The following is a 288358-nucleotide window of genomic DNA, read 5'->3' on the forward strand; positions in this document are numbered from 1 at the left end:
TTACAACTTAAATGTTTGAAAACTCGTTTCTTCTTACATATATGCATATGCTTAAAAATTTCATGCCTGTGGGTATTTAGGAACATGGAATATTTTTTTACTTCCTATTTTAATCCCTAAAGCAAAAAGAAGCATAAGTTCACACTACAATGACACTTCTAAAGGCGATGGCCTTCCTTGTTATGTTACATGGTGTTGGGGGTTGAATGCTTCGCTTTTCTTTCTGTGGAATTTCTCCCATTGTTATGCTAAGTAATTGTGGCTACACCTTAAAACGACAGATAATGTTCTCTCGTAGGGGGGTGGCTGGAGGGGGAGGGGGGGGGAACCGGAAAAGGAAAGGTGGGATAGGGGGGTCTGGAGCGGGGGACGCTCTCTCGCTTGGCTCCTGGAGTGGGAAGACAACCTGGGCTCTGCTCTGGCATCTTCCCCTGTCATCCCAGCGCTGAGATCCACGCTCCCTGCCTTTGGACATCGCTCCGCGGCTCTCCCAGCTCACCCTACTACCTCCGGACACTCTGCTGAGCACCACGACCGACACCGTGAGGGGGGAGTAACTTTCCCCATCCCCTCTCTCCCCTGGGCCGCGGCCGCCATCACCCAGCCCTCTTCAACTGCGCGGGACCTGCCCTGCCCCCACAGCACCGGTAACAGCACAGGGAGACGGCTGCGGCCAGAAGGGACTGGAGCGGAGCTAGACTGTTTCTGTTGCCAATTTTTATAGCTGTTGTTGTTTTTTCTGCTTTGTTAAATACCAGTAAAGAACTGTTATTCTCATCCCCATATCTCCTGCCTGAAGGTGTCTGAATTGGACCTAAAATAATTAAAAGGGAAGGGGGTTGCACTCTGCATCGCAGAAAAGGGGCTCCTGCCTTTCCTTAGACCATACCTGTCTTTCAAACCAAGACAGATTTTGGCGCCCGGAACTTGGGGCATTGCCTGAGGGCATTGAGAGAGGGGTAGAAAAGGGGATAACAGTTCTTAAATTACCCAAGCTTGTGGTAGGTGACACCATGCTGTCCAGCTTACCCTGGATTGGCCTCCATGTGGTCACTGCTATATCTCTCCCATTTGCAAGCCCTTTTTTAAACATGAGTTTCATAACCAAGGTTACTGTGGCTATTATCCGGTTTATTATGTGGGCTGATCAGTTGAGGAATTCATGGATTTTTAATTTTCTCTGGAAGATGGCCACATGGATTCAGAGCTATCACACTCTAAGTGTGTGTTTCTGGGGCTACTTCAATAATGGTACTTACTGTGAGGAAGTGGCAGCAGGTGAAATTTTTTCTCAACCCATCACAGGGTTTTTGAAGTTCACCCCACCAGTCTTCAAGGGGTTCCAATCCACTTTAAATGCTAATGACATTATATTGTGGCTAGTGTTGCTTATATCCCTGTTAAACCTGTTCTATCTAACATTCAGAGATAAGGGGAGATTGACTTGGATAACAACCCTGATACCTACCCCAGGGATTAGTGATGTTACCCCAGAGCCTGATCCTGTCCCAGAGACTAGGGAGGTTACCCCAGAGCCTGATCTTGTCCCAGAGACTAGGAAGGTTACCCCAGAGCCTGATCCTGTCCCAGAGACTAGGGATATTACCCCAGAGTTTGACCCTGCTCCACAGCCCACCTCGGAAAGGAACCACCCAGAATGGGTGGGGGTGCTAGCAAAGGAGATACGTGAGATGGGCCAGATGCTGAAGGAGTACCTCTCCCCAGCTGGTGAGAAACCCTCCCCCTGCCTTAAAGAGGGAGACTCTGGTGGTGCAGCAGTGGGACCCACAGATGTTACATCTGTCCAGGTTCCAGCTGAACTGCAAGGGCACTCACAGCCAGCAGCAGTTGCCCCTGTGGAAACTAGGAAGTCTAAGATGAAAACAAGGCACCTAGATAATAAGGGTCAGGAAGGGGGCCCCTCACAACCAGCAGGGGAGCCAGAAGTTGAGATCATCACCGAGTCCCTGTCATATGAGAGTCTCCGTAACCTGCGCAAAGACATTGTACGACGGGGCCGTGAGCCTTTTACAAACTGGTTACTGCGGGTCTGGGACCTTATGGGTACAGGTGTGCAACTGGATGGTACTGAGGCAAGGAATTTGGGAGCCTTGACCCAGGACTCAGGTGTGGACCAAGTATTTGTAAGGGAGACAGGTCTCCTTTCCCTCTGGGAGCGACTTTTAATGAGTGTGAGAGAGAGATTTGTCCACAGGGAAAGAATGCAGGAGTACCACCAGAGAACACGTTGGAATACCCTTGAGGAAGGGATCCAAAAGCTGAGAGAAGTGGCAGTACTGGAGGTGCTCTTTGGGAGGGATGGACAGCATGACAATGACCCTGACAAGGTCAGGTGCACAGGGCAGATGTTGTGGAATCTGGCAAACCTGGGCCCATCTCAATATACCCCCTTTATTGCATTGATTGATGCTGATACCAACCAAGTGACAGTGGGTTCTGTTGCCAACAGGCTCAGGAATTATCAGAGTATGATGGCTGGCCCAGTGCAGGCTCATGTCTCTGCTGTGGCTAAGGACCTCAGAGAGGAGTTTAAGGAGGAGATGAAGGAGATAAGGGAAGAAGTGAGGAAGATCAGTGCAGCACCAGTGAGAGTCATGGACCCCAAAAGTAGAGCCCAACGCCCCCCAGCTAGGGAGAGAGGGTACACCCAACGAGCTGACCTGTGGTTTTTTCTACGTGACCACGGGGAAGACATGAGAAGGTGGGATGGGAAACCCACTTCTGTCCTGGCAGCACGGGTGCGCCAAATCAGGGAGGGGAACACCAACAGAGGGAACTCCACTAAAGTGAGGGTAGCCTCAGCCTCCCATGGAGGTGCAGGGTATTACAGAAGGGAAGATGATCTGTCAGATCCCCTTGAAGGAACCTCCACTATGTATGCCCAGGAGAGAAATAATAACCAGGGCTAGAGGGGCCCTGCCTCTAGCCAGGGAGAGGCACGGGAAAACCGGATCTTTTGGACGGTGTGGATCCGATGGCCTGGCACATCAGAGCCACAGGAACACAGAGCATTGGTTGACACTGGTTCACAATGTACATTAATACCATCGGGACATGTCGGGGAGGAACCTGTTTCAATTGCTGGGGTTACAGGGGGATCTCAGGAATTGACTCTGCTGGAGGCTGAGGTGAGCCTGACTGGGAAAGAGTGGCAGAAACATCCAATTGTGACTGGCCCAGAGGCACCATGTATCCTAGGCATAGACTTCCTCAGGAACGGCTATTACAAAGACCCAAAGGGACTCAGGTGGGCTTTTGGAATAGCTGCTGTGGCAGCAGAGGGCATTAAGCAGTTGAACACCCTGCCTGGGCTATCAGAAAACCCATCTGCAGTGGGACTCCTCAGGGTGAAAGAGCAACAGGTGCCAATTGCTACCTCAACAGTGCACCGCCGGCAGTACCGGACGAATCGAGATGCCGTGATCCCCATCCACAAGATGATCCTTGAGCTGGAGAGCCAAGGGGTGGTCAGCAAAACCCACTCACCCTTCAACAGCCCCATCTGGCCTGTGCGTAAATCAGAAGGAGAATGGAGATTGACAGTGGACTATCGTGCATTGAATGAGGTGACTCCACCGCTGAGTGCTGCTGTGCCGGACATGCTGGAACTGCAGTACGAGCTGGAGTCCAAGGCAGCAAAGTGGTACGCCACCATTGACATCGCCAATGCATTCTTCTCCATTCCTCTGGCAGCAGAGTGCAGGCCTCAGTTCGCTTTCACCTGGAGGGGTGTGCAATACATGTGGAACCGACTGCCCCAGGGGTGGAAACACAGCCCCACCATCTGTCATGGGCTGATCCAGGCTACACTGGAGAAGGGTGGAGCTCCAGAACATCTGCAGTACATTGATGACATCATTGTGTGGGGGGATACGGCAATGGAAGTATTTCAGAAAGGAGAGAAGATCATTGAGATTCTGCTGGGAGCCGGCTTCGCCATTAAAAAGAGCAAAGTCAAAGGGCCTGCCCAAGAGATCCAGTTCCTGGGAGTAAAGTGGCAAGATGGACGGCGCCAGATCCCCAGTGAGGTCATCAATAAGATCACTGCAATGTCTCCACCAACCAGCAAGAAGGAAACACAAGCCTTCCTAGGTGCCATAGGCTTTTGGAGAATGCACATTCCTGAGTACAGCCAGATTGTGAGCCCTCTTTACCTGGTTACCCGCAAGAAGAACGATTTCCACTGGGGCCCTGAGCAGCAGCAAGCCTTTGCCCAGATCAAGCAGGAGATTGCTCATGCAGTAGCCCTTGGCCCAGTCAGGACGGGACCAGATGTGAAGAACGTGCTCTACTCTGCAGCCGGGAACCATGGTCTGTCCTGGAGCCTTTGGCAGAAGGTGCCTGGTGAGACACGAGGCCGACCACTGGGATTCTGGAGCCGAAGCTACAGAGGGTCCGAGGCCAACTACACTCCGACGGAGAGGGAGATCTTGGCCGCCTATGAAGGGGTCCAAGCTGCCTCAGAGGTGATTGGCACAGAAACACAACTCCTCCTGGCACCCCGACTGCCAGTGCTGGGCTGGATGTTTAAAGGAAAGGTTCCCTCAACCCACCATGCCACTGACGCCACATGGAGTAAATGGATTGCCCTCATCACACAACGTGCCCGTATTGGAAACCCAAATCGCCCTGGGATTTTGGAGATAATTACCAACTGGCCAGAAGGGGAAGACTTTGGCCTTGCCGACGAAGAGGAACAGGAACAGGTGACCCGGGCCGAAGAAGCCCCACCATATAACCAACTGCCAGCAGATGAAACATGCTATGCTCTTTTCACTGATTGTTCCTGCCGCATCGTGGGGATGAACCGGAAGTGGAAAGCAGCCGTATGGAGCCCCACACGACAGGTTGCACAAGCTACCGAAGGAGAAGGTGGATCGAGTCAACTTGCTGAACTCAAAGCTGTTCAGCTGGCCCTGGACATTGCTGAAAGAGAGAAGTGGCCAAAACTCTACCTTTACACTGATTCATGGATGGTAGCCAATGCTCTGTGGGGATGGCTGGAAAGGTGGAAAAAGGCTAACTGGCAACGTAGGGGAAAACCAATCTGGGCTGCCAATGAATGGAAAGACATTGCCACCCGGGTAGAGAAGCTGCCTGTGAAAGTCCGTCACGTAGATGCCCATGTCCCCAAGAGTCGGGCTAATGAGGAACACCGACACAATGAGCAGGTAGATCAGGCTGCACAGATAGAGGTGTCGCAGATAGATTTAGACTGGCAGCACAAGGGAGAGTTGTTCCTGGCTCGATGGGCCCATGATGCCTCAGGTCATCAGGGCAGAGATGCCACATATAAGTGGGCACGAGACCGAGGGGTGGATCTAACCATGGACAGTATTTCTCAAGTTATCCATGACTGTGAGACGTGCACTGCCATCAAGCAGGCCAAGCGGGTGAAGCCCCTCTGGTATGGGGGGCGATGGTCCAAATATAAGTATGGAGAGGCCTGGCAGATTGACTACATCACACTGCCTCAAACCCGCCAGGGCAAGCGCTATGTACTGACCATGGTGGAAGCCACCACTGGATGGTTGGAGACCTACCCTGTGCCTCATGCCACTGCTCGGAACACCATCCTGGGCCTGGAAAAACAAGTTCTTTGGAGGCATGGCACCCCTGAGAGAATTGAGTCAGACAATGGGACTCATTTCAAGAACAGCCTTATAAACACCTGGGCTAGAGAACACGGCATTGAGTGGGTGTACCATATCCCCTACCATGCACCAGCTGCAGGGAAAGTTGAACGGTGCAATGGCCTGCTTAAAACCACCTTGAAGGCACTGGGTGGGGGAACTTTCAAGAACTGGGAGATTAATCTACCAAAGGCCACCTGGTTAGTGAACACCCGAGGTTCCACTAACCGAGCAGGCCCTGCCCAATCTGAGCCCTTGGGAATATCAGATGGAGATAAGGTTCCAGTGGTACACATGAGAGGTATTCTAGGAAAAACTGTTTGGGTGAATCCTGCCTCCAGCAAAGACAATCCCATCCATGGAGTTGTATTCGCTCAAGGACCAGGTTGCACCTGGTGGGTGATGCAAAAGAATGGAGAGACCAGATGCATACCCCAAGGAGACCTTGTTTTAGGGTGAAATACCTATAGTACTGTGCCTATGTCTCTAACTGCATGTATGTATATATAATGTAACAGTTTAATTTGATATAGCATATTAGTATGGGAGAAATTCAGGGGTGGATAATGTTGGGGGTTGAATGCTTCGCTTTTCTTTCTGTGGAATTTCTCCCATTGTTATGCTAAGTAATTGTGGCTACACCCTAAAACGACAGATAATGTTCTCTCGTAGGGGGGTGGCTGGAGGGGGAGGGGGGGGGAACCGGAAAAGGAAAGGTGGGATAGGGGGGTCTGGAGCGGGGGACGCTCTCTCGCTTGGCTCCTGGAGTGGGAAGACAACCTGGGCTCTGCTCTGGCATCTTCCCCTGCCATCCCAGCACTGAGATCCACGCTCCCTGCCTTTGGACATCGCTCCGCGGCTCTCCCAGCTCACCCTACTACCTCCGGACACTCTGCTGAGCACCACGACCGACACCGTGAGGGGGGAGTAACTTTTCCCCATCCCCTCTCTCCCCTGGGCCGCGGCCGCCATCACCCAGCCCTCTTCAACTGCGCGGGACCTGCCCTGCGCCCACAGCACCGGTAACAGCACAGGGAGACGGCCTGCGGCCAGAAGGGACTGGAGCGGAGCTAGACTGTTCTGTTGCCAATTTTTATAGCTGTTGTTGTTTTTTCTGCTTTGTTAAATACCAGTAAAGAACTGTTATTCTCATCCCCATATCTCCTGCCTGAAGGTGTCTGAATTGGACCTAAAATAATTAAAAGGGAAGGGGGTTGCACTCTGCATCGCAGAAAAGGGGCTCCTGCCTTTCCTTAGACCATACCTGTCTTTCAAACCGAGACACATGGCTTTCCTGCTCACTCTCGAGTAATGGGAAGGTATTTACATCTGAGTGCATTTCTAGCTTGTACTAGCTAGACCACTGCAGCACAGGCAATGAAAAATATTAGTAGGTGGAGATGAACCACTAAAAGTGCTGTGTAAATGAGACGTTTAAAACATGTTTAACAATGTCTTTCCCAAGAACTAGTGTTATTAGAGACAGTAAAGTGGATTAGGCTACTTAGAAAAGATAAACTAATGTCTTCTGTTTAAGGCAGCTAGGTAGTTTATATTTGACCTGTGCCACCCTCTTCTGGCTGAATCATGGGATGACATTTTATATACATCAAAATTAAATTAGAGTTTTGTTTAGAAATTCTGGCTGCTTGACCCCTCTGTAGAGAGAGCAGTCACATGCAAAATTGCAGGGTTGAAAATAAGATAGTTTCCTAAAGCTACACTGGGAAAAGTTTCTTTTTCAACAGCATACCAATAACCCAAAACTAATAAATCTGGTAGTTGTTTCTGGTAGGTTTTCCCTAAACAAAGATGGGATATGGGGTTTTGAGCTGTCAGGAGTTCATGTCAATTTAGCTGGAAGACTGACTTGTGGAAACTATGCTCTACTGCACTGTTAATATCCAGGAATTTGCTTTGTCTTTCATTGCAGAGTTGCTGCTTGAATCAGTGTTTCTCTGTGTTAATCCTTGCATGAGGTATACCTTTTTGTCCTTTCTGAATTTCTGGCTAAAGCACCTAATTTGATTTGCCACTTAAACCTCAAAACAACAGTGGGCAGCAAACGCTGTTGCCAGAGTCCCAATGCCTTTGTCTGCTTTTTAAAAAATATATATTAATTACAAGACTCAAAATATGGAGCTGTGCCAAATTTAGCTAGACATTGAGGTAATATTTTTTCTGCCCTAGACTTTTCTTGATATCAGCTGTTGTTCCTTGTCACGTCTTCAACTGGAATGCAATGTACTCAGATGAGACTGCAGCCTCGTAGCAGTTCCTGCTTAATTTAACTTAGCAAACTTGTACTTAAGGACACATATTCTAAGTTGGACTGCTGATATACCCGATAGGTGATAGTTGAAGCACAGAGAGACTGGGTAGTTTGAAGAGGCATTGTGGACACTAAATTCAGAGATAGTTCTCTGAGTCTCAGGCTTCCTGTAGTGGTGGACCATGCTGGGAAGATTAATGCTATCATCCCTCCAACCCTTCTGCCCAGGATGCCCAAGTAGCTGGCTCCAGAAAACATCCTGTTATGCTGTTACAAAGATAAGCTATTTGTGATCTATTCAACAACACTACTGATACTCTATTCCTGGGTCAAACAGTTGCTACTCCTTTGTAGTGTGTCTGGAACATTATTAAAGTTGCATACAGTAAGCTGTGTTTGCCTGTATTGCAGACCTTACAGTCGAAGGGACATTAAGGAAGATAACATGATAGGCACTCAGGTGGTCAGGTAAGACCTTCAGTTCCTGTTATCAATGTGTGTGGCAGATCTCAACAGGGATGTGCTGACACTCAAGATATCTGCAGCCTATATGCTTTACTTGTGTCTACATACTTCTGCTACTGATATTCTTACCTGTAACTGGTTGGAATGTATTTTTCCTTTAAGAACCTCTTTTGGCTTTCTGGAGCCATTTAGACCGATGATAAAATCGGTATGTTGTTTCTGGTGATAATGTCTTCAACGGCAATTTTTACAAGTATAAAGGACCAACCATTGTACTCGCCACACATTTTGAACTTCACATTTTAAAACTTGATGTGCTAGTAGCTGCATGTCTGCAACTATGTATGCTATCTACTCCAGCTGAAAATAACTCCACATCACCAAGGATACAGCTCTAGCCAAAAGGTTATATAACCTTAAATCCATAATTTTCGCAGGCTTGTGTTAATGTAGCTACACAGATGTTTCCCTCTATTGGCTTGTTCCTGCTGTGCTGTCTGTAAGTTGCTGCCTAGGAACATCTGTGTCCTTTGACTTCTGTGTTTCTCTGCAGAAACATTGAGGGCTGGGATAAATTAACAACCAAGTCTGATGAACAGAAGGTCAACTGTTTCTAATAATTCTAAGTTGCTTATCTACCCCTTTCCAACACAGTTTTCTTGTTGAGCTAAGAAAGTGGAATTTTCATTTGGCATAGAGACTGCTGATATGGATATCTCCCTGATTTTAGATACTGGTTTTTATCTAGTTTCATTACCCCAAGAGGTTCCATCTTCAGGATCTTCAGCTTTTAAATGAGGTGCAGGTTGTCTGAGAACAGACAGCCTATAAGCAACTCCTTGCTGTTCCGTGCTTTAATCCCAGTGTCCTCTTTGCTGAACTCTAACTCAGAGAAGCCTGGTCTGATCTCAAACCAAACTGGTGCTAGTCAAAGAAACAGTTGGCATTTGTGTGGGAAAATTTGGATTATTGTGGGCAGGGCTGAATCTAAAATCATCTTGCCAATATCTCCCTCATGATAAGAGCTTGTGGACATTTCAGGAAAGACACTTGACACCTACAGCATCAGCAGGTATGGGATAAAAATCATGACATGAAATATTTATTTCTGAATCACAAGAAGAATGGAAGAGCCAGTATTGATTTGTTTATAACAGGATGTGTTTTTGGTTTTGGTTTGGTTTTTTTGGTTTTTTTTTTTTGGCTTTTTTTTGGCTTTTTTTTTTCTTTCTTTTTAAACAGGATTGTAGAAAGCAAAAATCCTGCTTTCACAGTGGAGGCCTTTGTTGTAGGTGACAAGGACTGGAGAACTCATTTTATCTCTGATGGGAAAGACCTACAACTCCTTCCTTCCAATTGACTGGAATCACTCCCCAAATCTCTAGCTCTTGGAGCAGTTGGCATGCCAGGGTAAGTTTTGAGATAAAAAGGCAACTATCCCCTGGATTTTGGTGTGCAAGAGGTTTCTGGCTGTCTGTTTTGACCTTTGTCTTGTTCTTTCAGCATATTGCCTGTTCAAACTGGTAAAAAAGGTATGCTTCTGGATGCCCTTGCCCTGTATAGGGCATAAAGTTTGGCCCATCCTCTACATCAGAGGAGATTTCCCTTGGACGTTATTGTGCCTCTCCTTGAGGAGCTGTAATAAGTCAGAAAGAGGATCCAGGAAGAGATGAAAATAATCTAGTTCAGTCTGTGTTAACCTCAGTGGAAAGTCTCAAACTTCACTGGCACCTGGACGAGTCTGCTTTTACTGATTGGGCTCTGTTGCTATCACTATATTTCCAGAATCAACCCCAAAATGAAAAAGACAGATGCTTTATCATGCAGCAATATAGATGTCCTTTAAATTGCACTGCAGCAGACAGAACTGCTGTGCTTTGGAATCTGTATTTACTATTGGAATCTTTCAGTCATCTGCTTGTATTTCTTACCTCATTCTCTGTAGTTTTTATGATAAATCAGGATTTGGTCAGTCCTAGTGATCTGGAAGGCTTTCAAAATGATTGTAAAATTGTGTGTGGCGGAGAACTTCACAGATTTCATTTTAACATCAGTCAACATGCATGTTTTTTCTAGGTGTCTTATAGAGGGATTCAGTTATCTCTTTCAGTTGAGACCACGTGGGAAGCTCTAAGCTTGAATTTAGAAATTAGAAGAAGAGTTTTGTGGGATTATTTGCCAGTCGATGAGCTATTTTAGTGGTTCCTACAGATTACTAGTGCACTGGTGAGACCTGAAGTACAGTTTCTAGTTTTGAGCCCCTTACTAAAAGAAAGACTTTGAGATGCTGGGGCATATCCAGAGAAGGGCAACAGGGCTGATGAAGAACCTGGAGCACAAGTCTGATGAGAAGCAGCTGAAGGAGCTGGACTTGTTTAGCATGGATAAAAGCAGGCTCAAGGAGATCTTACTCTTCTGTACAGCTACCTGAAGGAGGTTGTAGCCAAATGGGGGTCAGGTAAAAAGTGACAGGACAACAGGAAATGGCCTCAAGCTGCATTAGGGGATGTTCAGGTTGGACATCAGGAAGAATTTTTTCACAGAAGAGGTTGTCAAGCATTGGAATAGGCTGTCCAGGGAAGTGGTGGATTCGCTATCCCTGAAAGTGCTCAAGAAACCACTAGATGTGGCACTTAGAGCTAAGGTTTAGTTGACAAGGTGGTAATTGGTCAAAGGTTGGACTCTGATCTTGGAGGTTTTTTTCCAACCTTAACAATTCTGTGTATCACCCAGATAGCCATATGAGTTAGCAGTGAGCCCATCAGTTCAGCAAGTTTTTCTTACCCTTTTTATCTCTTTCTGCCAGCTTTGATTTGTGATGAGAAATTTAATCTAGTAGATACCAACTGGCAACTGACCTCTGTCTAGCTTGGATTTACTATCTCTTCCAGTATGTAACTGAGTTGTCACAGAGTTATCTGTGTTTCTCCTTTTCACTAATAAGCACAATGAAAGCTGTTTTCACCTTAGAGAGATTTCTGCCTCAACATTCTCTTTCCCAGCAGTGTATCTGTGGGTTTTTTTTCCTGGGATGGCTGTGAAAAAGCCAAATTAAGGAGGTTGGATTAAGTTTTGTATTTCACAATATAGGAAAACTTAATCTTGTTTTGGTAGTGATGATATTTTGGTTCAGTGTGGTCAAGTCATGTGTCTGTGTCTGTCATCTTTTATTCCTCACGGAACATTCTTTCCTTTTCTTTGCAGCCTCACTGCATATTTTGGTCTGCTGGAGATCTGCAAGATGAAGCCAGGAGAGACAGTGCTGGTTAATGCTGCAACTGGTGCTGTGGGCTCTGTGGTGTGGGGCAGCTTGCTAAAATTGGGGTGAGTGGCTTGAACTGCTCATACTTGCTGCTGGGAAGACATACCTGTAAAACACAGCAACAGGGCCATGAATGATCAGTAGGACAAGCATCCCTGAAGGCATGCCTACACTAGGGTCTTGAGATGGAAAAGCTCCTGAAGACATAGCAAATGTAGTTGGATGTTACAGGAGCTCATATGCTGACAACAACATTACTTTAAGGGTTAGCCCTTCACACAGCACACTGAGTGTCAGCCTGTGTTGTCAGGGGATGTTTATAAATGTTATTCTCCTTTCCTTGCAGGGTTGAAAAGTGGTTGGCTGTGCTGGCTCAGATGACAAGGTTGCCTATTTGAAAAAAATAGGTTTTGATGAAGCCTTTAATTACAAGACTGTTAAATCTCTGGATGAAGCACTGCGTAAAGCCTCTCCTGATGGCTACGACTGTCTTTGACAATGTAAGTTAAGCTCAAGGCCTTGCCTTGAGAAGCCATCATTTTCTTTAAACTGTAGCAGGAACTCAATATTGTAATCATCTAATTGAAGTCTACACCAGGATTTCAATACGGAGATCCATTTAATCAAGCAGTGGTCTCTGTAGGAGCTTACTGCTTTTCTGTTCCCTTCTGTCTTAGGTTGCAATAGAGGATGTGACCAAAAGTATGTATTTTATCACCATCTGTTGAAATCAGGTGGGGCAGTTATCCTTATCTCTGTGGGAGATATTCTCTGCTAATGGGCCATCTGTTAAAACCAGGTGGGGCAGTGTTCTTTATCTTTTCCACAACCCATCCTTCCTCCAGGAGGATATCTTCTGTTAATGGGCAATTGAGTCCCACTGCATGACTGATAAAATTCCATCATCCCATTGGGAGATGCTCCAGCCAGGGGGAGGAGCCAAGCCTTTCATACCTAGATAAAAACTGAGATTTGGAACACCAAGGCAGCCTTTTGCCACTGGATCCCAGAGGAAAACCAGACCTTTCCACATCATCACTGGACCTTCAGAGGAAAACTGCCCCCTTCTACAGGACCACTGCTTCAACTGAACCACATCTGCCATCCAGGAGGACTGCAGCCACCATTTAATTGGATTGCTGTCAACACCCTGACTGATGGGGTGTCAGGTTGTATTCTGACTTTGTCAATGTTTTTGGGTTTGTTCTTTGTAATACTGTATTTCTATTTTAATTTTCCTAGTAGATAACTGTTATTCCTATTCCCATATCTTTGCCTGAGAGCCCCTTAATTTCAAAATTATAATAATTTGGAGGGAGGGGGTTTACATTCTCCATTTTAAAAAAAGAGGCTCATGCTTTTCTTGGCAGACACCTGTCTCTCAAACCAAGACACCTTCCCACATATATTTCTGCAGCTGAGTTAAGCAGTAACAGAAAGAACAAAAACAAAAAGACAAAGCTGGATTATTGGCAGTATTTGTGAATGGAGAGAGAAGTTTTACTTCACTCTCTGAAAAGCATGGCACATTTTGGGGAGGTGACAGTCACAGTAACATGAAACTGATCCAGTCCATTCCTGGTCCTACCTTTGACCACAGGCAGTTCTCTGCTATTGCGGAAAAGGGAATGAGTGTGGATGGCTCCACATCATGTGGTCATGGAGGCTGCATTGATACCTGTAAACAAAAGAGTAGCAAGGCCCACTAGTAAAACTACTGGAGCAGCCCTCAGAAAGTTTCTGGCATCTCCCAAATATAGCTGAAATTATTGAATGTCAATTCACTTTCAAGATAAAGAACTTGCCCTATCTCTTTTGATTTCTTACTACAGCTAACATATGCATTATACCTGATAATATAATACCTGGCCGCAGAGGTATTAGCTGATATACCAGCCTTGAACTCCCTGGCTAGGTACCTGGTTTAAAAGAAGCCATCATCATCTCTTTAGCATGTCTTTCCTTCAGCAGTGCTTCTGCCAATCCAGGGATGAAGGCCATGGTGTTTTTCCTTTCTCTGGCAATTGAAAGGAATATTTGGTGTCAGGGCAAAGTGCTTGTCTCTGTGGCAGTAGCTCCTGCCGCTTTGCGTTAGCCTTCCAAATTTCATGTCCCATGCTGCTAAGGTCTTAAATAGGTTTTATGGTCATGTCCATTCCCTTCATTCTCACTTCGAACTTTTGTGCAGAGCTCCCCATAGCAGTATATTTTCTCACTGCTTTTCACTATTAAAAGCTTATTTTCACAGCACATCCCTATTTTAGAGATGAGAACCATAAAGTAAAAAGTTTACATTACCACAATGTAAAGATGCAAAATTGCAGACTGGCGTGTGTGAAAAGCAGAGTTGGAGCTTCTTAGCACCCTTAGGAAGAGGGATCTATGTGCTAGTCCTGCCTGATGCTTCCAAACCAAGCTTCACAAAGCAGATTTGGAATTAAAACTGATTCCCTACATTCATAACTAATTTTTCGAAGAGTGAGATTGAGTCCTCATAGCACTGTGTAAATGCAAGGGTTTCTGTGGCCACCAAGTCTTTGGGGTAGTGGAAGTTGCTTCCCCTGACTGAACCTGTTGTTGCAACAATCCAGTGTTGGCAGATTTTGGCAGTCAGTGCTAAACACTGAATTGTTTCTAATACTGCACATGCTCTGGTTCTTGTAGGTGGATGGAGAATTTGCCAGTGTTGCTATCAACCAGATGAAGAAATATGGAAGGATTGCAGTTTGTGGTGCCATCTCTCACTACAATGACTCTGTGCCTCAGAAAGGTGAGGGCCTTTATTGTGTCTAAATTGATTTTCTCTTTGGTGATGGCAAAAAGACATAACGGAAGTCTACTGTTGACTTCCCTGTGCCATTTAAGTGTATATATGTGTATACATTTGGGTAACTGCTGCTGTGGGACACTGGGACCATGTTCCTTGTGTTGTGTACATGCACTCATCCTCCTTTGTGCACACTATCTGGTGAACATCAGCTGATTAGAAATGAAGGACTGGCTAGAATACTTAAAACAGGACTCCACACGGCCCTATGCAGATATAGACCAGCAGAAGGTAGTTGGGGGGTCATGATACCATTTATACCGTAGTACACACTTTAAAATGAGATAATGATTTTCTGTCATGTTTTTAGATGATGCAGCTTAAGGTTTTGGGTTTTTCTTCCCAGAAGATTTCAGCTACTAATAAAACTGCTGAGAAATGTGGATGAATTCATATTCATTTTCAGTATAATTAAATTTTCCAGATTTGCCTTCTGAAAGAAATACGAGGACTATATTCTCTTTGGTAGCTGACCAGCTTTGGACTCTCAGATCACTTTAAAAAAATGGAAGAAGTTTTTGGTAATGAGGAAACTATCACACATTTTTATAATTGAGGAAACTGTTTTTCTAGAGGTTATAACTTAAATTTTGAGAGTTAGAGAGAGCATGAGTGTTGGAGTCAGTAAGTCAGGAGTTTCTCTGAATCCTTCAGAGAGAGATCAGAATGCAGGGATTGAGTTAAAGTCTTTGGATGGTTTGAAGTATGTTAAGCCTCTCACACATAAGGCAGAGGTGAAGGTTTAGGTTGTAGCATGAGGGAGCAAGTAAGTGAGTAGAAGGAATGAGTAAGTGAATAGATGGAGTGAGTAAATAAGTAAGTAAATGGAATAAGTTTTAAGTGCTTTTAGTGAGCAAAAGGTCTTAGAGGCCAGAGAAGTAGTACATGTTCTAGTGAAGGTTGAAAAACATGCTAGTGTTTCCTTCGAGGCTCCAAGAACCTCGCTTCAGACATAATAGAGTTAGAGTTAAGAAAATTGTTGACATTTTTCAGTTAGAACAAGATAGGCCATGAACGTAGTCTATACGTAGCCTGGCGTGCTAAGAAACTAGAATTCTAATAGGTTAAGGAGTAGTGGTCCGAGTTTGTGTCTTAGCTTGCTCGTAAGTTTATATAAAAGAACATGCTCGGGGAGAGCTGGTGCTTTTTGCCATTGCTTTTGCTTTGCTTTTGTTCTGGCTCTCTCGCCGCCATCATCAACATCCAAGAAGATAGGAGCTGCCCAGCTTCTCCGGCCCTGCTGAGACCATGGGGAGCTTCTGCTTCTGTTTGGGACTCTAAGCCAGAACTTAACATGGACTTTGCTGTCTGTGACTTTTGCTTTTGAGAGTGATGTGCTTCTACAATAAATAACTTTATAGCAACTATTAGCTGCTTCACTTTTTGAAGAACATAACCCAACAGTGTGGGTGCCTCAGAGCACCCGGAGGTTTTAAAACCTCACACATGAGAGCCTGTCAGGCTATCAAACAAGGTCTTAAAACAGTATTTTTGAGATTCAGCTTAAGTCCCTCAGGTGAAGCTGAGGCCATTTTATTTCTGCATGAAAGTGCTTTCAAAATTGTTTAGCTCCATAGCTTTATGGATCAGGCCTTTGTCTCCCTAGGTGACTGTCCATGAATCTTTGGTCTTTTGTGCTGGAAAGTCTTTTTGGAAGAAATATCTGTTGCTTCTGGATGAAACAAAGTGATTCAGTGGTCTTTAAAGGTTAAAAGCTCACTTTGTGCATTGGGACTTATTCTGAATGAAACTGATGTTGCAGGTGGCTTGCTGGTTCTTTTCTCTTGCAGGGCCTTATGTGCAGATTCCCATGATTTTCAAAGAACTTCAAATGGAAGGGTTTATTGTGAGCTGATGGAACAACCGCCAGAAGGAAGGTCTGCAGGCCCTGCTAAAGTGGGTCATGGAGGTAAGGAAGGAAGGAGCAGTTGTTTGTAAGGTGTACTCACGCTGCAGATTCCATCTTTGCAAGAGGTCTCTTGTCATAGCTGTTTAGGTGAGATCCCAGCATGACACTTTCCTTCTCCCTGACTTGATCCTTGAGACTCTTGGGGACACTGAAACCATAGTAAATATGCCTGATCCCTTCTGTTTTGTTGAGACCTCTGATATCAGCTTGTAGACTCCAATATAATCCAGAATACATGTAGGCTTTGAAGAAGCATGCTTCCAGATTAATTCCAAACACTTATCTGGTAATGAAAATTTTCATATTTAGAGTAATTCCTGTATCTCTCATTCAGTCATTTGTAGTATGGGCCTGTCAGTTGTTTGGGGACCAAGTAGCAATAAATCTATCCTGATATGTTTTTCAGCAGTGACTTTTGCTTCCTGTTATGACTCCAAGTAAAAGGTTTTACAACAAAAGCAGATCCTCACAAGAGCCCACCTGGTTTTGCAGTTATCCTGGTGCATGCCAGCTTGCATTTTTCAAGTGAAATATATATGCTGGAGAAAATTTTACTGGAATTTATTCAGTTTTGGTGGATGAAAATTCAGCAATTTCCTTTGTTACTTTTGACAGGGAAAGGTGAAGTACCATGAACAAGTCACTGAAGGATTTGAGAACATGCCAATGGCTTTTATAGGAGTGTTAAAGGGAGAAAATCTTGGAAAAGCTGTTGTAAAAGTGTGAAGATAGCTATTCCTGGGAGAATGGCACAGGGATATGTGATTCTGTTAAATGGTTTTAATTCACTCATCAAATCATACGATCAGTATGTTTCAATCATTTTGCTGGATGTTTGGTGATCATAACGTCTGTTAATAATTTGGCTAATAAGTCTCAGTATATTCCAATTGCTTTGCTCTTGAAGAAATTGAGAATTGCTTCCCAGAGCTACACAAAACAAAGTGCCTTAAAATTGCTGAAAATGAGAACTGTAACAGATCTAATAATAGCTTGAGCCTTTCTATGAACAGGCTTGTAGAGAGGAAAATCAATTAGAAAAGCTTTGCTAACTGATGGCACATTTAATTTTTACCCATTGATTTGGCCCAGAACTTTAGAAAGGGGATTTTTTAAACCCATATCAAGGAGCGGAGAACAAGATAAGCTAACAACACTTGGTGATTCCAGCTTCCTCTTTAGCTGGCTTTTTATTTTTCTTTTATTAAACAGTATAGATATCTCAGTTATTCTGAGAATATGGAAAGGGAAAATAAATCTCTTAAGGTATACTTCGCTTTTGTTATAGTTCTATTTGTGAAACACTCTTTCACTTCCTTGTGGTTAACACAGAGGAGCTAAAATATTATAAGGACTTGTTTATCTCAGCAGATCTCAGTACAGGTGATATAGATAGATTACTAATTTCCTTGAGAAACTTTTCATTGGTGTCCAAGCTTGGAGCTGGCCTTGCCATAGTGTTCACCCTGGCTCTCCTGGAAGGTGAGATGAATATGATGGCCCTACTGTGTTTAATTGGTGTCTAGCACACACAATGCACTGAGTAAAGGAGACACACAGGTTAGCAACACTAAATATCTTAAATGTTCTGAAAAAGAACAAGGACCTGTTACTATGGGATACAGACAGGCATTAAAGATGATGGTGATACATTTTCAGTCACTGTAGAGGACTTCTTGGTTAGTTTTAAGGTTTCATTACTGATCCTCGAAGAGACATCCCAAACAGTCTTAATATCTTTGCAGTGCCAGGATTCGATGCTCTGTATGTCAACAAAAAGAGATCACTTATTTAAGATGTAGATTGACAATACTTGCTGAGTGGACTTAACAAAACACACCCTGAAATACAGGTCAACTGGCCACTGGGGAAATAAGGAATCCTGGCACAAGTAGGGAAGAGGTTCTGGTAGCTTTATAGTGTTTTCTGAGGAGAAGGAATTGACAATTTGTGTTAGCTTCAGAGCTGTAGTTTTACATTGGCCACTGAGGAAGATCTGTGGACTAATACCACTGCGTATCATGTAAAGCAGTAAACCAAAAAACGGAACTTGTTGACAGTAGGCTTCAGATGCACTGAGTAGAGATGTGCTGTTGTGTGGTGTTTTTTTTGTTGAGGAATTTTCAGAGGGCTTGCAAGTCCTAAAATACTGAATTGTTTTAAGGCCAGTGAATTAATGATCTCTTGTTTCAAGTAGAGTGATGATTGGGAAATGAATTAAGAATAGCCACATGGAGTTCCTGTCTCTTGGTCATAAATGCAGAAAGATTTGTCAGTTAGATTAATCCTGGCACAGCTGTTTCCTCCTAAAATACTGATCTGTACATTTCCCTTGCTGTGTGAAGAGTTTATGTTTCATAAATAGCAGTTGATTTTGCAAGGCTGTTTAATCACAAAAATACAATTTTTCTGTGTAAAACAAACAACACACACCTCTGAACTTCTCTGAGGAATATAGCTATATCCTCCTGAAAATTCAAGTTTTCTGTTACACGTCAGGAACACTACTGCCACATGAATAATGACAATTATATCCCTCATTGTCTGGCACTGTCTGGAGGTCTTGCAGTAGTTTCTTACTGTGAGCTTTGTTGTCCTCAAAGTTCTAAGTTTGTGAAACAATGCCTGGATTTTTCCACATATTGAAAATAAAAAGGAAATATGGCACAAGGCAGAATAAAGGTCTCTGTTTCCCCCTGCTAATGAAGCAAGCTAATCCTATGAGTACAGCCAGGGTAATGAAGTTAACAAGGTGCCAATGCCCAGCCTAGAACAAAGATGCAGCAGTGTGTTGCTGGGATTGGCTTTTCTGCCAGTACATGGTTCTGTGCTTTTAGGGGCAGAGCATGGGTAGTACCATGCAGGCAGTCCAGCCTGTCCTCTGACAGTTGCACAGGGCCTGTGAGCAGCAAACACTCTGCTAGGCACCCCTCCTCTAACATTATCATTCTGCAGCTGAGCTTAAAGGCTTGCTGGGAAAAGGTGAACTCTGGTGTACCCACAGGCTGTCAGAAGGTGTTGCAAGGGCTTGCCTCGGGCTATGTCAGTTCAGCAGTTCTCCATTGCATGTGTTTGCAAAGGTGGAAAGGGTGTCAGCTCTGCCCAGGGTGCAGTGGTCATTCATTAATAACCTTGCAGCTGTGGCTATCTGAAACTCATCTCTGGTCTTTTTGTGCTGCTTTTTTCCAGTCCATATGGCCATGTTTGTGCCACTGCATAAGTTACACTTTACAAGTAGGGTGACAGTGGGATTCTTGAGACTTTATTATCTAAATAAATTGAGGATGTAATATATGAGAGCAAGAGGGTGTCCTGGGGTGACTTTGTCATTGTTTTTGTTTTGATTTGCCAATTTAAATAAACTCATTTTCCTGTTGTGAGACAGAACCAGGATCAAAAGAGCAAGGCAGGCTTAAAACTTGAGAGTATGAAAAAAATAAATTTATTAACTACACAAACAAAGAGAAGGGAAAAAAACCAAATTCAGAATAAAATTTTTTCAAACTTCTCCTTCCTTCCCCCCCCCAACTTTCATAACAACAAAACAAACATATAACAAATACTTCGGTCAGTCCCTAATTTAGTCTATTTCAGTTCACTTCTGGAGAGAGAAGCCTCTTCTTGTTGAAGCTGTAGGGATTTTTCCCACAAGAAGGAAGAAAACAGTCTTCTCGTGGTTTCATTTTTCACGATTTGCATCCGCCCGGGAACCTGCAATCGTGACGCTCCTCCCAACTCCACAGCCTTCCCAAAGCTGTAGATGTGGGCCATGTCTGTCTCATGGGGTATTATTTTTAAGAATGAAATGTTTTACAGCAAAGGTTCTTTTCATCTCCTTTCTCTCTGTTCAGGCTTTATCCTCAAAAAAATCTGAAATCCCCTTTTTCCTCAAGGCAAAGGTTCTTAACACAGGTGCTCTTTAGTCAAATCATCTATTAAATGGAACATTTTCATCCCCCCATGTCTCTTTCCATGGTTTATAGGAATATTCAGTACATCAGTTCATCCCTACAATTTCACAAAAAGATTTTCAGGCATTTCAGCATCTTCTCATTCTCCTTCCATCTAAAGAACTCAGCTCTTACTTCACTGACTTCAGAAATCTTCTTATTCCCTTTCATATTAAAAGGAAAGGCTGGAGGCTTTGCAAATCTTATCTGAGCACTAAAGAGTTAAAGTTTAACACAACTACAAGAGTTGGGCCAGGCTCAGGCCGTGCTGGGGGGGCAGCTGAGGTGTCAATCAGCCTTTCTGGGGCTGGGCTGCAGCCCCACACTGCTCATGGCCACCCGGGCAGGCCCGGCCCGTCCGGCAGCAGCAGGAGCTGGGCCCCCCCCACGCCAGAGCCGCAGGCCGGTGGAGGAGGAAGCCGTGAAGGTCTTGGCACACAACTTTTTTCTACCCCCGGCCATTGGGTCTCCTCGTTTGCAAATGGGGCCCCAAGCGGCCTCCCGAGCCTCCCCCCCATGAGGGGGGAGGAACTCGGGTTGGTGTTACCTGCTCAGCCGCCGGAAGACCAAGAGAGTCAGTTCCGGATTACCTTCCTCAAAATGTGTGTTCACGGAGCGAACTAACTTTCTCTAATTGGCTGTTGAAGGTGTCCCAACCCCCACAGAGGAAATTCCCTTAGAGAGAACTTCTCTCTGAGTTTCTTCTTCCCAAGTCAACCTATCACAGTCATGTTGAATTGTATCCCCATTTGTCTGCTTAGCCCAGAAATAAGTTTTGTACCTTTAAGGCTGGATTTGAGAGTGAAGGAGGGGGGAGGAGAAGCGGTGGAATGTCTGAGGCAGTTGTTTTCAAAACACAGAGATAGGAGTTTCATCGTCTTGTCCTCCTGGACTGTGTCACCGTGGTGGACGGCGGAGAGAGCTCTCCTTTGCTTTTTGTTAGTTTCTGACTAACTGAAGCAGAGAAGTTCCCCGGAAAATGTTTTTCCTTTTCTTTCCTGGAATTATTTGAACCTGCTCTGGACTGGGGACCTGGGGGAGCACCAGGAGCTTGCACCTGCAGCCACTGGGGCTGGCCTGGGCAGCGGCATTTTCCAGCGCTGGAGGGACTGAGAACAGACTGAGCCGAGCTACCACCCACAGGAGAGAGACTTTCTGAATTTGTCATCTCTTCAGAGCAGTGAGAGGTTTTGTTTTTCGGTATTGGGGTTTTTTTTTGTGCTGGGCAGTGCTGTGCCTGTTGAATAAACAGGTTTTTTCCACTTCTCTCTGAGGAAATTTCTTTCCTGAACCAGCTGGGGGAGGGGCCGCTCAGGTTTACTTTCGGGGGGGAAGCCCTCTGAAAGTTATCTCCCAAATTTACCCTAAACCAGGACAAATACACATTTTGGTGCCCAATGTGGGGCTCAAGAAAGTGGAAAAAAACGGTATTGATGGCATTTTGGTTGAATTTACTCTGTATTGGGACAAAGCAATCTGTAAACATGTTGTTTGAATTCACAATGTCTCTTGGGGTGGAGGCCTTCATGTGTCTCTGGTCCCTAGGCTTTTTTGAGGTTGTGATACCTTTATGGTCCCTAGGTTTATTTTCTTACCCAGAACTAGCTCCAGTAGTGTCCCTAACACGAAGTTTTTCAGTAGGGGGGCACGGATTAGAATAGCTATTGTGCTGGGTTTGGTGGTAATGATTTATAGGAAGTTTATAAAGGTATGGAGTCTGTTCAAGGTATATATGGTTCATGGTTATGGTTATGCACCCAGTTTGTTACAGGAGAAGGGGATGAGGCTTCTCGGCCTTTCCTTCTCCTTTGAATCTGTTACATCACTTTTGGAAAATGTTCAGTTTCCCCTGAATGTTAAAGAGACCACCTTCCTGGTATTTAATCTGGTAAGCCTCCTCTATACAGTCTTCAGCTTCTCTAGAATGAGGGCTGAGATTTCTAGAGGGGCTGATGAGACCCCTGACCCAAGAGTAGACCCAGGCATGGAAAATCCTGAGTGGTGTGGAGAATGGGAGGATATCGGCCAAATCCTGAAGGAATTTTCTGACCCTGTAGTCTGGGACTTTCCGTGTGATCAAATTCAGAACCCAGCTAAGGTGGGGAAATACCTGAAAGAGAGGTGCCATGATGACTCTAAGGAGAAAAAGATCATTGCTGTAAGCTGGGCCCTGGCATATGCTTATTGCACACTGCTAGGTACTGTAGGGCAGCAGAGAGAGGCAGGGGGGTAGGGAGATAAATCAGCAGCTACCCCAGTCACTCAGGTGGCAGCCAACACCCCAGCCACTCTGGTTGTAGTTAAACCAGACAGTGAGCCTAAGCCACTGGCAGTTGCTGCGAGAACGAAGCACACCAGCAAAACTAATCGGCCAGTGGATGATGATGATCCAGGGGAAGGACCCTCAAAGCAAGCTCCTTATAAAAAATCAGAAATCACAGCAACTGACACAAGATGAGAAGTCCTTTCCCCTGAAAGGGCTATTGAGTCTGTATCCCTGAAAGACCTTCTTGGCCTAAGAAAGGATTATACCTGACGATCTAATGAATCTATAATTAGTTGGCTAGTCCGTCTTTGGGATGCTGCAGGTGAGGCTACAATTGTGGATGGCACTGAAGCCAGGCATTTAGGATCCCTGTCACATGATCCCGTTATTGACCAAGGAATGATGAAGGGGGACTAATCCTCAGAGTCTCTGGGCACGGGTCCTGGACAGTGTAGCACAAAGATACCTGTGTGCAGACGATCTTTATATGCAGCAGACCCAGTGGAAAACTAGAACAAGGGATTCAATGTTTGAGAGAAATGGCAGTGGCAGAGATTGTCTTCTCAGATGTCCTAACAACTAGGAATCCCGATTTGATACCATGTACATCTGTGATGTGGCGAAAACTTGTACGGCTTGGGCCCCATGAATACGCTTCTGCTTTAGCAATAATGAAGCGGGATGAGAAGGATGAGACCGTGCTCGATATGGGGAAGAAGCTCCGAGCATATGCAGATGCCGTGCATGGCCCAACACATGCCAGGATAGCAGCAGTGGAAACACGTCTGCAGAAATTAGAAGATAAGATACAGGAGAATCATGAGAAACTCAGGGAGGAGATTAAAGAGGACCTTCTCCAAATCTCAGCTGTACAGATCAGAGGTTCTGGTACCCAACACAGATGTTCCCCAGATAAGGAGAGAAGGTACACCCGACGAGCTGAGCTGTGGTTCTTGCTGCGTGATTGCGGGGAAAACATGAGGAGATGGGATGGAAAATCAAAATCTACTGCTGCTCTGGCCCAATGGGTGCATTAACTGAAGGAAGGCAAGACTCCAAGAGGAAGTTCCACCAAAAGGAGAGCAGCTCCAGTTGCCCGTAGCCAAACTGCCAGGTATGATGATGATGATGACATGTCCAATCCCCTTGAAGGAACCTCCAAGACATATGCCCAGGGAAAGAAGGATAACCAGGCTTAGAGGGGCCCTGACTCTAGCCAGGTAGAGGTTGGGGGAAACCCTGTTTTTTGGATCGTGTGGATTCGTTGGCCTGGCACATCTGAACCACGAAAATATGAGGCCTTAGTTGACACTGGTTCGCAATGCACATTAATTCCATCGAGGTATATGGGGGCAGAATCTGTTTCCATCGCTGGCGTGTCAAGGGGATCTCAGGATTTTACTTTGATGAAAGCTGAGGTGAGCCTAAGTGGAAATGGATGGAAAAACCACCCTATTGTGACTGGCCCAGAGTCCCCACATATTTTGGGCATAGACTTCTTCCGAAGTGGGTATTTCAAAGACCCAAAGGGACTCAGGTGGGCTTTTGGAATAGCTGCTGTAGAGACAGAGGGCATCAAGCAATTGAACACTTTGCCTGGACTGTCAGAGAACCCATCTACAGTAGGACTTCTGAAGGGGGAAGAGCAACAAGTACCAAGTGCCACTACAACAATGCACCGCCGACAGTACAGAAGTCGAGATGCTGTGATTCCCATTCATAAAATGATCCGTGAGCTGGAGAGCCAAGGGGTGGTCAGCAAAACCCACTCACCCTTCAACAGCCCCATCTGGCCTGTGCGTAAATCTGAAGGAGAATGGAGATTGACCGTGGACTATCGTGCATTGAATGAAATGACTCCACCACTGAGCGCTGCCGTGTCGGACATGCTGGAACTGCAGTACGAGCTGGAGTCCAAGGCAGCAAAGTGGTACGCCACTATCGATATTGCCAATGCATTTCTCTCCATTCCTCTGGCAGCAGAATGCAGGCCTCAGTTTGCTTTCACCTGGAGGGGAGTGCAGTACACCTGGAATCCCTTTCCTCAGGGGTGGAAACACCCCTACCATGTGCCATGGACTGATCCAGGCTGCACTAGAAAAGGGTGAGGCTCCAGAACATCTGCAGTACATCGACGATATCATTGTGTGGGGGAACACAGCAGCAGAAGTGTTCAAGAAAGGAGAGAAAATCATCCAGATTCTCTGGAAGCTGGTTTTGCCATCAAGAAAAGCAAAGTCAAGGGACCAGCTAGTGAGATCCAGTTCCTGGGAATAAAGTGGCAAGATGGACGGCGCCAGATTCCTACCGATGTCATCAATAAGATCACTGCAATGTCTCTACCAACCAGTAAGAAGGAAACACAAGCTTTCTTAGGTTCCATAGGCTTTTGGAGAATGCATATTCCTGAGTACAGCCAGATTGTGAGCTCTCTTTACCTGGTTACCTGCAAGAAGAACAATTTCCACCGGGGCCCTGAGCAGCAGCAAGCCTTCGCCCAGATCAAGCAGGAGATTACTCATGCAGTAGCCCTTGGCCCAGTCAGGACGGGACCAGATGTGAAGAACGTGCTCTACTCTGCAGCCGGGAACCATGGTCTGTCCTGGAGCCTGTGGCAGAAGGTGCCTGGGGAGACTCGAGGCCGACCACTGGGATTCTGGAGTCGGAGCTACAGAGGGTCTGAAGCCAACTATACCCCAACAGAGAAAGAAATTTTAGCAGCCTATGAAGGAGTCCAATCCGCTTCGGAGGTGATTGGTACAGAAGCACAACTCCTCCTGGCACCCCAACTACCAGTGCTGAGCTGGATGTGCAAAGCAAAGGTTCCCTCCAGCCACCAATGCCACATGGAGCAAGTGGATTGCACTTATAACGCAGCGCGCCTGTATTGGTAAACTGAATCGCCCTCGGATTTTGGAGGTAATTACAAACTGGCCTGAAGGTGAAAATTTTGGTTTCACAGATGAAGAAGAACAAGAACAAGTGACACGTGCTGAAGAAGCCCCACCATATAACCAACTGCCAACAGATGAAACATGCTATGCTCTTTTCACCAATGGTTCTTGCCGCATTGTGGGGATGAACCGGAAGTGGAAAGCAGCCGTATGGAGCCCCACACAACAGGTTGCAGAAGCCACTGAAGGAGAAGGTGGATCGAGTCAACTTGCAGAACTCAAAGCTGTTCAGCTGGTCCTGGACATTGCTGAAAGAGAGAAGTGGCCAAAACTCTACCTTTACACTGATTCATGGATGGTAGCCAATGCTCTGTGGGGTTGGCTGGAGAGGTGGAAAGTGGCTAACTGGCAGCATCGAGGGAAACCAATCTGGGCTGCTGAAGAGTGGAAAGACATCGCTACCAGGGTAGGGAGACTACCTGTGAAAGTCTGCCATGTAGATGCCCATGTCCCCAAGAGTAGAGCTAATGAGGAACACCGACACAACGAGAAGGTAGATCAGGCTGCACAGATAGAGGTGTCAAAAATAGATTTAGATTGGCAACACAAGGGAGAGTTGTTCCTGGCTCGATGGGCCCATGATGCCTCAGGTCATCAGGGCAGAGACGCCACCTATAGGTGGGCACAAGACCGAGGGGTGGATCTAACCATGGACAGTATTTCTCAAGTTATCCATGACTGTGAGACATGCGCTGCCATCAAGCAAGCCAAGCGGGTGAAGCCCCTCTGGTATGGGGGGCGGTGGTCCAAGTACAAGTATGGGGAGGCCTGGCAGATTGATTACATCACACTGCCCCAGACACGCCAAGGCAAGCGCTACGTGCTCACCATGGTAGAAGCCACCACTGGATGGTTGGAGACCTACCCTGTGCCTCACACCACTGCCCTGAACACAATCCTGGGCCTGGAAAAGCAGGTCCTTTGGAGGCATGGCACCCCTGAGAGAATTGAGTCTGACAATGGGACTCATTTCAAGAACAGCCTTATCAACACCTGGGCTAGGGAACATGGCATTGAGTGGGTGTACCATATCCCCTACCATGCACCAGCTGCAGGGAAAGTGGAAAGGTACAATGGACTGTTAAAAACCACCTTGAAAGCATTGGGTGGGGGATCTTTCAAAAATTGGGAGCAGTATATAGCAAAGGCCACTTGGTTAGTTAACACCCGAGGCTCCATCAACTGAGCAGGCCCTGCCCTATCTGAGCCCCTGAATATAGTAGATGGAGACAAAGTCCCAGTGGCACATATCAGAGGTTTGTTAGGGAAGGCAGTTTGGATCAATTCTGCCCCGAGTACAGACAAACCCATTCATGGGATTGTCTTTGCTCAAGGACCAGGTTGTACATGGTGGATAATACAGAAAGATGGAACAACACAATGTGTGCCTCCGGAAGATCTGATTGTTTGGTGAGAGTCATATGTAAATATCACTGTTTACTGAGTGTTGCTGTTATTATCTGTACATAGTTGTATACCATATATATGTGTATGCATAAGGTATGCATGTGCAGAGTTAGAATATATATATATTCATTATGGTAATGAGTCGACAATATGGGGATAAGGGGTGGAATATCCTAGGGTGACTTTATCATGTTGAATTGTATCCCCATTTGTCTGCTTAGCCCAGAAATAAGTTTTGTACCTTTAAGGCTGGATTTGAGAGTGAAGGAGGGGGGAGGAGAAGCGGTGGAATGTCTGAGGCAGTTGTTTTCAAAACACAGAGATAGGAGTTTCATCGTCTTGTCCTCCTGGACTGTGTCACCGTGGTGGACGGCGGAGAGAGCTCTCCTTTGCTTTTTGTTAGTTTCTGACTAACTGAAGCAGAGAAGTTCCCCGGAAAATGTTTTTCCTTTTCTTTCCTGGAATTATTTGAACCTGCTCTGGACTGGGGACCTGGGGGAGCACCAGGAGCTTGCACCTGCAGCCACTGGGGCTGGCCTGGGCAGCGGCATTTTCCAGCGCTGGAGGGACTGAGAACAGACTGAGCCGAGCTACCACCCACAGGAGAGAGACTTTCTGAATTTGTCATCTCTTCAGAGCAGTGAGAGGTTTTGTTGTTCGATATTGGGGTTTTTTTTTGTGCTGGGCAGTGCTGTGCCTGTTGAATAAACAGGTTTTTTCCACTTCTCTCTGAGGAAATTTCTTTCCTGAACCAGCTGGGGGAGGGGCCGCTCAGGTTTGCTTCCTGGGGATGTGGGGGCCCTTTGGAAGTTATCTCCCAAATTTGCCCTAAACCAGGACAGAGGGATAGTTTATTTAATCTTAAATGTAAACAACTGCAAGCTTCATCATTTGTTGGCTAAATAGCTCTTCATTTATACATATCATTATTTCTAGAGTAGTGGTTTAACTGCTTAACACCTTATGTTTGACTGTGCAAAATGAAGCAGTCTCTAGAATTATTCCAGGCTAATAAATATCCAACTTTTGTGTCTTGTTCCTAAGCAATGTCAAGCTGGGGCTGTCAGCAATAACTTGTCTGAGCTCAGGACATAGTGGGTACCCTCCTTGAGTTCACCATGGCCTGCCACACCAAAGGTGGCCTCAGGAAGCACTGGAAATTGTTCCAAAGGTCTGTGGGTTGTTGAAATTAGGGAGCTATCCCTGGAATGCATTGCTGCCTGATGAACTTCTCTCATGCTCCCCCCAGGGTCAGTGCCCACACGGGGAGGGGGGTCATGAGACACCATGGCCCAGCTACAGCATCCATTCCTATGTGAAGTGAGATCTATTCCCCAGCTGGATCAAATCCAACCTTAAACCTGTCACCACCCCTGCCTGTAATGCCTTAAGTTTTTATGTTCTGCTTGGGTGTGCTTTTCTGTTGTGCTTGGGTGATGAAGACAAAACAGTCCGATTCCAGCTAAGGACTCAAGGACAATTTCTTCAAACTTCAGGACCTAAGCATAAACAATGTGAAAAGAGAAGGGCAGGCAAGCAAGCAAGCAAGGAAGATGAAACTTCATGATTTGAGACTATTAATTGAACAGTTGACTCCTGCATGCAAATGGACTAAAAACCTATAAAAATGTGAGATCTCATGACCAAGCCCTCTTTTGCTTCCATCTTGGAGCCATCCGGGCAGAGGCCACGACTGGTACTGCCAGAGTGTGGCCTTTGAAGGCCTCTCAATAAATATCCATTTTATTCCCCTTAACTCTGTGTAGCCTCTGTTCCAGCTCCTCTGGGCTTCAGCACTGGCGAGTCAGGCAGGAGAGGTGAGGCATCTGGAAAACCCCTGGACTGAAGCCCTGCCGGCAGTCCCGGAAAGGCCCAGCAGAGGCCCAGAGGTATCCGAGCCAAGAACCCTGGGAACGGAGGCACGTGAGTGATCGAATAAAAGGGTATTCTGTTTAGCTTCTGGGTTAGGTGTTAAGAGGGTTTGTAGATTGTAATTTTGTAAATTGTAAATTTGTTTTGGGAAACCTTAGGGTTCTAATTAGAATTGTTTTACTCTTTATCCACGGGTAAGAAGGAACGCCTTCTTAAAGAGCAGGTTTAAATTGTAGTGTTGTTGGTCTGAAGCCAAAAGGTGGTGCTGCTGATTAGTTTCTGTGCTGCGGCTCTGAGGGTTGTGAGTTCTAATCCCGACTCTTTGCTTGTGTTTTTTACTCTTTATTTTTGAGTATCAGAATGGGTTATGTATCCTCTTGTGAATATGATAATGGCAGTATTCCAAGAGATAGCCCTTTGGGGTTAATATTGAAAAACTGGGCAAATTTAACCGGGGAAAAGTCTATGTTTTTAAAACCTAAACTTATTAGACTCTCAGAGAAAATGTGGCCAACGTATGGACTAGATAATGGAGAAACATGGCCTAAATTTGGGAGTTCAGATCGAAAATTAATATCAAGTTTAATATCCCGAATACGCGGAGACAGATTTTTTTAAGAGTTAGAGTATGCCCAGCTTTTTATGGTATTAGCATGTGAGCAGGACCAAGATAAGAAGAAAGAACATATATTAGTCTTAAAAGGTAAAGAGACAACTTTCAGTAGCATATATAAAAATCCAGAGGAGGCAGAGATGGACCTGGTTGCGGCTGCCATGAGGACAGGATCGGTGCCGGGTGCCCTAGGAGCAGTAGGCACGGGCTCAGGCCAGGGCCTGGCCCCTCCTCTGGCACCCCACAAAGGGGAGCAAAGGGAGGCACAGCTCAGGCGGGGCCCCAGTCAGCGAAGGAGGAGAAAGGCGGGCCTTGGCAGCAATGGACATTGCTCCTGCCGCTGTCTCCGGCACCGACCCGAGGGGTGAGGAAGGGGGGAGGAGATAGCCAGTGTGTACAACCCTCTGCACTGTCCCGAGAGGAAGGGCTATGGGGTAAAGCCTTCTACTGAGAGGAGGGGCCGGGGCGCAGGGCCTTTTACAGGGAAGGCGGAGAGGGAACCTCCCATAGGGGGAGCGGCACCTCCTCTGTTCTCAGGCCTGTGAGATACCATGGCAACCCCGAAGGCCAGGGAGCTGCCTCGGAAGGTGACATCAGCAAAGATGGCAGACACACAGACCGGGAGCAATGTCGCAATAGGTCTTGCATGATGCTTTCTAGGATTGGGACTAACCGAGGTAGATTCTTGGCTACAACAGAGTCAGCTCTTGCTCAAATGGCTCTTAGGAGGAAGAAAAGGATGATGAGATGGACGAGATTATTGCTGCCTTAAACAGGCAGAAGAGGGGAAGGACAGCAAGAAACGCCCTCAGAGAACATAGCCCAATTGCCTACTGTATTAGCTCAAAAAGGGAGAAAGAAAGAGAACTAATTTTGCAACCCCCCTTATGACAAGCAGTTGGTAATCAGGGACCGATGTATGTGAAAGTACCATCCTCCCTTATAGAGTTAAAGCAGTGGAAAACTACTGTGGGGAAATATAAAGAGAACCCAGATAAAGTGGCAAAATTAGTAGAACGGGCTATTAACTCACAAAACCCTGACTGGGTGGATTTGAACTTTATGTTAGATACATTACTTGATCCCACTGAGAGACAAATGGTCAATAAAGCCATCATAACCTCAGTGGAGGGGAGCATAGCCAGTGGATTGCTTCAAGGCACCGTCACTCAGATATTTCCCCTTGAGAATCCTGGGTGGGATCCAAATATACCAGAACATATGGCGAGGCTAAAACCATATCCAAGTCTTGTGGTATATGGGTTAAAACATGGAGTACCTAAAGCTATAAATTGGTCAAAGCTTTATGAAGTGAGACAAAATTATGATGAATCACCATCTGATTTTTTAAACAGGTTAAGAGAAACTGCTATCAAATATACTGATCTAGACCTTGATGGTAAAGCACATTTGGTTTTGGTGTTTATGGGTCAGGCTTCAAATTATATAAGAAGGAAGCTGCAAAAGATAGAGGGAGTCCGAGATATGGATAAACTGCTAGAGCTTGCCTGGAAGGTGTTTCGAGATAGGGGTCCAACTGAAAGAGTTAAATCCCAATCTGGTAAGAAGTCAACTCAGGAAAAGTCATCCAACAAAGCTTCCCATACAGAGAAGGACCAGTGTGCATACTGTAGAAAGTGGGGACATTGGAAAAAGCACTGTCCAGTGTTAAAAGAAAAATCCTCAGTTCCCAGCTCCCAGTAGTACAAACCTCAAGTGGCTCTGGCTCTGAGTGATGGCTGAATCGTTAAAAACCCAATATAATCATGGACAAAGACCCTCTAACTAATTAAAGTTAGAAAGTGATATGTTTATTCACCGCAGGGCTGCACAGGAGTCACCTCCGAAAGGCGTGACCGCCCCGAACAAGGTTCTTTGCCATCTATTTATTCCCCAAGATCTTACATACAATACATATGCATAACCCCAACACCTCCCATCCCCATCCCATATTAAAATGAGCCCATTAGTCCTTCACGCGTACACAGCTCTTCTCTTGAATTGGGTCGGTGGTCTCGAAATGGGTCAGTGGTCTTGAAGGATGAAGTCAGGAGAGTCTTCATCAGGTCTCAGTGACCCTCTGGCACGATCCAAGGCTCCGTGCTTCATGATTAACGGTTTGCTTATTTTACGTTCTTCTGTACGTAAATTTATAATAGCAGATAATTATACCAATTAGCTCTAGCCTAAGCATCTAGTAATCATTAACCTACCATTTACCTACCTAACTTACATCTTGGTCATGGAAACTACTTCTACCTTTAGCAAAAATCTTAACTCTTTAAAACCATGATTCAGGAGTCTTTGCTATGCTGTGGGGTCCCTCCCACAGCCAAACAGTCTTCCCAAAACTGTTCTGACATGGGTCACTGGTCCACGGGGTGCAGTCTTTTAAGGATAGGCTGCTCTAGTTTGGAAGCCAGGACTCTCTCTGTCTCTGGAAGCAGGGGCCCTCTTTCTCTATTCGGGTCTCCCACTAGACCACACCTTTCTCTGGCATCCACCTGCTCCAGCGTGAGCACTTTTCCCACAGCCTGCGAGTGGATCTCTGCACCTCCTGTGGACTTCAGGCATTACAGGGTGACAGTTTGTTTTGTCATAGTCCTCACAACAGAGGCCTGCAGAGGAATCTCGGCTACAACTCTTGGAGCACCTCCTCCCCTCTTCCTTTTCCACTGACTTTGGTGTCACCATGTTGTTTTTCCTTACATGTCCTCCCTTCCTCCTCTTCTATGACTAGAAGAAAAACTGCTGTTTGTAGGTACCATTGCCAACAAGTTCCACTAATTCAAAGATTCTTGCAGGATCCCACGGTGCCAAGAGGTTGATCTCATCTAGGTTCTATGTTGGTGAATTGCTCACCATGCTTCTATTGCTGGCCAGGCGGCCCCATGGCATGTGGGCAGTGGTGGCTGCCATGGTACTGGCGCTATTTAATGCCTCTCTTTATGTGGAACACTGGGAAGGGGGAGCCACTGCCCCTGCCCTCTTCGCCTGCAGCATGGTTGACTAGGTGCAGCCAAGCAGGCAAGGCTCACTGCAGGCCACCCCGAAATGGTGGTGGCCGTGGTGGCACATCATCACACGCCATGCTGGCGATGGCCTCTGGCAGCGGTGCTTCACTACCTCTGGAAAAAACTGCAACTGTGCTGTTTTGATTTTCTTCTTAAATATGTCATCACAGAGGCGTTACTAACCTCTCTAATTGGGCCAGCAGCATGTCCATCTTCAGAGTCATCAGAGATTGGCTCTGTCAGACGTAATGGAAGTTTCTAGCAGCTTCTCACAGAAGTCACCTCTGTGACACCATCTGCTACCAAAAACCAGGCTGGGCCAAACTAACACACCCATATAGGTTGGAAATCAGCTGATATACATTAGCTTGGGGATCTCTAACACTTTCTCAAGGCTCTAATTTCTGCAGCCTCCATACACTACATAGCCATTCAGGACCCTGTAAAAACAACCCAGTCCTTATTAATTTTTTTCTTTTTTAGCACAGATTAAACCCCTTTTTACCATAGATGAAACCAAATACACTAGTAATGCCTTAAGACCATAGCTCAAGCCTTCAGTAGGCAAATGGTATTTGTTGGGATGCACTCTCATTGAAAGATGCCTTAAAAAATGCCTAATCCCATGCTTTTGTCTATTTGAAACACTAACCAGTCTTAGAGAAGTACATCCCAAGACTGTGCATGAAACTGGGTGCATATGGTAGTGCACATCCCCCATTTACCTCCCTGCCTTGACTGCTCTATGACCAAGGAATTCTTGTAAGCCTTGGCCTTGATTAATGGGGAGTTAATTTACCCTTGAGATTATCAAAAGAACTGGCTGTTCCCAAGAACCTTTGTTGTCTAATGAGCTCCAGTTTTCTAATGAATAGACTTAAAACCTTATTTTTGTCTAAATACCAGCCCAAGTGGAACAATATTATTGTTATTGGACTATTTTGAGGAAAATCCCAGTTAAAATTCCCCGATTGTGACCAAGATAACTAAAGCAAATCATCTAACAACCCTATGAACAGTGGTCTTGAGTGAAGCACTTTGAGATCTCCTGGACCACAGTGGGCTGTGACCAGCATCTCTGTCTGCATTGGGTTTGTGTGCCAAGGTTCTGGTGGCAGGAGGGCTATGGGCTTGACTTCTCTGACAATCTGATGGAAGCTTCCCCCATGTCCAACACAGCCAGTGTCAGCTGACTCCAAGATGGACCTGCCACTGGCCAAGGCCAAGCCCTTCAGTGACATGGGAGCACCTCTATAGTAGCATATTTAAGAAGGAAAAAAAAAAGTTCTTGCACAGGGAAAATTGTAGCCAAAGAAGAGTAGAGTGAGAATATGTAAGAGGAACAACTCTGCAGACACCAAGGCGAGTGGAGAAGGAAGGGCAGGACGTGCTCCAGGAACCAGAGCTGAAGTTCCCCTGCATCCCATGGTGCAGACCATGGTGAGGCAGGATGTTCCCCTGCAGCCCATGGAGAACCCCATGCTGGAAAAGGGGGATGCTGGAAAAACACCATCCACAGGCCCGTGGTGGGAAGCCCACATTGAGGAAGGTTCCTGGTAGGGACCTACAGACCCTTGGAGAGAGGAGCCAATGCTGGAGGAGGTTTACTGCGAATCTGTGAGGGAGCCGCTGGCGAAGCAGTCCATGAAGAACTGCAGCCTGTGGGAAGGTCTCACACTGGAGGAGCTAATGGAGGACTGTCTCCCATGGGAGGCATGCCACTGTGCAGCAGGGGAAGGGCTCCTCTCCCTGAGGAGGAAGGAGTGGAAGAAAAAATAAGTGATGAACTGGCTATTCCATGTCTCCCTGCACCAATGTGGGGAAGGAGGTAGAGATTCAGGAATAAAGTTAAGTCTTGGAAGGACGCAGGGGTGTGGGCAAGCTGTTTTTAGGATTTTTTTTTACTTCTGATTCTCCTACTCTGATTTTTATTAATGATATATTCAACTAATAACCCTAAGTCAAATCTCTTTTGCCCATGGTGGTAACTGATGAGTAATCTCTTCCTGTCCTTTTCTTGACTGATGAAGCATTTTCCCCTGTTCAGTTGAGGAGGGGAGTCATGGAGTGGCTTTGATGGGTGACGTTTCTTCTACCCACTGCCCACCTCACCTGGGCTACCAGCTAGCTCCGGGAAGCCTGCGTCGGTGAGTGGCCCCTCCCCAGCACCACTCTGGGAGCCACAGAAGAGGTGTAGCAACAGCTAAGCCTGGGCGAGTCGTCAGGGAGGGACAAAGAGGCGCAGGACAGACCTTTTACGGTTCTGGGGGAAGGGATTTATTGAAGGAAGAGGTAACAGGTCCGGAGGTTGGGAGAGGGAACCGCAAAAGGCAGTTAGAATGGGTTCTACACAGGCTTAAGTACGGAGGAGGAGCAAGGGGAGGGCACAAAACTCTGGCCAATAACGGTTAACGGGGGGAGGTACAGAAGGTGGGGAAAGGGGTACATTGAGCCAATAAGGTAAACCGAGGGTGGGGATACATACAATATAACCAATCATGAATGCAAAAGGGAATGCTTGACACAGAAACTTCGAGAACAAAGGGAGGGGCTACAAAGGATTGACATCCAGTGGGGCAGGGTTTAGGGTGAGGGACAGGGAAGGTTCCAGATAAAGGGGAGGGGTTTAGGATGACTGACTAGGGCAAAGGCGGGAAAGGGAAAAACCATTATGTACTTAACTTAGGGGAACGAAACTGGGACAAACCATCAACACAGAAGGAAAATTAACATTAAACAACGCAACACTACATATCCCCCTTTCTTTTTAAACAGAAGTGTCATTTTCAAAGTCCTCGCCAGAGGTGAGCCCATCCTCCTCTTCCTCAACTGCTTCCATGTCTTCACCAGTTGGGGGATCTTCGAGATCCCAATCCAGGATAGGCCCCACCTCTGCACGGTTCACTTGGGGTGATGGGGAGATGCTGCGGACAACTAAGGTCTTAATAATGGGGATAGCAATACAAACGAGAATAATAACAAGGACAATAGAAATAATGGTTTTGAGAACTGAAACCAGCCAACCCGAAAGTCCCCAGCCTTTAAAGATGTTTCTCAGCCAGTCTTCGGATTCCTCCTTGATGTTCGTGACAAGGCCTTGTATTTGCTGTATCTTGGAGTGGACACTGCTGCTCCGAAATGACAAGTTGAGACAGCAGAGGCCTTCGAAGTCCTTGCAGCCGTGGCCATGCGCAAGCAACAGGAAATCTATTGCTGCCCGATTTTGTAGGGTCGCCTGCCTGGTAATTTCCTTATCTGCTAGGAGGTCGCTTAAGGCCGCTGATGTAAGATTTGCCTGTTTCGCTACCCAGCACTCTAGGCGGCCCAATTCACCTAGGGCTTTAGCTGCTGCCACCCACGGTAAAAAGATGGAGACAGCAACTCTTTTGGACTTAGACCAATGAAAAACATCTGAATTGCAATTGTCCTAGGGTGATGTTATGGTGTTTCTATCTCCAATCGTGTGTCCTGATTATGTTTGGTATTATGTCCTGTGCTTCCAGGACTGACTCTGAGAGTGAAGCTTTGTTCTGTCTTGTTATCAGCCGGCTCACCTCCCCCATGGTCTATGTTTAGGAGAGGTTTTAGCTCGGTTTGCTTGCTTGCTTGCTTGCCTGCTTGCTTGCTTGCTTGCTTGCTTGCCTGCTTGCTTGCCTGCTTGCTTGCTTCTGCCTCTTTTTCTTTCCTTCGCTTTGCCCTTGCTTTTTTCTTATTAGTTAGTTCAGCTAGGCAGTCCAACTTTTTCCCTGGACTGTTTTCTCTTCCACCCCGTCCCCTCCCTCTCCTGGATACCATCTGAACCTGTTCCAGACGGGGACCTGGGAAACCCCAAGAAACACCGGGAGTCTACACTCTGTCACCTGCAGCAGTCATCCCCAGCACCGGAGACTGATAACTGAGCGACCACTCGCCGGAGAGGCTGAGTTTGTCATCCCTTCAGAACGGTGAAAGAGTTTTTTTGTCAGCTGGTGTTGTCTTTTTTCCCTGTGCTGGGGAGTGTCTTGCTTGTTAAATAAACAGGTTTTTTCTCCCACTCTTCTCCGAGGAAATTCTTCCCGAACCCGGTGGGGTGGGGGGGAGGAGTCGTGGGGTTTGCTGTCTGGGGGCTCCTTCTGGAGGTTTTCCCCCAAATTTGCCCAAAACCAGGACAAATATATTGGCGCCCATCTTGGGGCTCGAGAAAGTGGGAAAAAACCCTGTTCTAATAATAATAATTTGGTTCAAATTCTTTTGTGTTGGTATAGAGCAGTTATTGGCTATGTTGTTGGAATTCATGTCTTTTGGGGTGGAGGCCTGCATGGGTTTTTGGTCCCTAGGGTTTTTTGAAGTCTTAATACCTCTGTGGTCCCTAGGTTTATTTGCTTATCCAGAAATAGCTCCGGTATTGTCCCTAATGCGTAGTTTCTGTAGCAGAGGGGCATTGACCAAAATATCCATCGGGCTGGGCTTGGTTTTAATGGCCTGCAGGAGATTTATAAAGGTGCTGGAGTCTGTTCCAGGAATGTATGGTTCTTGGTTGTGGTTGTGCACTCAGTTTGTTAGAGGAGAAGCAGGGGATGAGGCTTTTCAGCCTTTGTTCTCCTTCTTCTCCTCTGAATTTGTTACATCCTTATTAGAGAATGTTCAGTTTCCCCTGAGTGTTAAAGAGACCATCTTTCTGGTGTTTAATATAGTAAGCTTTCTCTATACAGTTTGCAGTTTCTCTAGAATGAGAGCTGAGATTTCTAGAGGGGCTGAGACCCCTGACCCCAGAGTAGAGCCAGGAGTGAGGAATCCTGAATGGTGTGGGAAATGGGAGGATATGGGCCAAATCTTAAAGGAATTTTCTGACCCTACATCCTGGGATTTTCCATGTGAACAAATTCAGAACCCAGCTGAGGTGGCAAAGTACCTGAAAGAGAAGTGCCATGGTAATTCTAAGGAGAAGAAGATCATTGCAGTGAGCTGGGCCCTGGCATATGCTTACCGTACCCTGCTAGATACTGTAGGGCAGCAGACAGAGGAAGGGGGACAGGCAGATAAATCAGCCACTATCCCAGTCACTCAGGCTGCAGCCAACACCCCAGGCTCGAGGCCAACAACTACACCAGACAGTGAGCCTAAGCCAGCAGCTAAACCTGTCAGTAAGCCTCAACCAATGGCTGTTGCTACCAGCACGAGAAGTGGAAAGTGCACAGACAAGACTGATCTACCAGTGGATGATGATGATGATGATGATGATGCAGGAGAAGGACCCTCAACGCCTCCTGACATAAAACCAGGAGTCAAAGCAACTGGTAAAAGATCAGAGGCCAATATTGAGTCTTTTTCCCTAAAGGACCTCCGTGGCCTAAGAAAGGATTACACCCGACGACCTGATGAGTCTATAATTAGTTGGTTGGTCCGTCTTTGGGATGCTGCAGGCGAGGCTACAATTCTGGACGGCACTGAAGCCAGGCATTTGGGAACTGTGTCACATGATCCAGTTATTGACCAAGGAATGATGAGAGGGCCTAACCCTCACAGCCTCTGGGCACGGGTCCTGGACAGTGTAGCACAAAGATACCTGTGTGCAGATGATCTTTATATGCAGCAGACCCAGTGGAAGACGATAGAACAAGGGATCCAACGCCTGAGAGAAATGGCAGTGGCAGAGATTATCTTCTCAGATGACATAACAACTAGGAATCCGGACTTGGTACCGTGTACATCTGTGATGTGGCGAAAACTTGTACGACTTGGGCCCCATGAATACGCTTCTGCTTTAGCAATAATGAAGCGGGACGAGAGGGATGAGACTGTGCTTGATATGGCAAAGAAGCTCCGAGCATATGCAGATGCTGTGCATGGCCCAACACATGCCAGAATTGCAGCTGTGGAAACACGTCTGCAGAAATTAGAAGACAAGATAGAGGAGAATCATAAAAGACTCAGGGAGGAGATTAAAGAGGACCTTCTCCAAATCTCAGCAGTACAAATTAGAGGCCCTGGTATCCAACGCAGACGTTCCCCTGATGGGGAGAGGAGGTACACCCCACGAGCTGAGCTGTGGTTCTTCCTACGTGATTGCGGAGAAAACATGAGGAAATGGGATGGAAAATCTACTGCTGCTCTGGCACAACGGGTGCGTGAATTGAAGGAAGGCAAGACTCAAAGAGGAAGTTCCACCAAAAGGAGAGCAGCTCCAGTTGCCCGTAGCCAAGCTGCCAAGTATGATGATGATGATGATGATATGTCTGATCCCCTTGAAGGAACCTCTAAGACATATGCTCAAGGAAAGAAGGATAAACAGGCTTAGAGGGGCCCTGCCTCTAGCCAGGGAGAGGCGAGGGAAAATCGTGTCTTCTGGACTGTGTGGATTCGTTGGCCTGGCACATCGGAACCACAAAAGTATAAAGCTTTGGTTGATACTGGTGCCCAATGCACATTAGTCCCATCAAGATATGTGGGGGCAGAATCTGTTTCTATTGCTGGTGTGACAGGTGGATCACAGGACTTTACCTTGGTGGAAGCTGATGTGAGCTTGACTGGACATGAATGGAAAAAACATCCTATTGTGACTGGCCCAGAGGCCCCATGCATTTTGGGCATAGATTACCTCCGAAGGGGGTATTTTAAAGATCCAAAAGGATTCAGGTGGGCATTTGGGATAGCAACTGTGGTGACAGAGGGCATCCAGCAATTGAACACCTTGTCTGGACTGTCTGAGAATCCAAGTACTGTAGGACTTCTGAAAGGAGAAGAGCAAAAGGTACCAATTGCCACTTCCATAGTGCATCGCCGACAATACAGAACAACTCGAGATGCTGTGGTTCCCATCCATAAAATGATCCGTGAGCTGGAGAGCCAAGGGGTGGTCAGCAAAACCCACTCACCCTTCAACAGCCCCATCTGGCCTGTACGTAAATCTGAAGGAGAATGGAGATTGACCATAGACTATCGTGCATTGAATGAAGTGACTCCACCACTGAGCGCTGCTGTGCCGGACATGCTGGAACTGCAGTACGAGCTGGAGTCCAAGGCAGCAAAGTGGTATGCCACTATTGATATTGCCAATGCATTTTTCTCCATTCCTCTGGCAGCAGAGTGCAGGCCTCAGTTCGCTTTCACATGGAGGGGAGTGCAGTACACCTGGAATCGACTGCCCCAGGGGTGGAAGCACAGTCCTACTATCTGCCATGGACTGATCCAGACTACACTAGAAAAAGGTGAGGCTCCAGAACATTTACAATATATTGATGATATCATTGTGTGGGGGAACACAGCAGCAGAAGTGTTCAAGAAAGGAGAGAGAATCATCCAAATCCACCTGGAAGCCGGCTTCGCCATCAAGAAGAGTAAAGTTAAGGGACCTGCTCGAGAGCTCCAGTTCCTGGGAGTGAAGTGGCAAGATGGACGGCGTCAGATTCCTACTGATGTCATCAACAAAATCACAGCTATGTCCCCACCAACCAACAAGAAGGAGACACAAGCTTTCTTAGGCACCATAGGTTTTTGGAGGATGCACATTCCTGAGTACAGTCAGATCGTGAGCCCTCTTTACCTGGTCACCCGCAGGAAGAACGATTTCCATTGGGGCCCTGAGCAGCAACAAGCTTTTGCCCAGATAAAGCAGGAAATTGCTCATGCAGTAGCCCTTGGCCCAGTCAGGACGGGACCAGATGTGAAGAACGTGCTCTACTCTGCAGCCGGGAACCATGGTCTGTCCTGGAGCCTGTGGCAGAAGGTGCCTGGTGAGACTCGAGGCCGACCATTAGGATTTTGGAGTCGGAGCTACAGAGGGTCTGAAGCTAACTACACCCCAAAAGAGAAGGAAATCTTGGCCGCCTACAAAGGGGTCCAAGCAGCCTCAGAGGTGGTTGGCACAGAAGCACAACTCCTTCTGGCACCCCGACTACCGGTGCTGGGGTGGATGTTTAAAGGAAAGGTTCCCTCAACCCACCATGCCACCAGTGCTACATGGAGCAAGTGGATTGCCCTCATTACACAGCGCACCCGGATTGGAAAACTGAATCGCCCTGGGATTTTGGAAGTAATTACAAATTGGCCTGAAGGTGAAAGTTTTGGTGTCACAGATGAGGAACAAGAACCAGTGACACGGGCTGAAGAAGCTCCACCATATAACCAACTGCCAGCAGAGGAAACACGCTATGCTCTATTCACCGACGGTTCCTGTCGCATTGGGGGGATGAATCGGAGGTGGAAAGCAGCCGTATGGAGCCCCACGCGACGGGTAGCAGAGGCCACTGAAGGAGAGGGTGGATCCAGTCAACTTGCTGAACTCAAAGCGGTTCAACTGGCCTTAGACATTGCAGAAAGAGAGAAGTGGCCAAAGCTTTACCTTTATACCGATTCATGGATGGTAGCCAATGCTCTGTGGGGATGGTTGGAGAGATGGAAAGAGGCTAACTGGCAGCGTAGAGGAAAACCAATTTGGGCTGCCGAAGAGTGGAAAGATATCGCTACCCGGTTAGAGAAATTACCTGTGAAGGTTCGCCATGTAGATGCCCATGTTCCCAGAAGTAGGGCTAATGAAGAGCAGAAAAACAATCAGCAGGTAGATCAGGCTGCAAAGATAGGGGTGTCAAATATAGACCTTGATTGGGAACACAAGGGACAGTTATTCCTAGCACGATGGGCCCATGATGCCTCAGGTCATCAGGGCAGAGACGCCACCTATAAGTGGGCACGAGACCGAGGGGTGGATCTAACCATGGACAGTATTTCTCAAGTTATCCATGACTGTGAGACGTGCGCTGCCATCAAGCAGGCCAAGCGGGTGAAGCCCCTCTGGTATGGGGGGCGGTGGTCCAAGTACAAGTATGGGGAGGCCTGGCAGATTGATTACATCACACTGCCCCAGACATGCCAAGGCAAGCGCTATGTACTGACCATGGTGGAAGCCACCACTGGATGGTTGGAGACCTACCCTGTGTCTCATGCTACAGCCCGTAACACCATCCTGGGCCTGGAAAAGCAGGTCCTTTGGAGGCATGGCACCCCTGAGAGGATTGAGTCAGACAATGGGACTCATTTCAAGAATAGCCTTATCAACACTTGGGCTAGGGAACATGGCATTGAGTGGGTGTACCATATCCCCTACCATGCACCAGCTGCAGGGAAAGTGGAAAGGTACAATGGACTGTTAAAAACCACCTTGAGAGCATTGGGTGGGGGATCTTTCAAAAACTGGGAGCAGCATTTAGCAAAGGCCACTTGGTTAGTTAACACCCGGGGGGGGTTCCACCAACCGAGCGGGCCCTGCCCAGTCTGAGCCCCTGAATATAGTAGATGGAGACAAAGTCCCAGTGGCACATATCAGAGGTTTGTTAGGGAAGGCAGTTTGGATCAATTCTGCCCCGAGTACAGACAAACCCATTCATGGGATTGTCTTTGCTCAAGGACCAGGTTGTACATGGTGGGTAATGCAGAGAGATGGAACAACACGATGTGTGCCTCAGGGAGATCTGATTGTGGGGTGAGGCAGCATGAGACAGAAGGAAATATGTAAGTGTCAAAGGTCTGAGCAAGTGAGATAGAAGGAAATGTGTAAGTGTCGAAGGTTTGAGCAAGTGAGATGGAAGAAAATGTGTCCGAGTAAGTGAAAGATGGAAATTTCTACTTGCTGAAGTTTTTACATGCTGTTTAGTATGTTCACGATATGGAGATAAGGGGTGGAATGTCCTAGGGTGATGTTATGGTGTTTGTATCTCCAATCGTGTGTCCTGATTATGTTTGGTATTATGTCCTGTGCTTCCAGGACTGACTCTGAAAGTGAAGCTTTGTTCTGTCTTGTTATCAGCCGGCTCACCTCCCCCATGGTCTATGTTTAGGAGAGGTTTTAGCTCGGCTTGCTTGCTTGCTTGCTTGCTTGCTTGCCTGCTTGCTTGCTTCTGCCTCTTTTTCTTTCCTTCGCTTTGCCCTTGCTTTTTTCTTATTAGTTAGTTCAGCTAGGCAGTCCAACTTTTTCCCTGGACTGTTTTCTCTTCCACCCCGTCCCTCCCTCTCCTGGATACCATCTGAACCTGTTCCGGACGGGGACCTGGGAAACCCCAAGAAACACTGGGAGTCTACACTCTGTCACCTGCAGCAGTCATCCCCAGCGCCAGAGACTGATAACTGAGCGACCACTCGCCGGAGAGACTGAGTTTGTCATCCCTTCAGAACGGTGAAAGAGCTTTTTTGTCAGCTGGTGTTGTCTTTTTTCCCTGTGCTGGGGAGTGTCTTGCTTGTTAAATAAACAGGTTTTTTCTCCCACTCTTCTCCGAGGAAATTCTTCCCGAACCCGGTGGGGTGGGGGGGAGGAGTCGTGGGGTTTGCTGTCTGGGGGCTCCTTCTGGAGGTTTTCCCCCAAATTTGCCCAAAACCAGGACAGCAATTTTCGTCCAAATTATGAGCTTCTCTCTTTTGGATCGCCAATTTTGTTTTTTTAGATTTCCAATTCAAAATTTGGGTACGGTTAGGCGAAAACAGGGTCAGGCGTCCAAGGGTGCACGGCCCTCCTATCAGGCAAGAGGGGATGCCTGCCCACGCCCGGTCGCCACAGATCAAGAAGACCCCCTTACCTAGCTGACGAGGTTGGTCTACAGGGGTCCCCTCAATCTGGGTAGTGGCGTTGCACCACGCGGCAGCTCTATAGTCAAGGTTGGGTTGGATAACGTTTAGGTAAGATTCGGGGTTGGACCATCTATAATGATTCTGAACACAAAAAGGGGATGGGGCTGAACCAAGTAACTCTAATTCCTGAGGTTCCTCGGGTGCTTTGGGAAGGTCTTTAGACCACTCCTGCCACGCCCAGAGGGGGTTGGTCATAGGATAGGAGGCATAGGAGGGGTGCCACCACTGGGGGTTAAAATCATCCCGCATGTTGATGATTGTCTTGGGATATTCGTCGGGCTGAAATGGGATCCTCACCAGGCAGGTTGAAAGTGGATTCCCTGTTGCCGCAGTTGATAAGCAGAGATGGTCCTGCTGCATGACCTGGGCCAGGGTGACCCACACATTCTTCCTTGGCTGCGGGACTATCCACTCCACCGAAGACTGGCAGAGACACGCCCAGATGAGAAGGGTGTACCACATCCTGGGGCTCTGGATGGCTGACTAAAACAGAACAGGAAAAGGGAATGGGTTACTCAAATAGGTCCTGAACTTCAGGGGGAGGAAACAACTTGGAGAAGGGGCTGTCCCGCCCTCTGGGGGACCCTTGGTGTTCCAGGGAGGGGCGCCGGCGACGACGAAGCGCTGCATATTTGAAATCTCCAGAGGTTGGCCCTGACAGATGTCCCTGACTGGCAGTATAGGGCCGGACCCACCTTTGAGGGACCCACCTCAAACCAAAGGGCGTGGATACGCAAGCGTACCCACGACCCCAGGTGACTAACTCATGTGGGCCCTCCGTTTTACCGGTCTCCGGGTTCTTCACCATCACGGGAGGGGGTTTTCTCAACCGTAATGATGAAGAGTTTGCGAAGTGCCTCACAATGGGAGGATTCAACACTTCGAAGGAGCAGTTAAGAAAGTTGATGGTAAAAAGGGCTTTTTGCAATTTAGTATGAGGTGTATCGAATTGAGTATCGCCCTGTTGCTGCTCCAGGACCCGTTTGAGCGTTTGGTGGGTGCGCTCAACCATGCCCTGACCTGCAGAGGAATAACGGGATGCCAGTCTTATGTTTGATTCCCCACCTCTGCAGGAACTCCCGGAAGGCCGTGGAAGCATATGCTGGGCCATTGTCCGATTTCAATTCCCTTGGGATCCCCAACACAGAGAAGGCCTGTACAAGGTGTTTCTGTACGTCCTTGGCCTTCTCCCCTGTGTGGGCAGAAGCAAAGACTGCCCCGGAAAAGGTGTCCACACTCACATGTACATATTTCAACCTGCCGAACTGCGGAACGTAGGTGACATCAATCTGCCATAACTCACAGCTCTCCAGGCCTCTAGGATTGATGCCAGAGCTCAGGGTTGGCACCCCAAGCTTCTGGCACTGGGGACATGTGGCCACAATGTCCTTGGCCTGGTCACGGCTTAGTTGGAATTGCCATACCAAGCCAGGCGCATTCTGATGGAATTTCTGATGGCTCAGCTTTGCCTGTTGGTAAATATCAGGAATCCCGGCCATATCAGCTGGCACGGCCAGGTTGTCCGCTCTCTGGTTACCCTCGGCAATAAAGCCTGGCAGGTCTGTGTGCGATCTTACGTGCATCACGAAGTACGGATGCTCTCGGTGGGAGACAGCATATATCAGCTTCGAGAGCAGACCGTGGAGGTTCGGATTAGAGACTTCTTTCAAAACAGCGTTCTCTGCCCTTGACACCACACCCACCACATAGGCCGAATCTGTAACCAAATTAAGTGGCTCTGAGAACCTCTCGAAAGCTCTAACGACTGCATCTAACTCAGCAATTTGAGGGGAACCCTCAACAACCTTAACATCTGCCTCCCACTGCTGAGTCTGGGGGTTCTTCCAAGTCATGACTGACTTGTGCGAAGCCCCAGATGCGTCTGTAAAAACAGTTAGAGCTTTGAGCGGCACCCGGCTCAATTTTTCTTTCGGGACCAGACTGAAATTTGAATTAAATAATTTATGACTTTGGTGGTGGACAGATGTTTGTCCTGTGTAGCTATCAAGGGCAAAGAGAAGAGTCTCATTCTCCCGGAGCAAATGCTCCCAAACCTCCTTAGTCAGCTTGCCTGATGATAAGGCAAGTGGTACTCGGATGAACGCAAAATCGCAACCCGCCAGCTCTCGCAAACGGGCCCTGGCCTTCCTGATCAGCTGCGCCATCAGCTCCTGTGGCCTGGTGATACTTTTGGACCTCTGATGACTGAGGAACACACACTCTATAATCAAGAGGGGGTCCCTCTGGTCCTGGTCCCACTGGTAAATGAGGCCGTGGAGGTGCGGCAGCCGTCCCAGGATAATAAACTCAAATTGCAGGTTCAGCAGGTAGCGATGGGCTTGTCTCGTCCCCATCGCCTTCTGTACCTTTTCCAGAGCTGCCCTCACCTCTGGGGTCAGCACCCTAGGAGAAAGTAACTCATCTCCCCCTTTCAATAAATTGAAAAGGGGAGCTAGGTCCTCGGTGGTCAATCCTAGCCAGGGTCTGACCCAATTCAATGACCCACACAGCTGGTGGAAATCCGCAAGGGTTTTTGGCTTGGTGTTAATTGCCAATTTCTGTGGGACAATAGTCCTGCTGGTGATTTGGAGCCCGAGATACTTCCACGGGGGCATCCTCTGAACTTTCTCCTTCTGGAGCTCAAACCCTGCAGAGATCAAAACCTCGATGACAAGGTCAAGGACATACTGCAGTATGTCGTCCATGGGGGCACAAATTAGCACGTCATCCATATAGTGCAGGATGACGGCCTCCCCTGCCTTGTCACGGACAGGAGACAGCAATGAGGCCACGTACTATTGACAGATACTCGGGCTGTTCTTCATGCCCTGAGGCAGTACCCGCCAATGGAAGCGCCTCATTGGGGCTTCCCGGTTGATGGAAGGAACTGAGAAGGCAAACCCTGGTGCATCCTCGGGGTCGAGGGGAATTTGGAAAAAACAATCCTTGATATCTAGGACTGCCAGATTCCAATTTTGTGGCAGCATTGAGGGTGAGGGCATACCTGGTTGCAGAGACCCCATGTCTTCTATCTTTTTATTTATTTCACGAAGGTCGTGAAGGAGCCGCCACTTGTCCTACCCCGGCTTTTTGATGATGAAGACCGGAGAATTCCATGGGCTCCAGGTTGGCTCGATGTTACCTTTGGCTAACTGCTCCTCCACGAGTTCATTGAGCGCCTGCAATTTCTGTTTGTTAAGTGACCACTGATCTATCCATACTGGTTCATCAGATAGCCAATTCAGTTTCTGGACAGGGGGCTCCACAGTGGCCACTAAGAAAAATCCCACGGGGTTTTCAGGATCTCAATACGAACACCCCATTGCGACATGGCATCTCTGCCCCACAGGAGAGCTTTATACTCCATAACAAAAGGGCGGACATTAGCCACCTGCCCTTCAGGTCCCTCAATTTTAATTACGCTTTTTGACTGCCGAGCCAATTGGGCCCCCCTGACTCCTTGTATTCTGCCAGCCACGGGTTGCAACTCCCAATGTGATGGCCAATTCTCGGTTGGTATAATTGTCACATCTGCTCCTGTATCGAAGAGTCCGTCGAGGTAAAAGTAGTCTTCACCCCGACGGAGTCCGCATCCAATGATTGGTTTATCCTCACCAATGACTTCCGCCCAATAGACGCAGGGATTAGCCTAATTAGCCTTAATTATAAGATTATTTATCTTATAATTTCTTTACCTGTCTATAATAATGCTAATTTCCCCAAGTCAAGTTTGTTTTGCTCATGACAGCAAATGTGATTTCTTCCTGTTCTTATGTCGACCCATAAGCCTTTCATCATACTTTCTCTCCTCTGTCCAGTTGAGGAAGGGGAGTGATAAAGTGGTTTGGTAGGTACCTGGCATCCAGCCAAGGTCAACTCACCACACTCTCTCAGGCTTTTAAATCTTTCCAAGAACATCAAAAAGGTTAACTCTTTCTTTCTCAGAATGTGTTATCATCTTCATAGCCTACATAACAAGAGTTAGTATCCACAGTTGGGCTTAAAAGAAATTATTCTTACTTTCAACTGAGTTATGGGAAAGATGAATTATATCTTTCCAAGCCCACTAGGTATTGGACCCAAATCACTAAGATTTGAATGGAAACAGAAATAGCCCCTTGGATTCTGAAAATTGAAAACCAAACTAAAACACAGGAGGTTCCACTGTGTAGTGGTTTTGATTTGTTAATTTGAGATTTTCTGGTTAATGTACTAATTTATGTGGTGAGTTTAGTGTTGGTTAAATTGTTAGTGTTTTAATTAGAGTTATTTATTTGTTTTTTGTTGTGAGATAGGATTAGGAGAAAAAGTAAAGTAGGTTTAAAATTTTAAAGGGTATAAAGAAAACGTTTATTAATAAAAATTATAAGAAAAAAATAAGAATTCGAAGAAAACTTTTAGATTTTTCTTTTTAGAGGTTTTCTTCTTCTTCCCTGAGGGTAAAGGGTTTTTATAGATTTTTTTATTTCTATGGGATTATAGCTATTTTAATATTGGTTTGTTTAGTATGGATGTTTTGTATATGTTTGTAATGTGAATGTTTTACTTTTTATGCTTTTTTATGACTTATAGAGATATTAATATAGTTTATTATTATAGTTTATTATTATAGTTTATTATTATAGTTTGTAAGATAATTTTAAGGATTTTTTATTTAAAAGAGAGAATTGATGTTTGTAGATTTTATTTATGTAGCGAAAGAGTTAATATTTTGTTTGAGGTTTGTAGAGGGTTATGAGATTTTAGTTGAGTGGTGGTTAGAGTTGTTTATGATGGAAAATTTTTTTGGCAGTCGGGCTGAGGCTTGGGCTAGATTTAATGAGAAATGGTGGTGGTTGCTTTGGCTATATGGTTGTTTTTTGGTTTCTGTTGTATTTAATTTTAGTTGTGGGTTAATGGTCTTTTCTCTTTTTGTTTGGTAGTTGTTAGGGCTCAGCCCAGCTCCCCCCCCCTTCCACTCGGGCCACACGGGCCTCACTGGAGGGGGCTTGGCTTGGCTTGTAGCTGCTCCCAGGGCCTGGTGGCTTTTGGTGAGACTTAGTAGTGGTAGCATTCCAGTCGACCCGCAGGCTGGTCTGGATGTGCTTGGGGAAGGGGAAAGTAGTTGGGATCTTAATGGCTAATGACCTCCCCTCCCCTTGCCTAGCAATCTCTGGGGCCCAGTCCACATGGGATGGGGCCCACCCAGCCTGGCCCGGCCGTGTGGAGGGGTCAGGTTAGATTGTTATTTGTACTGAGGTCGGAAGGAAAAGAGTGATTTTTGGGGTTTGTTTGTTTTAAAATGTGTGTTCACAGAGGCATGTTCAACCTTTTTAGTGGTTTAACAGGTTGTTAGTTCTCAAAATTAATCACTGATTGGTTTTTGTTAGACATAGAGGAAGCTTTTAGTAGTTCTTTTTAGAAAAGTCATTTTTGTGGGTTGGTTTTAATGTAAAACCAGCATACACCTGAACATCAGAAAACACGTTTTTACTGTGATGATGACCAAGCACTGGAACAGTTTGCTCAGAGTGGTTGGGGAGTCTCCATCCTTGGAGATATTCAAAATCCACTCAGGTGTGGTACTGGGCAACCAGCTCCTAGTTACTCTGCTTGAGCAGGAGGGTTGTACAAGATGACCTCCAGAGGTCCCTTCCAAACTCAGCCATTCTGTGATTCAAAAACATTAGTCACCTGTAGACCTGAGATGAGGAAAATACACTGAATTACAAAGTTTGAGACTATTTGTCAATAGTTTCCCAAAACTCTAATTATGTTGATAAGGACAGTAGAACACAACAGCATTTTACTCACTTGATAAGGAGAGCAGAACAGAACATTTTACTCTTTTCAAGAACAGTAGAACAGAACAGCACAGCCTTGTGGAAACCGATAAAGGATGTAACTTAGGCAAACGGAAGTCATGCAAAATGCAAGCAGGATGCCAGCTCAGCTCTGCAAGGCTGACAAAGCAGAAGTTATACAAAACAACAATATTGCACTTACTCAAAGCAGGGGGTGAGGAACAACCACCTAAAAAGGACACCGGATGTTGAAGACAGACCTCAAAGAACCATATAAGGACTTCTGATAAGGGGTGTGACTATGTAAAATAAAGTCAAGGAAGTGGGAATAGCTAATGAATATGTAATCAGTGTGCATGATGAAAACTCTGTTCACTTGATGCTCAGAGAACTCGATTAGAGGAAGGATCCTCTGAGTGACCAGCATGTTTCAATAAAGAATGCCTACTTTCTAATACTCAAAACTGTTAGAAAGTTTCTATCTGGCTGATTTCAGTATCAATGTGACCTTAGAAAAGTTTAGATAGACTATTTTTTAAAATCTGGGTAAATAAGTTTTTTAATCCTTATGTCACAGAATCAGATAATCATAGAGTGGTTTGAATTCAAATGGACCTTTAAAGGCCATCTAGTCCAACTGCTCTGCAATGAGCAAGGATACCTTGAATCACATCAGATTGCTCAAAGTCCCATCTAACCTGACCTTAAATGTTTCCAGGAAAGGGCCATCTGCAACTTCTCTGGGAAACCTGTTGCAGTGTTTGACCATCCTCACTGTAAAAAATTTCTTCCTTATATTTAGTCTGAATCTAATTGCCCCAACCCAGGTGCAGCACCTTGCACTTGGTCTTGTTGAACTTCATGAGGATCTTGTGGGCCAACTTCTCAAGTTTGCCCAGGTATCCCTGGATGGCATCCTTCTGTTGTGTCAACTGCACCATTCAGCTTCCTGTCATCTGCAAATTTGCTGAAGGTGCACTAGATCCCACTGTCTATGTCATTGATAAAGATATTGAACAGCACCGGTCCCAAGACACAGGTTTACTCCGGCTTTCCACCATACAAATTATCTTGAACAAATTTTCTTTTATTATTTGGTGAAATGGAGGTCATCTGAGCTCCTCCATAATTTTAGAATATATGCACCATTAATACTTCTGTATTTTTTCCCATACTTGGTTTATTACAGTGAAAATATTGTAATGTGCACTGTGTATATTGAGTATGGTTTGGATCTTTGATAGAGTATCAGCATAATTCTTTGACATTCAGGGACCATTGTATGTCATTTTTATAATTGTCTTGGTTTGAAAGACAGGTATTTGCTAAGGAAAGGCAAGAACCCCTTTCCTGAGATGGAGAGTGCAACCTCCTCCCTTTTAATTATTATAGTTTGAAATCAGAGGCTTTCAGGCAGAAGATATGGGGATAGGAATATCAGTTCTTTACTGATATCTAACAAGGCAAAACGGCAGAAACAACAGCTATAAAAATTGACAGCAAAACAGAACAGTATAGCTCAGTTCCAGTCCCTTTTGGCCACAGGCTCCCTCTCTCTGCGCTCAGTTACCGGTGCTGTGGGCAGGGCAGGTCCCGCGCAGTCGAAGAGGGCTGGGTGATGGCAGCAGCGGCCCAGGTGTGAGAGGGATGGGGAAGCGACTCCCCCCTCACGGTGTTGGTCGTGGTGCTCGGCAGAGTGTCCGGAGGTAGTAGGATGAAGTGGGAGAGCAGCAGAGCGATGTCCGATGGCAGGGAACGTGGCTCTCGGTGCTGGGATGGCGGAGAAGATGCTAGATCGGAGCACGGGCCGTCTTCCTTCGACTACACGAGCGAAGCGAGAGAGTGAAAGAAAGAGACCAGGCCCATGTCCCACCTTTCCTTTTCCTGTATTCCCCCTGTTCCCCACCCCCCTTTGAGAGAAAACTATTACAGCTAAGGTGTAACCACAAATACTTAGCATAACAATGGAAAAAATTCCACAGAAAAAAAAAAGAACAGTTCAACCCCTAACAATAATTTAAAAACAAACATAAAAAACCCCAAACCCAAAGCTTGTTAGCATCAACCTCAAATGAGAAAAATGAAGAAAAATCATGTCTCCCGCATAAAATTGTGGTGTCATCAACAGAGGTGCTAATTTCTACTTCCCAGTATACTGGATTATGCTTTAGGAACCATAACTTTTTCTTCATGGAGGCTAAAAGTAATATAATTCTGGATAATTCTTTAGATTTAAGTAATGACTTTTCTCATGATGCTGTATATTTGATTATGATTTGAATAGAGAAACTAATTTTTTAGGCTAAGATACTGAAACCCTTTCTCCTCTTTAAAACATTCTGCTTAGAAAAAGATGGGAAAGGAAATGACATATTACATTCCTTTCTCTTAACCTTGCATTCACTATAGCCTAAAGCAGAAATAGGGGTTTTTTTCTATCTAGCAGTGGGGCAGCGTCAAGTACCATGTGCAGTTCTGTGCTGTTGTATTGCGTTATTTTATTGTTATTAGATGGTTTGTTCTATTGTTTGTACCCCCCCCCCCCGTTATAATTCAGTTGCCCTAATTCCCGCCTTCCCTTGATCAATCAACCCAAGTCCCAACCCACCTTCCAGAACCTTCCCTGTCCCTCACTCTAGTCTCTGCCCCGGAGATTGTCAATCCCTCCTAGCCCCCCTATCCTTCTGGTATCTTCTGTATCAGTCATCCCCTTCTTAGCATATGATTTGATGTTACATGTATTTCCCCGCCTATGTTTCCCCCTGTTGGTTGTATGTATAATCAGCCCTGCCTTATGTTGCACCCCCAAACTGTAGCAATTGGTTGCTGTATTGTACCCTCCCTTGGGGGAGGGCCCCTATTTAAGTTGCTGCACACCTGTGTTCTCTGCCTTCTGTGGTTCCCTTCCCCCGATCCCAGTTGTCCTCCCTCCCTCAATAAATCCTGCTTCCCCAGAACCTCAGAAGGACTCTGTCTCGATCCTTTGCTCCTCCCCGGACGCGTGTACGGCCGTTAGGGTTCAGAGCGCTACCCACATTCCGGGTTCCCCTGAATCCTGGAAGTGGGCCACTCTCGGCGCTGGTCTCGCCTTCAGGAGCTAGCTGGGCGAGTCGGTGCGGGGTGGAGAAGGCGGGCCGCGTCACTGTGCCCCACCATTTAAGAAGGATATGAAGGTCCTTGAATTGCCTCCAGAGGAGGGCAACAAAACTGGTGAAAGGGCTGGAATGAATGTCCTATGAGGAGTGGCTGAGGACTCTGGGTTTGTCTAGTTTGGAGAAGAGGAGGCTGAGGGGTGACCTCTGCTCTCTACAGCTTCCTAACAAGGGGAAGTGGAGAGGGAGGTGCTGATCTCCCTGGTATGCAATGACATGGGAATGGCTCAAAACTGTGTCAGGGGAGTTTCAGACTTGACATTAGAAAGCATTTCTTTATCTATGGGGCAGTCAAACAGTGGAACAGGCTTTTCCCAGAGAGGTGGTCAATGCCCCAAGCCTGTCAGTGTTTAAGAAGCATTTGGACAATGCTCTTAATACTATGCTTTAACTTTTGGTCAGCCCTGAATTGTTCAGGCAATTGGACTAGATGATTGTTGTAGGTCCCTTCCAACTGAAATCTATTCTATTTTGTGCTATGCTATGCTAGTCCATTATACAGCTCGATCTATGATTTCTAATCACCTAGACTGCAGATCAGGTCAAATCTTAATACACAGTTCCCTATATCAGCATAACAATAATTATCTAGACTCAATAATCATATAAAAGAATAGTCAATCACTCAGTCCTCAGAGGCAACGCTGGCCACCAGGGGAGTCACAGGCCTTACTGTCTAGCAGCAGTTCCAGTCCAACTTCCCCACTTCAGACTTGCAACTGTTTGATTTTGTAGACAGTGCTGTGTGTTTCCCTTTTCTGTGATGGGGCCATCAACAACACTTGGTTGGCTGAGTGCTTAGGACCTTCAAGGCCAGCAAGGAAGGGAGTAATTGGCCTGACACCTAGGTTTCTTGAGCCCAGTAGGGAAGGAAAGAAGAAATCTGTTTGGTTTGCCTACTTGGTGCACAGGACCTTCATGGCCTGCTAATAAGGGAAAGGGAATGAATGCATGATGCACTTGGTCACAAAGACTGGCTGCTTGCCTTGTAAAATTACATTATTTATGCTAATTACATTACCAGATGTTGGGAGCAGGGGGTATCAGTCACAATGCTACATACTATAATGAATGCATTTATTTTTTCAATAGGTGATAACCACATTTATGAGACTTCCCTATCATCAAACAACATTGCTTTCCTCATGCAAGCTTCATATCTTTTACCTCCCATCACACACTTCTTACCAAAACTATTGTCAAGGAAACTCTTACTTTACAATAAATGGATATGAGAGAAACTTTGTCCTTACAGAGCACTCTCTGCTCAGATACTTCATCAGGAAAAATATCTCTGTCTCATGTTGATACAAGGATATAAGTTATTAACATAGAAGTTATTTCAATGCCTGCATAATTACAAATATTCCAACATATGATGCTTAAAATCAGAATAAAACATAGACTACAAACTACTACACTTGATGGGATAGGTCAACTAATACAGCTACTTATGAAAATTCATACCATATTTCTATACTTTGCCCAATAAAAAGTTCTGCATTCCATAATTATGTTGCTGTTTTATAGCTTTAGATTTCAGGTTTTGAAACGACTTTCAGTTGTTGTAGCATCTCTGTGATTTATTTAACAAACTATTTTGTACTTACTCTGCAATTTATTAGTGCATTCAACATAATTCTTGATAGATTTTGCTGCTTGCACAGAAATCAGACTGCAGTATTTCTACTTTTTATTAACTTCTTGAATTAAGAGATAACATATTAAAATTGTGTTGTAAATAAACAGGTTTTAAAGAGTTTTACAGTTAAAGCACAGAACTAAAACATGAAAATTCTTGGTTCTGCACATGGCTTAGTATTACGATGGGGTCATTGGTCGGCGACAGAGACATTGCTCTCAGAGATCCTTGTGACAAAAAGCCTTGTTTATTGTTCCGCGCCTCCTTTTATAGGGGCTTCAAATTTCCCCTGCTTATACATGTGATTGGTTGAGGTCTTAACACCACCCAGCTCCCTGGCAAATGATACATCTGCATTTAGGTCTGAATGAGATTGACTGAGGGTCCCTGTGTAGGTTTGAATCCAAGAAATCCTTGTTCACCCAGGGACCTGTTTATCGGACCAGGCTATATACAAACTGGTTTTCTTATTTATAGCCAAATTATTTGCCCAGCTACAGACTAGCTGTGCTATGACAGCTTAGAGTTTGAGCCCAGCCTCCATGATTTGCATACAAGTGTGATAGCACATGCAAGCATGTTACCTGACTTCCCATCTCCACTTTAAGTCAAATTGCTAGAATCATTAATAACACACAGTGCCAGCTACACTTAATATATGATGTGGTTGTTAGGTATCCCTAAATATTATTCCCATACCCCTTTCAAGTACAGACTGAAAGTAAAAAACAAAGTCAATGGGCATTTTAAAAAAAACTCTGCTTTAACCTTCTTTTCCTTTTCAGAAATAGTCATTCCTATCATTATAATCACTTTTATACATTGATGATGTGAGATGACATAGGATCCCTCAAAATATTGATAGATTATTTAAATATACAAAATATAAAATCCGAATTTTCTCGTAGAACTGCTATGATTAGGTGTACATATACAAAAAAGTATACTTATTTTGGTATCTTTGACGACTGGTTATCTATATGTCGCAGCGGCGGAGAGGAGGAGCGGCACAGCACCGGCGGGAAGGAGCCGGCGGGCACGGGGTGTGCGCTGGTGCCGCGACCTTCCAGGGAAGTGTGCTTAGAAAGACGTCCTGGTGGTTACAGGCACGTTCCCGCTCTCAGGAGGAGAGTGATTTCAGCCCTCTTGTGTGAGCCCCGCTTCTGCCGACGGTGGAGAGAGGGACGGGAGCCACGTGTGGTGATCCAAGGCGGAGTTTATTCCTTCTCGAAGGGTCCAGGGACGAAATGGCTCGAAGGGGCAGAGGGAGCGGGGTTGATATAGGAGAGCCAGGGGTCGGGGTAGAACCCCAAAAGGGACTGGAACTGAGTTACACTGTTCTGTTTTGTTGTCAATTTTTATAGCTGTTGTTGTTTCTGCTGTTTGGCTTTGTTAGATATCAGTAAAGAACTGTTATTCCTATCCCCATATCTTCTGCCTGAAAGCCTCTGATTTGAAACTAAAATAATTAGAAGGGAGGAGGTTGCACTCTACATCTCAGGAAAGGGGTTCTCGCCTTTCCTTAGCAAAATACCTGTCTTTAAAACCGGAACACCTGCTTGTAGATAATTGGGAAGACTGTGATTTTATTTGCCAAATCCCAGTTTCCATCCCGGGTGGCCTCTCTATGGATTTTTGCCCAGCGATCCTCAGACTGGAAGTGGGAATCCAAGTCTGAGAAGTCGCTGCTCTCATCCTCTGAAGAGTATGCAGAACGCCTGATTGCATGGCGAGGCTTTTTTGGGCGAGCCGGAGATACTAGATGGTGAGTGGCAGTGGAAGCCAAGATGGCCTCCTTCCTGTCTCCGGCAGGGCCACTTCCGGTCTCGGTGTTATGGGAACCGGGGGGAGTGGGTGGGGTCCGCGGTAGGGATGGGATTCCCGATGGAGGGGGAGAGTCCCGACGCAGTCACACCCATCGACACAGGGGAGGGGGAGGAGCTGGGCGCGATGGAGGGCACAGGAAAGCAGCCATTCTGAGGTGGCAGGGTGGGAAAACTGGGGTATGAGGGAGGCAAAATGGCGGGGCCGGCTGCATTGCCGGCGCCATTTTGTGAAACAAGGGACGAAACTGGGTACAGGGGCATAGGTTGGAAGTCGGGGGAGAAATCCAGAGCGGCATGGCCAGTGCCGCCCTGGCAGGGGGAGAGAGAGGATCGGGAGGTGTCAGGGAGTCGGAAGCAGCCTTGTGCATCATTGCAACAACCACCTGCCAATTGTCCCACAGAGAGGGAAGGGGGTTCTGGAGCGCGGGGGTAGGAAAGAGGAGAAGGGGTTTTTAACGAGGGATCCGAAGCACCTGATTTACAAGACAAAGGAAAGAACTTCGCAACGGAAAGCCCAAAAAGAACCCAAACGACCAGATTAGGAAAACGTTTGAAAACCCAAAGAAAAAAATCTTTTAAGTTCCCCTTTTGATAACTTAAGAAAAAGGGTGTTCACAACTTGATAATAAACGTCCTTTTGAGGAGGGCTGAGCTTAGCACGACTGATCAAATTGCCCATCCTCAAAACTCCAATCTCCCACCCAGCAGTAAAAGGAAAAACTAAAGGAAGAAGACCCCGGTATTTCTTAACTCACTCTTTTCTTCGAGCTAACCAAAGCCCACTGGGTCAACAGAAAAGCTGCTGGGGAGGTCGTCAGGCCATCGACTGGTCTCCAGAGATGTTCCGTAGAAGGTCCCAGTCGCCCCTCAGACAGCTTCCAGTAGAACGCGGAGAGCTGTGCTCGGGGAGCTGGCCGTCCCAAAAAGCGGCTTGTGTCCTGCAGCTGATGCTGCAGGAGATGCTTCTCCAGGAACTCTTTCGCAGAGGTCCCTGTCTTCCGGAGCCAGTTATCGCGGCGGTAGAGAGGCGCGGCACCGGCGGGAAGGAGCCGGTGGGCACGGGGTGCGCGCTGGTGCCGCGACCTTCCAGAGAAGCGTCCTTAGAAAGACGTCCTGGTGGTTACAGGCATGTTCCCGCTCTCAGGAGGAGAGTGATTTCAGCCCTCTTGTGTGAGCCCCGCTTCTGCCGACGGTGGAGAGAGAGACGGGAGCCACGTGTGGTGATCCAAGGCGGAGTTTATTCCTTCTCGAAGGGTCCAGGGACGAAATGGCTCGAAGGGGCAGAGGGAGCAGGGTTGATATAGGAGAGCCAGGGGTCGGGGTAGAACAACTAACGAATCATCTGAGGGCACAGGGGCAGGGGGGAAGGACTAATAGGCTACAAACATTTTACATGAAACAGGCATGCTAGGGGAAACATTATAACCATTATGAGGAGGGAGTGCATAAGGGCATTCCCTTCATGGGAGAGAGGCAAGCTCTTTCTCTGCGGGGCTTTCAGCCTCCACATCTATAGTTCTTGAAAATCAGACTACTTTGTTTTATCAACTGATTTCAAATTAAAGATGTTCAACTTCTGTATTTCAATGAAAAGAAGTTGTGGTTTAGGTTTCTCATGTGAATTTCTTCCCATTTGTTGTTGGGGAGATGCTGGAAAGGGGGATGGGGGCAGCTTTCTAGATGAATAGTCGATGATTAAGATACAAGAGAACTTGCCAATCGCTCTAGCATTGCACTGAAACTGTTTAAGGAAGGAAACGGAGGTTGGGTACTTTCTTAGCTCAGGGTGAACACTCCAGCTGTGCTGGGAGCAGGGTCAGTTAAGGCGGTTTTGGTGCAAGACTGCTCCTGCTCAGCAGCTAAATGGTGGAGTTCCCCCTGCTGCCTGTTTGTAAGCCTGCTGCTTACAAGAGGGAGAAAGGGTCCCAGCTGCCTGTTGACTGAGACTTCAGCAATCGCTGGCGCTGGGAAATATGCACTGGTAAGTGTCCAGGGGAACCAAACCTCCCACCTCCTCTTTCTCACCAAGGCCACCATTACCCCGGCGATGTCTGGGGCTTGCATCGGAGCGCCCCCTGCTAGCCCCAATGAAGTCACTGCAGCTTTTGCCTCACCAGAGCCACCAGCGCCCCCTGTCGGTTGTGGTCATAACTACACAAAAAGGGAAACTATTTAGTGGTTGGGAAAACTTCTGTTATTGTGTTGTTGTTTTGTTCTGTTCTGATATATAGTCTACTAAATAACTGTTTTTTCCCTTTCCTATATTTTTTTTAATGCCTGGAAGCCCCATAATTGCAAAGTTAGAGTAAGTTAGAGGGAGGGGTTGTCTTTCCATTTCAGGATGGTTCCCATCTTCCTTGGCGGTCATTTGTTCTTTAAACCAGGACAGAAGTGACAGATACTGTCAATGCAGGGACTAATATTTCCTATTGTCCCTGTTTGAGACAAATTTGAGAGGAAACTTCCTGAAGGGGTCTCCTCTAAAAAAGCAGATTCTTGCAGCCCCTCCCCCAACCAGTTCGGCAGATAATCTCCTTGGAGAAAAGTGGAAGAAACTGTTAATTTCACAAGCAAAGTACTCACAAACATGAGTAATGAATAATATTAAACAATTAAACCTCTTGTTATTCTGAAGAGATGGCAAATTCAGAGAGTCCTTCTGTAGTTCAGAGAGAGTCCTTCTGTGGGTGTGTCTTGGTCTCAGTCTCTCAGTCTCCCCGGGGCCTGGCATCCAGGCCGCAGAGCAGCTTGGGGGCCCCCTAGGCGATTTTCCTGGTGTTCCAGACCAGAGAAAAAAAAGATGAACAGTTCCAGAAAAAAAGACAGTCCTGGGAAAACTTTTCTTGCCGTAGCTAACAAGGAAAACCAGTGGGAAAAAAAAAAAGGAAAACTCCCCATCTCTCTCTTGCTTTGCACTGCTGTGAGCCCTGAAAGAACTGAACCTTTCTCTCTGTTTTGAATACAAGCGCCTCAAGCATTCCACTGCTTCTCCCCCCTCTCTCGTCATCTCTCTCTGGGCCTAGCTTAAAGCTACAGGACCCATTTCTGGAAAGAAAAAACAAGACCATTGGATACCAGACCATACAGTCACCCCAGGACACCTATGTAGTTTAGAAAAAGCACCACATTTCAGAGCACAATAAACCATTTTAACTACTGACCCTAAAAATATCTACATGTTTCACATGAATAATCTATTTATCTTACATCTCACACACTTCGAATACATGTGCAGGACTATTTAGAATTTGGTTGTCAAAGCAGACAGGCGATGCTGCTTTCATAAATTGATTTTCTATGTAATGATTATTTTGGAGGAGTAAGATACTACTGAAGAACCACATAGTAAGTATGAACTTGTAGGTTGTCATGCATCAAACTGAAAAAGAAGTTGAGAGTACTGCTATTCTGCAAAACTATCGGTGCTAATGTAGGTCTCAGGGAGCTAGAGGACAGTAATTGGGAGTGGTAACAGGCAAACCTTGAACTGGACATTGCCAGAAAGTGAAATAACTGGAGAATTTTTGTTGTTGTAATGTGATGAAAGAAAAAGGGGGGAGTGTGTCTGTAAATTCTGCACCTTTGTTGGTGGATGACATTGATGTGAAGAATTCTTTTTTTTTTTATGTAAATGAAGGATGTGTGATGAATGCATATTTTAAAGTTAATTCTTAAATATGTGTTCCACAGAGGCAAGAGGTAAAATGTATTTGGCTTATATGGCAAATTCTGCTAGCAGAGGAGGCTGCAGGACTGGCTTGTGTGAGGATATCAGAGCCTATTCCAGCCAATTCCACAACAGCTCCACCACTGGCCAAAGCTGAGCCAATCACCAATACTGGTGGTACTCTCATGATATATTTAAGAAAATGTAAAAAATACTGTGAAGCAGCTGTGAGAGAGTGAGAATATATGTGAGGAAAACCCTGCAGACAACAAGGTCAGTGAAGAAGGAAGGGGAGGAGATGCTCCAGGTACCAGAGCATATTCCCCTGCAGCCCGTGGAGGAAGGAGGGAACCTCCCTTGGAATGGAAAATGTAACCCACTTCCCTCAGAATTATTATAACTTTGAAATTACCAGGCTCTCAGGCAAAGATATGGGAAAAGGAATAACAGTTCTTTACTAGTATATATATATGTATAACCAGACAAAAAAACAATGGCAGCAACAACAAAAACAGAAATCAAATAACAGCCTTCTCTTGGCTGCCAAGCACTTTCCCCTTTTGTGTAATTATAGCCACAGCTGGCAGGGCTGCTGTTGGCTCCCAGTCAGGTAGGGCAGGTGTGATGATTCCCCTGCGGCTGCAGGGGGTGCTGTGGCGCGAGCTCGGCAGCGTCTCTCCAAGTGGGTAATGGCAGGCGAGATGGCGGAAGAGATAGAAAAGGAGTTTCCTTTCCAAATGAACGGGGGCAGCCAGTCCTGGTGCCCCTCCGGATGGCAAAATGAGGTCTAGCAGGAACCTCGGAAGAGCCAGTTGGAGGAGAGCACACCCTGGGGTGGCAAACAAAATGTAGCAGAAATTCTGCAGCTGTAGCAGGAGCCACGGGGGTCGGGCAGATGTGGGGTATCGAGTTAAAGTGCAGCAAGGAGCTCTGAATTAGTGGCAGAAAACAGAGGGCTGGGCGGGGAATAGCTCCCCTGGATAGGTCACCGGCGATGGCTGGTCCCAAGATCAGGCCACACAGAGGTAGCGGCCATGACAGGGGACGGCAGGCTCCCGGTGCAGCACTCACTGATTCTGGGCTCCCAAACACGCAGAGAAGCAGAGAAGGAAGCCGACAAGCCCAGTCACAGTGCCGAAGGAAAAGAAAAAAAAAAAAGAAACCAGCAAAAACCACTAGGCAACAGTATCTCCAGTCAGAGGCACCATGCTGTTTGGCCACTGAGACGATCGTCCCACGGGAAGGAAATCACAGCCCTTCACACTCCCAACCCCAGGATCCTGGGCTGGCTCTCACCCATCGCGATACTTCTGGATCCGGGAAGGGGAGGGTGGGGGGTAGGGGTGGGGAGGGGGGCAGTGACCAAATCAGGACACAGAACAAAAACAAACAAAAAAATGGATATGGGATAAAAACCATGCCCAAAACAGCTGCTTACCAGGGTTGACCCACAAGTAAGAACTGTGGTGGGTTAATCTTGTCTGGCTGCTAGGTGCCTACCAAACAGCTCACTTACTCCCCCGTCCTCAGCAGGACAGGGGAAGAAAACATGAAAAAGCTCATGGGTCGAGATAAGGACAGGAAGGTCATTCACCAATTACCATCATGGGCAAAACAGACTCGACTTGGGAAATATGACTTTAATTATTGCCAGTTAAAAAAAAAAGAAGCAAAACCAAAAAATAAAACCACCTTCCCCCACCCTCTCCGTTCTTCCCAGGCACAGCTTCACTCTTGCCTCTTCTACCTCCTTGTCATGGTTTAAGCAGAGATGGAAATTAAGCCCCATACAGCCACTCTCCTCCCCTCACTACCTCGGGGAGAGAGAGAGATAAAAAGCGGAGATTCCAAGTTGAGCTAAGATCAATTTACTGGAAACAGCAATGAGATAAGAAAACAAACAGTAACAGCTACAATACTAATAACAACAGTGTATGAAAGAGGGCGATTACATGCAAAAAAATGCTCACTGAATCTGACCCAATGCGACATAACTGCAACCAGAGCCACCCCACTGCTCTGTTAGCCACTTGCTCTGCTGGAAAAAGGAACAAAATGGTGACGACTCCCACATGTACCTTTTTCTTCCACCCAAAGCCATGCCACCCCCTTCCCGGAAGTGAGTCCCTTACTTCCACTCCCCCCAACGATGATGTGAATGGTATAGAATAACAACCTAGACACAGCCACACAGCTCTAGGCTCTGCACCCTCTTGGATACTGCTTCCCACTGGGGAACAGGCTGGGGAGTGAGTAAGAAGTTTGGAGGGGACACTGAAAGAAATAAAGAAAACTAGTAGCTTAATGTAACTTACTTAGCATTAGTAACTAGATGTGCTGAAGTCTCAGGCTGCAAGCTGTGAACTTACACCAAGATACACTTAACTTTTACCTACTTAAGTAAAAGGAGGCCCCAGAGCAAGTTTGGGCCCGAAGATAAGGAAGTGAGGAAGGCGACTAGCCCTGTCATCATAAGATGAAACCTTAGAGGTGAGAAGAAATGGGTTCACCTAGAGACAATGAAGAGACCCAACGAAGAACAAGACTACCCCATACCATATTACTATTGGACTGAACTGTCACGTGAGGGGTGGGGAACTTGGATTGTAAGGTTATAATTGCCCGGGGATTTCTTTGTTCAAGGTCCCTCTCCTGAGGCACCCAGCTCAAGCTGTATCTTACCACTGTACCAAATAAACTAATTTGCTAAATTCTGCCTGAGATTCTGCTTGGGGAAACCTAGGGTAAAAACAAAAGGGAAAAGGTCTGAGTGTGTGTGTCTAGAGTCAACACAGGGTACCCATTGGTTCAGTGGAACCATCCATCATGAATGGACTGCAAAGTCCTAGTGGTTGAAGTCTCAGGTGTTATGAATGTAACTCCTATACTGAGTGTGAGATGAGGCCAATTTCCCTAACAGACACAGATAGGATAGCTGACCTGAACTGGCCAAAGGGATATTCCATTCCTTTCCATTCCTTTCCATTCCTTTCCATTCCTTTCCATATAATGTCATGCTCAGCAATAGAATTCAAGGGAAGGGATGAAAGTTTCTTTATTTGGAGGGGAGAGAGAGGTAGCTGTTGTTCAGAGACTGGCTGAACATCAGTCTGCATCTAGGAGATGAGTAATTACCTTTGCATCACTTGTTCTGGTTTTCTTTTCTTCATCTTTCTCAAACCCTGAGCTCTCTTGCTTTTGCTCTTCCTATTTTCTCTGGTCCTGACTATTTTCTTTGGTGGGGATGGGAGTGGGATGGCATTTGAGCAAGTAGCTCTGTGGTGCCTAAGCTGCTGGTGAGGGGTAAACTACAACATTATTTTCACACACTGTTTTAGGAAATATGTAATGGTGTCAATTTTTAAAATATATATACTGTATTGGTTTTGCACGGCCAGGTTTTCAGTAGCGGGGGGGACGACACAAAGAGATGGGTCCTGTGAGAAGCTACTGGAAGCTTCCATCATGTCCAGCAGAGCCAATCCCTGATGGCTCTGAAGATGGACATGCTGCTGACCAAAACTGGGACAATTATAGAGGTTGGAAATGCCTCTGTGATAACATATTTAAGAAGAAAATCAAAACAAAGTCACACAGTTTTTCTTCTAGTCAGAGAAGAGGAGGAGGTGAGAACATGTCAGGGAAAACAACATGGTGACACCAAGGTCAGTGGAGAAGGATGGGGAGGAGGTGCTGCAGGCAGTGGAGCCGAAATCCCTCTGCAGGCTGTGGTGAAGACCATGATGAAGCAGGCTGCCCTCCTGAAGCCCATGGGTCCACGGGGGATGCAGAGAGATCCACCCACAGCCCGTGGGGGAGGTGCCCATGCTGGAGCAGGCGGATGCCTGGAGGAAGCTGTGGTCCAGTGGAAGACCCGGTGGAGAGAGGGGGCCCCTGCTTCCAGGCTGGAGCAGCCTGTCCTTGGAGGACTGCATCCCGTGGAAAGAGAGACCCACATCACAGCAGTTTTGAGAGGACTGTGTGCCCGTGGAAGGAGTTCACATTGCAGCAGTTGTGGTAGGACTGCTGCTCATGAGAGTGGACCCATGCTGGAGAAGTTCATGGAGAACTGTCTCCCATGGGAAGGACCCCACGATCTCACAGGGGAAGGACTCCTCTCCCAGAGCAGTGGAAGAAAATCTCGGTGATGAATTGCCCAAAACATCCATGCCCTGTCTCCCTGCGCTGTCAGCGGGAAGGAGGGAGGGGCTTGGGGGAAAAAGGTGTTTTAAGGGCTTATTTTACTTCTCATTATCCTCCTCTGATTTTGTTAGCAATAAATTCACTTTGCAACTTTAAGTTGAGCCTGTTTTGCCCTTGAAATTTTTTTTCCCAGTCCTTATCTCAATCAGGAACCCTTCGTTAATTTTTTTCCCCCTTCTCCACTGCCCAGTTGTAGCAGAGGATGGTGAGCGAGCAAGTCTCGTGGGTGCCTGGCGTTGGGCCAATGTCGAACCACAACATTTACTTAAATGCAACTTTACCTACAGTCAGTTTTATCAATGCATTTCATATGCAGTAGATAAACAGTCAACCATATCTGTCATCCAAATTTCATTTTTACAGTGTTCTATTACTTGAACACAAAGTTAGTTTCTATGGAGAGTCTATTGGCAGCTTGATTATTTTAAAAACTTATTTTTCAGGTTTAAAAATAACATTAATGGTAGCCTTACATGACACACAAGCCCAACCAATATATACGTTATAAAATGGTTTAATGGATGCATGCATGTCTGATACAGCGATAATAAATTTACCAAATTCTAATTGTTCACTTTTGTAAACATTTTACAAAAGCGTTGTGATTTACTTGGATGAATACACAGTCCTTGATGGAAGAATTCTTTAGACTGAATCTGTGGCACATTAAAGTTGACAAGATCCGTTCTGCATATTCTTTTGACATGATTCCAGAAAGAGAAACAGCATGGTATAAAAAGTATACAGGAAATATTGTTCTTACCATAACTGTCAAACTGGAAATTGTAAATACATGTTTAGGTGGTTGAAAAAGTGAAAGTCATAATAATTGTAACCACTCCGAAATTACAGTAAGAAATGTTATACAGTTAAATGTAGCTGTCAAAACAATGCATATCTTTCCTTGTCAGTTGGTAATTCTTTTCCAACAAGACAGAAAAACTTTGGCATTTGCAGGCGTTGAAAATAATTTTCAAAGTTCATGACAGTCATAGCATTTTCTTTGCAAAAGGTAAACTGTACACCAAGGCTCAGAGGCTGTAAAAACTGGTTCCAAGTGGAAAAAAGTGCAAATATCCTGCACAGATAGCTTAAAGAGCTGCTGGTTCAATAATTTGCTAACAGAATCTTTGTTTTCTTTTTTGCATAGTTCACACATCACTGGGAATGTGACAGGGTGTGTTATTTTTGGCAAGAGCAAAAAATGTGATACCTGTGTGAGTTGCCATGTTAGACATGCTGGATCCATGCAGAATTCAGGTAGAAGGCTGCTACCTGATGTTATTAGACAGTGAATATTGATGTTGTTTTTGTTGAAGCAGTTCTGTAATAGCCAACAGCTTCTTAAGAACATGCTGTAGAAAAGAATACAAAAAAAACAAACAACAAAAAACCCCAGTACGACCCTACATTAGCAACTAGCAAAAAACAACATCCATCTTGCTCGAGAAGCATCTTCAACATTAACGTACCAGACTTAGAATTAGGTAGTTTAAAATATATTTAAATCCACATATTTTCACCATTCGCAAAATTGCCATAAGCGTTCCCAGTAATACCCTTATTAAAAAAAACCCCAAAACATTACTGTCAAAAAATACATTATTTGAGTAAAATCTGCTGAGATGAAATATAGATTTATCATCTATTTGGGTTTAAATCAAGGCCTTGAAGGAGTCAGGATATAGGAAGCTCAGTCTTCAAACCATGACAATAAGAAATCTGACTAGAAGTTATTTTAAAGCAATTAAATTAAGAGCTATTTTTAAAATACCTCTTCAACATTAGTCATTAAATAGTTTGTGCTGATACTGATTAAATTTAAGGAAGACCATCTCTAAACCAAAAGGCTTTCTATAGTACAACTGCCCCATCCCCAAATCATTAGCATTAAAAAGGGAACAGTACTTAAATTATGTCCTGCACAGAACAGTATACTAGTCAAGCATACCAAAACATATTACTGTGCAATAAGTAGAATTGGCAAGTTGAAGTTCATCATAATTAGTAGACCATGGGCAAGTATATTACTTTTTGACACAATGCCTGAAGTCATGCAGATTTTTTTGCCTCTTAAAAATAAGTTTTCATAAAAGCTGTACACAAGTTTAATATTTGGAACAGAACACTCATTTATAGCATTTTCTGGAGAAGTTTGCCATGACTGTTTACAAACATAATAAATTGGGAAGCAGAAATGAAGTAGTGCTAGAAAGCTAAGGAAAGTAAATTTAGCTGTTTAGTTCTCAATTAGATGAGCTAGATCCTAAAACTAGAGATGGCCAGGAGACAGTAATTTCTTGAGTTTAGGCTTCCTTCCTCTAGAAAGTAAAAACTTCACCTGGAAACTAAAGAAAAAAAACCCACATAAAACCAAAACAACAAAATATAAAAACCAAACCAATGAATGATCTCCTTTTGCTGGTGGCCAAGCTTGGGGAGGAAGTTGAAAAATTAAGGAGTATTAGGGAAAGTGAAAGGGAAATAGATTGGTGGAGTTCTGCCCTTCCATCCTTGAGGGAGGCCCACCAGAAGTCAGAGGAATCCCATGCCTCCTACCATCAGGCAATAGGAGGACACCTAGTAGATGAAGGGGAGTGGAAATGGGTTCCTATTCAGGAAGGTAATAAAAATTCCTCCCAACCCCCATCACCTACCCAGGTGCCACTTGAGAATAGGCATGAGGCCCTGGATCTAGAGGGTCAGCTAGATGACAGAAGAAAATTATCTGCCCAGTGAGCCTCCCAATTACACTTCATCTGTCAGATGGATCACCACCTCTGACATCAAAAAGAAAAGAAGGGTAGTTGTAGTAGGTGACTCCCTTCTGAGGGGAACAGAGGGCCCCATATGTCGACTGGACCCATCCCACAGGGAGGTCTGATGCCTCCCTGGGGCCCGGGTATGTGATATCACTGAGAGACTCCCCAGACTGATCCAGCCCTCTGATTATTACCCACTGCTGATATTCCATGTTGGCAGTGATGAGACTGAAAAGAAGAGTGTCAAGGCAATTAAAAAGGACTTTAGGGCACTGGATCAAGTGGATGATAGGGCAAAAGCACAGACAGTGTTCTCATTCCCTTTGGTGGCAAAGAAAAACAATGAAAGGAGAGCCCACATTATCAACAAGTGGCTCAAGGGTTGGTGTCATAGGCAGAATTTCTGATTCTTTGATCATAGGACAATTTTTATGGCACCTGGCCTGCTGGAACTGGATGGACTCCATCTCTATTAAGGGCAGAAGGATTTTAGCTGATGAACTGGCAGAACTCATTGAGAGGGCTTTAAACTAAGTTTGAAGGGGGAAGGGGATGCAGCTGGGCTGTTTGGAAGCAGGCCCAAAGGTTGTAAGCCTGAGTTAGGGGTGAAATCAGTAGCCCAGTTGAGGTGCATGTATAGCAATGTACGCAGCATGGGTAATAAACAAGAAGAGCTGGAAGCCATGGTGCAACAGCAGAGCTATGATATAGTTGCCATCACAGAAATGTGGTGGGAAGACTCACATAGCTGGAGCTCTGTGATGGATGGCTACAAGCTCTTCAGAAGAGACAGGAAAGGGAGGTGGAGGGGTGGCCCTTTATATTAGGGAGGTGTTTGATGCCATGGGTATTGAAACTAATGAAGTTGAATGTCTGTGGGTAAGAATTAAGGGGAAGGCCAACAAGGCTGACATCCTGCTGGGAGTCTGCTATATTCCACCCAACCAGGTAGAAGAGGTGGACAACTTATTCTATAAGCAGCTGAAGGATGTTTCAGGATCATCAGCCCTTGTTCTTGTAGGTGACTTTAACCTACCAGACATCTGCTGGGTACTTAATACAGCAGAAATGAGGCACTCCTGGAAGTTCTTAGAGTGTGTGGAGGACATCTTTTTGTCACAGCTGGTGAGTGAGCCCATCAGGGGAGGAACTATGTTAGACCTGTTGTTTGCAAATAGAGATGGGCTGGTGGGAGATGTGGAGGTTGGAGGCCACTGGGGGTATAGGGATCATGAAATTAAAGAGTTCTTGATATTTGGTGAAATGAGGAGGAACATCAGTAAGACTTTTACATTGGACTTCCGGAGGGCAGACTTTGGCCTATTTAGGAGACTTATTCAGAGAGCTCCTTGGGAAGCAGCCCTGGAAAAAAAAGGAGTTCAGGAAAGGTGGGCATGCTTCAAAACAGATCTTTAGGGCAAAGGAACAGACTTGTCCCTGTGTGCCAAAAGATGAATCGATGAGGCAAACATCCAGCCTGGATGGGCAAGGAGCTTTTAAAGGACCTTGGGAATAAAAAGAGGATGCATCATCTTTGGAAGGAGGGTCAGGTCTCTCTGGAAGTCTTTAAGGGGGTTGCTAGGGCATGTAGGAAAAAAAAATAGGGACGTCAAAGGTCACTTTGAACTTAATTTGACAATTTCTGTAAAAGATAAAAAAAATATTTTTACAAATATATTAATGGCAAAAGGAAGGGTAAGACCAACCTTTGTTCTCTACTGGATGCAGGAGGGAACTTTGTAACTGCAGATGAGGAGAAGGCAGAAGTGTTTAACGCCTTCTTTGCCTCAGTCTTTAGTGGGAAGAGGGCTTGTCCTCAGGACAACTGTCCTCCTGGGTTGGCAGATGGTGTCAGGGAGCAGAATGGTCCCCCTGTTATCCAGGAGGAGGCAGTCAGAGAACTGCTGAGCCACTTGGATGTTCATAAATCTATGGGACCAGATGGGATCCACCCCAGGGTGATGAGGGAGCTGACAGATGAGCTTGCGTAGTCACTCTCCATCATTTACCAACAGTCCTGGCTCACTGGCAAAGTTCCAGATGACTGGAAACTGGCCAATGTGACACCCATTCACAAAAGTGGTGGGAAGGAGGATCCTGGTAACTATAGGCCAGTTAGCCTGACCTCAGTACCCGGTAAGGTAATGGAACAGTTTATACTGAGTGTCATCATGCAGCACTTACACGATGGCCAGGGTATCAGGCCCAGCCAGCATGGGTTTAGGAGGGGTAGGTGGTGTTTAACCAACCTGGTCTCCTTTTATGACCAGGTGACCCGCCTGGAGGATGCAGGAAAGGCTGTGGATGTTGTCTATTTGGACTTCAGCAAGGCCTTTGACACTGTCTCCCACAGCATACTCCTGGAAAAGCTGGCAGCCCATGGCTTGGACAGGAGCACTCTTTGCTGGGTTAAGAACTGGCTGGATGGCCCAGAGAGTGGTGATGAATAGTGCTGCATCCAGCTTGCGGCCAGTCACCAGTGGTGTCCCTCAGGGGTCAGTGCTAGGGCCAGTTCTGTTCAATATTTTTATTGACACCATGGATGAGGATATTGAGCCTTTCATTAGTAAATTTGCAGGTGACACTAAGCTGGAAGCATGTGTTGATCTACTGGAAGGTAGGAGGGTTCTGCAGAGAGACCTAGAATGGTTGGATGGATGGGCAGAGTCTAATAAGATGAAATTTAATAAGTCCAAGTGCTGAGTCCTGCATTTTGGCCACAATAACCCTGTGCAGCGCTATAGGCTTGAGACGGTGTGGCTGGACAGTGCCCAGACAGAAAGGGATCTGGGAGTACTGGTCGACAGCTGACTGAACATGAACCAGCAGTGTGTCCTGGTGGCCAAGAAGGCCAACAGCATCCTGGCCTGTATCAGGAATAGTGTGGCCAGCAGGACCAGGGAGGTCATTCTTCCCCTGTACTTGGCACTGGTGAGGCCACACCTTGAGTACTGTGTCCAGTTCTGGGCCCCTCAGTTTTGGAAGGACTTTGAGATGCTTGAGCGCATCCAGAGGAGGGCAACAAGGCTGGTGAGAGGCTTGGAACACAAGCCCTATTAGGAATGGCTAAGGGAGCTGGGGTTGTTTATCCTAGAGAAAAGGAGACTCATAGGTGACCTTTTCATTCTCTACAACTTCCTGAAAGGTGGTTGTAGTCAGGTGGGGGTTGGTCTCTTTCTCCAGGCAGCAACTGACAGAACGAGAGGACACAGTCTTAAGCTGAGCCAAGGGAAATATAGGTTGGATATTAGGAAAAAGTTTTTTACAGCAAGAGTGATAAAGTACTGAAATCGTCTGCCCAGGGAGGTGGTAGAGTCACCATCCCTGGATGTGTTTAAAAAAAGATTGGATGTGGCACTTGGTGCCAGGGTTTAGTTGAGTTGTTAGGGCATGGGTTGGACTTGATGATCTTGAAGGTCTCTTCCAACCTAGTGATTCTGTGATTCTGTGAAAAAAACTCCCACTAAAACAAATAACACAAACCCCAAAAAACCTCAAAAGAGAAAAATTAAAACAAAATACCAAAAAAAACTACCAAAAAATCCCCAACCCACTGCTTTAAAACATCTTTGGATTTGTTGCATAAATACTTAGTTCATATTTTTGAGCTTCTTTACCTTTACAACTAGCAACCTCCTGGTGAAATTTACATATTTATCACTCATACTGCTGGAGAGAAAAAATTACAAAGGAATCACGATGTTAAACAATAACTCTAGATGTGCTATCTGCATGTGTGATTTTTGTTAATCATCATAGTTTACCTGCATTACACCTCGCTCATTGCTAAGTGTCCGAAGTTCATCTGAATGAGCCACACACATCTCATGCAAGGCTGCCAGATAACGAGATAAGTCAGTTCTAGAGTAATCTGTAGTGTCTGGAAGCTCAGGAACATTCTTTAACAAAAATTATGAGAACAGACTTAGAACGGTGAGTAGCCAGGCATAAAAGAAATTAAATTACAGTTTGACACACCCGCCAACAGTTGTTTTGATACTGCAAGCAAGTACTGCATTTTTCTTCACAATTAAGTCTTCTGTCCCTGTTATCTAATACAAATTATTTATTTCCTCCTCTCCACAATCATCTATTTTATGAAGACAAATTATGGTTACACATTTCACATAGAGAGATTACTGAATATACAGCAATTCCTATTCCTAATAGGAGTGTTTGATACTGCTATACTGTCTCTGAGCTGTCTAGAAAGATACTGAGAAAAAAAGATTCATATAATATCTCTGCCCCAAATGAGGGGGACCCATGTATTAGATGTTTCTTGTTTTATTTGTTTTTTTGAAATTTAAATGAGGCAGTAACAACAGCAAAAATGGACACCAAAAAATCCCCAAACTATCAAGTCAGTAAATCCACTAAAAAAATAATTTAATTAAACCAGTAGATTCATCAGTTATTTTAAAACCCAACCATTTCCCAAGTCCTCATGCATAATCTACCATTTAAAGAAAAACAACAGTGTATCATAATATGCAGAAGTTGCCATTTAACCATAAAAAGGTGACATATGGCAATATATCTGAATGACACACTTCAAAACAGTAATTCTTATAGATTATCAAAATAGTCTGAGATGTTTTCTAGGTCACTTTTAATGGATTAATTCAGGAATAATAAGATAGGCATATTTCTTTCATCTTCTTTTTTTCCACAAATTATTGGTTTAAACATAAACATATATACATACACGAGCTCCTAACTCATTATAACTATCATACACAAAATAGTAATGGTTTCAAATTGATCTGCAACTATTATTTTCTTTTAAACTACAATATCCAGAATTCATGCAGTGAGACATTTGGTGATGTATAACTAAAATAGAACACAATATTTTTAAAAACTTCAATTTTTTCAATCTCAGGTCAAAATCGTATGTCAAATTACACATAAGATTTTATTTTAAAATATTTTTTTAGAAGATTGGTATTTTTGTCTGAAAGCCCTAATCCTTGGGGAGAAGCTCAAATACATCTCATGTCTACAACAGTACTTTCTAACAGGACATCTGATTGGTTTTAATTCTGTGCAACAGGCCAGCAATCTGCAGTTCCTAAACATGCACAAGAAAAATATTTCAGTAACAAGCATTCAAAATTGTGAGAAAGCTGATGCATTTTTGAACTAGTTAACAAGAACTATAAAGATTTTAACTCACAATGTTGCTATACAACTTGCAATTTTTCTTTTTAAACCACTTACCCCAAGTTCATCTAAAAACATGATCATGCGATGTTTGTTACTCTTGATGAATGGATTTACCCCCTCCATATATGGCTCCTGGTAATTTTTAAAAGTATTTATTAGAACAAATTGATACTGATTTAACAGTCATACCTGAAGTGAACATATTGTAATCAGAGACAAATGACACTGCAAAACAAATGTGTCATCTTTTTCAAGTGAATTTATGATGACTGGTGTACAACCAGTCAAAAGATTACACCTTTTTCTGCTCCAGATGGATTGTGAAATTGTTTACATATGCATTGTGACATTAAATGTTACATTTCTGAAATACTGAAAATGGACTTTTTTTAATTGCAGCTATAAAATGAAGAAAAAGCTTTCAGAGGTAACATCAGCAGCATCAACATCAGGATATACTTGCCCTCCTTTTTGTTCTTTCATTAGTGCTAACATTCCAAGTTGTGTCAGACAAATAGCATTATAATGGAAGCCTGAAATTTCTTTCTTTCATTATGCTTAAGTCAACAGATTTTTATTGTTCAACCATGTTGTGACTTGGGAACCAGAACAGGCCAATTGTTACTGGCATTCTTTTAGTGATGCAATAGAAAGTGTAGTAAAAGCTGAGGCTTTTTAAGGAAACTTGTAAAACTGATTTACAAAATTACATCAAGCAGTATGAAAACAAGTACAAATAAAAGGGGTATTTCAAAATGCTGTACTAACAGAAAACACCAGTCTAAAGAATAAATAAAGAAAAAGTGTGCGTGTGCGCGTGTGTGTGTGAGCCAGAGGTTGGTAGTTAATATGTTTCCAAATTAAAATACTCTATATCCAGGCTGGAAGTTTAGTCCTAATTATTCTCAATTTGAAAGTGAATTATTACATATAGTATATAGAAGAACATAGATGTGGAATGTATTTCAAGGTTCTGTCCAGAGGCATACCAATATTACTGAAAGATGTCTCCCCATTTTGACATTAAATAATCAACAGAAATGCAAAAAGGCTCCCATCATCTACTTCAGGCAAATGATTCATACTTCTTGAATAGATTCTTTCTAATCACAGATTTCTACTCAAGCATATCTCAGTTGTCTTTTTGATATGGCTATTCCTAAAGAAAATTTACTCATTTTACCATCACATAGATGTTTTCTTTGTGGAGGGATGGCTGCTTGCCCCTCCTCTCCCACTTTTCCAATTCCAACACTCATCTTTTTGACTAGGGGAAGCCAGAATCTCTGATGGTTTTGGATTTTAGCAAAGCTTTTGATGCTGTCTCTCACAGTATCTTTCTGGATAAAATGTTCAGCACACAGCTAGAAAAGTCCATAATACATTAGGTGAGTGATTGGCTAATGGGCCAGGCTCAAAGGACCATAGTAAATAGGGTTATAGTAAAATCAGGCTGGCAGCCAATCATCAGTGAGGTTCCCCAGGGCTCAGTTTTAGGGCCAGTGGTCTTTAATGTTTTTATAAATGATCTGGACACAGGAATCAAGCGTACATTAATTTTACTGATGATAAAGTAGGAGGAGCTGTGGACTCCATCAAGGGTAGAGAGGCCTTACAGAGTGATCTGGATAGACTAGAGCTGGGCAATCACCAACCATATGCAATTTAACAAGGGCAGGTGCTGGATTCTGCATCTGGGATGGCGTAATCCTGGCTATACATATAAATTGGGAGACAAAAGGCTAGAGAGAAGTCACACAGAAAGGGACCTGGGGTCCTGGTTGATGGCAAGTTAAATATGAGTCAGCAGTGCCCTGGCAGCCAGGAGGGCCAACCGTGTCCTGGGGTGCATCAGGCACAGCATTGCCAGCTGGTCAAGGGAGATGATTGTCCTGCTCTGCTCGGAACTGGTATGGTCCCACCTCAAGTACTGTGTGCAGTTTAGAGTGCCTCAATATAAAAAGGACATCAAACTATTAGAGTATGTCCAGAGGAGGGTAATCAAGACATTGAAAAACCTCGAGGGCAAGAGTGGCTGAGGTCACTTGGTTTGTTCAGCTTAGAAAAGGCTGAAGGGTGAGCTCATCATAGTCTACAACTTCCACAAGGGGGGCAGTGAGATGGTGATCTCTTCTCTCTGGTGACTAGCAATAGGACATGAGAAAATGGAATGAAGCTGCATCACAGGTAGTTCAGACTGGACATTAGGAAAAGATTCTTAACTTAGAGGGTGGTCATTCACTGGGACAGCCTCCCCAAGGAAGCAGTCACAGCATCAAGTCTATCACTTCAAGGACAATATGGGTGATACCCTTAGTCATATGATTTACTTTTAGGTAGTCCTGCGGGGAGCATGGAGTTGGACTTGATGATCATTATGGATCCCTTCCAACTTGAGATATTCTATGATTCTATGAATACTAGAGTATGACTACTACCCTTTTTGACATCGACAGACAGAAAAAAAAGAGTTCACATACTTCCACTGTTGTCTTTGAAATGAATGTCTGAGTTTATCTGATCTCATAGCATAAAAATATGGTTACATCACTCTATAATGCCTACTAGCATGGTCATTAATTTATCAGTTATTTTAATATGTCACTGCTGTTGTTCATACTACCAGATTGAAAATCTTTATGGTAAGTACCAAATCATTCACATAAGTTTCTAGATGATTCATTCTGAAATTATTGACTCCTCTTTCCAAATTGGCCATGCTTTATGATACTGCTCTAGGTTAAATCAATACCCTGTTGAGCTCCAACTAAAGATGATAGAAAAAAAATTGCGGGAATAAAGCCTCCTTGCTGATAAGACAGCCAGGTCACACATAAGGATTTGCATAAGAATAATACAGACAAAATCTGTTTCTGTTAACATGAACACAGCAATCTTCTAGACCGTTCTGTGTAAAATTATATTCACCTTAGCTCCAAATTCAACCAGATTTGCTAAATTCTGCACAGACTTGGCAACCAGCGTCAGCGTTCTTGCAGCAGTAGGGGAAGGAGAATCTGATAGGAATAGAAAGTAGAAAGTTACTGACCATTTAATTTAAAACCTCCAGTAGTCACAAGAAAATTCTCTTCCACAACTTGTTATCATGGAATTTAATACTTTAAATGCTGTAAGAGAACTGCATGTGAAAAATTTCTCATGATCAAGTAAACTTTTGGTGTTTTAGTAATTATGCCCACAGTAAACATCAATATGCATATCTGACTGTCTTAGTTTAAGACAATTTACAGGGCGGAGACTCCAAAGTGAGTTACCTCCCCTTAGTTTTAACCACTCCCCTTTGATCAATAAGGAGAGTCGAATGCAAGAAGATGCAAGTGAAAAAATAAGTTTACTAAAAATAAAACAGCAACAACTAATATAACAGCAATAACCACTAGATACAAAGGTGCTGAGCCACATCCTCCCCCTGGGAACAGAGAAAACAAGGTAGCAGAGAAGCCCCCTCCTTCTATGATGGCAGCCACCGTGGCAGCCCATTGGCCCAGGGGATAAAGACAAGATGGCAGAGAAACTCCCCTTCTCCCAAGATGGTGGCCGCTGTAGCAGTCCACGTGGCCCAAAGGACAAAGATAATATGGCAGAGAAGCCCCCTATGGCGGACCACACAGCCGAGAGAGAGAACAACACAGCAACCAAGCCTCCGCGGTTTCAGAACACTTCCTCCCCCCAAAACAACAACCAACAGGGAGCAGGTACAAAATAAAACCTGGAAAAACAATTTTTGTCCAAAATGCTCTAATGCGGCCAAAATACTGAAAGAAAATTCCCAGGATCTGCAGGTCTAATCCCTCCTCAGAATGGTGCAGCTGGAACTGTGAGCAGTGGCTTGAAAAACTTCTGGAGAGCAGGTCCGACCTCTCCTTGGCGCAGCACAGCTTGAATTGGGGGCAGCTGCTGGAAAAACCCTTGGAGAGCAAGTCCAACTCCTCCTTGGCACAGGGTAGGCAGGAGCAGTGAAGGTATGGTGAAATTCTCCTAAGCCCAGGATGAGCATAAGAGCTCCTGCCTCCTACTGCCTCACAGGAGTTGGCAAGTGGCAGACAAACAACCCAACAAGCAGCGAAGGTGCTCCGAAACAGCTTTGGATTGTGAAATGCAGCTTCTCAGGTTGCCCCATTACAGCAAGGAAGTATGTTAGAAAATTTGCTCCAAAAGAAAAAGAGCCCCCTTAGTTTGTTGTGGTTTGTTTGGAGGGTTTTTTTTGTTTTGTTTTGTTTTTATTAACAGCTCTAACAACCCTATATAAAGTCCATAAACTTACCTTAGTGAAAGTCAAGAATATTATCTGGACTTCTAAACAGGACTAACATTTACAGACAAGCTTAAAAGGGATTGCACAAATTTATGGATAACAACTTCATTTAGAGCTAAAGACACAGTGGTCTCAATGCAGTCCCCAAATTAGAAAATAATATAATCTGAAGATTATAAAATTAATAAAGAAATTATAGGAAAGATGTGTGCTACTGTCTTTACAAACAATTCCATGGATGAGGGTATGGGTGTTAATGCTTTGAAATGGGTCTCAATGTCTCTACCAACTTCAAGCCACAGGTTTGTTACAGAACCCAGACAGTTTAACTCCTGAAACAGACAAGTGGGTCTACACAGGCCTGAGTTTCTGAACTTTGGGGGAAAATGCCAGGTTCAAGGGGGAATATGTCATAGGTGGTTTGCGAAGGTGTGTTGGTTTGAAAGTAAAACCAGTGCGAGACTCCAAGTCAGTAATACAATTTAATAGGAGAAAAGAGAAAAAATAAAATACATGCAATAATATAAAAGAAACAACCACCAACACAGTCAGAAATACAACCTGACACCCTGTCAGTCAGGGTGTTGGTAGCAGTCCGTATAAATGGTGGCTGCAGTCCTCCTGGATGACAGATGTGGTTCTGTTGAAGCAGTGCTCCTGTAGAAGGTGCAGTTTTCCTCCGAAGATCCAGCGATGATGTGGAAAAAGGTCCGACTTTCCTCTGGGATCCAGTGGAAAGGTCTGCCCTCGGGTCCCAAACCCCAGTTTTTTATCTAGGTAGGAAAGGCTTGGCTCCTGCCCCTGGTTGGGGCATCTCCCAATGGGATGATGTAATCTTATCAGTCACACAATAGGACTTAATGGCCCATTAACAGAATATATCTTCTGGAGGAAGGATGGGTTGTGAATAGATAACGATGATCATCCCCCGATCTTATCAGATGGCACATCAGCAGAGGATATCTCCCACAGAGATAAGGATCACCACCCCTCCCACATTTTAACAGATGGTGATAGAATACACATTTTTGCATTGTACCCCAGGACAGAAGGCTGTACTTTCCTAGTACCTCAGCCAATGGGGAAAGGAAGAGGGCAACATGTGGCCAGGAGTTTAGGATAAAAGGAGGCTGCGTCCTCCAAAACCTCAATAGAGAAAACCCCACAGGCATATGCCCCAGTGGACTCTCTCCCTTTCTTCGAATTAAGTTGCAGGACTCCTCTGTCTCCTTTATGGACACTGGCTTTTCATAGCGTGATTTTCCGTACAAGATGGGAGCTCTTGTCTGAGATCTTTCCACCTTCTGGGGCCGGCACATGGCAAGAGGAGCTGGAGGCGCACCTCACCTGCTTTTTAGGTAACCAGTTACCTTTGATGCTGGCCATCACTGGGCAATTGATTGGGTTCCTGAGACTGTCCAGGAGACAGATGACAGGCTGACATGGGGGGGGTCCGTGAAGAGCCCACAGGAAAGGACTACTGGAAATCTCACCGGTGAGTACGATGGAAACTTTGGGGAGTAAAACATGGCAGTGAAAGGAATGACGCATTTGTCTTTACAAACAAGCTGTGGGTCAGCTTGTAGATAAGACTAGCAATGAGAGATAAAAGAAACAATGGGAAGGATTCCACTGATTAATAAATTGGAAAAAAGATATTTGCCTTTACAAACAAACTGTAGGTTTGCTGATAAATTAAATTGGATATTGAAAGATGAAAAAAGCAATGGGGAAAAACTATGAATTCTATAAGAATTAAAAAGTAAAAGGGAGGGTTATACATTATAGGGGAATCTTAGGTGTTCTGGAAAGTCTGTACCTATCAAGTACCTCAGCCAATGGGGAAAGAGAGAGGGAAATGGGTCCAGGGAAAATAGGATAAAAGGAGGCTGTGTCCTCCAAAAATTTGAGAGATCCCAGGGGAATGCCCCATGGCCTCTCCCTTTATTCGAATAAGTCAAAAAGGACTCCTCTGTCTCCTTCTTGGACATAAACCTCTGGTTTTTGTGGATTAATTTTCCTGACATAGAACTCTTTAATGTTTTGATTTTTTTTTAATTGACCGGAGCCGTTTGAAGCCGACGGGACGCAGAAACGGCAGTAGAAATGCCGCCAGCAGCGCTCGCCAAATCACCCAGCAAGACCGCGAGGAGGGGGAAGTGAATGCCATCTCAGGCCAGCGAGCGGAAAAATTCCCCCCCCGCAGTCGCCGGAATCAGCAATGCCTGTATCGTGCATAAGCTCGCTAATGCCGCGACCTCCCAAGCCGCTGCCGCCGCGCGCATCCTCGGAATGCCCGGGGCCTCCCACGCCTCACCTAAAGAAACCATCATTGGGCTTCGTACCTCGTAACGCGCCGCGGAGACAACCCGCCAAAAAATCCCAGCATGGCGGACGCCATCCTCTACAGACGCGACTCACACAACATGGCGGTTGAGCATATGGCTGCCGACTCACTCACCCAAAATGGCAGAGTGCGCGCACCGCAGAAGCAGCCCGCCGAATCATCTCAAAATGGAGCGCGGAAAGTAACCCGCGGGGGAAGAGATACTGCGCCGAAGACGTGGAGGCAGCGGACGGAGCCCCTCCCCCATCGTGGCGCCCGGGGCTCCCTTCCTTGCGCCCACCAGACCCCGGAAGCATCATAGCATCAGAATCCGGAAAAGAAGCCAGCAGCCCCGCCGCCGAGAGGGCTCCGGCAGCTCGTTCCCCCTACAGTGAGTGGCGCCACTGGTACCCGGGGCTGCGGACAGCAGCATACCACCGCACCCACAATCGGAACTCAAAAAAATTGGGAAACACCAAGACAGCCAGTATCGCAGTCAGCACCGAGAAGCTGGGAGACCCAGACAACACAGACGGCACCCGGGACCACAAAAACATATAAAGCCAGCTGCGAGCAGCCACCGTCGCCAGCGAGGCGGAGCAGAGTTCCTCGTTGTCCTCGCCAGACCGCGTTGCCTGGCAACGACCACAGCAACTGTATCCAGAACTCTTATACCGTCAACAAATGATTATAAGTTTACTGGGGCTGGGGGAGGAAAACCAAAAGACAGCCCATTGTTCCCCTATCCTTTGAATACTAGAAAAGACCCTAACAGTGTCACGGGAAAGCCCGCACTGCCCTATGCCGTGTGGGGGTGGCGGGAGCCGGGCGGGGCCCTTCCTAGCAGCATGCTATCCCCTCCGCTTGCCCTCTGCAAAAGCGGAGAGGTAGCGACAGAGGCAGAGGGAGCGTGGTAAGCCACAAGGAGCTGCAGAGGCAAGGGGCAGTGGGAACCCCGGCCTCCGCCCCGCGGTGCGTCTGTCCCAAGGGGCCGCAGAGTGGGACAACCGAAAAAAGCGCGGGGGTCCAGCGAGAGCGGCGCCGACAAAAGCAGCACCGCGATCTCGCCCCCCCTTCGCCGTGCATGCAGAACCCATTCCCCATTCTTTCCACGCCCCGCGTTGCTATGGAAGTGGTCGGCCCGCCTCCGCCTCCAGCTGATTGGTTCCGTCCTGGAGCCCGGCCCTCGCTTGACACACCCACTCTCAGCCTACCGCAGCCCACGGAAACACACCATCCCGGGGGGGCCCCAAGCAGCCGCCTCCACGCCGGAACCAGGGAACGGGGCATGGGCAGAGTAGCCACGAGGAGCGGCAGACGCCCTCCCAGCTACCGCAGCGAGCCACTCCCAGCGCTCCTGCATCAGCCCAAACTCCGTCTGCTGCAAACCTTCGGGAAGAGACACTGAAACCTAGCTCAACAAGTAAGTTTTTCCTCAGAAAACTACAACACCCGCACAAGCCTTCTGAAAAAGCAACTGCAAACTAAGCCTATAATTTCTACAGTAAATCCGTAAAATTTTTCTGGTTTTATTATTCAGATAACGGTTGCTACGCGATTTAAAGAGTCAGCACTGATGTATCTGTGTTACCACTGTTACAATACCACCTTACAACTCCCTGCATTGCTCGAATTACCTTTTATAAATAGATACTCCTGTAATTATTTTAAATTATAAGCTATCCTTTCAAGCAAAAATTAAATGATGTTTCTTCAAGGTACTTTTTATTTTTATAAGAACAGCATCCATTCTACTACTTCCCTAATATAGAAAAGGTTACCACTGGCATTAAAAAACCTAACCCTCTTTCTTCCTAAAGCAGAATACTGAAAATACATAAACTCTTTTGTTAAACATACTATCCTTAAAATATGTACTGTATTTAATAACCTAAAAGTTTCCATAAACTCCACAGCTTTAAATTGTTTAATTAACATTTCAGTTGCAGAGTTTTCTAAATACTTCTCTTATCACTTCTAAAATCACTACCTTTCATATTTCTACATAGCTAAAACATTCATGCCAACTGCTGTTAAAGTTAATAGCAAGTTTCTAAATTTAGCAAGCTTATCACTGCTATCACTAAAGTACTAATTTATGTTTTCTTATTTTGAACTAAAATATAAACATCGATTTAAATATTAAGTTTTTACAACTAAATATGCAGATGCAATATTTACAGAACTGAGATCATTTGAGATTACAAAAGAGTTAAAACTATACATGAAAAGATAATAAAATAAACTTATAAATTGTGGTTACTGCGCTGCAAAGAGAGAGAAAGGACAGCAACACACACGGACCTCTTTTGGGGAAAAAAGGCCAAGTTTATTGTACGGACAGCCCGTATTTTAAGTGTGTTACGTGCAGCTAGGACAGGACAGTAGTTCATTGGACGATTGGGACAAACATCCTCTGGGACAGCATGTCCGGATGTCCCATGTGAAAAACACCAGGGGTTAATCTTTATTATGAATTCCCTTCTGTTTTTCACCAAGTTATCACTCTGGGAGACTGCCTCCCTTAACTGCATCTGTAGTCAGCTTGTCAGCCTGGGAATGGACCTGAGAGACAGGAGAAATCCAGGCCTGAGAGGAATTGCCAAGCTGCAATTTCCTAGCTCTCTAAATGTGTGTGTCCACAATAAATTAACAAAATAGTTTGCCTTGCAGGTCTGAGGTCATGTCCTATACTTTTCCTGAAGAAAACATATTATTTAAAGATGCATAATCATCCCAAAACACGTTTAAATTAATTAAAATTATCATCAATTTAAAAAATCTTAACAAAAAAAGATCATTAATTTACACTGCAACCATTAGGAATATTATTAAATATACTAATGATTGAATCATGGTTTTAAAAAGTTAAGATTTTTGCTAAGAGTAGAAGTAGTTTCCATGACCAAGATGTAAGTTATGTAGGTAAATGGTAGGTTAATAATTAGTAGATGCTTAGGCTAGAGCTAATTGGTATAATTATCTGCTATTATAAATTTACGTACAGAAGAATGTAAAATGAGTAAACTGCTAACCATGAAGCACGGGGCCTTGGATCGTGCCAGAGGGTCACTGAGACCTGATGAAGACTCTCCTGACTTCATCCTTCGAGACCACTGACCCATTTCGAGACCACCGACCCAATTCAAGAGAAGAGCTGTGCACGCGTGAAGGGCTAATGGGCTCATTTTAATATGGGATGGGGATGGGAGGTGCTGGGGTTATGCATATGTATTGTATGTAAGATCTTGGGGAATAAATAGATGGCAAAGAACCTTGTTCAGGGCCGTCACGCCTCTCGGAGGTGACTCCCGTGCCGGCTGCCGGTGAATAAACATATCACTTTCTAACTTTAATTAGTTAGAGGGTCTTTGTCCGTGATTATACCGGGTTTTTTTAATGATTCAATGATGATACAATAACTGTATAAAAGTAAATTCCTTCCAACCTCGAAAAACAACTTCATAGTGTCCTTAGATATCAAAATGATTCATTTTTGTTATCTCTATTCTGTAATACTAACACAAAGACATGTTGTTTTAATTATGTACCAAGATGTAACCTGTAAAATCTAAGAAATAGAGATGTTTCCTTTGATAGTTTTGAATTGTTTTGGTTATAACAAAAGGGTAAATGATATTTTCAAAAGAGTTGTATATATATGTATATAATTATATTTTTTTATAACTTCTTTATAATATCATTAATTAAAGGTTTATTTTAAAGGTATAATAGGGAACTCTGCCCAGTCTGGGTTTCAACTCTGGCCAAGTTTTGGCTTTGACTGAGACAGGGAAATAGTATTAAACCCAGATGTTTCTGTGCTAAAGATGAAAGCAAGTAATTTTCACCAGCTGATTTAGCCTTGCAAAAGCTGAACCCCTTTCCTTTGAGATAAACGTGGAGAGCCCTATCCGGAGAACGTTCTCTTAAGTCCTCATTTTGAAAGGGAGGCTCCTCAGCGATAGCAGACACTGGGTGATGGTAAAGCATATAGGCAATTATAAGTTTCACTTTGTTCATTTCATTCAAAAGTGCATGTTTTGTTCATGTTATAGTTCTTAAAACAAAGAAAGGGGGACAAATAAGTAGTAGAAATATGTGTTTTAAATTGAAATAGTTTTAAGTTGAATTGTCTATTCTTTAGTGTTGTTGTAACTTTGTAACTTCTAAGCATTGAGCCTGTGACATGTTTAAGCTGAAAAATTGTGATGTTAACAGTTTTTGCCTAACAGTTTCTAAATATGAACACCACAACTCAAATGATACATGAAGCACATCACTGGCTGTGGAACACTAGGCTTATTGAGTTTGGTGAAAAAAAAACTTTATAATTTTTTTTTTAAATCTAACTGAAAGGATGAGCTGTCACATTGCAGCTAGCCTGAAGCTGCGGCCTCAAACTCAACCAGCCTAGAAGTAAACAAGTCCCGGAGTGAGTGATGATAAGATAGATTTGAACACATACCCTGGATCCCAGCCAATCCATTGAACCCTAAGTGCAGATGTATCATTGGCCAGGGAAATGGGTGTCTTGACAGCAACCAATCATATGTGTATACCCGGGAAATTCAAAGCCTCTAAGAAGGGTTCAGAACAATAAAAAAAGGCTTATGTCACATGAATCTCAAGAGGATTGTGTCTCTCTCTGTCTCCAACCACGGCCCCTTTCAACGTAATAATGAGCCTTTTGTTGTATTTTCTCTCCTCTGTCCAGCTAATGAGGGGGAGTGATTGAGAGCCTTTGATGGGTGCTTGGCATCCAGCCAAGGTCTACCCACCACAAAGGAATACAGCAAAACTTAAAAACTGGAATTCCGTCAATACAGCCTTATGTCTGGTACAACAGTAACACACATACTAGCTGTTGCATCTCTAAGACCTCAACTACATCCATAAGTTAAAATGCTCAGAAACAGTTCTAGGTACTTAAGCCAACTGCAGTTGAATAATCTATGCCCTCACCATTTACAACAAAGCCCCATGCCAACTTTCAGATATGATCCCTGATGCATGTCAACATCCAAAGCACACCTAAGAACCGTTTAGCAGAATGCTGTTATCAGCCAGAACCATACTGCAGATCAGTATTGCAATTTTGCAATCCTGTTCTAGCAAACAGGATTAGTCCCTGTCACTGCTTTATTTACTGATAGAGATGTACTCTACAAAGAGAGCATCAAAACCCAGGATAATGTTTTTGTACTGAGCCTGGCTAGGACACAGTTAATTTTCTTCAGGGCAGCTCATATGGAGCAGTTTTAGATTTTTGACCAAAACAATACTGATAGCAGACTAATATTATAGCTTTTGCTGAATGATGTTTATACAGCATCAAGACTGCCTCTGTTTTTCACTCTGTCCCCCCAATGAATAGACTGAGGGTGAGCAATAGTCTGGGATTAGACAGAACAGGGCAGATGACTCAAACTAACCAAAAAGATATTCCATAACATATAAAGCCATGCTCAGCAATAAAAGGGAAAAGTCGGATGTTTTATGGGTGTCAGCCTTCTTTTCTTTAGGAATTGTCTGGGCATTGGTCTACACATGGGAGGTAGTATGATAGCCTTTGCATCACTTGTTTAGTTCTATTACATTTATCCTTTACTTATTAAACATTTATATATTTTTTGTTTGTTTTATCTTGATCCCCAAATTTTCTTGTTCTTATTCTCTTTCCTCTTCTCCCATCCTACTGAGGGTGAAGAGGAAAGTGAGCGAGTAACTGTGACTGTGAATGCTTTATCTGCCAAACATGGTTAACCCACAACAGTCTTCTTTATGAAACACTTTAACATTCACTTTCTCTCTTTTTTTTTTCCCTTAAAACAAGACATTGGGAATAAACATTATAAACATTGTCTAATCTTTAAGAGTGAGAACTGTATGCTGGCTGCCTTAGGGAGAAAGTCAATCCATTGATATGATTAACATGATTTCACACAGTGTTTAAATGACTTAATATTTTGCTAAATTTGGCACTAAAGTAACTTTATGCCTATTATTACATAAAGTATGAATTCAGTCTGAAGCATAGTCACCTGAGATGATATTAAACATCCTTGGGTTCAGGATAGCAGGACAAATCAGTCGAAGAAAAACAAAGCCACTGAAATAGAAAAAAAAAGAAATTTTTTGTTCAATACTAAAGCTATCATAAAATTATGTAGTCTTGAGGCATTTAAGTAAGTGTGGAAATCTTTGTGAGATGACAACCAACCTGTGCTCCATGTTTGTTAATTAAAAATGTCTTGTTATGATTTCAACTATGACAAAAAACAAAATTAAACCAGACATATTGATTTCCCAATTAAGGTGAACTTCTGAAACTACCTGGGAAAAGCTTAACTGTAAAACCATACTGAAGTCTGCAGTCTAAGAACACACTGGCTTTATAAAGAAGGAGTACTTCATCTCCTGCGTCCTACAAGTGTTGCACCGTCTACTATCACAAGTAATTCATCCTACAGCCACTCATTTCCCCAAGTCAACATAAGGAGAGAAAGAGTGCACAGTAAAATTGGGCTTGAACCAATCTATCTCCTAATAACAGTATGTCAGTATCCTAGAAAAATAATACTGGATCAGCTACTTTCTTCACAGAAGTAATTGCTGCCACCCAGACAATCTAGAAAGCTAGGGAAAAGTACTCAGTTTGACTGCAGAACTAGGAATTTATTACACAGAAACCTAAACTGTTGCGTTAGTTTTGCACGGTCTGGTTCTTGGTAGTGGGGAGGCCACAGAGATGGCTTCTGTGAGAAGCTGCTAGAAGCTTCTACCATATCTGACAGAGCCAATCCCTGATGACTCTGAAGATGGACATGCTGCTGACCAAAACTGGGACAATTATAGAGGTTGGAAATGCCTCTGTGATAACATATTTAAGAAGAAAATCAAAACAAAGTCACACAGTTTTTCTTCTAGTCAGAGAAGAGGAGGAGGTGAGAACATGTCAGGGAAAACAACATGGTGACACCAAGGTCAGTGGAGAAGGATGGGGAGGAGGTGCTGCAGGCAGTGGAGCCGAAATCCCTCTGCAGGCTGTGGTGAAGACCATGATGAAGCAGGCTGCCCTCCTGAAGCCCATGGGTCCACGGGGGATGCAGAGAGATCCACCCACAGCCCGTGGGGGAGGTGCCCATGCTGGAGCAGGCGGATGCCTGGAGGAAGCTGTGGTCCAGTGGAAGACCCGGTGGAGAGAGGGGGCCCCTGCTTCCAGGCTGGAGCAGCCTGTCCTTGGAGGACTGCATCCCGTGGAAAGAGAGACCCACATCACAGCAGTTTTGAGAGGACTGTGTGCCCGTGGAAGGAGTTCACATTGCAGCAGTTGTGGTAGGACTGCTGCTCATGAGAGTGGACCCATGCTGGAGAAGTTCATGGAGAACTGTCTCCCATGGGAAGGACCCCACGATCTCACAGGGGAAGGACCCCACGATCTCACAGGGGAAGGACTCCTCTCCCAGAGCAGTGGAAGAAAATCTCGGTGATGAATTGCCCAAAACATCCATGCCCTGTCTCCCTGCGCTGTCAGCGGGAAGGAGGGAGGGGCTTGGGGGAAAAAGGTGTTTTAAGGGCTTATTTTACTTCTCATTATCCTCCTCTGATTTTGTTAGTAATAAATTTACTTTGTAACTTTAAGTTGAGCCTGTTCTGCCCTTGATGTGTTTCCTCCCAGTCCTTAACTCATGAACCCTTCATTAATTTTTTTTCTCTCCTTTTCCCAGTTGTGGCAGGGGAAGGTGTGTGAGTGACTCATGGGTACCCGGCATTGAGCCTTCATCAAACCATGACAGATGGCCTGAGGACAACTGGGATATGAACCCAGGATGGACCTTGCAGACACAGAAAATTTTCTGCTTCTTACAGTAGTCAAGCTGACTAAATTAGGAATGAGTCAATACCTATGTATGGTCTTTTACAGAGAAACAGAAATGGCAGCACTTTCTGAATTTTACAGAAGACAAGCAACCCAGACACTTAAAAACTATCCATCTGTCTTTGAATATGTAATTATTCCTGGACCAAAGCCAGTGCAGTAAAAGATAATATTCTTCATTGGAGGCTGTAAAAAAACCCCACAAAACTGTACTCTAGCAACAAGTCACAAGTACCAACTGATTAAGAGAGAATTGGACCCAATATTTATAGTATCCAGCAGAGATGCCAGAAAAATCCTCTATGCATGCTGTATCACTTAAGGAAAGCCACATGGTGCTCTCTGGAAATGGGAAGAAACAGGAAGAGACATGGTATGTGCTTCTAAGTTCTACACACTTGCAATAGACTAGCCCAAACACCTCTGATAAGAGCAGCCTCAATTTGAAGGGAAAACTCCTGCAGAATACTGTTGGAGGGTGTCACATTGCAGCTAGTCCGAAGCTGCAGCCCAAACTCAACCAGTCTAGAAGTAAAGAAGTCCCTGGGTGAGCAATGATAGGATGGATTTGAAAACATACAAAGGATCCCAGCCAATTCATTGAACCCTAAATGCAGATGTATCCTTGGCCAGGGAAATGGGTGTGTTAAGACCCCAACCAATCACATGTGTATATCCAGGAGATTCAAACCCCTTATATAAGAAAGGGCGGAACAATATGAGGCTTTTGTAATATGGATCTCTGAGAGATTGTGTCGCCTCTGTCTCTGACCCATGACTCCATGTAACAGGCAGGCATTTTATTGAAGATTTTTCTTCATTAAAATCTTGAGTCACTATTGTTATGAACACTAAATGATAGGAAAATAAGCATGGAAGGTACTGTGCTAAGTACAGTAACATTAACTGAAACTCTGGGGAGGGAAGGACTCCTATATCTTCATTTCTGTCTCCATCCAAAGTGATAAACAAGAGCCAATGAGAAATCATCTGGAAGACACTGTTCAATGGGAGATTAACCTCAGTAAATTAGATCAGTGCCAGATATTGGTCTATTAGAAAGCTAGGCTTGCAAAAAAAAATAAAAAGGTAATGCAAATGTAGAAAAGATGTGGCTTTGAAACCTTTAAATCCCCAGTAATATTTAGAACAAGTGTCAAGACCTCATTTTTGTCAAAGGTTTTTTTGAACTGCACTAGCAACTAATAGTGTTAAAGAAAGAACTATTTATTCAATTGATTTATGAATGCAGACTGGAGTTTCTGTACTCGGTGCCAGTTCAAAGGAGTCTGGTTCAGTAGCTTGCAACATTTTTAAAGAGGCTCTGGAATGTTTCAACATGATTGGGCTGGAGAAGAGAAATAAAACTGGGACAGCATAAAAGTATGTATTTTCCAAAATGAATGCTGATTCCAAGTGATCAGCACAGGGAGCCTTCATTGATTCAGAAAACTATATATTCCAATGCAGAAAGTACCTCAATGAAATCTAATGACAGTCCAACCACCTTCCTGAGAAGGTATTAGTTTCCTTAATATATGTCTGCATGTCCTAGGGTGACTTATGGCGTTTGTATCTCCAATAGTGTGTTCTGTTTATGCTTGGTATTATGTCCTGTGCTTTCAGGACTGACTCTGAAAGTGAAGCTTTGTTTTGTCTTGTTATCAGCCGGCTCACCTCCCCCATGGTCTATGTTTAGGAGAGGCTGGCTGGTTTGCTTGCTTGCTTGCTTGCTTTTGGCTTGCTCGCTTGCTCGCTCACTTCTGCTTCTTTTTCTTTGCTTTGCTTTGCCCTTGCTTTTGTTTATTAGTTAGTTCAGCTAGGCAGTCCAACTTCTTCCCTGGACTGTTTTTTCCCACTCCCCCCCCCCCCCCCCCGGATACCATCTGAACCTGTTCCGGACGGGGACCTGGGAAACCCCAAGAAACACCGGGAGTCTACACTCTGTCACCTGCAGCAGTCATTCCCCAGCGCCAGAGACTGATAACTGAGCGACCACTCGCCAGAGAGACTCTCTGAGTTTGTCATCCCTTCAGAACGGTGAAAGAGGTTTTTTGTCAGCTGGTGTTGTTTGTTTCTTTGTGCTGGGGAGTGTCTTGCTTGTTAAATAAACAGGTTTTTTTCCACTCTTCTCTAAGGAAATTCTTCCCGAACCCGGTGGTGGGGGGAGGAGTCGTGGGGGTTTGCTTTCTGGGGGCTCCTTCCGGAGGCTTTCCCCCAAAATCTGCCCTAAACCAGGACACTGCACTTTAAAGGACACTTAGCATGTGTAAGATTTTTCCAGTAATTAACACACACTACATAAGAGTCCCTGGATAAGGCACAGTCCTCCCAGATGGCATGACAGGAACATAATCATTAGAGGATATAAAAGGTTAACTATCACTTTGAGAGAACTTTTTCTCTTTCCCAAGATCTTAGATTAAATAAATTAACAAAATACAAGTAAATTCAAAGTTGAAGCTATTAAGTATAGCTATACTGACCTCTATACTAGACCATTAGTAAGTCTCCAACAACATGACTAAGAATCTAGCAGATCCTTAATTGAGATATCATGCCCCCAGTACCAAAATAATTTTAAATATTCTTGTAATCTATATAAATACTAAAAACTTTTGTCACTAAAAGAAAAAATTGATAAGCACACTGAAGCATGACAGTGAGACAGGGAATTGAGGAGTAAGGAATAGTTCATTAAAATTAGCTAACCAAGACAATGAGGAATGCCTGACATTTACTGTGCTTGCAAAACTGGGAGGAGAGGCAGACTGGTTTGCGATAAACAGAACCAGAACTTGCAAACGGGGTGAGGAGTGCAAGGCTACCAGCGATAAGTGATAAATCCAATATCCTAAACCAGCAAGAACTAATCTCAAGGTCTGGAATGTTCCCAAGAGGCTCCGGAACACATGCTCCGGAAACAAAGTTGAAAAGTTCCAGTGCGATGAAGAGTTTGGAAGCCTTCATCAGAGACCACCGATGATCCCCGAATTGGGGAGGCACAAGCGCAAAAGGACTTTTGGTTCATTTGAATATGAAGCGAGGGTAGGCGGGACTAGGCGGGGCTAGGACATGAATATGTATTGGGCATATTGTGTAATCCTAGGCTTTTAGGGAATAAATAGAGCAGTAGTTTGAAGTTTCGGGGTGTATGCTTTGGGAGGAGCTATCCCCCATGTACCTCAGTGCTGATTAAATGCATACCTACTTTATAACTCTCATTTCTCACGAGTCATAGAGTCTTTTCTGCGTATCAACAGTAATAAGACAATAAAATATTATTTTCAGCATAAAATGACAAGTAACTTACCTAACAACTCTTGTTCTCATTGTCGTATTAGCTGGCCACTTGTTTTGAACAGACTTCTGCAAGCATCCATAAATATATCTCAACGTCCTGTAAAAATAATAACTAATGAATAATTTCATTAAAAAAATTTAAAGAGTAAAAATAGCTGGTCAGAAAGCATCTAGTCCACTCTCCTCCAATTCAGACATAAGCTGTAATTTAAAATCTGCTATAACAGTCCATTTAAAAATTGGCAAAGAAAGTCCTTGACTAATGCACTACTCTATTTGTGAAGGTAAAATTCTGATAAATCATGTATACATTATATGTTTTATAATACTTTTTTTTCCTATTTCCCTAGGTAACATTTCCATTTTAAAAAAAAAGGTTTGGTGGCTTTTATCCTTGATATTTTTTCCACTTTTTAACTCAATTAATAATAATTTGTGCAGCCATAACTAGAGGTCAGATGTTTAAAAATAGTTACGCAATAGTCCTCGCCTATAAAAAAAATAGGAGCCCTCTAGTGTATTTCAGAAAATGTCGAGATGAACCATATACTTAACAGGATGAAGCTTTTAATACTAACTGTGCTGGTTTTGTATTAATTGATTTTTGGTGAAGAGGGAAAAAGTCAGCCATGGAAGTGATTCTGTGTGAGGAGCTGCTAGCAGCTTTCTCCGTGCCTGGCAAAACCAATCGCTGGCTAGCTCTGAGAACTGGCACACTGCCAAGCCAATTAGAAAAGCTGGAAATACCTCTATGATAACATATTTAGGAATGAAAAAACTGCGGGAAGTGCTCTTGCTCCCTGGTCTCTAAAGAGAGGTGGGGGGCCAGCCCAGGCCCCCTTCCCGGCGGGGGCTGCTGAAACCCGCCCTTGCGCGGTCGCCGGGCTATGCTGCTGGGGGCCATCCCGAAGCCGCGAGCAACGATGGGGCCGGGACAGCGCCTTGCGGCTGCGGCTCCCTCGACATGGCTCGCAATGTGCTTTATTTACTTTGCTGCTTTTAGCCAGCCATGCTGCGGACAGAAAGACAAAAGCGGCAGCAGCAGCTTTTCTTTTTTCGGCGTCCCTCATGAAGAAAAGGTGCAGAGTCAAGCCGGCAGCCGGCGCGGCTGGTGCAGTGCCGGTGGAGACCATGTGACCAATAGAGAGAGAAGCACGGCGAGCAATTCCCTGATTGCGGAGCCTGGACAAGATCAACCTTTCAACGCTGCAGGACTCTATAAAAACTGTTTCAATCGATAGAACTTGATAACAAATGAACCTACAAACACCAATTCTCTCCTGAGTCAGAGAAAAGGAAAAAGTGAAAGCACATGAGGAGAACAATATGGCGACACTAAGGTTGGTGCAAAAGAGGAAGGAGAGGAGGAAGTGCTCCAAGCGTCGGAGCTGAGATTCTTCTGCAAGCCATGGTGAGGACTATAATACAACAAATTGTTTTCCTGTAATTCATGAAGTGCATGGGGGGATGCAGCATTCACCCATAGCCCATTAGAAAAAGGCACTCGTGCTGAAGCGTGTGGATGCTGAAAAGCTGTGATCTGGTGAGAGGCTTGAACAGAGAGAACCCTTGCTTTCAGAGATAAAGGAAGAGGATCCTTGCTTTTATACTGTTATAAGTACATATTATATTATTGGCTTTTTACAAATATTGAAATGAATGCTATATGTATAATGTTGGAAAACTTTGCTGCATGAATATACTTTCTTTTAGTTCTACTATTAACAAAACTTAGAAATAGCAGTGTCATAAATATATATTTTTCTTAGACTATAACATGGTGATGTAAAAAGCTTTTGTTCATGTAACTAAGAGAATGGTAAAAAAAGATAATCAGGAAATTATTCACATTCTTGGATTATTGGACACCAGAACCCCAGGGAAGGAATTTATTGAAAAAAATGTTTATTTACAGGTTGAGGGGAGATGTTTTGAATAATGCATGAAGATCTATGAATATGCAACATGTTGATGCATTTAAAGAAGTGTTTTCTGAGTTAGTGTGCTCTTGGCTGAATGTCAAGCACCCAGCCTTATAACCTTTTGCTTTATTGTTTGTCTCTTATTGTCTTTTATTAAACTTTTAAAATTTTACCAGGAAAGTGAACCTCATTTTTCACAATACTAGAACAGCTCATTCTTAAAAACTGCACCCCATAACTAAATGGCCCACAAAAAGCATTTATGGGAAGACTGAAAGCTATGGGAGGGACTTCAAGTTGCAAGCAGGTTCCAGGCAGCCTGTTAGCCATGAAAATTAAGACCACCTTGAAAAAGTTCACAGAAAACTGTTTCCCATAGGAAAGACTCCATGGCATAGCAAAAGAGACTCCTGTCCTTAAGCAAACTGAAAAAAGATCTTAAGAAGTGGCAAACTAACTAAAATTCCCATATTTTGTCTCCCTGTGCTGTCGGTGGGAAAGAAAGAAGGGCTGGGATGGGGGTGTAAGGTGTTCTAAAGGTTTATTTTTGGTTCTCATTATCCTCTTCTAATTTTGTTAATAAATTTTCTTTATACCTTTTAAAATTTTGAGCGTGTTTTGCCCTTAAAGTGTTTTCTCTTAATCCTTATCTCACCCCATGAGTTTTATTTCCCCCTCCTCTGCTTAACTATAGCAGAGGAAAATGAGTTAATGATTTTCGTGGGTGTGCTGGCATTTGGCCAGCATCAACCCATCACATTAACCTTGCTATCACTGACACAAAAGAACTTTCTATGCTGTACTGTAGTGAGTTGACCATGGTTAGCAGCTAAGCCTCCACCCAGTCACATGCTCACTTCCCCTCAGCAGGATAGGGAAGAAAATAATAAAATCACAGAATCATTTAGGTTGGAAAAGAGCTCTAAGATCAATTCCAACCAGCAACCTAACACTGCCAAGTCCACCATTAAACCACATCCTTAAGTGACACATCTACATGCCTTTAAATACCTCTAAGGATGGTGACTCTACCACTTCCCTGGGCAGCCTGTTCAATGCTTTACAACCCTTTTGGTGAAGAAATTTTTCATAATATCCAATCTAAACCTCCACTGTCACAACTTGAGGCCATTTGCTCTCATCACTTGCTACTTGAGAAGACACCAACACCCACCTGGCCACAACCTCCTTTCAGGTAGTTACAGAGAATAATGTCTCCCCTGAGCCTCCTTTTTTTCCAGGCTAAACAACCTGAGCTCCCTCAGCCACTCCTCATAGGACTTATTCTCCAGCCTCTTCCTCAGCTCTGTTTCCTTTCTCTGGACATGCTCCAGCACCTCAATGTCTTTCTTGTAGTGAGGGGCCAAAAACTGACTCCAGAATTCAAGGTGTGGCCTCACCAGTACCAAGTACAGAGAAACAATCACTTCCCTGGTCCTGCTGGCCACACTATTTCTGCTACAAGCCAGGATGCCATTTGTATTCTTGGGCACCTGGGCACATACTGGCTCATGTCCAACTGGCTGTCAAACAGCACTCCCAGGTCCTTTTCCATTGAGCAGCTTTCCAGCCACTCCAGGCCTGTAGCACTGCCTGGGGTTGTTGTGACCCAAGCGTGGGACCTGGGACTTTGCCGTATTGAACCTCATACAATTTGCCTCAGCCCATCTATCTAGCCTGTCCGGATCCCTCTTCAGAGCTTTCCTATCCTCAAGCAGATCAACAGTTCCACCCAACTCTGTTCCATCTTGTTCAATGTACAGAAGGGCAAAAGCAAGAAAAACTCATGAGCTGACATACAGTTTAATAGGTAAAGTAAAAGCTGTGCATGCAAGGAAAGTAAAATAAATTAATTCACTACTTCCCATTAAAGCAAAAATCAAAGGGTTAAGAGCTTAGCTGAGGGATAGAAGCTATACATATAATGATTAGAGTAGAAGCAATGTAGAAAGTAGCTGAGCCAGTAGAGCTAAGACAATAAATCACTTGCTTAGCTTTGTTGTGTCAAGACGGGCAGTTGGGATATTGTTAAAGTGAAGAAACCGTAACTGCACCTGTGTGGAGGGAGCAGAAAACACAGAAGAAAGTTTCCCTGCATCCTCAGAACAAGCTCCTTGGAAAACCAGAGCTTAGAGATAAGAAATGGATTGTGAAATGACGAATACAAAAGGAATCTAGCTTCCCTCCATTGGAAGACCCTCTTATCTATCTTCAGTATTAGTGGTTCATTTTCTTTTAGTATCCATAGGCCAGCTTTGAATGTAAAATCCCTCAGGGATTGGTCAGAAAGTAGAATTCCCTTGGTAATTGGTGCAAAATGTGAAACCCTCAAAAGATATAAAAACCCCTGTAAAACAATAGCCGTTGGTATATGCTAGATCAGATGCCTTCATAGAATAAACGATGGATTTGTGCCTCTCTGCATGTGCTGGTCTCTTTTCCCCGCTGGTCTGAGAGCTCACCGCGAGCCACAATTCTATCTGGGCAAGGCTCGGGAATTTGCTCTGTCGCTGAGGGCTGCGAAAGCAGCCTCAGGGATCCCAAAGGGACCCCAAAACCCCACCAGTGGCAAGTGGCGCCCCGAACGAAAGTGGACTCTGCTCACTCTCTGCGAAAGGCATCAAGAAATTTATTGCATCCGTCTTGGAGCGTCACAAAAATTCGATAGTTAAGTCTCTGTTTTAAAAGACTCGACTTGTCCGAATTGACTTCAACAACCCTGAGACCCCTCCCCGCTCGGGGCTGAAGTTGAGCCAGCACCTGACAAGCAGCTTCAACGACCCGTCAAAGATAAACTTTGTGAGTATAAGCAGCTTTCCTTTCCCCCAGGGTCTTGTTTTGGGTTTTGTTTTTTTTTTCTTTTGTTTTCTCTTTTTCTGCTCGTGAGGCTTGGGGTTCGCTATGGGACATCTCTTTTCTAAAGTTACCCTCTCCCTTAGCGAAAGAGATCTTTATACTATAATAAAACAAACTTTATCCTCTGACAGTTTTTCCTTTTCAAAACGCTCTTGTTCTAAAACTGTCCTGAAAAGATTTATCAAATGGCTTTCCACTCACTTTTCAAACTTTAATAACCAAACTATCCTTTTGGATTCTTTCTGGGACACTGTTGGCATGAAGATTTATGAATGCCAAGCAAATGCTGATTTTTCTGTGACTTCTTTCATTCCTCTTTTTCACCATATCATAAGAGCAAGACGAAAACTCCAAAAAAAACCTGTCCCTACCCTCTCCCCACTTTCTTATCCCCTCCGACAATACCCAAATCCCCCCCACCCCCCCGATCCTCCAAAATCCCCTGTTCCCACTTCTTCAGCTCCTGTGTCTCCCGTTTCACCCCCCCATCCCTTACAGAGGTGCCCCCAGCCACAACCCAGACTCCTGCCCTCCCCCTTCACTCCCTAGCCCTAAAAGTCCTGTCTCCATGGAAACCGACAGTCCTACCCACATACAAGGTCATACACACAGCTACCTCTCCAACTTTTCTCCCCGCTCCCCCTCCGCCCCCTCCCCCCTTCGGCATCCCCCCTCCGAGCGGGGCCCTTTGTTATCTCTTCCCCCTCAGCACCTCTCCTCCCCCCAACAACTGATAAAGAAACTATAGAAACTTCCCTTACTACACAGTTTGCAAACTCCGCCCTTCACACAGCGAGTTCTCCACACCCCCAAGCTGTCACTCACCCGCTCACCTCTGTAGCCCAGCCCCGCTCAGTTCACACAGCTCCAAACCCCATTCCCACCTTGATTTTCCCCGCCCCAGACCCCGTTCCCTCGGCGACCGCCCCTCACCCCTCTCTATCCCAGCCCCCATGCCATGCAGAGTCTGCCTCCCTTAACTCTGATACTCCACAAGTTACACACACAAATCTCAACACCTCGCCACACAACCCTGCGTTTCCCCACCACGGTTCGTCCCCTAATGTTACCCCAGGATGCTTCCTCCAGCCCCCAGCCCCCGAAGTTTCCCCTGTCCCAGTTCCTGTCCCCGGAAATGTTTTACCGCCTTCCCTTCATGCTTCCTCGGTCCCTGAAAGTCCCTCTGCTCCTTCTCCTGTCCCAGTTCTGTCCATGAATCCAGCCGTCCACCCAGCAAACATCCCCGCTCTCCCCAAAACACCTCTTCCCCGACAGCGCGGTCCCACTGCACTCCCATCCCCCGAAGCCCGTCCTGCGCCTTCCTAACCCCGACTGCGCGGCAGCCCCACATGCACCCATCCCCCAGCACGTATCCGATTTCAACTGCACCTCCTGTGCAGCCCCCCCCACAGCAGCAAAGGTGCGCGCCTGGCACACCTGCGACTGCGCCACCTTGTGACCAAGCCATGCAGTGCACCCACACACATCCTTTTACACGGTCAGACCCCTTCCCCCCCCACGCCCCCCCTCTCCAACCTTCCCCCTCGCGTTTTAAAAAGCGTCGTGCCCGAAGAAAACGCCACTCTTCCTCTGAATACAGCGACAGTGACTCCACTGCCTCTGATTCAGAAGAACCAGATATTTGGGCCACCGCAAAATTGGAGGCAACCCAAAATGGGAATTGGCAATTAGCCCAAAGAATCTCTGCCTTTCCTGTGATTTAAAAATGAGGCCACAGAGGAGGATCCTCAAACAGAGCAGAATGGCAATCCATTGACATGAAACAAGTAACAGAATTGGCAAAAATTGCAAAAGAACAAGGCAGATCAGCACACATTTTAAGAAATTTTTTAGAAGCCTTTTTTGCTGCTTTTGTCATGGTGCCCCATGATCTCAAAAATCTAGCTACTTGCCTTCTGTCGCCGGCTGAATTTACGTTATGGGAAAGGCATTGGAAAAAACAATTAACAATACTATCTGATAAGTATTCAAAAGATCCTAATCGACAGAATTTCACTGTTGAACAACTTGCTGGTGAAAACCAATTTTCTAAACCCTCAGAACAAGCAAACTCTATTCCTGAAGAAACACTGCAGGACATTGCTAATGCAGCAAAAACCTCATTCCTCCTTAGCCCTGATGACTCTATTCCTAGCTTGCATTTCTCCAATATCAAGCAAGGAATAGATAAGACTTTTATAAAATTTGTAGACAGGCTCAAGGATGCTCTTGAAAAACAAATTGAGAGCACAGAAGCACAAAAGGAACTTCTGAGAAAACTTGCTTTCAGCAATGCAAATGAACAATGCAAAACCATTTTAAGAGCTTTACCTATAGACACCGATCCCACCATCGAGCAGATGGTGGAAAGCTGCACACGCCACATGTCCACTGAAAACACAGTGGCCAAAGCAGTTGCCAAGGGCATTGCTGATGGAGTCTCTGGAGCCTTTGCAGCGATGGTCTCCAAAGACAATGCTCGCTGTTTTTACTGTGGGGAATTTGGACATTTTATCAGAGACTGCCCAAACAAACCATCCACCCAAAACTCCCACAGCAACTGCCACAAACCCCAAAGGCAACAAAAGCAACAACAGCAGCCAAAAAACTTCCAACGCAGCCCGGTTTCAGCTCCGGGCGCAGAAAACAAACCAAAAGCTGCCTTCAACCCAGCCCCAATGATAGCAAGCGAGCAACATCAAACCCCATCGTCCTCGAAAATTCCGAACTACATCACGCAGACCCAACATTTGGTGAGATTTCGATGGGAACCTGGTGTCAGCTGGTGACTGTTTTGTCTTTAAATATCACAGATGAAAAATTTTATCGTATCACCACAGGAAAGTATGGACCACAAGATGATCCTTGGGACATTTTAATCCTCAGTGACAGTTTCCATGGTCCACCACAAATTTCTGTTTTACCTGAAATACAGACTGTAGCACCTGGAAAAGAAATCTTTGTCCAATTGTGTTGCACGGACATTCCCTTTTTTCTTCCACAGAAAACAACTATAGCACAAGCCTTCCTGTTTCCAAAAAATCACATGGAACGGATCCCTCTCAACCCTACAATAATGTGGGCACAAATTATGGGTCCAAACAAACCCATCCTCGAGTGCAGACTTTTCTGCTACGGGGAAAAAATTCAGAAACCAGGAATGATAGACACTGGTGCTGATGTGACCATCATTGCCCGCTCGGAATGGCCACCACACTGGGAACTTCAACCTGTAGCAGGCATGCTGGCTGGAATTGGGGGAGTTGCCGTTTCCATGAGAAGCAGACACAACGTCATCATTGAAGGACCTGAAGGTAAACTGGCAACCATCCAACCATTCGTGGTAAGAGCCCCAATCACCCTATGGGGCAGAGATGCCCTAACCCAATGGGGGGCTTCTCTCTGAGTTCAAAGTCAGGATTTCTGATGGGGGCCATTGAAGCATGCACTGTCCCACCCACTCCTCGTCTCACCTGGAAGAGTGATGAACCCCAATGGCAGGCACAGTGGGCCCTATCAAAGGTCAAACTGCGTGCATTGCAAGCCCTCGCTGAAGAACAACTGGCAAAAGGCCACATCGTGGAGTCCAACAGCGCGTGGAATTCACCAGTTTTTGTCCTGAAAAAGCCTGGAACAGACAGGTGGAGGCTTCTCCAAGACCTTTGCAAAATCAATGACATCATTGAAGACATGGGCCCTCTCCAGCCTGGCCTGCCCTCCCCATCGATGCTGCCTCGAGACTGGACACTTGTGGTCATTGACATCAAAGATTGTTTTTTCAGCATCCCATTGCATCCCCAAGATGCACCAAGGTTCGCCTTCTCCGTCCCTTCTCTCAACAGAGAAGCTCCTCTCAAAAGATATCATTGGCTCTTCCTTCCCCAAGGACTCAAAAACTCCCCAACGATATGCCAATGGCATGTGGCACACATCCTTTCTCCTGTTCGAGAACAATTTCCAGAAGCAATCATTCATCACTACATGGGCGACATTCTAGTTTGTGCATCAGAAAAGACCTACTTAGAAAAAGCTGTCAAAACAACCATTCAGACCATAGAAAAAGCAGGATTTGAAATCCGTGAAGACAAAGTACACTACACCAGCCCCTGGAAATATCTAGGACTTTTAATCCGAGAAAGAACCATTGTACCCCAGCAGCTCTCCATTCGAGACGACCCAAAGACTTTAAGAGACCTACACAGCCTGTGTGGATCCATCAACTGGATCCTCCCCCTACTGGGACTCACAACAGAAGACCTCGCCCCTCTGTTCAACCTCCTCCTTGGCAACGAAGACCTGGACTCCCCACGCACACTCACCCCGGAAGCCCGACAATCCATCATCAAAGTTCAGGAATCCCTGTCTTCACTTCAAGCACACAGATTTGAGCCGAATTTGCCTTTCCAGTTTGTCATTTTAGGAAAGGCCCCTCGCTTCTATGGACTGATTTTTCAATGGGACCCTCAACTCACAGACCACTTGTTTATCCTTGAATGGATTTTCACAAGCAATCAGCCCACAATGACAATTACCACGTTTCAGGAAATCATGGCACATTTGATAAACAAGGCCAGAACCCGCCTCCGCTCTCTTTCAGGGTGTGAGTTCACATGCATTTACCTGCCCCTGACCACGGGAGATTTGGAAAATCTGCTCCAAACCAATGAAAATCTTCAATTTGCTCTAGATAGCTACACAGGCCAAATTTCTATTCACATACCAAACCACAAACTTTTTAATCAAAACGCAACCTTCAATCTGGTCCCAAAACTTGTTCAAAGCAGAACACCTCTCAAAGCTCTAACAGTTTTTACAGACGGCTCAGGTTCCTCTCACAAGTCTGTCATGACTTGGAAAAACCCCAAAACTGACGAATGGGAATCTGATGTCCAAATTGTGGAGGGATCTCTGCAAATTGCAGAATTGGCAGCCGTTGTCAGAGCCTTTGAAAAATTCAAAGACAAACCTTTTAACTTAGTCACAGATTCTGCTTATGTAGCTGGTATAGCTATGAGAGCAGAACATGCTTTCGTCAAAGACATTTCTAATCCAAAATTACACCAATTGATTTCTTCACTAATAACCCTAATTTCCAACAGAAAATTACCTTACCATATCATGCATGTTAGGTCACACACTGACCTCCCCGGTTTTATTACGGAGGGAAACAGGAAAGCAGACGCACTGGCCATGCCTGTTGAGAATGCAAACATCCCCAACATTTTTGCTCAAGCAAAGCTGTCACATTCATTTTTCCATCAAAATGTACCTGCCCTCATGAGAATGTTTAAAATTCCAAAGTCCCAAGCAAAAGTCATTGTGGCAACATGCCCAAACTGTCAAAACTACCAAGTGCCCTCTATGGGCATGGGAGTCAATCCCAGAGGCCTGAACAGCTGCCAGCTCTGGCAGTCTGATGTCACCCATTTCCCACCTTTTGAAAAGTCTAAGTATGTGCACGTGTCAGTTGACACATTTTCTGGAGCAAACTTTGCATCGGCTCATGCAGGAGAAACAGCCACTCACATCATCAAGCATTTTCTCCTAGCATTTGCCACTCTGGGAGTTCCAAAAAAAATCAAAACTGATAATGGACCTGCCTACATCTCTCACAAATTTCAAGAGTTCCTCAGTGAATGGGGAATTGAACACATTCAGACCATTCCTGGAAATTCCACAGGACAGTCCATCATAGAGAGAACTCATCAGAACATCAAAAGAATCCTTCACCAACAGGGAAGAGACACAAAAATTTTATCTCCAGTGGAAAGACTCCGCAAAGGTCTCTACGTCATCAGTTTCTTAAATGGAACCGAGTCAGAACCAGACCCCCCAATACTCCGACACTTTGCAAACTCAACCCAAGTGAAGCTCACTGAAAAACCACCAGTGCTGGTGAAAGACCCAGAAACACATCAGGTCTCTGGATCTTTCCAATTAATTACCTGGGGAAGGGGATACACTTGCGTCTCCCTGCCTTCTGGACCAAAATGGTTCCCAGGAAAAAACAAAACCATACCTAGGCACAGTGAAACCTACTCCAACAGATAACAACAACAAAAGCTCCCCAGAGTCAAATACAAGACCTCCTCAAAACCAAACCAGTGCTGCTTGGAGAAGAAGACGTCGCTGAACACCTGCACATCAAAGGAAAGATCATCCTGTCACAAGACAGCAGACGAAACAAAAAACTAAGCAGCACTCTGCTGCTTCAGGCAAATCATAAGCCAGACATAGTCTGGCCACAAAGTGACCTTTAGTTAGATGTTGCTACCTTTACTGAAACACCCTAGTATTAGTTCCCCCCCCCAATGATTTTACTGCAACCCCTAATCCTGTATTCCCTTCCCTATCCTTAGGGAAAAACAAAAAAAAGGGGGGGGGAAGGGACAAAGGAAGAAGATGAAGGAGAAAACCCTAACTCTCTCTCCACCCCCATCATAAAAATAACTGACTTTACTTATATTCCCTATCAGAAGGCCCATCCTTGTCCAAAGAGGAAAATTATCTCCATTGATGCTGTCCTCACTGCTGCCTGGATCCTCTTCACCGTGCCACATGCCTTCAGCTGGATCAGTCCACAACCGAAACACAATGTCTGGGTGACTTTAGCAAAGACATGGAAACAAGATAACATGTGCCTGTCTATGGGCAACATTGATAACCCACTTTCCACGTTTAGTAGGAATTCCCTTTGTAGCAGAGGAATGGCCCATCCAGAACTCAGAGCTTCTCCACACCACTGGTAAGAGACCAAATCCAGTTGACACTTGGGACCATTGGACAAAAATACTGCCAAATGCTCCCGAGGAACCCCAAGAATTAGATTTGCTGGGGTCCTCCAAAGCAACACATTGTGTCAAATTCTATTACAAAAGTCCAAAGCAAAATTGGCCTGAATTGAGTCAAATTCGAAACATATACGGAAAAGACATATCACCCATCAACAAAGCCTACAATTATCCAGATTGGTGCAATTACACCACTCATGCTCTCTCTGAATCCTCCCTTCACCCCAAAACGTTACCCCGTGGAATGTTTCTTATCTGTGGTGATCGGGTTTGGGCTGGAATCCCCTCTCGCCTTCAGGGGGGACCCTGTAGCCTTGGCAAGCTTTCTACCCTTACCCCCAACATTACCTTATTACATAATTGGAAAAAGGAGAGTGAATCAAAACGTGAAAAAAGATCTTACACTGAATTTGATGAAAGTTGTGACCCTAAATTGTACATTTGGAACAGACCCACAAGAGCTGCTGTCTCCCTGTTCTTTCCATGGGTGGCTGCAGCAAAAGCCCTTGGTGAAATTACTCACCTAGGGTGTTGGCTCAGTAAGCAAGCCAATGTTACATCTGCTGCCTTGAGTGATCTTTTAAAGGATGAAGAAACCACGAGACACGCATCCCTGCAAAACCGAGCTGCAATCGACTTCCTGCTGCTCGCCCACAGACATGGCTGTGAAGACTTTGAGGGGATGTGCTGCTTCAATCTCTCCTCACATTCAACATCCATCCAAGCAAACATCCAGAAACTGAAGGATCTCATGAAGGATTTGAAAGTACAAACCACCCCAGACTGGTTCAACAACCTTTTTGGACAATGGGGCCTGACGGGGTGGGCCGCATCTCTGGTCAAGGGACTTTTATGGATTTTAATCATAGTTGTCATTGTATTAGTTATGTTTGCATGCTTTGTTCAATGTTTCAAAAAAATTGCTGAAAGCACCTTTTTAGTAAATACAGAGAGAGAAGTTGTGGAGGGAGCAGAAAACACAGAAGAAAGTTTCCCTGCATCCTCAGAACAAGCTCCTTGGAAAATCATAGCTTAGAGATAAGAAATGGATTGTGAAATGACGAATACAAAAGGAATCTAGCTTCCCCCCATTGGAAGACCCTCTTATCTATCTACAGTATTAGTGGTTCATTTTCTTTTAGTATCCATAGGCCAGCTTTGAATGTAAAATCCCTCAGGGATTGGTCAGAAAGTAGAATTCCCTTGGTAACTGGTGCAAAATGTGAAACCCTCAAAAGATATAAAAACCCCTGTAAAACAATAGCCGTTGGTATATGCTAGATCAGATGCCTTCATAGAATAAACGATGGATTTGTGCCTCTCTGCATGTGCTGGTCTCTTTTCCCCGCTGGTCTGAGAGCTCACCGCGAGCCACAATTCTATCTGGGCAAGGCTCGGGAATTTGCTCTGTCGCTGAGGGCTGCGAAAGCAGCCTCAGGGATCCCAAAGGGACCCCAAAACCCCACCAGTGGCACACCTGGGACCCAAAACCAGCCAGAACCAGGCTGGGAGCTTGAACTATGGCCAAAGGACACGAGAACCTAGCAACAAGACAAAGGTGAAAAGTTGAAGGCGAGGAAGACTCCATGACTTCATCATTCGGAGACCACCGACCCATTTCAAACACCCACAGACCCATTTGAAGGAAGGAACTGTGCAAGAGTAAAAGGACTTTGAGCTCATTTTAATACGAAGCGGGGATAGGTGAAGTTAGGTAATGCATATGTATAGGTGTATTGGGTAATTATGTGAATATGTAAGACTTTTGTTTATAAAAGAAGGCAAGAGCCCTGTGTACTTCGCATATCCCTGTGGGAGATTTCTCCCAGGTGTGCCTGGTATCTTAATAAACATACCACTTTCTAACTTTAACTGGTTAGAGAGTTTTTGTTTCTGCATCACCATTGGCAGTCAGGCGTTCAGCCATCTGCAGTAAAGCAGGGCTCCATCATACATAATGGTTACTTGGGAAGACAAATGCAGTAACTCCAAAATGTCTCCTTCATCCTTCTTTCTCTGCAGTTTTATTGCAAAGCAGAACATCATATCATATGGAATATCCATTTTGTCAGTTGGGGTCAGCCATCCCAGCTGTTTCCCCTCCCAACTTCTTACCCATGTCCAGCTTACTTACTAGGGGGTAGAGCAGAAGGGGGAGATAAAATACAACCCTCAACACTGTGCAAGCACTGTTCAGCCAAAACATGGGTGTGTTATCAACACTGTTTTAGTCACAAATCTAAAAGATAACACCATTCCTGCTGCTATGAAGAAAATAATCTCCATCTATTTTTCTATACCTTTTGCATAATATGCTTGGGTTGTACACTATCCAGTACATCTTCATTAACCACCACCCCTCCTTCCCATCCTTTAGCATGCATTCAAATGTCATTCCCTTAGTTTATAGCCCCCCCCCCCCCCAAAGTGTCCATAAAATGTCCATTCAGTTCACTTAGTCTGTAACCTGGGCTCTGTTATGGTAGTCACTTGGAACAGGAGTAGTGCATTGTGTGGAGTCATTTGACACCAAAGGCAGCTCAGATTGTGTCACTGCTGTACTTTCACTGCTTTTTGCAAAGCTCATCCACCACTAGTTCAGGTGGTCCCTTTTACAGTAGTACTTCTAGCATGCAACTCAAATCATGGGTTACAACAGTTTAATCACACATCCATTACAATCTCCACCCCTGGTCCTTTTGGATCAGGCTATAGAGTTTTACATCACAATGAACTCCATGCCTTGCCCACACTCCAGCATGGATGCTTCATGGGCTGCAGTCCCTTTGGAGGCATACCTGTTCTACTATATACTTATCTACAGATCAGCCACTTCAACTCCAGCTCATACTGGAGTTCCTCCATGTCCAGTATGGCAGCATTAAACCATGGCATGATTTCATTCAGGCCATGATAATCCACTGTTAGTCCCCACCCTCTGCCAGACTTTTTCAGGCCATATGGAACTATTCAAGAGTGATTATTGCTACTTACTCCTTGGCTTTCCAATTGATGAATCAGCTTTAGCCAAGGTCATCAGCCACTCTTGTTAACTCAATCACTTTCTATTCACCCCCCAGGTGCCACCCCCTTCTTCCAGGGTCTTTTTCAGATGACAGATGGAAAGAAATTCCCTGAAAAACCTAACCCACAACACAGCCCTAAAGAATTTAGTCTTAGTCCTGATTAGTATAAGATAAACCAATAAAACACCATTTTTATGGTGCAAGGTAAACCACAAACAGGATTTTTCAAGTACAAATTTGAACAGAAGAGTGCAAACTTACGGAGGTACTATCTCTGCAGCCATGAATATTTTCTCCACCAACTCCGAAAGTATACTGAGTAGATGTGCCAAATTAGTGTTTACATCTTCATTTTTTTCTAACTTTGAAGGATTTAACTAAAACCAAAATGGAAAAAGACATAAGTTTTGTCTCTTGAATAGAACTACATATATAATTTGATCATATTACACACTGAATACTATTTCAAAATAAATTAAATATTCTACTGCTTTACAAATCTCGTACAGAACTTACAAATCTGTTTCAAGGGCTATCCAGAAAACTAATGTGAAAAAGCAAAGTTTTTCAGTTCTAGTGCACTATGCTTTTAACAGCACATTTAACGCTATCTGCAAGTACCCATCTTTTTCTAACTATGTATATTTTCATCTTTTAATCCAATATTCTGAGGACACAGCCCTCCCCTTTCCATAATTAATTTCAAGTGAAACAGAAGTTAGGAGAGTTGTTTTAGAAATAAAGATAGGATCTAACACAAGCAGTTAATGTAAGGGAGTTTAAAAATTAAACTTCATTCAGACATTGACTTCTAGCATATCTGGAGCTTAAAACAAGTTATTTAAGTTAGGCCATTCAGTAACTGTTACAACAGAACATACAACTGCTAAAGAACAAATACATAATTTAAAGAAATTTGAGTTTAAAAGCTTATTTAAAAGTGATACTATGAACATTGTTCAAGCTCACATTTAGGAAAAAACCTCATAGTCAGTTCAGTTCCAGTACTGAAATTATTTCTGAAGGATTAATAAATGCTTCTAAAGCAAATAACCAGTAGATCATAATTTCAGCAAATCAAAATTTAAAAAAAACATAGTTCAAGTTATCACCTCACAGGACTGCTTGCTCTCCATTATCTTTAATATACTGTCTTTTAGTGCATGATGAACAAAACGTGTTGCTGTGGCTTTCATATATTGCTCCATAAGTGTACTTGCTAAAGTGGTGGCACGAAACAAAGTAGTAGCTTCATCTGAAAAATATAAAGTGTAAAGTTGGGAAAAAGAGACAACAAAAAGCAGAGGGGAAAAATAAGCTGTGTTCACAGTTTGGTATATGATGCAAGAGGAGACAGAAATTAAGACATGGGAATCATTCCCTCCCCAGAGTTTCAGCTAATATTAGTGTAATTAGTACAGTACCTTCCATGCTTATTTCCCTGTCATTTAGTGTTCGTAACAATAGTGACTCAAGCTTTTCATGAAGAAATATCTTCAATAAAATGCCAGCCAACAGTGTTCTATCCTGGCCACAAACATGTGATAAGGCATAGACTACATGCATCTCTTTCTGGAGTATGAGCTAAAAGAAAATCAAAACAATGTTCAGAAATTTGTGCTAAAGTAACAGTCGCCACAAATACAACTTAGCAACATATGTGTTATTGAAATTTCTCTCAAACAACAGAGAAAGTGAATTTTGACAGAAAAAAATGAGGAAACAAACTTAATACCTCTTTAAACTCACTGTACTCCTCTTCTGGCATGATCTTCTCCATAGAATATCGTGCTCGAACACGCAAAGATCCTGGCTCAATACCTTTCAGTGGTATATGGGAACTGAGTTGAAACCACTCATCTGTTGCATGTCCTTTCTGTAATCGGCTTAATTGGCAACGCATAAACACTTTAAGAAAAAAGCGTTGTTAAATAGGTTATCTCCAGCAAAACAGTGCTAGCATTGAATAAAAAAATATCTTTTTTTCAACATGTCACCTTGCTTCAGCAAAAGAGTATTAATAAAAATGATCAAAATTTGTGTCATCAAATATATGGACAGATTACCTCTTAGATGGTTTAACAGGCTCCTGAAAACTGAAGTTGAAATATAAAGCATGCTGTAAATAATGTATACCCAAAGATATTTTAAAAGTTTTCTTTTAATCCCCAAACAGGGGGAAAAGCCCCTCTGTTCCCTCACTACCTATCAAACCTGGGCAGCAATCAGAAAATTAAAACAGGTAAAATGATTAGAATTCACTGTCCTCTTTGGAGCCCTGGGCTCGTACCTCTACCAGGTCTGCTCTTGAACCTCATTGTAGCCATTTTTAGTCTTTATTTTTAGCCTTTATTTTTAACTTTACTACATCTTTCCCAAATGTTGTCTTTAATACTTTGAAACTCCCAAGTTTAAGGCTGTAACATTTTATGCAAAACATAAAAAGTCCTTCCCAGGCAGGTTATTGCCCAAACAATGGCAAGTCAACCACATATGACAAAAATAGTAATTCACTTTTTTTTGGTGGTGTTGGTACCTTAAAATTACTAAGTAATGACCTGCACCAGCCTATTCAACCATAATTGAAAGTCTGATCTGACAGCCAACTAGTAAGCTGCAGTAGTCAGACCACTGACCATTCCAAATTAAGCATGTGCACTCCTGAAAAGACTGTCTGGAACTTCTAAGCAAACACTCTTTTTCTGCATCTCTTTATGAAATCTACTTTTAATCAAGTCTCTTACATTTAAACAAAACAACTCCCCAAACCAAAAAAAAAACAATAATCCCCCCCCAAATCAAAACAATCAAAAACGCTATCACACACTTCTTTTTCACTTTTCTGCAAAACCTTTAAACAGTTCTAGCAGACTTTCCACTGCTCCAGTTCTGCAGTATGTTGGGTCATCATTTGCATAATTAGATAATGGAACAGAATGACATCATATTTCTAATATAGATGTAATATCTCATATTCTTTGGAGTTGATGAATTGATAAGGTAGCACATTTAAGTCAGGTAGTGGATAAACCAATTCATCATCATCTGCTACTTATTAGAAGTACGGACTGGACTGTCTTTACACCAGATAATCAATTGACTTTCCCAAAATATTTCTTCTGAGCAAAGCTCCCACATCCTCAACTGAGCAACATGCTTTCTTCTTGTTTTGCTTGTACATACAAGGCATGTATCTCATTGACAGGAACAGTGAGATACAGGATTCAGAATAACCTGATTTAAAGGAATGAGGGATTTGTCTTTACAAATTGTGGATCTGCTAGTAGATAAAATTAGATACTGAGAGATAAAAGAAACAATGGGAAGAATTCCACTGATTGATAAATCGAATGAGAGAGATTTGTCTTTACAAACAAACTGTAGATCTGCTGATAAATAAAATTGCATACTGAGAGATGAAAGAAACAATGAGAAGAACCATAAATTCTATAGGAATCCCACTGATTGACACAAGGAAGAGAAAAAAAAAAAGGAGGGATATACATTAGGAGGGGGGTCTTAGGTATTAGGCATTTTGGGAAGTCTGTACCTCCCAAGTACCTCAGCCAATGGAGAAAGAGAGAAGGAAACGCAGTCGGGAAATTAGGATAAAAAGGAGGCTGCGTCCTCTAAAATTTTGAGAGGCCCCATGGGAAATGCCCATGACTTCTCCCTTTATTCAAATAAAGTTACAAGACTCCTCTGTCTCCTTTTTTGGACATAAACCTCTGGTGTTTGTGGATTCATTTTCCTGACACTGATGGTTTAATTTTTCCCATGGTTATACAGTAGCACTTCCTAGTGATAATATAAATGTTATAATCTTATTTTGGTCTTAAAAGATTGAAACAGAAGCATCAACATATGGACTGCAGAATACTTGTTATAATTTATATTCAAAAACTTTAAGGAACACTTTCTGCTACTTAGAAAAGTACATTGAACTATTAGGCCATGATCAATAAGAGACTACCATTAGTTAAGAATTTAAGGATGTTTAAACTTTGCAGTCTAGTATATTATGATAGAATAACAAATATACAGAAAACCTCCCAAAAGTTGATCCATTCTTTGCAAGCACAGTCAAAAATTGTATACAACAACCTTGAAAAAAGAATGTTTTACATGATGAACATTAGCAAAAATAAAAGGTAAAACTGATGTTTCTTAATGGTTTGTTTGCAAATTAAGCTTAGGGATTAATATTTAGTAACAAGTATATATTTGGATGATTAATAATTATAATCTGGAAATCAAACTTAAAGTGATTAAAACTTATGGATTTTTTAGAATGGAAATGAACTTAAGTTTACAGTGAAGCCTTTGTGAAGCCTTTGTTGAACCCAACCAGAACCAAACAAACAAACTCCGTAAAACCACTTACTGATTCAGAATAAAAGCTTATCTAAATGTTGACAAAGAATAAATTGCTCAATAATGGACATATTAAATGCTGCCTTTCCCATCCACAGCTTACTCATATGTTAGCACAATCCATTTACAAGGCAGTGAGGAGCTGTTAAGGACTTGAACCTCTTACACTAAGTTCTTCAAAGAAGGAGCTGCCAACATCTTATTTTTGGTACCTAGTGTTGGTAGACAATATGTTGTTACTACCATTAACAAGTACCTGATAGGCTCCATAGTTTCTCCCCCTTGTTCAAAGTCCGTCCATGTCAATGCAAGAGTGCTTATGTACACTAAATATGCTTAGCACATATTTCACGAAGAATATGAGAGGGAAGGAGCCAAGTATATAACCTGCCATAGTAGGCTTATTTCCCAGTGCCACAGAAGTGATGATACATGTGTATCACAGTGACATTTTTTGTCCTCTAGCTGCATATTCTCAAATTACTTCAAAGCCAAGCTATGTCACTACTGCAAATAAAAAATGTCTGAAAGGAGAGACAAAGGCAATGTGTGCTTGCATCTCAGAAAGCCAACTGCATCCTGGGCTGCACCAAAAGCAGTGTGGGCAGCAAGTCAAGGGAGGTGATTCTCCCACTCTGCTCTCATGACACTCCACACAGAGTACTGTGTTCAGCTCTGGGACCCCAAGGATAAGAAGGAAGTGAACCGGCTTGAGAGGGTCCAGAGAAGGGCCACCAAGATGATCAGGGGGCTGGAGTAGCTCCTCTATGAGGAAAGGTTGAGAGAGTTGGGGTTGCTTAACTTAGAGAAGGCTGTGGAAAGACCTTAGAGCAGCCTTCCAATACTTTAAGGGAGCCTACAGGAATAATGAGGAGGGACTTTATCAGGAATTGCAGTGATAGGACAAGGGGTAATAGCTTTGAACTGAGAATTGGTTTGGATTAGATACTGGGAAAAAATTCTTTACTGTGAGGATGGTTGTTGGGGGTTGAATTGTTCCCTTTTCTTTCTATGGAATTTTTCCCACTGTTATGCTAAGTATTTGTGGCTACACCTTAGTAGTAACAGTTTCTCTCCAAGGGGGGTGGGGGCAGGGGAAATACCAGAAAAGGAAAGGTGGGACAGGGAGGTCTGCTTTCTCGCTCTTGCTTGCTCGTGGAGTTGGAGGAAGACGGCCAGGGCTCCTATCTACCGTCCTCTCCACAATCCCAACTCGGGATGCCACATTCCCTGCTGTCGGACATCACACTGATGCCTTCCAACTTCATCCTACTACCTCCGGACACTCTGCCGAGCACCACGACCAACACCGTGAGGGGGGAGTCGCTCCTCCATCCCTCTCACACCTGGGCCGCTGCTGCCATCACCCAGCCCTCTTCGACTGCGCGGGACCTGCCCTGCCCCCACAGCACCGGTAACTGAGCACAGAGAGGGAGCCTGTGGCCAAAAGGGACTGGAACTGAGCTATACTGTTCTGTTTTGTTGTCAATTTTTATAGCTGTTGTTTCTTTTGTTTGCCTTGTTAGATATATCAGTAAAGAACTGTTATTCCTACCTCCCATATCTTCTGCCTGAAAGCCTCTGATTTCAAACTATGATAATTGGAAGGGAGGGGGTCGCACTCTGCATCTCGGGAAAGGGGTTCTTGCCTTTCCTTAGCAAATACCTGTCTTTCAAACTGAGACAATGGTGAGGCACTGGAATAGGCTGCCCAGATTCTGTGGCTGCTCCATCCCTGCACGTGTTCAAGGCCAGGGGGCTTGGAGCAACCTGGTCTAGTGGAAGGTGCCCCTGCCCATGGCAGCAGGTTGGAACTAAATGATCTTTAAAGTCCCAAGCCAAGCCATTCTATGATTCTATGACATAGCCAGGACAGCTGACCCAACCTGACCAAAGGGATATCCCATAATACATGGTGTTGTGCTCAGCAATACTAAGAATACTAAGCTAAGAAAAAGGAGGAGAGGGGGCATTCATTATTAAGGCATTTGTCTTCCAAAGCAACCACTATGCATACTGAGGCCCTACTTCCCAGCAAGTGTCTGGACTTCACTTGTTGATGGGAAGTAGAGAATAAATTTTTTCCTTTGCTTCCATGTGCAGCCTTTGCTTTTCTTTGTTAAACTGCCTATATCTTGACCCATGAGTTTTTCACCTTATTTTTTCTCCTCCTGTACCCCTGAGGAGGGGGAGTGAGAGAGCCACTTGGTGGGCACCTGGCAGCCAGACAAGGTCAACTCACCACAGATATTGAAAAAATATAGACCTCACATTACTCCTACTTCAGAGCAATCCACTTTTAAAAACTGTGGCTACAAAGGAGAAATGTTCAGAAAGATAAACAATCCCTTTTCTTGATTTTGGACGTTGAGGCAACATTGCACACAGACAAGTTGGATATGGTCTCTTTTAGCTCAGTTTTTCTCTCCATATACTTCAAATATTTGATAGGAATGGGGATATAGGCAGAGATGCTTGTTAATTCAAGTTGATATGGTCTAATTCTTATCCCAAAATGAAAGGACTGTTAGGTTATGCTCTAAGAGTCTACCTAACCGTGATCAAATAACATTGCCAATCCTCTTGACCTAGGTAAGAAAAAGATCTATAACCTTCCACCAGTTGAATACATCTAAAAGTGGCACAATCTCTTTAATCTGGACAAAGAGAAGGAAACTACAAAAACACTTTAAAAGAAGTTACTGAAGTATCCCATTCATGAATTATCCTTTGAAAGGGTCTTTTACTAACCAAAGCTTTGGCCAAGATAAAGAATTTTCTAGCTCAAATGTATAGAATCATGCAATAACAAGGTCACAACTGCAATCAGAAAGTCCCTTTGTCTGTCAAATGAAATACATCTTTTTTTCCTTCTGCTCTTCAGAAAATTTTGCAGTTAAAGGAAGGACAACAGTTATGAAATTGATTTAGGTTTGTCAGGAACAGTCTTCAAAGTAATTCTTCTATTTTCTTCAGTTTCCCTACAAATCTCTTCTCTGAGAGGAAAAAAAGAGAAATAAACTGACATGGAGGCAAACAGTCCAGTAACACAATACCATGCAAATCAAAACCAACAGCAAAAGATTATCAGTACTGTGCTAGGCTTTGGGACAGGTCTGAACACAACAGAAAAGTACTTGGAACAACTGCTGGGCGAGAGGTTGTCTGCTCTGCAGGCAACAGAGAGGAAGCAAAGGGATGAAGGTACAAGACAATTATGGTGGGAAACAAAATATCTTGAAAGCCAAGAAATCACATTGTGTGGCTCAGAATTTAAGTGTGGGTTTTTTGGGGAGGGTTCATTTTGGTGGGTTGGGTTTGGGGTTTTTTGTTTAGTTTTGTTTTTTGAAAGCTGATAAGTCTTACCATCTTGTTAGTAGTTTTCTGGAATAGAAAAATAGAAACAAAACAGCTGAAGAAGCTGTGTAAATAACAGGAGGAAAGTACAATCTTGGGAACACAGAATGGTGGAAGAACAAGATGCTACAAGGACTGAGGCAAATTTCGTTCTACAGACTGCCAAATTGGAGTTTTTAAAAATTTATTTTCAAGTGAAGAAAGTACTACTGCTTCTCCCTCTTTCTCACAGGAAGCAACAAAAAACCCTGAGAAGGACAAAAGTAATTCCACATAGTTGAGCTTTAAAAAAATTAAAGATATTAACTTAATGAAACATAGCATTTTATGAAGGACATTAATTCTGACAGCTTCTCTCTTTTTTTGTAAACATGGTAATGGTATAACACAATAGGTATACAGCAATAGAGCTAGAAAAGCCATCAGATATATAGTATTGGATTACTGTGCATTTTGCTACTAAAAAACATGAAGGTTCTTACTGTAAAAACATTAATGTAAAATCAGTAATAGACACCTAAAACATACCAATACAGCTGTATGATAGTCAGAGAATATACTTAATTCTCTTGTGACAATGTTTGACAAGAGCAATGCAAACTCTATCGATTGTTAAAGTATATATGCATCCTTTACATAAAAATACTTACATATATCTGGATCTTTACTTTTCTTTGTTTTGTTACTAAGACTTATCTCAAATCTATTAATATCAGATGAAAGATCACTGGAGAAAAAGACAAAAAGCCCCAATTAATACTATATTTGGCCAACATTTAAATTTATACTGAAGTTATTTCAATCCTGAGTTATTATGACCAGGAAAAGACAATCATATTAACAAAGATACTTAGATTCATACATAAAATTCTATCCATGCATTTGTGGATCCTATATAACCATGCATACAGTATTTTTAAAAAGCAGATACAAAACAGTACAGTGCAAAGAATCTTACATGCAATGCAACTTTCAAATAAAATTCAGTAATTCAATAAGATTAAGACTTACTCAAAGACAAATTCTTCTGACCATACAGGGTTCTGACCTTCCCTGATATGTGTTTTTGCTACCTGGACACTGTTCAGGTAGATGTTACAATATGGATTAGTAAAATGTTTTACTGGGAGCGTATGAGCTTCTTCCACATGCAAGATAAGACTGCTGACCTAAAGAAAATACACAAAGTTTATTTATTTATTTATTTATTTATGAAAGAATGGAATTCTTTTCCCCCCTCCCGCCATGTGGAGGCTTAATATTAAGGAATAAATATTAAATACAAAATATAATTTCCTAATAGATCAGGGAAGAGGAATAGTGAAAGAAGATTTTAAGAGGCAGCAGGGACAAAGTAAGAGCAACAACTTGAAAATAAACCATCACTATAAGATTTGCAATTACTAACTTTTCTATGCATAGAAAATTCTGCTGAAGCTAAAGACTTGTATCTTAAGTAAGAACCATGGACAAATGCAAACACAATGCTGCATTTCATGCTTTCCTAACAGATTAGGCTCAGTTGAAGTCAGCAGTGATCCCTGGCAGCCAAGAGGGCAAACCACATCCTGAAGTGCATCAAGCACAGCATAACCAGCCGGTCAAAAGGGATGATTATCCTGCTGTATTTAGCATTGGAGTGGCCTCACCTTAAGTACTGTGTGCAGTTCTGGGCCCCACCATTTAAGAAGGATATGAAGGTCCTTGAATGCATCTAGAGAAGGGCAACAAAGCTGGTGAAAGGGCTGGAATGAATGTCCTATGAGGAGTGGCTGAGGACTCTGGGTTTGTTTAGTTTGGAGAAAAGGAGGCTGAGGGGTGACCTCATTGCTCTCTGAAGCTTCCTGAGGAGGGGAAGTGGAGAGGGAGGTGTTAATTTCTTCTCCCTCGGATCCAGTGACAAGATATGTGGAAATGGTTCAAAGCTGCACCAGGGGAGGTTTAGATGACATTAGGAAGCATTTCTTTACCCAGAGAGTGGTCAAACAGTGGAACAGGCTTTTCCCGGAGAGGTGGTTGATGTCCCAAACCCATCAGTTTTTAAGAGGTACTTGGACGATGCCCTTTCTTAATACTATGCTTTAACTTTTGGTCAGCTCTGAATTGATCAGGGTGTTGGACTAGATGATTGTTGTAGGTCCCTTTCAACTGAAATATTCTATTCTATTCTAAAACCCAGTAGATTTAATAGCATTCTTTTGTTTAACACACTAAACTGTTTTCTCCCTGTTATAAGGAAGATATTAGTCTGTACCATAGATTCTCAAAATAAGAGCACTTGGAAACTCCATTTTCAAAAAATGAGAAGTGAACACTGAAGTCATTTATATTAAACACATTTTAAACAGTCTACTATTTCACAAACTTCTGAACTGAATGCAATTCATAGCTTAATTAAATAACTACAGATATCAACTGAAGTAAATTTAGTCAAATACAGGAAATATCATACTTGATCAAGTCAAAATTTCATTTAAATGCAAATATCCAGTACCAGAAATTTCAAAGGACAATTTGAGAAACCCTGAAATTTATATAACTTCTGTAAGGGAGTCATGGAAGTATGATTTTTGATCTTTATACACTTCATCTACCTTGATCATTCATGCTTTTTATAGTTTTCACCTCCCTAAATATTCCAATACTTCCTACAGTTATTTACCTGGAAATTCCTTTACTTATTCCAACCTATAGTTTTCTCATTTTCTTTATACATTTGATATAAGATGATCAAAGCTAACAATATCCTAAATGAGAATACCATAAATATTAAATAGTATCTATCTTCTATACTATTCCTTCATGCAGCCTAATATTTGCTTTGTGTTTGCAAGTACAGAATTATTTCAGATGATCACTCTGTAGGTGCTTCGCTTTTTTGGCTCCAAATTTCTTCTGCCATTCATATATCAATTGACCTAATTTAGTTTATTTCTTCAGAAATATTCAGTCATCTTTAATGTTGACCACAGAATAATTCTGCATTTCCTAAAAAAACTCCACCCATAAAACATATTCCTTTTCCTATAGACTGGTAAAACAGCTACTTCCAGCATTCATAGTGTTCAAAGATACCAGGGATTCTTGATTCCCATTATTCTTCAATCATCACTTATGTAGTCATTTATGATTATCTGTCCTCTACCTCTGAAAGAAATTCTGGACACAACAGTACTCTCAAGAAACCAAAAGAATATACACCACAATCAGAATTAAGCATGTATTTGTCACTGAAAAACAAATATATTAGTTATACTATTATTTTGGGTACATGTGACATAAGTCTATTAAATCTGGTGAACTGTAAGAGTTAATACAAATGCTGAATTGTTGACACTTTTACTTACATGTGATCAGAAATTATTACCTAGCAAAACATCTGCCAATTTCCTAAACACCATTTTGATCTTTGTGTATATAGATATCATAAGAGTGGAAGTCATTCCTGTTGGTTTAACAAAGGTACTGTATAACACCAAGAAAAAGAAAGCACATGCAGGATTTACTATTGTTGAAAGGAAAGTTCTGACATATATCATAATTTTGTAACAAGGAGACAACCTCTCCCCCTCTCCCCTCCTCCCTTATCTATATAGCTTCACCTGACGTAGACGTTTATTTGATGTGCCTGGACTGTTTTTCCTTAAACTACAAAACATCTGCAGAGCCTTCATCCAGTCCTAAAAGATAAAGGAACAAAACAGTGTAAGAAACAGTCAGATACAGCTTCTTGCAATAGAACTGACATATCGAAAAGTATCTGAAGTTGTTTCTTTAGCTTAAAAAGAACCAATTTGTAAACAACTCAGAGTATAAAACTTTTAATAGTAAAGCAAAATTCATGTATTTCTCAGTAAATCTAAAAAGATGTTTGCAAATTTGAGTTTCTCCTTTTAGAAATATCAAGCATTACTATTGGATATACAGTGTGACCTTTATCAATTTTCCAGATTAGTCATACTTAATTAAATAAAAAATGTTATATAAAATGAAGCAAGACTCGATTGCTTCTGAGAAAATAACAGATAAGTCAAACTGTTCTGATCATTCTCTCCTCTATTTTTATATGCAGTTGTATTTACTCTATGTGCTTCAAACAAAAAAAAAAGCAGCATTAACAGAAAAACACTGAAAAGTATAACCTTCACCCCCATTCTCTCTGCTCACAAATGCATAAAGCAGAGTAGATACTTGGGAAGGTGGAAGATATGCTATAGCCTCATTTCTCATGTTTTCACATCCAACACCATCAAATTTTGTAAGTTCTCATGAAGCACAAAATTTAGACTGACTAACATTCATAAAGGTGTAGGTCAAAGTACTACTAGCTATTCTCAAAGTGCAATTTAATAATTTTTTCAAATACAGATACATTCAATATTTCAGCTATTCTCAAGTAAACCACTTTGGGAGTGAAGTTTAGGCTTATCAAAACCTTCCACAAAATGAGGAACTGTCAACTATGAATCAAATTTTTATTAGCTTGCTTTCTTATTCAAATAAGAAAAAGCAAATAAAGAACCATAGAACTTACTAAACACTCAAAATAATCTAAATATTTCCTAGATACAGTCATCTTTATTCTCCCTTTTAACAGGAAAATCTATCCCCTTAAACATCAGTTTATAGCGGCAAGTATGAACAGTGCACCATAGTATGCACAAGGACACTAGCTATGTCATGAGGCTAACATATGTCATGTATATGAGGCTAACACTACATTACATTGCATTCACTTAATAGTTTGTACAAACCTCAGACAACATGCACTCCATTGGACAGCTACTTTGATATTTACCACATTATATGAAAACCATCGAATTTTCCTTAGTACGACATCAAAACTATTCTTCTGTGAAACGTTACAAAGTACAGACAACTGTAACTTCTGAGAACGCAAGCATCAGTAAAACATCTGACTTAACTAAACCAGAATAATTTTATAAAAGAAATCCCAGTATTATGTATAAATGCAGTGAACATCTTAAGTGTTAAGCAAATCTAAACCAAAAGCAGATTATACCAAATATTCAGAAAACAGGACAGGATATTCTGCATGTCCTGACAGGATATTCTGCCTACTACACATTCTTAAATAAAATCAAATGCATAATTTGACTTCTGACACAAAATGTCTGTTCCAGAGCTCTGGATTACCAAAACAACTTGATGAATAAGAACATAGTCACATCTTCCATATACTCTCCTATTATTGAGTGACTTTTAGAGAATTAAACTCCATTCCTACATTTCTTAATCAGTAAACATTAACTGTTAGAGAGCTAATAAGTAAATGATACCAATGTAAAACACAAAAAAACCTTTATTTTGTGCAAGATGATCAGGGCCTAAGACAGAACAAATAACTGTAAATGGCTCGACAGATTTTGATTGGTAGGCATTTTAGTTCTTATCAGGAATGTGCTCTTGAAGCAAAACTCCCACTTGCCATGCTCTGGTTCATTAGTTGGAAGAGTGCTGGAAAGCGAACATTTTTTTGTACTGAACTACTCCAAAATATATTCTCCAGAAATATCTAATGGAAACTAATGGAAGTTCAGTCCATGGGACCAGACTAGAACTTCTCCAAAGCAGAATCCCTAAAGCACAGGTAATGTAGATGCTGGATTATCATCACCAACTATATCCCTTACAGATCTGCTATTATTGCATGGTAATATTTGCTAATGTAGACATAGTCACCATACAGTGTACACTTCCTTTCTATTAGAGAAGGATAATATCAATAAATGCTACAAAACAAAAAAATGCTTTAAAAATTATATTTACCAACAAAAGCTCTCACCTGCACTTGTTCTTGAGTTTCTCCTGCAAAGTAAAAGATGTAATGCTCTTCACTGAAGTGCTGAACTACTATCTGAAAACAGTTTGGCCTTAAAATCAAACAAAACAAAAATGTGAGAAAAAACCCCAACAAGAAATGTTTCTACATGCTTCAAAAGTCCATTTTGGTTGGCATGACTGATGCAATTTCAAGAAAACTGCATTGTAGTTCAACTAGTTTGTTTCAGAATATTTAAGAAACTTGGAACAATTTGTATTGAATATACATGTACACTGACTTACACTTGAGGCAAAATGCATCTGATAGCATTAACAAGTCTTTTATGAGGACTGTTCACCACAAACATTTTAAATGATGCACAGGTTCAGCATTACATCCCAAGCACTTAATCATGCCTTATGGATTTGTTCCTTTAGGAATTAAGGAAACTATATTAACATAAGGAATTCTTTATCTGAATGTGTTCCACAGCTCTCACAACCAATAAAATGTGTACTGGATCATGATCAAATATGTGTCATAGAAACTTTTAAAGCTTTAAATGTGAGTATAACATCTCCATTTTATGTATGTACACTCATTTGTCAAGAAAGATCAAAATTATTTTGTACTATTACATTAAGAGTTGCACACTACAAGTACACTGAGTCTTCCACATTACCTTCAAGGTAATTTGACTCTCCCAAACACAGAGTTACATGAAGGATCTTACTTCACTTGCATATATTTCAGTCTTCCCTTCCCCCATCCATTGTTTAAGTAAATACTGGCATGGCATTTTCTAGCCATGCACACAGGAGGACTGAGAAAGGGGTCAAAAAGTAGCTGGGTCAGGGGCTACTCAAGACATGCAAAGCTACAGCTCTCACTGTACTTCTGAGAAAAGGGGAAAGATATTTTAAGCAGGTGGTAAAAATAAGAGGAATTTTGTCTCAACTACAGTTCTTCATCAACAGTTTTCCCAAGCAGGTGCAACTATACATCTCCTTCTACCCACCCTTTCAGTGTTACTTATTATCCGAATATATTTTAACCCACAGTACGTTTCTTATAAGCTGCTCAACAGTCACCATTAATCAAAACACTCCTTGTTTACAGTCCCCACCAAAGTTTCGTGTGTAATTGCCAACTTTCATGAGGAAAATTTCAGTATTTTTTTAAATGGTACCCTCATATCTATGGCTCCTCATTGCAATAGTTGTGCAGATCTTTCAAAATGATTGCAAAATGTGTAAAAATCAGATGCTACAAGAACACCAGATCTTTGCAGCTTAGGAAATGCCACTAACTTTAAACATCTATCTTGAAATTATCTATGTGAAAAGACTTTAAGTTGATTAAATACTCTTAATAAATATTAAGATGCATGGAATAACCAGAGCTGCTGTTTAATGTGTTTATCTATCTGTTATGAAAATATAACATTTGCAGGAGTAAATGCATCTTTTTCTTCTATATTGCACAGGACTGCATATTTTTTTATAATTAACAATGAAAAAAGTGTGATCTCTTTCATCTTAGTTACCAATGATATAAGGAAGTGGTTTGATTCTCAATGTCTTTGCCAATAATCAAATCACTTGCAGTTGACATATTTAGTACAGTAAATGAAACTGTGAAAATACTCTCTTGCAAAAATAGTTTTAAAAATATTTGTTTATATGAACTAACTTGTTCCTCTAACACTGGTTGAGCTAATCTGATTCTTATTGATTCCTAAATAGAAAAGCACTGAGACATTATCTACCTAATTTAGCTTTCTAATACCTATCAACAAAAGAATGTAGATCTTTTGGAACTGAAAAAAATCTTGATCTTATCAATTATTGGTTCAATCGGATTAAAACACTCAATACAGTTGCTTCACAATCTTTTAAATACATGTAGAACAATTCATACATAATATTGAGAAATTACAGTGCAAAAGGACAAGTCATTATCACATCATATTACATGAGAAAATCTTAAATTCCAAAATTTCTTACTAGAATCTGTTTATGAACAGTTACTAGCAATCAAGTTGCCATGGCTTAAGCTTCCATTAATCAGTTAAATTTGTCTACATATGCTCTTGCAATCTACACCAACTATGGAATGAAATGCAATATGAAACAAGAGTCACAATACTTGCATTTCACAATCAGCAAAAGCTAAAAAAAAAAAAAAACAAGACAAAAACCAACCAAAAAAAACCCCACATGTGGACAGTAACCAGGGCTCAAGTGTCAAAATCCAAGTTTATTGTGCCAGGTCAACTTGCTCATTAGTGACAAATTGTATCTTGTATATGCCTCAAACTAGTAGTTAGCTGTCCTGCTGTATGTACAAGAATTAAAAGCCAGTGTCCTACCTGCCAAATAAACTGTCATGTACTCCATAGACCGAACACACACTAAGGTCTATTAATCCTTTAGGTTTTGTGGCTCGTTTTTCACTTTCAAAATAAATAAGCTGGGCATCATTTCCCTCCAATATAAAGTACAAGTTTTTCCATCTCTTTCCTTTACCTGTAAGGAAAGTACAATATTGTTTTAAAGAAAATATAAATTCTATAAATGAAGAAAAAAAGAGACCAGTAAGGTTTTTGTCAAAATACAAACAGAAGAACAATGTACACAAACAGAACAGAGTACACTTAATTATGTTTAAGCAATAATGTCAGTATACATACTCAATTATTTTGCAGCATGTAGTTAAGACTGGACCGTCTTCACGGATTAAAGTACAATTTTAGATGGTTCACTAAACATTTTCATTAATCTCAACAGGATTAAACAAGTCTGTGAGTTCCGTTCATATCAGTGAGAAGACTACATCTATACAGCTTGCAAATAATGTATGATGCTGTAAGCAATCTAATTTATTATGACTATTTTAAGAAACAGAGTTGTCTTTACATGAGAAAATTATTCCTAAACTCTTACAAACTGATCAGCATAACAAATTGCATCACAATATCTTAAAATTACTAAAAACCAGAAATGGGAATACAGTATATGCAAATCTGGATCAGAACCACGCCTCAAACACACATATATAAAAATTTGACCAGAAAAAAAAAAGAAAATAATAATAATAAAAAAAAAACAAAAACAGCATTAAAAAAATTGTTAATACCCAGAGATTTATATGTTGAGGTTTGTTGGAAGACAAATTAGATGTAACAGTAAAATGTGGATTTAGCCACTGACTAAAACAAAAATAAATCACTCATTGTTTAACATCCATTGAATAAAACTGATAAGGTTCTGAATTAATTAATATATAAACCACAGTAAATTTTGGAAAAACATTCAGCCTTAATTTTCAACTTGATCATCATAGATCCACCACAGCCCTTCATAAACAACCTTTTGCTCACTTCAATTTTGCCTCCACTAGTACCACTACTACACAAAATTTGTATACATATCTGCATTTTTTATTAAAAAAAATACATTTTATAAAATCAAACAGAACTCACTTTTTTTCAGAAGATATCCTTTTTTGACAATATTTTTATAAAAAGCATCCTTTGTTTTGCGACGAATTGTATTGTAGATTTCTTTTCCATCGACTGTATCATTAAACACTTGTTCTTGATGCTGGTAAACAAGGAAGAAATCAACATTTTTTTAAGCTCAGAAATCACTGAAACAATTGCATACTATGCAGCTGCAACCGAACTTTTATCGAATGCTACCAATTCTTTATTCTCAGGTATCTTAACAAATTAATATAATTTAATACAATACATTTGGCAGAAATGCAATATAACTATTTCTTGTGGAATGATTAGGCCACAATTATAATAAGAGAAGAAAAACAAGGTTTAAATACAGACCAATTTTCAAAAAGTAACATCTGTATTTATGTTTTTAATACTAAATAGTTTTCAGTGATTTATGCAAAAGTTACTCAAATCTTTAAAGGTTATTTAGCTTCTGTCTTCTACCACAGATTTTGGGACTGAGTAATTAAGGATACACTCTGAACCAACAAGAATGGTATAGATCACAATAAAAACTGAATTATTAACACACAGCTAATGCACAGTGCCTCACTAATCTTATTAGCACTCATATCCTAAATGACTATCATTCTAACAAAAAGCAATAGGAGAAAGTAGAAACAGGACATCAAAAAAGGATAAATTCACACATAAAATGAAGATCTGGAAATGTAGTTACCCAGCTACAGTGACCAAAAGCAAGCCAAGTTTGACCTTACCAAGTCAGCTGATCAGCAAAAGTTCTTTAGCCATAAGAAAACATGAAAAACAAGACTATCAAGCAGTGAGAATAGTATCAAGATGAAGTGATATGCACTAACTCCATACTAAATACTTTACTTTTCTCTCCTCTTCCATAAGAATCATGGTTTTAAACAACATGACAAAGGCAAGACAAAAAACATTTCAGCAATAGGAATGATAGGGCTGACAATAGAAGCAATGTCTAAGTTTTTACTAACTCAGTATAATCTCTGTAACATACCTATGACAGAAATAATATACAAAACAACACATCTAGTGAAAAATGTTTTAAAGTAAATTTCAAAATTAGAAACAGGAAGTCTATTAGATTGAAGCAACAGCATGCAAGACTTCTGATTTTTTTTCTTCACAAACCATGACAGTATGTGGTAATTACACCACTAATATATTTTTTTATTTTAACAAAGGAAAGTCACAAATATAACTTAATAACTTAAAAGAATTTGAAGCAATCTCACATGGAAAATTAGTCAACACAGAGAAAGTTATTTATACAGGAACCATAATCAGATAAAGTGCCAAAAGGAAGATGATCATAATAATCCAAAAAGAATGATGGAGAACAAGGAAAGTTATTGGGTGAAGCTTTTCAAGGATGAGTCTCTGAATTCAAGTTTCCTCACATTTGTCTCAAACACATTGAAGAGCATGAGTTAATAGTAGCAGAAAACTGGGAAGCATTGATGACAAGTCAATCAGCAAAAAACCAACACCAACCAAACATTCAGAAGAATAAGGTATAAGTCTAATAATACAAGGTAAAATTTGCTCTTGTTGATACTTACCAATAGTAAACAATATAATACAATCTGGGTACAGTAATGGCACAGATAACATTCTAGGATATGACACAGATAACCTTCTGCAATCTGGTAAACACTCTCACAGAAAAAAGGAATTACTAATGACATAATATTCTGAGCTGTTCTGGCCCATTACATTCAAGAAACACAAACTCACATTGGAATCAGTGGTAGTAGGGCAACTACAAGAATCTTATGAAGAGACAAAAACCAGATTTTGATATGCTCGTCTTAGTGAGCTGACTGAAGAATAATACAAGAAATGCTCTTGAATTAATATAATAGATCTAACAAAGGGGTAACTATTTAGGTTAGAAATTAAAACCAAATTTCTAACCATCAAAACAAGAAAGTTGAAGGATAGGGAGAAAGGATAAAAATATACTTTTGAACTAGTTATAACTTTATGAAAAACTAGACAATATAGTTTATTATCAATGGTCTCTTAGGATGAATTTATGCTACAGGGCAACAATGTTCTTGAACATACCCTGTAATCCTGGCCCCTTGATCATCTCTGAAGCTTTTCTGTTCATATAGATTTTCTCCAAGGGAAGAAAGATAGTAGACACAGAAGTTCAGGGACCAGAGTTAGGGACACAAGATGGAGCATTTACACCCCAGAGCAAAGACAAAGCTTATCATAACTTCTGCTTACTACAAGTCAATAGATAAACAAATGCATATGAAAATAAAATGAAAGAAACACACAAAACAAAAATTCAGGAGGGGATGATGCTCTTTAACTACAATGGATACCTCTGCAGTAATTCAGCTCCTATATTATAAATATTTGAGGATTAAGTTAATACCTTCAATAACAAGTGCTCAGAGATGAAGTTTTACCTGCATTGGAACAGGATCTTTAAGGTAATATCCTTCAACAATCTGTTCTTTTCTATAATGTTCAATGATCTCTGCAATACTGTTCAAATAAGAAAAATAATATTTAAAATGTTAAATGAATTAGGTTTTCCTCTGTATGAGACATGCAATCACACTGCATTTCCTTACAAATTTATAATAAAAATCCAGTGTTAAACATCATAATCTCATTTGCAGCAATGACAATCTACTAATATATTGAAGTCAAGAAAATTCACAGAACTGTATTTATTTATTCGAAACTTCACAGAATATTTTCAATCAGTTGTTGAAAATGCATGTATTGAGTATGTCTGGGATGGAGTTAACTTTCCCCATAGCAGTCCTCACAGTGCTGTGTTCTGCATTTTTAGCTAGAAAGGTGTTGATAACTAGTTTTAGCTACTGCTGAGCAGTGCTCACACAGCATCAAGGCTGTCTCTGCAACCCCATTCCTCAAAAGCCAGTAGGCTGGGGTTGGGCAAGAGCTTGGGAGAGGACATAGCCAGGAGAGCTGATCCAACCTGACCAAAGGGATATCCCATACTGTATGACGTGCTCAGTAATAAAAGCTAAGAGAAGGGGGGGGAGGGCATTCATTATTAAGGCATTTGTCTTCCAAAGCAACCACTATGCATACTGAGGCCCTACTTCCCAGCAAGTATCTGAACATCACTTGCAAAAAAAACCTTGTTTTTCCTTTGCTTCCCTTTACAGCCTTTAGTTTTCTTTGTTAAACTGCCTTTTTCTTGACTCACAAGTTTTTCACCTTATTTTTCTCCCAGTCCCGCTGAGGGGGCTGGGGGGCAAGAAGGGGTCTTGGTGGGCACATGGCAACCAGACAAGGTCAAGCCACCACAATGCCAAATGAGTACACTACCTTTTCCACATTCAAGTAACGTGTATTTCTCAGCTCTCAAATCAGGATGAAAATTGCTATTTTATTGGTAATAATTTTCACAGTCCTAGAGTAACTAGGGAAGGGGAATGGAAGATATTTCAAACTCTGGAAATCAAATTCTTTCTAGGAAGACAGGAATGGGAAATAAAAAAAGTTTTGTAACACGGATGATGCAGATTGCACTTCAAATCACTGAACCATCATGTTAAATTAAATACCCAGTCAGTAACATGTCTCTATGGGTAAGCTTACATTTTAATTACCAAAGTCAGGTTTAAATTCTGTTTTGAAGGATCAGGAAAGAAGTAGTGACAGACACAATCTAAAATTCAACAGATCTTTGAATTGCTCTTATTTTTGCAGTTATTGAAAGTTACATTGTACTAAAGAGAAGTTAACATCAACGCAGACAAAATATTCATATATGAAATATAAACCTGAAGATAAAGAGGTAATTCACAAGAGAACAAAAACATACATTATGTTTTCTCATTTCATATAGACTGTTAGCTGTGTGTGCAAGTAATCAAAAAGGCACATATGATAAATCTTTGGCCTATTACAATTGGATAAAATTTTATCAAAAGGAAAAATATAGGATACTATAAAAAAGATCATAAAAACCATCATAAAATACATGTAACTAAAACAACAGAAAGAAATCTATTTGCTTTTTCTCGATTTCATTCTTCTATAGCTATGAACTAGTGTAAGGTAAAAATGTTCACAGGAAGATAAGTTATTTTTTCAAGTTTGTAATGACTTGAATTTCTCAATATTACTAAAACTCAAATAAATTTAAATTTTTATTGATATGCAACATGCATGTGCCATTTTCACAATGAAAATGTAAGCTTTACTACACGGCATAAAAGAATCATTCACTGTATTTTGCATGTTGAACAGCTATTGCCAAAGTGAGGGCAATCAATAATAAAGCAGTTTTATATAATTTCTTTAGCCCTCTTCTCCCCCACACACTCAACTCAGATGGTCATTATCTATTGTCTTACCACTGCAGCGGTCCAAATGACTGAACAAACCAAACATTACAAACAGAAAAATACTACATATAATCAAATACACTTGAGAATGAATTTGCAAGTCATCCAAGTTATCTAACATAAAATACAAAGCATGAGGTAGAACAGACCATAAAAATACTTAAGGTTACAGGAAAAAAGGATTTATAAAATTTTTCAGCATCTGACAGCAATAAAATCCTACTTACACAAAATACATCAAGGAAGGTCTAAATAATCATGAATTTTAAAAAATGAATGGTTAAACTTGGTTCGATATGGAGAACTAAATGAGTCTCAATACTACACTACAGTTACATTAGTAATTGTAAAATGTTTAGCATAGTTTATTAGGCTGTCCAGATCCTAGCTACTTGGATAATTTTAAAAGTATCTCATCATAATGAGTAGTATCCATCTTTTAATACTTAATGGATGAATTAGGAGTAATTCCAACGGCTGATGATAAGGACATTAGAACAGCCTTTTATCAAGGACAATAGAACAGAACAGCACAGCCTTGGAGAAACAGATAAAGGATGTAACTTAGGCAAACAGAAGTCATGCGAAACACAAGCAGGATGCCAGCTCAGCTCTGCAAGGCTGACAAAGCAGAAGTTATGCAAAACAACAATATTGCACTTACTCAAAAGCAGAGCTCAAGAACAGCCACCTAGAAAAGGACACCAGATGTTGAAGACTACTGAAGAAGCATATAAGGACTTCTCATAAAGGGTGTGACTATGTAAAATAAAGCCAAGGAAGTGGGTATAGCTAATGAATATGTAATACATATACATCAAGTAAGCAGGGATAGCTAGTGAATATGTAATCAGTGTTTATGATTAAAACTGTTTACCCGATGCTCAGCTCACTCGATTAGAGGAAAGAGCCTCTGAGTGATCAGCATGCTGCAATAAAGAATGCCTACTTTCTAAAACTCAAAACTGCATGAGAAAATTTCTATCTGGCCAATTTCAGTACCATTTTTTGGCAACTCCAGACGGGACACTCTGCCTGATCTCCCATGGATCTGAGGGGTCTTCGGATCTTCACACTGGCACCGGGACTTTCCTGGAGAAGACCACAGACCTTTGGACCAGACTGGGACACAAGTAAGATCCCATTCAATAATAAGGCGTTCTTTTGGGAATCCTGCCCATATAAGACGTGTGGATCTTCCAGCACAGTGGGTGAGCTATTTGGTATTCTGGAATTCTGTATTTGACTTGGTTTTATCGATTGATAATTGTCTTGTATTTGTGTTGCAACATTTTGGGTCTACTATTTGGAAATGGGTAGTGGAATATCTAAAGGGGGCATTCTGAAAAAAATCCCAATTTGGTTGCATTTTTCGACACTGGAGAATGATTGGCAGACCCCCATGGGGAACAGCGACCAGGGAGAATTTGATTAAGTATGGTAATCAATAGTGGCCGTTGTATAGACTAGGCTCTGGAGAAAAGTGGCCAAAAAATGGAACCGTGAATATATTGTTCCACTTAATTGTGGGAATCAAATTGGGTGAGATGGACTAGGGCTTGGCCCAGGTTCCCTATACAGAAGGCATAAGTCTGAGACCCTGGGAGGTGGGCTGTTGGGAAGCAAGGCCTTAGACTTGCCCTGCAGGTATGGGAGGCTTTGGCCTGAAACTGTGGGACTTATGGGGACATGTAAGGGCATGCCCAGACACCTCCCCCTGGTCTTTGGATACTGCCTCTCAGACCGCGTGGTCACGGATGGATTAAAAGATTTCTCAGGCATGCCATCGTACCCGTCCCATTTATTTTAGCCACACTCAGACCCGGTCAAGCCAGACGAGAAGTCACAAGAGCAACAACCCCCCTGCAACACGTGGCGCCCTGAACAGGGACTTCTCATATTGAGAAGAATCTTCAGGGTTTTTCAGTTTTGCTGGGTCGTAGCAAACTGAATAGGAACTCTCTGCTGTGGAATCAGTCGTCGGGCCCAACACAATATGAGTGACCCTCGGAGTAAGCCCAGTCATCTCATGCTCCTGCAGGAAAAGCAGGTGAGCAGAGAGAAGGGGAAAGATCCCATTGCTCCTACCCTAAGCTGGGTGGGCTCTCCCGCCCGATCCCCCAGTCCTTCTGGGCTACAAGATGGGACAGAGACTTTCCTATCTAGAACGGGACATACATGGACGATTTAAAAAATTCTTAGCAGACTACAGAAAGCAGGTGAAAAAACGCGAGCTAAAAATCCTACTGAAATGCGTCTTGCGAGGTTCTCCATCCACTTTAAATCTGGACGGCGCTACTTCAGGACTCAGCTCGGACTATATTTTTTCCTTGGGCTTTTGGGATTCCGTAGGGGTGTAACTGTATGACTTAATAACCAAGAGGGACTCGGTAGCTCCCCACCTATTACCTGCATTTCATGAGATCTTAGAAGCCCTGAAAGCTGAAGAAAGGCGGCAATAATCCCAGCCTTACACCATCCCGCGTGAGAAAACTGTGACTGGTCTTACTCCACTGAGCACAACCTCCTCCTTACCTAGTTCTGCTTCTAACCCCCTTATGCCTGGGGTGGGAATACACGAGCGGAGCCTGTCACAGATGCAGGAGCCTGGCTTATTGACTATTCCTGCCCTTTCGTGTTCTCACCCTTTTAGCCCTTCAGAATTTCCTGGAATGGAGCACAAAACAGAGATTGCCTCCGTGCACGGAAGAAGCCAAGAAGGTTATCCCACTGTCTTGTGCTCCACTCAGCCAGTTTCACCGGGAATCCAAGATGGCGCCAGTCTTGGACTCCTGGGCCCCCCTTTCCCCCTCACCCTCCTCCTCCCTTCCCCCAGCTCCTCTAGTTGCCCTTCCCCCCCCATTCACTTGCTAAGGAGGCTGCTACTGCCTCGCAAGAAAAACCGGTTAGGGTGGTGTCTCAGATTTCCTCATCCAGCAACACCTCCGGCTCCCCCCATGGGGCAGGCTGCGCCGGGCTCGTTAACACCCCCATCCCTCCCCCGGGGGAGGGCTGCGTGGGGCCCGCTCCCCCCATGCCCCTCCCCTCCTGACCTGTCCGCCCCTTCATCACTGCCCCTGCACCGGCCTCGAACCCATGCCGGTGCCAGCACAACCTCAACACAAACTCCCGGGGCGGCGGCCGCGAGTGTGCGGAACCCACCGCCGGCTCCCAGTGCCACAGCCACATGGTGCACATCTAACAAAGGTGCTGTGTTCCTGGCCCCCCTCTTCTCTTCTGAAGAAAACTTAAACTCCTTTGATTCCAGCAGTTTCATCGACTAGTGGGAGAAGACCAGAACAAGCGAGGTACAGGGAGGGGGAGGAGAAATGCCTTCCAAAAAAACTGCTTCTCCAGAAAGATACAGGAAGGGAGAACATGATCTTAAAGGAAAACCCCTAGCCTATCAAGAAGGAATGAAACTGTAATGCTATCAAGAAATTTTGGAGGGATTTTCTTTTGTTTAGCAATCTAAGGCAAGCTAAAATTATTGCATATGTGTTAACTCTCCATAATCTGAAACATATAGCATCTGTGCTGCTGTTCTCAGCTGAGTTCACCCCGTAGAACGGAAGGTAGAAAAAAAAGTTAGATTGGCTGTTGCCTAACCAGGCAATATTAACATCAGAACTCCTAGCTGAAAAAAGGATAGCTATCCAACCAGACAACCAGGCTGGTAACACACCTGCACAGGATTTTGTGGAGCTGAAACAGGGGCCCAGTGAACCATATATGAAATCCAATCTGATTACTGAGACAATAAGCCACAGTCAGCCTAAGATTGCCTGCACACTAGAACTTAACAGCAAAAGGATTGTTCTGTTAGGATTCATCTAGTTAGCAGTCATCTCAGAATCCAAGTGGCCTGCTGAATGGACTCTCGAACCTGCTCCAGGGAACAGCTCCAGCCTGCAGAGACATTTTGTCCCCAGTGGGCAACACGCCTAGAGACAAATTTTTAATTGAGCCACTGAGCAGAGAGACACTCTTAAATTGACCTAGAAAACCGATAAATCTGTATGGAAAAAGCCACTGCTGCAGCTATCCAAACAGCCAGCTTTACCATCACCAAGAAGAAGACACAGAAGATCCTCCATAAAATACAGAGACTGCTATGAAAATCTAGTTTTGTTATTTGTTTTGTTATTAGAGCTTTTTCTATGTTTATATGTCCTTTTAATTTGGTTAACTGATTCTGTTATGTTGCAGGCAGTGTCCAGAAAGCTGAAAATTCATTTCTAAAGACAGTTACTAATGATCATTTATACTCTTTACTTAACATTTTAATTTCTACTTCTTTGTCAGGATTCCTAGCAGAAGGTAATAGACAAACTAACATCCCTGTGACACAAAGAATAAGGTAAGAACTTTAAGATTTAGAACACTGCTTACCATCAAAGAACTCCATATGGTACACATATTGTTTATTCACATAATAATCCAACAATCTTATAGAATGTTAGTTTAATTGATATTGCCACACAAATCAAGTTATTTAGTTTATGTAGCTTTTTTCACTCTCAATTAATTGTGTATTCATCTAGTCTTCTCCTTACTCCTTATTCTACATGTCTTTCTCAAATGTAATTCTATTTTAGTTATTATCGATAAACTTTTACTAACCTTTTAATAGTCAACCTTATTTTCAAAATCTTTCAAGCAATTATATGTACTAACCAAAAGATTTAGTCCAGTTCACCCAGTTCCTGAGACTTCCCTCCCCACACCACCTGTATCTACTGCTCCTACCTATCTCTCTCAATGCCTACTAAAAAAAGAAAGGGGGAATAGAGACCCTACCCACAATAAAAATACTTATAAAGGCCATATATGTATTTAATTTTTAAAATAATTCCATTATGGACCCAAATTCCCCAATTATCAGGTACTTTTCTAATACCACATAAGCACAGTTAAAAGAGAGGACCACCTGTTCTAATCAAAGATCTAGAATCCAGTCAAATTCTAGGGCCTTTCCCACTAATTACCTGGGAAAAATGATATGATTGTGTCTCTACAGGTAGAAGGCTGCAAGGGTCGGTCCGAAGTTCCCCTCGATTTTGCCTCCCGACCGTTGCAAGGAGACCTCGAGGACCCCCACCCAGGCTGACTCCGAACAATGGTTTCCTGGCCTGGCCAAGGTGGATGCTCTGACTGTGTGCTGGTGTATTGTGTTCACTGGACTGTGCTGTCATGGCACCAACCAGAGGTTGTGTTGTACCAACTGAGGACTGCTTGACCGTACCTGTCTCCTGCAGCACCACACAATGGTCCATAAATCTTCCCACCTCTTGGCCAGAGGCCACTCGCTTTGGAGAAGGACTATAAAGAGCGACCCTCTGGGAAAGACCCTTTGAGATCTCTCCACTGATGAAGACCCCTGAGATCTCCCCACGGACGAAGACTCGTCTATCGGATGACCTGTGAGGACGCCCGTCTCGTTTGTTGGTAGCTATTTTCCCATCCCTTTCTTTCCTTCCCCTCTCCCTATATTTTGTTTCCTATACCTCTCCCCTTACCATAACTGGATTGTTGGCATTTGATGAAATGCATTGCTGTTGTTGAATAAACTGATTTTCTGCTGTTGAATAAACTGATTTTGTCCCCTGCACTTTGCCTGTTTGCACCTTTGAGATCAAAAGAACCATCACGACCCCCGCTCTGTATTAATAGCGGATCGTGACAAGGGCCCTGCTGGGTTCCAGCAAAAAATATAAAACCATATCTACAGCCTCTACAGGAACACCAAGACACTCCACAAGAAGAACCCTAAAAGGAATCTGAGGAGAGGATGTCCTGAGAACAACCACCTACCTGCTGCAAAATCCCTTTATATTTCTCTAACTTTCTTAGCTTTCCCACAGTTTATCCCATTAAATATGACCCCTAAGGGACTCCTGCTTGCTGCTGCCATCCTGATCAACTCCATGCTCCTCATAAAGATTTGGATAGTCCCTCAGCCAAAACAAAACATATGGGTAACTGGCAAAAGCCATAAAACAAAACGCAGAGCCAATGGTGTAATTCTACCTCCTCTATCGCTTCTCGGTCCAGTAATCACCCACTCCAGTTACTGCAGGATGTGTTTCTTATTTGTGGGGACAGAGCATTGTAAGGGTAGGTGTGAAGTTTCCCTTGTTTTTGCCTCACGACTGTCATGAGAAGACACCGAGGACCCCCACCCAGGCTGACTCTGGACAATGCTTTCCTGGCCTGGCCGAGGTGGATGCTTGCCAAGTGACTGTGTGCAGGTGTGTTGTGCTCACTGGACTGTGCTGTCATGGTACCAGCTGAAGCCTGCATGTACTGCACAACCGCACCTGTCTCCCGGAGCACCTCACAATGGTCAATAAATCTCCCCACCTCTTGGCCAGAAGCCACTCGCTTTGGAGAAGGACTATAAAAAAGTGACCTTCTGGAGAAGACCCTTGAGATCTCCCCACGGATGAAGACTTGTCTATTGGCTGGCCCATGAGGAGGTCCGTCTCATGTGTTGGTAGCTATTTTCCCATCCCCCTCTTTTTCTTTTTCTCTCTCTATACTTTGTTTCCTATATCTCTCCCCTCTATCGCAACTGTGACAATTGATAAAAGATTTGTGTTAATCACAAAAGCATTGGGGTTTGCATAAACCAGAATACTAAGCTCTGAAGTGAAGCATGGAAACTAGATAAAGGAAATTATATGATTAAATAATTCTGTTTAAAATCACCTTGTTATGTTGTATTATGTTACATTACATTATGTTATATTATGTTATGTTTTCAAATAAGTTGTATCGGCTACCAGCTTGTGAAATCGGACTTCCCAAAAAGCCCTTCCTGCCTTTGTCTAATCAATGCTGCCTATCCCAAAAACCAGACTCCCAGAACTTCTCTGGTGGTTATCTACAAAGACCAGACCTCCAGAACTTCCCTGGTGGTCATCTACAAGGACCGGATGGCTATCTGTGACTAATTATCACCCAAAGGCTTTGTGAATTTGTGAACAACGAGAACCCACAGTATAAGAAGAGGCTGCAAACCAAGGTTCAGTGGAGCGTGGAGTGGGTGGTGACCCCTCACGTTCCCCAGCCCTGCTTGCTCTTTCTATATCAAATAAAGCAATCTAAATTTTGCTGAATATCGAGACTTTTGTCTCTCATTTATAACACAACTGAGTTGTTTGCATTAATAAAAATGCATTGCTGTTGTTGAATAAACTGATTTTGTCCCCTACTATTTTGCCTGTTTGCACCTCTGAGATCAAACAAACCATCACGACCCCCTCTCTGTATTAACAGCGGATCTTGACAAGCATGGCCTGGCATACCATCACATATTAAGGGTGGGCCTTGTAGCATGGGGAGGTTTACTTTTCTGGCACCCGACATAAAAATAATTCATAGCCAAAAGAATAGAGCAAAAAGATCTTCACATTACTTTAAATCTGATTGCAGTGATGAAGTTACATATTGGAATAAAAACAAGAGAATAGCTGCCTCCATTTTACTGCTTTGGGTGGCTGCAGCAAAACCTTTAGGACAATTAGACCATCTTGGGCGCCTCCTGAGTAATCAAACCAACGCCACCTCCCTTGCATTAAGTGGCTTGCTCTGGGATGGAGATGCATGCTATCAGGCACTCCACCTTGCAGAACCGAGCAGCAATAGACTTTCTACTCTTAGCACATGGGCAAGGCTGCGAGGACTTCGAGGGCATGTGTTGTATGAATCTTTTCGATCATCATGAGCCCATTCATCACAGTATTCAAATTCTCAAGGAAGGATTCAAGAAGTTGCAAGAAGATGACAGTGACTGGTTCAAGAAGTGGAACTTATCTAGTAGGACTCTGGTCAAAATGGGTTTAATGATTTCTGTAGTTGTTGTCCTTGTGTTTATGTTGCTACCCTGTTTTTTTAAATTGACTGTTAAGAGTTTTTCAAAAATCTTTACCAAAAGCCTTTGCAATACAAAGAGAAGGGGCAGATGTGGGAATCAAATTGGCTGGGATGGACTAGGGCTTGGCCCAGGTTCCCTACACAGAGGACATAAGTCTGAGACCCTGGGAGGCGAGCTGTTGGGAAGCAAGGCCTTAGACTTAAGGTCAGGCTCCTGCCCTGAAGGTACAGGAGGCTTTGACCTGAAACCGTGGGACTTGTGGGAACATGTAAGGGCATGCCCAGACATGTTCCTAGTTCTTGAGACGAATGTCGAATTTGTCTTTAAAAACGAGCTGTGGACCTGCTGGTAGATAAGACTAGCACTGAGAGATAAAAGAAACAATGGGCTGGATTCCACGGATTGATGAATGGAAAAAGTTATTTGCCTTTATAAACAAACTGTAGGGTTGCTGATAAATGAAATTGGATATCGAAAGATGAAAGAAGCAACGGGGAAAAAACTATGAGTTCTATAAGAATTAAAAATGAAAAGGGAGGGTTATACATTAGAGGGGAATTTCAGGTATCAGGCGTTCCAGGAAGTCTGTGCCTCTCAAGTACCTGAACCAATGGGGAAAGAGAGAGGGAAATGCGGCCGGAAAAATAGGATAAAAAGGAGGCTGCGTGTCACAGGGCAAGCTGGCTTGTACTGGGCAGTTAATCTGGCCACAGATAAGAGAAGTGGCCTGGCCTAATAGACAGGCCCCCAGAGAACAGAGATAGGACAGAATTGGGATAGACAAGGATGTGATGCATTGAGTTCCAGCCCAAGCTGAAGAGAGCTATTGGTCAGAGAGCTGAGCAGCCTGAACTTGGAACCAATCACAGGCGCTTACCCGGGAACATTAAAAAGGGTATTTAAGGTGTAGTCAGGAGGGAATAAAGGCTTTTTGTCACATGGACCACAGAGTGCAGTGTCTTCTGTCTCAGGCACTGCGCCAGTCGCAGTAACATATGGTGACCGCGACGTGATCTGACATAGCCATACCGCCGCGAGCGGAGGATACAGGGCCGTCCAGAGAGACAGGGGATTCTGGCCAAGAGCCAGGCCATCCAGAGAGATGGGAGACGCTCGAAAGAGAGGCAGGAAGTTCTGGCCAAGAGTCAGGTTCATCCTAGAGACGGGAAGAAACTTTAGCCAAAGAGCTGAAAAAACATGGGAGGCATCTTTTCTGCAGACACACACCCTGCGATAGAGGTATGGACAGAGTTTTTGGAGGAATGGGAAATTGAATATGAAAAGGAACCACTTTTTGATTTAACACTATGGACAAAAGGAAAGGGGTTATGAGAGGAATGTTGAATTTGTCTTTACAAATGAGTTGTGGATCAGCCTATAGATAAGGCTAGCACTGAGAGATAAAAGAAACAATGGGATGGATTCCACTGATTGATGAATGGAAAGAGATATTTGCCTTTACAAACAAACTGTAGGGCTGCTGATAAATGAAATTAGATATCGAAAGATGAAAAAAGCAACGGGGGGAAAACTATGAATTCTATAAGAATTAAAAATTAAAAGGGAGGGTTATACATTAGAGGGGAATTTCAGGTATCAGGCGTTCCGGGAAGTCTGTGCCTCTCAAGTACCTCAGCCAATGGGGAAAGAGAGAGGGAAATGCGGCCGGGAAAATAGGATAAAAAGGAGGCTGCGTCCTCCGAAAATTAGAGAGATCCCAGGGGAATGCCCCACGGCCTCTCCCTTTATTCGAATAAAGCAAAAAGGACTCCTCTGTCTCCTTTTTGGACATAAACCTCTGGTGTTTGTGGATTAATTTTCCTGACAGTTAGAACCAACTGGGAAGACTGCACTAGATATGGACTATTGCAATAAAATTGGATAAGTAATCATAAATAGAGTGTTAAAAAGTGATCCACAAGCAGTTAAGGTGGTAAAACCTTGGAGGATCATTCAAAACTTAATAAAACAGATGAAATCCTCAGTGCAGACCGATAACGAGGGTGACAACCAAACGGGGATAAGGGAGAATATGGAAAAACACAGCCGATCCCCTACGAACAGCAGCACAGAGAATGAATTACCTTCTCAGTGTGAAGCGGATCCACAGACCAGTAAACCCGCTGCACCAGAAATAAGAGGCTGGCAGAGTGTTCCGCGCCATCCCAGGGGAAGGCAGGGGGGAGAAAAGAGAATGAAAAAAGCCCCAAAGACGGCTGCGACCTCATGGCAGAAGGAGAGGTCTGGGAACAATCCCAAGATGGTGGCGACCTCGTGGTCATGGGCGGGAGAAAGGAAACGCAGCCTCCCTCATGGGACGCACTTCTGCCCCAAGCCCAGCCCTGGTGGGGCGCGCCTCCTACTCCGACCATGCCTTGGTGGGCGGTACCTCTAGCCTTGGTCCAGCCTCAGGCAGGCTGGGCCCCGACCCCAGTCCAGCCTCCAGAGGGCATGTCTTCGCCCTAAGTCGCCATGGAGACCCCCACCGACCCCCCAGAAGAGGCGTGCCGTGATGACGTCACACGAGGAGCCACACATGATAAACCCGGAAGTGCCTTGGAACTGAGAGATAGCAATGCCAAAGCTCCAGAACTGAGCTTCAGCCCTAATGCTGTGACCACAGCACCCACAGCTTCTTCACATCAGAAGCCAAGCATGGAACAGCTCCAAGAAGTCACTGCACAGAGGAACAGCCAAGACATCCAGAAATGGGACACAAGCCCTCCAGCTAATAGCCTCCAAACAGCAGCTCCAGCCCCACTGATGATCCAAACAGAAGCCATCCCCTTTAAAGACCTGGTAACGTTCTGGTTAGAGGTAAAACAAAGGGCTATAGGGTGTGGGGATATAGAAACAGCTGCATTGATTTCTTTGCCAGTGTATTCACCATCACCAGAAAACTGGCTACAGGGGGAAGGAACAATTGAAGCTTTCCCAGTTAGTAATGGGACAACACCTAACCAATATGTATCCTTTAATTGGTAAATCCTTTTAGAGCTACACCAAATAGCTACTAAACACGGGTTAGGATCCCCGGCTGTTGCAAAATTGCTTCAATTTATAACCTCTAGTGAATTAACCCCTTATGATATAAAGCAAATTGTGAAATTACTCTGTACTCCACTACAATACATGATATTTGAATCAACCTGGAGAATATATGCAGAAGAACAAGAGTTACAAAACTCAAGATTATCACAGCAAGATCCATGCTTTGGGGTGGGGGTTCCCCAACTAATGGGAGTACATCCCATGGAGGATCCTCAAACCCAAGCATGCTTAAATTCTGCAATATTAAACCAGGCAAAAGAATTAGGGATGAGAGCCCTAAATAAGGTTACAAACATGTCTGTGCCAACCCAGAAATATACAAATATAAAACAAAGTCCTAGTGAACTGTACATGCACTTCATAGAACGATTACAAGATGCCATGGAAAAACAAATAGCTAATGAAGATGCAAGGAATCAGGTATTGTTACAATTAGCGCGAGATAATGCAAATGAGGACTGTAGAAAAATTCTAAGTGCATTGCCCAAAGAAAATCCATCCTTGGAAGAAATGATTAATGCATGTGCTAAGGTTGGAACTGCATCACATAACATGGACATGTTAGTTAATGCTTTTGCAGCTGTAGTAAGGCTAAGAGCACATTTCTTCAATCGGAAACAGCAAAGCCACATAAAAGTGAACTGTCCCAAAAATCCTGCCTTACAGAAGAAGGCTCGAGGACAAGGTAATGTTAATTCACCCTGTAATCGAGGTGGAAAAATCAGAACAGTAAAAATGAAGATTAGAAAACTTAACCACACCAACCGAGGCAATACAAACAGCAATGATCACCTTCAGCAGAGCTCAACAACTGCTTCATCCACCTCCAACTTGCCTTTGACAAAGCCAGCATATATTGCAAATTTTACTAAGTTAATATTTGCCTTGTTAACCTGTTTTCTTACAGTTGCTAAAGGAGTATTTTATCTAATTTGCAAATATAGTCTACAAATTTTTAAGTGGGTATTGAAGTTCACAGTAAAATATTTGCTAACTTTATTCATATATGTTGCAATAGCATCATAATCAGCTATCCTGAAAATTTTAAAAATCTTGCTTACTCTAAGTTCAACAAAACGGATCTCTATGGATTAGTTTAGTAAAATATATTTCATTGGCAAATCACAGTTACAAAGATTTCTAAAGTACCTACCTCTTGCCACTTCAGTTTACAATGTTTAAAATTTATTAAAGGTTTGTTTTAAAAATATCATAGAGAATTTTGCCTAGTCTAAAGTCTCAACTCTGGCCATGTTGAGATTTTAACTAAGCAAAAGGAAATGTTTATCATCAAAGCCTTCTCAGGCTATTTCAATTGTGGCCAAATTGAAATTTGACTGACAAGGAGAGAAAATTATAAAATCCAGATATTTCTGAGTTTAAAATGAAATCATTTTGACTAGTTAATTTAGCTTTGCATAAGCTAAAACTCTTTCTTTAAAGATAAACACCAAGAATCTTATCCAAAGAAGATTCTCTTAAGTTATCATTTAAAGGAAAACTCTTCAACAGTATTAAACACTAAAATTGGATTGTAACATATCAGTAATTATAATTCTCACCACATAGAAGTAATTTAAAGGTTAATGTTTTGTTTCTTGTTCTAAATTCTAAAAACCAAAAAAAAAAAAAAAAGGAGAGAAAGGATAGACAGGAACGTGTTCTTAATTAAAACAGTTTTAAGTTAAATGGTATATTGTTTTTTTAAATAAAACAAAGGGGAGTAAGGAATAAAGGAAATATGTATATTCTTATTTAAAATGGTTTTAAGTTAAATGGTTTCTTGTTTTTTTTAAAAATGTTAATGATTTGGAACTAAGTGGTTCTTGTTTAATGTTGAATTGTAATATTGTAGTTACTAAGCATCGAGCCTGCAACGTCACGCTAAAAATTATGTTAACAGTTTTCTAAATAATAACACCACAACTCCAATGATACATCAAGCACATCAGTAATTTGAAATGCTAAGCTTATAAAATTCAATAACAAAAATTTAAATTTTAAGGAATTGTGACAGTAAATATTGCAACTTTTCTAAAAGATGCAATTTCAAACCTAGCCAGCCTGTTAAGCAGGCAAAGTACCCAAGTGAAAATCCCAGTTCATCTATTAGACCTTAAGAGCTCATATATCATTGGTTGAGAAAGTAAATGACAGAAATTGTACCCACCTCACAGAGTTATAGAGATTGAAATAACAGAGTTGTTTGTTTACAAAATATTTTACTGTTTACAAATTGTTTTGTTAAGTTGGAATTTTGCACAGTTCTGAAACTCAATGTTATATTAAGTTATAGTTTTAAAAGAAGAAGTTTAAAGGTTTATGGTTATAGAGTTAAGTTATATTTCTATGTAAAGCAGTTAAATTGTTGAAACCAAAAAGTGCTAAATTCACCTGACCGCTCCTGAACATAAGCACTGCAGCTTCTGGTATGTAGAACTCATGACCATCCAAAAAAGCCAAATTTATATTAAGCTAGGTAAAAAAAAACATTCCAATTGAATCTATGCTGTCAATGTCATCTTGCATGCAAATAGACCCTTGCAGGTAAGATAACAGAGAACAAGCTGTATATTTGTGTTTTAAAATTTTCTTCAAATTAATAAAAAAGAAACGGGGAATTGTCACAGGGCAAGCTGGCTTGTACTGGGCAGTTAATCTGGCCACTGATAAGAGAAGTGGCCTGGCCTAATAGACAGGCCCCCAGAGAACAGAGATAGGACAGAATTGGAGACAGACAAGGATGTGACCCAATGAGTTCCAGCCCAAGCTGAAGAGAGCTATTGGTCAGAGAGCTGAGCAGCCTGAACTGTGAACCAATCACAGGCGCTTACCCGGGAACATTAAAAAGGGTATTTAAGGTGAAGTCGGAGGGGAATAAAGGCTTTTTGCCACATGGACCACAGAGTGCAGTGTCTTCTGTCTCAGGCACTGCGCCAGTCGCAGTGACAGCTGCGTCCTCCAAAATTTTGAGAGATCCCAGGGGAATGTCCCATGGCCTCTCTTTATTCGAATAAAGCAAAAAGGACTCCTCTGTCTCCTTTTTGGACATAAACCTCTGGTGTTTGTGGATTAATTTTCCTGACAAAAGCATCTGGAAACCAGCAAAAGTTGCCATCATACATTGCAGAGCACACCAAGCGGGTAAGACCAAACCAGAATTACAGAATCATTTAGCCAATAAGGCTGCCAAAGAGGCTGCAGAAAAAGGCACATCAGAAAATGAAGTTCTGTCTTTAATACCCCTGCCAGAGATACCTCTCCCAGTAGACAAACTAGAATATAGTGTTAGGTACTGTCAAGTAATTGAATCCTTAGAAGCAAAATTTGATCTGTGAGGCTGGGCAGTTACCCCAACCAGGAAAACAGTAGTCCCTCAACCACTCTTATGTGAAATAGTGGATCATAAACACAAAGCCACTCATTGGAGTACTGAAAAACTTTTGAAACATTTGCAAAAATCTGTAATTGTGTCTAAAATGGCTCTGTACAATCAAGAATCCAACAATGTATAGCTTCTAAAAGAAACAAGCCTAACACAGCTAACAAAGTGGTGCTAGGAGCTATAAAATCTGGAAATGTTCCAGGTGAATATTGGCAGATTGATTTTATTGAATTCCCCAGAAAAGAGGGATCTAAATACCTCCTAGTTCTGGTGGATACCTTTTCTGGGTGGCCAAAAGCCTTCCCTTGTTGCACCAGCCTGGCTAGGGAAGTGACTAAAATACTGCTGAATCAAATAATACCTAGATTTGGGGTACCTTTGCGAATGTCATCAGAAAGAGGTTCCCACTTTATTGCAGAAGTGGTACAGCAGGTAAGGAAAGCCTTGGGAATAGCTTGGGGTCTTCATACTCCTTATTGGCCTCAAACTAGCAGCAAAGTAGAGCTAATTAATTATATAATCAAAATGCAATTGGGTAAAATACATCAGGGCACCTCCTTGAAATAGGTTCCAACCTTACATCTTGCTCTACTTTGAATTGGAATTCGGCCAGGAGGCACCAGCAAAATAAGCCCCTAGGAGCTGCTATATTATGGTAAATGAGACTGATAGTACTGCAGATTTAATCAGCATATGCAGCTTGATAATGAGGATGCCCTGGCAAGAGCAAACAGAGCTCTGACTGCAAGAAGATTGAATCAAGTCTGGTTTACTGGAAATAAGATGTTACCAAGTAGAAATATAAAGTGACCAAAACCATTAGTACCCGACATGAAATGACGGCACAACTGATTATTAAGGCCCAACAGAGACCAACTTCCCTAGCAGGAGTGGATTTCTCCACTATTTATGTGCCTATTACCACCTTTTATTTGGATTGGATATTTCAGGAATACGAGGCTATTCAGATGGCCTTTGCTGAATTCAGCGGGAAAATTTCAATACACCCTCCAAAACATAAGCTTTTAACACCTTTATTTCAATAGATAGAAGAAACAAAGAGAAGTGAGGTTCCACTTAAGGCTTTAACAGTATTCACAGATGGTTCTGGTCGCTTTCATAAATCAGTGGTGGTATGCAGAGATGCCTCATCTGGTACTTGGAAATCAGATGTGTCCACAGTAGACAGGACCCCCAAATTGTTGAACTAGCTGCTGTTGTCAGAGCTTTTCAAAAATTTTCTGATCCCTTTAATCTGGTAACAGATTCATCTTATGTTGCAGGAATTGTGATGAGAGCTGAAGCATCAGTTTTGAAAGAGGTTGAAAATTCACAACTCTTTTATTGGTTACAGCTCCTTGTTTTTTCCTTAAAAAATAGAATATTTCCTTACTTTGTTATGCATATTCGATCACATGCAGATCTTCCTGTTTTTTTGGCTGAAGGGAACAGGCAGGCTGATCTCTTAGCAATGCCTGTACAAAATTCTGTCCTACCTAATAAGATGGAGCAAGCCAAATTGAGTCATTCCTTTTTTCACCAGAATGCTGCTGCTTTGATTTGGAACTTTGGCATTACTAAAGACAAAGCTGCAACAATTATCACTGTTTGCCCTTACTTTGTAAGATGTTATTTTCCATCTATTGCAGGAAGTGTTAATCCCAGAGGGCTTCAAAGCCTTCAAACCTGGCAGACAGATGTTACCCATTTTTCTGAGTTTGGCTGTTTGAAATACATTCATTCCTCTACTGATACCTTTTCTGGTGCTCTTTTTGCATCAGCCCATTCAGGGGAAACAGCTAAAGATGTCTGTAGACACTTTACTGCTGCTTTTGCAACTCTTGGTGCACCTTCTGAGGTGAAGACCGACAACGGCCCAGCTTATACTTCCCATCAAGCTGCTGCCTTTTTTGCTCTATGGGAAATTACTCACAAAGCAGGTATTCCTCATTCCTCAACAGGCCAATCTATCATTGAACGGGCTCATGGCTCTCTCAAGCTCTTTTAATACTACAGAAAGAGGGAGTTGGAGATAGCACCCCTGCCGAGAGACTTCAGAAAGCTCTTTACGTTTTTAACTTTGTGAATTGTTCTTTTATGGATCCCAATCCACCAATTGTTTAACATTTTAATTGTAATTCACAATGGCAACATAAGGAAAAGCCCCGTGTTTAAATAAAGGATCCAGAATCTGGGAAGGTATGGGGCCTTATCCTTTGATCACCTGGGGTAGAGGTTTTTCATGTGTCCTTACAGAGAACGGTTTCAAGTGGATCCCAGCAAAGAATGTGAAGCAGTTTTGAGAACCCCTGAATGCAGCACCACAGGATTCACATTTGACAGCACCTGAGGACTCACCTGTAATACCAACATTGGAGGATGACACCCGTGAACATCGCCACCACATCAGCAGCTGCTTAACTTCTAACTGACTTATGCCCTTGGGAAAATGGTTTGGATTCCCTAAGGGTATCAGGGTTTACAGGGTTGGATTGTCTCGTCTGGGAGAATCACTATTCCATACATCATGCACAAATTCAACAGCTAGTGTGTGGGTATAAGTTTGGTTTACCTGAACAACTGGAAATTATTCCAGAGCAGTGGCTTACTGCCACTGAGAATAAGAAAAACCAGTGACTTCCCAAATATTATGGTATTTACTGGGAATTGTTTCTAGTGCTCAGACCTGGCCTGTAAACCAACCAAAAACAAATGTCTGGGTAACCTTAGCAAATGTTACAGGACAAGATACATTGTGTTTGGCCACTGCATCTCCAGATAATCCCTTTTCAACGTGCCTTGTTGCTCTGTCCCTAGATGATTGGCCTCGCCTGCCTCAGGCAAATACAGTGTTGCAAAACAGCAATCATGCTGACACCTGGGACCAGTGGACTCCTTATCTTTCCCTGGCATCCCTTGAGCCTCAGGAGTTAGAATTTTTGAGCTCAGTGAAATGGATTTTTGTGTAAGGTTTAATTACTCTGGGAAAAACCAGTCTAAGGCATGGGATGTTTCCCCTCACCACCCTGTGTATAGAAATGCGAGTGCTTGGTGTAATTATACATCTGGGATAATTTCTTGCTCCACCAATGCTCCTTTACTTTTACCTCCTGGAGTCTTTTTAGTCTGTGGGAACAGGGCCTGGCCTGCAATCCCATTGCATATTAAGGAGGACCATGTAGCCTTGGACAATTATCCCTTTTAACCCCAAACACATCCATGATTTTTCAACATAAATATCCCTCTAGAATTAAGAGACCCTTACATGCTTTTGACAAAGATTGTGATGACCATCTTGATTTTTGGTCTAAGGGACAGTGATGGGCAGCATCATTTTTCACTCCGGTGTAACAGCAGCAAAAGTCTTAGATTTACTTAACCGATTAGGCTGTTGGCTAGGTAAAGAAACTAATGCTACAACCTTAGCACTAACAGGACTTTTAACTGATGTTGATTCTGTTAGACATGCTACTCTGCAAAATAGAGCAGCAATAGACTTTTTGCTTTTAGCACAGGGACATGGGTGTGATGAATTCAATGGGATGTGTTGCCTTAACCTTTCTGACCACTCCCAGTCAATCTATGCCAGCATTCTAGCCCTGAAAGAAGGTTCGAATAAACTGCAGGTAGATAATGGGTACAACTGGCTGAACCGGCTCCACCGTGATTGGGGACTCACTGGCTGGATTAGGAATTTAGTTAAAGTAGGTTTGTATGTATTAGGCATCATATTATGCATTGCAGTAGTTATTCCTTGTATTTTACAGTTTGTTAGAAATTTAATAGACAAATGGCTTAAGAGTGTATTTTTAGTTGAAAGAAACGGGGGAGATATGGTAAATGAGACAGATAGTACTGTAGATTTAATCAGCATATGCAGCTTGATAACGAGGATGCCCTGGCAAGAGCAAACAGAGCTCTGACTGCAAGAAGATTGAATCAAGTCTGGTTTACAGGAAATGAGATGTTACTAAGTTGAAATGTAAAGTTTGTCTATGTGATGGTTAACTAGATGATTGTAGTAAAATATTACCAGCCTTCCTGTAAATGACATATAAGCACATGTAGTGCTCAGTAAAAATTGGATTCTGATCACCATTCAGTGTCCCTGTCTGTCTCTCATCGTCGATACTATATGGTCGACCCTACCAAGTACCACACATTCCAGGAAACAGACACGTAAAAGGAGTGAATTTGAATAATTGCCTCATTTTTCTTAGTAAAATTTTACAGGATTTGCAGCAAGCAGTGGTGATTTCCAGACCAATGGGATTGGACACACCAGCATACAAGTTCCAATAAGGAGATTGGGTCTACTTCTAAGACTGGGGAACTGTTCTGCTCTAGCCAAAGTGGAAGGGACCTTTCCAAGTACTATGGACAACTTTTACTGCGCTGAAATTGGACAGAGTAAAAACATTGATACATTATTCCAGAACTAAAAGGGCCAAAGCCCCTCAGGTAACTGAACAGCTGTCTGAGAAAAACCCAAGATGTTTAAGTCTTGTTTTGCTATCAAAGTGGTAGAGTGCCTACAGATGTCCAGGAAATCTGGAAACAAACCCAAATTTTACAAATTTGATGATGGCTCAAGATTAAACCTCCTGGAGATTTAAAGAAATATGGACCAAACTTACTTCATGGTTACCCAGCTGGACTTGGTTTATAATTGTCCTGGTTTAGGGCAAATTTGGGAGGAAACCTCTGAATGGGCTCCCTCCAAGAAACAGATACAAGCAGTCTCTCCCCATATTGGTTCAGGAAAAAATATTTCCTTGGAGAGAAGTGGAAAAAAACTGTTTATTTAACAAGCAAAACACTTCCCAGTACAAAAATGAACAATACTAAAGAGTAAACCTCTTGCTGCTCTGAAGAGATGATAGATTCAAAAGAGTCCCTTCCGTGGGTTGCAGCCCGGCTCACTCAGTCTGTTCTCAGTCCCTCCAGTGTTGGGAAATGCTGTGGCCAAGGCCAGGCCTGGTGGGTCACAGATGCAAGGTCCTGGTGCTCTCGGGGTTTTCAGTCCAGAGCAGGTTCAAACAATTCCAAGAAAAAGGGAAAAGAGAAAAAAACCAAACTGCAGTCCAGGGAACTTCTTTGCCTCCACTAGTCAGAAAAACCAAACAAAAGTAAAAAGAGCCCTCTCCCACTGTCCAATGCAGACAGAACAGTCTGTGGGAAGGATGCCGGGGAGTCGAGTGCAGACTCTGATAACAAAACTCTGCACTTCTTCTCCCCCCCCTTTACTCCAGGAACCAGTCTTAAAGCTGAAGGATTTAAATATTCAACCAACAGAACAGACAATTTTGGGGATACAAGCATGATAAAGTCACCCCAAGACAATAATCATCACCATAATTGCTGTATGTGTTTTAGCTTGCATCTTGATTCAGTGTTATAGCTGTTGTAATGCCTTACGCTATAAAATGAAATATAGATATTAAGAGACTACCTCCCATAAGGAATTTAGTTTCAAGAAAAGGAGGGACTTAATAAGGACAGTAGAATAGAACAGCACAGCCTTGGAGAAATAGATAAAGGATGTAACTTAGGCAAACAAAAGTCATGCAAAACACAAGCAGGATGCCAGCTGTCTTAGGGTGACTTTATGATGCTTGTATCCCCAATCGTCTGTTCTGTTGGTGCCGAATATTGAGTTCTGCAGCTTTAAGACTGGTTCCAGGAGTGAAGGGGGAGAGAAGAGGTGCAGAGTTTGTTATCAGAGACTGCACTCGCTCCCCTGCATCCTTCACACAGACTGTGTTGTCTGCAGTGGACAGCAGGAGAGAGCTCTCCTTTGCTCTTGGTTAGTTTCTGGCTAGCTGAGGCAGAGAAGCTCCCTGGACTGTGTGTTTTTCCTTTTTCTTGGAATTGTTTGAACCTGCTCTGGACTGCAAACCCAGAGGAGCACCGGGAGCTCACACCTGTGGCCCACCAGGCCTGGCCTGAGCTGTGGCATTTCCCAGCGTCAGAGGGACTGAGAACAGACTGAGTGAGCCGGGCTGCAAACCACGGAAGGGACTCTTCTGAATGTCATCTCTTCAGAGCAGCAAGAGGTTTTATTGCTTAGTATTGTTCATTCTTGTGCTGGGAAGTGCTTTGCCTGTTAAATAAACAGTTTTTTTCCCACTTGTCTCCGAGGAAATATTTCCCTGAACCAGTTGGAGGAGGGACAGCTTGAATGTTTCCTAAATGGACTACATTCAGAGGTTTCCTCCCTAAATTTCCCCTAAACCAGGACACCAGCTCAGCTCTCCAAGGCTGACAAAGCAGAAGTTATGCAAACAATGATATTGCGCTTACTCAAAAGCAGGGTTCAAGGAACAGCCACCCAGAAAAGGACATCGGATGATTAAGACCGAAGAAGCATATAAAGACTTCTGATAAGGGGTGTGACTATGTAAAATAAAGCTGGTTTGGTTTTAGTTTGAAATTGCATGGAAACACTAATTAATGTAGTGGTTTTGGTTTACTAATTTGAATTTTTTTTTGCTGTGAGATAGGATTAGGAGGAAGGCAAAATAGGCTTAACTTTAAATGGTATAAAGAGAAACTTTATTATTATAAACTATAAGAAAAAAACCCCTTAGAATAAAACCTTAGACTATTCTTTTTTCCTTTACACACTTTTTTTCCACACTGAAAATATACAGAAAACAACTCAGTTTACTATTTTTTAAAATAGTCTTTTACCAATTTATTTGGGAGAGAAGACTTCTTCAGTTTATGGAGATTTTTTCACAAGAAACAGTTTTCTTGTGGCCTTGATGTCACAGTAATCAGCTGCCCGGGAGAATGGAGATTTGATTACTATGTAAAAATCCTTTTCTTGACTAACAGTTTTTCCATAAATATTATTGAGAACCATATTAACTTATGAGGCACACATTAAGGATTATAACAGTTTAAACAAAAGCTTACTTCAGTTTTGAAAAAACAGAGGTATTTTTTCCTTTTTCTTATTTTTTGGGGAATAGTAGGGGTTTTCTCACTATTTAAACAGAGAGGATTATAGTAATTTTAATATTTGCTTATTTTATTATTAATGTTTTTATTTATATTTATAGTTAGAACAGTTATATTTACTCCATAATATTTTTATGTGTTATAGGGAAACAAGAGTTTCTTCTCTATAGTGTAAAAACATGAGACATTTTAGTTTATGACTCTCTTCCTTCCCTCATCTGGGACCTGACTTTTGTGTTTGATTTTGGTATTTTAATGCTGGTTTTGTGCGTATCATTATCTTGGTTCCTTTATTTTACTTAGGAGAGGGAACAAAGTATCTGTAAAGTTTTATTCTGAGTATTGAAAGGGTTAATACCTTGTCCGGGCAGCAGAGGGTTCTGTGATTTCTTTTTCAGTTGGGCAGCCAGAGCTATTTACAATAAAGAGTCTTTCAAAGCCATGCTAAGGCTGACTAAAATTATAAATCCCAGCCAAAAACAAATAATAAGTTTTTTGGATTTATAGCTGTTTTTTAGCGGTTGTTACATTCAATTCTAGCCGCAAACTGAAAGTCTTCCCTCCACCTTGCCTAACAAACTGTTGTAATATATTTGAATAGCTTAGGCCATTGTTTATAACAGGTGCACTGGATGAGCAATTTTTAGGTGTTTTTCTGCGGTCTATCAAGCTCTCTGGAACTCTTGAAGGCTACTGAAACATAAATTGTGCCAAATTGGGAGAGAAGAAGCTGAAAAACAGAATACCAAGATTAGAAGGCCCAAGATAAAGGAGGGCGGTGATGTTCCGGACTGCAACCAATCATCTTACCTGCAAGGCTCGTGCAAGGCGGGTGGACAAGATAGAGGCACCAATTAAAAAATGCGTGGGCATGTGAACAGTAGTTTTAGAAAGTATAAGTAGGGTTAAAAGTAAATAATAAATCGGCTGCTGCATAATCACATCTATTTGCTGTCTGGAAGTCCTTTGTTCCCGCAACAAGCAAAGGTATAAAGAAGCCTTACCAAAACAAGGCCCAACTGTCTCTCCTCCAAGCTGCGTCAGTGGCGGAATGGGCCCAGTTGCCCTGAACCAATCCGGGCCAGCAACAAGACAAAGTTTTACCAAGCCACAAGCTCTCTAACCATGCTGAAAGGACTAAAATCTTAACGAGTCTCTCCTCCCCATGACTATCAAAGCCCATAGTTAAAAACAGGGCCGACAGCTTCCCAAACCCTGTGTACAAACTCACCCAACCCTGCTCAGCCCAGTCCAGCCCAGGCCGTGTAAAAGGGGTCTGGCCATTGTTACCTTCTAAAAAGCCAAAAAAAAAAAAAAAAAAAAAAAAGCTTTCCCAAGGTTTTTTTGTCTTCACATGTGTGATTCACAAAAACATAGAAACTTTCTCATTAGTATAACAATGTGTCAATATTAAAAATCCAACACTGATTAGTCCTTATCAAGTACAAAAAAACTACCCAAGTCTCAACAAATAAAAATTTCAAAAAACCTTTACAAACCACCAGAAAAGCCAAGGAAGTGGGGATAGCTAATTATGGTAGGGGGCTCACAGCTGGTCTGAGAGCCAGAGAGGGTTAATAAGGTTTATTTCTGAAAGGTATTTTATCAAGGCAGTTGGAATGGAGACTGAGAAGAGAAGAAGGAGAAGGAGATAAGCAGGAAGAAAACCTGCAGCTGGGAAAAGTATTTTTAGAAAAGTTTTGTGAAAAACAGAGGTGGAGATATTTTTGCACCAATGAATGTTATGTTGATTTATTGTAACCAATGAATAAAGTGTAAACTTTGTAGAGGGTATAAAAGACAGCATGCTGTTGTAAAAAACAGATATTAGCCTTCTGAAATGTAGTGCGTCCTTTTGTATGTCGCATCTGCCCCAACAGCGACATCTGATGACGCTGGACGTGATTTGCAGTTGGACTGCAGAGTTCCTGCAGGAAGGTGGAGACCAGCAGCAGGTCCGGACCCAATCGATTATGGCATTTGGAATACATGTGAGCTGCTGGGTAAAAATGGGAAGTAATGAATCAAGTGAAGAAAGTGTTGTCCTGTCAATATGGAAAGCCTTATTGAAAAGAAGAGGCGTTGAAACCAGCGACTATGGCCTCCGTAGCATGTTATTGTGGGCTAAGTTGCATGACTTTAAAACTGACGCAAGCTCTGCCTTTAGTGTCAGCGTGGAAAGACATTGGGAAAAAAATATGAGATGTGATATCTAAAGGAGACAAGTCATCTGCAGATTTGGCAGCTACTTGGAGACAGCTTTATGAAACTTTAAAAGACTGGAGAGCTGAGCAGGAAAAGAGGGAGTGGGAGGCAGAGGAAGAATCGGAGCAAGAGACTGAAGCGAAAGGGGAAGAACATGAGAGTCATGTTGTCTGAGACTGTTTCTGAAGTAGAACCTGCTGGAGCTGCTTCTATGAAAATTTCTCTGGGGTTTGTTGTTATGGGAAGTAAGTGACAAAGTGATAACACCTCTCAGTATCTGTCCCCAAAAGACTATATCAAACCTGTGTATTCTTCTCCTGCACAGCAGCTGGCTAATTTAAGTGCTAAATCAAAATACATTTCTCTGGCACAGCAGCTGACTTAAACAACTTTACAGGAGAAACAAATAGAAGAGTGAGTTGAGCCGTCTGCCTCCCCCCCGCCACCGGGACTACACAAGCAAATTAAGTCATTAACAATATATCCTCCATTGCCTGACAGTGATAATGAGGATGATGAAGCACAGATGATAAGAAAAGCTGAACTGGTGCGTGGGTCTGTTTGTACCAAATCCAGTGATAAATCTAAGCTTGCTGCTCCCTGGACTTTACCCCCCTGCCAAGCGACTGTGGTTGCTCAACATCGTTTACAATTCTAAGAGCATGTTAGACAGAAAGCAGCTGAAATGGGAGACTGGGATTTGCTAGAGAAGGTAGGCCCACCGAAAATATCGAATGCGCAGAGTGCTGCTGTTGATGTTGCTTCTAAGGGGCTGGTGGCCTTTCCTGTTTTCAAGGCAGTCCCTGGCTCAGGGCAGAATGATAGTCATCAAGTTTTTGCGTGGAAAGTTGTACAGGACCTTCGGGCAAAGGTAGCTAAATTTGGTATTAATTCCTCAGAAGTGATGCAAGTAATTAGTGTTATTAATGCTGATGTGCTTGCTCCTAATGATATTATGCATCTTGCTACGATTTTATTTCAACCAGTAGAATATAGTGTATTTCAGAACACCTGGAGGCAGTTAGCAGAGCGAAAGGCTTTAGAAAATATGCAATTACCCTGGCAGGACCCTTGTGCTCTGGGGGTGGATACTTTAATGGGTACTGGACCTTTTACTAACCCAGACTTACAGGCCAGGTGGGATCCTTTGGTCTTGGCACAGGCTCAACAGTTAGGCATGAGTGTTTTAATTAAAACAATGAAAATGGCATGTCCGAAACAGAGATGTTACTATACAGCAAGGTAGCACAGAACCTTTTTTGTAGTTTGTCGAAAAGATTGCTGCAGCTGTTGAGAAACAAGTAGATAATGAAAATTTGAGGCAAATTTTATGTAAACAATTGGCTAGAGACAATGCAAATGAGGATTGACAAAATATTACTGAATCTTTGCCAGGAGATCCCTCGTTAGCTGATATTGTAACTGGTTGCTCGAAAGTTGGCACTGTTACGCATAAGATGGCTGCTTTGGCAGCGGTCCTAAAACCTTCACAGAGATGCTTTATTTGTGGAGAGACAGGGCATTTGATGGCACAGTGCCCACGCAATAATGAGCAAATGGTAAGGACTAAGATAAACCCAGACAACAAAGTGAATTGTAATCGTTGTGGTAGATTTGGACATTTTAATGATTCATGCAGATCAAAATATCATGCAAATGGACAGCAACTACCAGGAAACGGGAAGAAAAACGCGAGGGGGTGCATGGGGACACAAATACCCCAACACTGGCCACAAATCATCTCAGCCCTGCGACGTCATCCAAGAGGCTCCACAGGGATTGATATACCCGTCGCAGACATAGTAACTATTTTGACAAAGCAAATATGTAAGGTGCCCCTTGGTGCCTATAGTCATATAGGACAGGGTTTGAGTGTTCTTTTAGTAGGAAGATCTAATAGTACTATTAAAAGTATTAGTGTCCATTTAGGTGTTATTGATTGTGATCATTTGGGACAAATTTATGCTACGGTATCAGTTAGTGACCCTCCTTTTGTTATTCATAAAGGAACTTGTATTGCTCAACTTATTCCTTTTGTGAGTTGTGTTCCAAATGTAGTGGACTGGAGTCATGGCACAGAAGGTTTTGGATCTACAGGACCACCTCTGGTATTTTGGACTCAAAAAGTGACAGATCATCCTCCGGAGGAACAGTGCATTGTCACGGCCAAGGGACATCATCCAGAGATCATAATTATCACAAGTTTGCTTGACACGGGAGCAGATGTGACTGTCATTTCACAACTTTTTTGACCTTCATTTTGGCCCCTCACTCGAGCAGATTTTGGAATCATATGGTTGGGTGGTGCAACTGTAGGTGGTATATCTGCTATTGTAATTAATGTGAAACATCCTGAGGGCCAACAAGCTAACATCAGGCCTTATGTCACCATTGCCCTGTATAATTTATGGGGACGAGACTGTTTATCTCAATGAGGTATCAAAATCACTACGGGTTTTTAGCGGGGGGGCCACTGTGCTGCAGGGCCTTAAGCATCCAGTTGTAACCTTGACATGGTTAACAGATAAAACTGTCTGGATTGATCATTGCCCCTCCCTATTGAAAAGCTTACTGCCCTGCAAAATTTAGTAGCAGAACAGTTGCAAGCTGGGCATATTGAAGAATCATTCAGCCCATGGATTACCCCTGTTTTGTGACAAAAATAAAAATCAGGAAAATGGAGACTTCTGTACTATTTACAGCAGATAAATGCTGTGATGGCCACAATGGGAGCTTTACAACCAGGTCTCCCAAGGCCCACAATGATTCCACAGGGATGGAAAATAATTATCATTGATTTAAAAGATTGCTTTTTTACTATTCCATTGGCTGAACAAGATAAGGAAAAATTGGCTTTTACTGTCCCTTCTTTAAATCATGCTGAACCTAGCAAAAGATATCAGTGGAAATTTATACCCCAGGGAATGCAAAATTCTCCATCTATTTGTCAATGGTTTGTGGCACAGGCCTTATCAAAGGTGCAAGAGCAATTTAGCAATTGCTATTGCTATCATTACGTGGATGATATCTTGTTGGCATCTGAAAATGAACAACAATTGTGAGCTCTTGAACAATGTGCTGTCACAAATTTGGAAACTTTTGGTTTAATTGTTGCCCCAGAGAAAGTACAGAAACAAATGCCTTGGAGATATTTGGGGTTGATAACAACTAATACTCAGATTGTACCTCAACCTGTCACCCTAGACATTGAAGCTAAAACTGTTACTGATATACAGAAATTGCTTGGTACAATAGGTTGGATTAGCTCGTACTTGGGGATAACTAGTCATCAATTGCAACCTTTATTTGTATTACTATCAGGGACTACTTCTGCTACAGATAAGAGATGCTTGACTGCCGCAGCAGAAAAAGCTTAAGCGTAAATTGAACTGGCTTTGACATGTAAATTTGTTAACAGGATAGATCCTTCTGTTGGAGTGCAATTATTTATCTTGAAAGATCATGAAGTGCCATGTGGAATATTGTGTCAATGGAATGATGAGTGGGAAGGTAAATTGCATATTTTGGAATGGATATTTTTATCTTTCAGATCCTGGAAAATAGCTCCAAAGCTTTACGAACTTTTTGCAGACATCCTCATCAAAGGTCGCAGACGTTGTCATGAGATTTTAGGCCATGATCCTGTAACTATTGTGATACCTGTACAACAATGGTATTTTGAATGGGGTTTTCAGAATCATCATGAATTGCAATCTGCTTTGTCTTATTTTACAGGCCATAAAACATATAGTTTGACTTCTCACCCTATTTTGACTTTAACCAGAGATATTCCTTTTCAGAGAAAGCAAATTTGTTCTCCCGTTCCAGTGGAAGGTATGACAGTTTTTACAGATGGATCAGGGAAAACTGGAAAGGCTGCTGTGGTCTGGAAAAAGGATGATAATTGGGAATATGAAGTGATGATTCAACAAGGGTCTCCACAATTGGTTGAACTTTGTGCTGTATTTTTGGCATTTACCTTATTTCTTAATCCTGTAAATATAGTTACTGATTCATTTATGTTGCTAATTTAGTTAAACATTTAGATCAAGCTGTGTTGTATAACAGGAGAAGCCATTCTTTGTCATGTTGTCGAAATTGTGGACTGTTATTCATAATCGAAGGCATCTCTATTTTATTATGCATATTCATAGTCATACATAACTACCTAGATTTTCTGTTGAAGGTAATGCTTATGTGGATTCCCTCATGGCTGCTATACCAGTCAAAACAGTACCTAATGTGTTACAACAGGCACTTTTGTCTTATCAATTTTTTCACCAAGGTGCCCAGGCATTACAGCAACAATTTAAGTTATCACACAATGAAGCAAAATCAATTATTTCTTCTTCTCCTGATTGTCATATGACTCATGTCTCGCGATATTATGGTACCAATCGTAGGGGTTTACTCCCTTTGCAAGAACGGCAAACTCATGTTACAAAAATGCCTGAATTTGGTAGTTTAAAGTATGTTCATGTTACGGTTGATGCTTTTTCTTATGCTATGGTTGCATCAGCATTTGCAGGTGAAACAGCTCGAGATGCTATTCATCATTTTTGTCATGCTTTTTCTATTTTAGGTGTTCCCTTGCATATAAAAACGGATAATGGTCCAGCATATGCTTCACAGAAATTGCAAACATTTTTTCATCCCTGGGGGTTGAACATTCTACCAGTATCCCCCATACCCCGACAGGCCAAGCAATTATTGAACGTGCTCATGGTGTTTTGAAGCGTCAGATTCAAAGACAAAAATGGGGAATGCAAGGGGAACCACCTCAAATAAGATTGGATAAAGCTGTTTATGTGTTAAACATCTTGTATCCTTCTCCTGATTTACAGTTGTCTCATATTTGATCATTTTTCTTCTTTAAATTCTAAACAGCCAAATTGTGGTAAGGATGTTAAGGTATGGGTTAAGGATTTAATTACTGGAATGTGGACTGGCCCAGTGGAATTAATAACATGGGGAAGAGAGATATGCTTGTGTTTTGACAGAGAATGGTCCTTGTTGGGTTGCTGCTCACTGTGTTAAGTCATATTTGGAGCACTCCAGAAGGAACAGGATGGGTGGTCCCATAACTGAAGCAGAATGCATGGGAGACACTGACCATCAGGTGTATTGAAGCATGGACTGTTAAAGAACATGCTGTGAAGATGATCACTCAGGGCAAATAAATGGGGACATTTGGCTCAAGCTAAAAACTTAAATTTAAATTGGTGAATGTTACCTTTACTTTGGGTTTTTGTTCTCCTCCACAGAGAGGTTGGCAGTACTGAGTAATGTGTCTTGTACTGTTTCCTTTCACATAGCATTTACAACCCCAAAAGAGAGGAACTTAATGTACCTAGGGGAAAGGTGTTGCTTTTGTATAAGGGTGTTGAATTAGTAGCTGAAAGTCCACACCTTCAGCAAGTAGGTTGGTTGCCCACTATGATAGCAGCGGCCAGTTGTAAAGTTAAGTGGATGCTGCTTAGTTCCAATTAGTGACTGGACAGATGACTTGGTATTTTGGCCACAAAATGTAACTCGATGTGGAGGAAAAGTTATTTAACTAAAAGTGAAGGTATTCTGCCACAAATGTGTCATCAAGGGATTGTGGAATCTGTAATGGTATTTGAAAATTCATTTTCTACATGACTTGTTAATGTAATTTTTATTGTTAGCACATGGTTATGGATGCCAAGATTTTGAGAGTATGTATTGTAAGGACTTGTTAGATCGCAATGGGTCAGTTTACAGGAATATTTTAAGTTTGAAGATGAGAATAATTGAATGGTTTCTTTGTAAGATGAAGTATTGTATTTTCCCCCTGCTGTCTGCTTGGATTTCTGCAAGGGCCCTGCAAAATCCTTAGCAGCTGCGTTTTTAGTTTAAATTTTTAAAAAAGGGGGGGAATTATGGTAGGGGGCTCACAGCTGGTCTGACAGCCAGAGAGGGTTAATAAGGTTTATTTCTGAAAGGTATTTTATCAAGGCCGTTGGCATGGAGACTGAGAAGAGAAGAAGGAGAAGGAGATAAGCGGGAAGAAAACCTGCAGCTGGGAAAAGTATTTTTAGAAAAGTTTTGTGAAAAACAGAGGTGGAGATGGTTTTATACCAATGAATATTATGTTGATTTATTGTAACCAATTAATAAAGTGCACACTTTGTAGAGGTTATAAAAGACAGCTAGCTGTGGTAATAAACAGATATTAGCCTTCTGAAATGTAGTGTGTCCTTTTGTATGTCGCATCTGCCCCAATAACGACAGCTAATGAATATGTAATCAGTGTGTATGATGAAAACTCTGTTCACTTGATGCTCAGGGCACTAAATTAGAGGAAGGATCCTCTGAGTGACCAGCATGCTGCAATAAAGAATGCCTAGTTTCTAATACTCAAAACAGTGTTAGAAAGTTTCTATCTGGCTGATTTTGGAATCACTAACATTTCAAATAGTGAGGAATCCAGAAAACAGAACACTACATCATTAAATTATAAGGAAAAAGAATTAACATGTTAAGCCCATATTGTTGAGCCTATCAAAGCATGGATTAATCTATCATTTAAAATAAAAAAGTGCTCCAAAAACATCAATCATCATCTAGTCTGAAAATTATCATCTCTCAAATTAAAGGTAATTTGAAAGCTTGTTCAATGTATAACTGCTTGGTCAATATTTCTTATGTTCTACTTTGACATGGAATCAACAGATATACTGTTGTAATTCAATGGTCTTTCCCTAAACCCCCCCTTTATGATTTGTCTTATGGTGTGGTCCCTTCCCCTTTTCCCTCTGACCTCTCCTGGTTGGCCAGAAGCCAACCCCTCCTCCCTGCCCGAGGTTTGAATACCCACGCATTTCCTGTATTCGGTCTCTTGGTCTCCTGGAATTCCTCCAGAATAAACCTTGGAACAGCTTCCTGAGGACAAGAGTCTCTTTTGATCTTTTACCTCATTCCTGCAGGGATGCAGGGACTCCCTCCTGATTCTGAGCTAGCCTGGAAGAAGGAGAGGGTCCCAGGATTTACTGCATTATACCACCCTGTGCTGCTGCCCCCCTTCTAAATTTTTCATGTTTTTGGAAAACTCTCTCTTAGGAAGGTGAGAGTTCAGAAAGAAAACAGAATAAGAGGACAAAGTGGCATGAGATATGTGGTAGGATAGGTATGCCTATCCTACTCCACCTTCTAAAATGAGAAGTGAAACATTAACAAGTGCTACCTTACATTCAAATATTTACTTCCCAGGTAGTTTGCATATCCAGACATGGGACTGGAAGCTCCACAACCTGTATAAGCAATACTACATTTCTGCCTATACACCAAAAGCAAGCACAGGTAGCATTTTCCTCAATCTTTCCACTAAGGGGGAGAGGCTTTAGAAGAAACAGGTGAACTCAAGACATCAATATCTGGCTCCAGGACTGGTGCATCTACCAGAACATTGCTTTTTATAACCATGAAAAGTCTGAGACACAAGGTATGCTGGGACCTGACATGATCCATTTGTACTGACAGGGGAAATGCTTCCTTGTTCATAAGCTCACAGGACTGACTGAGAGGGCTTTAAACTACAATCAGTGTAGGAAGGGGACACCAACAGGAAAGCTGAAAGTAAGCCAAGGGTTGTCATGGCATCAGCTGAGGGTGGCAATGCTAATGGGAACATTTATGCTGTTCCGGGGAGCACTGAGGACTTAGAAGCACATCTAAAATGCTTGTACACCAACACATGCAGTATGAAAAACAAATAGGATGAACTGGAACTGTCGGTCAGTTCCCAGAGTGACAATATCATTGGTATTCGTGAGACTTGGTGGAACAAGTCCCACAGTTGGAGTGCTGGGATGATAGGCCACAGGCTGTTCAGGAGGGATAGGCAGGGCAGGCAAGGTGGAGGAGTTGCACTGTATGTAAGGGAGAGATGTGACTGTACAGTCCTTACAGTTAAGAATAATGTAGCTGAGAGACTCTGGGTGAGGATTTGGGAGATGGAAAACAAAGCAGCTGTCAGAGTAGGTGTCTACTATCGATCTCCCAGCCAGGATGATAGCACTATAGAGTGCTATAGAAAACTATATAGAGTTATTCTATAGGCAATTAGGAGAAATCTCTGGATCAGTAGCTCTTATCCTTATGGGAATTTTCTACTTCCCTGACATCAACTGGGAATATCATATTGCTGTGACAATTAACTCTAGGAAATTCCTAAAGTTTGTAGGAGATAACTTCTTGTCACAGGTACTCAGTGGGCCGACTAGGTAAGATGTCATCCTAGACTTATTGTTTGCAAATAGAGAAGGACACATGGGAGATATGATGGTAGGTGGCTGTCATGGCGACAGTGATCATGAAATGGTTGAGTTTAAACTTTTCAGTGTAATGAGAAAAAAGGACAGCAGAGTTGCTACCCTGGACTACAAGAGAGAAAACTTTAGGCTATTCAAGGAGCTACTTAGCAGTGTCCCCTGGGAATCTGCTTTTGAGGGCTTAGGGGTCCGTGACTACTGGTCAGTCTTTAAGAACCACCTTTTAAAAGCAAAGGAATAGGCAATTCCAGTGTGTCACAAGTCAAGCAAACGGGGCAGAAGACCAGCTTGGCTGAATAGGGAACTCTTTGTCAAGCTCAGAGGGAAAAAAATTATATGATCTCTGGAACTGAGGTCAGACTTCACAGAAAAATTACAGAGCCCTTGTTTGCATATGAAGGGAGAAGATATCGAAGGCCAAAGCTCAACTAGTGTGTAAACTCTGGAGAGCAGCCCTGCAGAAAGGGATCTGGGGATGCTGGTTGACAGCAGGCTCAATCGGAGTCAGCAGTGAGCCCTGGCAGTCAAGAGGGCAAACCACATCCTGGGGTGCATCAAACACAGCATAACCAGCCAATTAAAAGAGGTGACTATCCTGTATTTAGCATTGGTGCAGCCTCACCTTGAGTATTGTGTGCAGTTCTGGGCCCCACCATTTAAGAAGGATATGAAGGTCCTTGAATGCATCTAGAGAAGGGCAACAAAGCTGGTGAAAGGGCTGGAATGAATGTCCTATGAGGAGTGGCTGAGGACTCTGGGTTTGTCTAGTTTGGAGAAAAGGAGGCTGAGGGGTGACCTCATTGTTTCCTGAGGAGGGGAAGTGGAGAGGGAGGTACTGAACTCTTCTCCTTAGGATGCAGTGATAGGACATGAGAATGGTTCAAAGTTGTGCCAGGGCAGGTTCCAACTTGGCATTAGGAAGCATTTCTTTATCCAGAGTATGGTCAAACAGTGGAACAGGCTTTTCCCAGAGAGGTGGTTGATGTCCCATGCCTGGCGGTGGACAATGCCCTTAGTAATATGCTTTAACTTTTGGTCAGTCCAGGACTAGATAATTGTTGTAGGTCCCTTCCAACTGGAACAAATAAGCAAAAAAATCCAACCAACCCCACTCATCCAAAAAAACCCAAATTCCAAAACCTACCCCAAAACAAAACCAAAATACACCCTTCCATAACAAAACCACATCATAAACAAAAGCAACAAAAGGCCTAGAACCTTGTTCAGGAATGTTTTGAGTATCTTTAAGGATGGAGACTCTACAAGCTCTTTGGGTATTCTCTTCCTGTGTTTGATCACCATCACACTGGCCACCACTACAAAGTTTCTCTCTCTCTTTGCTCCCTCCCTATCAGGTATTTATACAGTGATAAGATTCCCTACTATCACCTTCTCTTCTCAAAGCTGAACGGTCCCAGCTCTCTCCACTTGTCCTCAAATGACAGGTACTCTAATCCATCATCTTCATGGCCCTTTTCTACAAGCCTACAACACCTGGACTCAGTATTCTCAAGCAGTCTCCCATCCAGTACTAACTGGGGCCAAAGCTGCTTAGCTTTTAAGATTAAATGAAACAGAGTATGTTCAGGATGGTGTGGCCACAGGCTAGTAAACATATATTTTCTGCTTGAGATTTCATGATATGCAGTTAGTAAAATCACATCCTCTCCTGTCCCACCATCACACCCCTTGCCCCCCCAACCAACTTTGCCAATTTTTACATGAAAAAGTAAATATTCATAGAATTATTTAGGTTGGAAAAGACTTCTAAGATAATCAAGTCCACCACTAAATCATGTCCCTAAGTATGGGAAGATAGGTTGTAAACATAGTACAGGAGGCAATCTTTCCCAATGAATTACAGCTATACTGATTACTAAGGAGTAGAAACAGCCTTGTCTGCTCAATGAGGTTGGGTGTTATAAAAGAGTGGGCTAGCTGACCACAAGCTACAGTTGCAGTTACAGTTGCAGATGGAGTTGGAGATCCAGAGTCTGCTGCAGTTTAGGATAGAGACTGCTAGCTGTGTTGTGAGGAGGTAAGGGACATGTGGTCGTGCAAGGGACAGATAAGGTAAGAAGATGTGTGAGGGACAGATAGGGTTAGGTGGCTAGGTTAAGGGACCAGGTTTGGGTTTAGCCAGTCATGTAGAAGGAAACTTGCAGAGAGGAAAGATGGAGTCAGTGCTGTGAGGAGCTGCCTGCGAGGGAAGGAGTCAGAGTTGCCTGAAAGAAGGCATGAGAAGTTTTAATAAAAGACTGGTATTGGTACCAGTCATGTCTGTCTCGACATAATTGCTACACCTAAGTGTTGCCCTGGAGTTTTTAGCCTTCTGATGTTGAGACATTCTTTTATACTTTCTCACACTCTCTTTCTGATAAACAGTGGATTTTTTGTATTCCTCTTTGGAGGAAGAGAAAATTGACTGACATGGTAACAAGCCAGTTGGAGTCAGAGGTTCTTTCAGCATTGTCCAATCCACGGTCATTGTTAGATTTCTATAAATAGTCTTATCATGTAAATAAAGCTCTCTCTCTTTGTGTGTGCGTCACAACTGCCACACCTAAGTACTGCATCTACACAGCTTTTAAATCCCTCCAGGGATGGTGACTCCACCACTGCCCTGGGAAGCCCTTTCAGTGAAGAAATTTTTTCTGATATCCAATCCAAACGTCTCCTGGCACAACTTGAGGCAATTTCCTCGTGTCCTATTGCTTGTAACTTGGGATAAGAGACCAACACTCACCTTAGTAAAATCTTCTTTCAGGGAGTTATAGAGAACAATAAGGTCTCTCTGATCTTCCTTTTCTCCAGGCTAAACCTCCATTCCCTCAGCCACTCCTCATAAGACTTGTGCTCCAGACCCCTCCACAGCTTTGTTCCTCTTCTCTGGACATGCTCCAGCATCTCAATGTGTCTTGTAGTGAGGGGCCCAGAACTGAACACAGTATCCAAGGTGTGATCTCATTAGTGATAAGTACCCCAGTAGTCACCTATCTTGTCCATGGAATAAAGATCACAAAAGTTACATGCTTTACTGAAGTCCATGGAAAAATACTATTTCAATATCTAGTCAAAATAATTGACTTAATATGTATTTCACATTTCCTATATATTAGGACCTTCAAATAGATATCTAAAAGACTACAGACTGTTTTGTATAAGAAATAAGGAAAGCAAATCTCCATATGAGTGTAAATGTGGTCTGTTCGTTATACTCATCAATAGAAGTTTTGAGCAATTTATATGCAGAATAGTGGGTGAACATGCAAATGGAGAAGGTTAGTAGAAAAAGTAGTCTTCCTATGTCTCACAGAACACTAGATTCCCAAGATGTACCCAGGAATTTTTTGCCATGGTAGGTTAATGATTACTAGATGCTTAGGCTAGAGCTAATTGGTATAATTATCTGCTATTATAAATTTACGTACAGAAGAACGTAAAATAAGCAAACCGTTAATCATGAAGCACGGAGCCTTGGATCGTGCCAGAGGGTCACTGAGACCTGATGAAGACTCTCCTGACTTCATCCTTCGAGACCACTGACCCAATTCAAGAGAAGAACTGCGCACGCATGAAGGACTAATGGGCTCATTTTAATATGGGTTGGGAAGGGAGGTGTTGGGGTTATGCATATGTATTGTATGTAAGATCTTGGGGAATAAATAGATGGCAAAGAACCTTGTTCAGGGCGGTCACGCCTTTCGGAGGTGACTCCCGTGCCACCCGCTGGTGAATAAACATATCACTTTCTAACTGGAATTAGTTAGAGGGTCTTTGTCCGTGATTATACCGGGTTTTTAACGATTCAGGCTGTCCTGGACATCAAGGACTGTTTTTTCCAAATTCTCCTACACCCAGAAGATGCCCCAGGGTTCGCCTTCTCGGTTCCTACCATCAATCAAGAAGCCCCAATGAAGCGCTACCACTGGAAAGTTTTGCCGCAGGGCATGAAGTGTAGTCCTTCCATCTGCCAGCGGTACATGGCCCCATTGCTGTCCCCGGTGCGTGCTCAGAGAAGGGAAGCCATCATCTTACACTACATGGATGATGTGCTTTTGTGTCCCCCTGATGACTCTGTACTCCAACACACACTTGACCTAGTGGTTAAAGTTTTAACCTCTGCTGGATTCCAACTGCAGGAAGACAAGGTCCAAAGGATGCCACCTTGGATGTACCTGGGCTTGGAGATCACTGCACAGATCATTTTTCTACAGAAATTGGAAATTGTTAGTGATCCTAAAAACCTAGCAGATCTCCATTCCCTGTGTGGATCTTTGAACTGGCTCAGGCCCTGGTTAAGCCTCACCAATGAGGACCTAGACCCCCTCTTCAAATTTATTGAAGGGGGAGAGAGAACTGGTTTCTCCCAGGGAACTGACCCCAGAGGCAAAAGCCACTATCCAAAAGGCACAGAAGGCTTTGGCTGAGAGGCAGGCTCACCGTTATCAGCCCGAACTGCCTTTCAAATTCATTGTCCTGGGAAAACTGCCACACCTGCACAGTTTGATATTCCAATGGGTCAAAGAGCAGAAAGATCCACTCTTAATCATAGAGTGGGTTTTCCTCGCCCACCAACAATCCAAGACCATCACCAAAGCCACAAGAGCTAATGTCTCAGCTGATCCAGAAATCCAGGGTAAGATTGCGTGAGCTGGCTGGTTGTGACTTTGTGTGTATTCACCTCCTGGTCAAACTTTTTAAGGAGGGAAAGAACTCTCCCGAGAAGTTGACCAAAGAGATGTTTCAGCACCTGCTCCAGAGCAATGCCAATGTCCAGTTATCTCTGGACAGCTATAGGGGACAAATATCAGTCCACGCCCCGTCACACAAGCTGCTTAATGAAGAATTCCACCTCATTCCTCATGAGAAAAGGAGCCGTAGGCCACTCAAAGCTCTCACAGTGTTCACTGACGTGTCCGGGGCACCCCACAAGTCGGTGATGACTTGGAGAAATCCCCAGACTCAGCATTGGGAAGCTGATGTTGAGTTTGTGGAGGGGTCGCCCCAGGTCGCCGAACTGGCCGCAGTCGTGAGAAACTTTGAGAAGTTCTCGGAGCCAATTAATTTGGTAACTGACTCAGCCTATGTGGCGGGGGTAGTGTCCAGGGCAGAGCAGGCAAACATTGAGAATGAGCATCTCTTCAGGTTGCTCTCAAAACTAATTTATTGACTTTTGCATAGAGAGCATCCATTCTATGTGATGCATGTGAGGTCACACACTGATTTGCCAGGCGAAATCGCAGAAGGGAATTGCAAAGCAGACTCCCTTGCTGCCCCAGTTGAAAAGGCACGCCTCCCTGACATCTTCCAACAGGCAAAGCTGAGCCACCAACAATACCATCAGAATGTGCCTGGTCTGATCCATCAGTTCCAGCTAACACGGAGTCAGGCTTGAGCCATTGTGACCACCTGTCCCAGTTGCCAGCTCCAGACCATGCCATCGCTGGGTGTTGGGGTTAACCCCTGAGGCCTTGGGAGCTGTGAAGTGTGGCAGACAGACGTTACACACATTCCCAGCTTTGGTCACCTCAAATATGTACATACAAGCATTGATACATATTCAGGTGCAGTTTATGCCTCTGCACACGCAGGAGAAAGGGTTGTGCATGCCAAACAACACCTAGTGCAAACCTTTTCAGTGTTGGGGATCCCTAGGGAAATCAAGACCAATAACGGCCCAGTGTATACATCCAAGGAATTCCTTGAGTTTGTCCAGCAGTGGGGGGTGGAACATAAAATTGGCATCCCCCACTCCCCCACAGGCCAAGCTGCATTTGAGCGTGTCCATCAGATGCTCAAGCAAGTCCTGACTAGACAGAGAAGCTCAACAGCATGGATGTCACCACAACAAAAGCTCTGCAAAGCCATGTTTACCATCAATTTTCTGAATTGTTCATTTGAAAATATGAGTCCTCCGGTGGTACGTCACTTTAACAGCAGTGATCAGTTTAAGTTGTCCCAGCGTCCACCTGTCCTAATTAGGGACTCAGAAACTTGGGAAACCAAGGGCCCTTATCAACTTGTTACCTGGAGGCGTGGCTACGCGCACATATCCAACTCTTGGATACTCCAAAAGTGGGTAAAACTTTTCGTCCCCAAAAACCCAGCTCTAGCAGAAGGGGATGAGAAGAAAGTAGCAGTTCCTTCAAAAAAGAAGACACCGCTGGAAGGAGGAGAGAAAACCTTCCTGAGATCTGGTTCCATTCCAGCAGACACCCTGATTTTTAATATTCTTTAAAATGTTTGGTTTTGCTTTTTAGAAAAAATCTACCTCCAACCCAACCTCGCGATGAGCCCTATCCAACTTTTCATCCTGTTCGCACTGAGCAGTCTGACAGCTGTGTGGATCGTCCCTCAGCCATGCCAAAACATTTGGATGACCCTGGCAAAGACACTCCAAGAAGAAAATATATGCCTGTCCACTGCAGCAGCAAGAGACACTATGTCTACCTGCCTGGTAGGGATCCCATTGCAGGCTGGAGAATATCCAGTCAGCTTTGACACACCTATGCCTAACCCAGGTCCGAAGTCACACAGCATCCAAAAACGCCAAAATTGTAGGCAGTGAGCTGTAATGATTAAGAACCCCATAGAGCAGTGGCTGCCAAATTTGGCCAAGGCAGCTCAGGAACCCCAAGAATTAGAGCTATTGAGTTCCTCCCCGGCACCATACTGCATTCACTTTACCTTCAGCCCATTATCTAGCACCAAAGCATTTCACAACATACTGCAATATCGAGAGGAATTCACCACCAAAAGGTGGTGCAATATTCTGAGTCATGTTGCAGCAGACAATCCCTACCATTCAAGTCCCGAAAGCCTCCCTAAGGGTCTGTTCTTAATTTGCAGAGATTGAGCATGGGCAGGAATCCCTTCTCGGTTTTTAGGAGGGCCATGTACCATCGAGTGGTTGTCCCTCTTAGCACCCAACCAAACCTTGATTGGCGAATGGACACACAAAAACAATTCAGCCAACAAAATTCAAGAGAAGTGCTGACCAATTGGACCCAAATTGTGATTCAGAAATTTTTCATTGGGCCAAGTCAAAAAGAATTGCTGCTTCCCTATTCCTTCCATGGGTTGCAGCAGCCAAAGCTCTGGGTGAATTGGACCACCTAGAGTGCTGGGTGGTCAAACAGGCAAACTTAACATCCACTGCCATCAGCTCCCTCCTAGAAAATGAGGAAATTACCAGGCAGGCCACACTCCAAAATTGAGCAGCCATAGACTTCTTCCTGCTGCTGCATGGACACAAATGCCAGGAATTTGAAGGACTTTGCTGCATGAACCTGACCTCAAAAGCTCCCAACATCCACGCAGCCCTCCGAGACATGAAAAACTCGATTGGACAAGTGAAGCAAGAATCCGAGGATTGATTCAGTGAACTGTTCAAAGGCTGGGGACTCACAGGGTGGTGGACTTAAATAGTTAAAACAATTTTGTTGTTTTTTGTTGTTCTTTTCCTTATAGTGTTGGCGTTCGGACTTCTACGTTGCTTAATTTTCAAGGCAATCAATGACTTAATTTCTGCTACCTCAGAAGTAAACCACATGGAGTTATTAAACCATAAACAGTCTAACTTGCCCGCAAATCATAAGTGGTGCGCAAATCCATATTCTGAATCAGAATAAGTCCAACGCCTTTCTTTTAACTTTAACAAAAAAGGGGGAGATGTTGTATTGCACTGTTTGTTTCGTAAGCTGCACTGTTATATTTATATATTTCACTGAGAAAATGGTTTGCTCTGTATCCCCCCAGAGCAGAGCTTGTGAAGTTGGTTCAGCCCTCCCTTAGCCTCTCCCCATCGGTGGCGTCCCATTGGTCGCGGGTCTGTTCCTCCCCGCCCCTTTCCCTGAGTTTAAAAGTGCCCGCCATGTTCCCTTGCTCTTTCTTTCTCCTTTCGCCATGTGGACAGAATAAACTGTGGATCACCTTCCCACGGGAGAAAAGAGCCTTCTTTGAGTTTTTTGCCTTTGTCTATGAGGACTTCCCACTCCTCTCTGGTCCAGAGCTAGCTGGGCGACTGGAGAGGAAAAAGGGATTTACCTCATTCAACCTCTAGTTTTTCACCTTGAAGACAAACTCTAAATTTTTTGAGGAAAAATAAACACAGATGTTCTCTCTGCCCCAAGAAATGCTCAGAAACAATTTCATTATCTTGCATAAACTCATACTTCCTGTATTTCTGTTCTGAATTCAATACCATTTGATGCTTTTCAGCAACTTCTGACTGTTTCATACAACAATCCACCTTAGTCTTCACATATTTAAAGACTTCCTTCTTCAGGGTCCATGACAAATAAACCAGTACAAGAATTAAGTTCACAGAAAGCTATTCTTTTTTTTCTGCTTCTCATTTATTGCCCTCTGCAGTATATCTTATGGTAAATAACTTGGGGCAATTACCACCTCCATTTTGCATCATTATCCTGCATGTTTGAACTTCCAAGAAGTCTATCAACTGTCAGTAAATGTGAATTGGACATAATTTGAGCTGAAGAGTATATTAGTAATTCTCCAAAACATTCAACTAGAAGTCTTTTAAATCCAAGTAGTTCTCTCACACTGAGGAAGATCTTTGCAATCTAGTTACCAAAATATTCAAAAAGTCCTGTAAAAGCATATTATCATAACTTAGTGGTGCTTAATCTTTTCATCTTCTTTTACATCCAATGTCAAGGAAAGAATCTTCTCTAGTGAATCCAGCAGTGGGAAGTAATAAATTATTGCAGTAAGTTTCTGGAGCTATACTCTCTAATACTGCAAAGCCATTTGAGACTAATAAGGCTTCCACTAATTTGCTAATTCGTTTGACATCACCTAGGGTGTTTGAAGTCTATCATTCTCCTAATATACCATATAACTAGAAAATGGGCAAAAGAGGATTTACCTTCAAAGGCTGACACTGAAGCTAGCTTGATTTTCAATGAGGATGTCTGGGGGCCAGACTGATTAATGTAGAAGATACTCAAGCAGTCTGTGTGGGGGATATATATAGGTTAATAAGGTTCCAATTCCTTAGTCTCAAACCACTGTCCATTTGAAATCCTATGAAGTCTACTGAACTTCTTAGTTAGGAGACTTCAACATTTTCTTGGACACACCAGTTGCTGGATCTCTACCCACTCAGAAGCCAAGCTGGAATTGAGAGAAATTCTCTATTGGGATGAAGAATGCCCTGGTTCTAGGCAAACAAGTCCAGAAAATTTCTGATCATGTGATAGGCAGTGGCCTCAGTTAAGAGAGAAAGTTGAGTTTTCACTATCTGCACTTCTAACCAGAATATTCAAATATTTTAAGGTGATTAATTTAATGACCTTTTTCAACAATAAAGGTAATTTTCCCTTTGTTGTCAATACCCATTTCTATTGTTTATAATTCAAAATCCCTACTGAATGTCTCCAATAAAACTAACATTTACATTTTTCCCTTTCATATGCACAAAACTCCCTATTACAAATAGTAGTTTCCAAGACAACACAGCATTCTCCTAATTACATGTCATAATCCAATGTATAGGGTAAAGAAAATAATTTACAGAAGGAGAAAAATACTTCAAAAGAAACAAGTTACACCTAAGCTTTTGAAGGCTTTTAGAATGTACTTAGTTACAACTAACTACTAAGCAAGTTAGTTAAAACTCATAGCATATCCTTAAGAAACACTGAAACTTTATGATCATATCAGTAAGTTATCAGCAATATGTTATACAAGTTCCTTACAGAGCTGTAAAATACACACAACTATTAAAACTTACCTATTATAATATCTGCCTCCCATCATAAACTGATTGCTTGATGTTGGACATATTTTAAAACGCTGAATATTTTCACTGGTCCGAAAATAAAGTGAGTAATCACCAGGTGTATTATCTGAAGGCCTCACAAGAAAACTGCACACCTGACCAACTGAAAAGATATAATAATACAGCATTATTAACTGTTGCTTAGTGTCACTTATGAGCTCTTATCAAGGCTCTTTCTGTACAAATTAGCAGGAATTGCACACTTAAAGGATAAAGCCTGATCTAAGTTCCAACAGTGATCCCCATTCTTCCCCCAAAAAGGATCAAGTAGTACTAAACTGACAAAGTAAATGCCAAATCATTTGGCTGTAGGTGACAACCTATCCCAAACTTTTGTCACCTCTTTACAAGAGCATATGGTGTGCATATGAGTTTTGACAATAGTTTTTTAAAAACGAAAGATTTTTGTTCTCATATTTAAGGTATGTTATTTGACAGTATGAGTCTGAAATCTTGATGTCTTCATTTTAAAAATTATTTCCTCTATGAGGAGACTAATACATTCTCCCATAAGTATAGAACAGCACCAAGCCTTCCAGAGTTCACAAAGTGTTTGGACAACACTCTCAGGCACATGGTGATTCTTGGGGGATGGTTCTGTGCAGGGCCAGGAGTTAGACTCAGTGATCCTTGTGGGTCCCTTCCAAGTTAGCATATTCTCTGGTTCTGTGAACAGTATTTTCTCCTCAGCATTCGAATGAAGCTCAAGATACATTTATGTATATTACAATATTTTTTTTAAATTAGCTACTTCAATCAGAATTCTGAAACTAACTTTATTTGAGAACATAAAAAACCCCCCCTCATTGCTCAGCCATGAGGTTTTTTCCAATGTAGTAGCAACCACAGATCTGATGCTCATATGTTCATACAGAAGAAAAAACAGGTTTTCCTGCAGTCTCAAAGGATTAATTTGTCTCATTCCCCTACCACTGTATTTCCATCTGAAATAAAAGTACCTGTCATCAGCAAATTGTAAGCTTCTTGTTTGGAGATCTTCCCATGGAACCATCTTAAAGATAAAAAAAAAATAGAAAGCAAGACTATCAGCTCTCTTTTTTAGCAGTTGTGACATCTAAGGCTCTAACATCTATGAATTAATCTCTCGTACATATTAATTAATCTTTGTTTTAAAAAATCTAGTAAATATAGAATATATAAGCAACTGCTATGTTATTCAGCAATTCTGTTTTTCTACCAACAGAATGAAAAATAAAAAAAAACTACATTGATATAAACTTGAGTACAGGTGTCCAACACAAAGTAGATGTTCAAATCCAAATGTGTTTCGAGATTAAAGGCATTGTTTAAATGCTAGATAATGACAGGCATATTTGAAGCCAGTCTCAGATAGCAATTTATTTGACGCGTGAAATAGAAAGCCCAAGGACATTAATGAAATTTAAATACTATACAGAATAACTAAAATTGAATTTCGCTAGAAGCTGAGGAAATAAACTCTGGCTTTATCAACTACTGAATGAGAATAGCTTTAGTTTCACGTCTTGCATCTTCCAGAATCCTTCATCAGAGCATCATCCAAAAAAATACAGCAATCTATCCAGTCTTAACCTGATACCTATGATTATAGGAAACAGCTTGATGTTGCATAGGCATTCAGTTTACATGTGACATACCACATACTACATCGTGAGAGCTCATCCTGTCTTTTAAAGGAAAGCTAGAAATAAGGCCTTCATTGCAGGGTGCATATGCACATGCATGCATGTTTAAGTGTGTCCTTAGTAACAAAGGGGTCCAGGAAGGCTGGACGTACTTTAAGATGGAAATGGTAAAAGTGCAAGAGCAGGCTGCCCCTGTGTGCCTAAAGACAAGCTATCAGGGAAGAAAACTGGCCTGGTTGAACAGGGAGCTTTCACAGGAACTCAGGGGAAAAAAAGTGAATTTATGACCTTTGGAAGAAGGGGCAGGAACCAGGGAAGAGTACAAGGATGTTGTTAGGTCATGCAGAGAGGGAATTAGGCAAAAGCCCAGCTGGAATTCAATCGGGCTACTGTCATAAAAGACAATTAAAAGTATTTTTTACAAATGCATTAACAACAAAAGGAGGGTCAAGGAAAATTTCCATCCTTTATTGGATGTGGGGGAAAGGATGGCATGGACACATTGTCCCCAAGGATGAGGAAAAGGCTGAGGTACTTAATACCTTCTTTGCCTCAGTCCTTAACAAAGACTGGTTATACTCAGGGTACTCAGCCCCCTGAGCTAGTAGACAGAAGCAGGAAGAAGAATAGATCTCCTGCAATCCAGAAGGAAGCATAGTGATCTGCTGAGCCACTTAAACATTCACAAGTCTATGGGGCCTGATGGGATTCACCTGAGGGTACTGAGGGAGCTGGTGGAAGAGCTTCCTAAGCTGCCCTTCATTACTTATCATCAGTCCTGGTGAACCATGGAGGTCCCAGATGACTGGAGGTTGGCCAATGTGATGCCAATCTACAAGAGGATCCAGGGAACTACAGGCCTGTCAGCCTAACCAACAGATCATCTGAAGTGCCATCACACAGCACATGCAGAAAAAACAGGTGATCAGGCCTAGCCAATATGGATTTAGGAAAGGCAGGTCCTGCTTGACCAACGTGATCTGCTTTTCTGACCAGGTAACCTGCCTAGTGGATGAGGGAAAGGCTGTGGATATTGTCTACCTGGACTTTAGCAAGGCCTTTGAAACTGTCTCCCACAGGATTCTCTTGGAGAAGCTGAAGCCCATGGCTTGGACAGGTGCACTCTGATAGGTAAAAAACTGGCTGTATGGCTGGGCCCAGAGAGTGGTGGTGAATGGTGCTACAGCCAGTTTGTATCTGGTCACTAGTGGTGTTCCCCAAGGCTCAGTGTTGGGGCCAGTCCTGCATAATATCTTTATTTATAATTGGATGGGAGGATCAAGTGCACCCTCAGTAAGTTTGCAGATGACACTGAGTTGGGTGGGAGTGTTGATCTGCTGAAGGGTAAGAAGGCTCTGCAGAGGGATCTGGACATGCTGGATCAATGGGCCAAGACCAACAGTAAGAAGTTCAACAATATCAAGTGCCAGGTCCTGCACTTGGGTCAAAACAACTCCATGCAGTGCTACAGCCTGGGTTGACATTTGGCTGAACATGAGCCAGCATGTGCCCAGGTAGACAAGAAGGCCAATGGCATCCTGGCCTGTATCAAGAATAGTGTAGCCAGCAGGACCAGGGTAGTGATTTGCGCCCCTGTACTTAGCACTGGTGCAGCCACACCTCAAATACCGTGTCCAGTTCAGGGCCACTCACTGCAAGAAAGACATTGAGGTGCTGGAGTGTGTCCAGAGAAGGGCAACAACGCTGGTGAAGGGTCTAGAGAGTAAGTCCTCTGAGGAATGGCTAAGGGTACTGGGGATCTCTCTACAACTACCTGAAAGGAGGTTGCAGCCAGGTGGGGGTCGGCCTCTTCTACCACGTAAGTGACAGTGACAGAACAAGACACATAGCCTCAAGCTGTGCCAGGGGAGGTTCAGGTTGGACATCAGGAGGAATTTCTTCACAGAAAGGGTTGTTATGCATTGGAATGGGCTGCCCAGCGAGGTGAGAGTCATCCTCCTTGGAGGTGTTCAACAAAGACTGGATGTGGCACTTAGTGCTCTGGTCTAGTTGACAAGATGGTTATCAGTCAAAAGCTGGACTCGATCTCAGAGGTCTTTTCCAACTCAAATGATTCTGTGAAATTGCCCCAAATGGTACCAAACTAGGGCCTTAAAGGGAAAGTTGCACCAGGGGAGGTTTAGATTAGATATTAGGAAAAATTTCTTTATGGAAAGGGTGGTCAGGCATTGGAACAGGCTGCCCAAGGAAGTGGAGGAGTCACCATCCCTGGAAGTGTTCAAAAACGTATGGATATGGCACTTGAGGACATGGTTTAGCGGTGAATATGGTGGTGCTGCTGGGTTGATGGTTGGATTTAATCTTAGAGGTATTTTCTAACCTTAACGATTCTGTCATTTTGTGTAAAAGAAAGCCTCTTACACATCAAAAAAGAGCTCTACTTCTAACTTGTTTTCTATATTAACTTTACAGGAAAATCACTGGATATTGGAATATTTACAGAAATCCCTGCCTCCCTTGGAATCTTCTGAGCATCATGAGTAACTGAATTGAGTATCCAAGCTTCAAGATTCTTCTATAAACTACTTTGTTTTTTTTAAAAAAAAAAAAGTTCCTGTATTTGAAGGCATCCCTACTACTATTACGCTGCTATACCAAACTGACTAGCACAACACCGAAAACCTGTAAACTGAAGCCACACACCAACAATTTTCTTTCCCCTATTAGGAAGAAAAACAAACTACCAAGAAAACACCACCAGAAGAAATGCCTTCTTCTAACATCAGTCCTTTGGAGACTGCAAACTGGGTAAAAAATACAGAAAGCAGAAGCTGCAATTATTGCAAGCAAATAGAGTACAGATTAAGTTGTCCAGCTACTAGAAATTTTCTGTAACTTTCATTCGCTGCTCATCTTTGCAACTGAAAATCATATAACAATCAACTTTCTGTTGGGGGTTGAATTGTTCCCCTTTTCTTTCTGTGGAATTTCTCCCATTGTTATGCTAAGTAATTGTGGCTACACCTTAAAACGACAGATAATGTTCTCTCGTAGGGGGGTGGCTGGAGGGGGAGGGCAGGGAACCGGAAAAGGAAAGGTGGGATGGGGGGTCTGGAGCAGGGGACTCTCTCTCGCTTGGCTTCTTGGAGTGGGAGTACAGCCCGGGGCTCCGCTCTGGCATCTTCCCCTGCCATCCCAGCACTGAGATCCACGCTCCCTGCCGTTGGACATCGCTCTGCTGCTCTCCCACCTCACCCTACTATCTCCGGACACCCTGCTGAGCACCACGACCGACACCGTGAGGGGGGGAGTCACTTTCCCCATCCCCTCTCTCCCCTGGGCCGCCGCCATCACCCAGCCCTCTTCAACTGCGCGGGACCTGCCCTGCCCCCACAGCACCGGTAACTGAGTGCAGGGAGATGGCCTGGGCCAGAAGGGACTGGAGCGGAGCTAGACTGTTCTGTTGTGTTGCCAATTTTTATAGCTGTTGTTTTTTCTGCCTTGTTGGATATCAGTAAAGAACTGTTACCCTTACCCCCACACCTCCTGCCTGAAGGCCTCTGATTTGGACCTAAAATAATTAAAAGGGAGGGGGTTGCATTCCGCATCTCAGGAAAGGGGCTCTTGCCTTTCCTTAGCAGATACCTGTCTTTCAAACCAAGACACTTTCCTATATCAATTCATTGTTCATTGTAAACTGTATTAGTTGTTTTTTTAAGCTATTTAACAAGTTGGAATTTACTGCAAACAAATTATTCTAGTGGCTCCTGGTTTTCATTTAAAGTGCTAGCACATGAGGCTAATATCAAGTGTTACTATTACACTATCATTCCTCTAAATGATACTTTGATCTCTCTCCTGCACTTAGAGTTGAGCAGACCTGAAAAAAAGTTACTTCTAAGCTAAACTGTATGTGTATAAAAAAATCCCCACAAATCAGAAAACACCACATCCTCCATTGAATATATTCCAGGTAAAGTGATCACAGACTCATTCGAGACTTTTACTGCAAAATCCATTAACATTAGGCATAACTAATGCAAGACTTCATGTCAATGACCTATGCAACTTCAACAGCTAGAATAGAAGAAAAAGCTTAAGATTAAAAAACAAGTACATTCAACTTTGGTTCACCTTCCCAATCTCATAGCTAAAGTTTACAAACAGTTGTTTTATGATTTGCTTTTAATAAAAACAAAAAAATCCTTACATTTTGCCTTCATGTGGATCTTCTTCTCTTCCCTAATAGGAAAATTAACATATTAAGTGCATGACAAAAGTATGCTTGAGTTTAGAACAGTAAACTTCATAGGTTAAGATCTTCTGTAGAAATAAACAACACTAAGAAGTCCAAGACATTTTTGAACAAGATGGCTTATTGCACAGTTCATGTAAAGAGGTTTTCAACTTCATTCACTGGAATTCAGCAGAAATTCAGCCATAACACGTTATTTCAAAGGACTGTTTGTCACTCTTCAAGTCCTTCTTTACACGTGGTAACTTAAATCTCAACTTTTGTGAACTTCAACCACTAATGTAGAAATTTATAGTTAGATACTCTAACACTACCATTTCAATTTAGCCATTCACATCCTGATATAGATGTGAGAACAGGTGAAGCAAGCTCTACTAATAGCAATATACATATGCTGCAAAGCAAGCATCATCAAGACTCCAAAGCAATGGTGAACTACTTTGAAAAAAAAGCATGTGGGAAGGTGGAGTGGGTGGTTTTGTCCATTAAATCATCTCTTATCCTGCAGTACATCAATTATCTTTGCCACCCAATTAGCTTCCTGACTTAGCATAAGCCCTTCTAGGTATAATTAACTCATGAATATTTTGATATCCCCACTTAGCCCTTAAAAAAACAAAAACAAAGACATATGGCAAAATTTGAGTCTATACATTTATGAATATTTCAAACAAACAGAATATAACTGAATGACTAGCAAGTTATTTATCAGGACTGGTGAGTTTAGGAAACTGCTTAATAACGTCGCAGTATCATTCATTTTCACATGAGCTTTTTTTGTATAACAAGAAGAGGTACTTTGCTTGGATATTAAATTAGACTTAATGGTTTGTTAAACAACTTAAAAACCGGCAGATTCAAATAGTGCAAGAAGGTTTAGAAAAGTACATAAAGTCAGGCAGCTCAATGACACTGGTTTAATTTCAATGTTAACTTCCACACACAACTAACAAAAAATAAAAATCAAATCTCAGTTCCGCAACAAATTTGAATATAAAATTACTTACCACTTCTTCTACCAGGTCTTCTACTATAAGACCTTGTTCATCTGTCCGTAGGTTTGTAACCCACATCCAGCCATCTTCCAATTCATTATGCACAATAAACATATCTCCTTTAAGGAAACTGAAGAGAGTTACAGTAACACATATGTTAGAAGTACAATCATAATACAAAGTTTAATGAATACAGTGAATTCTTGAGCATAGTTTCAGAAAAACATTTGAGAAAATCTGACCATGAAAGATATATTTATCGGTATCCCAAGCACACCATGTGCATTTTTCACACAGTTTAAGTAGGTATGAATATCACATGAATGTTTCTCTTTCATTATTTTATATTTAGAATCTAATAGATACTGTAAAGTACAGTAAGGATGCATAAAACAAAAAATACCACAACAAAATTAGAAGATAGTAACATTCTTTTATCAAGAGGGACCAAATACTAAATACAGGTAAAAAACAATCAAAGATTTCCTTAATAGTCACAAAATAATATTTCTATCAAAACATAATTTTGTATAATAAAGCCTATGAAATATCTACCATTTAAGTATTTGGATATGAAGATAAGTGCTAAAAAGAAGATACAGAACAGTTCCTCAAGAAGACATGCAAATAACTACAAATAAGAGTATAAATACAAAGCATTAAAACATTCAAAGGAGTTTAATTACTGGAAGGTTAGTATAAGTTATTCCTTAAGTGTAATCCCAAACTCAGGTATACTGGTTTTCACTAGAATAGAGTTAAATTTCTTCATAGTTACTCCTATGGGGAGGGGGAAGACAGTGTGCTTGGGGACTGGCTGGGCATCAGTCTGTTGGTGGTATGCAACTGTTTTCATTTGCATAACTTGTTTTTCTTGGGTTTTATTTCCCTCTCTCTTTGTCAGTTGGTAGGTGGGGTTTTTTCCCTTACAACATTTTTTTTTAATTTATTTTTAATTATTAAAACTGTCTTTATCTCAACCCACAGATGTCTCATTTTTACCCTTCCAATTCTTCCCCCATCCCACCAGGAGGGAGGGAGCAAGAGGCTGTGGGATGCTTAGCTGCCATCTGGAGTTAAACCACAACAGTCCTTTTTGGTAGCCAACAGGGTCCTCAAAGGGTTTGAGATAATAAGAGATTTTACCAGAAGGTATTAGAAGAAACTTATATCTGTTAACAGTTGCTGGTCCCAATATTGATCCAACTGTTCTAAACATTAGTTTATCTGATCTGTGCCATGGTCTCTTTTTTACAGTACATGTTTAAGACTGGTTTTGGCTTTTGCAGTTTTCTGTGCTCTGTAGCACTTAGTGGTGTTTTGCCTGGGATATTTCTTACTAAAACACTAGCCTTGAGCTTAATCTGCTATTTGGGCTCTGTACTGATTCCATTACTGTACTTCGGGAACTGTCTCACGGAGACCAAAATTACACTTTCCCCAAGAGGATTTTCATGGAGGAAATAGAGAATGGCACCTTCACCACTTTCTTATGTGATATTTTCTCCCTTGTTATAGCAGCTCTTCAGTATCTTAAACATTCTTGGGTAATGAACTTGGTTGAACTGGGGTAATAAACTCCTTTTGGTATTTCTTAGAATATTGTTTTGGCTTTCTCCAAGGTTGACAAGCAATTTAGGAATATCATACAGACACCACGACAGTGTGGTTATGGGTGACAAGGTGTCTTGATTTAAGACGATTTAAGAGGTGAACACTCTAAAATTAGTTACCTCCCCTTATAGTTTTAACCAATCCTTTTTGATCAATAAGGAGAAATTAATATGAGTAGATATAAGTGAAAAAATAACAGTTTATTTTAAAAAATAGCAACAGGCAAAAAATAACAGTAATAGGCACTAGTTACAAAGTTGCTGAAATCTTGCAGATACCCCAAGAACAAAGAAAAACTCAAAATGGCAGAGTAACCCCTTCCCCAAGATGGTTCCCTCTGCAAGTAACCATGTGTGGCGAGGCAAAGGGAAAAGACGGCGGACAAACCCTGCTTGTCTCAACCTTCCCCCTGGAACAAAAAAACTGGGAAGGTAGGAGCTTACAAAGCCGCTCTAGTGGCAGATGGGAATTGCTGGCGTGTGTGAGGTCAGTGCTGCTGCTTGCTGCCACCTCCTGCCACCCACTGGACTGTGCTGGTGTTGGTGCTGCTGTCTTGGGTCCCTGTTCCAATGGGAAGGAGGAGAAGAAAACGGACTCTCAAGCACGGATGAGTGATGGCCCAACCCCAGCCCAGCTCCAGCTTCGCACTGCCAATAGGTGTTGCAAATTTCACTCTGAAACAGTTGTTGATTGTGAAATGAAGCTTTTCAAGTTGCTACTGTTGCAAGTAGAGCCAAAAGGAAAGAGGGAACTCTGCTTGAGCAACTCTGACTTTTTAAAATGGCCCTGGCACCCCCCCTGACCTCACCATTCTGTTTCTGGCTGTGCTGCCAGGCCTTAAAGAGACAGTAACATTTTTTGGGGCACAAATAGATATAGAAAACAATAACATTTTGGGTTACCCAGGACACAAGGCATGTAGGAAAATATGGGCAGCTATCTAGAAAGGTTGCCACCTCCAGTGGTCTAAGACTTCACTCCCGGATCCTGATGAAGTGACAGAATGTTTGAAAAAAGATATTCCAAAGAGGCACAACTTATCACACTCTACTGGGGCCTAGCCTGCACCAACCAACACTGTTTAGAACTGTTCGGCACCCTCAAGGAGAGGGTCTTCTAGATCTGAAAACATACCAATAGATACTGTGATTTAATCAGAGACCCAGCCTTCAACTATATCAGTCACCTCTATAATTAAAAAGAAACAATGAAAGCAGAAGTCAACTCATTCAGTAAGGGATGAAGAAGCTTCTCCTAAGAGGGAGCAGCAGAGCAGTCACAAGAACAGGAGAGGAAAGAATGAAATCATGAGACAGAAACCATACAATCCCTATCCCTAAGCAAGCACTAAGATATGTGAAGCCGTCAACCAGGTGAACAAATTGTCAGCTAGTTATTCTGATGCTGGGATATTGGAGCCAAACATCAGGAATTAGAGGGTAAGGAAACCTAGCAGCTGGGATCCCTTGTTAGGAATAAGGTCACTGACAAAAGGATTGTAAAAGGGGCAGGAATCTTCAATCTTTGGAGGCAGCTTCCATCGAGTGTGGACAGATATCCCATCAAGGAAAGACCAAATTCCCAAAGCAAGGTGACCACCACTGGGGGAGATATCCAGTATCTGAGGGAATTAGCTGTGGTGGAGGTATATGACAACCAGGTATCCAACAAGCTGTGTGAAATCCCATTCACATGGCCTATGTGGTGAAAGTCTATGAAGTGCACCAACATTGTACACCAACAACCTGGTGGTAATGAGCTGGAGAGACACAAAAGCACCAAATGTGGTTGGATCGGCCAGCCAACTGAAGAATTCAAAGAGAATCTCACTTCCTTCCTGGGTCTCAGCTATGGAGAAACTGTTCCAACAACTGTCCCAGCAATTAAAGAAGGAGAAGTCTTCCTCATCCATAGTGACCAACATCTTGGCTATTAAGAGTCAACCTTTTTGTGCTCAGGAATAGGTTTATCAGTGAATCAGTGACACACACCACATGCCACCCTGTGGTTCTATCTGCCATGACCAGGGGGAGGACATAAGGAAGTGGGATGGTGAACCTACCTGGAGACTAGAAGCTCAAGTACAAGAAGTGCAAGTAAAAACAACAGCGAAAAGGCATCCACCCAGGAAAATTACTGCCCCAGTGTCTGTTGGTGCTTAGTTGCTGGCCAGGGTTAAACCATAACATCAGGTCATATGAAAACCTTTCATGGAGCACAGGGGGACTTCTCAATCAAGTCAAATGATGTACCAGGGATATAGGCAATAGCTACACAGTACTGAAGTTCATCAACTACCAAAATCAGATACCAATTTTCTACTGACCATCTCTTGAGAGGGTGTGATAGATGCACCCACTCTGAGTGAACAGTAATAATTACCATTTAATAATTGTTTAATCATTAATAAAACCCTTTTAGTTAACGCCACAATGATGACTTCTTTTAATAATTCATCTGTGATAGAGTAACAAAAAATGCATTAACTTGAGCACAAAGTAAAAAGCAAGAATAAAAAAGCCTAATGAAAATACTTAGAATTAATTCAGCTACTAATGAACTTAAATCTTAACAATGTACAATACACAGCAAAGCCATCTTATATCAGTTGTTATTGTTTGAAATGCTTCAAGCTTTCTAAATATTAATTATGACATTAAAATTAAGTCAAGATTCCCTGAAATATAGAACATCTTCAAGAGTACATTACAAGAGTATGTGGTGATTTGTAAAGATTTCCTGAAATTTTTATGTGCCAAGACCTGGGCAGCCTCCATTGAACCTGATAAGGACCAATCAGTGTCTGATTTTTAATATTAACACATTGTTACACCAATGAGAAAGTTTATGCGTCTTTGTGAAACACACATGTAAAGACAAAAAACCCCGGCAGGGCCGGGCGGGCGGGCTCTGACGCAAAGCTCGGTAAGCCCACCGGGCCCCGTTTTTAACCAGGGCCCCGATAGCCAGGGGGAGGGGACGCCTGCTCAGTTGCTAAAATCTGAATTTCCCCCCTTCCCGGGCACGGGCAGAGAGCCCGCGGCTCAGCAGAACATCTAGCTAACATTAAAACCCTGTCCTGCTGCTGGCACAGGCCGAGCCAGGAGGTCAGTGGGGCCCCTCAGGACAGCAGCTCCGGGCGGCCGGGCCTGCCCTGCTGCCTGCGTGACCTGGGGGAGAGACAGCTGAGCTCCATTCTGGCAAGGCCCCCCCACCCTTTGCCTGCTGGGCAGGGGGAAGGGAGGACCATCAGCCCGCAGCTGGAATTGAATGTAGCAAGCGCCAGAAAACAGCCATGGAGCCAGAAAATCCACCACAGCTTTCTGGCTGGGCCTTTATAATCCTAGAAAGACTCTTTATTGTAAATAACTCCGGCCTGCCACCTGGAAGAGACCACAAAACCATCTGCTGCCTGGGTAAGACATTAACTCTCACTGCCCAGAATGAGACTTGCAGACATTTTGTTCTTTCTCCTGAGTGAAAGAAGAGTACCAAGATGAAGACACACACAGAAACAGCATGAAAACACCGAGGTCAGACAAAGGGAAGAGTCAGGTCCCAGATGAGGGAAGGAAGAGAGTCGTAGACTGAAATTTCTCTTTTTTTAAGCTATGGAGAAGAGACTCTTGTTTCCCTATAACACATAAAGATATATTATGGGGTGGATGAATGTTTTAACTGTAGATATGAGCAGAGGCATTGGTGTTAGAGTAAGCAGATGTTGAAGTGGCTGTGATCTCACAAGCTTAAATAGAGGAGATGAAAATCCCTGCTGCCCCCCCGGGAAGAAGAAGAAAGGCCTCTGTTTTCAAAGATGAAGAGAGCTTTTGTTTGAACTGTTATAATCTTTAAAGTGTGCCCCATAAGTTGATACGGTCCTCAATAATAGTTATGGGAAAACTGTTTGCTGAGGAAGGGATTTTTACATAGTGATCAGATTTCCATTCTCCCGGGAGGCTGATCACTGTGACATCAAAGCCACAAGAAAATTGTTTCTTGTGTAGAAATCTCCATAGACTGAAGATGGAAGTCTCCTCTCCCAAGTGAATTAGTGAAAGACTATTTTAGAGATGGTAAACTGACTGAATTGTTTCTGTACGTGGTTGGTGTGAAAGAAAAGTTGTGGGGGGAGGAGAAAGTGTCCTTAAAGTTTTATTCTGATTTTTATTATTTTTCCCTTATAGTTTCTAGTAATAAAAGCCTTCTTCATACCATTTAAAGTTTAAGCCTGTTTTGTCCTAGGGTGATGTTATGGTGTTTGTATCTCCAATCGTGTGTTCTGATTATGTTTGGTATTATGTCCTGTGCTTCCAGGACTGACTCTGAGAGTGAAGCTTTGTTCTGTCTTGTTATCAGCCGGCTCACCTCCCCCATGGTCTATGTTTAGGAGAGGTTTTAGCTCGGCTTGCTTGCTTGCTTGCCTGCTTGCTTGCCTGCTTGCTTGCCCGCTTCTGCCTCTTTTTCTTTCCTTCGCTTTGCCCTTGCTTTTTGCTTATTAGTTAGTTCAGCTAGGCAGTCCAACTTTTTCCCTGGACTGTTTTCTTTTCCACCCCGTTCCCTCCCTCTCCTGGATACCATCTGAACCTGTTCCGGACGGGGACCTGGGAAACCCCAAGAAACACCGGGAGTCTACACTCTGTCACCTGCAGCAGTCATCCCCAGCGCCGGAGACTGATAACTGAGCGACCACTCGCCGGAGAGACTGAACTTGTCATCCCTTCAGAACGGTGAAAGAGTTTTTTGTCAGCTGGTGTTGTTTTTTTTTTTCCCTGTGCTGGGGAGTGTCTTGCTTGTTAAATAAACAGGTTTTTTCTCCCACTCTTCTCTGAGGAAATTCTTCCCGAACCCGGTGTTGGGGGGGGAGGAGTCGTGGGGTTTGCTGTCTGGGGGGTCCTTCTGGAGGTTTTTCCCCAAATTTGCCCAAAACCAGGACACTCCTAATCCTGTCTCACAGCAGGAAATGAGTAACTAATTCTAGTGGGTGCACTGGCAATTTGGCCAACACAGAACCCACAACATAAATTAGTGCATTGGCCAGGAAACCTCAAATTGGCGAACCAAAACCACTACACTAATTTGGTGTTTCTGCCCGGTTGAACCAAAACCATGACATAGTACAATACATTAATTTGACCTAAAATGGTGTATTTTGTACCAGTTTTGCTATGAACAGACTATTTTACCATGCACATCTCAGAAACCTAGCCAGACACATAGAACTTTACAGTTTCCTGTAATTCTTGTTACCATAGCAGAGTAATAAAATACTTTTTCCTCTTAAGTTGGTAGATGCAATTAGGCATTTATTGGACTTGATGGACTCTATTATGCATAAGAACAGAAAGAAACCTTACTTTCAATATACAATTAGGGAGTTCCCGCCTGTCTTACTACCTTATTGTATGCTTAGAAGAAAATCTTCTCAAAGATGAATATCCTCAAAGTGTTTTTTATAGAGATCAGAATGGACTGGATAAATTTTCACCCCGATGAGGATATAAAGCTGTCATATACTTTTCTCCATAATCTTAGGTTAATAGTCCTATCAAGAACCTTATTCCCAATTACACCAGCATGTTCTATCAACTTGTGAAACCAAGACAGTCTCATCAGAAATTAATACAAACATCTTTCAAATCTGGCTTTTCTTTTGTCAGCTGGAAGAAAACTGATATCTCAGGAAAGCAGTATTAATTCCAAGCAACCAGTATATGTTCTTCCATTAGATACAGGACTGTTGATTTTGCATCTTTTCCACATAATATATACATAGTAGAAGGAAAAAAAAAAATAAGGCAGGCATCTTACCTTTAACCTCCTAAGATGCAATTGGAAAGTATTTGCATAGTGAACATATACCTAAATCATTAGGTTTTATAAATACTCCAAGAATTTCACATGTGCTTCTACCTATTATTAAAACATACCTTATTTCATCAGTTTCTGGCACTTTGGTGTAAGGTAGAATTGCTCGAACTCTCCTTCTATCTTCCACAGGCTACAATTTAAGAGAGGAGTTCAAAGATATTAATTTTCCCTTTCATTATAGTGTAGCTTCCTCTCCCCAAAATTATGCTATCCTGAGGCAAAAGACTGGTAATAGTAATTTGTATTCCTTTGCTAGTTTTAAGTTTTTTAAGTGTCAAAAATAGTAAGAGCTGGAAATGCTCAATTCCTAAAGTTATATACAAGTCTTCATTTTGATTCTAGCCCTGTAACATTATCAGTCATGTTATCTCCAAAAATCAAATTACCAACTATGTAATTCCCATGAAAGAGCACTTTACAACTTACTTCTTCTTAGAGGAAATTTGTGAAAATTTAACATTCAGAAACATCTTTATTTGGGGAGGGACGGGGGCATTACTCATACTGATAATTACCAATATTGTCTTAAGGATAGTCACTTGAAAAAAACAGCTTTCAGAAGCTTTGGTTATTTCAAGGATGTGTATTTCAAAATCTTTGCTACAAAACAGTAATATTATTTGGATATATTTTATTAAGTCTGTGTAAAACCCTACATTATAATGATGCTCTTTAATAGCCAAAACCCACACATTTTCTTATTTCAGTTCACGTACAATGTTATTACTACATTTGGAGATAGCTGCAGTACCTGACATCTAGCTTTCTCATTACAGATTTTTATTAAAAAACAATTTTTTATCATTAGTTTCTATCAGTAAAACCTTGTTTATATATTCATTATACTTCACCATATGCTGAGATAGGTCTAGAACTAGGGGAAGCCATCTACAAGGCTTTTTTCATAGAAAACTATAAATATCAAATGCAAGATTAATGATATTAATATTTAAGTAGATGACATTTTAAAATTTTACTACTTGCCTCTGGAGGGGCTACTGGAAATAATAGTTTTTCCCCCTTCAGCAAACAAGACACATGACTGTAATACCCAATTAGGTCTGAGAGTGAAGCAAAGCGGCGTCCACCAATGTAATAATCTCCACACATGGCAATAATCCTGTTAATAAAGAAAAGGAAGTTTGACAGAAGAACTTTTGCTACAAACTTTTGGGATGGTTTGGGTTTGGGATTTTTTTTAAAAAGGAAATGAGGATGATATTGAGTTGTTAAAGCAGGCTGTCTATGTTCAAAATACAATATTACAGACTCACTCTCTAAAAATGTTAAGAGCTACCTGGAAAAGCAACTTTGAGAAGGGAGAAAATATTGACAGAGGGATTCAACTATTTCTTTAGTTACACAAAAGAAAAAAAAATTAACAAGACATTTGATCTACTTAAAAATTATCATTTTTTGGTAAAAATTGTAAAATTATCAGTTTTATGAAGCTTGCAGAATGCTAAAAAGTTTCCAATAAATGATGTAGTAAATGGGAAAAACGTCATACTTTCCACCAGAACTCTTTGTTGCAGTGTCAAACAATAATTTTTAGGATCATTCACTCAGGTTGGAAAAATACCTTTAATATCATGGGGGTTTTGAAGATAATAGGACTTAAACATTAATCCAGCACTTCCAAATCCACCACTAAACCATGCCCCTAAGCACAACATCTACATATCTTTTTAATAACTCCAGGGATGGTGACTCCACCACTTCCCTAGGCAGCCCGTTCCAATGGTTCCCTTTTGGTGAAGAAATATTTCCTTATATCCAATCTAAACCTCCCCTGGTGCAACTTGAGGCCTCTTCCCCTCATCCTATTACTTGCTACTTGGGAAAGACAGACCAACATCCATCTGGCTACAACCTCCTTTCAGGTAATTCTAGAGAGCAATGTCTTCTGTGAGCCTCCTTTGCTCCAGGCTAAACAACCCCAGTACCCTCAGCTGCTCCCCATAAGACACGTGTTCCAGACCCTTCCCCAGCTTCATTGCCCTTCTTTGGACACACTCCAGCACCTCAATGTCTTTCTTGCAGTGAGGGGCCCTGAACTGGACATAATATTCGAGGTGCAACCTCACCAGTGCTTAGTAAAAAGGGACAATCACTTCCCTAGTCCTGCTGGCCACACTATTCCTGATACAGGCCAGGATGTCATTTGCCTTCTTGCCCACCTGAGCATACACTGGCTCATGTTCAGCTGGCTGTTGACCAGCACCTCCAGGTCTTTTTCCACTGGGCAGCTTTCCAGCCCCTCTTTCCCCAGCCTATAATGATGCATGGGATTGTCATAACCCAAGTGCAGGACCCAGCACTTGACCTTGTTCAATTTCCTACAACTGGCCTCAGCCCATCAATCCAGCCTGTCTAGATCCCTCTGCAGAGCCTTCCAGCCCATCAACACTTCTACCCAACTTGGTATAATCTATGAACTTAGTGAGGGTGCACTCGATCTGCTCCTCCAAGTCATCAATAAAGATATTAAACAGGACTTGCTCCAGTACTGAGCCCTGGGGAACACCACTGGTGACTGGCCACCAACTGGATTTAACTCCATTCACCATCTCTCTCTGCTCCCAGCCATCCAGCCAGTTTTTTACCCAGCAAACAGTGCACCCGTCCAAGCCATGAGCAGCCAGTTTCTCCAGGAGAATGCTGTGGAAAACTGCCAAAGGCTTCACTGGACTTGAAGTCTAGGTAGACAACATGCACAGCCTTTCCCTCATCCACTAAGTAGGTCACCCCTTGTCATACAAGGAGATGAGTTGATCCAAGCAGGACCTGCCTTTTATAAACCCATCCTGGCTGGGCTTGATCACCTGTTTTTTCTGCCTGTGCCGTATGATGGCACTCAAGATGATCTGCTCCATAATCTTCCCTGGCACCAAGGTCAGGCTGACAGGCCTGTAGTTCTCCAAATCCTCTTTCTGGCCGTTCTTGTAGAGAGACATCACATTTGCTAACCTCCATTCAATCACAGAAAATTCTAAAGGGCAAGATGAAAATATAAAGATTTTCCTCCCCAATATTTTATAACACTCAGCAACTCACCAAAAATATATACTACTACAGCACAAAAGAATTTAGTTCTGATGGACTCATACACTATCTGTCAATCATATGCTGCATGAACATATGCCCATATCCAACTTGGGGGGAGGGGGATTTGGAGAACTTTCACCTAAAATATTGGTATTTTAGTCAAACAAATATATAAGGAAAGTTTAATCTGAGAAATATCACTTTTAGGAAACAAATATCAGTGAGAATTTTAAGCAATGAAAATTTCACCCATTTTTGGCAGGGAACAAGCTTTGTTGAAAGTGACACTTCTAGTCTATGGGACCCAGGGGGCACATCCCTATATTTGACTGAATTAACTTCAAGACTGTCAATCTTGAGGCTGGAAAAATGTTTGAGTGTGGCATCTGCCCTTCTAATAACAAAAACATATACACTCTGCAGTCAACAAGTGAAATCAAAAGCAGCTCTGCTCTATGAAGACCAGTATCAGCAGGCAAATTAGTTTCCTTCAGATAGTTCACATATTTAGTGGATCCAAGAAGAAAAGATTCCTTAAGATTCGAAAATATTATAAGGATTCCTTTCTTAGAAAATAGCATTTAATGATTTCCCATTTTCTGAGATGCCAGAAACAATTTTATGGTAGACACAAACCAACATTCAACACCGATATTAGCTACAATAAGCAGAAGTTATTAAAAATGAGACTCTTGAAAACTTAAACTTAAAAAACAAGTATTAACATAACTTCATTTTCTACTACTGCTACATAGTAATCAATTCCCTAACAAGAATCAGTATAGCTGAGAAGCACGAATTGTTAGCTCAGACATGATGCAAATATGTGCATGCTATTTGTTTGCTTTGCAAGAAAATTTGCTTTCTGTTTATTTCTTGTTATCTAGATAGTTGATGAAGGTTTTTTCTAGTGCTGAAGATGCACTTAATATCCTATTTTGTGAAGATGAACATTACACCGCACCACACTACATGCTGACTAACATTCAAGTGCTTCTCAGAACATCTGATTTACACTAAATTAGACTAAATTAATGTCTATAACTTGCTAATGGTAAAATAACCACAGTTACAATTTCAGATAAATGGATACTTGTATTTAGAACAACTAATTCTAACAGACTGAAAGCTGATTCTAGTAAATCCTCATATTATTAAAAACATTACCTCTTTGTTTCTCCTTGTTCTAGCTATCTTATAAACAAAGATTTGCTATGACTTTGACATTCAAATATGTTCTTTAAGCTGCAATATCTGAGGAATAGACTTAAAACAATCTTATTACTACTAAGAAGCCTGCATGCTACTGTAAATTTAGTCACAACAGCTTTAGAAAAGCTTTTCTATCCTAATAATGCTGGTTTCCTCACATTTTCATTCTTCAGCCTGTAAAGGAATTTTTGTAGCATGGTTTAAAAAAATTAAACCCTACCAAAGAGCTATACCATACATGGATAAAAAGAAAAGTAAAAAATATTCAATTTATAATACAATTGTCTTCTATACCGTATTAAGTTCTAAACCCACAAATAAATAAGTTACAGTGTTTTAAAAGAAAACATTTACTTCTCACCTAAAATGATTGACACTTGTTTTACTAAGGAATGAAAGCACAAATGAACCCGGTCTCCGATCACTCTCTCGAATAAGGTAACTTCCAGGTTTTTCCGCTTGCCAAAGACGTTCTTCTGCAATCGTTCTGTCAAGTTTTCCATGATACCACCTAAAAAACATGTAACAATGGGCATCCTTAAAAGTTAAGGCTTCTGTTTATTCTCACAGAACAGAGCTATGAAACTAATGAAAGATCTCAGCTGAAACTGATAAAATTCCAAACCTTTATTTCAAATAAAGTTATCAGATGTTTACATGTGCAACCTCTCTCAAATTACTTATTTCCAACACACAGAATTTGGAAAGCTTCACAGGTTCAGATAACCCGTTTCCTCAAATAACTCACACCAGAGAAAAGCACTATGAACCATCCAAAGGGAACAAAGGCTCTCTATAACCATCTGTGCTGGTTTTACACATTTGACATTTAGTGAGGAGGGAAGAAGCTACCCACAGAAATGTGTTGAAAAAAAATTTAATAAGTGAAGAAAAAATAAGAAGGAGCTGGTGGAAACAGAAAAAAAACAAAAACCAAAGCAATGCAAAGTCAGTGACTCACTACCTCCCACAAGCAGACACACATCCAGCCAGTCTCTGAGCAAGGGCTACCTTGGAAGACACACACACTCTCTTTTTTTTATTGTTGAGAATGATACCTGATATGGTATGGAATCCCTTTGGCCAATTTCAGTCAGCTGTCCTGGCTGCCTCTCCTCAACTTCTTGCCCACCTCTAACCTACTTGCTGGAGGGGAGGGGGAACAGTGAGAAATTGAGAAAGTTTTAACACTATGAACACACTGTTCAGCAACAGTCAAGATACCAGTGTGTTATCAACACTGTTTTAGCCACAAATCCAAAGCAAAGTGCCACAGGGGCTACTATGAAGAAAGTTAACTCAAGCCCAGTCAGAACCAGGACATCCTTAGATGGCTCTATACCATTTAGAATTTTACAGGTCAAGATCAATAACTTAAATTTAGTGCTGTTCCAACTGCCAATTGCTTAATGCATTCAGTTAGAAGCAATGCTTAACATCTCTCAACTTCACACCAAATATGGTTTTCTCCCAAAGAGATGCAAAATGGTGTCTTACCTCGCTATTCATAAAAAGAAGCTGTCCCTCTGGTCATGACTACTATCAAATGTATTAATTTCAAAGAGTAACTCACTATTACTAAGATTTTAAACTTTCATCATTGCCAAGGACAAGATCCCTATAATTTCCAGTCACCTCTTATTTTCTTGCCTAGTCCTAACTAGGAAGACTTTTGTATTTTCAACATTAAATTCTAAAGTTTTAAGTGACGTTGGAGGTTCGGACTTGTTCCTTTTTTTTTTTCCCTTGTCTTAGGGAATTTTTCTCGCATTTGTTGCCTAAGAGACCAGAACGATGAATACTTAAGAGAGACAAAGGATGTGGCCAAGACGGGGAGAGAGGTGCAGCTGGCTGCAGTCTCCTAGCTGGGGGGTTTTCTCTTGGGAAGTGCAAAGATACCGAGAGATTTTGGCTGAGGGGTGAGGGGCTGGGCTCGTCCCTCGAGCTCTCGGGACCGGAGGGGAACAGTCGGGCTGGTGCTATTGTAAGGCAGAATTCGCTGTGAGAGGAATGACGGATTTGTCTTTACAAACAAGCTGTGGGTCAGCTTGTAGATAAGATTAACACGGAGAGATAAAAGAAACAATAGGAAGGATTCCACTGATTGATGAATTGGAAAAAAAGATATTTGCCTTTACAAACAAACTGTAGGTTTGCTGATAAATGAAATTGGATATTGAAAGATGAAAGAAGCAACGGGGGAAAACTATGAATTCTATAAGAATTAAAAATTAAAAGGGAGGGTTATGCATTAGAGAGTAATCTTAGGTATCAGGCGTTCCGGGAAGTCTGTGCCTCTCAAGTACCTCAGCCAATGGGGAAAGAGAGAGGGAAATGCGGCCGGGAAAATAGGATAAAAGGAGGCTGCGTCCTCCGAAAATTTGAGAGATCCCAGGGGAATGTCCCACGGCCTCTCCCTTTATTCGAATAAAGCAAAAAGGACTCCGCTGTCTCCTTTTTGGCCATAAACCTCTGGTGTTTGTGGATTAATTTTCCTGACAGCTGCCACCGTGGAGTTCAGCCCTTTACTGCTTTCTCCTACCGTGGGTCAGCCTTTTCTCGTAAGAGCGGCCGTTGAACTGGGACCTTTTCAACACCCAACCTCACTAGGAAGGACCCTCACCATCTACTCGGGTGACTCAGGGGAAAACCCGCAACTCTGACCCCCTCCAGAGGGAGTGTCTCCTGGCTGCTTGCGGCAGCTGCCTGCAGTAGCCCATATGCCGCCACCCAGCCCCACTGTTTCTGCCACTACTTCAGGGCATTTTGCTACACTTAAACCTGACATCCCGTGCCCACCCGGACAGCCCGCGGCTTCCGGCATGGCTCCGGAGTCTTTGCTACACTTTGTTTGCCACACTGGGTGTACCTGCCTCTACTGTTCCAGCCTGCTGCTCCGAGGTTTTCCTGCTGCGGTCCATTCAGCTTCCTGAGTGGCACTGAGACTGACTGCCCCCCCTGAGTTTACAAAGCAAAGCCCTTTCTTTCTCTCTCCTGCCCGCTGAGTTGCCATTACCCACGTGGGGAGGTAGCTGAGCTCGCGCCACAGCGCCCCCTGCAGCCATGGGGGACTCATCACACCTGCCCTGCCCAGCCGGGACCCAACAGCAGCCCTGCCGACTGTGATAATAACTGTGGGCACGCACAGGTGATTGGTTACTATTTCAGTCACTCATTTCCTCAAACAATGATACATCTGCACTTAGGGTCCAATAGATGGGCTGGGATTCTCACCCAGGTACCTGCCTGCTTACAGACTGGCTGGGTTTCAAACTGCAGCTGCCAGACTAGCTGTAATGTGCAGTGCCACAATAACTACACCAAGGGGAATGTGCTTGACAGCCGAGAGAAGGCTGTTATTGGTTTTCTGGTTTTGTTTGTTGTTGCTGCTACTGTTCTTGTTTATTTGTCTTGTTATATATATATAAGTACTGTTAATCCTTTTCCCATATCGTTGCCTGAAAGCCCAGTAATTTCGAAGTTAAAATAATTTGGAGGGAAGGGGGAAGGTCATAGTTCCCATTCCAAGGGAGGTTCCCACCTTCCTTAGCAGACATCTGTCCTTTAAACCAAGACAAGTGACAACAATCATAGACTATGCTGAGTTGGAAGGGATACATAAGGATCATCGAAGTCCAACTCCTGGCCCGGCACAGGACAGCCCAAAGAATCACACCATGTGCCCAAGAACATTGTCCAAAGGCTTCTTGAACTCTGTCATGCTTGCCACTGTGACCACTTCAATGGGGAGCCTGCTCCAGTGCTGAACCACCCTCTGGGTGAAAAACCTTTTCCTAATATACAACCTAACCTCCCCTAACACAGCTCCAGCCATTCCCTCACATCCTGTCACTAGTCACAAGAGCAAAGAGATCAGCACCTGCCCATTCACTTCCCCTCATGAGGATGTTGAGGACTGCAATGAGGTCTCACCTGAGTCTCCTCCTCCAGGCTGAACAAGCCAAGTGACCTCAGCTGCTCCTCATATGGCTTCCCCTCTAGGCCCTTCCCTATGTTCGTAGCCCTCCTCTGGATGCTCTCCAATAGCTTTATCTCCTTCTTATATTGTGGTGCCCAAAACTGCACAAAGGACTCAAGGTGAGGTCACACCAGTGCAGAGCAGGACAATCACCTCTCTTGACCGCATAGTGATGTCTGCCTGATGCCCCCAGGACACGGTTGGCCCTTCTGGCTGCCAGGGCACTGCTGACTCATGTTCAACTTGCTATCAACCAGGATCCCAGGTGCCTTTCTGTGGTGCTGTTCTCCAGTCTCTGCAGGTGTTACCAGCAGGTTGGGGGAGGTGATTCTTCCCCTCTTATCAGCACTGGTGAGGCCACATCTGGAGTCCCAGGTCCAGTTTTGGGCTCCCCAGTACAGGAGAGACGCAGACATACTGATGTGAGTCCAGGAAAGGGCCACGAAGGGACTGAAGCATCTCTCCTATGAGGAAAGGCTGTCTAGCCAAGAGATCAGAGGAGATCTCATCAACATATAACTGAAGGGAGAGTGCAAAGATGACAGAGTGGCTATTGTCAGTCATGCCCAGTGACAGGACAAGATGCAATGGGCTATATCTGAAGCACAGGAAGTTCTGTCTGAAGATGAGGAAACACTTTTCTTTTTTTTACTGTGAAGGTGACTGAGCACTGGATGCAGGCTGCTTAGAGAAGTTGTAGAGTCCAAACATGCTAATAGTATTTCCCCTCAGTTTTCGATGCAATACAAATTTATTCTTTGGTATGGAGTATAGCCTTCAAAAATTATTGTAAAGCTATGCACTTTCAGGAAAACATTTTATTAGCTACTGAAATAAGCAAATGTTGCAGAACTCTGGTCTTGCTACCTCTGACAGATTCAGCTGAAGAAACTATAACTTCACACTACATTGAGACAAAACATATTTTCCTTTTACTCAAACCATGTTAGTTAAATACTTCTCTACCCAGCTCTCTCTCTCTTTTTTTCTCACTAATGTTGTCTCAACAGACACCAAGAGTGACTGTAACAATACATCTACCATGGAAAGGATTTTTGTTATCAAAGGATTTCAAAGGATTTTCATTTCAACTTGATAATCACCACTTAAAGAAACACCATATGAAAATATTGTGTTGGAATATACTGGAACTGCTTCTGCCATCTTAATGCAACACTAAGATATATCTTGTCAACTTTAAGATTTTTATTCAAATACATAAACAACTAAACTATTTTGCATATGACCAGTTTACTACTAAATTAAGTATCATTCATTCTTTAACTTTCTAGGCATGTCCGTAACACCATTTCAGGCTGCCATCAACCTCAAGCACTAAGCTTTGCAGATAGGATAGATAGTGCAGAGAAAAACACCCAACACACAAAGGGAACTGTCCACTCTATTACCTAGCATCCTGTGCCTCCCACCTACCATTAAGCTACAGCATAAACATACTACTTCTGTACTCAAATGCAGAAGTATACACTGAACAGACAATCATTAAGTCAGTCTCATTCAGGACTGTGGTGCATTGCCTTGTACAGTATTTGCATGCCCTCTGCACGCTTAAGGACAGAACTGAAACAGAGGTAGGATGTATAATGACTGGTTAACATGTCCATATAGTGTTTCCACAATTCAACAATTAAAGAGGTCAGTCCAATCAGGGAATTCTGAATTTCCTGAGCGCATCAGCTGGTCTGTGTCATTCATCCAAAGAAGCCACACCCTGCTTCTTGCCACCTTGCTCAATAACCATGGTTATGTAAGCCTTTGCACTCATGGATATTAAGTTTAGCCCAGTATTGGTAAATGATTGGATTTGCTGTTGTTTTGTCCTGGATAATTATACTGGTGAATTACTGAATGTGATGTAGAAACACAGATAATTGTACTACTGATCTCTATTTAGCAATAGCTTGTTTATCCCTAAAGCTGTTGGGTCTAGCATCTCTTACTGTATCCTGAACCTATAGCTTGGCAGCGCCTCCTTAGGCCATTACAATGATCAAAGATAAATATCAATCAATCAATCATACTTTGGACTTTGAGTATTTTAATTAGCATAATTTAGTACATATTGACAAGCTTCTCCCACTGCTACAAAATTAATCATATAAAAATGTATTCCCATTTTCCTGAGGTACTTGGAAAAGAGGAAGTGTATTAGGCGCTTGCTTATAATATTAAAGTGACAGATCTTTATTCAATTCTATAAAAACAGATGGTATGACTACAAAGAAAGTATGCTTCCAAAATAAAACATCAGGACTGAAAGAATAAAACTTATCAACATGCAGCTAATTTAAATTACTTAACTGACAATGGTAAAAAAATTACTTTGTATTAAAATAGATGTATGAAAGAGAAAAGAAATTCTGATTATTTTTAATTAGCCAACAACTTAAAAAAAGGTCACAAAAATTAAAAGTTACAAAGAAAAAACAGGTAAGTAGATGGAGGTATAAGTTTCTAAATCAATTTTTCAAAATCTATCTAGACTTGAATATCGCTTTTGTCTTAACAAGCTAAATAGCCTCATGGACCAACAGAGAAAATCAGGGCCTTCACAGTTATGCTTTTTGTCAGAAATTTTGTATCCTCTTTTATGAAAGTTAACCTTCATGCTATCATGGGAATTACAATACTCTGACAGCAAAATCCACTTATAATTGTGAAAGTAGTAATGATTACTTAGTATCAAATAAATGATCATTCACCAAGAATTACCTCTCTTTCTAATAAAATATTTGAAAAAAAGCACAACCTTACTTTCTGAGATACATAACAACCAGTTCTAACAGAAAAAGCAGTCTGATCTTTCAGAGAGAAGAACAGGATAGTCTCTCTCTGACATAATACACAATACTGAAGAAGTAACTTCACCTTTATGTGACTATTTCCCTCTTCAGTTTTTATCTTAAACTGCCTGATTATATTGCTACCTCTTTATGGAAGCATATAACTCTAAGACTATTCAAACACTGTCTTCACAAAACAAGGTCTTATTCTTTATTGCCTTTCACAAAAAGTCAAGAAATCAAAAGAGGAAAGGATTAGTAGAAAGCCTGCCATGGTTAGAGATTACTTTTAAAACCCAAACATTTAATATTACAGAAATGAACTCTCCAACATAGTTATGAAAGACAGTAAAAATGAACCCAAATTCAGATGGGTTTTCAGATGAATTTTGACCTATACCTCGAACATATCTGCCATCCTGTACCTTGAAACCATGTTATTCTCTATACTTACTATAACTTCAGAAGTAACATATTCCTATATGCCAACATAAGCAATTTAAGCCTTTGTTTCATTTTGGGGAGAATAAGGTACCTACTTGAGGGCTGTTCCAACACAAGCTGTCGTGGTTTAACCTGGCAGGTAGCTAAACACCACACAGCCACTCGCTCACTCCTCCCCCCACTAATAAACTAGAATATACAGAACAAGTGATACACAATGCAATTGCTCACCACCTGCCGACCAGTTCCTGAGCAGCAGCCCCCAGACAACTTTCCCTCTAGCTTTATATGCTGAGCATAATGCCATATAGTACGGAATACTCCTTTAGCCAGTTCGGGTCACCTGCCCTGGCTATGTTCCCTCCCAGCCTACTCGCTGGTGGGGTGATGTGAAAAGCTGAAGTCCTTGACTTAGTGTAAACACTGCTTAGAAACAACTAAAAACATCCATGTGTTATCAACCTTATTATCATCCTAAATCCAAAATACAGCGTTATACCAGCTACTGGGAAGAAAATTAACTGTATCCCAGCGAAAACAGGACACAAGCCTTACAACCTTTTTATGTAAATCTGCAGACTTCCGGGAATTCATTGTTAAATCCAAAGGTTGTGTTTAGCGCACTCGCTAGTTACGTGAACTCTATATAACATCTGATTTTTTTTAATGTCGCAAAATATAAACGGAGAACTGCTCTGCCTCTAGAGCAAGACTCTTTAAATAACTAGCATTGTAAGAATCTCGATCAAGCTGATGGAAGGATAAGTATAATAAAAATATTAACGAAGACTTACAGTTAATTTTTTCAATTGTTTCTTCTTTTCAAACATAACCTAATGGAAAACTTTTACGACACTTCCACAGGAGTTTGAGAAAGTGTGTGGGCCTAACGCCGCGCTGCCCACTGCGGCGCCCCTCTTCCCCCTTCCCCGCGGGGGAAACGTCCAGGGGTGGCGGACACCCGATGGAGTCCAGAAACCCTGCTACTCACTGATTTGTGGGGGGAGCGTTGAGCGGGATGGCCACCTCTTCTTCTTCATACTCAGGCCCATCCAACGAGTCGCCTTCATCCACAATCCCCAGCCCCCCCACCAAGGAAGGTGGCTGTGGCGGCGGCGGCAGCGGGGGAAAGGCAACAGTGCTGGGTTTGGGTGGGAGCAGCACCCCTCCGGACACCTCTGGCCTTTGTCCAGTTGCTGACAGTGCGTCTCTGGACGCCAGGGACGCAGGCCCGGAGCTTAACGCCAGGAGTTCCAGTGCCGAGCACAACGCCGGACCACCAGCGCCCAGGCTGTCACCGCCAGAGCCCACCAGGAAGTGGCTCTGCGACCCCAGCTCCTTGCTCAGGCATAATGTCGGGTAGTGCTCCGACTCAGCTCCGCTAACGGCTCCCACCATCCCGGCAGCGGTAACCGAGCCACCCTCCTCAGCCCCGGCCTCGGCCGCCATCATGTTGAGCCTCACTCCCTCCTACCTACACCTCCCCCACCGAACGCAGCACTCTGGGGAGGTGGCGACGACTTCCTCCTCCCAGCGCCTCCGCCTGCAGGGAGTGGAGCTAGTACTAGAAGATTTCTCCAGCAGAGAGGCTCTGAACAATAGGCGTCTGAGTGCCTAGGTTAATTCCACAAGACCCCAGCACTGCTGCTTTACCCCCCTGCAGCCATGAGGGGAGCAACTCTTACGGAGATATAACTCTACGCTCTAACCTCACCCCTCCCCCAAACGCCAGCGAGGGCGCGCGACTGCATGGGCGGGGCAAAGAAGAAAAGGGGGAGGAAGCTAGTTAGCTAGCAACAGAGAAAAGGGCAGATTGGTGAGCTGCACTTGCGTGTTTAGTATCATTCTCATGCAGGGAGTAGGCAGCAGAGCGCGGAGTGTAAGGTAGATAAAGAAGATGGGGGGTTCCCTGCTCCCTCTTGAGGAGTGTAAGGGATACAGGGAGGGGAAGAAAAGAATAGGGAGTTTCCCACCATTCCTGCCTTGGAGGAAACAAACAAACAAAAAACCAAGCCCCACACCAAATAACGCCACAACAACCAAACAGGAAAAGGCAGATCTCCCCAGATCGTGCCAAAGTTTATTCTTCTCCCGAATTACGGCATCGAAGTTGAGAACAACTGTGCGAGTCTCTTGCACTACCAAAGCATGAAGCAATAAATACACACATAGGTCTATAGGGAAAGCAGGGCTGTTCGCAGGTCATTCCAGTGCAACAAAACCAAACAAACAAATAAACAAAAGCAGGAATTTGCTCAGTGCTATGCTGCTGCCTACAGGGAGAATAGCTCTAGTGAGGAACCCTAGCGCGGATGCTGCAAGTGCAGGGGAGAGAGGAGCAGATCCGGGCGAGGGGCGATGCCACAGGCTCTAGCCATTAGGGGCGGAGGAAGCGGGAGATTGAGAAGAAATCGATTTTCATGTCCAGCTGCCAAATACATGGTGATGAAGGTCTCGCTGGATACTCACGTGCTTATTCAGACGGTGCTATGCTTCAAGCCGCAAGTAGGGCCTTACTGGTGGGTTACTTTCTAGGTAAAATTGGGGAGTATTCTGACAGAATGCAGTATGAGGTAGTTTTTCTTGATGCTCTGGTACTTGGATCCAGATTTTCTCAGCACAGTGGAAATGACGGTGCTTGTACAGTGTTTTAAAAATACCTCATAAAAGCCTAGATGCAAAAAACCCATAATGACTCAAAAGATCTAGCATTAATTGACCACTTCTGGGCCTGACTGTTTTCACATAGAATGACAGCACTGCTCAATGAGATGGAATTTTGTATAGTGTAGTGGTTTGACCTTGACTGCCAAATGTCCACCAAGATGCTCTATTCACTCCCCATCTATCAACAAGACAGAAGGAAAACACAACAAAAAGCTTGTAGGTTGAGATAAGGCCAGGGAGATCATTCAGCCATTACTTTCACAAGCAAAACAGACTCGATGTGGGGAAATTAATTTAACTTATTGCCCATTAAACAGATAGTAATACAATAAGAAATAAGAACAAATCTTCCCCCTCATCCCTCTCTTCATCCCGGGCTCAACTTCATTCCCAACTCCTCTACCTCCTCCCCCCTCCAAGTGGTGGAGATGGGGAATGGAGGTTGCAATCAGTTCATCATACACTGTCTCTGCTGCTCCTTCCTCCTCACACTCTCCCTGCTCCACAGTGGGCTCCCTCCAATGGGAGACAGTCCTTTGCAAACTTCTCCAATGTGGATCCTTCCCACAGACTGCAGTCTGTCAGAAACAGACTGCTCCAAAGTGAGTCCTCCACAAGGCCACAGTTCCTGCTAGAAAACATGCTCCCATGTGAGCTCCTCTCCACAAGCTGCAGTTCCTGCCAGGAGCTTGCTCCAGCACGGACTCTCCATGGGCTGCTGCTTCCTTCAGGGCACATCCACCTGCTCTGGCATGGGGTCCTCCATGGGCTGCTACATTGCTACTAAAAATGTATTTAATCTGCACTTTCCTGAAATTATTGGAGTTTTTTTCTTGTTACCCAAGCCCATGAGCTTTCATGCCCAAGCTTATCTTTGTCATTAATTAATTCTGGTAACTTCAGTGGGTTTACTTGAATACATTAGGTTCACCTCATATGTAGGTACCTCCATGATCAAGATATCGTGTGACACATTACCAGGCAATATAACATGTAGGTATCATTTTTTACATTATTAAAAGAGCTAACAAAAAATAGCACATTAACACTTGCATGTCTCTCAAAAGTTTTTAGAAGGCATCTAAACATTCAGGTTTTTAAAGTTTTGTATTACTCAAAAGTATTAAGTGAATTTCTCCGGAGGCCATTAAAGCAAACTAATACTCCCACTTGAACAGCTTTCCAGTCAACATCCTTTTATCTGCTGAAATAAAGTTTCATATCATGCCTACTAAAGGCAAAAATTATTTCTGGTTACACCACTAATATCAGTGGAATTATGCTGGATTTGTGCCAGTGTCAATGAAAGCAGAATCAAGCTCAAGTCCTCAGTTTACAGGATTCTAACATGTTTGTACCCTGCTGTTTTTCTGTTTAAGAAATTGCAGCTTCAATAGCAATCTCTTATGACTTTGATTTCTGTATTACCATGTTTCAGCATTATATTTGTAATGACAAATAATCTTGTAGTTTACTGTCTCTATGGCTTTGTATTTAGTCCAATTAAAACTATTTTAGCACAATCTTGTTGCTTTTGTAGAAGTGATATTCTGAAATCTAGAAATGCAGTGTAAATATTTATGATTCCCTTTATGAGACAGTCTTTTCTAAGTGTCATCAAGGGCAGCAGCATGTGTACATGTGTCATGGTTCAACCCTAGATGGCAACTAAATACCACACAGCCATTCGCTTACCCTCCCCCAGTGGGATCAGGGAGAGAATCAGAAAGGTAAAAGCAAGAAAACAAAGTATCTCTATATTATCAACACTGTGTTCAACACAAATCCAAAACACAGCTGCATACTAGGTGCTATGAATAAAATTAACTCTACCCAAGCTAAAAACAGCACAATAGGTATGTGGGAACTAGGAAGACAGCTCTCCTAAGAATTCCTTGCAGGAGAGGGTAATATAACTGCAGCCCTCCTTTATGAGATTTGTTTTAAGGAGAACAGTTTTAAATCCAACAGGAATTCCACAGAAAGAGAGCTTCTTGTAAGATCAGCTGAATTGTTGCATTTCTGCCCCTGACACACCATTTGTTTTCATTTTACAGACAGAGCTCTGTTAAGACATACAAGTTGGCTTATTATACAAGCTTTCACGGGGCTTTATTTGCATTACTATATTTGAATAAAATAACTAAAAGCTTGACATGCAAACCCAATACAGGCCAGCAGACTGGGAGTGGGCAAGAGCAATAAAAGCTAAGAGAAAGCAGGAGGAGAGGGGGTATTCGTTTTTATGATATTTCTCTTCTGAAACTGCCACTACACATACTGAGGCCCTGTTATTTCCCAGGAAGTGTCTGGACATTACCTGCTGATGGAAAGTAGAGAATAATTTTTCTTTTTTTGCTTTGGTTTGTTTCTGCATGCAGCCTTTGCTTTTCTTTATTAAACTGCCTTTATCTTGACCAAGGAATTTTTCATCTTATTCTGTCCCCCTGGGGAGTAGGAGTGAGAAAGCCCCTTGGTGGGCACCTGGCAGCTAGACAAGATCAACCCCATGATATGCTAAGGCCTGAACAGCAGTCCTAAGCCTGAGTTGACTTATAAGATGAATCTTGAGCATGATGCTATTTATACCATCAAGGTTCTTTAGTTAAAAATAGATGATTAAATATTTTTATTAGTTGTTCTTAATGCCAAACTGTCTGTTGTAGAGACATTTGTATAACCTTGCATAGAATATATCAAAAAATCCTCCCAACAGATATCTCTAGAGAATTGTTAGTATAATATTTTAGGCAAAACCCTCCCAGCCATGGCCTGGGCTCTGGCCAAGCCCTGGCCCCAGCTGGCTGGGAAGTGGGCCATTGTTGTAACAGACCAGCCAGGACTCAGTTTCTTCATGCAGGAAAAAGATGATTCTTTATTCACATAATTCATTTTTATAAAGTTTTCACAGACCTCGTGTGCAACTCTGATTGGCTAGTAGTATTCTTGCCATCTAATTTATTCCCCACAGAGAGAAAGGCCTCTATGTGAGCTCATCGTTTGGTCTGCCACTAGTCTGCATGTGGCTTTTAACAAATAGTCCACATGGAGTTCAAAAGCAACTGCATCTCATGCTGTCTCTCCCTCAGGCAATATTTAGGGAAGAAAAGAAGAAATGGTGATAATGTGGAAAGATCCAGGAAGAAGGAATGCATAGGAATTATTGTGGTACAAATACGTAAGAAACTTCTTGGTGAATTGATTTAACCTTCTTGCAGACTCAGCTGAGACCTTGCTTCTTTGCTGTCAAGGTAGCATTATTAAATATGCCATATTTTCTTTTACTGGTTTTGTCTGGGATAATGTTCTTCATAGTATATTGCATGGTGCTTTGCTTTGTATTTGTGATGAAAACAGTGTTGATAACACAGGGGTGTTTTAGTTATGACTGATCAGTGCTTGCACAGATTCAAGGCCTTTTCTGCTTTTCACACTCCCATCAATGAGTAAGCTGGGGTTGCACAAGAAGCTGGGAGGGGGCACAGCTGGGACAGCTGACCCCAACTGATCGAAATGATATTCCATACCATGTTGCATCACATTCAGCAATGGAAGTTGGAGGAAGAAGAAGGAAGGGAGGACATTTGGAATTATGGCATCTGTCTTCACAAGTAACCATTACATGTGATGGAGCACTCTTTTTCTGGAAATGGCTAAATACCTGTCTATTGAGACAAAGTATTGAATGAATTCCCTATTTTGTGTTGCTTACACACACAGCTTTTACTTGCCTATTAAACTGTCTTTATCTCAACCAACGAGTTTTCTGGCTTTTACATTTCTAATTCTGTCCCCCACCTCACTTCAGGAGGTATGAGCAAGAGGATTTGTGGGGTTTAGCTGCCTACTGAGGTTAAACCACAACATTCCTCTATCTGATATCTAGGATTTTGTCACAGTAGAGATGGACATGACACTCCAAGGTTCATGCAGCAGTAGCACACTTTATTGTTCACAGCTCAGATTTATATAGTTTTCTAAAACCACGCATTCGATCCCAATTGGCTAGTAACTTGTTACCACTCACTTCACCGGCCAATAGCTGCCTGTGTACGTGCTCGCCAAAGACTGGCCAGCATCTGTTCCTTACATTTAAGTCCTTCCACTCCTCAATGCTTTCTTCCTTTTCTCATGGGTACAGGCTGATCAAATCAAGGTCAGGGTTACTTGTGTCTGTGAGGCCTTCAGGCCAGTTGTTAGCCATCACAGTTCCCCCTTTTTGTTTTTCAACTACAAAGGCGGTCTTTATCATCCTCTGCAGAGCCCTTTACAAACAGTGTAATAAACACAGCACAATGAGTGAAATAATTATGGTAATACGAAAAATTATAAGCCCAGTTTGAATGAGGCTCTTCACCCAGCTTGATAAACCAAACCCTTCCAACCAGTGATCTATCCCAGAAAATCCTCCATACAACACATTGGCGCTGTGTGTTAGGGGATTAACCCTTTGAGCGGCGGAAATAAGACACACAGCAACATGGTCTCTCTCAGGATAGGAAAGAGACAATTTATTCTAAGATACCTTGCTTAAGTACAGTCACTCGCTACTCCAGGGACAGAATACAGCTGATTGGTCCAGAGAAAGTGACACCACTTTCCCAGGCTTTCCTCATGTGTCCAGCAAGTGTTTATCTTTGTTATTAATTCTTCTCTTATATTTACATTAGATAAAAGCTACTAGCTTTGGGAAAAAACCCTAGCAGAGCCTGAGAAAATTGGACTGGAAAAACTCTCATAAGAGGTTTTTCTGGGCCTCAATAGCCACAACAGGTGTCTTGGTTTAGTTTGATTTCTCAGCCAATGCACCAATAAATATTATAGTTTAGATTTGCTAATTTTAATATACTAATTTTCTGTTATGAGATAGAATTAGGAGTAAAAGCAAGGCAGGCCTAAAACTTAAAAGGGTATGAAAGAAAAACTTTATTAACAACACAAAGAAAGAATAACAAACAAATTCAGAATAAGATCTTCAGACCATTCCTTCTTCCCCTCTCCCAACCTTCTTAACAACAAAACAACATACAAAAAAAAAACCCACCTCTTCAGTCAGTTCCCAAGTTAAATAGTCCTTTTCAGTTCACTTCAGAGAGAGAAGTTTCCTCTTGTCAGGCTATAGGGACTTCTCCACAAGGAGGGGAAAAAACAGTTTTCTCGTGGCTTCACTTTCATGATTTGCATCCTCCCGGGAAAATTTGTAAATAGTGAAACTCCTCCCATTTTCACAGCTTTCCCAAGTTGTGCTTATAGGCCATGTTAAACTCATGGGGTATTTACTTTTAAGAATGAACTGTTCCAAAGCAAAAAAATTTTCTTCATCTCTCTTTCTCTAGAAACAGAGATCCCCTTTTCTCCTCGGGGCAAAGGATTCTCAACACAGGTGCTTTTGGTCAATGAACTAACAGTCCAGTTGGAACAGTCCAACTCCCCATGTTTTTTTTTCACAGTTTATAGGAATTTCTTAATGTAGTATAGTTCATTCCTATAGCTTACAAAAGGAATTTCAGCCTAAATTCATGACGCCTCCTCATTCTCTTTCCATCTGGAACCTGACTCCTGCTTCACTGACCTTGGTGTCTTCCTTCTGTTCTTTTACCCCTCCCACTCAGGGGAAGATTGAAGGTTTGCAAGTCTTATTTGAGCATTAAAAGAGTTAAAATCTCACACAGGAAAAGGCAAAGACTGTGGCCAGGCCATGCTGGAGCTGTGCCAGGATCTCAGAACACTCTGGCCACGCTGGAAGGGGCTGGCCTAAGCTAGAAACAGCAGCGACTGTGCTGGACAGGGGTAGGAGGGGGAACGGCTGGGACTTTAATCAGCCTCCCTGGGTCTCAGCTACAGCACCCACTGCTGATGGCCACTCCTTCTCCCTGCCGGAACATGCCAGCTCCCCAAACAGGGGGGCCCGGCCCTGACCCCCGTCAGGCCCGTAGGCCTGCAGTGGAGCCAGGCCTGGGCCCTGTTACCTGCACTGCTGCCAGAAGAGAAAAGAGACCTTTTTTCTGGGTTACCTCTTTCAAAATGTGTTTTCACAGAGCAAACTAATTTCTCTAATTGGTTTCTCAGGTTGTCAATAACTCAACCAGCCTCCAATTGGTCCCATCAACTCACAGAGGAAGTTCTCATAGAGAAAAACTTTTGTGAGTCTGCCCTCCCCCAGGTGTAACCAGCACAACATGCCATCAAACTCTTCACAACCATGTCCATAAGTTAACAAAAGAAAATCAATAGCAGCACAAATTTGCAAGGTAGCATGCTGCATGCTATCTACATCTATAGCCAAAGCATTCAAAATTAAGGAAGCTTCATTTACTCTTTTTGCTACAAAGCAAGCCAATATATTTAATTCAGAAAGTATCAGGGGTAACATTTTGCTTTCCTGTTCCAACTCAGTCCCACATATCATGTCCCAGTGTATAATTAAAAAATATGCATCTTTCTGTTGATAACTGTGTAATCAATTAAAAAATAATGGATGTTTTCTTTTAAGGTTGGTGGGGCAAAAAGACCCATTCTAAAATGTGTAGTGGGTCAGACCACTGAATGTCCCATTGACCAATAATACCTGTAGGATGTAAATCAACAATAACAATGAATATTGTAATAGAAACCTCAGGGCATAGTGAATAAACTTGTCTGTTATGGCACACTCTACTGTTCTGAGAGTGGCTTTTGCTTCTGGAGTCAATTTCCTTGGAGAAGTTAATTCAGGATCACCTTTATGAATATTAAACAAAGGTGATAATTGTGGGGTGGTTAACCCAGTTGATGATACCCAAAAGTTTTTGTGCATCATTTAATGTTTGGATCTTGGTTGAAAATGGAATCATTTGTGACTATATTTTTTGGTCTAATATTTTAACTCCTAAGTATTTCCATGGGGGTTTTTGTATTACAATTGTTCTGGGAAGAATGTCGCATTTTGACAACATTTTGTGTTACTTGTATACTTTGTGTGCCATTCAAGGGAACCCCCACTAAGCAGGTGCAAAAAGGTTGTTCTGGTCGTGCCACAGCCTGCAGCTCAATTCCATCCTATCGCTCCCCATAATTCCCTCTTTTTTTGTTTTATACAATCAAGAATTATGAAACAAAACACTTGCAACACTAGAACATGTTTGCCCCACTACCTGAACCAAACAAGTTCCATTTATTTTGTTCTTTCAGCTTCCCCACGACCTGATGATGAAGCTGGAGTAACCAAGGCTGGTTGGACCATTTTTGCAGGTACCCATCATGGACTGGAATCTGTTGAAACACAAACATATCCTCGGCCCCAGGTTATCAACAGAAAGGGTCCTTCCCATTTCCCACTTTCAAGATTCGGAACAAGTACTTGAGCTTTTTTCTAAGTGAGCCTGCGATTCACAAAAATGCTGTTGGACGGGGGTTAGGTCATCCTGAATGCAATTCAAAAAATTAAGAACATATACAGCTTTCGTGGGTATATCACATCCCTGAACTTCTCCTTTTTTTGTTTTAAGAACTGTAATATGAACATATTTCAACCTATTATAGTCAGGAAAATCTGTAAAAAAACCATGTAATTTTCTCACTATGAAGAATAAAAGAATACATTTAATAAAACAACAAGCACACACCTAAGAAAAATAAGCAAGGTAATATCTTCAAATGCCTAAATACTTTACCATCACACAGAGTCTGCAATCGTTGGGGAGCCCCATTTCACAGCAAGGACCTGGAGAACCTTTTCCAGACAAGGTTTCCAAGATTACCTCAGAAAGGGTGAGACAAGAAAAACTAAGAATTAAGAAAAAAGTATCAAGAAATGCTTTGACTAAAAGAAGACTGACAAAACTGTATGGAATGCTTAACATTTACCGTGCTTGCAAGAACAAAAGGACAGCAAAGCTACAAGATAAGGTAAAGAGCCATAATAAACAGACAAGATAGAAGAACAAGGCCATTACAGATAAAAGAAGATTCTTCAGACCCCTGAGTCAGAAAAAACTAGTATCAAGATCTAAAAGGTGGCCAAAAAACTAAAGAGCATGGGCAAAGAGACAAGGTAAAAAGATCAACTCCGATAAAGACTCATTTTACTTCTGTCTTGGTTTGAAAGACAGGCATTTGCTAAGAAAAGACAAGAGCCCCTTCCCTGAGATGGAAAGTACAACTCCCTCCCTTCCAATTATTATAATTTTGGAATCAGGGGCTTTCAGGCAAAAGATATGGGGATAGGAATATCAGTTCTTTACTAATCTATCTAACAAGGCAAACAAAAGAAGCAACAACAGCTATAAAAACTGACAACAAAACAGAACAGTATAGCTCAGTTCCAGTCCTTTTTGGCCACAGACTCCCTCTCCCTGCACTCAGTTACCAGTGCTGTGGGCAGGGCAGGTCCCACGCAGTTGAAGAGGGCTGGGTGATGGCGGCAGCGGCCCAGGTGTGAGAGGGATGGAGGAGCAACTCCCTCCTCACGGTGTCTGTCGTGGTGCTCAGTAAAGTGTCCAGAGGTAGTAGGATGAAGTGAGAAGGCAGCAGTGTGATGTCTGACAGCAGGGAACGTGGCTCCTGGCATTGAGATTGTGGGAAGGGCGGTAGGTAGAAGCACCGGCCGTCTTCCTCCTACTCCACGAGCGAACAAGAGAGCGAGAGAGCAGGCCACTGCCCCACCTCTTTTTTTCTGGTGTTCCCCATCTCCCCACCCCCTTTGAGAGAAACTGCTACTAGCTAGGGTATGTAGCCACAGATACTTAGCATAACAATGGGAAAAATTCCACAGAAAGAAAAGGGAACAATCCAACCCCCAACAACTTCCTCCCCAAGACCACTGAGCGACCACCAAAGAGCAATGCCCAAGCACAGAGATGCATGGAGCTAATTTTAAATACGAAGTGAAGATTGGTGGGGTTAGGAAATGAATATGCATTAGGCGTATTGTGTAATCCTAGTTTGTAAAGAATAAAAAGAGAGATGTGAGTTTCTAAAGGTGTGCATGCCTTTGGAAGAGCTATCCTCCATGTACCTCAGTGCTAAATAAATATATACCTACTTTTATAACTTTGTGAGTCATAGAGTCTTTCGGCACTTCATTTCGCGAGTCAGCCAGGAGGTGTTGGTTCGGCTGCAGGAGTAGTCAGGGAGCAGATTCACTGGTGTGCCCCAGAATCTTCCCTGGAGGGACCCCGAATCTTGGTTTGCCCACCATGGGGACAGACAACGACCTGCTGGCTTTGCAGATAAAAAGATATGCATTAAATATCAAGAAAAGGGCTGCTGGTAAGTCATACAGAGACCTCTGATGCACAGCGCAGTCCCGGTGAGCTTGCAAGCAGCTGGCCAAGCAGCCGGAGGGAGGAAGGGATCCCCGGCCAATAGTGCAGCCGACTGAAGGATTTCACTGGCTGATAGAGCAGCCTGCTAGCGACTCTGGGGGTGGGTCGAGTGAACCCTTGTTTTTGCTGCTATTTTGTGTGACTGTTGAGTCCAGACACATTGGGTGTGTGAGTGAATGAGTGAGTGAGACGTACCTCTGGTACGAAGCAAGTGTGGAGCTATATCTACATTTCCGACCTCGGGAAACTGAGGCGGCCGGAGAAAAGCGAAGTGATCGAAGTCAGTGCTAGACGAGTGCAAGTGTAAATGGAAGAGTGTTATGCTTGAACGTGAAGTGGTTAGCATCTCTTTTAACTGTGGCTAGAAGAACTGAAGGAGTCTTCCCCGCCACAGTGTTTTGGACTTGATCCCTGGGAATTTGTTAACCCAGTAAATCATTGGATAGAAAGAGGGAACAAACGGGTCTCTTTAGAAAGACTATATAGAACTTCTGCAGAGAGGTTGGTAGCCTTAGACTGGGAACAACCCACGGTAGAAAATCTAAGTATTCCAGAGGAGGTGAACGGTATAGCTTGTCTTTGTGAGAGATTTAGAGACGTCAAAAGATCAAGGGGTGGACACCTCGCGTGGGTTTTTTACAGTGTAGAAGTTGTGAAAAGAGTTCCTCTGATAACCAACAGGATATATGTCCCCTGTGTGAATTGAGATATTATACTAAACAAGTCGATTTTGAGCCTGAGATTCTAAAGTTTGTGTGTAGAAAGTCGCATTTGGTCCCTGCATCTTGGGGTTGTATATGAGAAGAATACTGAGAAGAAACAGCAAAATTGTGTGAGGAAAGGCTTGGGTGGAAATGGAATAGAGCAAAGAGGAGAAAATAGAGTGGGTGATTGTCTTGGTTTGAAAGACAGGTATTTTTCTAAGGAAAGGTGAGAACCCCTTTCCTGAGATGCAGAGTGCAACCCCCTCCCTTCTAATTATTTTAGTTTCAAATCAGAGGCTGTCAGGCAGGAGATATGGGGATAAGAATATCAGTTCTTTACTGATATCTAACAAGGCAAAATAGCAGAAACAACAACAGCTATAAAAATTGACAACAAAACAGAACAGTGTAACTCAGTTCCAGTCCCTTTTGGTTACAGGCTCCCTCTCCCTGCACTCAGTTACCGGTGCTGTGGGCAGGGCAGGTCCCACGCAGTTGAAGAGGGCTGGGTGATGGCGGCAGCGGCCCAGGTGTGAGAGGGATGGAGGAGCGACTCCCCCCTCACGGTGTCGGTTGTGGTGCTCAGCAGAGTGTCCGGAGATAGTAGGATGAAGTGGGAAAGCAGCAGAGCGATGTCCAATGACAGGGAGCGTGGATCTCGGCGCTGGGATGGCAGGGGAGATGCCAGATCTGAGCACGGGCCGTCCTCCTTCCACTCCACGAGCGAAACGAGAACCAGAGAGCCCACTCCAGACCGCTCTTCCACCTTTCCTTTTCAGGTCTCCCCCCATCCCCCCACCCCCCTTCGAGAGAAGACTATAGCTACTAAGGTGTAGCCACAAATACTTAACATAACAATGGGAGAAATTCCACAGAAAGAAAAGGGAACAATTCAACCCCCAACAGTGATTAGGGTATTTTATGTGAATGAGTTGAAGAAAACCAGTAGAGACTATTGTGTGTCCCAGGGGCTGCCTGTGCAAACCTTGGGTCTGCTTTTGATGTATTCAGTATGAAAATGGTGGTATAGACAAACATTTCAGGGACCTCTACCCCAGCAGATCTGCTGGTTATAACAATGAAGCTGAGGAAAGAATGGAAAAAGGTGAGAGGAATGTTGAATTTGTCTTTACAAATGAGTTGTGGATCAGCCTGTAGATAAGGCTAGCACTGAGAGATAAAAGAAACAATGGGATGGATTCCACTGATTGATGAATGGAAAGAGATATTTGCCTTTACAAACAAACTGTAGGGCTGCTGATAAATGAAATTGGATATCGAAAGGTGAAAGAAGCAACGGGGGGAAAACTATGAATTCTATAAGAATTAAAAATTAAAAGGGAGGGTTATACATTAGAGGGGAATTTCAGGTATCAGGCGTTCTGGGAAGTCTGTGCCTCTCAAGTACCTCAGCCAATGGGGAAAGAGAGAGGGAAATGCGGCCGGGAAAATAGGATAAAAGGAGGCTTCGTCCTCCGAAAATTTGAGAGATCCCAGGGGAATGTCCCATGGCCTCTCCCTTTATTCGAATAAAGCAAAAAGGACTCCTCTGTCTCCTTTTTGGACATAAACCTCTGGTGTTTCTGGATTAATTTTCCTGACAATTTTGGGGGCTCGTCCGGGATCTTTCCACCGTCCGGGGCAGCGGGCGGCGAGCGGAGCTGAAGGCGCCTCACCCAGTTTGGGTGATCAGCTCCCCTTGGTGCCGGCCGGTACCGGACCATTGATTAGGTTCCCGAGACTGTCCAGGAGACAGACGAGTGGCGGACCAGGGGGGTCCGTGAAGAGTCCGCAGGGAAGGACCACTGAAAATCTCACCGGTGAGTAAAATGGGATCTTCGGGGAGCAAACCTGAGAGGGCACCCATGGAGGGTAGCACAGGTAAAACGGGGCACCCAGAGAGGGTTGGAAAGGTGAAGCCGCGAAGGGGCCCCGGCAAATGGGATGACGATCCCATCATACCCCCGGAGAGTCCCTTGGGGTGAATGCTGAGGTCTTGGGAGAGATTGTATATTCACACAGAAGTAACTATGGAAATTATGGTAAAATATTGTTATTTTGTGTGGCCAGAGTATAAGTTGGCAAGGGGACTTATATGGCTACTTATGGAACAGATAAAATTCATTTGTGTCGAATTTTGTGAAGGTATTTAGAGGAAAGTGGTGAGGATTGGAATGTTTTTCAGCACCTTCCCCCGTCTTGTCCTCCAGTGTTGCTAGCAGACCCAGAGCCAGCTGCAGGTCGTCTGTATCCTCAACTTTCAGAGCAAGGGGATCAGGGAAATGTTATTCCTACAGCCTCACCTGAGAATAATGGTGGTGTAGGGGGAGGGGAGCAGCATGTTGTATCACCCCCCAGAACTAGAAGAGGAACTCAGTTTAGGGCATCAGAAGCCCCCCAAGAGACAGGGGTACACCAGATGCCACTCCGTCAAGTTCCTTTGGGGAGTCAAGGGGGAGGATTTGGGTTTGTAATTGTACCACTTACTACCCAGGATATAAGAGGGTTGAAAAAAAGAATTACCCCCATATTTGGATGATCCCATAGGGGTGGGGGAAAAGATAGAGGAATATTTAGGAAATGCGGATTATACATGGAAGGATTGGGATTTTCTTTTGGGAATTTTGTTTGGGTCATCAGAGAAACGAATGACTTTGCAGAAAGCTCGGCAGCTGTGGGAGGATGAACATCCACAAGCAGCAGGGGGGGCTGGACCCAATGCACCTACGGTGGATGATGCCATCCCCCAGGCAGACCCCCAGTGAGACCCAAATAACCAGGCCAGTCTGCCTCACCGTGATTGCCGTGCTTATTTGATCAGGGCAATCAAGTCTGCGGCTCCCAGAACTAACAACATAGCTAAGGCTCTGTCGTTAGAACAGGAGAAACAGGAAAGCCCCTCTCATTGGTTGGAGAGGATTAGGGATGCCTTGAGGAAGCACGGGGGGATGGATCCTGAAGGGCCAGCCTTCAACACATCGCTTAAAGTACAATTTGTTACTAAAGCCTGGCCTGATATACGGAAAAGAGTACAGAAGGATAAAGAGTGGCAGAATAAGCCTCTAGAGGAATTGGTTAGAAAAACACAGCAGATATATGTAAGAAGGGATGAGGAAAAGGCAAAAGCTAAAGCAAGGATGATGGCAGAGTTTTTGCAGCCCCAGAGGAATAAACCGCAGGGTCCAAGGGGTCCCCAGCGACAGAGGGGACGGGGTCGGCCACAAGGAAGTGGCAGAGGGATTCCCTCCTCGGCAGGGGACAGCCGACCCAAACAGCGGCTGGGGAAGAACCAGTGCGCTATCTGCAGGGCAGAAGGGCATTGGAAAAACGAGTGTCTGCAGAAACAACTGGACCCTCAGGAGGAGGAAGTCCAGAGGATAATGGAAATGGATTGTTAGGGGTGTCAGGGGCTCCTATTATACCAAAGACCCACCACTCAGGAGCCCTTGATAACTTTTAAGGTGGGTCCGGATCGAGAGGAGGTGTGTTTTTTGGTAGACACGGGGGGCCTCTCGGTCCACCTTAAATTTTATACCTAAGGGGGGGAAATTGTCAAAAAGATCCTTGGTTATTCAAGGAGTAAGCGGGAAGGATGAGCGAGTGCATTTTATTCAACCGCTGTTAATAGATGTGGGGGACAGATTTGAACTGCATGAATTCTTGTTTGTTCCTAATTGTGATTGTAATTTACTGGGAAGAGATTTGATGGCTAAAACGGGAATGCAAATTAGCATTGTAAGAAGTGACACGGAGTCCGAAACTGAGATATCTTTGTGTAAAATGTCTGAAAAGGCTTATACTAAAATAAATCCGGAAGTATGGGCAGCTCCAGGGAAATATGGGAAACTGGACATAGAGCCTCTCCAAATTACTTTGAAGCAACCAGGACAAGTGGTGTCTAAAAAGCAATACCCTCTTTCAAAGGAGGGAAAGAAGGGGTTACAGCCTGTTATTGAGTCCCTGATAAAAGCAGGTCTTTTAGAGCCGTGTATGTCTCCCTATAACACTCCTATCCTGCCGGTTAAGAAACCAGATGGAACCTACAGAATGGTGCAGGATTTAAGAATAATAAATGAGATTGTCAAACCAAGGCATCCCACAGTTCCAGATCCATACACAATCCTGAATCAAATCCCTTCTTCACATCAGTATTATTCTGTACTGGATTTGAAGGATGCTTTCTGGGGGTGTCCAATCACAGAAGATAGTAAACAGTATTTTGCTTTTTGAGTGGGAACAGGAGGAAGGAGGGAAAATGATAAAACAACAATTGACATGGACAGTACTCCCTCAAGGATATACAGAGTCACCAGTTCTGTTTGGGCAAGCTTTGCAGAAAATATTAAGAGAGTTTACTCCACCCTTAGGAGTCAAGTTGTTGCAGTATGTAGATGATTTGCTCTTATCAGGGGAACAGGAAAAGGTGGTTGAAGAGGCTACTGTAAAGCTGCTTAATTTTCTTGCAAAAAAAGGGACTTAGAGTATCCAAAAAGAAAGCACAGTTAGTAGAAAAGAAGGTGAAATATTTGGGACACATTCTGTCTGAAGGGTTACGGTGTATTGATCCAGAAAGGATACAAGGGATTTTACAGGTACCATTACCCCAGACTAAAAAGGAGTTACGGCAGTTTTTAGGGTTGGTGGGGTACTGTAGAGCATGGATCGAGGATTTTTCTGTGGTGGCCAGACCTTTATATAACTTTTTAACTCAAAACAGTCCTAATGTCGTGGTATGGACACCAGAAGGAGAGAAAAGCTTTAAGAAATTAAAAGACAAATTGCTTAACGCCCCAGTCTTGGCTCTTCCAGATGCAGAAAAAGAATTTCAGCTATATGTGGATGTCAAACAGGGTCATGCTAAAGGAATTTTGGTGCAAGAGCATGGGGAAACACGGAGGCCTGTTGCCTGTTTTTCTAAGTTGTTAGACCCGGTGGCCAGAGGCTGGCCCCATTGTCTGCAGAACTGTGCAGCCACAGCTCTGATGGTGGCTGAGGCCCGAAAGCTGACAAGGGGAGGGTATCTCATTGTTAAAGTCCCACATCAGATTAAAGCTTTGCTAACTGAGAGAGCCTCTAAGTGGATGACGAGTGCTCGATTATTACAGTATGAATCTTGTTTAATGGAACAGGAGGATTTAGAATTTAAAGGTGGGGAAATTTTTAATCCAGCCTCTTATTTAAATGGCCCTGGAGAAAAGGGGGGCCAGGAAGAAATCCATGATTGTATCCAGGTTATAGACCTCCAGACACGGGCTAGGGAAGATCTACGAGATATTCCCTGGCCTGAGGGAGAGAATGTGTTCATTGATGGGTCCTCCAAGGTGGTAGAAGGGAAACGATTTACAGGATACTCTATCGTGAATGGAAAGCAATTAAGGGAAGGGGGGAGGTTACCACACACCTGGTCAGCTCAGACAGCAGAGCTGTACGCGCTTGTGAGAGCCTGTGAATTATACCAGGACAAGACAGTGAATATCTTTACTGATTCTAAATATGCATATGGGGTGATACATGCATTTGGAAAACTATGGGGGAAGAAAGAGGTTTATTAAGCTGCAGAGGAAAGACGTTAGCTCACGAGAACTTAATCTCTCGCCTATTGGAGGCAGTGAATTTACCAAAAAGGGTGGCGATAATCCACATTAAGGGGCATCAGGCAGGATGGTCGGAAGAGGCAATAGGAAACCGACTGGCTGATGAAGAAGCTCGCAAAGCTGCATTGTTGCCAGAAGTCTCTAAGATCCTGCCTTTGCTCCCAGTAACTGCACCGCTGCCAGAGAAACTCTCTTTTCCACCAGAGGAACTTGAGATAATTAAAAAGAGTGGGGCAGAGAAAAGAGAAAATAATTGGTTTACAAGGGATGGTAAGCAGTGGATACCAAAAGCTCTAGCCTTACAATTGTTAAAACAACTTCATGAAGGGAGTCACTGGGGCTCCCGAGGACTGGCAGAAGCCTTCCTCAAAATGAACGCTGCTGTTGGTCTCTTTAGCCTGGCAAAGCGAGCCACTGAAGGCTGTTTGACTTGTGCTAAAACCAACAACAAAGTTACAAAGAAACTGGCCAGGGGAGGGAGGCGTTGGGCAGTACGTCCCTTCCAGAGATGCCAGGTGGATTTTACTGAAATGCCTCGAGTGGCAAGATTTAAATATCTTCTGGTAATAGTATGTCAATTAACCGGGTGGCCAGAAGCATTTCCAACTGTGTCAGCAACTACAGGATCAGTTGTTAAAATATTTTTGGAACAAATAATTCCAAGATATGGGATGGTGGAAGCAATAGATTCAGATAGGGGAACTCATTTTACAGGAAAAATTCTTCAAGGAGTTATGACTGCTTTAGGGATACAGTGGAACCTCCATACCCCCTGGCATCCACAAAGTTCAGGCCAGGTTGAGAGGATGAATGGAGAAATAAAGAAACATCTCCTAAAGCTGGTGATAGAAACTAAAATGCCATGGGTACGGCTCCTGCCCCTGGCTTTAGCAAGGATAAGAGCCAGACCCAGGGGAGATATTCAATTATCTCCCTTTGAATTGATGTTTGGAATTCCTTACCCTTGTAATTCTCAGCCGAGTGCTGGGATAGAGATAAGTGATGTGTACTTGAAACAATATGTGGCTCGGATACTGTCTCTTGTGAAATCTCTTCGACAGGAAGCTCAGCTGGCACAGACCCTGCCTTTGGACTTTGCTGTTCACAACATCCAACCGGGACACTGGGTCCTGGTTAAGGAGTGGAAAGAAGCACCACTGGTGGCAAAGTGGCGTGGACCTTTCCAGGTGTTGCTGACCACAGAAACAGCTGTCAGGACAGCTGAACACGGCTGGACCCATCACACTCGGGTCAAGGTCTCTGCAGCCCCAGAGGTTTGGACATCTCAGCTGGAGGAGAAGGACGGGAAGCCACGACTGACACTCCGCAGGAGTGGACTGGAGCAGCAGCCAGTGCGTCGACATCGGGGGAAGCCTCGTGTGCCCACCCACAGACTGCCTGCTGAAATAGTCTGTGTGGGCATCCCTCCTCTCAGATCTCCAGTCACTGGGGGTCAACCCTTGCTGTCATTGTTTTCTTTATGTTAAGCTGTTTCTGTGCCTTCACTCGCCACAGGTGGTGTGAAAGAAAACGTGAAAGTAAAAATTAAGTTAGGAAATTAGATTACACAATCAGAATGTTTCTCTTAATAATGTTACCTTTATATTATCAGTTAGGTTGGGGCCAAGAATGGGAAAATAATTTTTTGACCTTAGGAGAAGAAATAGCAAAAACCTTTAACCTTAGCAATTGTTGGGTCTGTGGAGGGCCAGGGGGATCTGAAAACTGGCCATGGGTGGCCAGCCCAGTTGAACCTAAATGGTGGATTAGCACCCTGAGTGAGGTCCGTAATGGAACAGGATTTTGGGATGAAGAAGGAAGTCCATGGCGGCTTCATTCTTCTGAAAGAGGCACTTACTGTCTAAATAATACAGGAAGCATATACATGGGAAAAAGTGTTTGTGACTGGACTTTATCTTTGGGTTTAGATTGTTGGACCCCCAACTGCCTTCCTTATGATTGTTCCAGATATCAAGGCAGATGGAATCAAACGCATGTTAAGCTCACAAATGGTAGCTGGGTAAAGTGCTCCTACCATAATTACCAGAAAGATTTAAAAGGCTGTAAAGCAGTGGGGAAGGATAAGTTTTTTGACCCCTTATTTTAAGCTGCCCCCGAGATAATTCCACAAGTAGCACACATGTTATCCGTGACTACCAGTGGAAATGGCAACATCGAAATGGAACTCGAACCCTTTTTAATAGGTTCTGGTCCAAATCTAACAAAACAGATCTGGGATGTAACTGCAGGTGGAAACCTCATGTGGGAGCTTGGAAATGCAACTACTGTGATTCTTATGGTGGGGCAACCATTGTTGGGGGACCACTGGGCCCAGGGAGTAAGCTGTATTTTGACTCTCCAATTGACCATGAAAATTGGGAAGGTCCCTTTGCCAATGGGACCTGGGCTTTAAAGGGGCATTACTGGATTTGTGGCTAACATGCACATCGCAAGTTACCCCCAAACTGGTCAGGAATATGTTATGTGGGGTATATCAGACCACTGCTCTTTCTGCTACCACAGGTTCAGGGAAATCACTTAGGAATCAAGGTATATGATGATCTAATTAGAGAAAAGCGGTCAATTGATGTATCCCTGGCTGGAGGGAGCACCCAAAGATGGGGTGATGATGAATGGCCACCTGAACGAATCATACAACACTACGGACCAGCCACTTGGAATCCTAATGAATTCATATCAGGTGCCAGAGAACCCATTTATAATCTAAACCGGATAATTAGGTTACAAGCTGTCTTTGAAATAGTAAGTAACCAGACAGCTACAGCTCTTGACCTTCTTGCTGACCAGTCTATTCAGATGAGAACTGCAATATTTCAACACCGGATGGTATTAGACTATTTATTAGCAGAAGAAGGGGGAGTGTGTGGCAAATTTAATGACTCAAACTGCTGTTTGCAATTAGATGACAATGGAAAGGTGGTGAAGCAAATAGCAAAAGAAATAAGAAAATTAGCTCATGTGCCAGTCCAAACATGGAAAGGATGGGAATGGGACATGTTTTCTTGGCTACCTGGTAGACTATGGGTTAAACAACTACTTTTTTTCCTCTTATGTGCTGTAGCAACTCTAATCTTTTTACCATGCATGATCCCTTGCTTAGTACAACTTATTCAACATGTGATCAAAGGGATGCAGGTAATAGCCACGCCTACTGATCCAGAGATGGTTACAAAAAGACAGAAATTGATGTCACTCCAAATAATTACAAAACCAAAAAAGACTCAGGAACAAAAAATTAAGTCAATGATAGCTAAATTTTGTAAAGACAATTATTAAACAATAAAAGAGGAGGGATTGAGAGGAATGTTGAATTTGTCTTTACAAATGAGTTGTGGATCAGCCTGTAGATAAGGCTAGCACTGAGAGATAAAAGAAACAATGGGATGGATTCCACTGATTGATGAATGGAAAGAGATATTTGCCTTTACAAACAAACTGTAGGGCTGCTGATAAATGAAATTGGATATCGAAAGATGAAAGAAGCAATGGGGGGAAAACTATGAATTCTATAAGAATTAAAAATTAAAAGGGAGGGTTATACATTAGAGGGGAATTTCAGGTATCAGGCGTTCCGGGAAGTCTGTGCCTCTCAAGTACCTCAGCCAATGGGGAAAGAGAGAGGGAAATGCGGCCGGGAAAATAGGATAAAAAGGAGGCTGCGTCCTCCGAAAATTTGAGAGATCCCAGGGGAATGTCCCATGGCCTCTCCCTTTATTCGAATAAAGCAAAAAGGACTCCTCTGTCTCCTTTTTGGACATAAACCTCTGGTGTTTCTGGATTAATTTTCCTGACAATTTTGGGGGCTCGTCCGGGATCTTTCCACCGTCCGGGGCAGCGGGCGGCGAGCGGAGCTGAAGGCGCCTCACCCAGTTTGGGTGATCAGCTCCCCTTGGTGCCGGCCGGTACCGGACCATTGATTAGGTTCCCGAGACTGTCCAGGAGACAGACGAGTGGCGGACCAGGGGGGTCCGTGAAGAGTCCGCAGGGAAGGACCACTGAAAATCTCACCGGTGAGTAAAATGGGATCTTCGGGGAGCAAACCTGAGAGGGCACCCATGGAGGGTAGCACAGGTAAAACGGGGCACCCAGAGAGGGTTGGAAAGGTGAAGCCGCGAAGGGGCCCCGGCAAATGGGATGACGATCCCATCATACCCCCGGAGAGTCCCTTGGGGTGAATGCTGAGGTCTTGGGAGAGATTGTATATTCACACAGAAGTAACTATGGAAATTATGGTAAAATATTGTTATTTTGTGTGGCCAGAGTATAAGTTGGCAAGGGGACTTATATGGCTACTTATGGAACAGATAAAATTCATTTGTGTCGAATTTTGTGAAGGTATTTAGAGGAAAGTGGTGAGGATTGGAATGTTTTTCAGCACCTTCCCCCGTCTTGTCCTCCAGTGTTGCTAGCAGACCCAGAGCCAGCTGCAGGTCGTCTGTATCCTCAACTTTCAGAGCAAGGGGATCAGGGAAATGTTATTCCTACAGCCTCACCTGAGAATAATGGTGGTGTAGGGGGAGGGGAGCAGCATGTTGTATCACCCCCCAGAACTAGAAGAGGAACTCAGTTTAGGGCATCAGAAGCCCCCCAAGAGACAGGGGTACACCAGATGCCACTCCGTCAAGTTCCTTTGGGGAGTCAAGGGGGAGGATTTGGGTTTGTAATTGTACCACTTACTACCCAGGATATAAGAGGGTTGAAAAAAAGAATTACCCCCATATTTGGATGATCCCATAGGGGTGGGGGAAAAGATAGAGGAATATTTAGGAAATGCGGATTATACATGGAAGGATTGGGATTTTCTTTTGGGAATTTTGTTTGGGTCATCAGAGAAACGAATGACTTTGCAGAAAGCTCGGCAGCTGTGGGAGGATGAACATCCACAAGCAGCAGGGGGGGCTGGACCCAATGCACCTACGGTGGATGATGCCATCCCCCAGGCAGACCCCCAGTGAGACCCAAATAACCAGGCCAGTCTGCCTCACCGTGATTGCCGTGCTTATTTGATCAGGGCAATCAAGTCTGCGGCTCCCAGAACTAACAACATAGCTAAGGCTCTGTCGTTAGAACAGGAGAAACAGGAAAGCCCCTCTCATTGGTTGGAGAGGATTAGGGATGCCTTGAGGAAGCACGGGGGGATGGATCCTGAAGGGCCAGCCTTCAACACATCGCTTAAAGTACAATTTGTTACTAAAGCCTGGCCTGATATACGGAAAAGAGTACAGAAGGATAAAGAGTGGCAGAATAAGCCTCTAGAGGAATTGGTTAGAAAAACACAGCAGATATATGTAAGAAGGGATGAGGAAAAGGCAAAAGCTAAAGCAAGGATGATGGCAGAGTTTTTGCAGCCCCAGAGGAATAAACCGCAGGGTCCAAGGGGTCCCCAGCGACAGAGGGGACGGGGTCGGCCACAAGGAAGTGGCAGAGGGATTCCCTCCTCGGCAGGGGACAGCCGACCCAAACAGCGGCTGGGGAAGAACCAGTGCGCTATCTGCAGGGCAGAAGGGCATTGGAAAAACGAGTGTCTGCAGAAACAACTGGACCCTCAGGAGGAGGAAGTCCAGAGGATAATGGAAATGGATTGTTAGGGGTGTCAGGGGCTCCTATTATACCAAAGACCCACCACTCAGGAGCCCTTGATAACTTTTAAGGTGGGTCCGGATCGAGAGGAGGTGTGTTTTTTGGTAGACACGGGGGGCCTCTCGGTCCACCTTAAATTTTATACCTAAGGGGGGGAAATTGTCAAAAAGATCCTTGGTTATTCAAGGAGTAAGCGGGAAGGATGAGCGAGTGCATTTTATTCAACCGCTGTTAATAGATGTGGGGGACAGATTTGAACTGCATGAATTCTTGTTTGTTCCTAATTGTGATTGTAATTTACTGGGAAGAGATTTGATGGCTAAAACGGGAATGCAAATTAGCATTGTAAGAAGTGACACGGAGTCCGAAACTGAGATATCTTTGTGTAAAATGTCTGAAAAGGCTTATACTAAAATAAATCCGGAAGTATGGGCAGCTCCAGGGAAATATGGGAAACTGGACATAGAGCCTCTCCAAATTACTTTGAAGCAACCAGGACAAGTGGTGTCTAAAAAGCAATACCCTCTTTCAAAGGAGGGAAAGAAGGGGTTACAGCCTGTTATTGAGTCCCTGATAAAAGCAGGTCTTTTAGAGCCGTGTATGTCTCCCTATAACACTCCTATCCTGCCGGTTAAGAAACCAGATGGAACCTACAGAATGGTGCAGGATTTAAGAATAATAAATGAGATTGTCAAACCAAGGCATCCCACAGTTCCAGATCCATACACAATCCTGAATCAAATCCCTTCTTCACATCAGTATTATTCTGTACTGGATTTGAAGGATGCTTTCTGGGGGTGTCCAATCACAGAAGATAGTAAACAGTATTTTGCTTTTTGAGTGGGAACAGGAGGAAGGAGGGAAAATGATAAAACAACAATTGACATGGACAGTACTCCCTCAAGGATATACAGAGTCACCAGTTCTGTTTGGGCAAGCTTTGCAGAAAATATTAAGAGAGTTTACTCCACCCTTAGGAGTCAAGTTGTTGCAGTATGTAGATGATTTGCTCTTATCAGGGGAACAGGAAAAGGTGGTTGAAGAGGCTACTGTAAAGCTGCTTAATTTTCTTGCAAAAAAAGGGACTTAGAGTATCCAAAAAGAAAGCACAGTTAGTAGAAAAGAAGGTGAAATATTTGGGACACATTCTGTCTGAAGGGTTACGGTGTATTGATCCAGAAAGGATACAAGGGATTTTACAGGTACCATTACCCCAGACTAAAAAGGAGTTACGGCAGTTTTTAGGGTTGGTGGGGTACTGTAGAGCATGGATCGAGGATTTTTCTGTGGTGGCCAGACCTTTATATAACTTTTTAACTCAAAACAGTCCTAATGTCGTGGTATGGACACCAGAAGGAGAGAAAAGCTTTAAGAAATTAAAAGACAAATTGCTTAACGCCCCAGTCTTGGCTCTTCCAGATGCAGAAAAAGAATTTCAGCTATATGTGGATGTCAAACAGGGTCATGCTAAAGGAATTTTGGTGCAAGAGCATGGGGAAACACGGAGGCCTGTTGCCTGTTTTTCTAAGTTGTTAGACCCGGTGGCCAGAGGCTGGCCCCATTGTCTGCAGAACTGTGCAGCCACAGCTCTGATGGTGGCTGAGGCCCGAAAGCTGACAAGGGGAGGGTATCTCATTGTTAAAGTCCCACATCAGATTAAAGCTTTGTTAACTGAGAGAGCCTCTAAGTGGATGACGAGTGCTCGATTATTACAGTATGAATCTTGTTTAATGGAACAGGAGGATTTAGAATTTAAAGGTGGGGAAATTTTTAATCCAGCCTCTTATTTAAATGGCCCTGGAGAAAAGGGGGGCCAGGAAGAAATCCATGATTGTATCCAGGTTATAGACCTCCAGACACGGGCTAGGGAAGATCTACGAGATATTCCCTGGCCTGAGGGAGAGAATGTGTTCATTGATGGGTCCTCCAAGGTGGTAGAAGGGAAACGATTTACAGGATACTCTATCGTGAATGGAAAGCAATTAAGGGAAGGGGGGAGGTTACCACACACCTGGTCAGCTCAGACAGCAGAGCTGTACGCGCTTGTGAGAGCCTGTGAATTATACCAGGACAAGACAGTGAATATCTTTACTGATTCTAAATATGCATATGGGGTGATACATGCATTTGGAAAACTATGGGGGAAGAAAGAGGTTTATTAAGCTGCAGAGGAAAGACGTTAGCTCACGAGAACTTAATCTCTCGCCTATTGGAGGCAGTGAATTTACCAAAAAGGGTGGCGATAATCCACATTAAGGGGCATCAGGCAGGATGGTCGGAAGAGGCAATAGGAAACCGACTGGCTGATGAAGAAGCTCGCAAAGCTGCATTGTTGCCAGAAGTCTCTAAGATCCTGCCTTTGCTCCCAGTAACTGCACCGCTGCCAGAGAAACTCTCTTTTCCACCAGAGGAACTTGAGATAATTAAAAAGAGTGGGGCAGAGAAAAGAGAAAATAATTGGTTTACAAGGGATGGTAAGCAGTGGATACCAAAAGCTCTAGCCTTACAATTGTTAAAACAACTTCATGAAGGGAGTCACTGGGGCTCCCGAGGACTGGCAGAAGCCTTCCTCAAAATGAACGCTGCTGTTGGTCTCTTTAGCCTGGCAAAGCGAGCCACTGAAGGCTGTTTGACTTGTGCTAAAACCAACAACAAAGTTACAAAGAAACTGGCCAGGGGAGGGAGGCGTTGGGCAGTACGTCCCTTCCAGAGATGCCAGGTGGATTTTACTGAAATGCCTCGAGTGGCAAGATTTAAATATCTTCTGGTAATAGTATGTCAATTAACCGGGTGGCCAGAAGCATTTCCAACTGTGTCAGCAACTACAGGATCAGTTGTTAAAATATTTTTGGAACAAATAATTCCAAGATATGGGATGGTGGAAGCAATAGATTCAGATAGGGGAACTCATTTTACAGGAAAAATTCTTCAAGGAGTTATGACTGCTTTAGGGATACAGTGGAACCTCCATACCCCCTGGCATCCACAAAGTTCAGGCCAGGTTGAGAGGATGAATGGAGAAATAAAGAAACATCTCCTAAAGCTGGTGATAGAAACTAAAATGCCATGGGTACGGCTCCTGCCCCTGGCTTTAGCAAGGATAAGAGCCAGACCCAGGGGAGATATTCAATTATCTCCCTTTGAATTGATGTTTGGAATTCCTTACCCTTGTAATTCTCAGCCGAGTGCTGGGATAGAGATAAGTGATGTGTACTTGAAACAATATGTGGCTCGGATACTGTCTCTTGTGAAATCTCTTCGACAGGAAGCTCAGCTGGCACAGACCCTGCCTTTGGACTTTGCTGTTCACAACATCCAACCGGGACACTGGGTCCTGGTTAAGGAGTGGAAAGAAGCACCACTGGTGGCAAAGTGGCGTGGACCTTTCCAGGTGTTGCTGACCACAGAAACAGCTGTCAGGACAGCTGAACACGGCTGGACCCATCACACTCGGGTCAAGGTCTCTGCAGCCCCAGAGGTTTGGACATCTCAGCTGGAGGAGAAGGACGGGAAGCCACGACTGACACTCCGCAGGAGTGGACTGGAGCAGCAGCCAGTGCGTCGACATCGGGGGAAGCCTCGTGTGCCCACCCACAGACTGCCTGCTGAAATAGTCTGTGTGGGCATCCCTCCTCTCAGATCTCCAGTCACTGGGGGTCAACCCTTGCTGTCATTGTTTTCTTTATGTTAAGCTGTTTCTGTGCCTTCACTCGCCACAGGTGGTGTGAAAGAAAACGTGAAAGTAAAAATTAAGTTAGGAAATTAGATTACACAATCAGAATGTTTCTCTTAATAATGTTACCTTTATATTATCAGTTAGGTTGGGGCCAAGAATGGGAAAATAATTTTTTGACCTTAGGAGAAGAAATAGCAAAAACCTTTAACCTTAGCAATTGTTGGGTCTGTGGAGGGCCAGGGGGATCTGAAAACTGGCCATGGGTGGCCAGCCCAGTTGAACCTAAATGGTGGATTAGCACCCTGAGTGAGGTCCGTAATGGAACAGGATTTTGGGATGAAGAAGGAAGTCCATGGCGGCTTCATTCTTCTGAAAGAGGCACTTACTGTCTAAATAATACAGGAAGCATATACATGGGAAAAAGTGTTTGTGACTGGACTTTATCTTTGGGTTTAGATTGTTGGACCCCCAACTGCCTTCCTTATGATTGTTCCAGATATCAAGGCAGATGGAATCAAACGCATGTTAAGCTCACAAATGGTAGCTGGGTAAAGTGCTCCTACCATAATTACCAGAAAGATTTAAAAGGCTGTAAAGCAGTGGGGAAGGATAAGTTTTTTGACCCCTTATTTTAAGCTGCCCCCGAGATAATTCCACAAGTAGCACACATGTTATCCGTGACTACCAGTGGAAATGGCAACATCGAAATGGAACTCGAACCCTTTTTAATAGGTTCTGGTCCAAATCTAACAAAACAGATCTGGGATGTAACTGCAGGTGGAAACCTCATGTGGGAGCTTGGAAATGCAACTACTGTGATTCTTATGGTGGGGCAACCATTGTTGGGGGACCACTGGGCCCAGGGAGTAAGCTGTATTTTGACTCTCCAATTGACCATGAAAATTGGGAAGGTCCCTTTGCCAATGGGACCTGGGCTTTAAAGGGGCATTACTGGATTTGTGGCTAACATGCACATCGCAAGTTACCCCCAAACTGGTCAGGAATATGTTATGTGGGGTATATCAGACCACTGCTCTTTCTGCTACCACAGGTTCAGGGAAATCACTTAGGAATCAAGGTATATGATGATCTAATTAGAGAAAAGCGGTCAATTGATGTATCCCTGGCTGGAGGGAGCACCCAAAGATGGGGTGATGATGAATGGCCACCTGAACGAATCATACAACACTACGGACCAGCCACTTGGAATCCTAATGAATTCATATCAGGTGCCAGAGAACCCATTTATAATCTAAACCGGATAATTAGGTTACAAGCTGTCTTTGAAATAGTAAGTAACCAGACAGCTACAGCTCTTGACCTTCTTGCTGACCAGTCTATTCAGATGAGAACTGCAATATTTCAACACCGGATGGTATTAGACTATTTATTAGCAGAAGAAGGGGGAGTGTGTGGCAAATTTAATGACTCAAACTGCTGTTTGCAATTAGATGACAATGGAAAGGTGGTGAAGCAAATAGCAAAAGAAATAAGAAAATTAGCTCATGTGCCAGTCCAAACATGGAAAGGATGGGAATGGGACATGTTTTCTTGGCTACCTGGTAGACTATGGGTTAAACAACTACTTTTTTTCCTCTTATGTGCTGTAGCAACTCTAATCTTTTTACCATGCATGATCCCTTGCTTAGTACAACTTATTCAACATGTGATCAAAGGGATGCAGGTAATAGCCACGCCTACTGATCCAGAGATGGTTACAAAAAGACAGAAATTGATGTCACTCCAAATAATTACAAAACCAAAAAAGACTCAGGAACAAAAAATTAAGTCAATGATAGCTAAATTTTGTAAAGACAATTATTAAACAATAAAAGAGGAGGGATTGAGAGGAATGTTGAATTTGTCTTTACAAATGAGTTGTGGATCAGCCTGTAGATAAGGCTAGCACTGAGAGATAAAAGAAACAATGGGATGGATTCCACTGATTGATGAATGGAAAGAGATATTTGCCTTTACAAACAAACTGTAGGGCTGCTGATAAATGAAATTGGATATCGAAAGATGAAAGAAGCAATGGGGGGAAAACTATGAATTCTATAAGAATTAAAAATTAAAAGGGAGGGTTATACATTAGAGGGGAATTTCAGGTATCAGGCGTTCCGGGAAGTCTGTGCCTCTCAAGTACCTCAGCCAATGGGGAAAGAGAGAGGGAAATGCGGCCGGGAAAATAGGATAAAAAGGAGGCTGCGTCCTCCGAAAATTTGAGAGATCCCAGGGGAATGTCCCATGGCCTCTCCCTTTATTCGAATAAAGCAAAAAGGACTCCTCTGTCTCCTTTTTGGACATAAACCTCTGGTGTTTCTGGATTAATTTTCCTGACAAAGGTGAAATTTCTAGTTGACATGGGAGCAACATATTCAGTTTTAATCAAAGCATTAATACCTGTGGGGAATGATTGGGCTGTAGTGAGAGGGGAACTGGACAATCTGAAATAGCATATTTCTGTAAACCATTAATATATAAATATAGAAAGCAATGGGGCATTCATGAGTTTTTATACATGCCCCATTCCCCAAAGTCACTTCTAGGAAGACATTTATTGGAAAAATTACAAGTAACCATTACCTTAAAAAATGAGGAAATTATTCTGAAGGTAGATGATCAAAAATACGTGGAAGTATTAAGTCTAATGCTAACAGCTATTGAGGTGGAAGAGGAAATTAGTGAGGAAATAATGAGGCAAGTGTTTCCTGGAATATGAGCTTCTAATGTACTGGGGAAGGCGAAGAATGCACCTCCTATATTAATTAAACTTAAGGAAGGAAAACAACCAGTTAGGATTAAACATATCTCTTGAGAAAAGAGGATAGGAAAGGAATTAACCCGATAATTGAGAACTTTTTACAATTAAAATTACAAAAAGAATGTCAATCTGACTTCAATACTCCCATTTTACTGGCCCAAAAACCTAATGGGTCATATTGGGTAGTACAGAATCTACGAGCTGTTAACAAGATAACTGAAGATCTCTATTCTGTGGTAGCAAACCCATACACTTTACTAACGTGTCTAACACCAAAGCTAACTTAGTTTACCATTCTAAATCTGAAAGATGCCTTCTTTTGCCTCCCTCTCCATGAAGCCAGCCAGAAAATCTTTGCATTTGAATGGAAAAGCCCTAAAAGTGGGAGGAGAACACAGCTCACGTGAACCAACGGTGTTGCCTCAAAGATTTAAAAACTCTCCTACCCTGTTTGGGGAGCAACTTGCCAGAGACCTAGAGTCCTGGAAAGCTCCCCTATGAAAAAGAAAGCTATTGCAGTACATAGATGATCTCCTCATAACCACCCCAACTCAGCAGGTCAAAGTGACCTGATTACACTTGCAACGCAGAAACACCTGGGTTTGGTGGTATATTTCCCTAACCAGTCAGGACCAGGACTTGGCCAAAGCCCAAGCCTTGACTGGGAGGGTTTCCCTTGAATACCTATAAGCCAACTTTTATTAATATAACCAAAGGAATGCATATAAGTAACATCAAATAATTATTTTACAACTAAATCCCTTTATAAATCTTTATGTATTAATGATATCTGGGTCCAGAAATATACTACAATCACACAGCTAACCTTAAATTTCTCTAATAAACAGTCATTTAGTGAAAAGATAAAGTGAGTTTTTAACAAAAGCAAAAAATTACTTAACAATACCAAAATTTGCCAATTTTCCTTCACAGAAAGTATATAAATCCAGGCCTGGGACATTACAATTATATTAACTCCTTAAGCGGTTTCAAAAGATAACAAGCCCTGAGTCAGAAGTTGCTGCAGGATGAGAGGGTTACGGTCTTTCATTCCAGTGGTAACCTTTTCCACATCAGGGAAGCTGTAAGCCATTCTTCCAGTTTCTTTAAGCAGGAAAAGGGTACTTGGAAAAAACATATCAGTTAATTTCTGCTTGAAAGGATAGCTTACAATTCAGTATTATTACAGGAGTATCTATCACAAAAGCAATCAGAGCAATGCAGGGAGTCACAAGGTGGTGTGAAAAACGAGATTAACTTTCCTGGTAAATTTTAAAAGGTTTAATAAAAAGACAATAGGAGACAAAGAAAATAAAACAAAGGGTTAATATGGCCAGGTGCTTGGCATTCAGCCAAGAACACACCCTAACTCAGAAAACACTTCTTTAAATGCATCAGCACGTTGCATATTCATAGACTCTCCTGCATTATTCAAAAACATTCCTTTTGAGTTCCCCCAATCTGCCTTCCCCATTCAATTTTTTTTTACTATTTTTTTTTATTTCTCCTTGTGGCTCCATCTTGTAGCGCATTGCCTGATAATGGACGATCAATAAATTTCTTCCTGGGGTTCTGATGTTCGTCACTGCCATCTTTATCCAGATAGGACAATCCAAGAATGTGAAGAATTTCCTGATTATCTTTTACCATTTTGAGTTAGTTACATGAACAAAAACTTTTTACATCACCATGCTATAGTCCAAGAAAAATATATATTTATCACACTACTATTTCTAAGTTTTGTTAATAGCAGAACTAAAAGAAAGTATATTCATACAGTAAAGTTTTCCAACATTATACATATAGCATTCATTTCAATATTTGTAAAAAGCCAATAATATAATATGTACTTATAACACCCATGATGGTGCTTTTTTTCATATAAAAGAGCGGAACTAAGTTTGCTTTGTTGATATACTCTGTGACATCAGTTTATGTAAAGATAACATCAGAGGCAATGAAGATCATTTGGGATCTGTATTCATTGTTGTTTGCCTGCCCTGGTCTGGGCTGCTACTTCTGGGGGTTTATTAATAATTGCACTCAGTCTGTTGGGGGAACAGGAGAGGATGGTTTTTCCCAGCCTTTCACCTCCTTCTCCCCCTTCAGGTTTGACACATTACTTTTTGAGAATGCTAAAATCCCTCCGGATGTTAAGGATAGCATATTTTTGTTACTAGTTCTGCTGTCTCCTCTATACGGTCTACAATACATTTAGAGTCAGGGCAGAGATTTCTAGGGAAGTTATCCGGAGACCTGCCCCAGGGGTGGAAAATCCTGAGTGACATGGAATGTGGGAGAAAATGGGTCAGATTTTGAAGAAGTATTCTGCTCCAATGGTTTGGAAGTTCCCTCCTGAACAAATACAGAACCTCCCTGAGGTAGCAGAATATTTGAAAGGAGATTGAAGTAGCAGTTCCAGAGAGGGGCAACTTATTGCACTGTACTTGATCCTGGCTAATGCTTATCATACACTGCTCATTACTGTACAGCAGCACCTACAGTTGAAAGGGAAGGAGAACCAATCCGCAGATGCCACAGTCACTCAGGCTGCAGTTAGGTCAGAAGGGCAGCCTAAGCCAACAGCAGTCACCCCTGTGGAAAGGAAGAAATACAAGACCAAATCTGTTCACCTGGTGGATGACGATGAGGAGGCAGAACCTTCACAGCCAGCAGAGAAATCAGAGCTGGAAATAATCACTGAATCTCTATCCTTGGAAAATGTACATAATCTGTGGAAAGACCTCACTCAATGAACAGACGAGTCCATATTGAGCTGGTTGATCTGAGACACTGCAGGCCATGGTATGATTTTAGACATTACTGAAGCGAGGCACTTAGGATGCTTGTCCTGAGATGTGGGTATTGATCATGGCATCATGAGGAAGCCAGAACCCCTCAGCCTCTGGATGTGACTGCTTACAAGTGTGAAGGAGAGATACCTCTGCCAGGAAAGCCTTCAATTGCAGCAAGGCCCTTGGAAAACCATGGAGTATGGAATCCAACATTTGCAAGAACTGGCTGTGCTAGTGATCCTTTTCTCAAATAACAAGCAACTCACTAAAAGTCCAAACCTTGCTAAATGTACATCACAGATGTGTCTGAAACTCGCAGAACTCAGGGCACAAGTGTATTCCCACTTCTTAGCAATGTTACAATGGAATGAGGAACATGAGACAGTGGGTGCTAGACCAGAAATCTCCTGACATATGAAGACACTGTCCATGCCCCAATATGAGCCCAAATCTTGGCAGTAGAAAACAAAGCCAAACAAGTCCACAGCCTGGAAGAGAAAATGAAAGAGCACCAGAAACTCAGGGAGGAGTTTAGAGAGGACCTTTTCCATGCCTTGCCAGTGCAGACCAAAGTCTCTGCTATTAGAAAGAGGCTCCCTCCAACTAGGGAGAGAGACTCCACCCCTCAAGGCCATCTGTGGTTTTTTCTACAGAAGCATGGGGAAGACATGAGGAGGTGGGACAGAAAACCCACTTCTGTCCTAGCAGCACAGGTATGTAAACTAAAAGAAGAAACTACTAACAAAGGAAATTCGTCAAGGATGAATGTAGCTCCAGTTTCCCATGGATGAGCTCCTAGGTATAAAAATGGGATGATGACATGTTCATTCCCTTTGAAGGAACCTCCAGGATGTATGCACAGGGAGGAAGCAATTACTACAATGACCAGAACTAGAGGGGCCCTGCCTCTAGCCAGGTAGAGGTCAGGGAAAATCAGGTCTATTGGACTGTGTGGATCCAATGACCTGGCACATGAGGCCCACAAGAATATAAAGCTTTGGTTGACACTGGTGTGCAATGTACTCTGATGCCATTGGGACATATGGGGAGCATAATATGTTTCTATTTCTGGGGTGACAGAGGAGTCTCATCAATTGACTCTACTGGAAGCTGAAGTGAGCCTGACAGGGAAGGAAGGGCAAAAACATCCCAGTGGACTGGCCCAGAGGCCTCATGCATCCTTGGCATAGATTACCTCAGGAGAGGGTATTTCAAAGACCCAAAAGGACATCTTTGTGCTTTTGGGATAGCTGCTCTGGAGACAGAAGGCATTACAGTTGAACACCTTGCCTGGTTCCTCAGAGGACCCTTTTGATGTAGAACTCCTGAGGGTTGAAAAACAACAGGTACCAATTGCTACTGTAACAGTGCATCATCAGCAATACAGCACAAACTGACACTCCCTGATTCCCATCCATAAGATGATCTGGAGAGCCAGGGAGTGGTCAGCAAGACTTGCTCATTCTTCAATAGCCCCATATGGCCTGTGCATAAATTTAATGTAGAGTGGATACTGACAGTGGATTATCATGACCTGAATGAAATCATACCACCACTGAGTGCTGCTGTGCTGGACATGATGGAACTTCAGTATGAACTGAAGTCCAAGGCAGCAAAGTGGCGATGACGTGCGGAAAAACTCTATAACCCACAAAGTAAGTTATAGGTATGTATTTTATTTAGCACTGAGGTGCATGGGGGATAGCTCCTCCAAAAACATGCACACCTTTGGCGACCTGCGCCTCTCTTTTTATTCTCTACAAACTAGGATTACACAATATGCCTAATACATATTCATTTCCTAACCTCACCTGTCCCCATTTTGTATTAAAATTAGTTCTACGTCTCTTTGCTATTGCGCCCTGCTCCGTGTTGGTCACTTTGGTGGTCGTTTGGGGGTCTTTGGGATGAAGTAAACAGTTTTCCTCTCAGTTGAACTTTTCACCTTGCCTTTTTTATGCATGTATATTAGTCTTTGGTTGCTATCCAGACCTCGATACTGGTTTTTGCTGGTTCAGGGGTCTAAGGAATCCCCCTTATTTGGAAGGGGCCTCGCTCTTCCACCTTGTTTGCGCATTCTTGGCCCTCTGTCTTATCTTGTAGCCTTGCTCTGTCCTCCTGTTCTTGCAAAGACAGTGAATGCTAAGCATTCATAGAATCTTGTCAGTCCCCTTCTTGTTAAAACATCCTTCTGTATTTTTACCCTTAATGCTTTAATTTTAATTTTAATTCCCTGTTTCAGTGCCACTACTGATATTGCTAATACATTTTTCTCTATCCCTTTAGCAGCAGAGTTCAGGCCACAGTTTGCTTTTACCTGGAGGGGCATGCAGTACACTTGGAACTGACTGCCCCAGGGTAGAAGTACAGCCCTACCATTTGCCATGGACTGATCCATACTGCACTGGAAAAGGGTGAGGCTCCAGAACATCTACAGAATATCGATGACATCACCATATGGGGGAACATGGCAGAGGAGGTTTTTGAGAAAGGAGAGAAGATAATCCAGATTCTCCTGAGTGGGTTTTCCCATTAAACAAAATAAGGTCAAGGGACTGGCCCAGGAAATTCAGTTCCTATGAGTGAAGTGACCAGATGGATGTTGACAGATCCCAACAAAAGTGATTAACAAGATAGCTGCTATGTCCTCACCAACCAGCAAGAAAGAAACACAGGCTTTCCTAGGCACTGTGGGCTTTTGAAGAATGCATATCCGAGAGTACAGTCAGACTGTAAGACTGCTCTACCTTTTTATGCCGAAGAAAAATGATTTCAAGTGGGGCCCTGAACAACAACAAGCTTTTGAACAGATTAAATGAGAGATTGCTCACCCAGTAGCCCTTGGACCAGTCAGGACAGGACAGGATGTGAAGAATGTGCTCTGCACTGTGGCTGGGGAGAATGGTCCTTCCTAGAGCCTCTGGCAGAATGGACCTGAAGAGACTCGAGGAAGACCTCTGGGGTTATGCAGTAGAAGATACAAAGGATCTGAGGCCAGCTACACCCCCCCTGAAAAAGAAATCTTAGCAGATTATGAAGGGGCTCAAACCACCTCATAAGTGATTGGCACTAAATAACAGCTCCTTCTGGCACCCTGACTACCACTACTGGGCTGGATGTTCCAAGGGAAAGTCCCTGCAACACATCATGCCACCAATGCTACCCGGAGTAAGTGGATTGCTCTCAGCACACAGTGAACTTGGATAGGAAATCCTAATTGTCCTGGGATCTTGGAAATCATCACAAACTGGACTCAAGATGAGAGTTTTGGACTATCATCTTAAGAGGAAGAGGAGTGGGTGACACATGCTGAGGAGGCCCCACCACATAACCAGCTACCAGAAAGTGAGAAGTGATAGGCTCTCTTCACTGATGATTTCTGCCATCTAATAGGGACAAATCAGAAATGGAAATCAGCCATATGGAGCCCTTTGTGAAAAGTTGCAGAAGATACCGAGGGACAAGGTGGATCAAGTCAGGTTGCAGAACTGAAAGTTTCCCAACTGGCTTTGGATATCACTGAGCAAAAGTGGCCAACACTCTACTGATGCCTGGAAAGACTGATCTGGAACAGACTAGACAGAGCAAAAGGAATAAAATAGGTATTTATTGAAAGACTTTAAAAGGATACACCTTGGACAGTGCAAGAGCCTGGCCAGGGCTACACCCAGGTTGAATCCAAGATGGATCCCGGTCACAAGTTTTTACACTTTTATAACTTTTGGTTCATCTACATACTGGGGTCAATTGTCCAACCACAGACCCAGGTTATGAAGTCTCAATCCCCTGACTTGCCCCCTTCCCTTCGATGTTGTTTTCCTTTTTGGGTACTGGGTGTCCTTGATTCTCTATCAGGGATGGGATTGTTTTGTCTGACTACCCAGTGAAGAGAACTTACTAACACCTAATATGATTTTTCAGAGTTGCACACCAAGCAGCAGAGAATCTGAAAGATAAAAGCTAGAACATATAAAAGCTAAGGCATCACTACCTCTACACTGACTTGTGGATGGTACCAAACACTCTGTGGGGGTGGCTGGAACAATGGAAAAAGTCCAATTGATAGCACAGACGGAAACTCATCTGGGCTGCTAAAGTGTGGCAAGACATCGCTGCCCAGGTAGAAAAGGTGACCATCAAAGTCCATCATGTCCCTAAGAGTTGGGCTAATGAGGAGCATCGTAATAATGAACAGGAGGATTGGGCTGCCAAGATCAAAGTGTTGCAGGTAGATCTGGACTGGAAACACAAGTGAGAGTTATTTCTAGCTTGGTGGGCCTATGATGCCGTTACAATTCACTCTAATCACATAAGAGCAAATTGAGCTCTATGTGGATTATGGATAGAATCCTGAGGTTCGAAATATTTCCTGAATCAAGATTAAAACCAAACAAGATTAAATGTTGATACCAAAAAATTTATATATTTTGTTTAATAGTAAAAGAGGCAAAAAGAAAGAAAGAGAAGGAAAGAAATAGAAAAAAAGGTGGAGGAGACAGGTAGAGTGACAGAGACACATTAAATAGAAACATATCACCCCTCTGTGGGTGCCAACAATGTCTCATTGTTCCCCTCCATCTGGTCTTCTTGGTGGTGAGGGTCCCTCGCCAAAAAGTATAGAATCCAATGGATTAATATATGTTTGGGCCAGGTGGGAATGTTCAGGTACCTCCCCCAGTGGGGGCAAGTTCAACATTGTCTCTTGTAAGACTCCGGGTCAGTGGTTACTTTCCTGGGAATTGGGGGAAAGGATCTCAATATGTGCTCCAACAACAACTGAATGGTAAGATACATTGAATCCTAAGCTTATACTATTTATTCACTAGCTGTAACTGAAAAGGGTTCCTTATCGTGCACTTTATGTTAACCTACTAGTAGTCTTTTTTTTTTCCTGTGCAGTAGATGGTTTTTCCAAAGTCTTATGTCTGTTAGTTTTGTGTCTATTAAAGAAATAATTCATTCTATAATAGACTCAATCAGCCATTATTAAAGAACTTGCAAACGAGAGTGGGTATTGAGGTGTTGGCCACCTCAATAAAGCTACTGCCTGCTGCCAGAGGCCTGGGCAAAAGGCAAGGGCTTATCTAAACCCCCACATCCATTTGTAACACAGCCCCAAACTGGTGATGAGACCTCCACTGCTCAGGACAGCCCTGCTGGGTGGCATGGACCAGGCAGCTTACCAACATTGACTCCTTTTGGACAAAAATTTTTTTTTCAGTTTTTGTTTTTGTTTGGGGGTAGGGAGTTTTGGAACTGTGGAGACTCATTTGCCATGTCATTTCCTTCATTACTGAGGGGAAGGGGGGGAATCGTGTCTCAGCACCATTATATCTTGTGGGTATTGCTGTTTTCTTATTTATTGCTGTTTTTCTTTTAGTAAACTGTTATTTTTTCCACTTATATCTCATTTCATTTCTCTCTCCTTATTAGTGGAAAGGGGAGAGGTTAAAACCAAGGAGAGGTGACTTATTTCACTCTCCACCCTTTAAAATTGTCTTAACCTAAGAATTATATAATACCATTCTTGATGTATGTGATCCCTGTTGTAATGTTTATCCTCCATTGAGTCTAAGTTAAGATTATAATTTTGTTGTTCTTTGTAGCAATCACTTATGATAGAATTGCTGGACATGATACTAATCTGGTGTGTATACTCAACATTGCTGTCACTGTACTTCAGAAGCCATCTATTTGAATTAATAATTACATATTTTACTTTTTTTCCTTGGAGAATCAGCTTATTGAAGAAATATCTTCCTTCCTTCCTTCCTTCCTTCCTTCCTTCCTTCCTTCCTTCCTTCCTTCCTTCCTTCCTTCCTTCCTTCCTTCCTTCCTTCCTTCCTTCCTTCCTTCCTTCCTTCCTTCCTTCCTTCCTTCCTCCCTTCCTTCCTCTAGGCTTATTGCCAGAGCATTTGAGAATAAAACTTTGAATATCCTTTGAATGCCCTTGAAATCAGCCTGGCCCTTTTGCTAGGAATCAGCACAGGCTGTTAATTTCTTGTTTACAGTTAAGCAACAATCAGTGGTCACCCCAAACCTTATGAAAAGCACTGCAATTCAAAAGATTTGAAGAGGGTCTGCAGCTACTCAAACCTCAGTGACAAGCACTGTGGCGACTTCCATGCCTGTGACATGCACTGCAGCCACTCAAATTCTGGTGACCAGTATTGAGGGTGGTCAAACTACAGCTACTTTAACCTCTGCAACAAGCATGATGACTACTCATATCCCAGCGACAGATGCTACAGCCTTCAGTGAAGTGCAGATGAACCAGAAAGTAAACCTGTGCAGGTATTAGTCACCCCTAAACACAAGAAGAAATGCACAAAAAAGTCATCTGGTGCCATAAAGAAGAACAAGGAGGACAAGGAGGGCAAAGAGGGTGAAGCAGGGCTATCTCAAGAACAGGAGAAAGAGACAGAATAGGAGGTAACCACCACTCAGTCCCTATCCCTGAGCGAGCTGTGGGAGATATGAAAAGATTTCAACTGTCATCCTAGTGAGCACAATACCACCTGGCTGCTCCAGTGCTGGGATAATGGTGCTCACCGTTTGGAATTAGAGGGTAAAAAGCCAAGCAGCTGGGATCTTTTTCCAGGGAAGAATCACAGAATTGTTAGGGTTGGAAGGGACCACTGGAGATCATTCAGTCAAGCCTTCTGCCAAGGCAGGGTCACCTAGAGCAGGTGACACAGGAATGCATCACAATGGGTTTTAAATGTCTCCAGAGAGGGAGAATCCATGACTTTTATGGGCAGCCTCTTTCAGTGCTCTGCCGTTCTCAATGTAAAGAAGTTTTTCCTCATGTTGAGGTGAAATTTCTTGTCTTTTAGTTTATTGTCATTGCTCCTTATCCTGTAGCTGGGCACCACCAAAAAGTCTGGCACCAAGAAGACATTGACAAAGCAATTGGAAAAGCAACACAAATTCTTAGACTTTGGAGGCACCTCCTGTAAGGAAAGATATCCGTACAAGGAAAGCATTAAGTCTTGCATAGGTAAATGTGTCACCGAAAATCACCGAAAGTCGGGTAAATATAACTCTTTAACACCAATGTAGCATTAAGAAACAGGCGTTATTTATTGCAGGCCCAGATGCGTGGGGGATAGCTCCACCTAGTGAACATTCCAGTCCTCTGCAAGTGAGTTGCTTACATTCATCACATACTGCCATGGTTTGACACTGGCCCAATGCCAGGCACCCACAAAAGCTGCTCGCTCATCCTCCCTTGCCACAGCTGGGCAGAGGAGAGGAAAATTAACAAAGGCTTCATGAGTTGAGATAAGGGCTGGGACAAAACACTTCAAGGGCAAAACAAGCTCAGTTTGGAGGTACAAAGTGAATTTATTACTAAGAGAGTCAGAGGAGGATAAGGAGAAGTAAAATAAGCCCTTAAAAAGACCACCTTTCCCCCCCCCCCCCAAGCTCTCCTTCCGTCCCACTGACAGCGCAGGCAGACAGGGTATGGAGGTTTGGTCAATTTGTCACCCGAGATTTTCTTCCGTTGCTCAGGGAGAGAAGTCCTTCCCCTGCTTCACCATGGGGTCCCTTCCATGGGAGACAGTTCTCCGTGAACTTCTACAGCATGTCTCCAATCTCACTAGCAGCAGTCCTCCCAAAACTGCTGCGGCATGGGTCACCCTTCCATGGGGTGCAGTTCTCCAAGGACAGGCTGCTCCACCCGGTCTCCTGCTGGACCATAGCCTCCTCCAGGCATCCATCCCCTCTGGCATGAGCACTTCCTCCACGGGCTGAGTGAATCTCTGTTTGGCCTATGGATCCCCATAGGCTGCAGAGGCACAGTCTGCTTCACCATGGTCATCACCACGGCCTGCAGAGGAATCTTGGCTCCAGTGCCTGGAGCACCTCCTCCCCCTCCTTCACTGACCTTGGTGTCTCCATGTTGTTTCCCTCACATGTTCTCACCTCCGCTTCTCTGACTAGAAGAAAAAATTGCACATGCCTCTTTTTGTTTTTATTTTCTTCTTAAATATGTTATCAGAGAGGCATTGCCAACCTTTCTAATTGACCCAGTTTTGGCCAGCACCATGTCCATCTTCAGGGCCATCAGGGATTGGCTTTGTCTGATATGGTGGAAGCTTCTAGTAGCTTGTTACAGAAGCCACCTCTGTGGCCCCCCCGCTACCAAAAAACAGGCCATGCCAAACCAACACACATATATATGCATCATAATTCCCAGAAATCTCATACACATTATAATTGCTCATTACCATAAAACCTTCCCCTGGTTCAGTCCCTTTTATAGTCTTATTTTGACTGTGGCTGTACTCCTAGGCCAGATGTACTCCCCTCCCAAATTCTTTTATCTCCCTTCTCTCCTTGCTCAGTAAGCAGATCCTGCATATCCTGTTTCTTTGCTAAAAGTACACAGATATAGTAGAGCTCTTTGTTCTTAGAGTAACTCTTTGGTATCAATTCCCCTATTTGAAACTTCTCAAATTCCTTAAGGTCATTTGACAAGTTTCAACTCAGGTTTCATCTATAGTCAGATATATTCCTGCAAGATTATGATCGATCATTTTGCAAATACAACAAATAGCAGTGTTAATAATTTTTACTATTACAATCACAATTATAATGGTTTCCAGTATCCCAGCCATCCTTTCAGGGACCCTCCTCCTATTTCTTGAATTATTTTGTTGAGCCAATTAGTTTCAGAGGCCGTTTGGATAGCATTGTTGTCTTCAACAACTTTCCGCATTTTATTATCTTTCGAGATCTTCTGTTCCATTTGGGATGTGTGCACAACAATGTTCTCTATCCAATTTTAGATACCGACAAAACCCTTGTTCTTTGGCCAGCAATAGATCTAAGGCCATTCTGTTTTGTAATGTCATTTTAGCATTTTCCTGTATTTGTGTCTTGGTTTGAAAGACAGGTATGGTCTAAGGAAAGGCAGGAGCCCCTTTTCTGCGATGCAGAGTGCAACCCCCCTCCCTTTTAATTATTTTAGGTCCAATTCAGACGCCTTCAGGCAGGAGATATGGCGATAAGAATAACAGTTCTTTACTGGTATCTAACAAGGCAGAAAACAACAACAGCTATAAAAATTGGCAACAGAACAGTCTAGCTCTGCTCCAGTCCCTTCTGGCCGCAGGCCGTCTCCCTGTGCTGTTACCGGTGCTGTGGGGGCAGAGCAGGTCCCGCGCAGTTGAAGAGGGCTGGGTGATGGCGGCCGCGGCCCAGGGGTGAGAGGGATGGGAAAGTGACTCCCCCCTCATGGTGTCGGTCGTGGTGCTCAGCAGAGTGTCCGGAGATAGTAGGGTGAGGTGGGAGAGCAGCAGAGTGATGTCCAATGGCAGGGAGCGTGGATCTCAGTGCTGGGATGGCAGGGGAAGATGCCAGAGTGGAGCCAAGGTTGTCTTCCCACTCCACGAGCCAAGCGAGAGAGAGAAGCCCCACTCCAGACCCCCCGTCCCACCTTTCCTTTTCCGGTTCCCCCCCCCCCCCCCTCCAGCCACCCCCTTACGAGAGAACATTATCTGTCGTTTCAAGGTGTAGCCACAATTATTTAGCATAACAATGGGAGAAAATTCCACTGAAAGAAAAGGGAATAGTTCAACCTCCAACATTATCCACCCCTGAATTTCTCCCATACTAATATGCTATATCAAATTAAACTGTTACATTATATATACATACATACAGTTAGAGACATAGGCACAGTACTATAGGTATTTCACCCTAAAACAAGGTCTCCTTGGGGTATGCATCGGGTCTCTCCATTCTTTTGCATCACCCACCAGGTGCAACCTGGTCCTTGAGCGAATACAACTCCATGGATGGGATTGTCTTTGCTGGAGGCAGGATTTACCCAAACAGTTTTTCCTAGCATACCTCTCATGTGTACCAATGGAACCTTATCTCCATCTGATATTCCCAAGGGCTCAGATTGGGCAGGGCCTGCTCGGTTAGTGGAACCTCGGGTGTTCACTAACCAGGTGGCCTTTGGTAGATTAATTTCCCAGTTCTTGAAAGTTCCCCCACCCAGTGCCTTCAAGGTGGTTTTAAGCAGGCCATTGCACCGTTCAACTTTCCCTGCAGCTGGTGCATGGTAGGGGATATGGTACACCCACTCAACGCCATGTTCTCTAGCCCAGGTGTTTATAAGGCTGTTCTTGAAATGAGTCCCATTGTCTGACTCAATTCTCTCAGGGGTACCATGCCTCCAAAGAACTTGTTTTTCCAGGCCCAGGATGGTGTTCCGAGCAGTGGCATGAGGCACAGGGTAGGTTTCCAACCATCCAGTGGTGGCTTCCACCATGGTCAGTACATAGCGCTTGCCCTGGCAAGTTTGAGGCAGTGTGATGTAATCAATCTGCCAGGGCTCTCCATACTTATATTTGGACCACCGCCCTCCATACCAGAGGGGCTTCACCCGCTTGGCCTGCTTGATGGCAGCGCACGTCTCAAAGTCATGGATAACTTGAGAAATACTGTCCATGGTTAGATGCACCCCTCGGTCTCGTGCCCACTTATAGGTGGCATCTCTGCCCTGATGACCTGAGGCATCATGGGCCCATTGAGCCAGGAACAACTCTCCCTTGTGCTGCCAGTCTAAATCTATCTGCGACACCTCTATCTGTGCAGCCTGATCTACCTGCTCATTGTGTCGGTGTTCCTCATTAGCCCGACTCTTGGGGACATGGGCATCTACGTGACGGACTTCCACAGGCAGCTTCTCTACCCGGGTGGCAATGTCTTTCCATTCATTGGCAGCCCAGATTGGTTTTCCCCTACGTTGCCAGTTAGCCTTTTTCCACCTTTCCAGCCATCCCCACAGAGCATTGGCTACCATCCATGAATCAGTGTAAAGGTAGAGTTTTGGCCACTTCTCTCTTTCAGCAATGTCCAGGGCCAGCTGAACAGCTTTGAGTTCAGCAAGTTGACTCGATCCACCTTCTCCTTCGGTAGCTTGTGCGACCTGTCGTGTGGGGCTCCATACGGCTGCTTTCCACTTCCGGTTCATCCCCACGATGTGGCAGGAACCATCAGTGAAAAGAGCGTAGCGTGTTTCATTTGCTGGCAGTTGGTTATACGGTGGGGCTTCTTCGGCCCGGGTCACTTGTTCCTGTTCCTCTTCGTCGGCAAGACCAAAGTCTTCCCCTTCTGGCCAGTTGGTAATTATCTCCAAAATCCCAGGGCGATTCGGGTTTCCAATACGGGCGCGTTGTGTAATGAGGGCAATCCATTTACTCCATGTGGCATCAGTGGCATGGTGGGTTGAGGGAACCTTTCCTTTAAACATCCACCCCAGCACCGGCAGTCGGGGTGCCAGGAGGAGTTGTGTTTCAGTGCCAACCACCTCTGAGGCAGCTTGGACCCCTTCATAGGCGGCCAAGATCTCCCTCTCCGTCGGAGTGTAGTTGGCCTCGGACCCTCTGTAGCTTCGACTCCAGAACCCCAGTGGTCGACCTCGCGTCTCACCAGGCACCTTCTGCCACAGGCTCCAGGACAGACCATGGTTCCCGGCTGCAGAGTAGAGCACGTTCTTCACATCTGGTCCCGTCCTGACTGAGCCAAGGGCTACTGCATGAGTAATCTCCTGCTTGATCTGGGCAAAGGCTTGCTGCTGCTCAGGGCCCCGGTGGAAATCGTTCTTCTTGCAGGTGACCAGGTAAAGAGGGCTCACAATCTGGCTGTACTCAGGAATGTGCATTCTCCAAAAGCCTATGGCACCTACGAAGGCTTGTGTTTCCTTCTTGCTGGTTGGTGGAGACATTGCAGTGATCTTATTGATGACCTCACTGGGGATCTGGCGCTGTCCATCTTGCCACTTTACTCCCAGGAACTGGATCTCTTGGGCAGGCCCTTTGACTTTGCTCTTTTGAATGGCGAAGCCGGCTCCCAGCAGAATCTCAATGATCTTTTCTCCTTTCTGAAATACCTCCATTTCCATGTCCCCCCACACAATGATATCATCAATATGCTGTAAATGTTCTGGAGCCTCACCCTTTTCTAGTGTAGTCTGGATCAGTCCGTGGCAGATGGTAGAACTGTGTTTCCACCCCTGGGGCAGTCGGTTCCACATGTATTGCACACCCCTCCAGGTGAAAGCGAACTGAGGCCTGCATTCTGCTGCCAGAGGAATGGAGAAAAATGCATTGGCGATATCGATAGTGGCGTACCACTTTGCTGCCTTGGACTCCAGCTCGTACTGCAGTTCCAGCATGTCCGGCACAGCAGCACTCAGCGGTGGAGTCACTTCATTCAATGCACGATAGTCCACTGTCAATCTCCATTCTCCTTCCGATTTACGCACAGGCCAGATGGGGCTGTTGAAGGGTGAGTGGGTTTTGCTGACCACCCCTTGGCTCTCCAGCTCACGGATCATCTTGTGGATGGGGATCACGGCATCTCGATTCGTCCGGTACTGCCGGCGGTGCACTGTTGAGGTAGCAATTGGCACCTGTTGCTCTTTCACCCTGAGGAGTCCCACTGCAGATGGGTTTTCTGATAGCCCAGGCAGGGTGTTCAACTGCTTAATGCCCTCTGCTGCCACAGCAGCTATTCCAAAAGCCCACCTGAGTCCCTTTGGGTCTTTGTAATAGCCATTCCTGAGGAAGTCTATGCCTAGGATACATGGTGCCTCTGGGCCAGTCACAATTGGATGTTTCTGCTGCTTTTTCCCAGTCAGGCTCACCTCAGCCTCCAGCAAAGTCAATTCCTGAGATCCCCCCGTAACCCCAGCAATTGAAACAGGTTCCTCCCCGACATGTCCCGATGGTATTAATGTACATTGTGAACCAGTGTCAACCATTGCTCTGTGTTCCTGTGGCTCTGATGTGCCAGGCCATCGGATCCACACCGTCCAAAAGATCCGGTTTTCCTGTGCCTCTCCCTGGCTAGAGGCAGGGCCCCTCTAGCCCTGGTTATTATTTCTCTCCTGGGCATACATAGTGGAGGTTCCTTCAAGGGGATCTGACAGATCATCCTCCCTTCTGTAATACCCTGCACTTCCATGGGAGGCTGAGGCTACCCTCACTTTAGTGGAGTTCCCTCTGTTGGTGTTCCCCTCCCTGAGTTGGCGCACCTGTGCTGCCAGGACAGAAGTGGGTTTCCCATCCCACCTTCTCACGTCTTCTCCGTGGTCACGTAGAAAAAACCACAGGTCAGCACGTGGGGTGTACCCTCTCTCCCTAGCTGGGGGGCGTTGGGCTCTACTTTTGGGGTCCATGACTCGCACTGGTGCTGCACTGATCTTCCTCACGTCTTCCCTTATCTCCTTCATCTCCTCCTTAAACTCCTCTCTGAGGTCCTTAGCCACAGCAGAGACATGAGCCTGCACTGGGCCAGCCATCATACTCTGATAATTCCTGAGCCTGTTGGCAACAGAACCCACTGTCACTTGGTTGGTATCAGCATTAATCATTGCAATAAAGGGGGTATATTGAGATGGGTCCAGGTTTGCCAGATTCCACAACATCTGTCCTGTGCACCTGACCCTGTCAGGGTCATTGTCATGCTGTCCATCCCTCCCAAAGAGCACCTCCAGTACTGCCACTTCTCTCAGCTTTTGGATCCCTTCCTCAAGGGTATTCCAACGTGTTCTCTGGTGGTACTCCTGCATTCTTTCCCTGTGGACAAATCTCTCTCTCACACTCATTAAAAGTCACTCCCAGAGGGAAAGGAGACCTGTCTCCCTTACGAATACCTGGTTCACACCTGAGTCCTGGGTCAAGGCTCCCAAATTCCTTGCCTCAGTACCATCCAGTTGCACACCTGTACCCATAAGGTCCCAGACCCGCAGTAACCAGGTTGTAAAAGGCTCACGGCCCCGTCGTACAATATCTTTTTGCAGGTTACGGAGACTCTCGTATGACAGGGACTCGGTGATGATCTCAACTTCTGGCTCCCCTGCTGGTAGTGAGGGGCCCCCTTCCTGACCCTTATTATCTAGGTGCCTTGTTTTCATCTTAGACTTCCTAGTTTCCACAGGGGCAACTGCTGCTGGCTGTGAATGCCCTTGCAGTTCAGCTGGAACTTGGACAGATGTAACATCTGTGGGTCCCACTGCTGCACCATCAGAGTCTCCCTCTTTAAGGCAGGGGGAGGGTTTCTAACCAGCTGGGGAGAGGTACTCCTTCAGCATCTGGCCCATCTCACGTATCTCCTTTGCTAGCACCCCCACCCATTCTGGGTGGTTCCTTTCCGAGGTGGGCTGTGGGGCAGAGTCAAACTCTGGGGTAATATCCCTAGTCTCTGGGACAGGATCAGGCTCTGGGGTAACATCACTAATCCCTGGGGTAGGTATCAGGGTTGTTATCCAAAATCTCCCCTTATCTCTGAATGTTAGATAGAACAGGTTTAACAGGGATATAAGCAACACTAGCCACAGCATAATGTCATTAGCATTTAAAGTGGATTGGAACCCCTTGAAGACTGGTGGGGTGAACTTCAAAAACCCTGTGATGGGTTGAGAAAAAATTTCACCTGCTGCCACTTCCTCACAGTAAGTACCATTATTGAAGTAGCCCCAGAAACACACACTTAGAGTGCGATAGCTCTGAATCCATGTGGCCATCTTCCAGAGAAAATTAAAAATCCATGAATTCCTCAGCTGATCAACCCACATAATAAGCTGGATAATAGCCACAGTAACCTTGGTTATGAAACTCATGTTTAAAAAAGGGCTTGCAAATGGGAGAGATATAGCAGTGACCACATGGAGGCCAATCCAGGGTAAGCTGGACAGCATGGTGTCACCTACCACAAGCTTGGGTAATTTAAGAACTGTTATCCCCTTTTCTACCCCTCTCTCAATGCCCTCAGGCAATGCCCCTGTTCAGGCGCCAAAATCTGTCTTGGTTTGAAAGACAGGTATGGTCTAAGGAAAGGCAGGAGCCCCTTTTCTGTGATGCAGAGTGCAACCCCCCTCCCTTTTAATTATTTTAGGTCCAATTCAGACGCCTTCAGGCAGGAGATATGGCGATAAGAATAACAGTTCTTTACTGGTATCTAACAAGGCAGAAAACAACAACAGCTATAAAAATTGGCAACAGAACAGTCTAGCTCTGCTCCAGTCCCTTCTGGCCGCAGGCCGTCTCCCTGTGCTGTTACCGGTGCTGTGGGGGCAGGGCAGGTCCCGCGCAGTTGAAGAGGGCTGGGTGATGGCGGCCGCGGCCCAGGGGTGAGAGGGATGGGAAAGTGACTCCCCCCTCATGGTGTCGGTCGTGGTGCTCAGCAGAGTGTCCGGAGATAGTAGGGTGAGCTGGGAGAGCAGCAGAGTGATGTCCAACGGCAGGGAGCGTGGATCTCAGCGCTGGGATGGCAGGGGAAGATGCCAGAGCGGAGCCAAGGTTGTCTTCCCACTCCACGAGCCAAGCGAGAGAGAGAGTCCTGCTCCAGACACCCCGTCCCACCTTTCCTTTTCCGGTTCCCCCCCCCTCCCCCTCCAGCCACCCCCTTACGAGAGAACATTATCTGTCCTTTCAAGGTGTAGCCACAATTACTTAGCATAACAATGGGAGAAAATTCCACTGAAAGAAAAGGGAATAGTTCAACCTCCAACAATTTGTCTACTTATAATTTGGAATCCCTTTTCTGTGGCTTTGGATAGTTTATTTACTTGCCAAGTCAGATAATTATATTGAATCACCATTGAGATTTATAGGGATATTTCCCCAAGGAATAGGTTCCCCTGCTGAATTGAGGATAGGGAGGCAGGCTGTAAAGCTGGACAGATTGTGCATTTTACCAAACCCTTGGATTAAAGTCAATATCAAATTTTCTTCAACACCTCCTCCTAAAGATAAAGTGATCTCCATAAATATTAGTCTATACGTTTCACTGTTTGTTTACAGACATCTTCGAAATTTTCAGCTGCAGAGATCAGGTGTTTTGAACTGTCCACTCTGAGTTGGGAGCTCTCTTAATTTGGGTGCAATGAATCGAGGAGTTAATTCCTTTCACTTTCACAGCTGTTCTTGTAGTCAACAGAAGTATATAAGGTCCTTTCCACTGCTCCTGAAGTGGCTCATTTTCCCAGGTCTTGATGTATATGCCATCCCCAGGCAGAAATAAATGAACTGGGGTGTCTAGGGTAAGAGGTTCTGAGAGAATGATAAACATTTTTAGTTCATTCAAGGATTTCCCTAATGAAATTAAATGTTTTTCTATTTCCTGATTCCCAGTTTGTTCCTCAGACCCAGGGAAGGTTGTAACAGAATACAGTCTCCCAAACATCAACTCATAGGGGCTCACCTTCAGGTTAGTTTGGGGCTGTATTCTAATTCGTAACAAGGCCAGTGGTAACACCTCTGGCCATTTCAAGAATTTCCTGACACATTTTGCTAATTTGTCTCTTTAAAGTTTAATTCATACACTCAACCCTTCCACTAGATTGCAGTCTCCATGGAGTATGTAAATCTTAATTTATACCCAACTACTTACTAAGTTGCTGTAAAATTTCAGACATAAAATGGGGTCCCCAATCAGATGACATCCCTATAGGCACTCTGACCCTGTGTGTGTGATCTCTTTGAGGAGTACCTTGGTGATTTCCCTGGCCTTATTGATGCAGCAAGGGAAAGCTTCTGACCACCCAGGAAAGGTATCTACTAATACTAAGAGATACCTCTATCCTTGTTGGCATGGTAGCTCAGAAAAATCAATTTCCCAGTAATCCTCAGAAGCGTTTCCTCTTTTAGTGATTCCTGGAGGCAATCTTTTTGAATTCAAAGGATTATTTCTAAGATACATTGGGCATTTTTCTGTAACAGACCTGACAATTTTTGTCATACAGACACTGTGTCTGAGTCCATAGACTTGTCATCATAGCATCAATTCCCCAATAGGTTTGCTGATGTTTCTCTATTACAATTTTCAATATCAGTTGTGGTGGGACTATGACCTGGTTACAGAGAATTACCAACCATCCACCCTCTCTATTCTGGGCTTTTATGTAAGTATCTAATTTTACTTGACTATATCCAGGGCTAACATCTGAGAGTGAAATAGCTTTCTCAGGTATTAGTGGCAGGATGCCTTGTTGCGCAATCTCTTGTGCAGATTTATCTGCAAGTCTATTTCCTATATGAATTTGAGAATCTCCACATTGGTGTACTTTGCAGGGTAGTACAGACACTTCTTTTGGCAGTTGGGTAGCATTGAGGAGGGACAACATTTCTTGTTTATATTTAATCAGAAATCCTTGTGCTGTTAATAGGCCTTTTTCCTTCCATATAGCTCCATGGGCATGGACAATGCTAAAAGCATATTTTGAGTCACTCCATATGTTTCCTGCTGCCGTTTCCAAGGCTCTTCCTAGCACTATGAGCTCTGTCCTTTGTGCTGAGGTGTCTGCAGGGTGTGGTGCAGCTTCTATTACTTTGGTTGATATGACTATGGCATAGTTGGCTTTTCATCTTCCATCTTGCACAAAGCTGTGGAGGGAGCAGAAAACATTCATAAAGAAGAAAGTCCCTCTGTATCCCCAGAACAGGCCCCATTGAAAACCATATCTTAAAGATAAGAAATAGCTTGTTAAATGATAAATACAAAAAGGAATCCAGCTCCCTCCCCCGCCCCCCCCCCCCCCCCCCCGCTTGGTAAACCCGCTTATCTATTTCCAATATTAGTGGTTCATTCTCTTTTAGTATCCATAGGCCAGCTTTGAATGCAAAATCCCTCAGGGATTGGTTAGAATGTAGAATTCCCTTGGTAATTGGTGCGAAATGTAAAACCCTCAAAAGATATAAAATCCCCTGTAAAACCCTAACCGTTGAATATGTAAGACTGGAAGCCTTCATACAATAAACTATGGATTTGTGCCTTTCTACATATTGCGATCTCTTCACCCTGCTGGTTTGAGAGCTTGCTGCGAGCCAAATTCTATCTGGGCAAGGCTTGAGAACGTGCTCCGTCGCTGGGGACTGCTGAGACAGTCTCGGGGACCCATGGGGAACCCCAAAAACCCCGCCAGCGACAAATGGCGCTCGAACAGTGGTGGACTCTGCCCACATTCTGCAAACGGCATTTCTAGGATTGTATCCCTTTTCGAGTGTCACAAAAACTAGGCAATTAAGTCTTTGTTTCAAAAGACTTAACTTCGCTGAATCAACTTCAACAATCCCCCTTGGGACTGAAGTTTGCCAGCACCAAAGGAGCAGCACTAACGACCCGTCAAAGATAAGCTTTGTAAGCATAATTAGCTTTTCTTCCCCCTAGGGTCTTGTTTTGGGTTTTTGTTTTTTTCTTTTGTTTTCTCTTTTTTCTGCTAGTTTGGCATGGGGTTCTCTATGGGAAACCCTTTTTCTAAAATTATTCTTTCTCATAATGAAAGGGATCTTTATAATATAATAAAACAAACTTTATCCACTGACAATTTCTCTTTTTCAAAACGCTCTTGTTCTAAAACTGTCCTAAAAAGATTTATAAAATGGATTTCTACTCACTTTTCCAACTTTAATAACGAAACTATCCTTTTAGATTCTTTCTGGGACACTGTTGGCAAGAAAATTTATTAATGCCAAGCAAATGCTGATTTTTCCGCAACCTCCTTTATTCCTCTTTTTCAACATATCATAAAAGCAAGACGAAAACTCCAAAAAAATGCTGTCCCTCCCCTCCCCTCACCCTATTCGCCCCTTATTCCCTCGAACAACACAGAAATTCCTCTCCCCCCTTCCTCCGATCCTCCTAGCCCACCGTCCCCACTGCCATAGCCCCTGTGCTCCCCGTTTCACCCCCCACCTCCCTTACAGCTGGACTCTCCGTCCCCACCGAGAGCCCAACCCCCATTGTTAATCCTATCCCTGCCCCCCCTTCTTCACTCCCTACCCCTAAAAGTCCTGTCTCCATGGAAATCGACATTCCTACCCACCTCCAAGGTCACAAACACATAGCCACTGCTCCAATTTTTCACCCTGCTCCACCCCTAAACCAATACCCGCCTTCCCAAACCCCACATCCAGTCCCGAACCCCCCCCACCCCCCTCAACCCACCTTCTTACCGCCTTCCCTTCACACTTCCTCGGTCCCCGCAGGTCTCTCTGCTCCCTCTCCTGTCCCAGTTCCGTCCACGAATCCAGTCGTGCCCCCAACAAACATCCCCGCTCTCCCCAAAACACCCCTTCCCCCCGATAGCTCGATCCCACTGTACGCCCATCCCCCGATACCCGTCCTGTGCCGTCCTAACGACTCTCCCTGCGCGGCAGCCCCACATGCACCCATCCTCCAGCACGTCTCGGATTTCAACGGCACCGCCTGTGAGGCGCCCCTGACCAGCAAAGGTGCGCGCCAGCGCCACCCTGCGGCCAAACCGTGCAGTGCACCCACGCACAGCCTTCTACAACTTCAGATCCCTTCCCCCCCTCCAAGTCCCCCTCCTCCAACCTTCCCGCTAGCGTTCTAAAAAGCTTCATGCCCGAAGAAGACACCACTCTTCCTCTGAATACAGCGGCAGTGATTCAAATGTCTCTGATTCAGAAGAACTAGATGTATGGGCCAAGGCAAAGTTACAAGCAACCCAAGATGGTAATTGGCACTTAGCCCAAAGAATCTCTGCCTTTCCTGTGATTTATAAACGACACCGTAGAGGAGGATCCAAAAACAGATCAGAATGGCAATCAATTGATACAAAACAAGTAAGAGAATTGGCAAAAATTGCAAAAGAACAAGGCAGATCAGCACACATTTTTAGAAATTTTTTAGAGGCTCTTTTTGCTCCTTTTGTGATGGTTCCCCATGATCTCAGAAATTTGGCCACTTGCCTTCTGTCTCAGGCCTAATTTATGTTATGGGAAAGGCATTGAAAAAAACAATTAACAATACTATCTGATAAGTATTCAAAAGATCCTAATCGACAGAATTTTACTATTGAGAAATTGGCTTGTGAAAACGAATTTTCTAAACCTTCAGAACAAGCAAACTCTATTCCTGAAGAAACACTGCAGGACATTGCTAATGCAGCAAAAACCTCATTCCTCCTTAGCCCTGATGACTCTATTCCTAGCTTGCATTTCTCCAATATCAAGCAAGGAATAGATAAGACTTTTATAAAATTTGTAGACAGGCTCAAGGATGCTCTTGAAAAACAAATTGCGAGCACAGAAGCGCAAAAGGAACTTCTGAGAAAACTTGCTTTCAGCAATGCAAATGAACAATGCAAAACCATTTTAAGAGCTTTACCTATAGACACCGATCCCACCATCGAGCAGATGGTGGAAAGCTGCACACGCCACATGTCCACTGAAAACACAGTGGCCAAAGCAGTTGCCAAGGGCATTGCTGATGGAGTCTCTGGAGCCTTTGCAGCGATGGTCTCCAAAGACAATGCTCGCTGTTTTTACTGTGGGGAATTTGGACATTTTATCAGAGACTGCCCAAACAAACCACCCACCCAAAACTCCCACAGCAACTACCACAAACCCCAAAGGCACCAAAACCAAAAACAGCAGCCAAAAAACTTCCAACGCAGCCTGGTTTCAGCTCCAGGCGCAGACAACAAACCAAAAGCTGCCTTCAACCCAGCCCAAATGATAGCAAGCGAGCAACATCAAACCCCATCGTCCTCGAAAATTCCGAACTACATCACGCAGACCCAACATTTGGTGAGATTTGGATGGGAACCAGGCGTCAATTGGTAAATATTTTGCCTTTAAATATTACAGATGAAAAATTTTATCGTATCACCACAGGAAAGTATGGACCACAAGATGGTCCTTGGGACATTTTAATCCTCGGTGACAGTTTCCATGGTCCACCACAAATTTCTGTTTTACCTGAAATACAGACTGTAGCACCTGGAAAAGAAATCTTTGTCCAATTGTGTTGCACAGACAATCCCTTTTTTCTTCCACAGAAAACATCTATAGCACAAGCCTTCCTGTTTCCAAAAAATCACATGGAACGGATCCCTCTCAACCCTACAATAATGTGGGCACAAATTATGGGTCCAAACAAACCCATCCTCGAGTGCAACCTCTTCTGCTAAGGGGAAAAAATTAAAAAACCAGGAATGATTGTCACTGGTGCTGATGTGACCATCATTGCCCGCTCGGAATGGCCACCACACTGGGAACTTCAACCTGTAGCAGGCATGCTGGCTGGAATTGGGGGAGTTGCCATTTCCATGAGAAGCAGATGCAATGTCGTCATCAGAGGGCCTGAAGGTAAACTGGCAACCATCCGACCATTCGTGGTAAGAGCCCCCATCTCCCTATGGGGCAGAGATGCCCTAACCCAATGGGGGGCTTCTCTCTGAGTTCAAAGTCAGGATTTCTGATGGGGGCCATTGAAGCATGCACTGTCCCACCCACTCCTCGTCTCACCTGGAAGAGTGATGAACCCCAATGGCAGGCACAGTGGGCCCTATCAAAGGTCAAACTGCATGCATTGCAAGCCCTTGTTGAAGAACAGCTAGCAAAAGGCCACATTGTTGAATCCAATAGCCTGTGGAATTCTTCAGTTTTCATCCTGAAAAAGCCTGGAACAGACAGGTGGAGATTCCTCCAAGACCTTTGCAAAATCAACGACATCATTGAAGACATGGGCCCTCTCCAGACTGGCCTGCCCTCCCCATCGATGCTGCCTCGAGACTGGACACTTGTGGTCATTGACATCAAAGATTGTTTTTTCAGCATCCCATTGCATCCCCAAGATGCACCAAGGTTCGCCTTCTCCGTCCCTTCTCTCAACAGAGAAGCTCCTCTCAAAAGATATCATTGGCTCTTCCTTCCCCAAGGACTCAAAAACTCCCCAACGATATGCCAATGGCATGTGGCACACATCCTTTCTCCTGTTCGAGAACAATTTCCAGAAGCAATCATTCATCACTACATGGGCGACATTCTAGTTTGTGCATCAGAAAAGACCTACTTAGAAAAAGCTGTCAAAACAACCATTCAGACCATAGAAAAAGCAGGATTTGAAATCCGTGAAGACAAAGTACACTACACCAGCCCCTGGAAATATCTAGGACTTTTAATCCGAGAAAGAACCATTGTACCCCAGCAGCTCTCCATTCGAGACGACCCAAAGACTTTAAGAGACCTACACAGCCTGTGTGGATCCATCAACTGGATCCTCCCCCTACTGGGACTCACAACAGAAGACCTCGCCCCTCTGTTCAACCTCCTCCTTGGCAACGAAGACCTGGACTCCCCACGCACACTCACCCCGGAAGCCCGACAATCCATCATCAAAGTTCAGGAATCCCTGTCTTCACTTCAAGCACACAGATTTGAGCCGAATTTGCCTTTCCAGTTTGTCATTTTAGGAAAGGCCCCTCGCTTCTATGGACTGATTTTTCAATGGGACCCTCAACTCACAGACCACTTGTTTATCCTTGAATGGATTTTCACAAGCAATCAGCCCACAATGACAATTACCACGTTTCAGGAAATCATGGCACATTTGATAAACAAGGCCAGAACCCGCCTCCGCTCTCTTTCAGGGTGTGAGTTCACATGCATTTACCTGCCCCTGACCACGGGAGATTTGGAAAATCTGCTCCAAACCAATGAAAATCTTCAATTTGCTCTAGATAGCTACACAGGCCAAATTTCTATTCACATACCAAACCACAAACTTTTTAATCAAAACGCAACCTTCAATCTGGTCCCAAAACTTGTTCAAAGCAGAACACCTCTCAAAGCTCTAACAGTTTTTACAGACGGCTCAGGTTCCTCTCACAAGTCTGTCATGACTTGGAAAAACCCCAAAACTCACAAATGGGAATCAGATGTCCAAATTGTGGAGGGATCTCTGCAAATAGCGGAATCGGCAGCCATTGTTAGAGTCTTTGAGAAATTCAAAGACAAACCCTTTAACCTAGTCACAGATTCTGCGTACGTAGCTGGTATAGCTATGAGAGCAGAACATGCTTTCCTCAAGGAAGTCTCCAATCCAAAATTATACCAATTGATTCCTTCATTAATAACCCTAATTTCCAACAGAAAATTACCTTACCATATCATGCATGTTAGGTCACACACTGACCTCCCCGGTTTTATTACGGAGGGAAACAGGAGAGTGGACGCACTGGCCATGCCAGTCGAGACTGCAAACATCCCCAACATTTTTGCTCAAGCAAAGCTGTCACATTCATTTTTCCATCAAAATGTACCTGCCCTCATGAGAATGTTTAAAATTCCAAAATGCCAAGCAAGAGACATTGTGGCAACATGCCCAAACTGTCAAAACTACTAAGTGCCCTCTATGGGCATGGGAGTCAATCCCAGAGGCCTGAACAGCTGCCAGCTCTGGCAGTCTGATGTCACCCATTTCCCACCTTTTGAAAAGTCTAAGTATGTGCACGTGTCAGTTGACACATTATCTGGAGCAAACTTTGCATCGGCTCATGCAGGAGAAACAGCCACTCACGTTATTAAGCATTTTCTCCTAGCATTTGCCACTCTGAGAGTTCCAAAAAAGATCAAAACTGATAATGGACCCGCCTACATCTCTCACAAATTTGAAGAGTTCCTCAGCGAATGGGGAATTGAACACATTCAAACCATTCCTGGAAATTCCACAGGACAGTCCATTGTAGAGAGAATTCATCAGAACATCAAAAGAGTCCTTCACCAGCAGTGGAGAGACACAGAAATTTTATCTCCAGTGGAAAGACTCCGCAAAGGTCTCTACGTCATCAATTTCCTAAATGGCACTGAGTCAGAACCAGACCCCCCAATACTCCGACACTTTGCAAACTCAACCCAAGTGAAGCTCACTGAAAAACCACCAGTGCTGGTGAAAGACCCAGAAACACATCAGGTCTCTGGACCGTTCCAATTAATAACTTGGGGAGGGGGGTATGCTTGCGTCTCCCTGCCATCTGGACCAAGATGGTTCCCAGGAAAAAAGATAAAACCATACCTAGGCACAGTGAAACCTACTCCAACAGATAACAACAACAAAAGCTCCCCAGAGTCAAATACAAGACCTCCTCAAAACCAAACCAGTGCTGCTTGGAGAAGAAGACGTCGCCGAACACCTGCACATCAAAGGAAAGATCATCCTGTCACAAGACAGCAGACGAAACAAAAAACTAAGCAGCACTCTGCTGCTTCAGGCAAATCATAAGCCAGACATAGTCTGGCCACAAAGTAACCTTTAGTTAGATGTTGCTACCTCTACTGAAACACCCTAGTATTAGCCCCCCCAATGATTTTACTATAACCCCTAATCCTATATTCATTTCCCTATCCCAAGAGAAAAAAAAAAAAAAAAGAGGAGGGGAAGGGACAAAGGAAGGAGATGAAGGAGAAAACCCTCTCTCCCCCCCCATCATAAAAATAACAGATTTTACTTATATTCCCTATCAGAAGGCCCATCCTTGTCCAAAGAGGAAAATTATCTCCATTGATGCTGTCCTCACTGCTGCCTGGATCCTCTTCACCGTGCCACATGCCTTCAGCTGGATCAGTCCACAACCGAAACACAATGTCTGGGTGACTTTAGCAAAGACATGGAAACAAGATAACATGTGCCTGTCTATGGGCAACATTGATAACCCACTTTCCACGTTTAGTAGGAATTCCCTTTGTAGCAGAGGAATGGCCCATCCAGAACTCAGAGCTTCTCCACACCACTGGTAAGAGACCAAATCCAGTTGACACTTGGGACCATTGGACAAAAATACTGCCAAATGCTCCCGAGGAACTCCACGAATTAGATTTGCTGGGGTCCTCCAAAGCAACATACTGTGTCAAATTTTACTACAAAAGTCCAAAGCAAAATTGGCCTGGATTGAGTCAAAGCCGAAACACATACAGAAAAGACATATCACCCATCAACAGAGCCTATAATTATCCAGATTGGTGCAATTACACCACTCATTTTCTTTCTGAATACTCTATCCACCCCAAAACGTTACCCCGTTGTGGTTACTGCGCTGCAAAGAGAGAGAAAAGACAGCAACACACACGGACCTCTTTTGGGGAAAAAAGGCCAACTTTATTGTATGGACATCCTGTATTTAAAGTGTGTTACGTGCAGCTAGGACAGGACAGTAGTTCATTGGACAATTGGGAAAAACATCCCTGGGACAGCATGTCTGGATGTCCCACGGGAAAGACACCAGGTGTTAATCTTTATTATGAATTCCCTTCTGTTTTTCACCATGTTATCACCCTGGGAGACTGCCTCCCTTAACTGAAGCTTTAGTCATCTTGTCAGCCTGGGAATGGACCTGAGAGACAGGAGAAATCCAGGCCTGGAAAGAATTGCCAAGCTGTAATTTCCTAGCTCTCTAAATGTGTGTGTTCACAGGTCCCCCTTTTAGTTTAAAAGAAAAAGGAAATGAGAAGTGTTTGTAATCTCTTTGCAGGGCCCTTTGCAAAGGAGAACAAACGTGACTCAAAAGACCTGAAAACATTCCCAGGAGGAGTCTTTGAACCTGGTGTTTTTCCCCTACAAAATCCTATCCAAAGACAAAAAGGAAAAAAACCCGTTAACATTATTTCTAAACAGTTCTAAACATATCTAATAGTATTTCAATTGGTTTTAAAAAACAGTTCCACTACGAGCAGATAGGTGTTCATCCTCCGCTTGTAGAGGGGCCATCACTCTGGTGGTCAGCATGCTGGTCAGTATTTGAAGGCTGTGCATTGGCCACATTCTGTCTCGGATGTCGCAGGTCAGGGCGGACACATCTCGCGGGCAGCCAGCGTACCCCGGTATCTGTTCAGACGCAAGCATACCCACGACCCCAAACAATAAGGTCATGCGGGCCTTCCCACCTATTTGTGGTCAGGTCCCGTATAAAGACCTTTGTTCGAGGCATTCGTATCTCATCCGAGGCCTGTAACGATGAGAAATGATTCACAATAACAGGATTATCGGAATCTTTTGGCACAGTAAGATGATTGATGGTGTATAAAGCTTTTCCTAATCAGCTGTGTGGTGTTTCCCCAGCCATTCCCCTTTTCTGTTTATCTAGAACACGTTTTAAGGTGCCATGAGTGCGTTCGACAATGGCTTGGCCTGTTGGAGAATGTGGAGTGCCAAAATTATGTGAGACTCCCCACATTTGCAAAAACTGCCTCGTCTTTTGGGAGACGTAAGCAGAGCCCTTGCCAGTTTTCACTGCAGAAGGTATGCCCAAGATTGCAAAAGCCATTCTCCAATGGGCAATCACATCTCGACCCTTTTCCCCAGTATGATCAGATGCCCAAATGGCAGAAGAAAAGGTGTCAATAGAGACATGCACTATCTTCAACCTGACAAATTCAGCTATGTGAGTGACGTCTGTCTGCCAAAGCTGCAGGGCTTTAAGACCCCTGGGGTTTACCCCCAATGGTAAAGGAGCAGCCAGGCCATGACAGTCATCACAAGAGGCGACAATGTCACGAGCCTCAGTGTCTGTTAGATGAAATTGTTTTTGCAGAGTAGGTGCATTTTGATGGAAAAACTCATGAGATGGTTGGGCTTGTGCAATCTTATCAGGCTGAGGTGCCACCCAGGCAGGGTTAGCCAACCTATCAGTCCTGGCATTACCTTCTCTCAGAAACCCTGGCAAGTCCGTGTGGCTCCATATGTGCAGAACATAATATGGATGAGCTCCGGCTTGGATTGAGTACCACAAGGTCTTCAAGAGCCTAAACAGGATGGCGTTATCAACCTCTTTCAGGAGCGAGCCATCCAAATGCTGAGCTATGTCTGCAACATACGCAGAGTCTGTGACCAAATTCAAAGGTGCCTATGAAAACCGTTGGAATGCCATAGTGGCAGCCTTCAACTCAATAATCTGAGCAGAACCTGTTTCATGACCTTCCAATGTTTGCCAGCCAGACTCATCCTGCCACGTAATAATGGCCTTCCCTGTTTTGCCTGACCCATCAGTGAAGGCTGTAGGACCTTGCACTGGCGCCCGACTATATTTGGCTCTTAATGACAGTTTAACTGTCTTTGCCATATGCTGTAGCTTATGGCTGGGGAGATGATAAACAATCTGCCCCTTAAAATTTTGCAGCGTACTTTGCAAGGGGACACTATTAATAAAAGCCCCTTCAAAAAACTCCCGCTCCACAGGAAGCACAAGTGTAGTGGGGTCCACTGCCATCAATTGCACGCATCATTGACGGCATTTCAGTATCAGTCAGGCAATTAATTTGAATACTGTATTAACCGTCTTTTTCAGCTGATGCGGCAGAAAGACCCATTCCAGAACTTGCAAGGGATCAGGCCAGGTATCATTCCATTGGCCAACGATACCTGTAGGATGTGAATCTGGATTGATGATAAACACAGTGATATCGACAGACGGGTCTACTCGGCATACTTGATGGGTAGACAGAGCATGCTGCACCTGCTGCAGTGCTCGCCGTGCCTCAGGGGTTAATGTTCGAGGTGAATCCAAGCGAGGGTCCCCCTTCAGGATACTGAAGAGCAGGGACAATTGCTCGGTGGTCAGTCCTAGATAAGGACGCAACCAACCAATGACACACAGCAACTTCTGAGCATCATTTAAAGTTTTTATGGAATCTGTGAATTGCACCTCCTGATGTTGGATTGTTCGATCCAGGATCTTGACCCCTAAATGTGGGGTTTCGAGGAACCTCCGTGTGCCTCTTGTGCACCCACACTGTCAGGCCTATCCTTTTTTGTTTAAAAAGCGAAGCGGCTAATAGTTGCTATAAAGTTACTTATTGTAGAAGCACATCAGTCTTAAAAGCAAGAACAAAGCAAAGCAAAGCAATGGCATAAAGCAATGGCAAAGTTGCAGTGGCAAAATGCAATGGCAAAATGCACATGGCATAAAGCCCTGGCATAGAGCCCCAGCTGTCCCTGATGCATGTTCTTTTATAGAAACTTTCCAACTAGCTAAGACACAAACTCGGACCACTACTCCTTAACCTATTAGAATTCTAGTTTCTTAGCACGCCAGGCTATGTATAGACTACGTTCATGGCCTATCTTGTTCTAACTGAAAAATGTAAGCAATATTCTAAACTTTAACTCTATTATGTCTGAAGCTAGGTTTCTGGAGCCTCTAAGAAAACACTAGCATGTTTTTCAACCTTCACTAGAACATGTACTACTTCTGAGGCATCTAAGACCTTTTGCTTACTAAAAGCACTTAAAACTTATTCCATTTACTTACTTATTTTCTCTCTCTTATGTTACAACCTAAATCTTCACCTCTGCCTTATAAGTGAGAGGCCTAATATACCTCAATCCATCTAAAGGTTTCAACTCAATCCCTGCATTCTGATCTCTCTCTGAAGAAATCAGAGAGACTCCTGACTTACTGACTCCAACACCTAAATACTTCCAGGGAGGCTGTCACTGGACCTTTTCTGGAGCCACCTGCAGCCTATAAGAGCGTAAAGCAGCGAGCAGCTGAGGTTCTATCCTCAGCAACTCATCCTGAGTAGGAGCTGTTACTAGGATGTCGTCCATGTAATGATAGAGATACGCCTTAGGGAACTGGTCATGAACTCCAGACAAGGCCTGAGCTACATACCACTGACAAATTGTTGGGCTGTTTTGAGAACCTTGAGGCAAAACCCTCCACTGATATCTCTGTCCAGGCTCGGAATTGTTCACTGTTGGTACTGTGTCTTGGTTTAATTTTGACTTTCCCGGCCAATGCACCAAATTAATGTCTTGAGTTTGAGTTGCCAATTTGAATAAACTTATTTTTCTTGTTGTGAGACAGAACCAGGAGCAAAAGAGCAAGGCAGGCCTAAAACTTGAGAGAGTATAAAAGAAAATTTATTAACTACACAAACAAAAGGAGAAGAAAAAAAAAATCAGAATAAGATTTTTTTAGATCACTCCTTCCCTCCCTCTCCCAATCTTCATAACAACAAAACAAACATATAACAAATACTTCGGTCAGTGCCCAATTTAGTCTTTCTCAGTTCACTCCTGGAGAGAGAAGCTTCTTCTTGTTGAAGTTGTAGGGATTTTTCCCACAAGAAGGAAAAAAAAACAGTTCTCTTGTGGTTTTATCTTTCACGATTTGCATCAGCCCGGGAACCTGCAACCGTGACGCTCCTCCCAACTCTACAGCCGTCCCAAAGTTGTAGATGTGGGCCATGTCTGCTCCATGGGGTATTACTTTTAAGAATGAAATGTTCAACGGCAAAGATTTTCTCTGTCTCCTTTTTCTCTGCTCAGGCTTCATCTTCAGAAAACCAAAATCCCCTTCTTTTCTCAGGACAGAAATTCTCAACACAGGTGCTTTTTAGTCAAATCATCTATTAAATGGAACATTTCCATCCCCCCATGTCTCTTTCCATGGTTTATAGGAATATTCAGTACATCAGTTCATCCCTACAATTTTACAAAAAGATTTTCAGCCATTTCGGCATCTTCTCATTCTCCTTCCATCTTAAAAACTTAGCTCTTACATCACTGACTTCAGAAATCTTCTTATTCCCTTTCATATTAAAAGGAAAGGCTGGAGGCTTTGCAAATCTTATCTGAGCACTAAAGAGTTAAAGTTTAACACAACTACAAGAGTTGGGCCAGGCTCAGGCCGTGCTGGGGGGGCTGCTGAGGTGTCAATCAGCCTTTCTGGGGCTGGGCTGCAGCCCCACAGTGCTCATGGCCACCCGGGCAGGCCCGGCCCGTCCGGCAGCAGCAAGAGTCGGCCTCCCCCCACGCCAGAGCCGCGGGCCCATGGAGGAGGAAGCCGTGAAGGTCTTATCACACAACTTTTTTCTCCCCCCCGGCCATCGGGTCCCCCTCGTTGGCAAAAGGGGCCCAAGCAGCCTCCCGAGCCTCCCCCCCCCCCCCGCATGGGGGAGGGGGGAAGCTCGGGTTGATGTTACCTGCTCAGCCGCCGGAAGACCAAGAGGGTCAGTTCCGGATTACCTTCCTCAAAATGTGTGTTCACGGAGCGAACTAACTTTCTCTAATTGGCTGTTGCAGGTATCCCAACCCCTACAGAGGAAATTCCCTTAGGAAGAATCTCTTCTGAGTTTCTTCTTCCTAAGTCAACCTATCACATACTGTAAAAGCAAACTTTGGTGTGTCATCATGGCCCAAGGGGATAGTAAAAAAACAGTCTTTCAAATCAACGACCAGAATGTCCCATCCAGCGGGGAGCATGGTGGGCGATGGCATCCCAGGCTGCAATGCCCCCATGCTCTCCATGACAGCATTTATCTTTCTGAGATCTTGTAACAATCTCCATTTCCCTGACTTTTTCTGTATCACAAAGACAGGGCTGTTCCAGGGACTGTTGGAAGATTCGAGGTGTCCCTGTTCTAATTCTTCTTGGAGTAATTGGCGAAGGGCTAATAATTTTGTTTTTGGCATGGACCACTGTGCTTGCCAAACCGGGGTATTAGTCAACCACCAGAGAGGCATCGTAGGATAATTCCTGCCCTTCATTTCAGTGGTCCCAATTACAAATTTGACTGAATGCGCACTCCCCAGGCAGCCAAAACATCCCGTCCCCAGAGGTTGACCGGAGCTGAGGTTATGTAGGGTCGGACGGTAGCCGTCTGCCCTTCCAAATTCCTGATCAGCACAGGCCACTGACTCACAAAAGTCTGTGCTGTGCCTCCCACGCCTTCAATGGCCTGGCCTGTCAATCTCCATTCTCCTTCAGATTTATGCACAGGCCAGATGGGGCTGTTGAAGGGTGAGTGGGTTTTGCTGACCACCCTTTGGCTCTCCAGCTCTCAAATCATCTTGTGGATGGGAACCACAGCATCTCAAGTTGTTCTGTATTGTCGGTGATGCACTGTTGAAGTGGCAAGTGGTACCTTTTGCTCTTCTCCCTTCAGAAGTCCTACTGTAGTTGGATTCTCGGACAGTCCAGGCAAGGTGTTCAATTGCTGGATGCCCTCTGTCACGGCAGTTGCTATCCCAAATGCCCACCTGAATCCTTTTGGGTCTTTAAAATACCCCCTTCGGAGGTAATCTATGCCCAAAATGCATGGGGCCTCTGGGCCAGTCACAATAGGATGTTTTCTCAATTCATGTCCAGTCAAGCTCACATCAGCTTCCTCCAAGGTAAAGTCCTGTGATCCACCTGTCACACCAGCAATAGAGACAGATTCTGCCCCCACATATCTTGATGGGACTAATGTGCATTGGGCACCAGTATGAACCAAAGCTTTATACTTTTGTGGTTCCGATGTGCCAGGCCAACGAATCCACACAGTCCAGAAAACACAATTTTCCCTCGCCTTGATGCCTTGAGGAGCTGGGACAGAGGTTGCACACAGAGTTAAGGGGAACAAATGGGTATTTATTGTGAGGCCCACGAAAGGCCTACAAAAGCCACACCCCAGCAATACAAGTGCCACAGTGGTGGCCCCTGCCCGGATGGCTCCAAGATGGAAGGAAAGGAAGGGTTGGTCATGAGTTCTCACGCCTTTATAGGTTTCAGTCCATTTGCATGCAGGAGTCAACTGTCCAATTAATAGTCTCAAATAGGGAAGTTTCATCCTCCTGCTTGCTTGTGTGTCTGCCCTCCTCTTTTCACGTTGTTTATGCTTAGGGCTTGAAGTTTAAAGATACTGTCCTTGAGTCCCTAGGTAGAATCGGACTGTTTTGTCTTCATCACCCAAGCACAACAGAAAAGCACATCCAAGCAGAACAGAACAGAAAACTTAAACTTAGAGGTATCAGCCTCTCCCTGGCTAGAGGCAGGTCCCCTCCAAGCCTGTTTATCCTTCTTTCCTTGGGCATATGTCTTAGAGGTTCCTTCAAGGGGATCGGACATATCATCATCATCATCATACTTGGCAGTTTGGCTATGGGCAACTGGAGCTGCTCTCCTTTTGGTGGAACTTCCTCTTTGAGTCTTGCTTTCCTTCAATTCAAGCACCCATTGTGCCAGAGCAGCAGTAGATTTTCCATCCCATCTCCTCATGTTTTCTCTGCAATCATGCAGGAAGAACCACAGCTCAGCTCGTGGGGTGTACCTTCTCTCCCCATTGGGGGAACGTCTGCGTTGGATACCAGGGCCTCTAACTTGTACTGCCGAGATTTGGAGAAGATCCTCTTTAATCTCCTCCCTGAGTCTCTTATGATTCTCCTGTATCTTATCTTCTAATTTCTGCAGACGTGTTTCCACTGCTGCTATCCTGGCATGTGTTGGGCCATGCACGGCATCTGCATATGCTCGGAGCTTCTTCCCCATATCGAGCACGGTCTCATCCTTCTCATCCCGCTTCATTATTGCTAAAGCAGAAGTGTATTCATGTGGCCCAAGCCGTACAAGTTTTCTCCACATCACAGATGTACATGGTACCAAGTCCAGATTCCTAGTTGTTATGTCATCTGAGAAGATAATCTCTGCCACTGCCATTTCTCTCAGGCATTGGATCCCAAATGCCTGGCTTCAGTGCCGTCCAGAATTGTAGCCTCGCCTGCAGCATCCCAAAGACGGACCAACCAACTAATTATAGACTCATCAGGTCGTCGGGTGTAATCCTTTCTTAGGCCACGGGGGTCCTTTAGGGAAAAGGACTCAATATTGGCCTCTGATCTTGTACCAGTTGCTTTGACTCCTGGTTTTATGTCAGGAGGCTTTGAGGGTCCTTCTCCTGCATCATCATCATCATCGTCATCTGCTAATTGATCGGTCTTGTCTGTGCACTTTCCACTTCTCGTGCTGGTAGCAACAGCCATTGGTTGAGGCTTACTGACTGGTTTAGCTGTTGGCTTAGGCTCACTGTCTGGTTTAGCTGCTGGCCTCAAGCCTGGGGTGTTGGCTGCAGCCTGAGTGACTGGGATAGTGGCTGATTTATCTCTCTGTCCCCCTTCCTCTGTCTGCTGCCCTACAGTATCTAGCAGGGTGTGATAAGCATATGCCAGGGCCCAGCTCACTGCAATGATCCTTTCCTCCTTAGAGTTATTATGGCACTTCTCTTTCAGGTACTTTGCCACCTCAGCTGGGTTCTGAATTTCTTCACATGGAAAGTCCCAGGCTATAGGGTCAGAAAATTCCTTTAAGATTTGGCCCATATCCTCCCATATCCCATACCACTCAGGATTTCTCACGCCTGGCTCTACTCTGGGGTCAGGGGTCTCATCAGTCCCTCTAGAAATCTCAGCTCTCATTCTAGAGAAACTGCAGACTGTATAGAGAAAGCTTACCAGATTAAACACCAGAAAGATGGTCTCTTTAACATTCAGGGGAAACTGAACATTCTCTAATAGGGATGTAACAAATTCAGAAGAGAAGAAGGAAAACAAAGTCTGAAAAGCCTCATCCCCTGCTTCTCCTCTAACAAACTGGGTGCACAACCATAACCATGAACCATACATTCCTGGAACAGACTCCAGCACCTTTACAAACCTCCTGCAAGCCATTGCAACCAAGCCCAGCCTGATGGATATTCTGGTCAGTGCCCCTCTGCTGCAGAAACTACTTATTAGGGACAATACTGGAGCTATTTCTGGATAAGAAAATAAACCTAGGGACCACAGAGGTATTAAGACCTCAAAAAACCCTAGGGACCAGAAACACATGCAGGCCTCCACCACAAAAGACATTATGAATTCAAACAACATAGCCAGTAACTGCTCTATGCCAACACAAAGTAATTGGAACAAAAATATTATTAGAACAGGATTTTTTTCCACTTTCTCGAGCCCCACGTTGGGCGCCAAAATATTTGTCCTAGTTTAGGGCAAATTTTGGGGGAAAACCTCCGGAAGGAGCCCCCAGAAAGCAAACCCCCACGACTCCTCCCCCCACCACTGGGTTCCGGAAGAATTTCCTCAGAGAGGAGTGGAAAAAAACTTGTTTATTTAACAAGTGAAACCACTCCCCAGCACAAAAAAACCCACCAGCTGACAAAAAACTCTTTCACCGTTCTGAATAGATGACAAACTCAGAAAGTCTCCCCTGTGAGTGGTCGCCCGGTTATCAGTCTCTGGTGCTGAGGAATGACTGCTGCAGGTCACAGAATGCAGACTCCTGTTGTTTCTTGGTGTTTCCCAGGTCCCTGTCCGGAACAGGTTCAGATGGTATTCAGTTTGAAACAAAGCAAAGCGAGCAAAACAAGCAAAGCTAAGCGAGCAGCAAGCAAAGCAAGCAAAGCCTCTCCTAAACACAGACCATGGGGGAGGTGAGCCGGCTGATAACAAGACAAAACAAAGCTTCATTTTCAGAGTCAGTCCTGAAAGCACAGGACATAATACCAAGCATAAACAGAACACACGGTTGGAGATACAAACACCATAACGTCACACTAGGACACTTGCATACAAAATAATAATGATTCATACTTAAATTAAGCAGAATAAAATATATTTTATAATAATTATATTAATTACTACTATACAAAAACCTATATACAAAATTATTTTGGCCATTGTTACAGATCACCATTGATGCCTTTAATAGTAAACTAATTAAACAAAATTAATTAATTTTATAAGTATTTTCCATATAGGTGTGCACCTCACATGCTGTTGACATTATACAAGTAAACATTGATGAACTATTTGTATACTAGTACATTCAACTGATGTGTCTGAGATGTTTTCCCTTGTATACTGACTGCAAGAATTGGGTCTTTGGATGATGACAGACCAATTATTTGTGAAAAATAAAGCTCTGTGTTTCCTCAGAGAATAACTAAACTGTAGGCAAGGATCGTTCCTCCATAGGCTACTTCAAGAGACCCCAACATCAGCTTCCTCTTTGTATTAAAGCAATATCTCTGTACTCCTCAATCTTTGGTCTCTTTGTTGATATTACTGAAAAAAGGCACAATAACAGTATTATGGCGTTGAAATTCAAGACGTTTAAATTTGTAAGTAGAAATTAAATATGGTATTTAATAAAGAAAGTATATTTCAGGCATAGAAGATTTGCATTTAGGCAACTAAGCTGTAGTTCCAAAGCACTGCATTAGCTTTCTTTAATCAAGTTGGTGACATATCTTTATTTACAATATATTTAATAAAGTAATACATTAAAAAAATACTTGCTCTCAATATGTATATATTAAAATCATAACTTAGAATATACATATTCTAGAATAACATGCTGTTGCTTTTGGGAAGCTGATGTGGATTTCATCGTCCTTAACATTTTATTTTAAAAAAAGGACCCTGTTCAACTGGTAAGGTAGAGGTTGTTTTCCAATAATGATTATATCTATATCCAAAAAATCTGTTCATTAATATTTTCTGAATTTAAAGTTTTGATGATTTGAGCACTTGGATTCTCATTTAGACATTCAATCAGATAATTTTTTCATAATTCTATTTTTCCTGAATATTAAAAAAAATTATAAGACATTTTAAGAAAAAAAAAGATAAAGAGGGGTCTGACCATTCTCTTTCTGTCTGTGCAGTTTGACAATCAGCAAACATTGGGAGGCAGAACTGGCCACACCCAAGGGTAATAATGCTAAGCTCACTGCAGCCCTGTTGGAGTCCACTGCCAATGTAAAACAATGGAAGCAACAGCTTGCTGCATACCAGGAGGAAGCAGAACATCTTCATAAGCAAGTAAGTCGAAGCAAACAGCCAGGATTCTTAAAGTGGAAGTGCTGGTGACTGTATTCGCTCTTTTTGAAGTAAAATAGCTTGTTGTTGGGGCTTTAGGTTAGTTTTTGAGACTAAAATTAATGATGAATTTAAATCATACAGGGTTCTTCCATTGGAAAATTTTTTCTTTTGTAGCAGTTCCTTTTCTACAGAGGGTTTTGTTACAGGAAGAGTTATCTAAACTGTTGCAATTAGGACATATCTGCCAGCTTTCACTCTTCCTTTGCTGCCAGCTGCATAACATCTTTTTCAGGACCTTTTCCATAGCATTACGCTTTAGTCCCTCTTGCCTTTAAGCCCTGTGCTGGTTTGAAGGTAAACCAGCAGGAGGAATTATCCCTACTCAAATATCTTGCAAGAAATTCCAAGTCAGAACTACAACTTAATAGGAAAATTACAATAAAGGCAATAGTACAGGAACACTGGCTTAAATTGACAAAGTCAGAATGTGACCTGACACCCTTTTGGTCAGGGTGGTGGTAGTAGTCTGATTAAACAGTGGCTGTAGTCCAATTGGAGTGATGGATGTAGCCTTCTGGAAACAGAGATCCTGTAGAAAAGGTCTGGTCCTTCTCTGGAGGTTGACTGGTGGTTTTCAAGAGCTCTTGTCCTCTGGATATCCAGGGGTGGTATCGTGGTGTCCCAAGCCCCAGATTATATACAGGCAGGAATGTTTAGTACCTTCCCCTGGGCAGGGAATTTCACAGTGGGGTGGTATAATTCTAAGAGTCATTCTGGGGAGTCCTTGATGGCCCATTAGCAGAGATGGCCCCCTCAGGGTGTCTGCTGCTTCCCCTGAGGGAGTTATCAAGGTTGAGTCATGATGAAGATAAAGAAATACTGTTCCACCCATTTTAACAGCTTATGTAGATGGTGATAGAATACTTACTTTGGTTACACCTTACATTGTAACCCAAGACAAACACATAGAAACTTCACATCAGATGTGTAAATTAAAGGCACCCTGTTGTAGTTTCCACACATAATAAAGACCAATAGCTTCCTTTTATCTTTGAACCTAAAGAAAACTGAATGTAGAATCAGCACAAAAGGACAAGACAGAAAATATATGAAGATATCACTGTAAGACAACCTAATCCAATAAAACCCCAAATACGTAAATTTATTCCTGAAAACAATTTTTTTTTAATTTCGCCAAGATCAGTTTTTAAGTCTGTCAGTACTTTTTGATCCTCCAGAGTTTGCAGATCTCTGAGTTGATATTTTAACCGAGTTTAAAGTTAGTGGATATCTTGTCTTAGAGCTTTATCAAAGGCTCTTTGGAGGTGGTTTTTGATTGTTTCCCAATTTTGTTCCATTTCATTCCATGGAAGAGAAGTGACACACAAAGAGTTATGTATGTGCTCCCAATCACAATGTAAGGATATTGTGGACACACACATTTAGAGAGCTAGGGAATTACAGCTTGGAAATTCTTTTCAGGCCTGGATTTCTCCTGACTCTCAGGTCCATTCCCAGGCTGACAAGCTGACTACAGATGCAGTTAGGGAGAAAGTCTCCCAGGGTGATAATATGGTGAAAAACAGAGTGGAATTCATAACAAAGATTAACACCTGGTGTGTTTCCCGTGGGATCCATCCTGAGGTACTGTCCCAAGGATGTTTTTCCCAATTGTCCAATGAACTACTGTCCTGTCCTAGCTGCACGTAACACACTTTAAATATGGGCTGTCCATACAATAAAGTTGGCCTTTTTTCCCCAAAGAGGTCCGTGTGTGTTGCTGTCTTTTCTCTCTATTTTCAGGGCAGTAACCACCAGATATGTGGGTTATTTGAGCCTCAACTCTTTCGCCAATCCACAAAAGAACACTTTCTAAGGCATCTAATCCAGGCATTATTTCTTTGTCAATTTGCTCTTGTGTTTGTAATTCTTTTGTAATACTGGTTAGAGCTTGACCCATGGTGTGTGCAGTTTGAATGGAATTACTTAAATCTGCAGCAGCTGCAGAGGCTGTGGTTAAAACTATTACAGGAGAAATGATGGATGTCTTGGGGTGACTGTATGATGCCTATATCCCCAAATCGTCTGTTCTGTTGGTGTTGAATATTAAATTCTGCAACTTTAAGACTGGTTCCAGGAGTGAAAGGGCAGGGGGGGGAAGAAGAAGTGCAGAGTTTGTTATCAGAGACTGCACGGGCTCCCCCGCATTCCTGCTCTCGGACTGTGTTGTCTGCGGTGGACAGCGAGAGAGAGCTCTCCTTTGCTCTTGGTTAGTTTTTGGCTAGCTGAAGCAGAGAAGCCCCCTGGATTGTTTGTTTTTTTCCCATTTTTTTTTCTGTTTTCCTGGAACTGTTTGAACCTGCTTTGGACTGAAAAACCAGAAGAGCACTGGGAGCTCACACCTGTGGCCCACCAGGCCTGGCCTGGGCCGCGGCATTTCCCAGCACAGGAGGGACTGAGAACAGACTGAGTGAGCCGGGCAGCCCACGGAAAGAACTCTTCTAAATCTGCCATCTCCTCGGAATGGCGAGAGGTTTTGCTGTTTGATATTGTTCATTGTTGTGCTGGGAGGTGTGTTGCCTGTTGAATAAACAGTTCTTTTTTTTCCACTTCTCTCCAATTTTTTTTCCCCCTTTTTCCCGAGGGACCTCATTCAGAGGTTTCCTCCCAAATTTGCCCTAAACCAGGACAAATACTTTTGGCGCCCAACGTGGGGCTCGAGAAAGTGGAAAAAAAAAACTGTTCTGATTGCATTTTGATTATATTTACTCTGTATTGGGGTAAAGCAGTCAGTAACCATGTTGTTTGAAGTCATAATGTCTGCTGTGTCTGTCGGGGTAGAGGCCTTTATGGGTCTCGGGTCCCTAGGCTTTTTTGAGGTCTTAATACCTTTCTGGTCTCTAGGCTTATTTTCTTATCCAGAGATAGCTCCAGTAGTGTCCCTAACATGCAGTTTTTTCAGTAGAGAAGCACGAATTAGAATAGCTATTGTGCTGGGCTCAGTGATAATGATTTATAGAAAGTTCATAAAGCTACTGGAGTTTGTTCTAGGTATCTATGGTTTATGGTTTCTTTGTCCTACCCTGCATCCCAGTTCTAATACCATGTTTTGAAGGTTCATTAGTAATTGCACCCAGTTTGTTAGAGGAGGAGCAGGAAATGAGGCTTTTCAGCCTTTGCTTTCTTTTTTCTCCCTTGAATCTGTTAAGTCAATTTTTGAGAATGTTCAGTTTCCCCTGAATGTCAAGGAAACTGCCGTCCTGGTATTTAATCTAGTAAGCTTCCTCTACACAGTCTGCAGCCTCTCTAGAGTGAGGGCTGAGGTGTCCAGAGGAGCTGATGGGACCCCTGACCCAGCAGTAGGCCCAGGTGTGGAAAATTCTGAGTGGTGTGGGGAATGGGAGAGAATGGGCAGAACCCTGAAAAAATTTTCTGATCCCCCAGCCTGGGAATTTTCACATGAACAAATTCAAAACCCAGACGAGGTAGGGAAATACCTGGAAGGAAAGTGTCATGATGATTCTAATGAGAAAAGAATCATTGCAATAAGCTGAGCCCTAGCATATGCTTATCGCACACTGCTAGATACTGTAGGGCAGCAGAGAGAAGCAGGGGGGCAGGGAGATAAACCAGCCAATACCCCAGTCACTCAGGCTGTAGCTAAACCAGATAGTAAACCTAAGCCACTGGCAGTTGCTGCAGGAAGAAAACACACCAGCAAAACTGATCGGCCAGTGGACGATGATGATGAGGGGGAAGGACCCTCAAGGCAGGCTTCTGATACAAAATCAGAAGTCAGGACAACTGGCACAGGATCAGAAGCCAATATTGAGTCCCTATCTCTGAAAGATCTTCATGGCCTGAGAAAGGATTACACCCGACAACCTGATGAATCTATAATTAGTTGGCTAGTCCGTCTCTGGAATGCTGCAGGCGAGGCTGCAATTGTGGATGGCACTGAAGCCAGGCATTTAGGATCTGTGTCACATGATCCAGTTATTGACCAAGGAATAATGAGGGGGGCTAATCCTCAGAGTCTCTGGGCACGGGTCCTGGAAAGTGTGGCACAAAGATACCTGTGTGCAGACGATCTCTATATGCAGCAAACCCAATGGAAGACCATAGAACAAGGGATTCAACGCTTGAGAGAAATGGCAGTGGCAAAAATTGTCTTTTCAGATGACCTAACAACTAAGAATCCAGACTTAGTACCATGTACACCTGTGATGTGGCGAAAACTTGTACGACTTGGGCCACAAGAATACTCTTCTGCTTTAGCAATAATGAAAGGGGATGACAGGAAGGAAACCGTGCTTGATATGGCGAAGAAGCTCCGAGCATATGCAGATGCTGTGCATGGCCCAACACATGCCAGAATTGCAGCTGTGGAAACACGTCTGGGGAAATTAAAAAATAGGATGGAGGAGAATCATAAGAGACTCAGGGAGGAGATTAAAGAGAACATTCTCCAAATCTCGGCTATACGGATCAAAGGTTCTCGCCCCAAACGTAAACGTTCCCCAGATGGGGAGAAAAGACTCTTCCCACGAGCTGAATTGTGGTCTTTCCTGCGTGATTCTGGAGAAAACATGAAAAAGTGGGATGGAAAATCTACTACTGCTCTGGTAAAACGGGTGTTTGAATTGCAGGACAACGAAATGCAGAAAGAAAGTTCCACTAAAAGGGAAACAGCTCCAGTTGCCCGTAGCCAAACTGCCAAGTACGATGATGATGATAATGATGATATGTCCAATCCCCTTGAAGGAACCTCCAAGACATATGCTCAAAGAAAGAAGAATAACCAGGTTTAGAGGGGCCCTGCCTCTAGCCAGGTAGAGGCTAGGGAAAACCGTGTTTTTTGAACTGTGTGGATTCATTGACCTGGCACATCTGAACCACAAAAATATAAGACCTTGGTTGACACCGGTTCGCAGTGCACACTAATCCCATCAAAACATGTGGGGACAGAATCTGTTTCTATTGCTGGTATAACAGGGGGATCACAGGATTTTACTTTGGTGAAAGCAGAGGTGAGCCTGACTAGAAATGAATGAAAGAAACACCCTATTATGACTGGCCCAGGGGCCCCACGCATTTTGGGCATAAACTTCCTCCAAAATGGGTATTTCAGAGATCCAAAGGGACTCAGGTGGGCTTTTGGAATAGCTGCTGTAGAGGCAGAGGGCATTAAACGATTGAACACCTTGCCAGGACTATCAGAAAACCCATCTGCAGTAGGACTCCTGAAGGTGAAGGAGCAACAAGTGCCAATTGCCACCTCAACAGTGCACCGCCGGCAGTACCGGACGAATCGAGATGCCATGGTCCCCATCCACAAAATGATCCGTGAGTTGGAGAGCCAAGGGGTGGTCAGAAAAACCCACTCACCCTTCAGCAGCCCCATCTGGCCTGTACGTAAATCTAAAAGAAAATGGAGATTAACCATGGACTATCGTGCATTGAATGAGGTGACTCCACCGCTGAGTGCTGCTGTGCCGGACATGCTGGAACTGCAGTACGAGCTGGAGTCCAAGGCAGCAAAGTGGTACGCCACTATCGATATTGCCAATGCATTTTTCTCCATTCCTCTGGCAGCAGAATGCAGGCCTCAGTTTGCTTTCACCTGGAGGGGTGTGCAATACACGTGGAACTGACTGCCCCAAGGGTAGAAACACAGCCCCACCATTTGCCATGTGCTGATCCAGGCTGCACTAGAAAAGGGTAATGCTCCAGAACATCTGCAGTACATCGATGATATCATCATGTGGAGGACCACAGCAGCAGAAGTATTTAAAAAAGGAAAGAAAATCATCCAGATTCTCCTGAAAGCTAGTTTTGCCATCAAAAAAAGCAAAGTCAAAGGTCCTGCCCGGGAGATCCAGTTCCTGGGAGTGAAGTGGCAAGATGGATAGTGCCAGATTCCCACTGAAATCATCAATAAGATCACTGCAATGTCTCCACCAACCAGCAAGAAGGAAACACAAGCTTTCCTAGGTGCCATAGGTTTTTGGAAAATGCACATTCCTGAGTACAACCAGATTGTAAGCCCTCTTTACCTGGTCACCCGCAAAAAAAACGATTTCCACTGGGGCCCTGAGCAGCAGCAAGCCTTTGCCCAGATCAAGCAGGAAATCGCTCATGCAGTAGCCCTTGGCCCAGTCAGGACGGGACCAGAGGTGAAGAACGTGCTCTACTCTGCAGCCGGGAACCATGGTCTGTCCTGGAGCCTGTGGCAGAAGGTACCTGAAGAGACTCGAGGGCGACCTCTGGGATTCTGAAGCTGAAGTTACAGAAAGTCTGAGGCCAACTACACTCCAACAGAGAGGGAGATCTTGGCCGCCTATGAAGGGGTTCAGCTGCCTCAGAGGTGGTTGGCACGGAAACACAACTCCTCCTGGCACCCCGACTGCCAGTACTGGGCTGGATGTTCAAAGCAAAGGTTCCTCCTACCCACCATGCCACTGACGCCACATGGAACAAATGGATTGCCCTCATCACACAACGCACCCGTATTGGAAACCCGAATCGCCCTGGGATTTTGGAGATAATTACCAACTGGCCAGAAGATAAAAACTTCGGTCTTGCCAACGAAGAGGAACAGAAACAAGTGACCCGGGCCGAAGAAGCCCCACCGTATAACCAACTACCAGCAAATGAAACACGCTATGCTCTTTTCACTGATGGTTCCTGCCGCATCGTGGGGATGAACCGGAAATAGAAAGCAGCCGTATGGAACCCCACACAACAAGTTGCACAAGCTACTGAAGGAGAAGGTAGATCAAGTCAACTTGCTGAACTCAAAGCTGTTCATCTGGCCCTGGACATTGCTGAAAAAGAGAAGTAGCCAAAGCTCTACCTTTACACTGATTCATGAATGGTAGCCAATGCTTTGTGGGGTTGGCTGGAAAGGTGGAAAAAGGCTAACTGGCAACGTAAAGGAAAACCAATTTGGGCTGCTGACGAGTGGAAAAACATTGCCACTCGGGTAAAAAGGCTACCTGTGAAAATCCGTCATGTAGATGCCCATGTCCCCAAAAGTAAAGCTAATGAAAAGCATCAAAACAACAAACAGGTAGATCAGGAGGCACAAATAAAAGTGTCAAAGATAGACCTAGACTGGCAGCACAAGAGAAAGTTGTTCCTGGCTCGATGGGCCCATGATGCCTCAGGCCACCAGGGTAGAAATGCTACCTATAAGTGGGCACGAGACCAAGGGGTGGATCTAACCATGGATAGTATTTCTCAAGTTATTCATGACTGTGAGACGTGTGCTGCCATCAAGCAGGCCAAGCGGGTAAAACCCCTCTGGTATAGAGGGCGGTGGTCCAAATATAAGTATGAAAAGGCCTGGCAGATTGACTACATCACACTGCCCCATACATGCCAAGGTAAACGCTATGTACTGACCATCGTGGAAGCCACCACTGGATGGTTAGAGACCTACCCTGTGCCTCATGCCACTGCTCGAAACACCATCTTAGACCTTGAAAAACAAGTTTTGTGAAGGCATGGTACCCCTGAAAGAATTGAGTCAGACAATGGGACTCATTTCAAGAATAACCTTATCAACACCTGGGCCAAAGAACATGGTATTGAGTGGGTGTACCATATCCCCTACCATGCACCAGCTGCAGGAAAGGTGGAAAGGTACAATGGACTGTTAAAAACCACTTTGAAAGCATTGGGTGGGGAATCTTTTAAGAATTGGGAGCAGCATTTAGCAAAGACCACTTGGTTAGTTAACACCCAAAGTTCCACAAATCAAGCAAGCCCTGCCCAGTCTGAGTCCTTGTATACAGTAGATAAAGTTCCAGTGGTGCATGCCAGGGGTTTGTTAAGGAAAAAAGTTTGAATCAATTCTGCCTCAAATACAGACAAACCCATTCATAAAATTGTTTTTGCTCAAGGACCAGGTTGCACATAGTAAATAATGCAGAAGAATAGGACAACACAATGTGTACCTCAGGAAGATCTAATTGTTGGGTAAGAACCATATGTAAATATTACTATTGAATATCACTGTCATTGTCTGTCTATAGCTGTATCTTGTATATATATATGTGTATGATGTATGTGTTTATAGAATTAGTGTGTGTATCAGATATGGTAGTAAGCTGACGATATGGGGATAAGGGGTGGAATGTCTTGGGGTGACTGTATGATGCCTATATCCCCAAATCGTCTGTTCTGTTGGTGTTGAATATTAAATTCTGCAACTTTAAGACTGGTTCCAGGAGTGAAAGGGCAGGGGGGGGAAGAAGAAGTGCAGAGTTTGTTATCAGAGACTGCACGGGCTCCCCCGCATTCCTGCTCTCGGACTGTGTTGTCTGCGGTGGACAGCGAGAGAGAGCTCTCCTTTGCTCTTGGTTAGTTTTTGGCTAGCTGAAGCAGAGAAGCCCCCTGGATTGTTTGTTTTTTTCCCATTTTTTTTTCTGTTTTCCTGGAACTGTTTGAACCTGCTTTGGACTGAAAAACCAGAAGAGCACTGGGAGCTCACACCTGTGGCCCACCAGGCCTGGCCTGGGCCGCGGCATTTCCCAGCACAGGAGGGACTGAGAACAGACTGAGTGAGCCGGGCAGCCCACGGAAAGAACTCTTCTAAATCTGCCATCTCCTCGGAACGGCGAGAGGTTTTGCTGTTTGATATTGTTCATTGTTGTGCTGGGAGGTGTGTTGCCTGTTGAATAAACAGTTCTTTTTTTTCCACTTCTCTCCAATTTTTTCCCCCTTTTTCCCGAGGGACCTCATTCAGAGGTTTCCTCCCAAATTTGCCCTAAACCAGGAGAATGGCAAAGATCAAATTTGCAAATTCGTCTCTTACTCTTTTGGATTTCCTCCTGGAATAATCAAGCCAGTTGTGAGAGTCTGTCTTGTCCTTCCTGAGTCCTAGTCAGATTTAAAGGTACCCAAATTTCCGGTCTTCCCTTAAATGGAAGAAGGACAGAAAAGTTATTAAGGTCTTCATTGGTTACACATGACTTAAAAGAATTAGCAGACAGAAAACACAAGTCATTCCTATAATCAATTGAAAACTCATTAGCTAAAGCAAAAACATACAGGTGTGAAGTATTAGTCATTAGTGATTGTTTCTTTAACAATGTCAAATTTGCAATGGTAGCATTCTTATTCAGTTTCACTTGGAATATGGTATTACCAAAGGCAGGTAACAGCATTTTCCACAGATGCTTATGAACACGTTATTGATTATTATCTAGATAATATTGAATCAAGGGTCTGGCCATTCCACTATCATGCCAAACAATGCTGTAGTTTGTCTTTTAGAAGGGAAGAATGATTTTATTTGTCCCCTTTTCTCTAAGGATACTATGTGATCCCAAATAAATTATTTTCCCATATTGTAAGAATTGTTATGGTTATTGTCCTAAACATGATGTCCATCCAAACATCGTAAATTGGAAATGGACATAAAATAACATTTGGGATAATGAGGTGGGGTGGCAGCCACAGAATTGTTGGAGATAGACTGAATGGTCGGCAGTGTAATAGCAGTCAAATTTTTTCCTAAGGATTCATATATTGAGCGCAATTGCATAGAAAAATTTGCACAAGGTAAAGGTGAAAAGGTACTAGTTTGATTCCACATTAAGCAAATAGGTGGTAAATCACTAACATAAGAAGCATTAGTAATATATGTATTTACAACATCCTGATCTAGGGGAGGAATCCAAGTTCCTCCTACCCATTCCATTCCATTGTTGATGATGGGAGGTTCTGGATCCCACCAGGTCAGAGGCCGAAACAGCGGTGGGTCGAAAATGTGTGCCAAATAGATTCTTCCTTCCACCATTTGATGGCAGTATAGCAGAAGAAAGACATCAAGGTTAATTGTTGTCATCCTTGTCTGGGTTTGATGTCTTGCTGGGAGCCAATATGATCCTGTAGGTAAAGAAACACATCCATAACTGCTCCCCCAAGCTAACAGTGGAACTGGACCTTTCCACTGACCACTGTGTACATCCTTGTATGTAACTTCTGGGTGAACTCCTTCTCCATCACTTGTCTGACCCAGGTGTCTTTGATGTGCCATGAGGTCATCCCTAGTGGAAAGATTTAAAAAATTTAAAACATAGGTTGTTTTATCAAGCTGCTACTGAGGGAGCATACCTATTAGATTCTCCCTTTTTGTTTCAGTAGCATGTTTTTCAATTTGTAATGTAGCCTCTTCACCATGGCTTGGCTTGTTGCAGAATGGGCAATACCTGTAACATGTTTGATCTCTCACGTGTAGAAAAAAATCTTGTATTTTTCAAGATGTGTATGCAGGTCCATTATCTGATTTTATCTGTTGAGGAACGTCCAGCCAATGTTGGGTTGCATCTTTTGATTTCTCACCTTTGTGAGCTGTTGCTACTATGAAACCTGAAAAAGTATCAATGGAAACATGCACATATTTAAAAATCCCAAAACTTGATATGTGGGTAACATCTGTTTGCCAAATGTCATTGGGTTTTAACACTCATGGGTTTGTACCTAACGTTTGTGGTAAGGAAAAAGTTTGCTGGCATTACGAAAAATCATTCACTATATCTAGAGCTTGTTGCAAGGTTAAGCCAAATTGTTTTGCCAGTGCTTGGGCATTTTGATGATAGAAATCATGAGAAAGTTTTGCCTGCCCTAACTTTTGTGGTATAGTGACTGTCATGGTGAGAGCATCTGCTCCGCATTACCTTCCACTATAGGTCTGGGCAGAGTGGTGTGTGAACTAAGGTGTAGGATGTAATATTCATGAGACCTGTGAAGTGAAAGGTTATACAGAGTGGTTAGTAACACAAAAAGATCTTTGTTAGACAATTCCTTCAGGAATGAATGTTCTATTCTCTCAATAATTCCTGTAACAGAAATAGAATCACAAACAATGTTAATAGGTTCCTGTGAAAAAAGATTAAATGCTTATACCACAGCTGCCAGTTTGACTAGCTGGGTAGATCCAGGGTAGAAAGTTATTGAATGTTCCCATTGTCCTGTATCATTTCTCCACAGGGTCACAGCTTTGTGTGTTTTCCCTGATCCATCAGTGAAAACAGTTTTTGTATCAGGAATAGGTCTTTTTGACTGTAGACATCTTGGTTGGAAGGGAAGTTCTTTGAAGGACTGCAACAATGCATGTTGAGGCATCGTGTGAATAAACTGCCCATTATAGTCCACAAAGGCAATTTGAAATGACACTGAATCCCTGAAAAGATTCTCTAATTCTGCTGCAGTAATAGGGAGATGTATCATTGCTGGATCATGTCCTGTCAGGCTCCGACATAGGAGTCGTCCCATCAACAGCAGTCAAATAATCATTTCGAATTGAGTGGTTATAGTTTTTGAAAAGGTGTGTGGCAAGAAAATCCATTCTGGTAACCAGAGATGATGTTCTTGCACATCACATTGGCCAATAAGGGCATAGGGTTGGAAAGATTGCAAAATCAGGAATAGCCACAAAGGCAAATCTGGGTTTTGAAATGTGGCAAAGAATTTGTTGATTTTATCACTTACAGTCCCTGAAGTCTTTTGGGCAATTTTTGTCAATTGCCTAGGGCAAGAGAGGTCTGGGTCCCCTTTTAGCAATCGAAATAAAGGAGATAATTCTTCTGTTGTAATTCCCAACAAAGGGCAAATCCAATTCATAGTTCCCAGTAACTTTTGCAAGTCATTCAACTTGCATATGTTAGTTTTCAAAGTTACTGCCTGTGGGATGACTGTTGTTTCAAACAGTTTAAAGCCCAAGTATTTCTGAGGGGGTCCTGTTTGAATTTTGTCTGTAGGTATGCACAGACCTCTGCTGGTGAGTGCTATTTTAAAGCTGCAAGGCAATCATGCAACAATGTCATGCTGTCGGAGGCAATTAAAATATCGCTCATATAGTGATACAGCAAAACAGATGGATATTTTTCCTGTATTGACTGTATTGCTGAATGAAGGACAAATTGACAAATAGTTGGACTGTTTTTCATACCCTGGGGTAGGACAACCCAGTGGTATCATTCCATGGGGGTTTCATGATTGACAGATGGTAAAGAAAAAGCAAATTTAGGTGCATTGTCAGGATGTAGAGGTGTCAGGATTGTTGTTCTCTTTAAAAGACCTGAGGAGTTATTAGTTGCTATAAAGTTGTTTATTGTAAAGGTGCATCAATCTCAAAAGGCAAAAGGTCCTACATCTTAAAGTCCATGCTAAAAGCTTTTGGCATAGAATCCCAAATAGAAGTAAAGTCCCTATTAGAAGTAGAAGCAGCTCCTGGTGCAAGACCCCAAGAAGGCTGAAGTTGCAGCCTAGTACAGAGTCCTGAGCAGAGGCAGAGGCTGCGGCCTGGTAGAGTCTTGAGAGGCAGATGCTCCCTGGTCTTTTCTTCTTTTGATCTTTTCTTCTTCTTCTTCTTCTTCTTCTTCTTCTTCTTCTTCTTCTTCTTCTTCTTCTTCATGTGGTGGTAGTGATGATGATGATGGTGAAGGAAGAGAGAGTGAGACAGAGCTCTCACTCCATTACATGGATTCTTATTTACAAATTACTCAATAAGCTAAAAACACGAATCTGAAGCATTTCTTCTAAACCTATTAGAATTCTAGTTTTTTAGTACGAAAGTTTACATATAATCTATGCATATGGCCTATCTGTTCTATCTGAAAAGTGTAACCAATATTCTTACTATATTTTTATTATGTCTAAAACTGTTTTTGAGCTCTCACTGAGATTTGTTTTTATGACTTGTTTTTGAGCTCTCACTAAAACTTGTTTTTCACCCTAAATTCTAAGGCTTTTACTTCTTAAGGCACTTAAAATATATTCTTACTTACTTAAACTTACTTAAAAATTAAACTTCCAACTCTGTTTCATGTCTGTGTGGCTTAATATACTTTAATTTCTCTAAAAGCTTTAATTCAAACCCTGCATTTTGATATCTCTCTGGGGAACTCAGAGAGGCCTCTGTTTTTCAGACTCCAATGTAGAGGAATTGTGAAAAAATAGTCTTTTAAATCAATTATCACCAATTGCTAGTGTTCGGGAATTATCATGGGGTTAGGTATTCCTGGTTGTAATGACCCCACAGGTGACATGACTGCATTAGCTACCCTGAGATCCTGTATCAGTCTCCACTTTTCCGATTTCTTAGGAATAACGAAAATAGGTATGTTCTATGGGCTGGTGGAAGGGACTATGTGACCCAATTGTAGTTGTTCCTATACAAGGATTTGGGCTTGGTGAAGTCACTCGCCTCTTAAGGGCCACTGGTCTTTCCATACAGGCTTATCAGTAAGCCAGGTAAGTTTCAGGAGTGGCATTTTGTCAGTGGCCCCTATCAAAAATGTGTTGAAATGATCAAGCCCCATTGAGTCAGTAGGTCTCACTCCCACAGAGTGCCCAGAATCGGGACTACATACTGTCACAAGGTGGTTGTCATGCCTTCTAGTCCAATGATGTGTAGTTCTTTGGCTGATTGCCACAGCATCTGATGTCCGCCAACTCCAGAGACAATCACCAGAGAGGGTGCCAAGGGCCATTCAGGAGGCCACTCCTTCTGCACTGTGGATACATTGGCTCCAGTATCAACCAATCCTGTAAAAGACTTAGAGTCTATTTGGCAGGTGAGTAGTGGCTGTTGTGTTCCAATTACCTTGGACCAAGAGATCTGAGGAACACCTGTGCTCCCAAAGCTCCCATTGTTTTGTTGATGCTGCAATATTGGCGCTGGACAAGGAATTGCAGGCAGTGGCATGAGTTCTGCCAAGCATGTCCCTTCTGGCACAGTGCAAGGGGGGTTAGGAGTCCAATCCATAATTTTAATTTCCCCTTTATAATCTGCATCAATAATTCCCAGTAAAATAAACAGTCCAGTTTGAGTGGTAGAAGAGTGACCCAATAATAAATAATGAGTTTGAAATGGTAGTAGACCAAAACCAGCAGTGGATAGTAGATGAACAGAAGCGTCTTTTAAGACTGTTGTAGACCAGATGGCCACTTCAAGGCTGGCAGAACCTGGGGTGCCTCTTGCCAGACCTGAGTTTGTGTTGGTAGTTGTCTGAATTGGGCCCCGTTGGGTTGAGGGGCACAGGGCCGTGCATCCCTGTTAAAGTTTCCCTGCTTTTGGACTGGGTTGCCATCCTTGTCAAACTTAGAGTAGCATTGGCTACTCCAAGGAAGGCTTTTTATGCAAGGAGGTCAGGGTTTATTCGGCTTTTTATTAGTTTTCTGTCTCTTTGGGCACTGTTTCCGAACATGCCCATCATCTCCGCATGCAAAGCACTTAACATTTGCTTTAGCTGCTTGCAATTGCTGGGCGATTGTGGTAGCAATTAGTTCTGCTTTATATTGTTCTGAGCTGATATTAGCACATGCTTTGATGTAATCAGCAAGTTCAACATCGGGCACGGTTGTGTATTGAAACTAAGGCTTTTTTATAGTCTTTATTAGCATTTTCATAAGTGAGGTATTTTAAAACAGCATTGGCTGCCGCTTACATTTCAATTTGCCATCTGACCGCTGATTGCATCGGTCAATGAAGATGATATATGGTTCCTGGGCACCCTGACGAATGGCAGCAAATCCTGGCTCTAGATTTTTGTATATGGTACTTTCCTTAGAGCATGCAGTGTAATAGTTGTGCTTTGGTCCCATGCCTGGGGTTGTAATTGCAGCTGGTCATGGGCAGTGGCATACGTGCCTGTCCCTGAGAGCTGGGGTGCCGTAATATTAAGTGGCGGATTTTGATTACCATCATTCCATGCCTGGGTTTGAGCCAAATCTACAAATTCCATCCACCATACAGAGTATTTCCCCCCTGTTAAAACTGTTTTAAAAAGAGATTTCCAATCCACTGGTAGTATGGTATGCAATTCAGCTATAGCATCTATTAAATTCACAGTAAAGGAGGAATGCAAGCTGTTTTCCTTCACCGACTTGCTTAGTTCTTTAACCATTTCATAGGACAACTGTTCATGATGTGGGTTTTGATTGCGATATATTACAGGCATAGCTTGTAAGAATTCAATATCTCTCTCTTGTAATGCCCTTCTGCAGCAGCTATGTCTGAACCTTTCTGGCTCAGGTTCGGTGGGTAACATGTCCTCATCATCATTAGCAAGGAGAGATGTGGCATAGGGAGGATGAGTAGGTGAAAGGGTTGCAGCTGCCTTTTGGCATGCTGTCTGTAATATTTCTTCTATTTCTGCCATAACATGTATTGGGGTCAGAGGAGGGTATAAATCTGGTTCTTTATCAGGATCGACTGGCCCCAGATCAAATGGATCTTGGGGTGCTGGATCATCCTCCTCAGGAGGAGAGGATAGTGGATCGTCCAAGGGGACATGGTCCACTTCCTTAAATTGTTGCAAGGCAGAATAGATTACATGACAAGTCACAATACTATCGGGGTGAACATCATGGTGAGTAACCTGACGAGTTTGTAAACATTCCCCAACTTTTTGCCAATGACCAAGTTCATAAGAACCATTAGAGGGGTACCAGGGGCAGTTTTTCCGAATCCCTATGAGTAAGGATATAAGTTTCTGAGGTATTACTTTAAATTCTTGCTCCCTGGTAATGCGCAACAGAGAGTCTTTATGGAGTCTGAGATTTGGTTGTGCTTTGCCCCATAATTAAAGAAATGTGATGACCAGCTGCTCGCTTTTTTGCTAACCTGGTTGTATAGCTGCCACAAGAAGAGCTCCTCGGTGATCTTGCAGACCCAACATGGTGGTTCAGTTGGTGTGTATCACAGGACTGGATCACCTTAGCAGTTGTTAGTCCACGTTGTAGGGCATCATTTGTGATACATTGTCTTGGTTTGAAAGACAGGTATTTGCTAAAAGAGACAGGCGCCTCGTTTTGAAAAGGAGAGTATAACCCCCCCTCCCTTCACTTTACTATGATTTTGAAATTAAAGGGCTCTCAGGCAAAGATATGGGGGTAGGAATGACAGTTCTTTACTGATATATATATATATATATATATATATATATGTAACAAGGGAAACAAAACACAACAACAACTGCTAGATAAACAACAACAGAGCAGAAAACCGAGTAAATAGTTCTCCCGGTGGTGGACACCTTTCCTCTGTGGTGCAGTTTCCGTTCTGGCACTGCCTGCCAGCTCTCGGTGAGCAGGGAGGAGATGCGGTGATCTCACGTGGCTGGAGGGGCGCTGCGGTGAATGGCGTCTGTGTCCCAGATGGGAAGAGAGGAGGGGAGACGCTGCTCGAGGATCTCGATGCTCCAAAAGGATGTCTGAGGTTGGCAGGAGATGCAGGAGAGAGAGAGCGTCCGAGCAGGGAGATTGCAGGATCCCACAGCCAAGGAAGGCAGCTCCCCCGTGTCGGGATGGCAGAGCGGAGTTTCTAGCGACCGCCCTTCTCCGAGCCAGACGAGCGAGAGAGCAAGAGCCCGAGAAAGAGCAGGCCCCTACCCCACCTCTTCTTTTCCGATGTTCCCCTCGCCTCCCCCCTGCGAGAGAAACTGTTAACTTAGCTATCTGAGCTTCTGGGTGTAGCCCCAAATACTTAGCATAACAATGGGAAAAATTCAACAGAAAGCAAAGGGAAAAATTCAACCCCCAACATACATGAAGAGACGACACTCACCAGCAGTGTGTGATTCTGAGTGAATCTAAAGTTTATTCAGAAACATCAGTATATATATCTTTACTTCTAAGAGCTTTTTTGGTTACAGCTTACAGACATGATCACAGTCCTCCAATAAATCTGTCCTCTTGACATTTTCCATTGTTCTCTCCAAAGGCATGGTAAAGGAGCTTGAAGAATATGCATGAGGATTGTGTGTCTATGTTGAGGTAGAAGTAGAAACTCCTTCATTCGGTTCTGTCTCAGGTACACTCTGTGTCAGAGAGACCTGTTGCTGGTGCTGTTGGCACCGCTGCCGTCATTCTCTGTTTAACTCTTTCCTTACACCAACATCTGTTAACCCAACACTGCAGCTGTCCAACTGGAGGCTAGTAGTCCCAGGAACAAGGACCATATTGATCTGAGGAGGAGAAATTAATCAGACCATCTAAACTAGAGGTCTGGAAGAATAGCAAGAATTCCGCAGAGCTTGAGAAACCTGGAGAAATGGGAGGTTGATGGGTCTGTCCTATACCTAGACTGACTTGCAGATGAGGATCTTGAAGTCCTAGCCAAATGAGTTGATAGGGAAAAATGATAATTCCCATTAAACTGTAACATGTGCCATAGCTGTCTGGAAAAAATGCATGAAGTGTAATTAAACTGATGCTTTTTAGAAAGTGCTTTAATTTAAAAAAATTGTCTGTTTCTGCCAAGATTACTTTGCTTCAGAAATTTTCCTGTCAGAAACAAGTTTGTTATGAGTGTTTGTACAGAGAGAGATTTTTACTTTATCATCTAATTTAAGCTTTTCATCTGGAAGGGTAGAAATTCAAACCTGTGCTCCAGATTTGTGAATAGAAATTAAAAGTAATTATAGATAAAATTATTAAAAGTATAACCTCATATCATAATTAATGTAGTGCAGAAGCTCAGGTGGATTTGATCACCAAATTCAGTTTTTACACTGAAGAACTAAACATGGACATAATGAGATAACATTCTTCATACCAAAATGTATTATCGCGGCGGCAGAACGGCGGAGCATCGGCGCGGCACCGGCGGGAAGGAGCCGGTGGGCGCGGGGTGCGCGCTGCTGCCGCGACCTTCCACAGAGGCGCCTTTAGAAAGACGTCCTGGTGGTTACAGGCATGTTCCCGCTCTCAGGAGGAGAGTGATTTCAGCCCTCTTGTGTGAGCCCCGCTTCTGCCGACGGTGGAGAGAGGGACGGGAGCCACGTGTGGTGATCCAAGGCGGAGTTTATTCCTTCTCGAAGGGTCCAGGGACGAAATGGCTTGAAGGGGCAGAGGGAGCAGGGTTAATATAGGAGAGCCAGGGGTCGGGGTAGAACAACTAACGAATCATCTGAGGGCACAGGGGCAGGGGGGAAGGGGGGAGGACCAATGGGATACAAACAGTTTACATGAAACAGCAAGGCATGCCGGGGGAAACCTTATTATAACCATTATGAGGAGAGAGTGCATAAGGGCATTCCCTCCATGGGAGAGAGGCAGGCTCTTTCTCTGCGGGGCTTTCAGTCTCCACAATGTATTAACAGCTTTTCTTGTAAAACTTAAACAATACAGCAGCTGGATTATTTATGTAAAAAATTGGTTTGGGGGAATGTGGATTTATTGCTCCCACGTTGTGAGGTTAAACGTCCGGTTGCTCTTAGGCACCCAACTTGTCGGGTTGTTTTCTTCAATGATCCAAGCAGCTAATAGTTGCTATAAAGTTGTTTATTGCAGAACCACATCAGTCTCAAAGCAAAAGTCACAGGCACTAAAGTCCATGCTAAGTTTTGGTATAAAGTCCCAAATAGAAGCAGAAACAAAGCAAAAGCTGTCCTAGGGTGACGTTATGGTGTTTGTATCCCCAGTCGTGTGTTCTGTTTATGCTAGGTATTATGTCCTGTGCTTTCAGGACTGACTCTGAAAGTGAAGCTTTGTTTTGTCTTGTTATCAGCTGGCTCACCTCCCCCATGGTCTGTGTTTAGGAGAGGCTAGGCTTCCTTGCTTTCTTGCTTGCTTGCTTTCGCTCCTACTTTTTGCTTTTGCCCTTGCTTTTGCTTTTGCTTATTAGTTAGTTTAGCTAGGAGTCCAATTTTTTTCCTGGACTGTTTTTTTTTCTCTCCCTTTCCTGAATACCATCTGAACCTGTTCCAGACAGGGACCTTGGAAACACCAAGAAACACCGGGAGTCTGCGCCAGAGACTGATAACTGGGCGACCACTCGCAGGAGAGACTTTCTGAGTTTGTCATCCTTTCAGAGCGGTGAAAGAGTTTTTGTCATCTGGTGTTGTTCATTTTTTTTTGTGCTGGGGAGTATTTTGCTTGTTAAATAAACAGGTTTTTTTTTTCGACTTCTCTCTGAGGAAATTCTTCCCGAACCCAGTGGTGGGGGGAGGGGCTCCTTACGGAGGTTTCCCCCCAAATTTGCCCTAAACCAGGACAAAAGCAAATGGCAAAAAGCAAATGGCAAAAGCACCAGCTCTCCCTAATGCATGTTCTTATATAGAAACTTCCCACCTAGCTAAGACTCAAACTCGGACCACTACTTCTTAATCTATTAGAATTCTAGTTTCTTAGCACGCCAGGTTACGTATAAACTACACATATGGTCTATGTTGTTCTAGCTGAAAAATGTAAGCAATATTCTTACTATAGCTTTATTATGTCTAAAACTATGTTCTTGGGGCCTCCATGGAACCCCTAGTGTCTAAGAGTGTGTTTTTCAACTTTCACTAGAACTCGAACTTCTACACTGGTATCTAAGACCTTTTACTTACTAAAAGCACTTAAAGCCCATTTTTCTTACTTACTTAGTTGCTTGCTTATACTAAAACTTAAACTTATACCTCTGCTTTATGTATGAGCGACTTAACATACTTCAGTCCATCCAAAGGCTTTAATTCAATCCCTGCACTTTGAGTTCTCTCTGAAGAATTCAGAGAAACTCCTGCCTTGCTGACTCCAACACCATGTTACAACGTTCCACAGGGATTCTTTCTTTTTCCGAATGAGGCAGAGAGATGGGACTTCTAGTTGCTTTAGAAAGTGTGGTTTATTTTTCTTATCTTCTACAGAAAACGTGAGTTCTTGTTACAGGTGTTGAGAGCATAGCTAGCATAGCTAGAAGTCACAAGACTTGTGGTTGCAAGGTCTTTTAAGGATTTATTAACCAATAAAACACTGCCAACAAAGATATTTATTTTTCTAATCCAATACTAAGAAATTTCATCTAATTACAGTGTGACCTTTCTTAGCCAATCCTGTTCTGACACACAGACCTATTCTAAGACTTATTGTCACCTTTGCAACTATCTTTATTCTTTTTATATCTTAAACTCTATACCTAAACTTTTCTCAACTTAACATGTCTCTGCTTTAAGCTTTAAATCTACATTCTTACTTCTAGCACCTAAGCTTGGAAGCTTTTCCCAAGTCCTCAGGTCAAATCCTGTGTCCTTTTCTGTAGGAGCTGCTGGTCCAGACGGTCGGCACTGAGAGATCTCTAAAGCCAGGTTTTGGAACTTATGGTTTATTGCATAGGGCGTGGGTGAAAGGGCCCTGCTTGGAGCTGCCAGCCGCAACTCGAAGCAGGCTTGTGAGAACAGGAGGGCAAGAGTAAAAAGAGGAAAGAGAGGGCAGGGGGTAAGAGGTAAGAGGTAGGAGTGTAAGAGCGGTAAGAGAAGAGAGTAAAGTAAGAGAGGTAAGAGAAGTAAGAGAGGTAAGAGAAGTAAGAGAGCGAGGTTCCCATTACAATACAATAAATCTTCTTCTGTGTTGAATATTCTAATTCTCACTAACCAATCTAATAGAAGATACAAATCCTATAGCATTTACATACAGCCTATAAGAATCACTACATTACCATACTGTGTTACACTTTAAACCCTAAAAACTACTCTTTGGACCCTCTTTACCAAGCTAGTAGGGTCTTTTCTGACCCTTGGACCTGTCTGCAAGCAGAAGGGATTGTTCAATCAAGGGGTGATTACTTTCAGCTGGCCATACTATTGTTTTCTAGTTGTTCAGTAACTAAGGTTTGGTATCTCAAAGATGGCTTTCATTTCCATCTTGCTTATAGTTTCCATTTTCTCACAATCTTTTGCCAGGCAATCATATTTATAAGGCTTTCCATTTTCATCTTCCCCAACACTTTTCTAGACTTTGATTTACAGGCCCAATGTTCTGAGTATTCCTTACATTTTGAATTCCAACAGGGGAAACCCAGTCAGACAAGATGGAAAAGACACTGGTACAAGATCCCTTTTTCCTGATGTTACTCTCATTCTTAGTAAAATCTTATTTAAAATCAGTTATTGGAAAATACATTTGAGGAATATAGAAATTCTTAGCATGTCACTTGTAACGGCTTTTTCCCGGCCTATACAGAGTCTTTCACCCTCCACCGGTCTAGCTCAGGTGTTGGGGTGATATTCCTCTGGGCCCTAGCCACAGAGACGTAGATAAGATATCAAAAGAGGCTCTTTCCCCTGATAAAGTTACAGGTTTATTTCTCGTGGGTAGTGAGTGAAAAGGGAAGGGAAAAGAGCGGGGGAAGAGAGAGAAAAGAGGGGGAAGAACAGGGTAAAAGCGTGGGGGGGGGAAAAGAGAACGGGGGAAGAGAAAAAGGGGAAAAAAGAAAGAGCGGGATAAGAGATCTGGGGAAAAAGGAGATGCGGGAAAAGAGTGGGGGGAAAAAAGAGAGAACGGGATAAGAGAGAGTGGGGGAAAAAAGAGAACGGGGCAAGAGAGGGGGAAAAAGTGCGGGAAAGAGAGCGAGGTCAGCGGGTCCTGACCTTTTCTAGGGTCTGGAAAGGGGGGGCGGGGAGAAATTGGATCCCAGCCAGCTCTGTGTGGCCAGGAGGGGAGAGGGACCAAGATACAGGGCACAGTAGGGGTCACGGGATGTACCATTTACAATGTATCTAGGGAACGCAACAGTCACTTTCCTTGTACTTGATATTACAATTAACAGAAGTAGTAGCTGAGTCTTTGTAGCTACATTTATTAATAGCTGATTATTTTCTTTAACCTTTGCCCAACAAATTTCCTGCAATTATTTTGCATTGCTGATGGAATGCATAATCTAATAACATGGGATTATCTTCACTATGCTCTTTTGGTCACATTTTACGTGCCTTTATTAAGTTTTTCTGTGACCTTAGGGATTGCTGATATATAATTATAGAATCATAGAATGGGTTGGGTTGGAAGAGACCTTCAAGATCATCTAGTTCAAACTTCCCTACCGTGGGCAGGGACACCTTCCACTAGACCAGGTTGCTCAAAGCCCCATCCAATATGGTCTTGAACACTTCCAGGGATGAAGCATCCACAACTCTAGGCAACCTGTTCCAGTGCCTCAACTCCCTCACAGTAAAGAATTTGTTCCTAATATCTAATCTAAACCTACTCTCAGTATGAAGCCATTGCCCCTTGTCTTGTCACTACATATCCTTGTGAAAAGTCCCTTTCTGTCTGTCTTGTAGCCTCCCTTTAGGTATTGAAAAGCCTCAATGAGGTCACCTTAAAGTCCTCTCTTTTCCAGGCTGAACAAGCTACTCTCTCTCAGCCTTTCCCCACAGAAGAGGTGCTCCATCCCTGTAATCATCTTCATGGCCCTCCTCTGGACTCCTCCCAACAGGTCTATGTCCTTCTTGTGCTGAGAACCCTAGAGATGAATGCAGTACTCCAGGTAGGGTCTTAGGAGAGCGCACTAGAGGGGGAAGAGCAGAGTTAACGGGGAATATGTCACATAGAACCCCCATTCTTATTTCATAGAATCAGAAAATAATTTATCATGGAGGGGAATTTTGGAGGTTATCTGGTCCAATTCCCCACTGAAATCAAGGCCATCTTTAAAGTTAGATCCAACTCCAGTGTTGGATCAGGTTACTTAGGGCTGTGAATCAACTCTTGAAAAATGGAGATCTGACAGCGTTTGTGAAAAACCTGTTCCAATATGTTGTGGGTTGACGCTGGCCAGATGCCAGGCACCCACCAAAGCTGCTCACTCACTCCCCTCTGCAGCTGGATAGAGGAGAGAAAATTTAAAGAAGGGCTTGACGCCTAGAGCAGCTGGAACAGAGGCTACACAGAGTTAAGAGGAATAAAATGGATATTTATTGAGAGGCCTTCAAAGGCCACACCCTTGGCAGCACCAGTGCCACAGTTGTGGCCCCTGCCTGGATGGTTCCAAGATGGAAGCAAAAGAGGGCTTAGTCACGAGTTCTCACACCATTATAGGTTTTAGTCCATTTGCATGCAGGAGTCAACTGTCCAATTAATAGTCTCAAATAGGGAAGTTTCATCCTCCTTGCTTGCTTGTGTTCCCGCCCGCCTCTTTTCACGTTGTTTATGCTTAGGGCATGAAGTTTGAAGATAGTGTCCTTGAGTCCTTAGCTGGAATCGGACTGTTTTGTCTTCATCACCCAAGCACAACAGAAAAGCACACCCAAGCAGAACAGAAAAATGTTGCGTTTCCTAGATAAATTGTAAATGGTACATTCCGTGACCCCTGCTGTGCCCTGTATCTTGGTCCCTCTCCCCTCCTGGCCACACAGAGCTGGCTGGGATCCAATTTCTCCCCGCCCCCCCCCTTTCCAGACCCTAGAAAAGGTCAGTACCCCCTGGCCTCGCTCTCTTTTCTCCCTTTGTCCTTCCCTTTTTCACTCGCTACCCATGAGAAATAAACCTGTAACTTTATTAGGGGGAAGAGCCTCTTTTGATATCTTATTTACGTCCATGAGGCAAGGGCCCAGGGGAACTTCACCCTAACACCTGAGCTAGACCGGAGGAAGGGTGAAAAACCCCATTTTGGGGCCAAGTAAAAGCCTCAGTTGGCGCCCCCACGTGAGTGGTCTCTATAGAGCACCCACGTTACGCTGTGACTCCTATTTTCGGGATTCAAGGAGCCTGGGAGCTGATCAACTAGCTTAAATTTCTTTAAGCTGCATTTTGTGCAGTTCGAAGACTTTTCAGCACGAACCGGCAGCCTGTCAGGAGCCCAGACAGGTCGGTTCTGGACGTAGATCTACTACAGTTACACAGACGTCTCTGCCTGCAAGAGAAAAGGTGAGTGAAAGCATCCTTTCGCGGCGGGTGGTTCCCGGAGCTCCGCGGGGGGGGTCTCACTGGTGGCATTTTGCCGGCCTGGCGCCGTTCGCTGGAGGAGAGGCGGCCCCGGGCGTGTTTGCAGCGTGCGCGCGGCTCGGCAGCTCGCGGCCACGTGGTGCAGCGCGCGGGCTGGGGCGGGGCTGGACGCGGCCACCCCAGGCGCGGCAGACAGACAGCTTTGGTCGGTTTCAAAGCTGCGGCACAGGGAGTTTTTTTTTGTAGTTTCTGCGGTTTTTACGGGTTTTTGCGGTGGGGTCGATCCCTACAGCGGCGCGGGCGCCACGTAGGTTTTACTGACAAAAACCGGCGAAATTAACATCGGCTCCGCATCCAGTAAAGCCTGAAAACCGTAGTGTACCTAGCACGTCATAACAACTAACTCCTTTCCTGTGTTTTAACTGTAGTGGGGTGGATATAGTGCAAATTGCTAACACCATGGGTTTACAGCAATCTTCCTTACAAAAGAGTATAAAAAACCAACTCAAGGAAATATTAAGTTCAGGAAATGTTTTAATATCTAATAAAAAATTAGCCCGTTTTGCCAGCTGGCTGTCTGTTGAAAAATCTGACCTTGAATTGCAAAATATAAATTCGATTTCATTTTGGGATGAAATAGGGGATTTATTAACTTTAAAAGTAGAAAATGGAGATAAAACAGCTTCTGTATTCCTCCCGATATTCTTACAAATTTGGAAACTTTTAATTCAGACAGAAAACAACAGACAGCAGCAGCAAAACGGTTCAAACTCACCTTACCTTCCCCAAAAACCCTATAACCAGAACCTGGAAAGCACCCTCGGGTCTGCCTTGGAAATGCAGCCCAGCACGGCTGTAACTGTTCTGAATCCCCGAATCCTGCCCAGTATCCCGGTTCTGACAATTTTTCAAAAATTATCAGCTCTCCTTCCTTGTTCCCTTCCCCTCCGGGCCACGGACACGTGGCCGTATCTGGACAGGTCAGGATCGGGGTCCCAGATAGCATTGGACATGCGGTACAGGGAGAGGGGGGGGGCCCATATGGTGACAGCCACGTGTCTCCTCCTTCATCCCGCAACCCCCTTCACCCTCCGGTCCCAGCCCATAAGCATGTCCCTTCCCATAACTCATCCCTGCCCTCGGCTCCACCGCCCCCTCCCCCCTCCAAGACCCTGCCCTGCACGGCACCCGGCGACCCCGCCCACAGGTTGCAACCCTGGATTCCACCACCATTCCCCCTCTCCGGTTTCACATTCCTTCCCTCCAAGCTGCTGCGGGGTGGGGGAGGGCAATGGAGCCCCTGCTAGTTCCAGTGCCGGTGAGGGTGGGGGTTGGGAGGGATCAGCTCACAGCAGCTTGTGGAAGAGCAATTGGCTAAAGGCCACATAGAGGAGACCACAAGTGCGTGGAATTTCAGGGTTTTTGTGATAAAGAAGCCGGGGAAGGACAAGTGGAGGCTGCTCCACGACCTCCTGGAAATAAACAAAGTAATTGAGGACATGGGGTCTCTCCAACCTGGAATGCCTTCTTCAACAATGCTTCCTAAAGATTGGCAATTGGCTGTTCTAGACATCAAGGACTGTTTCTTCCACATTCCCCTACACACAGAGGATGCCCCACGGTTCGCCTTCTCGGTTCCTACCATCAATCGAGAAGCCCCAATGAAGCACTACCACTGGAAGGTTTTGCCCCAGGGATTAAAATGTAGTCCCTCCATCTGCCAGTGGCATGTGGCCTCATTGCTGTCCCAGGTGCGTGCCCAGAGAGGGGAGGCCATCATCCTTCATTACATGGATGATGTGCTTGTGTGTGCCCCCGATAACTCTCTACTCCAAGACACACTTGACCTAGTGGTTAAAGTTTATCCTCTGCTGGATTTGAATTGCAGGAGGACAAAGTCCAAAGGATGCCACCTTGGAAGTACCTGGGCTTGGAAATTACTGCACGGACCATTGTTCCGCAGAAATTGGAAATTAATTGTAATCCAAAAACCTTAGCAGATCTCCATTCCCTGTGTGGGTGATCATTGAATTGGGTCAGGCCCTGGCTAGGCCTCACTAATGAGGACCTAGAACCTCTCTTCAATTTATTGAAGGGGGAGAGAGAGCTGCTTTCTCCCAGGGAACTGACCCCAGAGGCAAAGACTGCAATCTAAAAGGTACAAAAGACTTTAGGAGAGAGGCAAGCTCACCGTTACCAGCCCGAGCTGCCCTTCATATTCATTGTCCGAGGGAAACTGCCTCGCTTACACGGGTTAATATTCCAATGGATCAAGGAGCAGAGAGAGTCACTCTTAATCATAGAGTGGGTCTTCCTCTCCCACCAAAGATCCAAAACTATCACTAAGCCACAAGAGTTAATAGCTCAGCTGATTCAGAAAGCAAGGATGAGACTGTATGAAATAGCTGTTTGTGACTTCACATGTATTCACCTCCCTGTTAAACTGTCTGAGGAGGGAAGGAGCTCTCCTGAAAGATTGACTAAAGAGATGTTTGAGCATTTGCTCCAGAGCAATGCCAGTCTCCAATTAGCCGTGGACAGCTACAGAGGACAAATATCAGTCCATGCCCCGTCTCACAAGCTGTTTAATGAGGAATTCCACCTCGTTCCTCGTGAGGAGTCGGAGACCACTCAAAGCTCTCACAGTGTTCACAGATGCATCCGGGGCATCCCACAAGTCGGTGATGACTTGGAGAAATCCTCAGACTCAGCATTGGGAAGCTGATGTTGAGTTTGTGGAAGGATCACCCCAGGTAGCTGAACTGGCAGCAGTCGTGAGAGCCTTTGAGAAGTTCTCAGAGCCAATAAACTTGGTAACAGACTCAGCCTATGTAGCGGTGGTAGTGTCCAGAGCGGAGAAGGCAGTGCTCAGGGACATCGAGAATGAGCAGCTTTTCAGGTTGCTTTCCAAACTAATTTATTTGATTTCTCATAGAGAACACCCGTTCTATGTGATGCATGTGAGATCACACACAGATTTGCCAGGCGAAATTGCAGAAGGGAACCGTCAGGCAGACTCCCTTGCAACCCCAGCAGAACAAGCAACCCCAGCAGAACAAGCACGCCTTCCTGACATCCTCCAACAGGCAAAGCTGAGCCACCAGCAGTATCACCAGAATACACCAGGTCTAATGCGTCAGTTCCAGCTAACACGGAGTCAGGCTCGAGCCATTGTGGCCACCTGTCCCAACTGTCAGCTGCACACCATGCCCTCAATAGGCATGGGGGTTAACCCCCGAGGTCTTGGCAGTTGTGAGGTATGGCAGACAGACATCGCACATATTCCTAGTTTCGGTCGCCTCAAATATGTGCATGTTAGCATAGACACATATTCAGGCGCAGTCTATGCCTCTGCCCACGCAGGAGAAAGGGCAATGCATGCCAAAAAACACCTAGTGCAAGCCTGTTCAGTATTGGGGATCCCTAGGGAAATCAAAACTGATCAGGGCCCAGCGGATAAGTCCAAGGAGTTCCTGGAATTCATCCAGCAGTGGGGAGTGGAACATAAAACTGGCACCTCTCACTCCCCCACAGGCCAAGGTGTAGTTGAGCGAGCCAATCAGACACTCAAGCAGGTTTTGGCTAAACAGAGCAGTTCAACTGTGTGGATGTCTCCACAGCAGAAGCTCTGCAAAGCCGTGTTTACTATCAGTTTCCGGAATTGTTCATTTGAGAACATGAGTCCACCTGTGGTACGTCACTTTAACAGTGGTAAACAGTTCAAGTTATCCCAACATCCTCCAGTTTTGATTAGGGACCCAGAAACCTGGGAAATCAAAGG

At 43.4% G+C, this 288358-nt stretch overlaps 3 protein-coding genes, 1 long non-coding RNA gene and 2 pseudogenes across 9 annotated transcripts; 5 read left to right on the top strand and 1 right to left on the bottom strand.

Moving 5' to 3' along the window:
* The first annotated feature begins 7834 nt into the window (after window positions 1-7834).
* LOC148220009 (uncharacterized) lies at window positions 7835-28747 on the top strand. The gene is made up of 7 exons (XM_088155519.1): window positions 7835-9801; window positions 11596-11715; window positions 12000-12153; window positions 12499-12822; window positions 14318-14423; window positions 16271-16389; window positions 17005-28747. Exon 7 carries the CDS (start codon window positions 25684-25686, stop codon window positions 26743-26745), a length of 1062 nt encoding a protein of 353 aa, XP_088011645.1. The 5' UTR covers window positions 7835-9801; window positions 11596-11715; window positions 12000-12153; window positions 12499-12822; window positions 14318-14423; window positions 16271-16389; window positions 17005-25683; the 3' UTR covers window positions 26746-28747.
* Window positions 28748-63832: 35085 nt separating this feature from the next.
* On the bottom strand, window positions 63833-194125 carry LOC148220010 (ras GTPase-activating protein 1-like). Of its 6 annotated transcripts, none has more exons than XM_088155750.1 (26): window positions 193396-194125; window positions 185539-185688; window positions 181902-182037; window positions 180977-181047; window positions 173448-173565; window positions 172396-172427; window positions 167559-167611; window positions 166552-166702; window positions 125676-125702; window positions 123089-123167; window positions 120648-120768; window positions 119535-119691; window positions 117185-117272; window positions 114981-115058; window positions 112390-112547; window positions 112029-112105; window positions 105383-105555; window positions 105072-105231; window positions 104760-104902; window positions 103909-104024; window positions 89063-89149; window positions 83912-83979; window positions 74194-74282; window positions 71320-71397; window positions 69861-69931; window positions 63833-64689 (listed from the first exon to the last, which is right to left on the bottom strand). In XM_088155750.1, the coding sequence occupies exons 1-25, from the start codon at window positions 193854-193856 to the stop codon at window positions 69866-69868; spliced, it is 2937 nt and encodes a 978-aa protein (XP_088011876.1). In that variant the 5' UTR covers window positions 193857-194125; the 3' UTR covers window positions 63833-64689; window positions 69861-69865. The 6 variants fall into 6 exon arrangements, with proteins under 6 accessions (XP_088011876.1, XP_088011873.1, XP_088011874.1 ...); XM_088155747.1 differs by having other exon boundaries at window positions 69861-69995; window positions 193396-194123; XM_088155748.1 differs by lacking the exon at window positions 125676-125702 and having other exon boundaries at window positions 69861-69995; window positions 193396-194122.
* LOC148220011 (uncharacterized) lies at window positions 79151-82492 on the top strand. The gene is made up of 2 exons (XR_015799173.1): window positions 79151-79290; window positions 80875-82492. It is a non-coding gene; the product is annotated as an uncharacterized LOC148220011 (long non-coding RNA).
* LOC148220012 (endogenous retrovirus group 3 member 1 Env polyprotein-like) lies at window positions 100211-102460 on the top strand (the record flags this gene model as incomplete). The annotated part of the gene is given in 2 exon segments (XM_088155564.1): window positions 100211-100506; window positions 100508-102460. Coding segments are annotated over 2 exon segments (1446 nt in total), but the record flags the coding sequence as incomplete, so codon positions are not given.
* Window positions 135363-143358, top strand: LOC148220013 (uncharacterized; annotated as a pseudogene).
* A 69589-nt stretch (window positions 194126-263714) lies between the features above and the next one.
* LOC148220014 (uncharacterized) lies at window positions 263715-266828 on the top strand (annotated as a pseudogene).
* Window positions 266829-288358: the final 21530 nt, after the last annotated feature.

Source organism: Sturnus vulgaris, chromosome W, assembly GCF_052056855.1.
Source record: "Sturnus vulgaris isolate bStuVul1 chromosome W, bStuVul1.hap1, whole genome shotgun sequence".
In the NCBI taxonomy this organism is placed as follows: Eukaryota; Metazoa; Chordata; class Aves; order Passeriformes; family Sturnidae; genus Sturnus; species Sturnus vulgaris.

What these genes read in the sequence shown, in the direction of transcription:
- LOC148220010 (XM_088155747.1), bottom strand. Translation starts at nt 193,856, where the DNA reads ATGATGGCGGCCGAGGCCGGGGCTGAGGAGGGTGGCTCGGTTACCGCT. An exon ending in TCAGAAGAATTTGTCTTTGA is followed by an intron (nt 112,106 to 112,389) that starts GTAAGTCTTAAT and finishes CTTTTTCTCCAG; the next exon opens with TGATCTTTCATCTGATATTA. An exon ending in ATGAGAACAAGAGTTGTTAG is followed by an intron (nt 83,980 to 89,062) that starts GTAAGTTACTTG and finishes TTTCTATTTCAG; the next exon opens with TGGCTTTGTTTTTCTTCGAC.
- LOC148220009 (XM_088155519.1), top strand. Translation starts at nt 25,684, where the DNA reads ATGAACCGGAAGTGGAAAGCAGCCGTATGGAGCCCCACACAACAGGTT.